Raw genomic sequence first — 225,064 nt, forward strand, 5'->3', positions numbered from 1 at the left:
AGTCCTCAGAAGAGGCCCACTGTCCTGGCAATCTCTAGAACCCACGCTGCCACCAGTTTAAAAGTACAGACTCCTGGGCCAGGGATTTAGCTCAGTGGTGCTGCCACCTGCCTTACAACCGCAATGTCCTGAGTTTGATCCCCAGTACCAAAAAGAAAAGTGCAGACTCTTGCCAGGCATAGTGGTACACACTTGTAATCTCTAGCACTCAAAAGGCTGAGGTAGATAGGTCACTGAGAGTTTTTGAATTCGAGCCCAGCCTGTAACACAGTGAGACCTTGTCTCTAAAACAAACAAACAAAACAAACAAACATGCATGCAAGCAGACTCTTTGGATTCAGAAAGAGCTGAGACAGAGGCCTGGTTTATACGAAATTTGCTTATTCAAATTTATTACCATCAAGAATTATGCAATGATGCTGTAGTTTTTCTTAACAAATAGAAAACAGACTGTGTACAACAGTGAACTCTACAGCACTAGCATCCACAAGGTAAAAATGAATGTTTCATCCAACATTACCAACCCTGGATTGTTGATCTTGACTTAGCCTAGCAAAATTTGGCGACATCTCCATCAAGTCCCTCAGCTAAAACAGCTATGCACCCTTCCCTGCCCCCATTTACCTATCTAGATAGTGCTACCTGGAGGAAGAGGCCCTTGCCCTGCTCCTCAGCAAGCCAAGATAAGAAGACTGATTATAGTACCGTCAACAGAAGTCCAGTAGTCTCGCCACATTGGTTTATGAGGGCATCTTGAAGGAGTGGAAAAGAGCGATTCTCAGGGGGCTTTGAAAACAGCTGCAATCCAGGGAGAAATCATCCGACCCCTGCTGAGGACAGACATGTGCTACTAGGCCCACTGGCCTGGACCTGAAGGGCTGGCCATGCCCCCGCTTGGCCCTGAGGTGTGTGGGGCATGGCACACCCTGACCTGTGCCATTTGCTCGGCCACATGGCCAGACCCCCGGCCTGTAACCACCTGCCATACTGAAGTGTGGGAGGACCAGTGAGTCTGCGGGCCTCCTGGGAACCCTGGGTACATGGAGTCACCTACCTCTTGGGGGTTTAAAGCAGAGGCCAGGGGATGACATTTTTCTTTTTTGTTGTTTTTAAAATTTTTGTCATTTTTTGTACTTTTGTTTTTTGTTTTTTGTACCTTTGCAAACACAATGGTGATGGGGAATGCCTTGCCAGGCTCCCCAGACATGTCTGTGGTTGTGGGCTGTGAATGTTAAACACACTGGAACAGACGACTGGGGATGTGTTTCCTATCGCCTCCCCACCCACCACTGTCTGTGGGGCCCAAAATAGGCTCTGAAGGAAAACTAAAACAAAACCTTAAAAACTGTTCCCCTGCATTTGGCTGGAAAAGGATCTTGTCTGAGGGCTGGAAGAGCAGCCCAATCAGTGCCACCTCCTGAGTCTGTGGCCAAGCTTCTCGAAGGCTGCCGACCCCAGCTCCACAGGAGGAAGGCATGTTCTGTCCGTAGCAGTAAAAGGCATACAGAAAAGGGACCCAAAGTGAACTCAAAAAGGAAAACAAAATGAGCCCCAACCCCCACAGTGGCCCATTCTGCAATCAAGGATTTGTGAAAGGAAAAATCAGAGGGAAGAGGCTAGAATCCCTCAATCTACCCCACTAACGTACAAAAACGGAGGCTTTGCCCCCATCCCCACCCCATGAAAAGAAGCATGAGAAACGTGGAGCTGAATGAGAGCTTGAAGCAGGCTCTAGCTGGGCCTGGTGGACAGAGGGGCGATAGCGCCTGCCTGCCAGCCACCCACTTGCCCAGAAGTGCTCTGGGCTCTGATTGGTGTGGCAATGTTCCTGAAACGCTGTGATCCCAGTGGGCTGTGCTTTGCTGGCAACAGCATCTGTGCAGGAGGGCTGGACAATGGTCGGTATGGCTCAGAGGAGCTGGGTCCCCTCCGAAGCCCCCCGGTGGAGGCGGCGGAGGAGAGGGGAGCAGTAGTTACGTTGCATAGTGGTCAAAGCTGCCGAGGTACTCCAGGGCTGCACGGTAGCATAGCTGGTACTGGTCCTGCCAGGATAGAAGGCTGGTCAGTGTGGGTGGCACCGACAGATATCCTTACCACACTGTTAAGGGCACCCATGCTGCCACCAGTGGGCTGTGGAATTAGCCTCTGTTGGGCAACAGCATGTGCTGGAACCAGACAGCTGTGCCAGGTAATGTCCAGGGGAGCCTGAAAGCGCCTCTGAAGGCTCACCTCTTTCCTGAGCCCCCAAATTTAGCTCTCTTCCTCCTGCCACCTTAATCATGTTTATCTGCTCTTAGACTGCACCTCTTAAGGATGGCTATGTACAACTCTGACCTAGAGCCAGCACATCACTAGTGCTCATTACAGAGCTACTGGATGAAAGAACGAATCTCGCCCACCTCTGTTGCATTTTAGGCAGAACAGGCAATGTTATCTGAAGTACCAACAAACACATGTGCCTGTGTGTGTCCAACTTCACCTGAAGCCTAGGGTTCTGAGGAGGGCTGTTGGTGAAACCCTGGCCTTGCACTCTGGTCTGCGTACCTCTGTCTGCACCATTGCAGGACGCTGTGTGCGCAGGGTCTTCACAGTCTGGAACATGTCGACCACGCCCTCGTAGCGCATGCGCTCCAAGACTATGCTCAGAGTGATAAAGACTCCGGTGCGGCCCACACCAGCACTGCTCAGAAAACAGCTGAGTGAGAAGTCCTGCTCACATCAGGCAGCAAGTCTGCCAGGCTTCACCCACCCCTGGCCCTCCATGGGGACAGCCCTACCTGCAGTGCACTGTAATGGGTCCATCCTGACCAAACTGCTCCTTGGTCTTGTGCACTTGACCGATGAAGTCAATGAAGCCCTCCCCCGTCTTGGGTACGCCCTGCTCAGGCCAGTCTGTGAACTGGAACTGGCGAATTGTCCTCGACTGTCCATCCTGGGAGAGGTGGGCAAGGGACAGGGTTAATATGCTTTTTCTTTGGTCTTTTTAAAAAATTAGTACACATTCGTGTACGTAAGGACTCCACTCATGGCAGGGTTAAGGTTTTGTGTCTTAGGCTGCATCCCCTCTGGGTTTGGCTGGAGAAGTACAGTAAAACAACCATGCAAGTTGTCACACACGAAGCCATCCTGGGAGATAGGCTGCACCCTCACCTCGCATTCTGCAGTTCCAACTAAGCTTCCATGTGGGCAGCCCCACCCCCGTGCTCAGGCAGTGTGGACCTGCTTGAATGCCTCACTCACCCGAGCATCCGTGACCTTGAACTCACGCAGGATATACTGTGGCATGTTGTATTCAGCCATCGGGTCAACAACGAAGTACTGGTAGCGAGCAGAGCGCCCTGCGGGCCAGTACTGGTGACACTTCTCCTGCGGACAGAGGGACCAGTCCCCAAGATCAGATGAGGAGGCAGGGGAAGGGACCTGCAGGGTTCAGAAGATTCTGGGACAGGACGCCTCAGGTGGTGTAAGGGAGGTCTGAGGCTATGCTGATGGAGGCTGGGGTGTGAAAGGAGCAAGTAAGGACAGGGACGTCTCTCTCAAGGGTGGCTATTCTCCCAAGTGTGACAGGGGCCTTAGGGGAAGGGGTGGGCTCACCCTGCCCATCTCCCGAAGCTTGGTCAGCATGACGATGATGGTAGAATTGTGCTCCCATAGCATGCGCCAGAAGTCCTCGGTGCTCTCTGCCAGAGGCCCCTGTGTAGCTATGTAGGCCTTCTGCTGTCTGGGTGGACATAAGACTGGACATGCTGGAGGTGCTGCTGCTCCCAGCCTCCCTGAGACAGTCTGGCCCCTTGAGGCCCTGCTCAGAGCACCCCTCCTCCAGGAAGCCCTCACTGTTCTACCCAGCCCACTCTGGTCTTCTAGTCTGGCCCTATGGTGTTGCCCGCCCCCACCAGGCAGGTGCAGGCCACAGGCCTGAGCATGCTGACCTATATCCATCCAGGAAGCTGGCATTGATGTAGTCGGAGCCCTCCACACCACGGATGGGCTGCAGACAGACACGGGTCAGTTCATAGGGCATGATGTTTACCAGCCGGTTCTTAAACTTGTTGCAGGGCAGGTTGGCGCTGATGAAGTGAGATGTGTGCGCCTTGGAGCTGGCCAGCAACTGTTGAGAGGGAGGGCTAGGTCAGGCCTGGCTCCCGTTGGCGAGGTCACACTCATGAGCCAGTCCAGGTCCCCAGAGCCAAGCAGGCCCACCAAACCCCACCTTGAACTCCAGCTCCATGGCAGTCACGCTCTCCCCGGGAGGCACTTGGCCCAGCTTCTGGATGTGGGCATAGAGGTTGCGGGCAGGCACCTCGGTGTGTCCACATGTGGCCGCCTCCAGCAGCGCCTCATGGATGAACACATACTGGTCTTCTGTCTGGACCATGTAGTTCCTCTGTGATCGCATGCACGTCACATGGCCGTAGATGTCGACTGTCTTCTCATGCTTCATACGCTCCAGCATGGCATCAATAACGATGAAGCAGCCTGTGCGGCCCACACCAGCACTGCAGATTAAGGGTTCAGCTTAGAGTAGAGGTCCCCATTTCCCTTCAACTGCTTTTATTTTTTTGGCTACACTGATGATTGAAATTGGGGTCTCCTGCATGTAAGGGTAAACACTCTGTTGTTGAGCCACATCTCAGTCTTTTTGATTTTTTTTTTAAATTTAATTTGAATAATGGGTGTGGTAATGCATGCCAACACTTGGGAGGCTGAGGCAGGAGGATCACTATGAGTTCGAGGCCAACCTGGGCTACAAGTGAGTTCAGAGCTGAACTTGAACTACAGAGTGAGACCCTGTCTCAAAAAACAAACAAACAACAAACAAATAAAAAAAGAACAACAACAAAAAGTTTAGTTTGAGACAGGGTCTCACTAAGCCGTCTCGGTTGGTTTTGAACCTGTTAGTCTTCTGTTTGAGCCCCCCAAGTAGCAGGGATTACAGGCATGTGCCACCAGGCCCAGCTCCACTCTTCCCCTCTGGACACATCGTGCCCTCTCACCTGCAGTGCACCACCATGGGCCCTGCATCTAGTGGGTTGCAGGCCTTGACCCTTCGCAGGAAGGCCAGGATGGGAGTTGGGTATTCGGGAACCCCATGGTCTGGCCAGGCCATGAACTGGAACTGACGCAGCTCACGCTTCTCACTGGAGCCACTCTGGGAGGCAAAGTCAAGAGATGAGGTGATCAGAAATTGGCCTGCCACAGACCCAGACCTGTCACTCTTGGATGGGGCTGACAAGCCATGTGAGGAACTCAAAGAGTTGCCACACTGTTCCTGTAACGCAGGCCACCCTATCATACTCCCACCCCTCTAGTCTCTCACCCTCCAACATCCAAGTGGCCTTCCCTGCCCCAGCCCACGACACTCAGGCTGTACCTTGTGGAGCGCAAAGGTGCGCACAGTATATGTAGCCAGCTCCACAGTGTCCAGCAAGGTCACTTGAATGAGGCCATAGGTCTCAGTGCCACGGGGTGGCCAGTACTGATCACACTTTACCTGCAGAGGGACGAGCAGAGCCGGGCACAGAGCAAAGGTGATGACGCTGGAAGATGCCCAAAAGCTCAGACAGGCAGAAGCGGAGTGGAAGATTCAGACTATCTAGATCTAGCTCAAGGCCCCTCAGCCCCAAATTCTCAACTTCACTGTCCCCGTCTCCTCGCCAGGTCTCATCATGCTGTCACCACCCCCACGTTCAATGGCAGAACTAGGGCCGTAATTGAAAATTATTTATTCAAGGCCAGATAGCACCAGGCACATTATCTGCCAAATTTACCCATAACATTTATGCCCTATTTTCAAGCTCTGTAAATTTTATGCTCCAGTCAATGCTTTGCAGTGTGAAAGCAGATAAGAGCAGTTCTTTCCACTCATTAACTTAGGAGATATGTTAATGCCCTAAAAACTCTGGCATCTGGGGAACACGTGAACACCCCGGGAACATGCCAACAACTGGGGAACACATTAGCATTCCAGAAAATGACAGCATTTCGAGAACCATATTAACATACCAGAAACCCACTAACATCTGGGGAACATGCCATATCCCGGAAACACCTGAGGAGCTGGGGAACATGACAATACTCCAAGAAAACAACAGCACTTGGGGAACCCCTCCAGGAACTTCTGCCCATAGGGAGAAAATAACATGTCCAACAGGACCTGGCAGCTGAGTGACTTCCCTCCCACCTCCCAGCAGGGCCCCTCAACCTCACCCGGGACTTCTCCTCCAGCCGTGTCATCATGACCACAATGGCGGTGCGCTGTTCCCACACCATCCGCCAGAAATCTCCCATGGTCTCGGGCAGTGGGCCCTGGGTGGCGATGTAGGCATTCTGCTTTCGATAGCCATCGATGTAGTTGGCGTTAATGTAGTCACTCCCAGGGACACCTACAGATAGAAAGGTCACGGGAGAGCACGAACCCAGGGCCCCCAGCCCAGCCCACTATGCCTCAGGGCACCCAAGGCTGCTGAGCATCCTCTGTAGGATGAAATGCCACTCCAGCCAGAGGGGAAAGGACAAGGAGTGGGACGGCGCTCTGTCCTTAGCTCACCGTCGATGGAGGTCAGGATGACTCGAGAGTGGTCATAGGCAATGACATTTGCGTAGCGGTTTTTAGGCTTGTTCACCTCCAGGTTGGAATTCTCCCAAGTGAACTGCTGTCCAGGGTCAATGGACTGTGCAGAACAGAAGCAGAAAGTGAGGGGGAGCCAAGGGACAGCCGCCTCCCCTAGGGGACTCAGCCTTCAGCTGGTGCTCACATCCTACAAGCTTCACTCTGGTGCCTCACTCTGCGGCCACAGCACCCAACCATGTACCCATGATGCTGTGAAGACCACCCACACCAGTCAAGAAGTTGCCAAATCCCCATCAGGAAATGATGGATTGAGAGACTCCTTTGACCAAAGCACCAAATCCACTTGTCTGGTAGACAGGTCTGGGTTGGGGGTGGGGGCAAGGGCCCTGAACCCAACTAGGAAAATAAGCATAGCCAGATGGGAGCAACCACAGCCTTCTGGTCTGCGTAGCAAACAGGCAAAGCTCTGGACACTGTGCTCCCCCTCGCTGGGCTCTCCTCCACCTGGGCTTGTTTCTTCCCTGTCTGCTCTCCTGCCCCTGCCCTTCCAGTAGGGAAGACATAGGCTCCTCCAGGACCCCTCCCAGGCTCTCCTCTACCACCTTTTTTTTGGGGTATTGGGGATCGAACTCAGGACTTGAGAGGCAGGCAGCGGCACAACTGAGCTAAATCCCTGGCCCCCATCTTTCTTGGGTGACCACTGTTGCTTGCAGGAAACCGGGCCCCCCACACACACCCAGTACTGGGGATTGAACCCAGGGCCTTCATACTCAACTATATCCCAAGCCCTTTTTTCACTTTTAATTTTTTTTTAAATTTACTTTTTTTTTGGTACCAGGGACCGAACTCGGGTCCTTGTGCTTGCGAGGCAGGTGGCAGAACCACTGAGCTAAATCCCCGGCCCCTCATGAGACAGGGTCTTACTAAGTCACTAAGTTCCCCAGGATGGGCTTGAAACTGTGATTCTCCTGCCTCAGCCTCCCAGAGTGCTCTGATTACAGGAGTGTACCACAACACCTGGCTGCTTGCAGGACTGTCTTTCTCTTTTCTTTTTATCATTTATTTATTTTTAAAAATTTATTAGTTTTTTGAGGCAGGGTCTTGCTTTGTAGTGCACACTGGCCTTGAACTATGTAGTCCAGGCTGGCCTTGAACTTGCAGCAATCTTCCTGGCTCAGCCTCCCAAATGCTGGGATCACAGGTGTGCATCACCACACCTAGCTCTGCTTGCAGGATTCTTATGCGTGTATGCTACAGCTGTCTGTTTCCAGTTGCAATCCAGAGCTCCCCTCTGGATACCTGGAAGCCTTCCTCCGGAACATGGCCATCTGAAGGTCTCATAGACCCTTCACTCTCAATCCTTTCAAAGTCGAGCCCATCAGCTTCCCCTCCACACTCTGGGATTCCATCTTAGTGGGCAGCACCATTCCCCATTTTCCCCAAATCCCAGGCCAACACCTTCAAGTCCATGCCCCCTCCCTTCAGTCCCCATCACCTGATGGCTCCCCCTCTCCTCGGTCCTCTCCGACCTGCTGCCACTGCCCTCGGCCAGGATACCCAACTCAAGCTTGGCGACTCCCTGCCTCTTCCCTCTTGCCCCACTGTGACCCACTCTGTCTATGGTCAGAACGGTCCTTCAAAAAAGCAGATCTGAATAACCATTTCCTGCTTAAAAGCCTCCTGTGCGCTTAGGCAGCAGTAACATTAAGAGCCAAGACTGGGGGGAGTGGACAGTGTGCCTGGTACTGTGTAAAACCCCTGGTACGTACATCTCTGCCTAATTCTCATACGAGACAGGTTCTGTTATTACTCTCGTCTTGTAGATGGACATAACCCAAAGTTAGCACAGTACACAGGTCCTCCAAATTCTGCCCCAGCCTTATTCCTCTGTGGGACGGTGTCACTGCTTCGTTCCATGGGAGCCAGGGACAGCTCAACCCTCAGACTGCCTCGGTGCTGTCAGCCTCCCCTCTCTATGTATCAATAGTCATGTTTATACCAGGGCATACAGGTGCAGTTGCACATTCAATACCAATAACCTGTCTGTGCCTATTTCCCCACTCACTGATATTCATCTCCACATTCCCAGGGACTGGCACACAGTAAGTCCTTGAGAACGTGTGATGAATAACAGTAAAGGTAATAGAGCTTGGGTCTTGGCTGAGTGAGAGGCATGGCAGCCTCGGGTAGCTTCTGGGTAGGAGGTCTTATGAAGAAAGCCAGATCAGAGGACAGGAGTGGGCAGGCGGCAGTGGGTTGCTATGAGCCTAGATAGTGGAAGGAAGGGCAGATGTGGGACATGGCATAGGTGAGTATGGGTCGAACACCAAGGCCAGAGAAAGAGCAGAAGGCAGGAAGCCCAACTTAAGAGATTCCTGATTCACAGCAAGGTTGTGCCCAAAGCGGCCCCAGTGGGTGTACTACAGGTAAGGGTAGCACTGTTCTGCAGCAGATATACTCAGCCCTCTGCCTGCCAAGCTCAATTTCCTTTCAGTAACCTGCCCTACTGCCCTTGGAGGTGCAATCTTGGTTCCCCGGGATGTACCCTCCAAACACAGCTGAGGGTGGATACCTGACTGGAATGGGAGCAAACTCCCAGAGTCTCAGCAAACCCATCTGTCACCTATCCATCATCACAATTTAAAACCTGTGCTAAGTGCTAGGAAAAGTGGCAGATGGGGCATAGAGACATCTTCACCTGTGCTTCCAAAAGAAGGTATCTCCTTTATCACCTCATTCTCTAACAAAGGCCTTCCCAGCTGGACCGCCTGGGACAATCAGAGTCATCCCCTACCACCAGCTAAGGGCACAGTAGAAACCTTCCAACCCTGAAGTCTGAGCCTCCGGCAGGCAGGAGTCAATGCCACAATGGGCACACATCTGTAAGTGCTCCGGAGGCTGACCTGAGAGGATCACAAGTTCAAGGTCAGCGTGGGCAACACAGCAAGACTCCAACTCAAAAACAGAACAAAACAACAAAAACTCACACACTAAAACAAAAGCCTAGAGGCGAGCATGTGGAAGGCCTGTGCACTCTGTGAACTCTGAGCTCACATGGGGGCTCTGGTTGGTGGCAGCTGACGTGACGGAGGCTGGGTTCCTACCACATCTGCCTGGGAGCAGCCCACTGCTCCAGACTGGTACAAGCCAACCTTGGGAGACATGGACACTGCTGTCCCAGGTGCCCAGTATGTGAAAAGAGTGATCAAAATGTAGGGCACAGGTGTCAGGGAGGCCTGGACAGGAGCCCTGGCTCCACTGCTCATCAGCTATTTTTTTTTGTTTTTTTGTACTGGGGATAGGACTTGGGACTCTGCACTTGAGAGGCAGGCGGCACCACTGACCTAAATCCTTGGCCTCATCAGCTGTTTAACCTTGGGCAAGTCACTTACCCCTCCAGGCCTCGCTTCCTCATCTCTAAGATGGGACAGTAACAATACCATTTATAAAACTGGGGGGCGGGGGGGGGGGGTGGGCGGGGATTTAGCTCAGTGGTTTTGCTGCCTGCTGCGCAAGCACAAGGACTCAAGTTCAATCCATGGTACAAAAAAAAAAAAAAAGAAAGAAAGAAAGAAAGAACTCTCTTATCCCCGGTACGAAAAAGAAAAAAAAAAAAGACTAGGGGGGAACTGAGTGAGAGATGACGTCGAGTGTCCAGCTGGTACCAGTCTGCAGCAAGTCCCAAGAGCAGCTATGGTGGCCTGTGTCTGCCTGTTAGCCTCTGGGCATGGGTCTGGGCGCCAAGCACAGCTTTCTGAAGGATATTCTGGGTGGGGCAGTGAGCACAAGAAGGGTCTAGGCAGGGCCCAGCAACCAGAAGGACAGCTCCACAGCTGGCCTCAGTGCTGCTAACCCTCCTCTCTGTGCACCAGCAAAGCCTGGAGCCCAGCTAGAGCCTGGGGCAAGAAAGGACACCATAGGGGCCAGCCAAAGGCGGTGGAGATGATGGGGGATGTCTCACCTCATATTCCTGGGAGAACTTGAGGCCATCGTTGGCTTTGAGGCGCTCAATGTTATCTGCCAGGTCGGTGATGGGGATGGGTGGATGGTCTCGCATACCTGGGAGAGGCAGGGCACACACAGGCAGTTATTGGGAAGCTAGAGCAGGGTGGTGGAGACAGTCCCAATGCATGTATGTGCACATGTGAACATATGTGACCATGGAGCACTTAGCACTGGTGGCATGAAGACAGCAGCACATGCGGTGGCAGGGACAGGGGAGCACACAGAGGCTGGAGGGTGGAAGGGAACAGGTGTGTGTATGCCGTGGGCACGTGGAAGCATGTCCAGGTAACCCGGTGCTGAGTAGGGGCACCAGGGCTCTGTCTGGCAGGTCTGCTCAAGAGGAAGGAGAGGCTTCCTCCTTCCCAGGCTGGGGCTGTAAGCCCAGGTCGGCCACAGGTGACAGGATGGAGTCTGGGCTCCTATTGTACCTGCCTGGGGACAGCCCTCCTTCCCCACACTGGCAAAAGTCACCAGAGGAGATTCGGTGACACTGATCCCAGGCATCAAGTGTGTAGATGGGGTAATCACAAGTACTCAAGTACGGACACAATGGCACAGTGACACAGAGGAACACGGCAAGAGTGGAGATGGGGGCAAGATTAGACACAAAAAGACAAGGAGACAGGAACCAGGAAGGTGTTGAGACAGAGACCAGAGGTGACAGAGACAAGGTAATCAGGTCAGGGCCAGTGGGAGGGAAAAGTAGACAGACAGGAAGGGAAAGAGAGAGATGAGGGGACAGCTGAGAAGTGAACACAGGAAAGGGGAGGGAAGAACAAGGAAGGGCAAGGTGACAAGAGGAGAAAAGTAGAGTAGAAACAGACACCAAAGCCAAAGTTTCCCAAACACGGGAACTTTGAAAACTAACTTGAGATATTCGGGCAACTGGGGGCACTGGAACCTGCAGAGAAAACAAACCAAAAAACAGTGGGGTTTGCTTTGAGCCCATTAACCTTGTGTGGTCACACAGCCAAGATCAGACACAGTACAGGGCCAAGGAACAGGGTGGTGTGGGAGGGACGGCAAGGAAGTGAGGGGCTGAGGGCCATGGGACTATGCCTAGCGTAGGCCCCCTTTGTCTCCCACTAGCAGACATAAGCCCCACCTCCAGAGTAAACGCTCCTGAGCCCCATGGACCTGAGTGACCTCTCAGGGCACCCAGCAGCACCTCCCACACAGGTGGTTTTTGCCTGGAGCCCATCACAGAGGCCCAGACCCAATATGGACTCAAGCTGAGCCCTGCTACCCCTCACTTCTGTCCCCACTGCCACTTTCTACCTTCTAAGCAGCCTAGTCCCTATCCTGATTTCTGCTCCTTCAATCCAATGACCTCACAGCAGCCAGAGTGGGATTCTTATAGGACAATTCTGACCCTCCTGCTCCCTTAGTGTCTCCTTGGGACAATCAAGGTGAAGTCCAACCCCTCTGCAACAGGAGCTCTGCCTAACCCTCCAGTCACCTTGTGGCTCCAATGCTGCAGCAACACTGAAGGGCTAACTCAATACTCATGCGCTGCCTCACCCAAGGGAGCCACCTCCCACCTCCTCCCCTGAACGGTGCCTGCACAATGGCACCCTTCCCAGAGCAGGCTTTTCTGCCCTCTAGTACCATCAGCCCAAGGCCTGGATTCCTCACAAATTCTATTATGTTGGTTGCAGCAGCCTGCTAGGTCTGGCTGGCATGCTCTCTCTCAGGACACAAACCCTTGGGGCTCAGTCACCATGTTGTGAGGAAGCCCAGGCCACATGGAGAGGCCTTATATGGAGAGCCTAGCTGACAGCTCTACTAGGCTCACAGAAGTGGACTTTCATCAACCACTGGGCACTTGAATAAACCATCTTTACCATCTATGGGTTGGCAGACTCCCTATGAAAGGCCAGAGAGTAGTTATTTTAGGCTTTGCTGACATCAACATCTACTACACCTACTTTAGTCTGCCTCTGTAGCTACACATACACAGAAATGAATGGGTGTGGCTGAATTCCAGGAAAACTTTATTTACAAATATAGGTGGTGGGCTGTATTTGGTCAAAAGCCAAAGTTTTCCAACCTCTGCTTTAGAAAGATCCTAGCTCCTAGCCTTTGAGTCTTCCAGCTGAGGGCCCAGACATTCTGGAACAGAGATGCTGCTCCTGCTGTGCCCTGCTGAATTCCTGACTCACAGCAACTGAGAGATAATACCTAATTATTATTGTTTTAAGTCACTAAGTTTTGGTGTAATGTGCTATGTGGTAATATCCAGCTCACACATACATACTCACTGTGTGTGTGTGTGTGTGTGCATGTTAATTCATTCCTTCATTCCCTTGTGTGTTCATAATCCACTGCACGCTGAATACAAGAATAGGGGGTGAACAAGACACTGCTCCTGGTGCCACAGAGCTTAGAGATGGTGTCTGAGGCACTTCCTGCCTTCTGTGAGCAGCATCACAATGGGAGCAGAGGTTCTGGGAGTTGAGACACCCAAGCCCAAGTGGGAACTTCTCCTGGGAGATGAGGTCTGAGTTGTATCACTGGAGTGTGTGTGAGGGGGTGGCATTTCAAATAGAAGGCACAGCTGGACAGCACAGGAGAGTGGTTGGGAAGAAAGGGTAGGCACCAAGCCTTGAACTGGAGTCCCTGTCCTTGCATGGTGAAGTTGGAGTTGGCCACTGGGAAGGGTCAGGTAAGGGCCACTCATGCCCCTCAGGTGTCCGGTGGGGCATTTCTCACAGTAGCACGGCTCTTTCATGTGGCAGGCCATCATGTGGTATGGACTGGCCTCTGGGGGCTCCTGCTAGCCCATATTCGGGGACCTTCACTATTGGCACACGGGGGCTAATATGCAGCTCTGTTGTCCTGAGGGGACTACTAGGCCTTGGGAGCCTGTCCAGCTGTTGGATAGAGGGATCTTACTCATTTTAGTCCAAATAGAAGCACGAAAAGGACGAAAAGCAGCAAGAAATGGGCGCATGCGGCTGGGGTCCTTCAGTGGAGAGCCAGGACCTGCAGAACAGGGCCTGCAGGCCTGACTGGGCCGGAGGCAAGAAGAGCAAGAATCATGTTACCTGGAGTCTGGTAGTTGAGCCTCCTCATCTCCACAGGGTCGGAGGAGTGGGCCAGCAGGGAGTCCTTCAGCCCAATCGACTGCTCATCTTTTGATGATGGGGAGTGGGTCCTTTTCCTATAGAGGACAGAGGACAGGTGGTGAGAACCTGAAGTTCAAGCCAAGACTAGCTGGCTGCCACCAAGCCCCCGTGTCCACAGCTCTGCCCCCACCACTGCCCCACCTCATCCTGGCATCTGAGCATGGAGGAGCCAGGGGCAGAGCAGTCTCAACGTGAGAGAACACAGGGTAGGGATGGGGAAGGGAGACAGCAGTAGTGTGGAGCAGACGGAAGGAGCAGTGCTGAGGGAGGAAGGGGGTCACAGAGGCTGGTGGCTCCTTTGGACAGGAGCCAGGTCACTGCTGGGCAGTGGCTGCTATCCCCAAGACTGCAACAGCTGAGGCAGCAGAAACCACAAGGAATAAACATGCAAATGACACAGAAAATACGCAAACACCACAGGGGACTGGGCCCCAGCTGTCTGGATCTTGCGGTACCAGGGTAAATGCTCAGAGCAGCAGGGTAGGGACCAGGAAGGCATCACCCTAGCCGGGCAGAGTCCTCTCTCTTACTAGCCTCGGCTTCCCCATCCAGAAGGATGGGGTCAGATGGACTACAAGAATGATGGCAAACCATTTAGAGCTTTCAATGATAACAAACAGCTGCCTGTGGCACATGTGCCACAGTTTTGCCATGACTGGATTGTAGGGTCCAGCTGCTGAATAACACCTGGGCTCACTTGTGGTCTGTGCACATGTGCTGGGGAGAGGAACCTGTGAGCGTGCTTGAGCGTGTGTATGTCAGATGGACACCTTCAGCAACTGGACTTCCTGGAGAGGTGGAAGCCTGGGGAGGGTTCTGGCGAGCTGTGGACTCTAGGCAACACCAGAGGCTGCTTCATGTGCACGTGCCCCACAGAAGCATCCTCGGTAGAGGGTCCAGAGTTGAACAGGCAAGAGTACACACAGCCTGTCCCTCATGCCCGTGAGGACTCGTCCCGAACCAGGGAGCCTGCTGTGCTGACCGGACGATTTGCTGCTTAAAGCCACAGGCCAGAAGGCTTCCGGTCAGAGCACTGTCCCTCCCTGCTGGCCTGAGATGTGCACAGGGATAAGAAGTAGAGGGGGAGGTGTGTGAGCAGAGAAAGAATGACTCCTACCTTTCTTGTTTACTAGGTCCCGAAAGACAGGCAAGGACAGAAGAAAGGAATGGTCACTGTTTCTGCCACGCGCTCAGCCCGCACATGACGGGGGACACCATGAGACCCTTACAAGGCACCCACATGACACTCAGGGCTGACAGGCTGTGGGGTTACTGCTCAGAGCCCACCCACAGGTCTGTCCAACCTGCCTCCAGGTAGGAGCACGGGCCCTGATGGGCAAGGGAGAGGTGGCACAGGGAGACAGGCACTCCTGTAGATTTGTGTCAGACACACGGACTAGCATGCGCTCGTCTGCCAGGTGCTCTGTGACACACTTGTGTGTTTGGCCCTGTGCTGCTGGGAGCTGGATACTTAGCACACTTGGCTGCAGGCCCAGCATGAGTCCAGTGGAACATTCTGGGGAGGATACAGTGCTGTGCGTAAGTGACGGGAGCCAGAGAAGGCCTCCCAGGCACTGGAGCCAGGAATGTGTATCAAAGGATGAAGACGCAGCTGCCAGGATATGGAAGGGAGAGCTGCAGAGCAGGAGAAGGCTCAGCCTCCACCTGCCTGGAACTGTCTTAGTTCCATACAATGATGTCAAGGACGGAGCAGGGACCAGACTAGACGGGCACTGCTGTCAGGCTGAAGAGGCTGGGCTTCATATTGGGAGTCATTAAAAGGTTTTACAATAAGGTTGAAAATGTTCAATTTCTTGGAAATTGAACACCAACACCTTGAAGGCTGCGAGGTAGACAGGAAGGGGAAGACTCCAGGGTCAGGTGGCTGCAACTACGTTGAGAGGACTGAGTGTTAAAGACACAGAGACCGAGATAGCTGTGAATGTGATTGGCACAAGGGACTTCAGTGAATGTCTGCTAAGTGATTCTCTGTGGGATGTGGGCCTGCAATAGGGTCTAGATCTCTCTAGGCCGAAGCAGGTAACTGAGGCTGGAGTAGTGGCAGAAGGAAAGTGCTTAAGCTAGGAGACCAGGAAAGAATGGTGTCTGGAAGCTGAAGAGACAGACACACTCACAGCCATAAAAACTGAGACAGACAGACATGCCTGGGAATGTACATGGAACCGCTCTTTAGGAAGCCCGGCCTCTCTTCACACCCAGGCTTACACACACACAGAGGTTTCCCCATCAGACTGACACACACATCCAAGTAAGTAATGGTTCTGCTGGTCCTGGCTTCCACTGTGCCCATGGGCCAGGGTGGACAGCTGCACTTACACCCTCATGTACTGTACCCAGACAGGGGCCAAGAAGAGACGGGTAGGTACTGTCCCCCAGAGCTGAGTATAGCACTCACCTCTTAAAGAGAAGGATGGCGATGACAATGAGTATGATAAGAATGACTGCCAGGACGGGGCCTGTCACCCACAGCATCTCCGGTTCCTCTTGCTGCTGAGCTGGTGTCACTTGGACTACAATCTCGTCCGAGTAGGGGCTGGTGGCATAGCGCTTCTGTGGTCCAGTGGAGAAAAAGCACAGGTTGTAAGCTCAGTGTGAGACGCCAGGGCTTGGGGGCTGGGTTACATGGGCCTGGCCTGGGCCTGGTCTCCTAAACCCTAAGAGGCAGACCTGAGGTTGGACGCAAGATTGGGTTCCTAGGACTAAATTAGGTCTGGCCTTCTGAATCCTGTGGCCTAATGTCTTGGGATATGTAGTACAGGTCTTACGGGCTGCCTCAGGCTGGGGATCTCGGAGTTCCTGAACGTGGGGTCTCCTGGTGTTTGAGACTAGGCTTGAGATGGGTCAGGCCTGGGGTCTTGGGGTGCTGAGAGCCAAGCTAGCTCAGGCAGACCTGATCCACAGGTTCCTTCAGGAAAGCGAGTACAAAGCACTGGTAACTCAGGTCTGAAGAGAGTGGCTGGTTGTAGAAGCCCTGGTAGGTCTTCTTGTCCCCCAGAGTGAAGGTCTCAGGGAGCACATCCATTTGCGCTGCCACATATGGCTTTAGCTGGTCTGCCTGCCGCCGACGCCGCTGCTGTGACTCACCACGCTGCTCAATGGCCTCCAGAAGCTGGGAGAACACAGCATGGAATCACACAGAGCCTTGGCGCATGCTGCCCTGGGGCTGTGGTCTGGGACATTACCTTCCACACCAGGGACCCAAGGCTGGCCTGCTCACTGCCCCGACAGAGGAATGCCAGGACTCTCCCAACCATCTCATGAGAAGAGGCCAATAGGCAAATTCATCCTAACTAGAGAGATAGTTTCCACACTACCTGGGAGGACAGAGACACCACATATTCCAGGGGGCTCACTCCAGCCCCTCCATGGCCTTTGTATCCAAGAGACTCTTAAGTCCAGAGGGCCTGGGCCTCTCCAGCGCTACAAACATGTCTCCACTGCTCCCCACCCCAGGGGATTCTTGACAGACACCTCCGGGAATTCTCTGTAAGCCCTCCAGGAGTTCTCTGAACACTCCCAGGGGGTTCCCCTCAGAGTCCCTCTCTCCAGGGAGAGCAGGCTGCCAGCCAGAGCAGTCAGGAGAATGATTTCAATTGGGGGGTCCACTGGGGCAACACTCAGAGAAAGTCAGCCACTGCAGACTATTGCCAGGCACTGTCATGGGAGCTGCTCCCCTCCCCAGGCACCTCATCCAGCTTCAGTTCCTCGGGTGTGCTCCATCTTGGTTCCAGTATGTTCCCACCCACACGGTCAATGGGCACCACCACAATGTAGAACCACCTAGGTGGGTAGAACAGCAATCAGGACTGCCATCGCCAGCAGCCTCAGTCCCATCCCTTACCCAGTCTCGTCTGCACACCTGACCAGTGAGGGGTCCTGCACAGGGGGCATGGAGAGGGTGAAGCGGCCATCCTCTATGTAGGCCGAGGCAGGCAGTGGCTTGTGTGGCAGGATGTCAGGGGCTGTGCGGATGGACACGAGGTGTTGTAGGCCCCCTGCACTGTTGCCACGGTTCATGAGCACAAATGAGTACTCTGTGTTGGGCTGCAGGTCTGAGATCAGCTTGTGCATCGAGTGCCCGTCCACCTCTACACTCTGCCCATTGTACAGAATCTGCAGGGAATGGGAACAGCGTATGTCAAGGCCTCTCCATGAGGTTCCTGATTGGGCCTGTGGGCACAGCACACGCACAACCAGGCCCCAGGTCACAGACACATGCACATGCAGGCTGGGACTGGAATGATAGCACCCAGCAGGTGGTACGCATGTTGGTCTGGGCTGGCTGTGGCCCTTACCCACCTTGAAGGGTACGGCTGACTTGTAGGAGTCAGGGACTTCCCAGCTGAGCAGCACAGATGTCTTCATTGCAGCAGCCACACGGAAGTTCTTGGCAAACACTACGAAGACATAAACAAGGAGTGAGCTAGGGCTGAGGAGTGAATGCGCTAGAGGATGAGACACTGTTCAGGGCACAAGGTGTTCAAGATGGCTGCAGAGAACCAAGCATCCCCATTCCCAGCCAGTTTCAAATCATACCGCCCAACTCCCAGCCTGAGTTCTTTTGCAATGAGCACTGAACAGGGTAGGGATGCCATCACATCCACAGCCAGAATGTCCAGAAAAGTGTGGGGAAAAGCTTGAGCTCAAGACACCAGATCATAGTGCCTAAAGGTCAAGGGGTCCTAGTCATGAGAAGCATGTGCCCACATCCTAGAGCTAGGTGGAGCATGTTTACTATGGTAAGTGGGTCGTGGCCCTAAGAGATTAGTGTCAAACACCAAAGATCAGTAGGTTGCACACCCAAGAATGGTGATACACTCATAAGAAGCCCGTGGGTCAAGGTCACGAGAGATTGGAAGGTCACACAGCAGAGGTCAGTAGGTCAAGGACAGGTCAGGGGTCACACACCTAAGAATGTGGTGCCCATTCACTAGAGGTTAGTGGTCACAGTCATGAGATTGAAGAGTCACACAGCAGAGGCTGGTGGATCACAGTTGCCAGAGGTCAGTGGGTCAAAGACAGCAGAGGTCCCCAGGCGCAGCCACACCTGGGCAGGCACTACCATGCCCACAGCACACACCTTGCTCCACAGGCATGGTCCGGGACTGGATGCTGGGGCTGAGTGGGCCGGCACCTTTGCTGGTATATGCGCGGACCTTGACGTCATAAGTGGTATCCGGCTTGAGGCCGGAGAGTGTAAAGTGGGTGTCAGCAGTGACGTCCTGTAGCTCCTGCTGGCTGTTGATGTCACGGTACACTACAGTGTAATTGGCGATATGCCCGTTCCTCTCCGCCAGCACTGGTGGGTCCCAGGCCAGCTCCGTGGTAGATGTGGTCAATCCTGTCACTCGTAGGTTTTGGGGAAAGCCACTGGGCACATCCTCAGGGGTCGTGATCTCCTTCTCAAACTCCTCACCTGGGCCAGCTCGGTTCTTGGCAGCAAGCCGGAAGACATATGTGGCCCCTTTGTGTAGGCCAGTGACTGTAAAGTGCTGGTCATCTTTGCCAAAATCTATAACGTTGAGCTGTGTCTCATCGGCCCGGCGGTACTGCAGCCGATAGCCCAGCAGCTCTCCGGGCAGCTCCTTGGGTGGGTGCCACTGAAGCAGTGCAGTGTTCATGGCTGTGGTGCTGATGATCATCGTGGGCCGGCCTGGGACTAAACAACCACGCAGGGGGCTCCTATGCTGCCCTCCCCCCCACTGCCCATCCTCAGCTCTGTCCCTGACCCCTCACTCACCTGCTCCTGTTGTAGTAACAATTTTGGGCTTGCTTCGGGCACCGTCCCCTTTGGTAGTGTAGGCAGCAACAGTAATGGAGTAGGTGGTCTCTGGGGTGAGGCCGCTGATGGTGGTTTCCTGGAGGGGGGGAAGGGCCATTTCCCATCACAGTGTGCAGAAAGGGGCCACACTGGGTCAGCCACATCAGGACTCTAACCTGCAGCGATCGCCCAGGCACACAGGGCCACAGGTCTTAGGAGGTGGGGTTGTGCAGTGCTGGAGTCTGCCAGAGGCAGCGCAACCAGGTGGGATGTGGACTGGGAGGACCTGCCCATCCCAGAGCTGCAAGCCTGGGGCAAAAAGCTCTTTCTTCCTTTCAGAGAAGAACAAAGGGCCACACTGTTTCCTTTACTCCATTGTGCTGTGAGTGACACCTCCAGAGGTCCCTACACACACTTACACGCTGGGCACAGAGCCTCGCACGCACTCAACACCTTGCATGGCTCTTGGCATGCAAGTGTAGATTACAGCTGCTCCTGCACAAGCAGGTGAAGGGCCACTTATGGACACTAATGTAAACAGACACACAAGGAGCGGGGGTGGAGGGGTGGGCCAGGGTGCCGCCCTACAGGTCCACATGGGTGACCACCACCTAGGCCACTGACTCTAAGAATGTTCACGGCCCACAGTGCCTCCTGAGATCAGGGAGGAGTAGGGGAAGAGAGGAAGACAACCCCTCACACCCAAGGAAGATACTCTCTGCCTGTTCCCACTGATGGCTGAGCAATCAACCCAGGCATGCCCTCTACCCTGGCAGATCATATCCATACACCCACTTCCAGCAAAGGCATCATTTCAGGACATGCGGAAACGCACCACAGGAAGCCAAGCCACGACACACAGAGAGAAAAATGGGAAGAAGGAAAGGAACCACCGTGCAGTGGGAACAGGGCTGTTGCCACCAACCCTGGTGTCCCTCCAGCTCAAGCCTCAAGTGGGGTCACTTCAGCTGCCAATGACCCTTCTAAGGTCCCCTCCTACCCCAGCTGGAGGGTCTCCCAGGGCTGGGGTTCCAGTAGCACCAATGTTGGACCCATCTCTCTATAGACTCTTCTCCCAGCTTGGGCCCTGGGCAGGTGATTTTTCACTCCAGGGATCAATAAGGCCTAATGATCAGGATTGGATTTAACTCCATCGATGTGTGGCCAGAGCAGGGGCCAGGCCCTGGTCGATCACGAACATTGGCCTCAAATTGCTACTCGACAGGCAAGAAGTAGGATTAGAGGAAATGCCAATCACTGCTCAGCTTGGTACTGGCATCTAAATGCCAATTTTCTCTGGATGTGGCTGGTGCCCTGTGGAACTTGGCAACACAGGCTGGGAGGAAAGAAGGGAGAGGGGGAGTGTCCCATGAGCCCAGCCTGACCCAATCTTGCCCGTGTTCAAACACCTGTTACTTACATAGTCCTCGGACTCCTCTGGCTGCCACTGACCGCGGGAAAGGGAGAGAAAGGGAAACAGGATGGTGAAGGAGTCTGGCTGGGAGACAGCCTGGCTCATGGAGGACAGATGGATGGATTGGGCTGCTAAAGTGCCCATGGTGATAATAACCCAGGGCAACTCCGTCAAGGATCTGAGTCCCTGCCTCACTGGGCACCATGTCCCAAGGCCAAGGAGGCTAAGGAGGTAGGCTGGAGAGTAGACCGTCTAAAGGGAGAGGGGGCACCCGCAGGCCAGGCAGAGGTACTCTGTGGGAAAGGCTGCCAGATGTGAGGGTGGGCTTGACAGCACAGGGAGAAGAAACCCTAACCCTAACCCTTGAGGGGTAAGGGGGTGACCACACACTCTGGTTTGCCTGGGATAGTCCAGACCTATGCTTATCTTGGTATGACTATTCAGTGTCTCCTTTCAATCTCAAAAGTACCAGCTGGGACAACAAAATAGTCACTGGGCATGAGGAGTCTTCCAGGACAGGAGAGCTGCACTGTGGCTGGGACAGGCTGGCCAGCAAGACTATCAAGGGCATGAGTGCCTGGGTCAGAGCCTGGGCCTTGCCCCGTAGGCAGAAAGAGCTCCCTACAACCCGGTTCCCTCTTGCAGGTACCTAAGAATCAAGCTAGGAAGATCAGTTTCAGGGCTGGCAGTGTTGCTATATCCTGGTAAACTCAGATCCCTGGTGTGTGCAGGTGCTTGGACAGGTAGAGGAGCTGAAGGCCTCCATTCTGAGGCCCTGTGGCTCTGGAGGGCTTGTGGCTGGCTGGTAAACTACAGAGAGGAAAGTGGTCCATGCCAATTCCAGGCCAGAAGAGGTCTTGGGGTCTCCTGGCCCAACTGCCCTTATAGCTGGCCTGGTCTGTCTCCTGGTCCCAGTGATAGCGCGGCTTAAATTTGTCATCTTTTGGCAAGCTCTGTTGCAAAGTGTCTGGAAGAGAACACGGGAAGAGGCTAGATAGGTCCCTAATGGCCACAGACACATTTGCAGGGTGGAGCTGGACCCAGTTCTGGCTGTTTCCTTGCTTGTAAGAGAGACTGGGACTGTGTAAGCCAGGCCTGAGGATGGGGATCTCACATGGTACCTCTCTCATGTTACAAGCAGCGAGCAAAGGGGAAAGACAAAGAGAATGGAACAAAGTGGAGAGGGAGGCAAGGAAGGAGTTGGATGAGTGGCAGGGGTAGGAGGGGAGGAGAGAGGAGAGAGAGATTGGGCTAGACAAAACTAGAGCAGTGAGAAGAGAGACAGGCCGTGAAAAAAGGAACAAAAGGAGACAGGGAGAGCAAATCAAGACTCCATAAAAAATAGCAACAAGCCTGGAGCTGGCGATGTAGCTTAGTGGCAAAGTACCTGCCTGGCATCTGCAGGATGCTGGGTTTGATCCCCAGCACCACAAGAAAAATGTTTTTAAAAGAAGAAACAAGGACTGGGGATTTAGCTCAGTGGTTCTGCCGCCTGCCTCGAAAGCGCAAGGACCCACACTCAATCCCCGGTACAAAAAAAAAAAAAAAAAAAAAAAGAACGACAAGCCTGACACAGAGGCAGCATGAGAAGAGACAGGTCTGGCTATACATTGAGGGGTGGGGGATGAGGGGGGCCTATTATCACATGGTTTCTCCCGAACTTGTGGGGGTTCTGGGCTGAGCAGATGGTGCTATTAGGTGGAGGATAGGCTGTGATGTCCTTGATAGAGAAACAAGGGACAACCGGGCCCTGTGGCCAGGCTGGAGACCAGGCCCCATCTATTCTCCTACTGACTTGGAGCAGAATGACCCAGTCCCCAGAAGGCCAAAGGGCAAGCCCTCTCTCTTCAGTGGCCTCCCCAAGCCTGGGCTTCAGTCCACTCCCTGCCAAGGACATGGGGCTAGAGGTTAGTGTGCTTGATCCTTTGGCCCAGTTCCCTTCCAAACAGCTCAGGACCAGAACGGGGCACCCGAAGTGGCTTCCCTGAAACCCCACTGGCTGCAGCTGTGGCGCTAGTTTCTTGGGATGGGAGGGACCGAGGGAGCCCATTCCCGGGATGTTTCTGGGTGGGTGTGTCTGCTCAGGCTCCATGAGGAGCCCTGAACCTGCCCCAGGAATGCAGGCGGGTACACATGCCCTCCGCCTCCACTCCTGATCCCTCAGCACTGGGCATGCTGAGAGGAAAACAAGGCACCCTCTGAGCAAAAAGGAATTTCGTTTCAGGAGATTGAGCCCAGCGAGAGGAATGAAGGCTGCTGTGTATGTGGGTGTCCCTGCCCCTTAACATACCCCATAGGAAATGGGGTACATGCTTATACCTCTGTTCTCAACCCGGGGAGGGGTGAGAAGCTAGACAGGGCAGGAACCTAGCCTCCTTCCCTTGGGATTCGCTCAACATTGGTCCCTGAAGCTCCCCAGACTCTGATTCAGGCTGGGGAACCTGAGAGCAGACCACACCAGGTGTTCTGACGCTTAAGCAGAATATTTTGGAAGGAGGCTCAAAGCCTTTTCCTAAGGGTCTGGAAACTTGGCTTATCCAAGTTTAGTCACCCACTTGCTGCACAATTCTGGCCACTCTATAACCTCTTAACTGCTTATCTGAATAACAAGCAACGATCAGAATACCCCAAGGTCCTCACCCCAAGCTCACTGGCTGAACCCCTACCCCCAAGAAGACAGAAGTTCACAGTGGGAAGTATGAGGCTGGCTGGCCTAATCCCTGAGATAAAGATCAGGAGCTGAGCCATCCTGGGAAAGGGGGTCATGAGGAGAACCCTCAGCTTGGCTATTCACAGAGCTCAGCACCAGGCCACAGGCCTACGGCTGAAGAGGATGAAGACACAGACACAGTCCCTATCTGCTTCTGGTTGTGGCAGGAGCCACTGTTTAGCGCAGCACTGCCTGGGAGAAGAGCATATCTCAAAGGCACAGCCCAGTCTCTCCAGTGAACATGCTTCCTACAAACCATGAAGCTGGAGCCTGGACAGCATGGCATGGAGCCTGGGGTCTGTGAAGACAAAACCCCTCATTGTAAGCACTGGTGGCTGAACTGAGACCCCGACAGGTTAGTTTGCTACCAGGGCAGATGAGGCTGGCAAGGCTTGAGCTGGCACAGCTTGGGCTGCCCAGACAGGAAAGGAGGAATCCCTGGAACTCGGCTCTCACCTGCAGATCCCTGTGCCTTCACCCCCAATACAGCAGGGCATCTCTGGTGTCAATAGCAGAAAAGGCAGCCGCAGAACCTCCCACGGCAGGCATGGGAGGGAAGCATATGTGGGATCCAAAGAGGAAGCAGTGCACACTGCTGTCTGGACACCCTTCTACCCACCACCATGCAATTGCACACCTGGGGCTCAGCTAGCATGACGTCCTGAATGATGGGTGCGCCTCGGGGTTCACCATTCTCTAACCGAACATAGATGACCTGGTAGCCACGGATGTGACCATGTTGCTTGCTGGGGACAGGCAGCTTCCAGGAGACATGCACAGCAGTGGAGTTCAGTGGTTCCACCTCCACCTTCCGCGGTGGCCCGCTAGGCACTGGGGGCCAGGTAGAGAAGAAAGTCAGGCCTGATGGTATTGACCCTGGTGCAGGTGGGCAGAGGAGACTTCAAGGTCTCGCCACTGTACCCCACCTCCCCCAGGAAAGGCCCTGTGGCCAAGTGAGGAACCTGCTGTCTGCCCGCAGCAGAGAAGAGCCCAGAAGCAGCCCTGCCAACTCCTCTGGCAGGCCTACCTCCCTTGGTAAGGAGGGCAGACCTGGAGGACCAAGTGGCGGCAAGCCCCAACCCAACCCTTTCAGGTCCTACATGCCAATGTCCACCAAGGCAGAGACTGGAGACTCTCTTGCACACTGGTCTTCCTAGTTTTGACCTCTCAAATCTTAGGTGGGGCTACTTTTGCTTTTTACGGATTCAGTTGGCCTGGACACACCCCAAAGCCTGGGACTTTTGCATGGGTTATGTCCCGTTAGCTACACCTCCCCAATTTGGGCCATTAAGCCTGTGCCAGGAGATGAGTCTGCCCGGGCTAATGGAGGAAAGGCCCTGGTGCTCGGTGGGTGGTGCCTGGGGCAGTCTGCCTTCCCACCCCTGCCCCACCTCACGCCGCATGGCTGCCTACCGTCCTCGTCGGTGCGCACCAGCACCGGGCTGCTCTCAGGACCGGGCCCCACATCTGTGTGTGCCCGCACCCACACCCGGTACTCGGTCCACTTCTCCAGGCCCACCAGGTCCCAGCTGGAATGCTCGCGGCTGATGCCATCCACCACATGCCGCCTGTGGTCTTCGCCGTCCACTGCCTCATAGGCCACGGAGTATTGGGTGATAACACCGTTGCGGCTGTCGGCCGGTGGTGGGACCCAACTTACCCGGACCGTGGTGGAGCCCGTGCTCACACATGTCACCTTCTGGGGAGGGGCGGAGGGGGCTAGGGAAGACAAATGGGGGGAAAGCAGGCAGATGGAGGGTGGGGATCACAGGCATGGTGACCAAGTCACAGTAGACTGGAGACTCACCCAGGAAGGCTACCCAAAGTGCTGAAATTGCCATCAGAGTCCCTAAAGACATACTGTCACCACTGTTGCCAGGACAGCCTTGCTCCCTATGAACTACAGGCACGCGCGCACACACACACACACACACACACACACACGGAGTTCTACCAGTGTCTCTCCCATACATACGCCGTCCTGCACAAAACACATTTATCAGATATACACAAATCAGAATGTTCTGAGGACAAGTTGCCCAAAGGACTCTTTTGGTGGAAGGCTGCCCTGACTAGTGCCTGCCTGAACAGAGTCTCTGTGCCTGAGCCTGGACACTGGGGGCTAGACACAAGGATGGCCTGTGGCCCCTAAGGTTTGAAGACAATGTACCCAGTGACATTCCCAAACTCCATGCCTAGGGAGGACCCAGCTGCTAATGCAGGGGATCCTCTCCACTCAAGTTCTGCCATCATCCCGTCTGGGTGACTTCAGCACACAGGTAGACTCACTGGCCCCAGAGCTCCTCATTTCCAGAGTTTTCTCCTCCCTATATGGCTGTGGTCACGGCCAGTACAGTGCCACTGTGGGAATGATGCTACCTCCAAAACTGGCCTCCTACCTTCCCCCCACAGACCCCTACCTCTTGTTCCAGCCCAGCTACTCCAGGTCCCCAGAACTACTACTTTTCTATCTTTGGGACAATCATCCACCCACTCTGGTCCTTACTGTCCTTGATATTCAGCCTCAACTCCAAAGTCTACCAGCTCACCACTCTCACCAACACCCCAAATCTCAGGTCCTCACCTTTTCATCTCTGCCAGGCCCGCACCAAGCAGTGAGTGACTGGGGAGGGTAGGAAAAGGTACCTCCCTGGGGTCTCCATGCTGCCTGCCCGTATCCACTTGCCACCCATCTCATTCAGCCACCTGATAAGGGACACACTCAACCTCCTCTACACTCCCTAAACCTCCAGCTCTCTGGGACTCCCAGCACACAACCTCTCTCCTGCTTTGTGGAGAAAACTTAGCCTCCCTGGCAGCTCCCTCTGTCTCTTGTCACCAAACCCACCTAACTACCTGCATTGGTTTTGATTCTCTCTCAAGAATGGAGAGTCCTGCTGCCCTGCCCAAGGGTAAGCCTTCTCATCATCCATGTTCTTCCTCCTTATCCTGGCCCCTAAGCCTCCACCAGTTCTCCTTCTCCTTTCCATGCTTCCTATTTTGTCTTGTACACTCTCTCCCAGTAACATTTTCCCACCTTACATGCAAACCCCACCCACAGTACTACAGACCCCTCCAGCTATAGTAGTGATCCTCACAGCTGAGCTTGACAGACTCTGAGCCTGCTGTCCTACTTTCTCACCTCCTGCATAGTCCACCATGTGGCCACAACTCCGGCCCAGGCCCACTCCTCCACACCACTAGGTCCACTGGGAAGGCTTGTGGCCCTCTGTTCCTGACCATACCACCTCTGGCATGCCTCTCGAAACTTCCTCTCCTTCCACCCTCTAAGATACTCTTGCTTCTCCTGGATTTCCTCCTATCTCCAGTCTTCTGAGATCTTTCTCCAGCCAAGGGCCTGACACACATCCCTCCTTGGACAGGACACGGCATCTTGAACCTGCCACCCGTTTTCAGTCCTGAGGGTGGCACTCGTGTCCAGGCCTCATCTACCAGAAACAAGATGCATCTCCAATACCCTCTTTCCAGCACCTGCTTCCTACTCCATTCCCAAATCCCAAACCTACCACCACCTCATCTGAGGTACCCTCCTTTGCCTAGACTGCCACAAAGCTTCCTAGTGGTCTCATGCTTCCTCTAGGGCTGCCCTGTTCATTCTCACAGATTATCCAAAGCCAGCCCTCAAGCCCTTGGCCCTGACTACTGTGGCTGTTCCAGCCATGCAGGCCTACTGCTTGCCCCTGAGCACAGCCTCACAACATCTAGGCCCCACAGCCTCCAGGCCTACAAACTCCCTGCCTGAGGCCTCTGTGCCCCACGGTCCTGCTCCCTTAGCCAGTTGGCTCCTACCCTTGCTATGGGCCTTAGGAAAGTGTCAATTCCCCAAGGCAGCTCTCCCTGACCCCTCACTAGAGGAGCTCATTGGTCTTCATCTCACTCCAAACAAATGTAATTAGAAGCTCATGTGGGTAATTACAAGTGTATCCTGTCTGCCTCACGTGACTGCAGGGTCAGGTAGGCAGAGGCCGTGCCATCTGGTAATGCTGCCAGCTCTTCACCATATCTAGCAGGATCGTGGCAGGTGCTTCTAGAATGAACCCATGCATACAAGGTCACAGGCAGCCTCTGGGTATCACCAGTCCAGGCAAACAGTCCCACATCATATGTCTTCATGGACACTGCCATGTTTAGGTTATCAACTGGCATCAGCCAGCCACAATCATACCATGGCCACATTATCAAATAGCTTCATGACAGTGGCCCATGTGGTTGTGTGATCCACATCACACACAGTCACAAACACCCTCTGTCATCTGCAGAGCTACAGCAACCCTTAAACAGTCACAGAGTTACCAACAGAGACAGGCAGCCACACCAATATCCACTGACACACGTAGGTGCTACATGGCCTGGTGTGGTCCTACATGCTCACAGGAGTTGCCACATACACAGCCACAGATCTCATACACACAGAATACAGTAGCATACAACATCAGCCAGTGGTCAGAGAAACGATGTGGCTCCTCACGCAGGGAAGGGGGCTTGCTCCAACACACAGTTACATTCTCACAGTCCTGTCCCTGAGTGCATGGCTCACATGTAATCCTCGTGGTGCTATGAGGAAGGGGATGTGGGTGATGAGGGAGATGAGATGTAGGGCTATGGGGAAGGAAGACAGCCGCCAAAGCAGGTCTGGAACATGGCAGGCCCACCAAGTCACTGTGTGACCCAGGTAAGGAGGATGGAGAATAGCGATGGGCCACAGACACAACTTACCTGGGCAGAGGGTAGGGGGAAGGGAAGGGAAGGAAAGGGGACTGGGCAGGGAGCAGGAGGGCAGCTGCCACCTGGACACAGAGTAGGGAGCACTTACCGGTTCTTTTCTTGGGGTCCAGACTCAAGCCAGACCAGAGGCCATTGTGGGACCCAGTAGACCTGACCACCCGCCTAGCTGAAGGGGAAGGGTACATGTCCCAGCCCAGGGGTGACAGGCAGTGGCCGCAAGAGACACTTACTAGACTGTGCTGTGCGGGCCTCTATGGTGGGGGTGAGGACACCCACCCCCATGTGGGAGCGGGCAGCCAGCTGGAAGCGGTACAGCGTGTCAGGCTTCAGGTCCTCCAGGGTGTAGGAGGAGGTGGGGTCGAAGGTCACCTTGTGCTGGAAGAGCAGGGAGCACTCACTGACTACTCTGACCTCAAAGGCCACTTAGAGGTTGTTCCCACACAGGCTGTAGCCTGCCCAAAGGCCCACCAAGTCTCCAGGACACGCTCCCCAGAAGGTCACCTGGACCTCACAAGAAACATGCCAACCAGCTCGGAGCCCACATGCTCCACAGACCACACAGGTCATGGAAGCTACGAGGGACATCTGGCTCCAGGGTAACTTTAGGGCTGTGCCAGTGTCAGGTGAGCCACAACAGATCCTAGGAACTCTGCCCCAAGCATTAGGGTGTGGGGGCAAAGCCTACAAAATGTGAGCCTCAAAACTCTAAGGAAAAACCCTAGAGGCTGTGCCCACATGAACCACAGAATCTACAACAGCTTGCCTGGGTGAACCCATCACAGACCCTCTGGGACCAGGAAGACCCACTCCACCCTTCACCATCCCCAGCCCATGGCTCACCTGCTGGCCTTCATCCTCTGCTGCCCAGTACACCAGCTCATACTTGACGATCCGCTCCTGTGGTGGCAGCAGCCATGACAACTGGATCCTAGTGTCTGACTCAGCCTCAGCCTGGAAGTCCACGGGCTGCGCGGGAACTGTAATGCCCACACCAGGTACCGTCAGCACTGATGCACCCTAAGGCCACCTTCCCACCCTCATCCTACACCTGCTGTGACCATGCAGCTATAGAATACAGTGCTCTCGTCCTCCCTGAGCTCCCAAGCTCTTGGTCTGAGGGTGGCCCCGACAAACTGCCGCTGGCTGTTCCTAGCAGACAGTCCCACCTACCTCCCTGCTGTGTCTTGACCTGGATGGTGGGGCTGGGTGGGCCGTCACCCACGGCAGTGAAAGCGAGGACGCGCAGGCTGTAGGTGATGCTAGGCAGCAGGCTGCCCACAGTGGTGAAAAGCCCTGCATCAGTGTTGTGCTTGTGCCAGGAACTCAGAGGGCGACGAGAGTCTGGGGTGTAATAGACACGGTATCCCCGCACCATGCCATTGGGCTCCTCGGGAGGCTCCCACTGCACCAGCATGGTGCTGGCGCTCAGCATGCGGGCCTGCACACGGCGTGGAGGGCTGGAGGGTGCCTGTTCTCCGGTGTGTGCACGCACCACCTCACTGGGTGGCCCTCGGCCGATGCTGTTTACTGCCAGCACTCGAAAGACATATTCAGAGAAAGGGCTGAGGCCGCCAATGCTGTAGCGGGTGGTGGCCACACCATCCACCTCCTGGAAGGGGCTCTCTGTGCCAGCTGCTCGGTACTGGATGCCGTAGTAGGACACAGGCTCTGAATTCCCAGAGTCCCAGGTCAGGGTGACGCTGGTGGCAGTTGTCTCTGTCACTATAAGATCAATCGGTGGCTTTGGGAGAGCTGGGGACAAAATGGAAGACTCAGGGCTGCCCGAAGTCATGACCTCAGAAACCAATCTTAGCAAGTGAACCTGTGTGGCCACCACAGTGTGGCTGACAACCACAGCCCACTTTGAAGGATGGCCTGAAATGTTTATGGTGACTTTTGAGGGTACCCAGAGGGGATGTGGCCTTCAGGATCCTGTGCAGATGGAAGCACCCAGAATAGGTAGCAGACTTGCCTCTGAAGCTCAATCTTGCCCACCTTGTAGCGAGTATGGGCAATGGGCGAGACAGGAAGATGTTTCCCAAGGCACTGGCTCTGGAGTTCAGAAAGGTCAAGAAGACTGTTGGCCTCAGAAGATCCCATGCCTTGGCTCAAACTGAAGGTGAAGAAGTCACCAGGCCCACATGCAGTCAATAACCACCGAGAACCCATTAAGTAGCAGGCATTGACTGCAGTGGGGCCACGATACCACTTGATCACACCCCTGCTCTCACGGGGCTTATACTTCAGTGAGTCAATAAATGAGCTGGTAATAATCATGGAAAAGACAACAGGAAGAAGGCGCTGAGGTCCAAAGAAATCCATGGAATCTTCTTGGAAGGGGTTATAGGGAGGAAAAGCCTTACAAGGCTAAGGCCTGAGAAGATGGACCCAGCAACAGAAGGGTAGATGCAGAGGGTGGTGGCCAGCAGCCCAGGGGGACTACAGTGAGGGTCCACATCTGTATCTTCAGAGCAAAGGGACTAGCAACAGCTCTCTCACCCTCTCTTAAAAGGGACTAGCTAAGCGTGGTGGCACACACCTCTAAACCCAGCACTCAAGAGGCTGAGGCAGGAGGATCGCTGCAAATTTGAGGCCAGCCTGGGCTACACAGTGAGACTGTCTCAAAAAACCAAAAAAAAAAAAGAGAGAGAGACTGACATGGGGCTGGGGGTGTAGCTCAGTGGTAAAGTATTTGCCTAGCACATGTGGGGCTCTAAGTTCTATCCCCAACATCAGAAAAGGTACGGATGGGCCGGGGATTTAGCTCAGTGGTTTTGCCGCCTGCTGCGCAAGTGCAAGGACCCAAGTTCGATCCCCGGTACCAAAAAAAAAAAAAGGAGGGATGACTGTGTATGGTGGCACATACCTGTAATCCCAGCATTTGGGAGGCTGAGGCAGGAGAATTGCTGCAAGTTTAAGGCTAGCTTGGACTACACAGTGAGACCTTGCCTCAAGGAGGTGGTGGGGTGGGGGGAACCACCGACACGATGACCTGTCCAGGCTTGCCTCAACTCACGATCCTCCAGACTAAGCCTCCCATGCACTGGAATTACAGGTGTGTGCCACTATGTCCAGACCACTCAAGCCAGTCATGGTGGCACACGCCTGTAATCCCAGCACTCGGGAGCTTGAGGCAGGAGGATCACCAAAACCACCACCACCACCACCACCACCACCACCACCAACAACAACAAAAACCACCACCAACAACGAAAACCAAAGCCACAAAACCCCTCAAAATAGTAAATAAATGACCACTCAAAATCTGGGCATGTGGATGCCTATAATCCCAGCTACTAGGAAGGCTGAGGCAGGAGCATCACAAATTTGAAGTCAGCCTGGACAACTTAGTGAGATTCTGTCTCAAAATAAAAAAAATGAAAAGGGTTACGTATATAGATCAGTGCTCCCTGGGTTCAACCCCCAGTACTACAAAACAAAACATTCACATGTGCAGAATAGAGGATGGGTCAGAGGCAGACAAGAATGGAAGCAAGGAGACCAGGGAGGAGTTTATTACATATGTGTTATATGGATGTACCTATTGCCAGGCCTCTAAGCAGAGAGAAACCAGTTGCCCCCTTGGCTATATAATTTTTTTTTTTAATGTGGTACCGTGGACAGAAGCCAGGGTCTCCACACTGAGCTACATTCCCCAGTCCCTTTTCATTTATTTATTTTTTTGGGGGGGGGGGGTGGTACCAGGGATCGAACTCAGGTCCTTGTGCTTGTGCAGCAGGTGACGAAACCACTGAGCTAAATCCCCAGCCCTACCTTTTCATTTTGAGACAGGGTCTTGCTAAGTTGCCCAGGCTGGGTTCAAACTTGCGGTCTCCTGCCTCAGTCTCCCAGATTGTTGGTATTACAGGTGTGTAGTATCATGCTCAGGATCATGCTCATCGTATTCTTCTTATTAGGGGGCTGTTCAATCCCAGAGTCTAGTACTATATAGTGGGTAGGGATGTGGGCTGTGATTCAAGTCCCTGCCCTATCATTTACTTCTCTGTGATACTGGGCTAGTGACACAGACTCTCTGTGTCTTGATTCCCTCATTTATAAAACAAAGTTAGTAAGACCACCTATCTCCCAGAGCAACACAAAAATAAAGCAAAATAAATTGTGCTTACTAGCAGGATGTCTGCCATCCATGAGGGGAATCACACTAGCCATTCTCAGTAAGGCTATGCACAACAGAAAGCCCGACCTCCTTTTAAGGGCCCAGAGGACCCAGCAGACATGATCCTGCAGCTCCATTTGTACCCACAGTGGTCAGTTTATGCACACCTGTCACAGGCACTAGGATCTCCTAGAGCCCCCATGAAAGGGCAGGGCACCAGCCATGGCAGGCACTTGTCTCACTCACCTTTCACTGTGACCTGGGCTGTGGCCTCAATCATGCCCAGTGAGGAGATGGCCACACAGGTGTAGTTGGCAGAGCGCACGACGTTGTTGAGCTCCAGTACGTTGCGGCCAACTGGCATCTCGTCCTCCTTGGTGAGCTCCTCAGCTCCCATCATCCACTTCACGTAGGGCATGGGTGCACCCACTGCCACACACGTCAGGTTCACGCTGCCACCTGGCATCACCTCCTGGCTGCTAGGAGGGATGGAGAAACGAGGAGCCACACGGCGCACTGTGAAAGGAGGGAGAGAGGCACTCACAGGCCAGGCAGGACACAAGGGTGGATGGAAGGGCAGGGGCCCCTCATCCAAGAAGCCCTTCTGTCAGCCCACACTTGGAAATGGGAGGGGTGGCATCCCTGGGCCCTGGCTCACCTCCCTCCCCATTTTGGGCTTGAAGTAGCCCTTGCATTCAGCTCTCACAACCAAGTTTCCATTTTACACCCTGGGAATGAGGCCCAGAAAAGTCCCACCTGTCCATGGATATACAGGGACTTAATGCAAAATCCAGGCCTGGTCAGGACTATAACCCAAGTTGCGCTCCAGTGATTGTCCCTGCTTGCCTGACCTAACTCCCCATGTCTCCAGAGGGGCTGGCTGGGGAACCTAGGATAAGGGTCCTCAGAGCACGGCTAGAGCAGGCAGCAGATCAGTCTGGGAGCGACAGAGCCATCTTCTCTGGCGTTACTGCATCTATCTCCAGGCTACAGCCCAAAGAAAGAAAAGAGGAAGTGGCATGACCACCTGCTGGACCTCAGCCATGCTCAAGGTACAACCTGGGACCCAGGAGTGGAGGCTGCCTCTCAGGAGGGCTGGGCCAGGGCAAGGGTTGAGGCGGGCCGGGGATGTGGTCCGCGGGCAGGATGGGCATGATGATGGCAGTAACATGATGAGGGTGCCGAACAGACGGCTTTCTGTGCCAGTGAACAAGGGTCTCGAGGGGAAGGGTGGCTGTGCCTGGCCACAACCTCTACCCTTGGACTCCTCGGACCAGAAGCTGTTCTGAGCTTCTCAGTCCAAAGTGCAACTTGAAACTACCCCATGAAGTTGCAAGTTTGGTACGGACATTCGGAACATGCACAAAGGGAAGGTTGACAAGACCTAGCCACGTGCAGGCATGCGGGCATGCAGACCGGTCATGCAGCTGGTGGACAGAGGCTCGAGTATGTCCTCGGTGAGTGTCCTTATGCACTGGGCTGGAGAAGGTAGGCAGTGAGGCTAAGGGACCTAAGGGCATCACTGAGAGCACCGGTCTCCAAGGACCCTTGCTGGGAGCCCAGGCATGCAGAGGACTCGTGGTCCATATCAGGAGCACCTCGTACATGTGCAGGTCACAGAATCAGAGCTGGAAACAACTACAAAGACTACTAATTCTAACCTCTGCCCTCCCAGCACAGGGATCAAACTGATGCCCAGAGTTGACACATTCAGCAAGTCATCCAGTCTTGTCAATGCTGTATCTTTTAAGTCTCTTTATTTCTCTCCAAATACTTGGGTAACAGCCACCACCATTTCTCCCTAAGTCACTGCAGGGAGTTCTTCATTGGTCCTCCTGCCCTAGTCTGCCCACTCTCCTGGCTCTCTATGCACAGCACAAATCTGTCACTTCCATCTAGCAAGCTCCTGCATGGTTCCCCAGTGTCCTATATAGCCTATAAGACCTTGCAGCATTGGCTTCCACCCCTTCCACAGCGTGCCTCATTCTGAGCCTCCAGGCGGAGCCACACCACCAGCAGTCCCTTGAATGGGCCACAATGACCAGTTCATTGGCTGGGTCTGTATCTCTGAGCTGAAATGGGAGAACAGTATCTTGGGGACATCCAGAGTTCTGCCTCTTCCTAGAACCAGCATCTTTTCTTTGCTTTTTTGCTGGGGATCGAACCCAGGACCTCACACATACTAGGCAAGCACCCTACCACTGAGCTATAGACCAAGACCCATTCTCATTTTCTTTACAAGAGCACTTTTCCTGCCATTCTCAGTACATGGGATAGGTGACCCAGATCTGGCTAAGAACCAGTCTTTGGCCATTTGTACAATCAGAAAAATGACTTTCTCTCACTATGGGAGTAGCTAAGCTTAGAGAAGCTGGGACCCTTTCCTAACACACAGGAGAACCTGCTTAAGAACAAAGAAGTCACCTGCAGAAAGCACAGCTTGGAAACAAAAGCTTGACCAAACTGTTTAAATACCTGCCTCACATCAAATCTATTTCTACAGTTTTTAGTTTTTGAACATGAGATACTCCTTGTTCTGCTTATGCTAGTGTAAGTGGGTTGCTGTCATCTGGCCTAATGCTGGGAGTCCACACTGATGATGACAGCATGTGACAGACAGAGTAGCTCTCATGGCAGAGAACAGGTGGAACATAGCTGGCAAGTGCCCAGTAGCAACAAAGAGTCCCAGGGCTGGGGATTTAGCTCAGTGGTGCACCATCTGCCTTGAAAGCACAAGGTCCCGAGTTCGATCCCTGGTACCAAAAAAAAAATAAAAGGGTTTTGCTTTTACATGTTCCTTCTGGATGCAGATGCTAGGGAGGACTCCTAAAGGCTGGGGATGAATGTAAGGTCAGATGTGAGGCTTAGGGTCATCCCCGCCACCAGGCAAGAATCTCAACCTCAGAGGCCCTCAGGCGTACCATCTTCATCTTTATCTTTCACAAGGACAGAGCTCTAGGCACAGGTAAGGTATCCTGGAGTGTAGCTTCCTATAGCTCAGACATGTCTTCCCATGGGCTGCGGGACGTCAGCACGTACACAGAGAAAAAGTGTGCGGGGGGGGGGGGGGCACAGGCAAGAAACAAGCCCCTAGTATCCCAAGTGCTAATGGGGTGCTGTGTCCTAGACCTGCCTGGGTAGCCCCATGCCAACAGCCAGGACTGACAGCTCACCGCAGCAGCTCCACCATCCTCCTCCTTGTGCCACAAGCACAAGGCTTCCAAAAGAAGCAGGACTCACTCTGGACTCAGCCTACTGACAGAACCAACAGTGAGGAAGGAAAAACGAGCTGGAAAAAACACAGTTAGGGTCTAATCTCAGGCTCCAACAATGCTGGTCTATTATCGTTTCTCATGCATCTATAGTGCTGACATTTTATAGACAATTTCCAAAACAGGGCCCTGCCATTTCTGGATTATATTTCAGCTGTAACTTTTAAGTCTAATTATTTGCACTGACAACCCCCTATAATAGGGCGGTGCGGCGCCCAGAGGCATCAGCATTCAGTGGAGTGACAGCCTAATCACAGGGGGAGGCAGCCCCGAAATCTGGATTCACTCACAGAAATTTCTCTGATGAAAATAACACAACATTAAGGAGGGAATAAGGGGCAGGATCCAGTGTATCACGATAAAGTAACTCTTTAATAAATAACCTTGTGGCTGCCGCAGAGCAGTAATTAAATGCTGGCGCACCCAGCACACAGTTTTAAGTAAAGCTGGAAAAATGTAAGATGCAATTATCAGTGCCAAACAAATTACCAGCCCAGCAAATCCCCCCCGGAATATTTAGGAACTCATTTCTCCTTCCCGTTAAATATTTGTGTATGTGCTTATTTTTGGTGGGACCACAGGGTGGGGCTGGGAGGATGCCATAAGGGAGGGGAGACCGAGGATGGGTGAACGGATGTAGGGGAGAGGGTGGGGGCTAGGCTGTCTGCTGATGACTGTTTTCTGAACACCAATGTAGATCCGCCTGGTCAGCGAAATGGTGTAACCAAAATGCTCCAGAGCTCAGACATGCAGAGGGATGGATGCTCAGGGCTGATATCTGAGCCCAGGCTGCAGCCCTCCTCCCAATGGCTCCCTTTCTACCACAGAAGAAACTCAAAGCCACAGCACATGATGCAGAGGGGACCTTGGGTCTGCTCCCCGTGGCTCAGCCTGTCCTTTGCTTCAGTCCTGAATCCCCAAAGCCCAGTGGACAGGAGAGCTTCCTCTGATCCCTCACACCATGTGACACAGAATGACCACCAGGCCAGCATTGGGATAGAGGTCTGGCTGGGGTCGGGGGGCTGAAAACTGAGGTCTAACTTGATGGTTCTGGAATGGGCTTGGGGGTAACTCCAGGAGGCCCTCCCATCTGAGGCTGAGTCAGGTGTCACTTTGAGGCTTCCACACATTATTAGGTCGCACTGACTGTTCAGTCACTCCAGGTTTAAGCAACTTGGGTCTGAACACTCAGTACCAGCACCAAGCTGAGGACACTGTACCCTCTGACAGACCCGGGGCTGGTGAGAGGCTCAGGCAGAGGGGCCTGGGCAGGTGGGATAATCTGAGTTTGGATCTGGCTAGCAAAAGAAAAGACAACAGTGGAGGAACCTCCTCAGGGAGCCAAGATGATGCCACTTGCCCTGTAGCATGAACACCAAACTTTCTGAGGCTGCCTGGGACTGGCTTCAGCTTCAGACTGGCCCTCCCTGGTCTACCTCTTCGAGCCTCAGTAAGGACTCCAGGGCACTCAAGGATAAAGCAGACACTGTAGGACTTCTATCCTGTATCAAAGACTTAGGACTCAAGAACATAGTGGACAGAGCAAGGGCCCACCAGCATGCACCAGGAACAATCTATGCTACATTAGCCTCTTTCCTTTGTCACCCAGTAGTTAAGCTTCACTTAGGCAAACACAGTTTCTATACCGGCAGCAAGTTGTGGAAGAACCCCCAGGTACATGTCTAGCACTACAGCTCTTGTAGCTCCCTCCAAACGTAGTTCCCCCAACCACTCCTAACCACAACCTAAAGCACACAGCTGGCCCAGCCCAGGGAAAGAGGTGGGGTGTAGTTTGTGCCATGCAACATGCCTGCCTTACCACTCCGCAGGGGAGCCCAGCTAAGAGGACATGCAGACACATGGTGAATCAGGGACTCAATCAGCAGAAGCATGCAGGGCAGGGGGCCTGCCCACCCATCCCGGGTCCTGCCTGCCTGCAAGCAGGCCCAACAATGACTAGCAGAGACGGACGAGTGGGCAGGCACAGCTGGAGAGCCTGAGGGAGCTGACCAAGCCCGCTGGTCCCTACTGATGGGTATATCCCATCGATGGGCGAACTGTAGATGGGTAAGAAGTGAAAAGGACCAACCTTCTCGCTGATCTGATAGATGAGAGTTTGGGTTGATGGCAGAGTGCGATGAGGATGAGGAGGGAATAAAAAAAAGACAAGGAGAAACACAGAGAGAGTAAAAACAGGCCAACCTTCATCTGCCCACACAGCACGGAGATGAGACAAGACTCCTGTGCCCCCTCGCACACACACGTGCACACAGGTGCACATGGACCATGCCACTCACAAAAGACTCAGGACTCATGAAGGACACAGTGGACAAGGCAAGGGCCCACCGGCATGTGCCAGGGACACTGAGGGCAGAACCAGGAGAGGTAGAAATAGAGCACAGGCCAGTTCCCATGCCTCACACACACTCCATGGCTCTGAAGGCCCGGTGAACTGGGCTCTGGGGTCAAGGCCCACCCACCCCACAAACCCACCAAGGCACGAGAGCCACTAGAACCCCACCACCTTGGAGAAGGCCCCTACTGCACGACATCAGTGTGAGGAACACATCTAGGCACCTGTGGAAAAAATATGAGCAGCACTGGCCCCCCGTTTCAGAGCTCTGTGGCATGGCAGCCAAGTTCCTGGTGCAGGTAGCCCATGCTCTGTGCAGGGGAGGACCTCGCCCTGGACTGGACAGCTGTGTGCCTGAGACCTGGAGAAGAAAGTCACTGTGGTTGGAAGAAGAGAATGAGTCACGCGGAGAGGGAGTCAGCTGGTGACAGAGAAAGGAGCTGGCCCACCCAGCATGCCTGGGCCTGCTAGACTGTGGGTGGAGCTGTGGGCAACTGTGAACAAAGTCAGATGTAACTGCATGATACATCTCCCCAGTGCTACCTTGACAGCAGCAAGGGCAAGTGACTCTCAGGTCCTTCCTGTCGCTGGCACCACACCAGGAGCTTTACACACACTGTTCCGTATGGTGGCAGCTTACACAGCCTCAGAGAGGCAGTGGGAATCCTAAAAGTTGGGGGATTGGGGGGTATGTGAAGCAAACACTGAAGCCGAGCCTGAGGGGGAGACAAGGTCTAGGAGTCCAATGGATCCTGAGGGAGAAGAGTCAGAGACAGATGGTGATGAATGCCAACAGGAGGCTGTCAGTCCAGAGGAATGAGTCTCAACTGGGCTAAGCTCCCTTTAGGTGGCATGTGGCAGTGTCTGGAAACAGTTTTGGGTATCTTGGTTGGTTTGACTAGATACCAGCTATTGGCATCTAGCTGGCTAGGGATGGTACAAAACCTTCTTCTACACAGAGAAAAGGCCCCTTCAACCCAAATGTCAAAAGTGCTGAGGACTTGAAGCCAGGTGCTAGATAGAGTGTACTAGAGTACACATTAATCTGGGTGTGGAAGCTCCGGTCCTAACAGAGCTTTACTGTTATGGAAAGAAGCCTCAGAGCCACTGTGCAGGGACACAAATGGGGCACAGGCCAGCAGGCAGGCTGGTACTGGGGGACTCTTCCATGGCTATCCACCTACACACAGCTTTCAGAACACAGAGCTGGTGGCCAGGATGACACAGACTGTCCCAGAGAAGCTGGGGTTGAAGGCAACAGGTTTTTGAGGCACATGATGAGGAGGGGTGGGGACACCAGGGGCAAAGGTCCCAGGGAGCAGGGCTCTTCAGGTGTGCAAACTATCTGGCAGGACAGGAGGGCTTCTCCTGGGCCTACGGGGCAGGTTGTTCGTGGCAAAGAAGGCCAGGTATCGATCCAGACAGGGACTGGATATGGGGCAGACCTAGGGGACAGAGGATTGGAAGTGTCCTTAAATATCAACACCCACAGCAGTGCAGAGGGGAACAGACGACAGGGACATAGCAGAAACCAGGTTGTCTGTTTTAGAATCTTTGGCAAGAGGAGCTGAACTAAAGGAACTCCCAGACTTAAAGGTCTTGGAAGTGGAGCCATGAAGTGAATTCAGAAAACCTTGTGGGGTGGGGGACTGGATCACAGTAGGAGGCAGGCAGAGCCCTGCCTGAGCCCATGGGTATGGACAGTAGGGGCCCCACAGACAGGGCTGCTCCAAGGGATAGAGTTAAGACACCCCTGCTCAAGTGCTTGAGCTGTCAGCTCAGTCCATCTCCAAAGAGAGCCCCATTGCCCCACCTCTAGGGTGAAGGCCAGCATAACAGTGAGTTCAGAGAATGCTGTTCCACTAAAAGGACAATGCAGGGGCCCATCTGCCTTGGGTTTGGGCCTTCTGTCTCAGCACTACCTCCAGCACCCCACCACAGGAGACATGCCCATATGGCCATCCCCATGCAACCTGCTTAGGGTTTAGAGTGGCTCTGCTGGGCTTCCTGTCTCTGATGTGGCCGCACACAGACAGGGCTTCCTTGCTGAGGCCTAGGACCTCCATGCTTTTTTTTTTAGGACTTCCATGCTCTTGATTCCAGTTTTTTTGAAAAGCACTGCGTGGAGAAGAGGTTGTTGAGAAAGTCTTTCCAGCTGCTAATTTCCATCCATCCACCCATGTACTGAGACAGAGTCTCGGTATGTAGTTCAGGCTGGCCTTGAACTCACTACGTAGCCCAGGCTGGCTTCAAACTCGCAGCAATACTCCTGCCTCAGCCTCCCAAGTGCTGGGATCACAGGTGTGTACCACCACACCTGGCTTCCAGCTGCTAATCTCTCAGATGGGACTCATTCGTCCCTGGTGCCTCTGTCAGAAACTTGTCTTGGGTCAGTGAGCAGTAAAGCTATGCTGTTTACAATTCCACCCTTCTGGGCCATTTGGGAGGTTCTGGGGCTTCTGGCTTCCCTGTCCTGATCCTATCAACCCAACTGAGCCTTGAGGAGCAGGATACCTGCCAGCAAGGGGGAAGTGGGGACTTCCCACCCCACACCAGCTCCCACGAAGCATCTTCCCTTGTCTCTGGAGCAGTTTTCTCATTACAAACAGCTCCTCTGCAGCTGACTAGTCACCATGGGGGTTGGTAGCCCATGGCCTCTCCAGAACCACCCTGATCCCTGACACCCAGGAGACCCTCAAGTAGTACGTGCTGCCCGATAGCCTGACTCTGTCCTGAGTAAGCAAGTCTGACCAATGGCCCCTAAGAGCAGCAGGCCACTGCCCTCACCCGCCCTTCACACTGCAGGGATAGTCAAATGATCCCCTTAGTGTGAAGGTGAACTAAGCACTTAGGGTGATGAAATCATCACTGCAAGGAAGCTGAATCCCTTTCCTTTCTGAATCCCCTGAGTAGGGATGGCTTAACTTTTTAATGACATCCATCTGTACAAAAGGATGAAGCGAGGGGGCAGTAGGGGGAAGCAAGGGCTTCTAGGGCCCCTCTGGGCACGATGCACACCAGACCAAGTGTGTTTTCAGGAAGGGACATGGAGGTCAGCTTTGATCACCTATGGGCTAAGAGGCCCCTGTACTGAGTGAAAAAGCACCCAATCCACTTAGTCCCAACAAAGAACACCAGAACACACTAAGTGTTTAATCAAGGCAGTATACCCATAGGGACTCGCAGGTGCTTCATCCTCACCCCCATACTAGGGCTTTGGTTGGTGACCAGAGCATAGCAAGCTCCTCCAGAAAGATCCTGGGGTACACATTTACTTGTCCCACTCCTGAGTACTGGCTGCCCTAAAGCCCAGAGCCTTGCTGGGACAGACAAGGGGAAGCCAGGCCAGGTGTGCACATTTACACATAGTCACACCTGTACACACACACACACACAGAAATATCTCCTTAGGAGGCTCCAGACTCCCACAGGGCTCTAGGCCCATGCGTCAAGGACCTGGAAGAGATACAAGTGTTCCCAAGAGGGGCCGCTTCCCCATGAGCCTGCAGGGAAGGCAAGCAAGTAGTGGCAAACTACTAGCCTAGGGGAGCTGCTCCTGCTGCAAGAAGAAGAAAGGAGAGACTGGGTCCACGGCAGTCCCTCGAGTGTCTGCACCAAGGGCTCCAGGCAGCATGCCCAGAAGATGCAGCTCAGCTCCATGGTGACAGAGGCCAGGCACTGCTGCGTCCTTACCTCGTACATACAGGTTCGCGGGGGCCGAGTAGCGTGTGCCTGCTGAGTTGGTCGCCACACACTCGTACTTGCCTTGGTCCGACTCCTCACTGCTCTCAATCTGCAAGGCACCTGTGGGGACACAAAGGGAGAGGTCAGCCACTGCCCACGTCGAGTGTGGCCTGGAACATGGGGATTTGACAGCATCTGTAGCTTTTGTTGGCCAGATATTGCAGCTCACCTGGGCCACACCCTGCCACCTGTGATTCTTCTAGGATGTTCTCCCTGATGAGCCCAGTGATATCCAAGCTAGAAACAAGGATTGTGCTTCGGAGCACTATCTCCTCTGCTCCTCCACCAGGGGCAGCACCCCACCCCCAGCTCCCCTGAATGTCCATCACGCTCCCACTAGTCCTGGAGCCTGACTGCCAGTGATCACCCTATTAGTGCTTTTGGCCCAACAACCCTTCCAGGCAACTTGGAGCCAGGTGTGGGAGTGGCTTATAGTCCTGCCAGCCAGCAAGTAATGTCCTCCTGGAGTGAGACTCTGCCACCCCTGAGGAAGGACGGGGCTGACCTGGGGGTTTGGTGCTCAGCAGCCTCTGCTTCTGACCCCCTCCCCTTCCCCCTCTACCCCACACTGCCAGCCCCACCCATTCCGGCTCCTCTCCTCAGCCCAGTCTTGCTAAAGTGCTTCGACCCACCAGGCTCCTGCATAATTCAGGAGGCTAATGGAGGCTGGAGCTCCCACTCGGACCAGCACCCTGAAGGGCTGCTCTGGCCGCAGACAGACAGACAGGAGCCAAGATGTGGTGAGGGAGGGGGAGGAAAAGGACCCTTCCAGAAGGTGGAGGAAACTTGGGCTTGGGGCTGGCCCAGGTGGAGGAGTCTAAGGTGGAGGACCGGTGTGGTTGGTGAAACCACTCGCCTTGGCCAGTCCCAAGGCCCAGCAATAAACTGGAAAAAAACCAAAACTGTGAAAACACACCAGGCAAACTATCTGTAACAGTAAAACCCATGGGGCATAAGCAAATTGCCCCTCCCTGGAACAATCTGACAGACAATTACAACCCCACAGGACAGTCCAATGGACAGTTAACAACCCCCACAGGACAAAATCTGACAGAAACCACTTCCTGCACAGAATAGCTGGAGTGATCCTAACAGCCCCCAACTCCTGCCCCAGGACCCTGGCTGCTCAGTGATGATCACACCCACACAGGACAGACAGAACCTGCCAGGCCCCACCTAACAACTGGGCAGGAGCCCCGGAAGAGTTCCAAGCCATGTGCTCACAGCCCATCCCCACAGGGAGGAGTACTATGGGCCCAAACTCTGTACCCTTCACAGCCTGACATCCTCTCCCGCCACATACAGACAGGGCAACAGGAGGGACTGTGAACACCCAAGGAGCTGGAGATGAGAGAAGATGTTGATGCCACCTGTGTAGTACAAAGGGGTAGCCAGCCCACCCTGGTGATATGAAGGAGGATCACAGCCGAAGTACACAGATCAAATACCCATCTCCTGGGAGAACATCTCTGATGGACACCTAGCAGGTCATGTTTATGGGATGGATGGACACTACTACAGAAAATGTTCATTCAAGCTGGTAAGGGTCAGGGCCCTGGATAGGGTCAGGCCCAATTCATCAGGAGTTCGAGGTATGGCTGGTACCACAGATTGGGTACCCAAGTGGGGGTACTCTTGTCCTGCCCATGGAAGGACAAGGGCCTGAAACCTACACTGGTCAGGAGACCCAACAAAGAACCTATGCACATCTGCAGACAGAAACCTCAAATCTGGTGTAACACCAAATCTAGGAGATGGAAATGCAGTTCAGCCTGTACTGAGTGGATGTGCAGGGGGATGTGGCGGGATAGGGTTGTGGGGATCCAAGGGATGCAGGGTGGAATCCTGTCCTCCCGATGATGGACAAGATGCCACACAAGAACAAAGCTGCTTCTCCCTACCCCAACTTCTGGCCTGAGCACTCTTTGAATTCTTAGGGCCTAAATGTGTCCACAAACCCTGAGGGATATGAGAGGAGAAAATGATGGGATAAAAACAGGAGCCACCATGTTACAGGGTATCTGCTGTATAGCAGACACTGTTCATATCCTCATTCTGTCCTCTAACTCTCTGGCCTTGTGTGTATGTGGCCCTGGCCTCAATTCTGAGGAGGAAATAGACTTCTGAAAGTTAGTCAGTTTTTGAAGGTCACACAGGTGGTGAATTAGGCTTGAACTCGAATCTTTTTTGAGACAGAGTTGATCTTGCTAAGTTGTCCAAGCTGGGTTGGAACTTACACTTCTTTTGGCTGTTTCCCGGAGTCAGGAGGTTGTAAATGTGTCCCACCACACCTAGATTTTTGTCTATTTCTTGAGACAGGGTTCCACTATGTATCCCAGGACAGCCTCAAATTTGCAGTCCTCCTGTTTCAGCCTCTCCAAGGGCTGGGATTATAGGTGTACACCATCAAGCGTGGCTCAACAGTCTGTGTTTTATAACCGCCAGGTTATAGGGCCCTACTGCATAAGGTAATGCGCGGCAGGACTCCAAGCTGATATGCCCCAGTGTGTTTATTTCCATGTCGTCACCCCAGCATTTAAAATCTTGACCACTGAACATTCTTCTTAGTCCTTGCTGGGCTGAAGGGATTTGCAGAATAATTCTCACTTGACTACAGGATCAAGATACAAAAGGACAAGTCAAGTAATAATTAAGGACCTGAGAAAAAGGAGGCTCTGAAGGGAAAAGGCAAGGCGTGGTTGTACTTCCCAACCTCATGAGCAGCTTCTCCATCTACGGCTAGCCTTAGGAATAGGCTGGGTCTCACTTCTGTGGGGCTTGGCCTGCTGTCCAAGGGGGGACTCAGCTAGTATTTCCACAATTCAGACTTGGAATGAATGAGTCCACAGGAGGGAATGACTGAGAGTGGCGGTGTGTGGTGGCTGGTGGTGTCAGGGGGCTGGAGCTGGAGATGAAAAGGCTAGAAAGGTCAGGATGGGGATGGGGAGGTGATGGACTGGACGGGATGGAGTGGAGGTGACAGCAGTGGTGTGGTGTGGCGTGGCGAGATGCACGGACAGCATTCTTACCTCTGATTGGTGAACCACCTGGCGAGGTAATTTGAATGCAAATAAGATCAGAGAGAAGTATTAGTACAAAAGGAAGGAAAGCTACACAAAGCCAAATCAGATAAAACAAAACACGAGAAAGAGGCTTAAATATATGGAGAACTTGAGGCCTGAGTTCAGCCCACACAGTGATGTGTGAGCAAGCACCAGGCTGGGCCAGGCTGAGTGTAGGTGAAGTTGTGTCCCCTGGGTCACAGGTATTGCTCTGAGGTGGAGGGATCTGGTGGGTCTGGAGGGGATAGAAGTCAAGAAGGTAAGTCAGGGCTCCTGCAGCCCCCACTGGCTTGGCCAATGGAGGGGAAGGGGAAGAAAAGAGGCAGTAAACCCACCCTGCAATCCACCCAAATCCCATGGTGGTAGAGGGTACGATTACAGTGCACTTACCAAAACAAAACCAGGGCATTTAGGCAGGCAGGAAGAAAGGTTAAAGGAAGGGAGTGTTCCCACAAGGCTACCACTAGACCAGGCCTCCCACATACAGACAGACCAGCCCTGGCAGCTGGCAGTAGAGGCAGGAGATGGTCAACTCGTAAGTCAGTGGCAGACTCCCCATGACGCCACTCACCCTGCTGAAGAGGAATGGACTACTGAACTCTAATCTGACTGGCAAACCAGCAGCCAAGGCCAGGCACTTGCCCTCCGAATCCTGGTCCATGGTGTCCCCTTCCCAACAGGTGCCTCCAGTAAGGTTCAGCCCTTAACCCTCTTCAAAAACTGCTTCATCTAGAGGAGTAAGATACCTGTGGGTACCAGGTTCAGTTCTATCTACCATGCTCCCTTCCTGCCCTCTTTTGGAGGACAGAAGTGTCACAGACACTTACTGATCATTGACTCATTGAATTTGACAACGGCCACCTAGAGGAATATCCATCTGTACAAAGGAAGAAACAAAGGCTGAGAGACATTAAGTGGCTAGCCCAAAGCCTGAGTACATATAGCCTGTGAGGTGGCAGATTTGACCAGGCCATCTGCCTTACAGCCTTCCCACTGGACAAGGTTGTTCTCCTGATGGGTTTATAGAGGTGTGGGAAGACTCATCACAGAGACTTTCCAAGTGCAGCCCAGGTGTGGAGCACCTTTCAGGGGGCTCACACAGTCATAACTGCTTCCATAATGCTGAGAAATGATTTGCCTTGTTTACTCTCTTTCTCTCATGAATATAAGTGGAGTTTTCTAATGTATACATGATGTGTGATACTGTAATAAGCTGAATGTAGGAGCAGACATGGGGATCCAGATGCCTTCTATTAAGCCCCATAATAAAGATTTTAAAAGTGTGAAACAATGAGGTTCTCCTCACTAAATATTTTCTGGTATGGGGGATCAAACTCTTGCACTTGCCAGGCAGGTGTGGCACCACAGAGCTACATTCCCGGCCCCTCATTAAATATTTTTGTTTTAGAAAATTTAATTATTTTTCACCTAAAAATGTTATTAACACATAATAGGTTTTTAAATTATTTTAAAACAGATTAGCAAATATTTAAGATCTTAGTATCTAATCTACTAACCATTGGTAGTTATAATCCACACAAACAAAAGTTCCTTGAGGTCCTCTGAGTGTTACAATTAGGGATCCTGAGACCACAAAGTAGACATCCACTGTGGCCTAGTCCAGGGCAGGAGCAAGGGTGGCAGAAAATACAGTCTAGGACCGGGACCCCCGGCCCATGGCCTCAGCTCTTCTGATCTTACAGAATGGTAATTTCCCCACCAAACTTCTACTTCACAAGACAGATGTCAGGGGCTTTGCTGAAGGGGAGCAGGAGTAAGCTTCCTCAGGAGCACACTCATGGTTAAGAGGCACCAACAAACTCAGGGCCAAAGGGAAACTGTAGCCACATGCTGTTAGCACAGCCCCCTGGCAGACATAGCCAAGGGGGCAGTGTGGGGAAGGAAGGGCTCTCAGGCAGAGCTGGCCCACCAGCAAAATGAGGGGCCCGGCACATGATCTGCCAGGCCAGAGGCCCTCCTCCCACAGCCAGATGCTGCCCTCTCTTCTGGAGCCACTAAGTCTCACTCGAGGTATGCTGGGGGTGTGAAGAGAGAGATCTTGGAGTAAGCATGTGGACACAGTGAGTTAGGTTGCCCCCTACAGTGCTGGGTGTGTGGGAGCACAGGAAGTCTCCTCAGGGGCCTATTGAGACTTGGCAGAGCTCGCAGACTAACAACCTCTCAGGACCAGCAGTGACCTTGAGCCCCACTTGGAGGTTAGCATGCTGGCGGCTGTGACACTGCTTGCTCTATTCTCCAAGCCTATCCTTGTTTCTCTTGGGCTCATCCCAGGTCTCAAGTTTAAAGTGTCTATGAGGCTACTGTGGCACACGTCACATTGCTGTAGTAGGGACAGAGTTTGTCAAGCAGAGCTCATGCTGGGCAGTACATGTTGCCAGCTGCCTCTTCTGTGCAGCTCTTGGTCTGGGGGCCGTGCCCCAGTTAGATATACTGCAGTCCAGGTCACAGACACTGGAGGATTCTGGGTACTGGTCAATGGGGACCCAAGGTATAAAGAGACAGGACTGTACAGCTTTGGAACCCTAGCGGTATCCAATCACCTCTCTGGCTCCAGGTTTGGTGTATGTGATACCAGAAGGCCTCAGGATGACCTCGAAGAGGAACTCTGAGGCCTAAATCTCCATGTGTGACACCAGGTGACTCCCTTAGCTCAGCTGTGGAGTGGGCATGATAATTACCATCTGTCCTATTTCACAGAGTTGCAGGAGACTCAGCAGCAACAAAGGGTGGGAAAGCACTTTGTAAACTTGGTGACGCGTAAACTGTGAAGGGCCTTGTAAATAGCCAACTGCTCAGGGGCCTGAATCCACCCCACAAAGGAAAGTCCCTGTAAAACATGCACAGAAGAGCATCCGCACCCTTCTAAATGGTAATAGAATAAGGTCAGCAGCTATTGGGATCAAGGGTCACAGGCCAGGATCAGGTAGGAATGGGGACAGAGTCTTGTTATTCCTGCAGAAGAGGATGAACTGACGACCTTCAGGTGCCATATAGCTTCATCCCAGGAGCCAGACCCTAGCCTAGGACTCTTCGGTCACTGCTTCTACGGAGCAGGAAAGGTCAAAGAGTGCACATTAGTTTTCAGGGACAGATCCCAAAGATCAAGTTCAGAAAATCATTCATTCAACAAGGGCTCACAGAGAACTATCTCATAGCTGGGCTTGTGCTGAGCTGCTGGACACCTCACCAAGCAGTTAGTCCCGGGCCCTCCCTGCCAAGAGTGCCCAGCCTAGGTGAGCAGGGCTAGAGCCAGATGGTGGCAACATGTAGCAGAGTCCTGAAGGAGAATCTCGAAGCTGAGAAGGGTGGAAGCCTTCAAGAACAGGACTCAGAAGGTGAGCAGAGGGCCAAGAGGTGGGCAAGGATATGTCACCGAGGCTTGCTGTAAGTTGAGAATGGCTGGAGGCAGGAGGAGCTCCATCCCTGGAGCCCTTACCATAGGTCAGACAGTAAACTCATGCTGACTGCCACTGTCTCATTTAGTGTAGGCCCCAACGCCCAATCTTGTGCTAGAGGTTGATTGTCAGAGTATGGGAGGAACATGAGCAGAACATGCTGAAGGCTGCTGGAGGACAGATTCTCAGGGAGAGCCTGGAGGCAGGGAGGGCAGTATTTGGTGTCCTAGAATAGGATAGAGGCAGTGGGAGGAGAAAAGGGCACCAATTTGAGAGCTGAGTAGGTGATACACCAAGGGGACTTGGTTCCTTAGTGAAAAAGGAACTGGGTGTCTCCCAGGTTTCAAGTTGGGCACCTGCCACTCACGAAGAGTGGGTCAATGGGAAAAGGGTAGGCTGTCTGGGAAGGAGGCCATCACTTGTACCAGACAGGGTGACATCCACAAGGCAGATCGACTTTTGGGCCTAGAACTTGGCCAAGATATTTGGGCTGGAGAGACAGAAGCAGGAGTTGCAGGTGAGGAGATGGCGATAAAGCTCTAGGAGCAGTGCATGGACCTGCCCAAGTGGGGAAAAAGGGTGTACCTGGGGCAAAGGTGGGGCTCCCAGCTCCTGTACTGGAGGAGCCTACACTGCAGGGGAAAGGCACTTGCACTGCAGGTCAAGAGTACTCTGGGAACAGGAAGAGAAAAGCCCAGGGGAAAGTGAAAGGAGATAGTCAGAAGGAAGGAGGGAGGGCAGCCACTGCTGAGAGGGCAAGGAGAATGAGGCCTGAGCAGCATCTAGTGCAGTGACAGGACAAGAGTGGTGTAGGGCCTGGCATACAGCAAGCACTACATAAATACTTGATGAACAAATGTTCAAGGCTGAGTCTTCCCAGAAGTGCTGCCCACCACAGTCAACGCCAATTCAGGGGAGGAGCCAAATCTGTGGGAAGGATTGTCTGGCTGCTGGGGGAGACTGCCTGGGAGACCTGTGAGGAAACAGCCAAGCCAAGCCAAGCCAAGCCAAGCCAAGCCAAGCCAAGCCTAGCCTAGCCTAGCCTAGCCTAGCCTTCCCTAGCTGAGCTTAGCTGAGCCAAGCCGAGCCCATCCGAGCCGAGTCGAGCTGAGCGAGCCCTGCTGGCCACTGTGGAGTGCTGGGCAGCAGCCACAAACACTGTCAGACCGTTTCCTGCCTTGATTATGGCTGTTTTAATTAACTGCACTACAGCTGCCTCCATCTTGTTGAGTTTTAATTAAATTAAATGAGCTAACACTTCGTTGTCTGTCTCAGGCGGCTGTGGCTTGGGCCGGAATCCTGTCCTGCTGGGCAAATCATTTCTACTACATTCCCTGGGAACCAAGAGGTGTGTATCCCATGGGAGTTGGTGGGGAGGGGTTGGCACCCCAGGGAGCAGTGGGGCATCTCTGAAGCCAGCAGGCCTCAAAGGGCACAGGCGTGTCCTCCTCCTCAGTGTTGACATCACAGGCAGCAGGGGCTCTGGCCATCTTGCTCAAGGCCCAGCATCCCACAGCTGGCAGGGCTTCTGGAGCAAGGCCTATGGGTCCAGCCCATGCTAGCAGCAGGTATAGAATACAGCCAAGCTGATTCTGAGCTTCCTTCCCCACCTACCCTGTTCCCACAAAAACTGAATCAATTTGCTTGGTGGGAGCCTCACAGGCAGATCGATCAAGGAGGCGACACCTCCTGCCTGGTCACAACGGCATCCTTGCTCCCATGGCTCCAAGCTGGCTCGAATGAGGCATCCAGAAATGGTGGCTCTGGTGGCTAAGAGACAGCAGCAAGTCCCCCTGTTTCCAGGCCCCCGAGGTCCAGCCTTTTGAAGTCTGATGAATCAGGCATCTTTGGCCTCTTTCCCTGGCTAGTCCCTGCCCTCTCAAGAAGCAAAGAGAAGCATCAGCCAGGCCCTGTTTCCAGCCAGGCTACCTGGCAAGTGGAGAAAGCATACCCACAGACACCGTCACAGAGCCTGCCATGCTGCCTCATCACACATGCTAGGAGGAGCAGAATTGGCCCAAAGTCTGGAGTCTGACAGTCCCAGGGAGGCAAAGGCACAGCTGACAACAAGCCCTCACCACTATGTCCTCTTTCCTGGGGCCAGGCAGGCCTGTAGCAAGACTCAGGCCAACCCCACTAGGAGCTTCCTGCTCAGCCCTAGACACCTAGGCACAAGAGGGAAGGCTGTGCTCTCTGGCAAGATGCCTTCCTGAGGTCTTCGGGCCCCTTGACCCCTGTCCTCTGCTCACCTGAACGTAGCTGTTTGATGCGGCCATTGCTTGTGGCAGGATCCACAGGAAGGAAGTCCTTGAACCAAGAGATCTCGGGATCTGGATTTCCGCCAGCTGCACAGAGCATGGTGGCTGTGCGCGCCTTCTCTACCACCTTCAGCTGAGGGCCCATGTCAATGGATGGAAACCCAGGCGGGAGCTGCTCCTCTGCGGACAAAAGGCAGTATGTGCATTAGGGCGGGCTCTGCCTGCCTCCATGACCTCTCTATGGGCAGCTTCCTCTGACTCCCAAGTTAGCTGGGACCATAGAACCCTTCTCTCCCCAACCCCTGACTTCTAAGCATGAGGCCTACCCTAATGTGAGGAGTCAGGGTCCTAAGTCCCTTTTGGCAGGGCCAGGGGCCACAGCAGGGCCCATCCTTGCCCCATCTTGCCATTTCCAAGTCTGAGAAGGAACTCCTCAGACTGAAGGCATCACCACTTATCTCTCCAGGCCCTGGGAAGAATGAGGATCAATCTGCTGGCTACAACAGAAAGTGCTGCATAAATGCGAGGCTGTGGGGGTGAGAATCCCATACCATCAGTGGCCACACAGCCCTTACCAAGTGCTGTCTAGCCTCCTCTCCCATCAGCACATGTGCTGTTTCTCCTCTGCCTGCATCACCTTCAGCTCTACCACGTGGCAGAGCCCCGAGTCACTGAGCCTGCACACCCGATCCTATCCATGACCCCCTTCTAACTCTGGTTCTGTTCCAACACATTCACTACTACAGCCCTGACTCTTACCCTTCTCTCACTCAGTCCTGACCCTGGGAATCAAGTCAGGCCTGGCAATCATGTCTGAGCATGAGTAGGCTAAGAAGATTAAAAAGTTCTACAAAGACACTGAAAGTTGGTGAGGGGAGGCAAAACTCCTCCCTGGTCTCTTCTCCCAGCTATCTAGGAGGAGGAGTCACTTCCACAGAACCAACAGGAATGCATATCAGTAGCACAACCCGGTCCCACTATACACGGACTCCTGCAGCAGCCCTAATAGGCTGGGGAGACAAGGGTGCCAATGTCCCAGCCCCTAGAAGCACCGAGGAACTGGGAGGACAGGTCCTGGACTAGTGCGAACCAAGTAGGACTTTCCTTCTGTACCACTATCTCTAGGGCCTGAGTGTGTTCTTATCCTCTGTCTCTCTGCTTTAATCTGGCCACAGAGTTCGAGCGCCCACCTTATAAAGCCACAATGAGGACTAGATCTAAAAGTACGAGATGCTGGGAGTGTCTGACACAGAATCTGCACCCTATGAATATTATGGACCTCAATTATAACTTCTAAGGCTGAACCACAGGGGCAAACAAGCACTGAAACTGCCCCTCCTATCCTAGGTGGGTTAGAGATCCTCTCTGTTGTGACAAAACCATCACATTGGTCTCCAAAACTCAGCAGTGCCTCTCTGCCAGAGTGAATGCCAGGTACACCCAATGGGGACACAGGAAATATCTGCAATTTGCCCACTTCTCAGTAAGAAAGTTAGGTTTTGTGGTGGGAGAGATCAGACCAGCACCATTCTACACCTCCCTCTCAGGCATGTCACAAGATGGGTGTATAGAAACATTTGCTGAGGTCAGGCTCCTATGCCAGGAAAAAAGCACGTGATAGCCTCAAAAGGGACAAAAGTACAGGCTGGCAGAGCAGAGTCTTCCCTGGAGACTCTGAGTCCCTGGGGGAGTGATTAGGGGGACCCACAGGAGAGGATGCTGGAGCAGCCCCAACAGGCAGGGGTAAGACATGCCTCCATCTGCTATCAAACCCCCAGGGGAACTCCATGGAGCCAGGGACATCCCAAAGAGGTTGGGCCCCACTAGGAGAAGGGGTTTCAGGCTGGGGAGCAAGAAGACTCCCAGCACAGTCTTGCCTCCTTAGCCTTCTCCAAAAGCTAGCTTTAACTTCCACATTCATAGTCCTATATATTCCAGATGTAAACCCAGCATTCCCTTGGCTGTAAATATGATCACAGTGCCCTGATGTTCAGCTCTGATTTCTGAAAGGATAATGTTAAACAGTGGCAAGAGAGTCGGGGGCAGGGGGGTGGAATGAGAACTCGGGATGCACCCAGCAAGGAAACAGCTTCCTCTGGCCCTGCTATCACTTGCTTTCACAGCAAAGCCTGAGCAAGACCTGAGGGCCAGGGCTCCCTCCTCGCCCCTCTGCAGTACCTGGGAGATACAAGGTTGCTGGAGCTAACATGTCCATGACGGTGCCAAGTTTGCTCTTCCCAGAACTCACTCCTACCTGCTCAGCCCAGGAGTTAACCCAGCTCTATCTCCACCCACAAGGTACTGATCAAGGAGAAGGAAAGAAGAACAAACGTCTGGGGCTGTGTTCCCAGGAATCTGCTCTGAATTCCTGACATGGGGAAGGTCTTTGGGATTCATGCCAAATTAAGGACAATTAATTTTCCTCCCTCAGTTATCACACCCTGGATGGCTCTGCCCTTGGCTTAGATCATCCCTCAGGTACTGCCGCCAAAGCCTAAAACCAGCAACTGTGAAGAGCTGTCCATAAAACAGCAGGGCCCTAGAGTCAGTCCCTTGTGCCAACTAGACTTTCAGGCAGCTCTGGGAAGGTTACGTCTGCCACCTCCAGTAGGGGAAGTGGGTCTCAGAGCCCCTTGGGGATGACCTGCTGCTGCCTCTTCCTTTTCCCCACCATTGAGCCTCCAGCACAAATACAGCCAAGACAGTGGTCGTTTCCTGATGCCTGTCCCATGCAGCTATTAGTGGACCCATCCACCAGGCACTTAGGGTGCTCACCCTCCATGCACCCACAGGAGCTCGGTCCACAACAGCTGAACTGTGCAAGGTAAGGACCAGGGAAAAACGTCAGGCTGACAACACATCACCACTGTAAACTCACTGACAACTGCAGAAACTGAGGCCCAGACAAAGAAATAAAAGATTACATGTCTGGAGCATTTACTCTGTCACAGGTATTACAATCTTTACCCAAACCCTACAAGTACAGAAACAAAGAGGGGCTTGGAGAGATGGGGGAACCTGCTCAAGGTCACTCGATTAAATCAGAGGTGGAGATTTGGATGTCGGCAGGTGCTAAGCCCCCAGCCCTAGCACTCCTGACCTGTGTGAATAGCCGGGCAGGGCAGGGAGAATGAGCAGAGGGGTATCCCTAGGGGAGCCGTGCCCCTCCCCCAATACCCCTCCCCCAATACTACGTCCTCAGCCGGCTTCCAGCACTGCAGACCCCCTGCACACACACCACCGCGGTGTTTTCTTTAGCGAAGTGAACCTCAGTGGTCCCCACACACGGATATCCGCTGCACGCATCCACGTTCTAACAGCGGGATGCACAGGTCACACTAAGGACCCTCCAAACGGTCCAGCCAGCGCTGGGGCTGCCGGCGCCGAAGGCCCCTCCCCCCTCCAGGCCACCGGGTAACCATGGCGACAGCAGAGAGGTGGTGCCGCCGCTGCAGCAAACGGCTGCGCGTGCTGGTGTCCCAGCGAGCACGAGCACGCGCCTCCACGGTCAGACTGGGCACCGCCCTTCCCGCCTCCGCCTAGGCGGAGCACTCTGCCCCCTCCCCAGACACAGCTCCCCAACTCCTTAGCCTCTCCAGCTCCAGGATGCCAGCGCCCTGCGCCCTGCCCCCTGCTGAGCCAGCACCTTGCGGAAGGGCCCACGGGTACCTCCGCAAACTTGGACGCATTCTGTCTTTGGCCAAGCCTCTATCCTCTGATAAGGGGGTGTCTTGACTGAGAGAAGCCCACCAGGGTGTCAGGAGTCTTCAGAGGCACCAAAGAGCCTAAGTCTCGATTCTCTCTCCAAACGCAGGTAGCATCCACACTTATCCCCGAGGGTCAGCCCTGCCTGCAGACATCTGTGTGCCCCGCTGGTGGGCACGAAGTGTACGTGAACCGCTCCTGCACCCAGGGGCGCTGGCTATCAGATACTGCAGCGGGGAGACCTATTCCCTTTCCCTGCTGTCCCACAGGCACAGAGAGATGACAGGGCATGTTCAGGGGGCGGGTGGTTGGGCGTCTAAGGCTAGGGGTATGCTTGGCTGAGGGTCTACAGAGGTGACAAACAGGCTGACGCCACCTGATTATCTTGGAGCCTTCCTGGAGGAGGAAAATTCAAGAATAAGAAACGCCTGGGAGACAGGAAGCTTTGGGGGAGGTGGGGAGAGGGGAACCATCTAAGTAAAGGCTATGAGAAAGGTGGAGGAACAGCAGCACGGTGAGTATGGTGAGAACTGGGGCGTGTGTCCGGGTCCTGACAGATGATACAAGGTGAGGGTGGACAGGGGATCAGCTTGGGCTGCAATGACTAGGGGGAGGAAAGGCTGCTGAGACCCCCTAGAAAGCACATACAGGGATCTTTGTCCAGCACAGCCTGGGATTCCCGAGGCAGAGAATGGGCCAGAGGGAGGAGACTGCACTAGGGAAGCGAACAGATGGAGATGCCTTACAGGGTCCCAGGGCCAGCGGCACCGTCTGTCAGCTTAACCTCCTCACCCATGTTTACCAGCTTCATAGTGTCTCTGTGCATGCAGGCACACTTGAGCACACGCGTACATAGGCTCCCCGGGGTGGCACCGTCTGTGAGCCTAACCCTCTCCCAATACCCGAGCACTGGGCCTGGGCTCACTACCTCTGAATACACAGACATCTGAAAAGCATACACAGCCAGGGACCCAGAGATAGACACAGAGAAAGAGACAGGTGCAAAAATGGAAACCTCCATGTGCATGTGGAGGGGCATCTGCAGCAAAAAGCACCTGTGGAAACACTCTGGGAAGCAGATCCAGAGGTGGTAGGAGATGGAAACACGCATGTGGAGCCATGCAGAGTCAGAGATGCACGAATGCTGAGACACGGACACCTGGTGACACATGCAGTGACTAAAAACATGAAGGAACCTCGTGGGTGGCAGGGCTCTCCGCCCCCCTTATCCTTCAGACACTCCATGGAAGAAGCCAAGGCCAACTTAATCCTGTCCTTGAGCAGCTCTATCCTCAAAAGGGTCAGGGCCAAGATACCTCCTACCAGGCCTCTCCAGACCTGTAAGCTCTCACACTCTCAGGGATTCCAAACCCTCCCCTAGGTTCCCAGGCAGCAAGGGGGGCCTGGGGAGCCTTGCGCTGTGCCCATCTCCCTTCGCAGCTTTCAGTCTCGATTTTCAGCTGTTTTTCCAAGAGAAAACTCCCACCTCTTCCAGCACTCAGATTTCATCAAACTTGGCATCTTAAAAGCCTGTTTTGTTTCTGAATCTGAGCTGTTTGGGGCCTGTCGGCAGGAGTGGCCTCCTCCTCTCAGTAATCCCCCCTCCCTCGGGCTTCCCTGGAGCTCCACATCGCCCTACTCAACTTGCTTGGTGAGGCCTCACCACCACACACACACACCCGCTGAGCCCAAGGGCCATTCCCTGGTCATATAAATATCCACACTCCAGTTCCAGGCGCTGGGCCATGCTGGACCATCCTGGGGTCCCCCCACCTCAGTCTTACTCCAAGGAGACTCTTTTCATCCATTTATGCCCCCTAGGTTCAGGCCCTGCTCCTAGTCACTCGAGACCACTGACAGCTTCCCACTCATTCCTCAGCCCCCTGCAGCCCTGCTGCCACCCTCGCTGCCTTCGGCAGTAAGCTTGCCAAGGTCAATGACGCTCCAGAGTGAAATCCAAAGGACAATTCCCAGTACTCATCTTGCCTGGCTTTGCCTCCACTCTCACGTACACTTTTCTTTCTACTTCCATGGCCTCACAACTTCCCTCCTATCTCTTACGAACCTCCTCCTAACGTAAGGAGTTCCTGGGGCTCCTTCTGTCTTAGCTCTGGCTCCTTGAAATGTGCCATTTCCCAGCCTCAAAACTCCATTTCCAGATGTCTCTCCTGAATGCCAGGCAAATCTGCACAAGGCCTCCTTAACATCTCTCCTGGAGACCTACGCATACCTGACTTGACAGATTTCTAACTGGACCCATCAATTCACCCCCTCAAACCTGGTTCCCTTCCCAGATCTGAATCTTAGAAAATGGCATCACCATGCCACTTGCGGAGCCAGGAACCCAGAGCGTCTGTCTCATTGATCCCATAGGTGGCTGGGCAGGCTCCCACTTTCCCAACATGCTTGATCCATTCCCCCCTTCCTCGCCAACCCATAGTCAGATTCAGACCAATGCCAGTTCTCACTTGCACCGCATCTACCTTTCACTGGTGTCATGTGCTGATGTCCTTCCACCCCACTCTGCACACACACGAACCTTTCTGAAGCCTAAGCTTTGTCACGTCATCTTCCTTAATAAGCTCCCTTGCAACCAGGGTGAGGGGGCACCTAGCAAGGGTGGAGAACGTGCACACACAGGGGCAACGAAACCCTCCAATGTACAGAGGTGTTCCCAGAGCTGCTGGCTCCACTGTGGTTAACTGAAGTAAGGGAGGCCTGGAAAACACCTGTGACTACCAAAATGGGGGCCAGGCTGGGCCAGGGGAGGTACCCTGTATTCAGGGCTAACAGAAGAGGTAGGAGTACTGTCCATGCCACTGACACGCTCATTCAGAATGGAGTCCACTTGGGCACTTGAAGATTAGAAACTAGAAACAATGAAGCATTCCAGAACCAAAATACCCAGGTCTGGTCTTTAAGGTGCCTCTGGCAGTGCTTAGGGACCTTTCCCATCCCTAGGAATGGGGCCCAGAATCTCCAGTAACTGGCTGCATGGTCCTGAAATCCACTGTGGTCACAAGGAGTGGAAGGACACGTGCCTCAGCTGCTAGGGGAGGGCCAGAGGCTAGCATGAATTCCAGGTTCTGGAGCCCTTTCTGTCTTCTATGGCTGCAAATCAAGTAGGTAACAGACCAAGCTTCCACAAAACCAACCTGTTACCCAGATACATATGCAGGGTACAGAAAAAGGATACACTCTGTTCTCTTGGGAAACCACTTTTGGCTTGCAATAGCCCTTTACTCACACTCCCCACTCTCACAGTTAGGCCTGAGCCAAGTCCTTCCGCCATGGGTGGAGGGAACAGACAAGCCTGAGGCGGAGAAGGGAGGAGCAGGGAGAGAGAACTGCCAGGGGAAATATACACCCATCTAGCCTAGCCAAGACACCTTGGGACAGGGTCATATATTGTTCACCACTCCTCTGTCCCTGGGGCTGTTTCCAAAGGGACTGGTGCATGGGGTATTCTCAAGATACCTTTCATCACCCTACAGGTCCCAAAGCCTACCAGAGTCAGAGCCACTGCAGAACATGGAGGTTCAGGCCATGGCTGCGCTGACATGTCCCAACCTGGCCAATGTCCCACATGCCTGCCAGCTGGCCCCTCGTAAGAGTTTGCTCCCAGACATGCAACACAAGCAAGGCACTGCATGCAGACAGCTGTATTCCTGGACTCAGAGAGTGGCCATGGCTCAATGGAAAAGCATGGGTAGTGTGGTCCTAGCCAATCAGCAGACACTGAGGCCAGGTGGGAACAGGCGTAAGGGAGCAGAGAGGCAGTTCTGGGCAGGATCCCATCAGGTACACCCTCTCTCCTGGCCTGGCTGCAGAGGATATACTGAGGTGCCACTGTAGATGTTGAGAACCATTCAGTCCAAACACACTGTCCTATGTCCATCTCTGTCCAACTGTCCTCTAGCTGACCAACAGGTCCAAGAAAGGATCCCATAGGGGTTCCAGAAAAAAGGAACCCAGACAGCATCTCTGACATCCCAACAGCCAGACTGACCCGACATTCAGCTCAGACCACTGATCCTCTTAGTCTCCACACAGCTTCTAAGGTGCATAGCATCTGCTGTACACCCCCACCCCAAGGCCTGCTGTGCACACACCACCTGCTGTGCAGGCACACACACAGACACACACAGCCTGCTGCATACACAGCCCAGAAGGTACACACCACCTGCTGTACGCAGCATGCCCTCCCCCCACTGCCTGATGCATGCACGTGCACATGCAAAGCCTGCCGCACACCCCGCTCTGTCCATGCTACATCACACTCTGCCTTACACACAGCACACTCGGAGCACATTATCTGCTGTATCCATGACAGGATGAACGAAGCCACTGGAGCCCTTGCAGCCAGGCCCCCAGGACAAGTCAGAAACAGCTCAGCCTTGCTCCACAGCCTCTTCTCCTTCTCCTCCCTGTGTTCTGCATCCCTTCCAGAAGGTACCCAGCCACCAGGGCCCCACCCATACCTATGGCAACCCAGCCTTCTCCTAGGTCTTTCTTTCCTGACCACAAGCCTTCCTGGCCTGGTCCCCACTGCCCCGGTGAATCCATGACCTCCGGACTGAGCTCAGGACCCTCACTGGCCCCCACCTCCTGGAGGGAAAGGCTCAGAATGAAGGGCTGCCTCCCCTCCCCCAGTGTCCCCCCTCCCTTGTGAGGAAAATGTCAGATTCCCTGTCTCAGTGGCGGCAGCAGGCGGGTTGGAGGGGGAGTGATTCAGCCGCCGCCTCAAGAGTGTGGAGCGAGAAGAGCTTTTCCTGCCATTACCCGGCGAGGGAGAGGCTGGCGCGCTAATGGCTTCAATTACCACTCAGACAGGAAAGCTGGGCGGCAGGGCCCCTGCTCATCAGGGTCCAGGACAGGCTCACCCCCAGCCAGCTTGTGCCGCACACCCCCACCCTGTTCAAGCCCTGCAGGGGTGGTGAGGCAGAGCACTGACCATCCCAGGACGGCCACCTGGGACTCGCCAAGCCACACCAGGAATAGCAGTCCTGCTGTGGAAGCAGGGCATGGAGGCCATGAGGGGAGTGGTGTGGCGGTGTCCCAGAGGCTGCAGTGTGGGTGGCCAAAGAGCGAGGAGTGGATGTGGAGCAAAGCAAGGGCAGAGGGCACTGAATGAACTTGTGGGCCAGGGCTTCCTTTCCAAGGTGCACTGATCCCACACCTGAGCTAGCTTGCCAGCCCAGGCAGCTCTGGACCACTGACTGAAGCACACACCTCACAGTAAGCGGGCACACACACCGTTGTGCACGTGGAGGGCACATGTGGTGTGTGTGTCAAGGGTAAGGGATTCAACCCTTACCCCGAGTCTCTACACCAGCTTCCCCTTTCTCCACCCCTTTAGTCCCTGTGGTGGCTTTCCCAAGAATGACTCTCACCCAGCAATCCTTTCACCCATTTCCTCCAAGTACCCCAGCTTTCCTGGCTCTACTTTCTTTTTTTTTTTTTTTTTTTGGTACCGGGGACTGAACTCGGGACCTTGCACTTGCAAGGCAGGCACTGGAACCACTGAGCTAAATCCCTGGCCCTCCTGGCTCTACTAGGAGAGGTGAAGCAGAGGGGCCAACTGGGCTACTTCCCGCTGCACCCCCTCCGCCACTCCTTTCTGCCAAGCCCAAAGCTGGTCAAGGTTACACAAACCAACAGCAGGTCAGCATTTTGTCTTCTGGGCGCTATGTTTCAGGTGCGGGAGGGGCTTGCTCAGGCCTACAGCTCCACCTCCTCCAAGGGAGCTCGGACAGGGCCAGGCCCTGCCTCACACTCTTCCCACCACATTACACACTTCCCACACCCCAGAGCTGGAGGCTATCCAGATGTAGCTCAGCGGCAAAGTGTGTGCTTAGCATGTACAAGGCCCTGGGTTCAATCTCCAGCACCACACAACAAAAAACAAAACACAGACCTTTAAAAGCCCTGAAAGAGAAACCTCTGACTAGAAAAGCCCTTCCCAACACAGACTGCTACGGGAACTGGGAGTTCTCCTCCCCTAGGCCCTGAAAGACCACCCTCATCCTCATCAGTCCTTTAGAAGATCACGCTGCCAGGTAGAGCAAGAGAGCTCCTGAGACAGAAACTGCGATTTAGGGTTTCTTTTTCAAAACTAACAGGGAGACCCTGCTCCCCAGCCTGAGAGCCTGAAAAGATGCCTTCCACGCCAGGAGCCACAGTTCCGGCCTGTCAGCCACCATCCAAATGCCAGGGGAGGGCAGAAGGCTCCCTGCAGAGATAGATGCCAAAAAGGGGAAGGCACTGTTGACATATTTGCCCTCACTTCGTAGTTTGCAAACAAAGCCCAAGAGTGGTAGGGAGGAGTCTCAGTCCTCTGGGGCCCTACCACAGTCTCCCCAAATGGAGTGGACAGTGAAGACAGCATCACCTAGACAATTCCAGGCAGCCTGGAAGTATCACCCACTCACATGTCCAGGCCTCAGAACATCCAGCCCAATAGCAGTCACCACACACGTTGGAGTCCTGAGGTGCTTACCAAGCTGTATTTAATCCTCTAAACCAGCCAGAACAGAATATTTTAGAATACGTGCTGCCGAAGCGAGCACAACAGAGGGTATGACACCCCTGTCTGCAGATGGAGCAAATAAGACTCAGGCACAGTTACTGGTCCACAGCCACATGGTGATGAAGTGGTCCAGAGTCCCTGTCTCAACTACTGGCTGGAGGGCTGACTAGAACTCTGGAAAGCCCACAGATTCACACAAGACACACAGATGCAAGAGTTACTGAGCGGATGCATGTGTGAACACAGACAGCCACAGTGTAAAAATGGCCAATGTGAAAAGATGTTCAACTGCTCATGTAATCAAAGAAATGCAAATTAAACTAAGATGTCACTTTTTGCCTATTAATTTGACAAAGATTTTTTTTTTTTAATGGTAATTCCCACTACTGGTGAAGACATGTATGAGAGTCTCTTTTATACCTTGCTTGCTCAGAGTATACACTAGTATAATCTAGAAACAGTGAAGGCTTAAAAATGCATGTGCCCAGCCAGGTGAGTTGGTATGTCTGTAATCCCAGCACTCTGGGAGGCTAAGGCAAGAGGATCACAAATTCAAGTCCCAGCCTAGGCAACTCTGTGAGAAAGATAAAAATAAAAAAAGAGTTGAAGATGTAAAGAACCTGGGTTCAATCCTTATTACCACACACACATCCACTCCCCCAAACAAGGTGTGTGTCTTTGGCCTAACAATTTCACTTCCATGAACCTAGGATAAGGATAAGGAAATAATAGGAAAATGAGTACACCTACCTTTAAGGAGATGTATGGCACCTGATTTATGAAAGTACAAAGCTGGAAACAACACATGTGTCTAACAAGAGAATAGCTAAATAAATTAGGTTATTTCCAAGTGATAGCTTACCCACAGCCATTAAAAATAATGATGTCGGGGCTGGGGATTTAGCTCCGTGGTCTCCCTGCCTGCTGTGCAAGTGCAAGGACCCGAGTTCGATCCTGGTACCAAAAAACACAAAAATAAAAACAAAAACAAAATAATGATGCAGCTGGGCATGGTAACCCATGTCCATAATCCCAGCACTTGGGAGGCTGAGGCAGGAGGATCACTCAAGTTCAAGGCCAGCCTAGGCTACAAATAGACCCTGTCTCACAAAACAAACAACAACAAAAAAACCCCAAATAACAACAAAAAAGATGATGCAGAGGTGGACATGGTGGTACAAGTCTGTATTCCCAGCACTGGGGAGGCTGAGACAGGAAGATCATGAGTTCAAAGCCAACCTGAGCTACAGAGAGAGTTTAAGGCCAGCCTAGACTACATAATGAGACCCTGTCTCAAAACACACACTCCCCCCACTCCCCGTGGAGGTTGAGGCAGGAGGATTATGAGCCTCAGCAATTTGGCAAGACCCTGTATCAAAATGAAAAAAAAGGGGGCCAGGGGCCGGGGATTTAGCTCAGTGGTTCCACCACCTGCCTCGCAAGCTGAAGACCTGGGTTCGATCCCCGGTGCTGGAAAAAAAAAAACCAACAAAAACAAAAAAACACAAGAAAATGGGTCCAGGGATTTAGCTCAGTGGTTCCGCTACCTGCCTCGAAAGCACAAGGTCCTGAGTTCGATCCCCGGTACCGGGAAGAAAAAAAAAAAACCCCACAAGAAAATGAGAAAAAGGGCCTGGGATATAGCTTAGTGCAAAGGCCCTAACTTCAATCCCCAGCACCACAAAAACAAAACAAAACAAAAAAAGGAATGAATGAACAAAAGAAAGAGAAAAAAAAAAATCTACAAATCAACGGGCAGGGTGTGATCCTACTTTTTATACAGTAACACATACATACATGCACAGAAGATGGGCCACAAGGAAATAACCAACCATAACAGAAGTAGGGCAAGGAGTGACTTTTTCTTACTATTTACTATTCTATACTTTTCAATTTTTTAACAGCGAGCAGGTAGTGGTATTACATTTTAAAAAGAAAGCAACAATCAACGCTGTACTTTGAAAATCCACAACCAGAAGTATTTAGAGTGATGAACCCATTGTGGCTGAGGTCTGATCGTGTCACTCCCTTCCCCATTTGAGCTTTCCTATGTCCCCACAAAAGTGTTCACCTCTCAGCCTGATCCTGTGTGGGCTTCTCTCCAACCTCCAGACTCAAGCTGAACTGCTCTTCCCTCTTCTTCCTGTGCCCTTTTGGGGGTCCCAAATCCCCACCCAAAAGAAACTCCATACTGAACCAGAGTTCTCAAAAAGCTTCATTCTCCTGTGCCTCTGGGCTGTGCACATGCCTAGTAATCACCTGTGTCCTCAGCTCACCCTCCCCCACTTCCTGACTTGACTCTGGTCACACCCCCTCCTCGGGTGTACAACTGTCCCTACAGAACTCACTGGACACTGAGTGCCTCAAGGGCAGCACCTTGTAGGGTGACCTTCTGGTCTTCAAGGTAGTCCAGGAAGTATTTGTGAATGAACAGTGCTACCAAGTGAGAAAAGACACTAAAATCCTACATTCAGAGCCACAGTCCCCAGCCTGGGACCCTTGCTCATAGAACAACAGCAGCATACTGATACCTACAGCCAGGTTCCACATGAAAACCTCACCCACTGACAGAGCCACAAAACCCAAGGGATACTCAGCTGCAGCTCCATACCTCAAACCACACCCAGAGCCCTCCAGAGCAATGACCCAGCTTGGCAGGAAGGTACAAAGGCACCATGCACATAGCTGGTCTCAGCATAAGCCAATGACCCAGGTCTGTTCACTGTTGACTTCCACCCACCCCCAGACGGCCAGTCAACCAGGGCCTAGGCTGGCTGGCTTTCCCCACACCTCAGTCTACCCACCCACCATGCCATGTCCTTCTGGCATATACCTTCAAGCACTGAGAGTTTGGCACTAGTGTTGATCTCGCCCAAACTGTTGGTGGCTGTGCACTCATAGATGGCTTCGTCTCGCTGTACCCGCAAGGGCTGGATCCTCAGCACTGACCCTGCCCCGTCATCAAATTCAATTACCTGTCAGAGAACACACAAATGGTTACAGCCTGCTGGTGACATGGGGACCTACTTAGAACAGTTTCTCACCCACCTCCCAAAGACCTACAAGGTAGGGAGAGAGGGAGACTAAGAGGACCAAGTACAGGACCAGGCGGAAGAGGACCCGAGCCCTGCCTGCTCTTCCTGAGACAGGACTCACCTCAAACCGCTGGGAGCTGACTTTCTTCCCCTTCTTCATCCATGTGATGCGTGGCTTAGGTTCTCCAGTGGCTTGGCACACAAAAGATGCCACCCCTCCTGAAAGCCCTGTCTGGTCCTCGGGGACCTTAACAAAGACAGGTTTGCCTGGAAGAGATGGAGACACCAAGTTATCACAGCATGGTCACAACAGGCATAGTCAACACTACAGGTGGCAGATGTAGGCGAAAGGAACCGAGAAAGACTTATAGAGAAAATAGTAGTGCTTAAAATGTACGGGGCACCATTTAAAGAGCTCAATGTTTATTAAGTCTTTGAGGCCTATGAGGTGGGTGCTAAAATCAAGACACAGAAAGGTTACATGATTTGTCTAATGTGACACAGCTACTAAGTCTGCTACTAATCTGAATGAGCCCCAGAGTCTGAGTCTGGGGTTCCTGCTTCCATCTCCATGCTCTAAGACAAAGCATGTCAGAGAGCTGCCCTCTGGGACGAGCCCCACCATCTCCCGGAGCCTGTCCCTCACCTTGCTGTTCATCTGGGTGAGAGCACTTCCATCAACCCCAAAGCTCAAGCCAGAAACTGTGATTCCTCCTCTCCCCAGCCCCTACACACCAGCAGTCCCAAAAGACTACATATTCCAGATCCTAAGTATCTCTGGACGTCTTCCCAGGTAAATGCTTTCCTGTAATCTGCCCTCCCCACCCCTGCCCCCACTACTTGGTTATTGCCGTCTGAAGGTCTAGGTGGCTCCCTGAGGTCCTCTGCCTTCACAAGGCAGGGAAGCGGGAGAAAGGAAGGGGATCAGACTGTGCTGCCACACCCACGTCATCCTGGTACACACAGGCCAGACCACAGCTTTATACCTGTGAGTCCCACCACTCAGGGTCTCAAGCCAGAGAAACCTGGCTTCTTAAGATGTGGCAAGGTCTCATTCATCTGGTCAGCAGATCCATTTTCTATTCATCAGCCAATGAACAGCTCCAGGATGGGCTTAATGCTGAGAGAAATGACCTTTCAGACCACCTGCTCAGTGCCCACAAGCTCATGTCTGGCCAGGGTCCTGGCAGAGAAAGAATCTTCCACAAAGCAACCACTCTGTACCAGGTACTTTTATCTCATCTAATCTTTTATCCTTAATGCAGCTCCAATTTATATGCTCAGAGGAGTCTAGTAAGCAGCACACCAGTGACTTGAATTCAGGCCTGCCAAAGTCCAAAGCACCTGGCACAAAACAGGCTTGTTAACAGCAGGGCCACTGAGTCAGAGGAGTGAGTGGAAAAGAGAGCACGGGTGACTGTAGAAGACCAGACTGTGACTGGGAGAAAAGTCAGCATCAGGGGGATAAGAGATGGAGGGAGGTTTGTAAGTTTTTTAAAGCTGTGAAAGATGATGTTTAGATACATTCCACAACGACAGCCAAACAACCCCATGAGGGAGATGTATTATCCCTACTTTAGAGATGGGGAAACAGAGGCTTAGAGGGTTTAAGAACTGATGAGTCAAGCCAAGCACATGGTGCACGCCTGTAATTTCAGCACTCTGGGAAGCTGAAGCAGGAAGACTGCAAGTTCAAGGGCAGCTCAGGCAACTTAGCAAGTTCAATCTTCATCAACAAGTCAGGGTGATTTTGAGTGGAGCCAGCATCTGACCAGCATTCTAAGTCCTAAGCTAATCATGGGCACCTACGGCTAACTATTCCTAGTGACACAGGGCATAGCAGGCAAGTGTAGCTGTCTCAGATAACCAGGGCGGGGTGTGTGTGTGTGTATGGCCACAGTGGGGAAACTAACAAAGGCTGCTGGGGACTAGAAGAACCCAAAGGTTCCAGAAATCCTGTTTGCCTATCCCGTGCCCCAACTGCCTGGGAGGAAGGCTTGGCCAGTCTTGCAGTCTGCTGCTCCTCTCAAGGGGTCCTCTTAGATACAATTGTCCCCTCAGACTCCACAGGGGACATCTGCCCCCACACTTCAGGACCTCCAGACAGCAGTGCCCAGCTTTCCATCTGCACTGCCACCACCTCAACCCAGACACCGCGTTCCCTTAATGAGACCCCTCACTGGTTTAACAAGCTGGTGTCCTGCCTCCAGTGTCACCCCCACCTCAACCTCCTCTATTCTCCTTCAGCAGCCAAAGGACAGCCCACCTTGATCGAACCCTTCCAAAGGCTTCCCACTGCTCTCATAAACAAAAAAAGTAAACTTCTATAATGGCAGACAAAGCCCTGACATCTCTGATCAAGCCACTCTCCCCAGAGTCCTGGATTGGGAGTCCGTGAAAAAGCAATGCCTCCTACGCCCAAGGGGCCTTTATGTAGCTGCTCCTGCTACAGAACTCTTGGACAACCTCTTTACCCACTACCTCCTATTCACCTTTCTCATCTCAACTTAAACATCTCCCCAGAATACCTCCCAGTCCCCTGTCACCTCCAACCCTCCCATTAGCTCAATTCCTAGTACAGGCTCCCTCTGTTTCCCACAGCTCGGTCACAGTTTGCACATGTGTGAGGTTAAAGCTTTTGGTCTCAGTTTACTATGCACATGTGTGAAGTTATTTTTCCACATTTTTGGTGAGGTTCAATAGCTATTTCCTGCATACACTATAACACAGACCTGTCCTGTTTCCTGCCCTGCCCTAGGCATCTAACCCAGCTCCTAGCATACAGGGGTATGGACCGGAAGAAGACCCTCAAGAGGAAAGTGGTGTGTTTGGCCCTTCACACGTGCTGAAATCCCTGGGGAGAAGTTCCCACAGCTCCAGTGTGCAGCTCTTGCCTCAACGTGCAGGCAGCCGAAACCAGAGAATGGAACCTGCTGAACAAGAATGGCCTGCTAGGCACTGGGGGTGGGGGTGGGGATGGGGCGGGGCCTCCCTGCCAAACAAGGAGCAGAGAAGCTGGGGAGGAGAACCAGACAGGGTCACCAGCAGCTAGGAGGGAAAGGCCTGGGAGCTGTGTGGAGGCTGAATGTGTCCAGGAGCTAGGGTCACTGAGGAGGCAATACTCCTCCCTTCCTCTGGAGGCTGGAGAGGAGCCAGTGCCCTGCCTGGCTATGCCCAGGGCCAGACAGGCAGAGCAGTCCTGCCCAGTGCAGCCTCAGGGCAGCTGGGCAGGCCTCTTCCCTTGGCCAGGCCTTACCGTGCTCCCCACCAATGTGCCACTCCAGTACCCTCATTCCTCACCAGAGCCAAACCCCAGCCCATTCTCTTCCCAGACTCTCTTCTTCTTCCAGTCCTGGTCCCTTTTGTTCACCAGATCTTTGGGGAGTTCAGTAGGGCTAACTTCTCTCCTCAGCTGCAAACCCAGTCTGAACATTTGTCCTGAACTTGCTCCTGCTGACCCTTCCAGCGTCACCATTTTTTATCTTCAGACAAGTATTTTTTGAGCACTTGTGACAAAGGCCTAAGCACTGTGCTGAGAACACAGTGTGGATCCTCACAGACTTGCCATCCCCACTCTGGCCTGCCCTGCCCTGCCCTGCCAGGCCAAGGGCACCTTGCTTTTGCAAGTGACTTGCCCTCATCTGGGACTGTGGGAGCCTGCTCTGTGCCTCACAGTCCGGTTTCCCAGCCCAGGATGGATCACATCCCAGTTACTGGATAGGGCCCCAGGCAGGTGGGCAAAACCAGGCTGACCACTCTGCCCTGGGCCTGCCTCACAGCTGATGTTCAGTGAGAGTCTGAACGAACTGAGACTGGGTCAGAAAGGGCTGTCACAGTGCCCCACTTCCACCCAGCCTGATTGGCTCATGCAGCTTGACATTCCCAAGCCCAGGACACTGACTCCTGCAAGTGGAGGTGACCCCTGGGATCAGGGGGGCACACCCTCCAGAGAGGTTATAGGAGTCCAGCTCCAGGGACAGCCAACTGGGCCACTGGGCTCCTCCACAGGGAGACTGCTATTTTGTGCCTTCCCTGAGGAACACGTATTTACAGGCACAAAACAGCACCAGGATACAGAGTGCAGACACACTGAAGCATGGCAAGGCCAGGGGGAGCTCTAGCGGGAGCAATTTCCTAGGTCCTGAACGCCCTAATGAGCTGGGAATGCATTAATGAGCTCCAGTGACTGCGCCTGGTCACCCCACTCCCAAAGGAGCCTACTACTCAGCGACAACCCTGGTTCTAGGAGGTCCTGGCCTGCAATAGGGGGAGCACTTACTAAGTGCCAGATGCCCTCAGTTAACCTTTCCAGGTAGGTGTGATTACTTCTGTTGTGCAACAGGAAAACAGGCCCAGGGAAAGTACCCTGCAGGAAGTTGCAGGGAGTAGACTTAGAAGGGCCACCCATAAGCACAAGGGGAGGGCACTGTAGAACCCAGATGCAGCACTCTGGCATGTCCCTGGTCACAGACTCTGGGGAAGGGGAAATCACAGAACAGACACACCCTTGACTCCTCAGGCCTTTGCCCACCTGTACCTGAAGCTCCCACTGACTACCCAGCCCTCTAGCCACCAAGCATTCAGCTCCAATGTCCACTGATCCCAAGTAACCGGACTATAACCTGGGCCCCTGGCTCTGTCTTCCCTTCTCATTCTGACTTTCCCAAAGGCTCATTAGAGAAGCCCAGGGGCGTTCCTATTTCTTTCTCCTAATCTATCCTCATTACTCAATACTCCATTAGCAAATGCCCACTCACCCTCCTGGGTTCCCCTCTTCCAGGAAGCTTTGCAACACCCCACCCAAGATGCTTAGGTCACTGCTTGTGCCAGCACTACCCTAACCTGAACCTGCTTTGTAACTGTCTGCTCCCAGGCCTGGGGCCCCACACTGTGAGTCCTGTCCACAGCAGGCTTATGTGAGTTCCTTGTGGGACACAAGCACACAAGATCAGCAGAAACCTCTATCTCAAGTCAGGACCACCTTTGGCTCACAGGCCTTCCCTCCTGAGTAGCCAGAGTCTGGGCTGGGGAGCTGTGCTGAATGGGGACCCAGGTCCACATGTGTTGCACGCCCAGGTCTCCACCTGCGCTGGCTCTGCACTGATGATGGGCCTTTGGGCTAACTCCTGGCAGCTGCTTCTCCACCTGCTTTCCTCCACTGCCCTCCAAGGCCAGGGCCCCCATTTATTTGTCTCATTAAGAGGCCTACAGAAACACATTTGTCCACTCCTCGCTTCACTGCTCTGGTCGTCAATTCTCAGGGCGCCTGCCCTGCCTTCTGCAGCAGCCCTGTGCATGCCTGGCTGCTTGCCCCTACCGAGAAGTGTCCTAAGCTCAGCCCAAGCCTGGCCACAGTGGGGGGAGAGACCCAAAAGGGAGTGCAGTGTAAGGCAGGACAGTACGGCAGACCCTGACTCCCCAGGCTGGGTCACTACAGCTCCAACACAGGCTCATGCCACATGGGTCCCTGCCCAGCAGAGCACCCAGTCCCATCTCCTGAACCCCTCACCTTCGCCAAGGCAGGATTTCAGCTTCATCAGCTGACTCCTACCTTCAAGGCCCTGGTCTCTGGGTTCTGGTCTTTAACTAGCAAGGAGATTCCGGGAAATCTGCTTTAAAAACTGTTCCATCTTGCTCCCTTTTACACAACTCCTACTGTGGTCCATGCCTGCTCCACCCCTTCTCTTATTCACCCACCACATTCCAGGTCCTGAGCTAGATAACCACCTGAACTCCCAGGACCCGCAGCCCATTGGGGAGGAGGAAACAAAGATCTGAGGCAGACTGCCACAGCCGCACACTGGGAGGGTAGCACAAAACCCAGGCTCCTAGAAGTGATGGGTCAAGGGGAGTCAACCGAGTAAGTGAGGGGCAGGGAAGAAGGTGCCCAAAAGGAAACAAGAAACAAAGAAGGACTGGATGCACAACACGTGAACAACCAAGAGAAGTCTGCTAGGGTGCAGGTGGAAGGGGATAGCAAAAGCTGAGGTTGGCAGAGGCTCAACAATGCCTGGCCTAGAGAAGGGTTAAGACCCCAAACCTATCCTAAAAGCAACAGGGGAAGGGAACGAAGGAGTTTAGACAGGGAAGTGACTCGATGCAGCTTTCCTTTTGCAGCGTGACTCTTTAGAGTGGAGAACAAGATTAGGAGGAGAGACTGGAGGCAGGCAATGTGTCAGGAGGCTGCAGGCTGAAGCCCAAACAAGAGCTGAGGATAGCTTGGATGAAGGTGGCAGAGAAAGAGAAGCGGATGCATTTCAAAGATATTCAGAAGGTAGAAACAACAGAACTGGGTGATGGCTGAGATGTGAGATATCAAAGAGGGAGGAAGCTGGGAGGAGGCCCAGGTTTCTTTTTTTTTTGGTACTGGGGATCAAACTCAGGACCTTGTGCTTGCGAGGCAGGTGACGGAACCACTGAGCTAAATCCCCAGCCCTGGGCCCGGGTTTCTGACTTGGTGACCAGGTGGGTGGTGATGCCACTCAGGAACAGGGAATGCGGGAAGCACGTGGGGGGATGGGAATGAGGGTTGGGGGTGCTGGGTCTGAAGCAGGAAGGGAAGGCAGTTGTTCACCCAGGATGCAGTTTCTTAACAGTGAGCTAGGAATCCTCCCCTGCCCTCTTGGGCTCTGAGGATGTCTGGGTAGGGATGGGGAAGCAAAAGCAGTTTTCCAGTGTCCAAGGGCTGCTGACCACACCTGGATGAGCCTTCACTTCCCTGCCAGCACTAATCACACCCAAGGAGGGCTTCTCCAACCTGCCTCTGCAGGCTCGAGCTCTCTCCCACCAGCCCTGGCTAGGTCTGCAGTCACCCCACCCTCACATGACTCTTCCCGATTTACCAGCTGACTTCTCCTGCCTAGACCCCCAGCCCTTGGGCTCCTCCTTGCCCAGCCCTCTCCTGGCCAGCAACTTAAGAGTTCCCATTACCCTTCACTCTCACCTCTCTGGGCAAGAAGGAATGCCTGTCTCAGCCTCTTTCCTTTCCAGCCCCACCCAAGGCCCTGCCTCTGAGGACAAAGGGCAGGGCGTTTCAGTGCCACCCCCTCCAAGATTGGTTGCTGAATAACTAATGAACCATGGAGAAAGAACCCTTGGTGGGGCAAGGGGAAGAGATCTGGGCCCAGAGACTTGGAGTGGGTGGGGGATCCTATGGCCCACTGACGTGAAGGCTGACCCCTGGCTTGGCCAAAGCAGCTTCTGAGCTCCAGATGAGCTGGGAACAGTCCCTTCCCCCAGGGACCTCAACTCCGACCTTGCCCCTCCCCCAAGCCTGTAGATTGGCTAAGCCTGCCCTGAGCTCCGCCTCCCACCAGTAACCAAGCAGAGGTAACCATGGTGATGGGGCGGGCTGTGGCCAGTCTGTAGTGCCAGGCGGGGGAAGGGCAGCACCAGGAAAGAAACCAAAGTTCAGAGTTAAACCTGGGTAGGGGACAGATTCCATCCCTGCACGTACACACACACACACACACACGCACACACGCGCACACACGCGCACACACACACGCACGCGCGCGCACGCAAGTTCTGGAGCTCAACAATCTTCCAGTTTCCAGGGATGAAGGCCCTGGGGAGAGGGATGCCCTTTGCCTTGAAGGTTTCAAGTGAAGGGAAGGAAAGGCTTAGTATCTCCACATCTGGACCCTGAGGGATTGGCCCGGGGAAGAGCTATGAGTAGCTCTGGCTTCTGAACCCTCCTACGACCTGTGCACACATGTGCTAACCCCTACTTCCACACTGCTCTCCAGATATAGATCACCACGAGGCTTCTACACAGATTTGCAGTTGCGGACACAGCTCATGGCTGGGCATGTTACACAAAGACCATATGAATCCAGGACATGTCTCATCCCAGCCCCATAAAACAGGGTCACACTTAGACACATCCTATCCTGCTGTGCTCAAGGAACACATAGGCACTCCACAGGATTCTCCTGGGAAGCAGCGGGGTCAGGCACTCTTTAGAGGTGGACTCTAAGCAGATTCTCTCTAGAGGGGTATCTGGCCATCCTATTTATCTTACTAGTAGCTGATCCTGTTCAATCCTAGAGATTTGCTAGGAAGAATGTCACCTTTCAACCTAGGAGATTCATATTTTGAGGGGTCAGACTTACTGTCGCCATGGGCACCTGCCACCAAACCAAGCATCACGAGTGCAGGCACAAGAGGCACCATCATCCTCCCTGGGGCTGGCTCCAGGGCCATCCAGGGCTCTAGCTCCACAGCTAGCCACAGCCCAGGATAATCCACCTGTAATGGAGAGAAGGGCAGAGCCAGTTAGCTGATATCCTCCAGAGTTCTTCTGCCCCATAGACCTCCCTTGGACTATGCAATGACCACCCAGGGTTCCTCAGTGAATTCCAGCGGTGAGAAGGATAATCCACCAGCCACACTGTGGTCTTCAGGGCATTCTCTAAGCACCAGTAAGGAAAACAGGGAATCACTGAAGACTGCAGATGTACAGGGATGTTCCACCCCAGATTCTGAGCTTCCAACTCGCCCAGGTGAGGACAGAGAAACTGAACAAAGACAAGACAGACACAAAGAGCAATGAGCAGCTAGGTGGACCCACAAAGGCCAGACTCCAAAGTCTCTAGGGGCAGCCTATTGCCTGCTCTCTCTCCAGCACTGGGGAGGCAGGAAGCAAGAGGCCAGACTCCCACATGCTAAGCACAACCCCACAACACAGACTTGTTAGCAGCAGTCGACTCCAGGCATCAGAGGCCTGCAGCCAAAGCCACAACCAGTCAGGGCTCGTCAGGACTGCACTCAACAAGTTACAGCTGCCCCACCTGGCCACCCTCATCCTACCCAATTCCCACGCACCCACTCCACAGGGAGGCTTTAGAGGCCAAGAATGGAGGTGTTAGACCCTTTCTAAGAATCAACCCCCATCCCTCCTCTGGAAGCCCAAAGATCAGGGTGAGGACGTGAGGGACAGGGTTTGGGACTGGCTGAATGCCTCCAGGCCACTGCTCACCTGTGTACCCTCCTAACTCTGCAGGCACTTGCCAGAAGTCTTCCCTGAAGCCACGCTGCACAATGCAGACATACAACTATCACTCCTCAGCCTATGGTGAGCTCTGGGTGTGTGTGTATGGGGTCTCCCTTCCCTACCCCCTACCCCCTACCGGGGGCTTCAAACAAAGTACAGCAGTGCCCAACAGCTCTGCTGGAACCCTGCTCTGGGCAGGGTGCTAGAACATGGTCAGTCCCTCACTCATGCTCTGAAAAGTCAACAGGCATAATCAGATAATGAGTGACACTGAACATGCCTTGGGGTCCCCCAGCGGTACCCAGGGACTCTGGTGAGGGAGTCATGGTCAGACCCAGGTGCCTGATGACCCATAATGGTAAGAAAACTTGCAAGGTGACAGGGCAGGTGAACAAGAAGGACAGGGCTCAAAGATGGTTCTCATCTTTTCTGGAACATGAAGTCTCAACTGGAACAGTCTGAAGTCATAGGGTCGGAGGGCAGTAGGTGAACAGAGGTGTGGACAAAGCAGGGGAGACTAGAAGTGAGTAGGAGCTAAACAAAGAAGGACAGTATGTGTGGATGGGAGATGTGTACTGTCTCAGGATCTCACCAAAACTCTGAGACAGGACTTGAGCAGCAAAGGCAATAAAGCTGAAGGCATATGTATGGATCCAGCTCTATTTATACCAAGCCAGTGGTTCTGCTCAGTGATCACACAACTCAGGTGGCTGAGACCACAGTGATTCCCTGCATGGTCATGTTGGGATGGGGGTCACATTATCACTAAGGTTCTGTTTGGGGTTAGTCATCACAGCACCGTCAGGGACAGTGGAACCAAAAGTAGGACCCAACTATCCAGTAGTCATCAGATGGTGACTGGCTGGTGATGGAAGCATGGTTCCCTGATATGACCATCCTGGAGCTGCAGCACAGATATCGTAGGTTGACAACTCAATGATGTGCCACAGCACACAACAGGTGGAGAGCAGCCTAGGCAGGCACCATGGGATGCAATGATACAAACGTCACAGAGGTTAACTCCCAGGCTCAAGCATTCCAGACATGCAATCCTCACTGCAGACACCACAGGGCCATAACTTCCAGCACAAGTATCACAGGGCAAATCTCTCTAGTGCAGACATAAAGGGATGAAGCTAAACAGAACAGACATTACAAAATGCAAACACACAGCACAGTCATCATGGGATGGAACTCCCCAGTGCAATTATCACAGAGGCTTAATCCCCTATAGCCACCTTGGTACAGTAATCACAACACTGTAAAGCCCAGGTGCAGACATCATGGAAGTGCAGCCCTCTGGTCCATGTGGGTGTACAGAGGGCACAGGCATCGGGGGGATATAGCTGGCTGATGAGGGCACTACAGGACTGAAACTTGCCAGTCCACTATCACACAGTCCACTACCACAGAGATGTAACACTCTATTACAGACACAGGGCAGGGGCCGCCCCTCGTTCCAACAGCAAAGGGGTGCGAGGCTCACCCGGCACAGCCATCATGGGGTTATCATTCCCAGAACAGACATCCACGTGGTACAACCTCGGGTGAGATTCCAGCCATGAACGTCAGAAAACCTGGTTCTTCAGCAGCCCTACCCGCAGTGTGGCAAAGACAAGTGGCCCTTACTTGGGATTCAGAGACCCCTTATGTATCTGGGTTGGGGTGCTTAGAACACTGTCCGTCTCCACAAAGGAGGATAGACAAAAGCGGAAAAGTTGAAAACAAAGACATTTCCTTTCCAGAGAGCTTCTCCCAGTGGTCCATGGATTTAGTGACACAGACACCCAGGGAGATGAGGAGACAGAAGGGACACAACAAAAGCGCACACATTCTCAAGGACCATTCTGGCAACCACACAGCTATCCAAGTCAGAGCCTCTCCCTCAGCAGCTCCTGGCATGAGTAAGATGCTCCCGCCCCAAGACTTCAGGCACGGAGCCTGCCTCTGGCGTCAGGAGGTCCAGGTCACTCCCAGCTCCAGGGCCTCCCTCAGCAGCAGAGCAGAGCAAGCAGCCCTTCATCGTCAGACCAGGCCTCAGGTCCAGACCTTGACCCTCGTCCAAGCACCAGTCACAGGGTCACATGTGGGGAGGAGGTGGGAAAGGAGCAGGGTGGTAGGACTGCTGCCAGCCTTGCTGGGTCACAGGAAACCCAGCACTGCTCAGAACAGGGTACATGCTCCACCAGCATGGCTGCTCGTCTAGGTTTCAGTGACTCAGACAGAAACAAGGTCCTGGGCTGGGGATCTAGCGCAGCGGTTCCACCACCTGCCTCGAAAGCGCAAGGTCCTGAGTTCGATCCCCAGTACTTAAAAAAAAAAAAAGGTCTCTTCAAAAACAAGGTCCTGGCAGGCATGGTGGCACATGGCTGTGATCTTGGCAACTTTGGAGGTTGAAGCAGAAGGCTCCCAAGTTGAAGGCCAATCCAGGCAACAAGACTGTTTCAAAATAAAAAGGGGCTAGGGCCGGGGATTTAGCTCAGTGGTTCCGAGGCCTGCCTCGCAAGCGCAAGGACTTGCGTTTGATCCCCGTACCCAAAAAATAAATAAATAAATAATAAAAAGGGGCTAGGGATGTAGCTCAGTGATAGAGTGCTTGCCTAGAATGCACCAGGCCATAGGCTGAGACCCCAGTACCGCCACCAAAAAATAAAATAAATGATGGATAGGCCCAAACACATGGACACTCATGCTCAACTGGAAATCTCAGAACTACTCCACAGACCATCAGTTCTACCACACTGACACACTTGTGCAGGAACACAATTACATGCCTTACGATATACAATATAACTGGATGCAATTTTTCGACACTCAGAATGGTTTTAATATATCCTTTTCCTTTGCTACACTAGGGTGAAGCTGCCAACTGCCCTTTCTTAGAAGAACTGTCCTTTATTCTCAAATTTTGTCCTTGGTGCCAAAATGTCCTTTCTTGTATGAGATAATGGGGATAACAGATAGCAATTGTTTTTTATAATGTCCTTACTTAGCAAAAGAAAAACCGCCAACCATTCGGGTTTGTTGTCTGGGCCCCAGATACTTTTGGAGAGTGTACTGCTCTGTGAAGGCAAAGGGCCTGGGAATCGCTGCTGGGAGGGAAGAGAAGGAAGCTCGCACAGAAACGTCATGGAAGGTGCGTGCTACACCACCCCACTCCTACCAGCCCCCAAGGGGGCCTGAGGAGCCAGGATGGAGGGGTTCCCGGCTGGAGAACAGCTGGGACCATTCCTGAGGCCCCCTCATGAATATGCAAACACAGACTGATTTATTTCCCTTGGGCATGAGTTATTATTCACAAATATTAATTAGTCTCCAAATACCACCTGTTCCTACAGCCTCCCCCACCTTCTTCCCCAGGACAGGACACTGGGTCCCTGGAGGCTGGCACCCAGAAACGGACACAGGTAAAAGGAGGGGATCCAGGGCCCCTCACAGCAGCCAGCCAAGGGGAGAGGCCAGGCTTGGGCAATAAGGTGAGCTCACTGGGCAGGGAGAGCTGGAGGCTGTTCATCTTCTAGCTGGCGGCGGGTAGCTAACCGAGCCCTTTTGTCATGTCCTGGACAGTTCACCGAGTTGCACTGCAGCAACAGCCTTGGAGGCGGAAACAGGCCTTGTTACACTTGGGAAGGGAAAACCAACATGTTTCCAACTCTCACCAAACCAACCGCTGGATTATACAAGAAATAAATCACTGCTTTAGCCACGACCCCTGCCCCAGGGAAGGAGGAGCTGGGAGGAATTGTCCCACAGTGCCTCCCCTCCTGTGAGTACAGCCAGGAAGAGCCCTCCCTCCCACAGCTGATATTGGGGTCCCCCAGCTGCACTGAGCCCCTTGCAGCCATCAGCTTCTCTGGGGAGTGGAGGGAGCAATCAGGAGAATCAGAGCCTGTAGCCCCTTCCTGTGACGCCCCTAGGAATCCATGCTCACCAGTGCTGTCTCCAGGCTTCTGCACTCTCTGCTCTCCCTTCTGCCCCAGCCACTCATTTACCCTCCACACACAGCTCTAGTGATCCATCCCTAAACCTTCCTTCCCCAACTGACCCTCTAGTCTTCCCGGTTTGTACAACATAATGACAGCAGCAGGGGTAATGCCGACCAGAGGTTCTGAAACCCACAGTGGGACTGCCCATCATGGGATATTAGGCAATGTCTGGAGATATTTTTGATTGTCAAGACTAGGGCGGCTGGGGCTGGGCATGCACACCTGTAATCCCTGCACTTGGGAGGCTGGGGCAACAGGATTGTGAAATAGGAAGGAAAGGTTCAAAAGGGAAGGAGAAGTACTGGGGCGGGGGGGATATGAGAAAAGAAGGAAAAAATGGAAACAAAGCTTTTGTAAATAGAAAGGGGTGGAGAGGTGGAAGGGAAGGAAGAGGAATGGGAAAAAACAAGAACTAAGATATATCATGTACAGGTACAAATTCCCAACGATGAATGTGATCATAACGTGTACCTAAAATGTACCAATAAAGTTAATTAAAAAAAAGACTGGGGCTGGGGCTGGGTGCTACTGGCGTTTAGTGGAAAGAAACCTGGGATGTTGCTAGACATCCTATAGTAACAAGTCAGTGCCCATAACAAAGGATTATCTGATCCAACGTGTCAACAGTATGAGGATTGAGATGCTCTAATATAGACAGCATGCTGCTGTGCCAGTTCAGCCTAAGGTTTGACCTGACCTCTGCCCCAGAACACAGTCCCCAAGGAGCACCCTAGGCTCTGGACCCAAGAAAGCCCAAACCTAGTGGTGGCTTCTTCTTCTCTCTCTTTTTTTTGGTGGTATAGGGAATTGAATCCAGGGCCTTCACACTGATCTAGGTCCCCAGCTCTTTTTATTTTGAAACAGGGTCTTGCTAAGTTACTGAGTTGCCCCGGCTGGGCTTGAACTTGTGATCCTCCTGCTTCAGCCTCCCAGAGGGCTAAGATTATAGGTGTACACGCAGCTTAATTTGTATTAGCTGGGTCCTGGGCCTCAGGATCTCACAGCATCTTCTTTTACCCTCCAAACCAGCTCAGCCTCCACAAGTTAGGACCTACAGAATACCCCATTCTCCACCTCTCCAGACATGCCATCAGCAATGGCTTCCCTAGAGGACAGTAGGCTTCCCTTTCAGGTTCCTCTTCTGGTGAGACTGGGCTTTCAGGGAGGTCAGACCCATCACTTGAAGCTGATGTGCTTACATCCACTCTCTCCACCTGACCTTTCCAACCTGTGACAAAACCCTTCCTGCTGTACCCTCGACATAACCCCAGTGCCCACCTTGCCAAGAGCATACACCCAAGGAGTGCTACTTCCTCTCCCATCTAGTCCAGCCCTATCTCCAATAGAGCCCTCCTCATTCAGCCATCCATGCAGTACTGGTCATTGGGCAGGGTGATGACCAAGAGGCAGAGGCTCTGCCTTCAAGGAGTTTACAGAGAGTGAACAGATTCACCGAGCCCTCAGCTCAGGATGGCCCAGTCAGAACTCACACTCCCTCAAGTGCCCTCTCCCTCCAGGGCCCCCAATCTCAGGGACAGCACCACCATCACCTCAGACACTCTAACCAGCGATTCCTCCACAAAAGGTTCCTCTCCTCATCCCACAATTTGTCTGTACATTGAAACTGCGCTGCCTCCATCCCAATCGCCTCCAGCCTCTGTCAGTGGGCTTCCTGCCTCTGGTCACTTCCTTCCAACCCATCCTACACACAGACCAATGGCACCTTTTAGCTCACAAAAGTGCAAATGTGATCCTGTCCATCACATGCACTTTGTTACTTTATCCCACAACAAACACATTCCATGAATGAACAAATGAATGGGCAAACGGACAGGTGAGTGCATGGGTGGTACTTCTCTACTTGGAACTTTCAATGCCTCCAAATCACCCTTCAGAAAAAGTCTAGACTGGGGCTGAGGATTTAGCTCAGTGGTTTCACAGCATGCTGCGCAAGCGGAAAGACCCGAGTTAGATCCCTGGTACCAAAAAACAGAAAGAAAAAGTCTAGATTTAGTTTAGCCTGACATCCAAGGTCCACCACATTACTCCAAACCAACTCCTCAACCTCATTCCCTGCAACTTCAGCCCACTGTCTGTGCTTCTCACGGGAAGAAGTTGGCCTCAAAGAGACCAGGAGGGATGCCCCAGGCCTTGTACTGGGTACCTTGCGCCTTCTACCATAACCTCCAGTTGACAGGCACAGTCCTTTGTGAGTGGAAAGGCAGACAGACCCTGGTGCAAGTCCTAGGACATCACCCAGAAGCCTATTCCACACCCACAGCAGCTGATGAACTGTACCTCCTTCCCCCCTGCTTCCCCCACTGGGTCCCACATTCAATCCTTCCCTACGTCCCCTCTGTCTCATACATGAATCCCTTCTCTCCACTCTCCTCACTGCTTTCCTGGCCCAGGCCTCCACCAACTCTCAGCCACATGCCTGCTGGATCAGGTCAGGGCCCTGGTGACAGACCTTCCATGGCTCTCCATGGGCCTTACATCAAAATCCAAGCTGCTCAGCCAGCCCATAGGACTCTGGACCCCTGCTTCTGGACACACTCGAGAGCACACTCACCAGGTCTTTGCTTGCCCACGCCTGTCACTCTCGCTGGACAATCAGCTCTATGGGCAGGGCACTGGGGCCTCCGCTCCTTCCTGGATGGGAGGAAAAGGTAACATCAAAAATTTCATCATAGCAGAATATATATGAACCAACACAGGCACTCAAACTTTGTTGTATATGTAGCAGAAAAAAGCAGGTTACAGAACTATCAATGTAAGATAATCCTCATTTAGTAAAAATGTCCATCTTTTTACATTATCCTCCCTCATTCATTTGATACTCCCTGAGCACCCACTCTGTACCAGGCATTCTTTCCTATGAATGTGGGCAATAGGGACAAATACCCTGCAAATGGTCTTGGAATTTGTGTCCAAATTCTTAGAATGCCAGGTACAGTGGCGCATGCCTATAATCCCAGCACTTCGCACGCTGAGGCAGGAGAACCGCTCCAAGTTTGAGGCCAGCCTGAGCTACATGAGTTCAAGACCAGCCTGAATTATATAGTGAGACCTGTCTCAAAAGACAAGACAAGGGGCAGGGATTTAGTTCAGTGGTTTCATCGCCTGCTGCGCAAGCGCAAGGACCCAAGTTCGATCCCCAGTACCAAAAAAAAAAAAGACAAGACAAAAAACAAAACCCCCAAATTCTCAGAATGTAATTTATATCCAAAATTACAAATGTAATTTGTATCCAGGATTACTCCTCAGAGTAATCCTGGAGCCAAGCAGTTACCCAACTGCCTCTACAGCCCTACCTGCCCATGCTCTCCTTCTACCAGCCAGGCATGAGAACTTTCTCTTCTGACCTTCAAATGTGCCTAATTGTCTCCTGTCTTCCAGCCTTGCTCATATTTTATCCCATTCCCAGGAATGGGCTACCCATGTTCTGACCAATTATATATCAGATCTTATAACCAATGGTACTTTAACGCCTTTAATGATGTCAGAGACTATATGCCTAGACCTTGCCTTGGAATAGTGACCATAAATCTGATTATTTATGGCCTTATACAATAATGGAGTCACTACCGTAAGCTCAGTACAGCATGGGCCACTGCTACCCAGGCCAGTCCCACATCTGCCATGGCCACCAGGGAGCCCAGCACATAGTAGGTGCTCACTCAGTGCAAGCTGAATGAGTGGATGAATGCATGAATGAGTTCACAGAAAACAGCCCAGCTTGGAGAAACACACCCCAGCATAATGCTACTCTTTAAAGAAGCTTCAGGAGCAATATTTATTTTTGACTTTCTGCTTCTCTGTAATTTTTTAAATGATGGTGTGCCCCTGGATGCCTCCTCCGCTGGCATGCACAGAGCAACAGAGCCGATCCCCTTCCTTTTAGAACCACTGCTGAGTCCCCATCAGCGTGGGCACCGTCCTGGGTCAGGGCAGGGGTCAGACACACCCACATCCTTTTGCCACCACCTCGCCACACTCGCACAGCCACTCGGCTCTGCCGGCACCCACCTGCTGCAGGCTGCACCCTGCAGCGGGCTTCTCCTTGGCCTCATCCCCATAGGCACGGCGAGCCCTGCCCCACAGCCCTGCCACCTTGGCTCCTCCCAAAATAGACACACAGGAAACACAGAGGCCATAGGGCTGGACGCATCCTCGTGGACCCAGACAGACCCTCTTCCCCAAGCCAAGGACTGGCCTCCATATCTGGGAGTCCTCTCTTGAGACTGATCTCCCCTCCAGCAAGACAGGGGAATCTTCTGTGGCAAAGGTCTCATCCACTCAATGCTATGCTCACCAACCCTGCCTCCACAGATCCCCTGCCTGCACCGGAACAGCAGCCCTGGGCTCAAGATGCGCACACACTTCCCTCCCCCAGCCCACTGTGTTTCTCCACAACATTCCCAGTGGCTGCAGCTCCCAGCATGCAAGCTGCCAGGTGGGTCCAGCTAGACAAACCAGCTTCCATGTCCTAAACTCAAAGGGCCATTTGTCTGGAGACACCTGCCAGGCCTCATGGTGCCTGACATAAGGTCACCAGCTCCACCGCTGCTCAGAAACTCTAAGCAGAGAGGCAGTGTCCAAGGCAGAGAACAGGAAATGTGTCCCACGTCACCAGGCACTGCTGCCACACAAGGCACACTGGACCTGGTGCTTGGAAACTGGGACAGGCCCTGTGCTGAGCAGGGAGCCACTCCTGAAAACAGGCATACACCAAAAATGGTCAGGAGGCGGGTCCTGGAGCAGACTAAACACACAAGAGGACTTTGAGCTTGGTAATACCTGGAGGCACACAGCAGCACCAGGGCAGGGTTCTGCAACAGCCAGAACAGTAAGCTGGACCACCAGTCCAGGATTAAATGGCCCCAAAACAACCTATGTGAGCAATCAAATCACCATTCAGATAGCTAACAGCAGCCCCCAGAATCACAGTGCTGGCAATCTATGGCACACATCCCTTGGTGGACTAGATGTTATCATTGAAAGCTCTAAAAAGTTTGCCATTACTGTTCTAGACCCACACTGGGACTAGGCCCAGGACAGTCAAGACAACCAGGGCCAGGGATTTAGTTCAGTGGTTTTGCCGCCTGCTGCCGAAGCGGCAAGGACCCAAGTTCGATCCCTGGTACAAAAAAAAAAGCTAACCAGATAGGCTGGCAGTGATACCCACAAGGCCAACTAGAAGGCTGAACTCAGAAAGGGGCTAATGGTATAGGATGCACTGGTGGCACCCAGCACTCAGCTTCAGAAGGAGTTGGTTCATTTTTCGACCACAACCAAGATGAGGCAAGGAAGCCTTGGGCAGCCACCAGGGCTGACCCCTAGCAGGGCTTTCCATCATCTGCCAGGCCTGAAACCAGGCTCAGCAACAGAACCAGGAGCAAGTTGAAATCTGGAACACAGTCTGTCTTGGAGCAGCCCCCAGGCAGCTCCTGCAGCTGCACCTGGAAGTCCCCCGGAAAAGCAGCTAAAATACCACCAAGGAGCAAAAACCAGAGTTCTCACACCCAGCAGCCAGGAGTATGCAGAGATCTGGTGCAGATGGATCTGGGAGGCAAATGCAGGAAGAAACTCAACAGATGGCCAGAGCTCAGGGAAACCTGAAAACTCTGTGGCTGCCTCTTCTCAGAATGAGAATCCCTGTCCATGTCCACCAACCTGCACTGTGGGGTCACTTCTGCACGACTGTATCTTGAGCCTCCTCATAGCCTGCTCACCTGAAGGTCAAATGCACCTGGGTGACACAGCTCCAACAATGACAGTGAGGGCTGAGGGCAGAGGTACCTCCGCATTGAGCTCCCCATCTGGGAATCTCAGTTTAGTACTCCAGTTACTTTAGGTGGCAGTGTTTGAGATTTTTGTTGCTGTTAGTTTTTCTTAGTATGTTACTGGGAACTGAACCCACGGCCTTCTCACTGAGCCATACCCCCAGCTTTTTAAAAATTCTGAGACAGGCTTTCCCTTGCCTAGGATGGCCTTGAATTTAAGATCCTCCTGCCTCAGCCTCCCAAGAAGCTAGGTTACAGGTGTGCAGTACCACACCCAGGAGCACTGTATACTTTTAAAGCAACCCTGGGTGATTCTGATGGGTGGAATGAGTTTGCATTACTCTTGCTTAAGATCATTACAGCTGAAACTGCTACCGCTGAGTAACAGTACTCACTAGAGACCAGGCAGTTTTATTTATTTATTTAGGTACAGGGATCGAACTCGGGACCTTGCACTTGCGCGGAACCACTGAGCTAAATCCCTGGCCCAGCAGGCGCTGTTTTAAACACTTTACGTATATTAACTTTAATCCTTGTAACAACCCTGAGGCATGGAATTGTACTATGCCTATTCCACGTATGAGGAAACCAGCTCAGAGATATTAAGTACTGTAACTTGCTCATGGTCAAGTCCAGCAGTTCAAAACCAAAGTCTGAGCTCTTCATCACTCTTTGAGGGCTGTTTCCACCCCCATTCCGTGGTGCTAGGGATTGAACCTAGGGCCTTGAGCATACTAGGTAAGCTCTCTACCACTGAGCTACATCCTTAGCTCTTTGCATCTTAAAATAGGGTCTTGCTAAGTTGGCCAGGTGGCCTTGAACTCAGGATCCTCCTGCCTCAGGCTCCTGAGTGCTGGGATTACATGTGTGTGCCACCATACCCAGATGAGCACCACCCATGGTCTCTAATGGAACTCTTGGTTCTCCTTTTCTGGCTCAGCTTGCTCTCCCAAACTCTGTATCTTCACACTCAAGCCTCTTTAAAGTGCTTCTTCCTTCGTCTTGAATTGGCAAACTCCTATTCATCCCTTTAAATCCAGTTCAGAAAGCCCCCTCTTGATCTCCTCTAGGGACTCATTTCACCCTGACCTCTAAACTGTTCCCTAGTTCATGGTGAAATTCCCCAATCTTCTAACCCCAGTTCAGAATTGCAGTTGCTTTAGGTGAGCTGGTATCTCAACCTCAGCAGGTTCTAAGGGATGAGCTGCTTCTTCTACATAAAAAAATAAGACATGCTGGGCATCATGGCACACACCAGTAATCCCAGCATTGGGGAAGCTGAGGCAGGAGGATCACTGAGAGTTCAAAGCCAGCCTGGACTACATAATGAATTCAAGGCCAGCCTGAACAACATAGCAAGACCTTCTCCAAAAAAAAAAAAAAAAAAGACAGCCAAGCAGAAAGTGCCTAGTCTGGTGTCTGGCACACAGTCAGCAATCAATAGTAGGTTATGGAATTGCTTTCGCATTCCCACGAAGTGACTGGCAATGCACCACCACCCCATTTCTTTGGCTTCTCAGAGGAACCCTGGGGCCTGGCCTGGGTTTGCTGCCCAATTGTGCAGGGGTTTGGAATACAGACTTAGAAAAGGACTTTCTCAAGGGGGAAAGGCATAGTACTACAGCTCTAGTGTGGGAGGCTTGAATCCAACCTCCCCTAAGAAGACCCTCGAAACTCCATTTCCAAAGTTAGCCTTCTGGGAAGAAAAGCAAAGGGTACAAAAATCAGCAGGGACAGTAACGTGTCCATCACCGATGCAATTCCCAAGGAAAGAGTTTTAGCTCATTTTCCACCCTCTGCCAAACTGCTTTACCAGTGCCCAAATGCACCCTGCACTTTTAGAAGCTCTGCACACCATGCCAGGGGTCACAGTGCACACAAGGCTGCATGGACGGGAGGAAAGTCAGTAGCTGCAAGGATGAGGAAAGGAAAAAAGGAATTATATCACAACAATTTCCTTGTTCAAGGAGAGAAAGAGGAAAAGAAAAAAAACTATGAAGACATTTCAAATGTTAAGACAAAAACTCAACAAGTAAAAATGTGCAAGACAGCGCATGTACCAGAAAGTGGAAGACTGAGTATGCATGTGCACAGGTGTGCTGTGAGTGTGTAACAGCGGATTTCTGAGCACTGGCTGGAGTGGGAGCCAGAGCTGGCAAGAGGGGTTGAAGACAAGTGAGTGGGGCTGCGTGAGGGTGGGGGTGAGCTGCGTGGGGCTGGAGATGGGAGGCAGGAACATGCAGCGGGTACACTGCCTGTAAGCACAGGACTGTCCTGGGGTAGCCATACCTGCTCTTTTCGGAAGCCCTAGCCTCATTCACATAACCTGTAAAAAACAGGTATTTTTATGCTCCTTGAAGCAAGAGTTCATAAGGAACCAAACATAGAATTTCCTTAGGTTTCTTGTCAGACTGCTCTAGACCGATCGGAGCCCTGATGCCTCTCAAAGGATCTGACCGGATTCTTCATTCTGGAACTACCAACCCCTTTTCCAGGCCTCCCTCCTACCCCAACACTTCCTTTGATTCTCAGGCCAGATCTGGCGCTAAGTCACCCCAGATCACTGGCCTTGCCCCTTCACAAGCCAACGTGGAGCCTGGGTCAACAATACTCAGCAATCCAGCCTCCGGGGCCGGGCTGTACTGTCCTGGGGCACCTGGAGAATCAATCCCCTAGCACTGGCAGCCTCCCTCTCATTTCACTGCCCAAGCAGGTACAGCTACCACCCCCCACCTGCTCCAACTCCAACTCCCGGGCCAGCACTGGGGGAGAAGGACGAGACCCTCCCCTCCCAGGGGTGGAGGAACCAGAGGGGCAGCATTCCAGAGAGGTGGGGGAGGGGCCGCAAAGAGGGGGTGCAGAGACAAGTGCAAGACAGGGGTGGGGGGCACACAGGAAGGGGCACAGAGTCCTGAGGGTAAAGAACAGAGACCCGAGGAGGGAACAGGAAGACCCAGCAGGAGAACAAGGCGACCCGGGGTAAAGACAACAGGGGGACCTAGGTAGAGAACAGGGAGGCCCAGGAGAGAACAGGAGAGAAGGGAGACACCCGGAGGGGCAAGGCTGCAGCTAGAAAGACCCTGGGACCGCAGGGTGAGACTGGGAAGCAGAGACACCGGGAGGCCAACTCCGAGGGGAAAAGAAGTAGAGACGAAGACGCAGTCACGGTAACTGGGGACCGGGCACACCGGGATGGAACAGGGCGCAGGGCGGCGACGGACTGAACTTTCGGAGCGGGTGCGAGCTGACACGTCCTCCCGGGGCAGGTCGCTCCGGGGCCTTCGGGGCGCCGCCGCCCTGGCCCCTCCCGGGCCCACGCTCGAGCCCGAGGGGGCGGGGGCCGCAAACTCGCGCCGGGCGGGTCCCGGGACCGCACGTGCGCCGGGATAGCCAGGAATCAGGGGCGCGTCGGCTGCCGGGCGTCCGACGGCGGGGTGGGGTGGGGTGGGGTGGGGTGGGGTGGGGCCGGCCCGGACCTGCTCCGGCCGGGGGGCAGTGGGAGGCCGAGGGCCGCCCCCGAAGCTCGTCCGCGTCCGCGTCGGAAGGTGGAGGCGAGGCGGGCCGAGGCGGGGAGCGCCCCTGCGAAAGGAAACTTTGGGGGGGCTGCGGCTCAGGTGCGGAGGGAGGGGCTCGCCCGCCGCGGCGGTGGGGGCGCGTCTGCCGCGGGGTAAACGAGGAGCCGCCAGGCCTGGGGGGCCGCGCCGAGACTGCGGGCGCGGCAGGTGGGGGCGCGGCCCGGCCTCCGCGGCGCCCCCGGCCCCCCGGGACCGCCCCCGGGTCCGCGCGGTGGACGCGGGGGTAGGGCGTGGAGCGCGGTGAAGGGACCGGCGCGGAGGAGCCGGAGAGGGCCGGGTTCCACTCACCGCCCATCCAGGGGCCGTCGGTCCGCATGTCCCTCCGCACCGCCGAGGCCGCCGCTCCCGCCACCTGGTCCTGGTCCTGCTCCCGCCACCGCCGCCCAAGCTGGAGCCGGAGCTGGAGCCGGAGCTGGAGCCCGAGCCGCCGCCTGTGCCGCCTCTGCCGCTGCTGCTGTCGCTCCCGCGCCAGCCCCGGCCGCGCGCCCCCGCTCGCGCCCGCGCCCGCTCCCCTGCCCCTGCCGTGCGCGCCCCCGGCGCCGCCCCTCCCCGCGTGCACTCTCTAGAGCCGAGGAGCCGCGCAGGCCGGGAGAGGCCACAACCCAGCCCCGAGTCTAAATCCACCGCAACGCCAATTTTGATTTTGAACCCCAGGCATGAGCATGGGCAGACCCCAACTTCGATACTAAGTCTAGACCCTTCTAGTAGCTCCCAAATCCCAGTATGATTTATTATAGTAGTATAATAAATACTATAAAATATATTACACTTATACTATTCTAGGACTCCCGTTGCCTCCCCATACCGATCTAAACCTGATACTGAGCTCAGACCCACCTTAAATCCTGTATTGGGTCCAAACCCATAAATCTGTTTTGAAATTGGCACAATAGTAATTTTTTTCTGAAACCCTATACTGTATGGCCCCAAATTCGATTCTGACCCTAAACCCCTTCATTACTTCGACTGCCCTAAGCTTGATAGTGACACTGGCACAACCCTGGGCCCTGAAGGTACTCTAGTACCAATGCTGAGGCCCCCATCCCTAAATGAGCCCTCCTGTCCAACAGCTACCTTCCTCTGGATCCCAATACACTTCTGAACTACAAGCCTTAAATAAGAACACCATACTTTCATTCCCAGGTCAACACCAACACACTTTCTGAATCTGCATTCTCAATTTCAACTCCAGACTTGGGTCAATCAAAAAGGACCCCTAACATAGATACTGACCTCAAATCCCACCTATCTTTGTGACTATTTAGGACCCTAATCGGACCCAACTCTAACAATAATCTGGACTGCTGGCATTACAGGCAAGCTCCACCTCTCCAGCTCTAATGATCGTGAAACCCAGGATGGGCACATTGGCTTTGCAGAAGCTCCACACAAGGCCCACACTCACCCTCTTCTGACCTCGTATCAGCCCTAATCAGAGGTTGGCTAACGCCCCAGTATTTACACTAATTCCAACTAGTACAAATTGGTCCTTGAATTCAACACTTGATAGTGCCCCCAGACAGAATATAGACCTTGGTATTGAGTTTCTGACTCCTCACATCAAACTTAAATGCTGACCCCATGAATTTCTGGACTACACCAAGAACCTACCTGGAGATTTAATCCAACTCCCAGTGCTCATAGAATTGGTAAGCCCTAAACAAAGAGACAATCTTGGAACCAAAGCCCCTGCCTTCAGAGTCCCCTGTCCCAGTCCACGCTACCATCACAAAGCTACACCAGCCCCTTCCTGTCCCCAACCCAACCCCACCCCATCCCTGGCCAGTTAGGCTTTCTACTAGAGGAGGAGGGAAATGCCACCACTGCCTTGGTTCAGGTGAGACTGTCAGGTTTCTGGTCTTTTGTGGGGTCTGACTGATACAGACGGAGGTATTTTTTGTTTTGTTTTGTTTTATTTTGAAAAAGGGTTTCATTATGTTGTGCAGGATGTCCTTGAACTCTTTAGGTAGCCCAAACTGGCCTTGAACTTGCAGGTTTCTCCTATCCTCAGCCTCCTGAGTGCTGGGATTACAGGGGTGTGTCACCATACCCAGCCTCAGGGAATATGAAGTCAAGTGAGAAATAAAACAAAACGTGAGGATTGTCAAGGTACCTGGACAATGATTACGTGGTAGTGTGCAGGGCAAGGTTGTCCTGAGTTCAGGGATCTGGCTGGTTATCACCTAATTCACAGCCTGCTTCTGTCCTGAACTTGGATTCAGAAGCAGTGCGTGTGCGCCCCCTGGTGTGTGAGAAGGGCGTGAGGCCGGCTCCAGTGATTCTGGGTAGACAACTTGGTCAGGGTGACAAACTGATCAAAAATGAATACTCTGTCCAGTGGTTTTTCAACCATTGGTAATTTTGGTGTGCCATGGGCGAGCTACTGCAAGTTTTATGCACCTCTAGGCATTTTGGGGGCCTATTTTTTATAACTTTGATGGTTCATCACCCTACCCTCATTTTAAAAAGTATATTTTTCAGCCAATTATGCCCGCTCATTGCTGACTAATGAAAACAGCCCTTCCCCTTGGCTTCACTGCCCCACACTACTCATTGGCTACTCTTTCTCTAACTCCTTTGCTGTCTCCTCGTCAGCAGTTCTGGGACTGTTAGGCCTCCCCTTTTCTCACTCAGCCCCCTTTCCCTGGACTGTCTGAACTATTATCAGCCACAGGGAGATGACTTCCAAATCTTCACCTCCAGTCTAGGACTCTCATCTGAGCTCCGGATTTAAATACCAAGAACTTTCTCTGTATCACTCCCTGGATGTCCCCCAGGTAAACAGAATCCACATCTTCCCCACCCTGGTCTGCTCTCCTTGATCCTAGGCAGTGACATCCTCGGTCATTCAGCCACTGGCCCAGAAATGCAGAGACCGTCTCTCTGGCACCCCTGTCCAGTCACCAGTCCTGCAGACTTTGAAAATAAAAGGAGGGGGCCGGGGATTTAGCTCAGTGGTTCTGGCAGCTGCCTCGCAAGCGCAAGGTCCCAAGTTCGATCCCCGGTACCAAAAAAAAAAAAGAAAGAAAATAAAAGGTGGGCCAAGGATTTAGCTCAGTGGCACTGTGCATACCATCCCCAGTACCAAAAAAAAGAAAGAAAAAGAAAAGAAAAGGAGGCAACAAACCATGTGGCTTCAGGTTTCGGTTCACGCAAAGCCAAACTGGTCATAGACTCTCCTGTGCATTGCCATTCAATGATGCCCCTTGAGACCTGCTCTACCTTGAGTGGGTTTCAGTACCATGGAACCAGCACCTCTTTAGAACCATCACTTCCTCCAGGAAGCTATACCTAAGCCCTGGGCTGGGTTAGGGCTTTACCCACCTCATCTCTAATCCTTGGGGATTAGAATCCGAATCTGTGTTCCTGTCTCCCACTTACAGTCCATGGTTTCCTTGAGGATAGGAAGAATGAATCTGCCTTTTCCACTGCCATATTCCCATGTCCAGCACAGGGGCCTGACACATACTTGGTGCATGTTACATGTTTGTTAAAGGGATGAAAAAGTGGATTTCTCCCTTCTTTGCTCAAGGAACCACCAGACATGAATGATCAGGTGAAAGAAGAGCTCCCTGACCAATCCTTACAACTTGTCCAGACTCTCTTCTGTGGGTTTGCCACATGCTGGAAGAGGAGTTTATGATGTCTTCCACCCCATGTACCTGCTAACCTGGGCCTCAATAGGTCTGATATTCTGGCAGTTCTGTCCCTCTGTGCAGTGCTTCCCAGCCTGGTGACCCTAACACTTGCAAGGTAAGAGGGTGGGACACCTGCACCCTGTGGTGGATGTGGCAGGCTGCTCACTGCTGTGCTGCCCAGATACTTGCTCCAAGCCCCCACACCCTCACAGAGGTCTCAGAATCTCATCCCACAGGTCGCTAGCCCTCTGCTTACCATCTTGGTCCCTGTGTGGCAAGGTGCGTGTGAAGGCAAGGCAGGAGAATGCCCATGAGGAGAGCGAAGGATTCAGATCTCAACATCTACCGCACATGGAACTAACTGGACACAAACCCCGGGAAATGAAGCCAAAGGCCCACATTGTGGGGCCACATTTCAAGAAACTCAGGTGGCTGGGCATAGGAGCACTTAAGAGTGCGTGAAGGAACCGAGCCACAGCTCTGTCCAGATTGCCAAACTGTGAGCATAAGGTCCACGGGGGGCTGCCCTGCTGCCCTGTTCCTGGGCCTGGCAGGGAGGGATGTCCTTGTGCTCATCTGTGAAGGCCGAGTGGCATCACGTGTTCCAGCCCCAGGGTGCAGGGTGAGGGGAGAACCAGATGTCACTTCCCATTCCCGGTTCACCCTTTGTCCAGGGCCTGGGCCCACTGGGCATCCCTGAAACTTGTGACATCAATGCATCTCTTAGTCATCTCTTAGTTGGTCTAAATCAAATTAAATTCAGCTTGAATCTCCACCCACCAGATCGGTGAGATTTCTATGTCACTGCAGCTCCCCTCCCCCTCCCTCCAAAAGTCCAAGGACTCCAGGGGTTTGCATAGCCTATGAGGGTCAGTCTGCTCCAGCGCCCAGCAGGGAAACACTGAAGTACTTTTCAGTGGCTGTGGCAGGTATCAGCCATCTCTCCACCGGGGCTTCCGCTCTTCCTCTCTCTGGAAGGCCTCACTTGTCCAGCCTGGTCCTTGGGCTCTCTCAAGGGTGCCTCTTCTATAGACTCCCAGAGTCACAGCCCTTAGTCTTTGGCACTTTCTGTCACACACAGCCACTTTCTGAGGGTGGTGGTGGGGTGGAGAATGCTGTTTTTCTGCCTTTCTCCATCTGGATGGTCAGCTCCCTAGGACACAGTACTGTGTTCCCTCAGAGTTATCATAAAAAGCTTAGACACCAGAACTATAAAACAGATTGTTTACCTTCCCAGGTACACCGCTTATCTCCCAGGATGAGAGAGAAAAGGCCAAGGCCTTAGAGCACAAAGGCCTGGCTAGAGCCTTTCGTTTCTTCTGGATGAGTCACTATGTGGGGGGGGGGTGATATAGGAGCTAATTTTTCAATAGAACAAGTTTTTGAGCTCACGACACTTTGAGAAAACAGAAGCCACCATGGCAGAACTCTCTCACGTCCCCACTACCAAATCTGCAAAGCCACCCACACTGCTCCTTCCTCTGTCTTCATTCTGGCTGCAAGGAGAACGGAACTCGCCCTCTAGCAGAGGCTGATGCCTCTGTGCTCCAGACATTCTGGCTTCCCCAGGACTTTGCTTCCCTGGTCTCCAAGCACTGCATCTTTCACTACATCATTCCCAGCACTTCCCGGTCACCCCCCCCCCCGCCCCCCGCAAGCCAGGTTCCGTCCTGTAGGGGACAGGGGAAGGGGACGTTACCAGAACTTCTGCAGTGAGTTCTGGTCTCCTGCGAGCCACGGCAGCACACGGCGAATTACAGGAAAGGTAGACAAATGAGACTGAGAAGAAGCTGAGCTTTGGGTCTGATCAGCGCTGCTCTAGACAGCAAAGACCCAAGCCCCCAGCTTACCACACCTTTATTCAGTACCTCGGGAGAAACAAATGTAACAAATGACTTGCAGAGAGTTCAATAGTTCACATTGGGATAAACAAGGTGTAACGGAAGGCTTGCAGAGAGTTCAGTACATCTCCGGCAAACAAGATGTTAATCAGTCCAAGAACAATGAGGAATTGAGCAGATGTTTGTTCTCCCAGGATGTTTCTTGTCCTGGAGAATCACAGCATCACTGGATCACTGAAGTCTCAGTTGTGACCAGAGGCCAAACTGGAGTTATTCTGTAGCTTGGCTGTAGGCAAGAGAACTAGGCTAACCAAATGATCTCTCCCTAGAATTGTGTAGCATTGCTCCCAACACCCTCCCCCAGCTCCTCCCCACCTGGAGTGTGAGAGAGACTCACTGCTGTCCTTCCTAACAAACCTGAGGGCTGTTTCTGCACGAAGTCTTCATCCTTCCATCCGGTACTGGGGCAGACAGACTAGCTCCTTGACATCTTCATAACAACAGCCATTTCCTACAGACCACTTGGGCCCCTCTTTTTTTTTTAACCGTCACATAGTGGGCTTTGTCCTCATCCCAAACTGCACCTCCCTGGCTGTACCTTGTCCACTCGACCTGGTGGGAGCCGATCTGACTCATCAGCCTTCTCTGCTGGTGACCTCTTTTGTTCTCCTAATTCATCAGCTCTGTCCTTCCTTCACTTTCCTCCATGTCCACCCTAGGCCCCAGGGCCTAATTCTTTAATTCTTGTCACTATCCCAATCCTCTTTGCCTCTCTACCGTTTTATCAGATGTTTCTGGCAAAAACTCAGCAGTGAGTGAGTTCTATCTGCCTTCTTGCACCTGTGCTCAAGCAACCGAGTGACTTCACAGGTCACATGGATCTTTTCTGATGAAATGAATCAGTGAGTTAAGCACTGAACAGAGAAGTACCTGGCTTGGTGGGAAGTAGGATGTATGCATAAGTTGGACAGGGAGGGCAGAGGTTCAGCTTCACTATGAGGCAGCAAACAGCTCCCTGGGCCTGCTGAGGTTCCTGGGGCCTCCGCTCTTCCTGAAAAGTGGGGTGGAGCCATGGGGGCTCCAGATAGTGCAGGCCGTGGGATTCAGAAGTGCAGTGGGGCTTCGGGTGAGAGGCTGGGAGCTGCACAGGTGCCAGTTAGGGACTCCTCCAGGCTTTCAGGGGCCCCCCCGCAGGCTGCCAGCACCACCTATGCCTCAGGGTGGACCAGGCTGCCAGAGCATGGCCTGGGATTTGAAGAAATACAAACCTGGGTCTGAGTAATACTCAGGGCACTTATTAGGTGTATGGTGCTGAACAAATTACTTCCTTTCTCTAGGCCTCAGTTTTCTCTTCTGCAAAAGAAGATAATACTTTGCAGGATTGTAAGAATGACATGAGGCTGTGTTCATAAAGTAGGTTCTTGGAAATAGAAGCTATTTCATGATTACTAGAATTAGCATAATCAAATCTCAGTAGCACCAGTTTGGAGAAGCATTTAAAAGCTAATCTCACCAAATGTGGTGGCACATGACTGTAGTTCCAGTACTTGGGAGGCTGAGGCAGGAGGATTGCCCTGAATCTAAGGCCAGACTGGGCTCATAATAAGTTCAAGGTCAGCCTGAACTAAATAACAAGACACTACCACTAAATAAATAAAATAAATGCTAATCCCACCAAGTCCCATACGTATCCTGGTTAATCCTCAGTTACTGTCTGAATGAAGCCCCTCTTTCCTCATTATCCAACCTCCTTCTACACATCTCCTCTCCTGGTGCAACCTCCCAGTTTGCCTTCCCCAACCTCTTACAGTACTCTCAGCCTCTTCAGACTTCCTCCTTCCAGTTCCTGCCTGAGAAGCAGCAGCAGTGCACACCACAGAGCAGTGAGGCGGGGCAGCACCTTCTCACTTTCCAAAGCCACTCCCAGATCATTATCCCTGCTCACTTAAGGCTCATGCCATCTGGCTCTTGCAATTCATTCATGCAACCAAGATTTATTGAGTGCATTTCTCCCTTCACCTCCCATCTTCTTTTAACAGGGATTCAGGTGACTTACTAAAAGCAAATAAACAAACATAATAAAGGGTGTGTGGCATGTAGTGGAGTGTCTACAGATTTGTAAATAAATGAATACATTTTAAAATATTTCATAGAGGTTTACCTCTTCCCAATTCTCCCTTCAGAGGTAAATTTTATCTCACTTAAACAAGGAAGTATATTAGTTTTATGCCTCTCGAGTTGTTCAATCAGAAACCGATCCACCATTTTAGATGTTCTTCTAATCTCTTCCGGGGGGTCACATTTCATACTGTTGGTCACCCACAGAAACAGGAGCTGTACCTCTGCTCCCTCAGTAGGCCCCGGTGGCTCCTTACTCCTTCATCATATCACCTTTTTATTCTCCCCAAGACAACCACCTGAGCCTGAGCTGCCATATGTGACTTGCTTTAATGAAGGGCAGTGTACTTAAGAGGATTATGCTGGCCGAGGTGATGCATGTCTATAATCCCAGCTGCTTCGGAGGCCGAGGCAGGAGCTTCACAACTTTGAGCCCAGCCTGGGCAATTTAGTGGGACTTTGTCTCAAGATGAGAAATAAAAAGGACTGGGAATGTCGCTCAGCGGTAGAGCATCTCTGGGTTGGGTTAGGTTGAGGTAGGCTAGAAGAAATCAAAAGCAATCGAGCTGAAACAGGAGCACCTGACGCAGGGCTTTATTGGGGAAGGAGCTGCTGGGCTGTCTCAAACAATGGTGAGAGAGAGCAAGAGGTTGGTGAGGCAGAGTTTATACAGGGTTTTGTATTTGGGAGAGCATCGTGGAAGGGGCAGTGATTGGTCGTATCGTTGGGGCGGGTGACTGAGTTTAAACTTATTGGCGGACGAGTAGCAGGGCAGAGTGACAAATTCAGTTCCGCCTCCCAGAGAGGTCAAGACCCGTTTAGAAGAAGCGGGCGCCATTTTGAGTAATAGACCTCCCTGTGGCCATTTTGTCTAACAAATAAAGCTAGATAGAAAGGAGACACTCATTTTTTTGTCTCCCTTATTATCTTCAAACTTTGGGTTAGCTCTCTGCTCAGTTCTGCCTCTAGGCATGCTAATCACTTAAGGAGTGTCTCTATTGCTAGGATTATTAGCCCTAAATTTACCAAGTCTATCTCATCTCCCTTCAAGACTGAGTACACCAAGATAAGGATCACTAAAATAATTTTCAGGATGCAGGGACACACAATTGGCAGCTTTTACAAGTCCTGTTCTAGCCTCCCTGTGATGATGCCTTGAACCAGCCATTGCCCTAAACCCACACCTAAGGCTCCTGGAAAAGCAGAGCCTGGCAGACCAGGGACCACCCCACGATGAGGTCACCTCGCCCAGGTGGGAACAAGTCCCCCATGATGGGTGCCATGGCTGTCCCACCCCCAAGCAAGACCACTCATCTCACGGGACCCAAATTGGCCTCAAGCCATAAAGATCCCCCTGGGGCTACAAAACCAGAACCGTGACAGTGAGTGATCATACCCTGGCCAGTCTCAGCTAATCCTTCAAAACTTGCCTCCTGGGCCGAGGATTTAGCTTAGTGGTTCCACCACCTGTCTCTCAAGCTAAGGACTCGAGTTCAATCCCTGGTACCAAAAAAAAAATCAAAACAAACCTGCCTCCTGCTTTTGTGAGCAGGCCGGTCTGAACCTCTCCGTCACAGTAGGACCCCTCCAATTGGGCAAGCTGCAGTCCTTTCCCATTCTTTACTTTCTACCTCTGCCTAATAAATCTGCCTATACTTCACACTGATGCATCCTGAATTTCTTTATCCAAATGAGTCAAGAACCTATTTGGAGGGCCAAGTTGAGGCCCCCATATCCTCTTTTGGGAGACCCCCACATGGACCCTATCCACTGACAGGACCCACAGTACTGCCAAAAAGACGAAGAGGAGGAGGAGGAGGGGGAGGAGGGGGAGGGGGGGGGAGGGAGGCAGATCTGCAGAGCAGAATTGTAATTTTTTTTTTTTGTACTGGGGATCGAACTGGGGTCCTTAGCTTGCCAGGCAGGCGGTGGAACCACTGAGCTAAATCCCCAGCCCCCAGAACTGTAATTTTTACAACTGGGTGAAAACTGAAGGTTTTTCCAGAGACCAAAAAGAAAAGTACCTCAAGAATCAAGTGCTAGGCTGGGTATGGTGGCCCCTGCCCATAATTCCAACACTTGGGAGGTTGAGGCAGGAAGATCAACAGGAGTTCAAGTCCAACCTGCGCTACAAAGAGACCCTGTCTAAAAAAAAAAGAAAGAAAGAATAAAGAATCAAATGCTAATGTGAATGGCACCATCCTGTCCTTCATTCTACATCCTCTCTCTCATCTGCGCTGGTCATCTGTCCTCCCACCCCAACCCTTGCAGGTTTTTTCACTTTCAGAAAACACTTTCCTTCTCCACCAGGATGGAGTCTATCTCCCTGAGCTTTTCCCTTCTTGTTTTCAGTTCTCCAACTTTTCTAGAGTCCTGTCTTCAATTGGTCAGTAATGCAAAGATCATCTGTATCTCATCCTTCAAGACAGGGAGGATTTTCCACTGGGGCTTTCTTTTCAATATTCAATATTCCTGATTTCTTTGAATACGGAAACTCCTAAATAAAATACTTTCATACCCCTTGCTCAAAGACAGACATTACATCTTAGGTCTAGTATATTCTGAAGCCATATTGAGAAAGGAAATAATTCCTTAACTGCCTCCTAATTAGCATTGTGTCTTCTCTCTTCCCTAAGAATCAGTAAATCGGATTAGCATGGCAAGGGTAGATGTCTGCTCCTTTCTTGATCCCCTTTGGGGTTTGTTTGAATAAGAATATGGTTGTAGTCCCTTTAATGGCTTTGCAGTTATTCACAAAAGAGGCCTTGATGGTTTGATTTTGAGAAGCCTCAATTACATTCTTGCCAAAGGCTAATATCAATTTGGGGATGATATATTCTTCTAGTTAAACAAATTAAAGATAAGTGTATGAATAAACAGAAAAAAATGGAAACAAGGACAGTAATCAAGACAGTGTGGCCATAAGGATAGTCATACAAATCATCAGAACAGAAGTGAGTGACCAGGAATAAATCCTTATCTTTATGACAAATTGATTTTTGACAAAGACCCCAAGGCCATTCAGTGGAAAAAGGATGGGTTTTTTTTTTTTTTGGTACCCTGGATTGAACTCGGATCCTTGTGCTTGCGCAGCAGGTGGTGAAACCACTGAGCTAAATCCCCGGTTCTGGGATGGTCTTTTGGGGGTTTTTTTGTTTGTTTTTTGGTACCGGGGATCAAACCTGGGTCTTTGCGCTTGCGCAGCAGGCGGCGAAACCACTGAGCTAAATCCCTGGGCCTGGGATGGTCTTTTTTAACACATGATTCTGGAACAATTGGATATCCACAGGCAAAAAATATGAATTTAAACCCTTATACCATAAGCAAAAATTAATTCAAAATGAGTTAAACACCAAGGTAAGAGCTAGAATATAAAACTCTGAGAAGAAAACATAGGAATATATGTTCATGACTTTGGATTAGACAAAGAGTTCTTAAGAATGACATCACAACACAAGTAATAGAAGAAAAAAGATAAACTGGACTTCATAAAGACTAAAAACTTTTCAGTTAAAAAAAAACCATCAGGGCCGGGGATTTAGCTCAGTGGTTTCGTCGCCTGCTGCGCAAGCGCAAAGACCTGAGTTCGATCCCCGGTACCAAAAAAAAAAAAATCAGCCAGGCATAGTGTCGAATGCTTGTGATCCCAGCACTCAGGAGGCAGGAGGATCATCCCGAGTTTGTGGCCAGCCTGGACTACATAGTGAGCTCAAGGGGAGCCTAAACTACATAGTGAGATCCTGTTTCAAAAAAACAAACCAGCTGGGGATTTAGCTCAGTGGTTCCACCGCCTGCCTGGCAAGCGCAAGGTCCCAAGTTCGATCCCTGGTACACACACACAAAAATCCCCCAAAAAACAAAACCAAACCCAAAAACCCACCATCAACCAGGCATGGTGGTGCACACCTGTAATCCCCATGCTGTGAGGGTGAGGCAGGAGTATCACTGAGAGTTCAAGACCAGCCTAGCTACATAGTGAGACCCTGTTTGAACCCCCTCCCTCCAAAAAGAAACAAAGACAAACAAGCAAAAAACCACCATCAATGAAAAGACAGATTGGGAGAAAATATTTAGTTTTGATTTATTTTTTGATATTTTGAGGCAGGGTCTTGTTATGTAGTCCAAGCTGGCCTTGAACTCACTGCGTAACCCAGGGTGACCTCCAGCTCACAGTAGTCCTCCTGCCTCAGCCTCCTGAGTGCTGGGATTACAGCATACCTGGCTTGAAAAAATATTTATAAATCACATATCTGATAAAAAGATATATATCCACAGCATATAAAGAAGTCTTACAATTCAGCAATTTTAAGGCAATAGACCAATTTAAAAATGGGCAAAAGAATTGAATAGGCATTTCCCCAAAGGAGAGATGCAAATGGCCCATAAGTACATGAAAAGATGTCATTAGTCATTAGAAAAATGAAATCAGCCACAATGAGATACCATGTCGCACCCCCTAAAATGGCTGTACTCAATGAAACAGGCAATAACAAGCAAATGTTGAGAATGTGGAGGTACTAGAGCTTTCAGAAATAGGACCCCCCCCTTCCAATGCTGAGGATTGAACTCAGGGCCTTGTGCATGCTATGCAGAGCTGCACTTCTGAGCTGCACACCTAGTCCTGAAACTAGAGCTTTCATATATACATCACTTGTGGGAATGTGAAATGGTGCACTTTAGAAAGCAGTTTGTCAGCTTTTTTTTTTTTTTGGTACCGGGAATCGAACTCAGGTCCATGCGCTTGCAAGGCAGGTGGCGGAATCACTGAGCTAAATCCCCAGCCCTTGTCAGCTTCTTAACATAAATTTACCATGTGACCCTGCAATTTCATTTCTAGGTATTTGCTCAAGAGAAATGAAAACATATGTCTACAGAAGGATTGATATGAGAATGTTCATAGGAGTGTTATTCATAATAGCACAAATGTACAAACAAGCCAAATGGTTATCGGTTGGTGAATGGATAAACAAAATGTAGTATATCCATATTATAGAATATTATTTGGCAATAAAAAGGAATGAAGTACTGATGGATCCTATAGATGAACCTCAAAAACCTTATGCTCAATGAAAGAAGCCAGACACAAAAGTCCTGTTGTATGATTCTATTTATATAAAATGTCCAGAAAAAGGAAATCTACAGAGATGGAAAGTAGATTAGTGGTTGACTGGGAATAGCAAGAGACTGGAAATGAGCACATACTCTTGGGGGTGATGGATATATTTTTAAATTAAGTTGTAGTGATTGTTGTGTAATATAAATTCATCAAAAATCACTGAACTATGCACTTTAATAAAAAAGACAATAGGATAGAAAAGAAATAAGTGGAACTAAGGGTGGTTGGTTTCAGTCTCCAAAGGTACACATGGGGACCAGGGGTGGCTCAGTGGTAAAGTGTGTGCTTAGCATGTGCAGAGCCCTGGATTCTAGCCCTAACTCCATGTAAAAAGCAAAACCCTCACAAAGAAGGGGCCGGGGATTTAGCTCAGTGGTTCCGCCACCTGCCTCGCAAGCACAAGGTCCCAAGTTCGATCCCTGGTACCAAAAATACAAAAACCTCACAAAAGTACATGTGTTAAAGGTGGGCTCTGAAAGCTCCATAGTCCTTTAAATTGAAAACTAAACTAAACTGATTTTTCAAGTCCTTAGACCAGAGAAAAGTATTTCGTAGTGAGCTAGGCATGGTGACACATGTCCATAATCCCAGCACTCTGGAAAGTTGAGGGTGCAAGATTATAAATTCAGCCCCAGACTTGTTGGGAGCAATGCTACATAATTCTAGGGAAAAATCATTTGGTTAGCCTAGTTCTCTTGCCTACAGCCAAACTACAGAATAACTCCAGTTTGGCCTCTGGTCACAACTGAGACTTCAGTGATCCAGTGATGCTGTGATTCTCCAGGACAAGAAACATCCTGGGAGAACAAACATCTGCTCAATTCCTCATTGTTCTTGGACTGATTAACATCTTGTTTGCCGGAGATGTACTGAACTCTCTGCAAGCCTTCCTTACACCTTGTTTATCCCAATGTGAACTATTGAACTCTCTGCAAGTCATTTGTTACATTTGTTTCTCCCGAGGTACTGAATAAAGGTGTGGTAAGCTGGGGGCTTGGGTGTTTGCTTCCCAGAGCAGCGCTGATCAGACCCAAAGCTCAGCTTCTTCTCAGTCTCATTTGTCTACCTTTCCTGTAATTCGCCCAGGACTCACTGCAGAGGTTCTGGTAATGTCCCCTTCCCCTGTCCCCTATACAGACTGAGTAATTTAGCAATTTAGCAAGGTCCTGCCTCAAAAGAAAAGAAAAATACTGAAAATGTAGTTTAATGTGAGGGCCCTGGGTTCAATTCCTAGAACTGCCACAAAACAAAGAAACAAAGAAAGAAAGAAACAAACAAAATCTAGTGAGACAATAAACTATGAAATAATGAACACCCTGGACACTATATTATAGTCAGTTTAATTTTAACTTTTCTTTTACTGTTTCATATAATGTCTTTCATTGTCACTGGAAGAATTCTAGAGTTTAGCTGATCAGTACAGTAGACACTAGCTTCATGTGGCATTTAAATTAAATAATTGTGTACAAAAATAAAAGAAGAAGCCTGGTGTGGTAGCACACGCCTATAATCCCAGCACTTAGGAGGCTGAGGCAGGAGGACTGCTGTAAATTTGAGGCTAGCCTGGGCTACATAATGAGTTCAAGGCCAGCCTGAATTACATAGTGAGACCCTCAACAAACAAACAAAAATGTGGTTTCTTACACACGTGGGAGGCTGTAGTATGAGGATCCCAAGTTCAAGTCCTGCCTGAACAATTTAGCAAGACCTGTCTCAAAATTTAAAAAAAAAAAAGTTTTTAAAAGGGCTAGAGTTGTAGCTCAGTGGTAGACTATCCCTGGGTTCATTCCTTAGTACTGAAAAAAAAATTAAACTTAATTACAATTCAATAAAATTAGAAATTTGAGGAACTACTGTGTAGCTCAGTGGTAGAGCACTGCCTAGAAGGAATGAGGCCATGGGTTTGATTCCCTGCACCACAAAATGAATTAAAAAATCTTAGAAATTTAGCTCCTTAGTTACCTTAGTCACATTCCAAGTGCTCAACAGCCACATGGCTACCATATTGGATGGGGCACATAGAGAACATTTTCATCGCTGCAGAAAGTTCTATTGGGTATGGCTGGGTTAGAGAATAGTTTCTTTTCTTTTTTTTTTCGTACCAGGGATTGAACTTGGGACCTTGCGCTTGTGAGGCAGGCGGAACCACTGAGCTAAATCCCCGGCCTGAGAATAGTTTAATAAAAACAAAAGTTTGGAGTTCAGGCTGGACACAGTCGTGCATTCCTGTAATTCTGGTATTTGGGAGGCTGAGGAAGGATGATCTCAAGTTTGAGGTCAGCCTGGGCAGCCCTGTTTCAAAAATTAAAAAGGGATTGGGATATGTCTCAGGGGCAGAGCCTCCCTGGCTTCCATGCCCAGTACTACAAACAAAGTTTGCAGTGCAAAATGTTGGTGAGAGTGTGTGTGATGGCGTGCCAACCTTAGCCAGGGCAGGGTTAGAAAAAGGAATAGAGGGCCGGGGATTTAGCTCAGTGGTGCCACACCTGCCTTGGAAGTGCAAGGTCCTGAGTTCCATCCCGGGTACCAAAAAAAAGGAAAAGGAATAGAAATTTTATTTTTTAAAATAGACAAGATTTAGCATGGATAGATTTCATTTTTCCCCAACTTTTGTAATTGAAGTGGTGGGACACACTGAGGCCTGCCAGGGCACACTTGAAGAACAATATTAGTTTAGCTCTTCAGCCTAAGATGGCTTTTCTTGTGCAAAACACTCTTTGGCTGGCTTCTCTTTTGCTGAGTGGTATATTCAGGCTGGCAGGATTTTGACATACAAAACAGAGGAGAGCTGAGCCAGCCTGGCAGGGGAGACTGTAGGGCGGTTAAGGAGGGGTGTGGAGTGGGATAGGAAAAGTATGATAACTGTCTGCTGGGGTTGCTGAGGGAGCTTGGATTTTTAAGAGATTCTCAGGGACTCTGTACATGGGCCATATTGCCTTATCTTCCAGCTTTTCAAAAAACTTCCAGTTGCTTGGGGAGATAGTTTTATATTAGGGGGATGTCATAAGAACTAGTGACTCACTTCATATCCAGCTTAGGGTCAGCAGAAGCAATTGCTCAAGTAGATCCAGGCATGTGTGGGTTCCAAGCTGGGCACTGTCTGGCTTTTCTTTTCTTTTCTTTTTACCTAACAGGTGGTATCCAGCTAAATCTTAGAAAAGATTATTCTTCTCAAACTCCCAGAATACAGCCTCAGTAGGACTGCCAAGCTTGCAGATTTATGGCATAAAGAAATGAAAACTGATGAGGCTGAAGATGTGATGAAATTTGGAATACCGTTTCAGAGTGAGGAGGGAAATCACGGACACCTCTCTGAGACAGATGTGACAACTGCTGTAGGATAAGCACCACTACTGTCTTCCTGAAGCATGGAACATACAAAGGCCAGAGTTGCAAAAGGGCCATAGGATTCCTGACCACTGACAACAATGCTTTCTGAATAGTAAAGCACAGGCCATGTCACCAGGAGGTGGACAATGGTAGTAAGAACAGTCTGCCTTTCTTGCAGATGTTCTACCAACCAGTGGCCTTCGAACCCCACCATTCCTCATCTGGAGTGAGAACAGATGGATTCAAACAGCTGATAGCTCGCACCAGAGTCCAAGGTAGGTAGAGGCAGGGTCCTGCAGTAGGGAAGGAAAGGGATTACAGGAAATGAACAAGTGAAGCCAGGAAAGAAAGCTAGGAGAAAGGAGAGGGTTTTGCCTTTCTGATCTTGAGCAGGTGGTCATTTAGGGTGCAGTGGGAGCCTCTGTGAAAAGGCTCTTGCTTGCTGAGATACTGCTCCAGCTCAGCCACTTCCGGAAAGAATTCTCAGCACAATTTCTATATAGGTTAGAGATAAAAACTCAAGTCAGAAGTCAGTGATGACATTGTACTTCTTTTGGTTTGTTTTAGGTGTGCATCATTCTGGTTGTTTATAGTGAACTTTTCCATTCCGTCAGCATGAAATCACCAAGTAGTGTTGCCCAACACTGGCATCAGCTGTGACTGGATTCTGTCATGTCAGTGAACCCAGCCAACCCACTCCGTCATGGCACCTAGGTGTGGGAAGGAATGCAACGAGGAGCAAAGGGCATCCATATAAGTGTCCTTTGGTAATGGCTACACTGGAGAACTAGTTGGTACAGGTTAGTGAGGCAGGAGAGAAGAAATAAAAAGTAGGCAAAAGGAAGCCAGGTGTGGTGGTGCATGCTTGTAATCCCAGCACTGGGTAGGCTGAGGCAGGAAGATCACTGTGAGCTGGAGGCCAGCCTGGGGTACATAGTGAATCATAATGAGTTCAAGGCCAGCCTGGACTGCACAGTAAGACCCTGTGTCAAACAAACAAAGAAACAAACCAACACAAACACACACACACACACACACACACACACACACACAGGAGTAGGTGAAAAGGAGATAAGGAAAATGAGATTTTAAAGTTGTAGTTTTAAGAAAAATTGCAGCTCTTCCCTTCCGGGAAGCTCACTCAAAAAAAGAAAAATCCAAAAGGTCCTTTTACAATAACTTGTAAATTAGGGCTCTGGATCTCTTCTTTCCCCGGTAAATTGCGCTTCCTCCATCCTCAGGAAGCAGCAGCAATGGCGCGCAGCACATGTCAACTTGGAACACATGTAGATGGCTTGCATCGCAACCTGCCAGACAGTGAGCCGCACACCCTAGACCTGTGTTGAAGACACCCGCTCCAGCTTGTCATGTGTTCTTCCTCTGAGTGCCAGAGTGAATCCTGTCTCTCCCTCTAAGAAACCTTCTTCTTTTTTTTTTTTTGGTACTGGGGATCAAACTCGGGACCTTGCACCTGCGAGGCAGGTGGCGTAACCACTAAGCTAAATCCCCAGCCCTGCAAACTTATTTTAAAAGGGTGGGTTAAATTCTTTATTTCAGACCCAACCTAGTGACAGTAGTGATCTCTAATTCTGTATATTTCAAGTTGTTAGTGGATGTACTGTAGCCTTTATTTTGTTTGAACAGGGAAGGAGAATCCAGGAACCCACTCTAAGTGTTTTCTTTGGAAAAAAAAAAACAAAACTCTGGGTCCACGTAGGCCAAGGATCGGTGCTGCTGGTGGTGGAGATTCCAACTTCACCTTCAGGAACTATGGAAATGACTGCAGGGTAGGGGTAGGGCTTCCAGGACGTAGACTCAGGGTGAGGTTTCCACTGATACTCCCGCTGGAACCAGCTAATTGCAGGGCCAAACTGGAGCTCTAGAAATTGTGTTAGCTCAGAGTCAGTGTCCAAGGGTCTCTGAAATGCTAGCGGCAGCCACAGGCCCCAGAAGAGGGGAGGGTCTTCAGAACACCAGGATCCAACCCGCCTAGCCTTTGCCTTTCTTGACACTTCTCAGTGGGCCCTAAGAGAGGAAGAGCAATGTATTAGTTTATGTAACAGCAAAGTCCAGCACGTGGAAGAGAAAGTTTGAACATGGCATAGTGTTTTTTGTTGTTGTTGTTGTTTTGTGGTACTGGAGATTGAACTCAGGACCTTGCACTTGGGAGGCAGGCAGTGGAACCACTGAGCTAAATCCCCGGCCCTGGCCTTGTGTTTTTAATAGGAGCCTGTTATAATCAGAATTTGTTATAATCAGCATTTGTTATACAAGAGGAAACAACCTCCAGATACTTTTTCTTAATGCCAAGAAACTCCACCACTCTTGGACTGCTTTAAATAAAACAAGAGTGCTGAAGTCATGTTCAGTGGGTTAAATATTACAAGGGTGATGGAAAGTTTGATTTCCTATAACAAACTTACAATGAGTAAATACAGTTTTCCACAATAAACAAGCATTATAGTCTTAAGGTTAAGAGCTATAAAACAATAAAACATTGTAGTTAGCATTGGATATTATAGGAGAGATTCTTGCATACAAACTACTCAATATCACGATGACAAGATATAACATAAGAGTAAATGTAATTTGAAATAAGATCTTAACGCCATACAGCCAAATCTCTCTCTCTCTGTCTCTCTCTGTCTCTTTCTCTCTCCTACCCCTTTGTACCTTTCAGTTTACTCCTAATCTTTGCTACACAAAAACAATTGTGTCCAATCCAATGCTTTCATTCTCTCAAAAGCCCTTGTGTCAGTAACTTCTCATTCTCTCAGGACTTCTTATCTATTGCTATTGGAACCAACAGGTTTTTGTTTTGTTTTGTTTTGTGGTTTTGAGACAGGTTCTCACTGTGTAGCCCAGGCTGGCCTTGAACTCACTATGTAGCCCAGGCTGGCCTTGAGCTTGCAGTGATCTTCATGGCTCAGTCTCCCAAGGGCTGGGATCACAGGCTTGTACCACCATGTCCGCTTTCAACTACAGTTTTAACCAAAGATGAAATAATAGACTGGGAGCTTATAATATTTAATTTCCTAAAAGTGTAGCTGTTCAGAAATGGCTAGGCCAAGGGCTCCAATGATGGTCATCTGGTTCTTCTCCATCTCCCTATCTATCTCCTCTCCTCTCTGCTTAGTCACTGGATAATATTGTGTGTTGGCCTCGTTTTCTTCTATTGCAGAATTATTTCTCCCTGTCAACAGTGAAATGGCCATAGGCAGCTCCAGCGTGCACTCTCAGAGAGGAAGGGCATTTTCTTTTCTTATTTATTTAGTGTTACTGGGGATTAAATCCAGGTCCTTCTCACTGAGCTACATCTCCAGCCCTATTGTTTTTGGGTTTTTTTGGTTTTTTTGGTACTCAGGACCTTGTGCTTGTGAGGCAGGCGAGGTGCCACTGAGCTAAATCTCTGGCACCCCAGCCCTTTTTTATTTTAAGACAGAATCTTGCTAACTTGCTAAGTTACCCAGGCTGGGTTCAAACTTATGATCTCCTGCCTCAGCCTCCCAGAGTTCTGGGATTATAGTGTACACTACCACACCTGGCTGAGGGAGCATTTTCTTGATGGTTTTAACAGAAAACTTCCAGGGAAGATTCTAATTGTCCCAGCTTGGTCATGTACTTGTCCCTGAACTCATCACTATGATTAGAGAAATAGAATAGGCTGATTTGCAGACCTGCATCACATATTCACCTTTGGGCCCTGGAGCGGGGAGGACTGAGTGGGGAATCACCTAAACCACACGGAATGAATAAGGGATGGTTTCCCAGAGGAAGAGATGCAGGCAAACAAACTGATAGAAGGTGACATAATATTAGGTTATTTGGGATAATAAAATTGTGACATTTTGCTCATCTGGAAGTGAGGCCCAATGCCGCTTTAATAGACCAGAGTTTCAAGGCTGATGTGGATTATCAAGAATATGTCTAATGCACTAGGTTCAGTGGTGGATACCTATAATCCCAGCTACTGAAGAGGCTCAAGGCCAGCCTGGGCAATTTAGCAAGACCCTGTCTCAAAGTAAAATAGAAGGGCTGGGGTGTAGCTCAGTGGTAGAGCACTTTCCTAGGATGTATGGGCCCCTGAGTTCTACACCCAGCAATGCAATAAGAGAGAATACATCTAAGGAATACAAGTGTGGTGCATCCTTCCAGGTGTGCCCTGTTCCACCCCTCACTTACAGCGCTGAGTTGGGTATTAGGAGACAGGCAGGATGTACACACCAATGACTGTAATTCCAGCATTGTGTCATGTACTCTGCAGGGCAGCTGCTATGTTACAAAGGTCACATTCTCAGGTCATTGAGATCATCTTTAATGAGGGAGTGTGGCCATTAGGAATAGGAAAGGGGCCTGAAAAAGGGACTTGGATGACAGCCTGTGGGAATCCTCAGAAGTTGTACTTACAGCCTTGAATTATGTACCCAAATCTACCCCCTTCCGTAGACAGGGTGAAAAATTGGCAGAAAGCTTTACCAGGAAGATGTCGAGATGTGGGTGATGGTGAAGAAATATGTCCTTCTAGCAAGAAGGGTACAAGCTCCCCTTCCAGCCTGAACGCCCTACTCTAGGAGTGACAGAGACTTCCCTAATTATTAGACATTGCACAGGATTCTTTGTGCCTCCTGAATGGACTATGGAAGCAGTTGGTATTGTTTCAAAAGGCTGCCCTACGGCGCACTTGTCCATGCATGGTGATTCCAGGCCTTGGGGAGGGAACAGATGCTGGGGCTAATTAGGGCATGGTTTCTGTGGCCCATGATGGCAGAGGATGTCCAAATAAAGCTTGACACCTGCGCCCAGTGCATTATATGGAAAGTATTGCTCACCAACCAGTCTATCAGGAGAGATCGCCGAGTGGGGTGCTCTTAGAAAACAGAGTGCCTTGGTGATTGTCTTCCCAATCTGGAGAATCAGAATGGGATGGAATGCTTTCTCCTGTGCCCAGGTGTCAAGAAGCATCCCTTGTGGTGAAGGTGCAGTGGGAGAAGTTCTTTTCAGGTTGTGAACTTCCTGTTTTTAGACCTCACCAAGAAATGTGAGTTGTTTTTTTTTTAATATAATGTCTTTTTTTTTTTTTTTTTTGAGACAGATTGGCCTTGAACTCACTTTCTAACCCAGACTGGCCTAAAACTCATATCAATCTTCCTGCCTCAGCCTCCCAAGTCCTGGGATTACAGGTGTGTGCCGCCACAGCTGGATGAAATGTGAGATTTTTGAGGACTGTTTTACCAGCAGAATTCCATTAATGCTGGAATCGTTCCCCAGTGGATTACAGAACTCTATAAAATATGCTCAGGGTGCTGTATCTAGGTCAGAAAAGGCAGTGGGGTGGCCCAAAGGTGCTCTGATTTGTACAAAGCCCTAGGGACAAGGCTGCTGCTGATTTTCTCTCTCTCGTTGGGCTGGAGCTATGCCCACTTATTGATCTTTTTCTAGCCTTGACAATGAGGGGACACACAGGGACAGTTTCACTCAGTGAAATTTTCACTCAGCTTAGCACTAAGCTGAAGGCTAAACTCCAAGTGGCTTATGGTTTGTCACTGTGGTGGCTTATGGTTGGTAATACTGCACAGAAAATAGGACCAGAGCATCTCGAGCAGACATCTGATGTTTTGGCCTGCTCAGAACCATTTGTCCTTCTCTCCGTGACCATGTTCCAGTTTTCACTTGGAGAATCACACCTCAGCCACTCTCTGTTTTGTAGTTTATTTGGCTCACCAGCCCTTTGGTTGAGCCTCTGGATCTAGGTAAGTCTGGAGCTAACTGACCTTATGACTTTTTGTTTAGTGAACCAGTAAATTCCCCTTTTTATTTAATTGGAGTTGGTGTTCTTGTCAACACAGCTGAGAGGTTCCTTACAGTTTACCTAGGTTGCAGACTGGAAACTGGGTTTCAAAATGACTTGGTGGCCACAGTTGGGCAGGAGATGGCTGAGCAATAAGGAAACCCCATATCTGATATGGGGCCAGTCAAGATCCCTGATGCTTTTTTTTTTTTTTTGGTACCAGGGATTTAACTAGGGACCTTGTGCTTGTGAGGCAGGCGCAGTGCCACTGAACTAAATCCCTGGCCCCCGACACTTCTAACGTGTAGCCAGAAGCCAGAGCTGTTGGGTGGCCAAAAAAGCTGCCATCCAAGGCAGACCCTTTGGGGAGGGAATCCACTGGAGACACTGACTATAACTGAAAAGTGGAGCAGAAAATACCCCAGTGAGGCCAAAGAGAAACCAGTTTTCTCTCTTGGTGAGGGGTTGGTGGGCAATGGATGGTAAGGAGGTGGATGGGGAGGGGAAGATGACTGGTGACCCTTTGGAATGGGAGACTAGGGACATCTTGATCCCAGGCCGGGGTGAGACATCCACACATCTGTGAAGATGTGGGCAGCATCTCCACCATGTGTAATCTGGAGATGGCAAAAGATAAGCAGAAAAGACTATGACCAAAGGATGGGGAAAAGGTAGAGTTTGGGTGGTGTAGCAGAGGGGGAAATTTCAGCCCCCATCTGCATCTGCCTTGATGCATCTGCTCTATGGAGCATGTGGTATGCCCAAGGCCTTTGAGAACCTTTGTGTAAAGAGATTTCTATCCTCCTTTGTGAGGAAACTCTGGCCTCCACAGGCTATTTCTTTCTTTTTCTTTTTTTTGTTTTTTTGTGGCTTTTTTTTCTTTCTTTTTTTGGTACCGGGGATCGAACTCGGGACCTTATGCTTGCGAGGCAGGCACCAGAACCACTGAGCTAAATCCCCAATCCTTTTTTTGGTACTGGGGATTAAACTTGGGACCTTGTGCTTGCACAGCAGGCAGCGAAACCACTGAGCTAAATCCCTGGCCCCCTTTTTTTGGATTTTTGAGACAGAGTCTCACTATGCAGTTCAGGCTGGACTTGAACTCACTATGTGGCTCAGGTTGGCCTCAAACTCAAAACTCATGGTGATCCTCCTGCCTCAGCCTCCTGAGGGCTGGGATTACAGGCACGTGCTGCCACACCTGGTCTGACAATTTCTTAAGGGACTGAATCCTTCCCAGTGAGGAAAGGAATTGGGAGCAAATATACCTGGACTGATTTGGGTTCCAGCTTTACCACCAGGGGACAGTTTATGAGGCAACCAAAGGACTCTGCTATCAGGAGGGAGATAACTTAGAGTGGTGACTAGAACACGCCAGAGAAACGTGTCAGGGTGGCAGACCTCAGAGAGCAAATCTGCACTAAGAAATGGTAGAAGAGAGACTGTAGTGTATGTGCTCTGCTCACAAGGTGAGTGCTCTGCATTGTGTGCTTTGCTCACACACCCCTGGATCATTTTTACACACCAGCAATTCATACCAGCTTTCACCTCAGCAGCCTCCATTCCATCTTTGCCAGACACTGAACTCAGGCTCCTGGAACCCACTGTAAGGAAATATACAGAATGTAAGTATTGGGAAAACACATGGGGCAAGGGCAGTAGTTTAGGTGCAGGGGCATTAATCCTGCAGCTCCCCTGCTCCCTGGACAGGCAGTGTTGACACATGGCCTAGGTGACCTGCAAAGTCCCCTGTGGCATTGGCTAAAGTCACCTTCTGTGTAGCATTGCTCAGTGGCCCATCCTTACTCTCCTTGCTTCCCATCCCCACTCCCTTCCTGGTTCTTCTTGGGAACTCTTGTTCAGTTTCCTCCTTTCGAATCCTCCTTGCAGGATTTACTTCTGGAGCAGCAGCCAAGTCAGACTACAAGTTGCCCGAGCCATGTCTCTGTGAGCTAAGAGCTCTGAACCTTGACCACAGGGAACAGGGAGGTACCCTGTTCCAGTGTACAATAACTCCAGATTAGTGCACTTAGGGAGGTACTCTCGTGTGTGTGTGTGTGTGTGTGTGTGTGTGTGTTTGTGTGTGACAACTTTCAGCATCTGGGATGGCTGAAGCCAGTCAGTGTGGAAACAGTTTAGACATTCCATAGTGCTAAACCTCCCAGAGTCTGGAGGGGCAACTGCATTCCAGCTCTTAGTGAAGGGAGGAAGAAAGGGAGACAATCTGAATCAGAGCTGCAGTCAGAGGGTGACAGATAGAGGGAGCTGGATGTGATACAAGTCAAATTCTCAACAGACCAGGCCCTAATCTGATGGGCTTCTCAGTCAGCCCTTGGACCTGGCTAGATATCACTCCCAAGTTTGTCTCTGAGGTGACAAGTTTGTCCCATTGGGATTGCTGGATCTCCTGACACCCCATAGGTACCAGCAAAGGTCAGATAGCCTTGGGACAACCCAGAATAGCCCAGAGGCTGAGCTTTATGGCATGACACATTCTACTGTCTCCTGTCCCCCAAACATATACAGATTATGGACATGAAGAGCATCTTGTACAGACTCTGGTGTGGGTGGAGGGGCTGAGGCTGGTGCAGAAGCTGCCTCATGAAGAAGGTAGAGCTGCTGGGTCTGTCCCTGGGGAATCCCAGGACTCATGAGCTTGCCTGCATAGCAGTCACGCCTGCTCCGGAACATCATCAAAGGCCTTGATAGTCACTGACGGTCTCCTACAGGTCAGGGTGGGGCTGACAAGGACATCCTCAAGCAAAGTTGTAGAGATGAAGGGAGGATGGGGTAGGATGGCAGAAGGGTGCAGTGGGGCCAGCCTTAAACCAGAGCAAACTCTAGGCAGGACACAAGCAAAGAGCCCTCCCCCTTCCCTTTGCTAAGTACCACAGGTGTTTAGGAGAGATAGGAGAGGCTGGGGAGATGAACCAAGGCCTGCTGGTAGCCTCTCTCTGGTTCAGGTTGGTTCTTCTTTTTCCCTCCAAGTCCTAGGGATGGAACCCTATGTCTTTGGACTACATCTCCAATCCATTTTTAATTTTTAATTTTGTGACAGGGTTTCACTAAGTCACCAAGTTGCTCAGGATGGGCACCAACTTGCAGTCCTCCTGCCGTGGCCTTCCAGAGTGCTGGGGTTATAGACATGTGCCAGGAGACCCAGCTGGTTGAAGGAGTTTTACACGTGGACTGCAGCCACTATGGAAACAGGGCAAGGAAGAAAGGCTGGAGAGCCAGAGAAGGGAGGTGTAGCTGCTGTGGGCAGAACTTGGGGAAAGGAGCTTAGGGGGAGCTTTATGACACTTCTGTTATTTCACAAAACCTCCAGTAAAATCCACATGATCCGTCACCGCTTTTGGAGCTGGAATTCTATTTCTTTGGGATGCAGTGACAAAGCTGGGAACTGGCCTCAAGGCAGTCAGAGGGGAGGCAAGCCCAGCGAAGTGCAGGCCTGTTCACAGAACTGGTGACAGGATAAGCCAGCGAGATCCAGAGAAGTGGGAACATGAGGGAGATCCCTGTGCTCAGAATCCAAATGAAGACCTCCTGTTTCTGCTCCTCTGTTTTCCACAGCAAACATGAATCCATGCAGCCTGAGCAAGGTTGCAGGGTGGTTAGGTGGAAGAATGGCTCCAGGCTCAGAGAAGGTGCCCAGCTGTTGGCCAGTAGCCATGGAGACTGAAGGCTTATTACTTTGGAGACCACTCCTAGCCAGCTAGGTCCCAGTGACTGCATGATTGGAGCCAGACCTGCCGGGGGATATTTCAAGGGACATGGGCCTGGGGGAAAGGAAATTGTCTTGAATTTGATCTAGGCCCAGGAATTATATGAGCTCTTCAGAGCTACAAGGGCTTCAGGAAAAAATGGAAGGATACAGAGAGATCCTGGGAGAAGCAATCAATGGCCCAGAGCAAAAGAAAAGACCACTATCGAGGGGAGGAGGGTCCTCTCCAGGACTGTGCATCTGTTACTTCCAGGACTTTCTCTCTCTAGGGCTGCCCACCTGGAGGGCAGAAAGATCTAGGTGCGATGCTTGTGGAGGGAGCAGATGGAGGAGCCTGAATCACAGCTGCTATTGGGACCTTGATAACAAAGGCGGATGACCCTGATGAAATGCATGTCTTTGGCCTTTACTCTAGGTTTGTTATTAAGGAAAGTAAAATAATTCTGAACAGAAAAATGTTCCTACTGAGGCTGACATCTGCCAAACTCTTAAACTTATTCTCAACTCTATCCTACACAACATGTATTTATGACAAATGTTTTATAACATCCCCTTACTAACCTGAAATAAATGCATAAATAATATTACCTACTACATATAGTTTTAAACATCTGCCATGTTAAATGTCAAAATGTCCAAAAAGAACCCAATAATAATAATACAAGGAAATAAAGAGAAAATGCTATACAACAGCTCTGTGTATCTGCATGCAAATACTCTAGCTCTGAAGACATTTGTTATGACTTGTGTCTAGATGTCCACTCTCCCCCCAGAGCCTCATGTGGTCGTAGGTGGGGGCTTCTCAGAAGTGGCTAGATCTAGAGTGTGTGATGCTTGGATTCAGTGTGATCCTCTTGCTGAGATTAAGGGTGTGTGATTATTCACTTAGTCCACTGATTGGTTTGGCATAGTTCTGGGCATGGATAATGGGAAGGCCCATCCTGGGTGTGAGTTCTAGCCACCCTAAGGGTGTGTAGCTTGGGTAGAATATAAGGGACAGAAAGAGGGTTGCTATCATTTGATTGCTGCTTCTTCACTACTTTGCTGCTTTGCTTCGTTCTGCCCAACATGAACTGTTTCTCCTCCGCGATGTCCCTCTGCCATGCCACCCTGCCTTGGAGCCAGCTGATTGTGAACTGAAACGTCTACAAAGTGTGAGCTACAATAAACCTTTCCTCCTTTAACTTTGGGTATTGGGGATTTTGTCTCAGCAATGAGAAAAGTAATCAAGACAACGTTTGAAAGTGTCACATGCTTGTATATGAATGCAGTCACTGACCACCACGGCTACCAGGCCAACTGAGGCACTGGGATGTATTGGCATGACCTCAAGAGGCTTTGCTTTCAGTGGTTTTCCAAAAATGGTGAGCAACTATTGGAAACATCCTAAGCAAAACCAAGGTCAGTCTTTCCTTGGTCTATGCTGTAGCTGCTGCTTTTCTGGAGGCGTTATCCATGAGAGTAGAGAAAAGACTCACAATATTAGCAGATTTTGGGAGTGTGAGGACAGATAAATCTAGGTTTAAAGTTTTCAAAATCTGAGAAGCAGTGTGTGGACAATCCTCCAGCAGTTGGTTAAAAAATTTGTGGGGGGAATTTTTGGTTATCCAAATGAATGAGGGTTTCCACTGGCATTGTGTGGTCAGGTGCCACAGATGCTGGATGTCCTCAGGACAGTGAAGAATTCTACATCCTGCCTGGCTTGGGAATATCCCATTGGGCTTTCATGCAGCTGAATATACCTGTTTATAATTATCTGAAGCTACCGCCCGACACTGTTACACAAAACATGGTGCAATGCCCTCAAAACAATTGTAACCCTGGGAGTTGCAGCCTTTAAATTGATGCAGCTGATGTGGAGGGCCCTGCTGCAGTCTGGACGTGGGCCTTGAAGACAGCTGGGGAAATGGGCACGTGGGCAGCTCCCTTCCACATAATTTTTTTTTTTAAGGTCAGGCTCTCTATGGAGATTGGGCTGGTCTTGAACTCACTATGTTGCAAAGGCTGGCCTTGAACTCATCTCAGTCCTCCTGCCTCAGCCTCAAAAGTGCTGGGATTACAGGCGTTCGCCACCATGCCCAGCCCTTCTACACAAAGTGCTTGACCCTCAACTCCTGAAATCAGATGGGGATTCTACTAACCTGCTCTTCAAAAAGGCAGGGACAAAAATGATTCAATTGAATCTATGTTGCATTTCTCCAGTGGATTATTATCACGAGACAGAGTTTCCCAAAGTATGAAAAAGCCATCTGGGGCCAGGGATTTAGCTCAGGTGTTCCTGAGCCTGCCTCACAAGTGCAAGGTCCCGAGTTCAATCCTCAGTACCAAAAAAAAGCCATTTGAGTTTCTTTTTTTTTTTTGTACTGGGGATTGGAACTCAGGTCCTTGCGCTTGCGCAGCAGGCGGTGAAACCACTGAGCTAAATCCCCGGCCCTCCATCTGAGACTACTGTCTTAAAAACAGGTTTGTGTAGAAAGGTACAAGGGGCCCTGGACTCCTCCCTTGCTCACCCACAGCACAAGGACAGCACTTCCAGGAAGCAGCTACTTAGGACAAGACAGAAGCCACAAGCTGGGAGGGAGTGAGAGACGCAAAGACCACTGGTTGCAGAAAGTACAGAATGCAAACAAACAAACAAACCCTCATCACAAAACGCTTGTCCTAGTGATACATCATTTTCTTCCTGTTGGCAATACTGCTATATCTTTGGGGAATTCCTCCTGAACTCTGAGACAGCCTGGTGTGAAGGTCAACTGTGGTGTCCTCCTCCACTGACTCCCCCAGCGCCCAAGCAGAGGTGGACCAGCCGGGCCTTGGTCAATCAGAATATCCCATCTCTCAGACACAGTGACAGAGCTGAGGGACCTAAGCTGGCTCAGCCCCCAGTCATCTGGGCCTTGCATACATGCAGACGCTGAGAGAAACAAGTGCTTTTTTCCTGGTGTTGCTAGGCTGAGAATATGTGCATTTGGAACTGTCAGTACCTATCTCCCCTGGCAACATGGAGGGAATCCATCTAGAGCTGGAAAGAATAAGATCAACACTCAGAGGGGAGCAGAGGGAGCCCTGTTGGCATCACATAAGACTCTGGATCCAGCTGTGCATGGAGCTACAGCTGCCCATGGGTTTCAGTTAGTGAGCTGATGAATCTACCTCACTTTTTTCATTTTCTTCCTTTTTTTTTTGAGACAGGGTCTTGCTATGTAGTTCAGGTCAGTCTTGAACTCACTATGTAGCCCAGCTGTTTTCAAACTCATAGCGAGAGTTTATGCTGAGTCCTGCCTCAGCCTCATGAGTGCTGGGATTATAGGCATGTGCTACCACGCCTATCCTCTTTCTCTCTCTCTCCCTCTCTTTCTTTTTCTTTCTTTCTCTCTCTCTTTCTTTCATAGCTTGAGATGGATTGCAACTTGAAAGAGTCCTGACCTTTATAAAATGCCTTAATTAATCCATTAAACATTTACTGAGTGTTTGTTATCTATTAGGCCTTGCCTTACATCCAGAGCTACAAGAGTAGACAAGTAGATTTGATTCCATTTCTTTTTTCTTTTTTTTTTTTTTTGTACTGAGGATGGAACTTGGGACCTTCCCCTTGGGAGGTTGATCCCATTTCTTACGGAGCTATTTTGTGGGAAAGACAGACTAAAAACAATTCCTCAGTCAACTGATTTATAGAAGTTCTAAGAAGCACTAAGAGAGAATATCTGTAAAATTAAGTTTCATGAGGGCAGGAACCTTTGTCTCTTTTGTACAGTAATGTATTCCTGATGTCTAGAATAAATGCCTAGCATACAGCAGCCACTCAGTAAACCCCTATGGTAATGAATGAACAAAGGACAAAGTTTAGGGGGTTATAATAGGACATAATAGTGCAGGGTAAGAGATATCAGGGTAGGTTTCCCTGAGGAATTAATAATTAAACTTAGATCTGAAGAACACAGAGGAGTTGGCCAAACTGTGAAGGCAGGAGGGAGCAGAAAGCAAGGAGAAGGCAAAAGGAAGGGTCCTAGATTAAGGAATAAGAGGAGGCCCACAACGCTGCATGGTAGGGAGCAAGGATGAAGCCAGCAGGGTAGAGAATACTCACTCAAGGCTGCAGTGGACACACTAAAGAGTTTAGATCCTATCTGGAGAGCAACAGGAAGACAGGACCTACAGCAATGAGAAAGTCACCTGGGTCCTCCCCCTCGAGAGTCATGAATAGTTAGAGAATGGAAAGAAAGAAAGGAGCTGAATGAAAGCACAGAGACTCATTTGAAGGCTGCTGTGTTCACCTAGATGAAAGATGATGGAGAGAAGGGAATTAGCCAGAAGATGCTTATAATCATTACAATCAAATGAACATCATGCTCACATACTCAGTAGAAGATTATTTCTTGGGCTGGGGATTTAACTCAGTGGTGTGGTGCCTGCCTGGCAAGTGCAAGTCCTGAGTTGGATTCACGGTACTGGGGTGGGGGGGATTATTTCTTGAGTGAAAAAATGATTGGTTATATAGATCAATGAGTTACAGAGAAAATTAATAAAGAATTATCATACCAAGACATATCCTGGGGCCGGGGATTTAACTCAGTGGTTCCACCACCTGCCTCGCAAGCACAAGGACCCAAGTTTGGTCCCCAGTACAAAAAAAAAAAAAAGACATATCCTGGCAATGGAAAGACATTTTTTTCTAAGATGAAGGGAAAATATTACATAGGTCCACACATAAAACTGGGTTACGGAGGGGAAATTTTAGCCTGGTCTTAGGTTTTGCCTTGACTTTTCTAAATGCAAAAGAGATAGGGAACAATGGTTGTAGTTTTGAGTGAAAAAGATGGCAACATATGAATTCTGTACCCAGCAAGTTGTCATTCATGTGGGAAAACAACAGAGATATATTCCATGTTTATAAAGAACGGTGGAGAAAATGCATCACTCGTGTTCTCCCTAAATAAATGACTTGAAGATATACTTCAGCTGCTCAAGAGATGAATTAAAATTAAGAACTTGGAAATGGGAATATTATAATATAAAAGATTGGTTACAAGCATTAAAACCAACTAAATATGTCATAAAAACTGAACAAAAAAATCTATCCTTCAAAAAAGAGGTATATGATTGAAATGCAAGTTGGATTTATAAATCCACAGTAAAGTTTAAAAGACTGGAAATCAGTGAGAAGAGGGCAAGCCAGGTAAAGGTACCCTAAAATCTTCATTACCTGTAGAGTAAGAAAATCAGGAGACATTGATTGTTCTTAACTTTCATCATCAGAGAAATAAAGGCTTAGATAGTTTGGTAAATATAAAAGTCAATCATTAGTAAAATCATAGTATGACTACTTTTTCAATCATGGGAGGTGACCAAACAAAACAACATCCTATATAGCAAAAGAGCAGAAAATAAAGGATTCATAAGTAATAGAGATGCAATGTGAAAAAAATCTTTTTTAAATCTAGTACTAAGATCTTAAGTGATTTCAATTAAACAAGGGAAATGAGGCATGTGGAGTAGGGTCCAAGTGTATTAATAGGGCTGGGGATTTAGCTCAGTGGTTCCAGTGCCTGCCTTGAAAGTGCAAGGTCCCGAGTTCAATCCCTGCCTGGTACCAAAAAAAGAGCAAAAACCAAAAAACAACCAAGTGTATTAATAACCTTACCTTCCTTGGGGAGAGGTTATGAATTGATTTGATTTTTCACAATGACAGCAAAAGTTTTTTCAATATTTAACAAAAGATGCAATATAGAACTTCCAGACCACAAAAGGAACAAAGATGGAGCTGGGGGTGTAGTTCAGTGGCAAAGCACTTGCCTAACATGTACAAGGACCTGGGTTCTATCCCTTGCACAATACGAAACAAAATAAAACAAAAAAACAAAGAACACAGAAATGCTGTTAAGCTTCAAAAGGCAGGAAGTGAAAAAAATACCCTAGAAAGATGGTCTATAGAAAACATATACATTTTTAAAAATTAGGCATAAGTCCGAATAAACCAGTAATCACAATAAACTATTTGCAAATGATATGATAGTTTCCCTAGGAAAGAAAGATGTTCAACTATAAAACAATTAAAATCAAGACAAATGTTCAGGAAGGATGCCAGAAATAAGAACAACTTACTAAAATCAATCGCTTTTCTATTTGTCTGTAGTAATCAATTTACAACCACAACTTCAAAACACCTAGAAATAAACATAAAACCAGATAAGGAAATGACAAACTATCCGATAGAAAAATAAACAAAGGTTATGAATAGTCAGTTCACAGAGAAAGAAAAATGGCCAATAAACATAAAAACATGTTCAACCTCACTAGTAATCAGAGATATGGAAATTGAAAAACTATTAATATCAAAGGTGAAAAACGGTTGTTAATATTTAGTGATGGTGATGGAGTGGGAAAACGGACATTCTTGTAGGAATGAAAAGCGGTAAAACATTTTTGTAAGGCAACTTGGGAATGTTTTAAATTTAAATGTATATGCCTTTTGACCCATCAACTCTGCTTTCAAGAATCTATTCTACAGAAATGTCTTGTACCCATGCCAAGAGTCATTGGAGAATTACTTATAATAATAAAAAAGGAGGAAACAAATACCCTAAAGTGGAACAATCAATTAAATTATAGTACATCCATATGTAAGAGAATGACAAGAAGCTGCCTTTCTTCTCTGCCTAGGTGTACTTAATATTCCACCTTGAAACCAACCTCCCCCATGATAACTTTAATGATATCCATTATTTATGGCAGTTTTCATTAGGTAGGCATCCTTTCTCTAAGAGAGGGGTAAAATGGAGCCCTTTGTGGCTTTTGAAAAGGACTCTTACATATATTTTGGGCTTAGAGGGAAAAGTAAAGAGATTTGCATAGAAACCCAAAGCCTCCTGGAGGCAAGGCATGTAGCTCAGGTTCTCCTTTCTGATATTGAAGAAGGTGGAGCGCGATACTGACATAGGTTTGCTGACAGGGAGAACAACATGCTTGCCCCTGGAAAAATCTCCCTAAAGGAAAGGAAAGTCTGGACTCAAAACAAGTATCTTAGAGGGCCAGGGATTTAGCTCAGTGGTGCCGCTGCCTGCCTCACAAGTGCAAGGTCCTGAGTTCATCCCCAGCACCAAAACAAAAACAAACAAACAAAAAAATAGGTATCTTAGAGACAGAGGGAAAGTAACACCTTTTGGCCAGAGTGCTTCAGCATGGTATTGCATTTTAGGAATTACACTGACTTGTTGTTCCACTAAGAAAGACCCAGGCCAGCAAGCCCCAAAACAGTAGAAAAATATTCGTGGATTGTGGGGGCCAGCTGGCGAGGGTAGATCTTATCTAGGGTTCATAAAACTTTATACCAATGAAAGAATTAGAGATGTAAGGATTTTTTTTTGGTTGTTGTTGTTCTGTCTTTTCTTTGAGGGATTTGTTGGGGTTTTTTGTTTGTTTGTTTTGTTTTGTTTTTGTAGTACTGGGGATCAAACTCAGGACATTGCGTTTGTGAGACAGGCCCAGCACCACTGAGCTAAATCCCTGGCCCTTAGAGATGTAAGCTTTAAAAGGAGAAAACAAAATCACTTTATTGGAAAGGGGAGAGAAGTAAGGAAATAAAATCACTTTATTGGAAAAAGGGAAAGAAATAAGGAGATAGACAGCTACCTTGTCAGAGTAAGGTGGGGAGCCCAGAGCCAGCACTCAGGGCTCTTTGTTCTTAGCCTCCTTTATATATTTATTTTTTGGTACTGGAGATCGAACTCGGGTCCTTGCGCTTGTGAGGCAGGTGGCGGAACCACTGAGCTAAGTAGCCGGGCCCTATTTATTTATTTTTTGTTGGTTTGTTTGTTTTTGGGGGGTTTTTTTGGTACAGGGGATCAAACTCGGGACCTTGTGCTTGCAAGGCAGGCAGCGGAACCACTGAGCTAAATCCCTGGTCCTTGTTTGTTTTTTTGAGACAGGGTCTCTATGTATAATTCAAGGCCAAGTTAGCAAAAAAGGATACATGTGCATTTTAGTGTATTAATATGGTGAGAGAATAAAATATATATGTACTTATGTGTAGGTGTGTGAGTGTTCACGTGTTAGTGTATATTCATATACTGAGTTTTTAAAAAATAATATACTCCCCCTTTCCACTTTGTTTCTTTTATGGTTAGTTGGAGGTGGAGGGAGGAGGCATTGCGGTTGGTAGCCAGGCCAGCTTTATCAGCTCTCTCTGTTTGTTTTTCTTAGCTACTCTCTCTGGGGGGGGTGCAACTCTTTATTTGCCAGAAACTTCACTGAGGCCCTTTAACTTTCCCTGCCTGTCCCTCAACTTTCCCTACGGTTTCAGCCAAAGGAAAAAAGCCAAATTTGTGGCTAAGGGAGTTCAAGTAATCACTTCCCTGGAATGACACATAGAGGTAGAGGACCACAGGCCCCCGAGGCTTGGTGCTAGCTGGCCCTGTACAGCAATCTGATCCTCTGACTGCCCTCTCTCTGCTTCAGACACTTGGCCTCTTCCTTGTTCCACAAGCATACCCCACAGTCTTTGCTTTTGCTCACCCCACAGCCTGAGAAATCTTTTCCCATATTACCTCACTTCTTCCAAGTCTGCTCCAGCGTCTCACTTTGCATGAAGCCTTTCTTGTTGAACCATTTAAAAATCAAAAACTCCTTCTCTTCCCACATGGCTACCACTCCCTATTGCCTTTTCTATTTAATTTTTCTCCACAGTGTGTATCACCTTACCTATTTATTTTCTTGATTGGTTATTTCCAATTCACCTTTCCTCATCCTTACTAAACTATGTCCTCGGTGAAGGCAATTTTTGGGGGGTGTGTTTGGTGTGGTGATTTATCGCTAGGACATAGAACAGTGCCTGACACATAGCAAATGTTCCATGGATATCTGATAAGAGAATAAGTGTGTACTCATGGAAAAACAAACTCTAGAAAACATGTAAGTGAAAAAATTACCAAATAACGTGTATAGTATCATGCCATTCATGTTTGTATCTATGCATATAAGAATAAATACCAAACTATCACAGAGAGGGGAATGGGATGGAGAAATTAAAGTGATTAATTTTTTCCTTTGTATATTCCTGTATCATTTGTTATTTTTAAAACATATTGAGCCAGGCATGGTGGGACATACCTGTAATCCCAGGACTTGGGAGGCTGAGGCAGGAGGATTGCCATGAGTTCAAGGCTAGTCTGGGCTCCATAGTGAGTCCAAGGCCAGCCTGAATGACATAGCAAGACTTTGTCTCAACAAAGAAACATTATGGAGACAGGGAGGTGCCTGACTCTCCCCTTTCCTGTACCACAGTGGGACATGATTTTGTCAATGGCTGCCACATCCCTCTCTCACTTCTCTTTGCTCCTACTTAGCCTGGGACAATTTGCCTCTTGCCTCAGTGTCCTCCCAGCACGGATGAGGTTACTTCTTGGCTGCTCGCCAGTGCCTCTCCCCAACTCCTGCCGCGCCTGCTGCTGCCTCTTTGAAGGGGGTGGGGGCACCACCCTAGCTGGCCAAGATCATGGAGAAAGGAACACGGGACTATTATTAATATCCTCAACCTCCTGAAGCTTGGATAAGCTGTAATGAACACAGCTAGCTCTCTCAAAAGATTCCTCAGTTTCAGTCCTATCATTTTTTTTTTTTGTACCGGGGGATCGAACTCGGGACCTTGCACTTTCGAGGCAGGCAGCGGAACCACTGAGCTAAAGCCCCGGCTGAGTCCTATCACTTTTTACAGAAACATGACAGCTGTCAATCAACAGCTTGGTAGCCTTGTCCTCTCACTGAATCCCCATACCAATTTGAACCAATCACAGGCCTGCACTTGGACCAATCAGCAGGCCCGAATTTGAACTAGGCACATGCCTGTACTTGGACCAGGCCTGCAGCTGCTATATATGAGCAGCATTCCTCTCACACTTCTGGGATTAGTTTAGGAGGACTCCCTCCAGTGTACTGACCCTCTGTGTTGCCACACAGGTCATGTTAAAATAAACACTTGCTCCAGTGATCCTGTAAATCTGCTTGTGACTTCTTTCTCTGAGAGTGTGAGCTCAAAGGTTCTATAACTCTACTCAGTAGAGTTGCTCTGAAGAGCTCCAGAGACCAGCAAGCAATGAAGATCAGGAACAGAGAGCGGCAACCAGCAGTCTCCTGACAGCATCGGGCACAAGCTTGTGTCGAACTGTGGTGTCTGGCAATGGCTAGTTAATCAGTGGCATGCAGCATTGACTGGAGGCTACTGGTGGTGTCAGGGCTGCTTGCAAAGCTGTACTTTGTCAATTCATGATTTCTATAAGAATTGAGCAAAAGAATCCTTAACTGATTGGTAACAGTATGAATATTTTATCACTTGTTTTATAGAATAGATAATACATGAGCATTTTATGGTAACTAATATTAAAAACTAGTTTTAGAACAAGGTTCTGACTTGATATTGGCAAAGTAGCATCAATCAGATGATATATCTTTGCTTTTTTGAGACAGGGTCTCATTATGTAGTTCAGGCTAGCCTCAAACTTACAGCAATCCTCCTGCCTCTGCCTCCCAAGTGCTGGGATTATAGGTGGAAAGTAATTTTTTAAAAAGGCAGAAACTTAAGGGAATTCAGTTCTTACAAAAAGATAACAATACTGGGTTAATTGCACATTTATAAGGCTTCTCCTTGGAAAGCACCTCCTAATTCTTGGAGGAGGTGGAAATAGAGAACAAACAGAAACTGCAGCCTGAAGGGGTCAGCACAGTTTGAGACTCCTGGTGCAGCAGCAGGAAGGTGAGGAGGGTGAACTGAAAAGGAGAGATACACTCAAGGCTGAGCACTAAATCCATGTGTAAAGTTTCCTCAAATCTTTGGTTCCCCACTGAACTACATGGGTGAGGGCTGGGGATGTAGCTCAGTGGTGCCGCACCTGCCTGGGACACACGAGGTCCTGAGTTTGATTCTCACTACCAGAAAAACAAACAAAAAAACTACATGGCTGAACAGATTCCAAAGAGATTGTGGGAAAATAACAGCTGGGAGCCAGAAAGCTCTAAGAGGAGACTTCAGTACCTTTCCCACTTTAGAGGAAACAGTGCTTGGAGTTTATCTCCTTGTATTGGAGGTGAGGTTGGTAAACACCTCCGGCTTTTTCACAGAGGGACTGTGGCTAGTATCAAGAGATACTCCCTAGGAATAATGATAAAACTAAAATAAATGCATTCTAATAAGGCATAAAACCAAGACTTCATAAATTCAATGTGATGTATCAGTAATTTAACTGTCTGCTAGAACAAAACTTAACTCCTCAGAAAGAAAATAACAGAATTCAGAATCTCTATGATGTTTAACCTACTGTATCCTATATGAGCTAAGAAATTATTAGAATGTGAAGAAACAGGAAATGTTACCCATAGTTAAGAAAAAAATAAGATAATAGAAACACTCAGATAATCTAATGTGGGCCGGGGATTTAGCTCAGTGGTTCAGGTACCTGCCTCGCAAGCGCAAGGTCCCAAGTTCGATCCCTGGTACCAACCCCCCCCCCCCCGCCCAGATAATCTAATGTTAGAATTAGCAGACAAGATAACTGATATGTTATCAAACTCAGGAAAAAGAAAGAATGCATTTAAAGGTGTAATTTCAGTAAAAATATAAAAACTATTTTTAAATCTTTATGATTATACCACAACTCTGTGAATATGAATTGAACTGTACATTTCTTTGGTTTTTTTTTTTCCTTTGTTGTTTTTGAGACAGGGTCTTACTGTGTAGTTCAGGTTGGCCTGGAACTCACAGCAATCCTCCTGCCTTAGTCTCTCAAGTGCTAGGATTACAAGCATGCACCATCACATCCAGAAAACTGTACATTTTATTTTATTTTATTTTATTTTATTTATTTATTTATTTTTTGGTACCAGGGATTGAAATTGGGTCCTTGTGCTAGCAAGGTAGGTGGTGTAACCACTGAGCTAAATCCCCGGCCCCATAAATTGTACATTTTAACTGAGTGAATTGTATGACTTTAAATTATATCTGAATAAAGTTACTATATTTTAAAAAACCTAATGGAGCTATCTGAACTCAATAGTGTATTCAGTGAAATTAAAAATCACTTATTAACTGGGCATGGTGGCACATGCATGTAATTCCAGCACTTGGAAATTAAGGTAGGAGGATCACTGTGAGATCAAGGCCAGCCTGGGCTACATAGTGAGACCTTGTCTCAAAAAAAAATCACTTATTGGATAGGGTTAAAAGCAAATTGGAAAAATGGTCTTCAAATGGCCCTCCACAACTTTACCCTTCCATAAAACAACCAATAGAAAATTGGTTTAAAGAAAAAGAATATAGAATCACCTTTATCAGAACTGTGAAAATTAACCAAAAGTTTACAGAACTCTGAGAAGAGTGTACAAAAAAAGCTGAATCCCACTAAGAACAGTAAGCTTTGTGGAATTTTCAGACTACATATTTACTGATAGATTGACTGATTGATTAATTGACTGAGACAGGGTCTTGCTAAGTCACTAAGTTGCTCACACTGGGCTCAAACTTCTGATCGTCCAGCCTCAGTCTCCAGAGTGCAGGGATTATAAGCATGCACACCACCATGTCCAACTGCTTTGTGGCATTTTTGAGTTGCCTTAACATCATCATCTAGTCTAAACAGGTAAACAGAAGCCTTAAAAAATAACCTACATTCCCTCTTTTTTTTTTCTTTTTGGTACTGGGGATCGAACTCAGGACCTTGTGCTTGGGAGACAGGCATGGTGCCACTGAGCTAAATCCCCAGTCCTACATTCCCTCTTGAAAAGGTCTTTTGACATCCACTGGAGGTAGCAAAATGGAGCTGGAGTCCTTTCAAAAACTTGTTAGCAGTAAGTTTTCATTATTTGGCCTGTCTGGCAGTTCCATTGAAGATTCAAATTGTAAAGCTGGCTTGAAGCTAGCTCAAGGTGAACAACCTTCTTCTTAGGAAGGGAGAAATACTTGTTGAAAACAATCACAGCCAAGGGTTTTAATTTCGTGGCTGCCTAAAGCAATGGGTAGCAGTTTGTTGGGGTGGGGGAGATGAACCAAAAAGCTTGAAAATAAAAGCTAGGGAATCAAACCCCTGAAACACATCACCATGTTTTTGGGATTCTCCAATGCCACTCATATGTGTAGGGCTGTGTGTATTCTCAGGAAAGAGGGGAGAAACCTCTAAGATCTCACTTGTGGTTGGTTTAGAGGTTCTGTGCAAGTAGGAAGTGAAGGCTAGGGTAGAGTTATATGTGGTCTGACTGAGTGTTGAAGGTGTGTTCCAACACATACACAGAATCCCTCAGCCAAGACTGGGATGACTTATAGGTTCTAATTATTTAAGGAAATTTCTCTTAAAATATTTGATGATCACTAAGGTAAGTGAATAGAGCCTTCATTGGGCACATATTATGAATCAGACTTTATAGAACTAGTTTGAAGAAGTTACTGAATAAATAAACAGCTACTATAACCAAACTGGAGAGGGAGGAGAATCTGATTTCCAGGGTACCACATTATAGTATTTTAAAAGTCCATCCCCCCTCCTCTTGCCCCCCCACCTTTCATTCTGGAGATCAGGTGTAGGACCTTGCACATGCTAGGCAAGTCCTCTAACATTGAGCTACATGAGTAGACCACAAAGTCCATTTTTCTTTTTTCTTTTTTTTTGGTACTGGGGATTGAACTTGGGTCCTTGAGCTTGCACAGCAGGTGGCAAAACCAATGAGCTAAATCCCCAGTCCTTTTTTTGGGTGGGGGAGGTACCAGGGATCAAACTCGGGTCCTTGTTCTTTTGAGGAAGGCAGCGGAACCACTGAGCTAAATCCCTGGCACAAAGTCCATTTTTCCATGAAAAATTATGAGACATCAAGGAAACAAGAAAATATTCATTGGAAAAAAGGAATAAAAAGAAACTCTTTCTGAGGAAGCTCTTTTTGGGCTTAATAAGAAAAGACTTTAAATTATCTATTATTTATGTTGTCAATAAGCCCCAGGCATAATTTGTCAGTGCAGAAATAAAGCACTCAGACACCAAAAATTCTCAACAAGCCAAGTTTACTTCTGCAGAAGGATACGAGCATACTCTAAGGTGAGGTAGCAAGCACATAAAGCAGCAGCAACAAGCTCCTTTTACATCCTAATGTGTGAGAAGCCACTGACCTTCTCCTCATAGGCTGGTTTGAAGGTTTACAATCTATCCTGATTGACTAGTTTAGGTGAGGTGAGGGGAGGGCTTGAAGAATTGTTGGGCAGGGTTGCTAAGGGGGATTGGGGGCACAGGGAACTGAGTGTCCTGGACTGTGTTTCCAGCTAGCACACTTAACTGTAACAACTGTGAACCTGAGGTAAGGGGCAGGGAGGGCAGCCGAGGGTGAGCTAGAGTTGAAGGTGGAGGCACTCCTAATTAGATCCTTTGATAGAAAAGACAGGACAAGGCCACGGTTTCTCACATTTATCATCATCATCATTATTATATTGGGGATTGAACACAAGGCCTAACCCATGCTAAACACATACTCTACCACTGAGTCACACTCCCGGTCAAATTGCCTAATTTTTTCTTTTTCCTTTTTAATTCTGGGGAGCAAACACAGGGCCTTATACATGCTAGGCAAGTGCTGTACCACTGAACTATATGCCTAGCCTTTTGTCTATTTTAAATATCTTCAAAGCCTTGAAGGAAACTGTGTCTAAAGAAGTAAAAGAAACCTTGCAAGCACAAGGTCCCGAGTTCGTTTCCCAGTGCCAAAAAAATAGAAAAAGAAAGAAGTAAAGGAAAGGGCCGGGGATTTAGCTCAGTGGTTTCACCAACTGCTATGCAAGCGCAAGGACCCGAGTTCGATCCCTGGTACCACAAAAAAAAAAAAAAAAAGAAGAAGAAGTAAAGGAAAGTATGACAATGATATTATTCTATATAGATTATCAATACAGAGGAAGAAATGATGAAAAATAACAAACTAAAAATTCTGTAGTTGAAAAATACAATAACCAGAATGAATAATTCACTAGAGAACCCAAGCAGAATATTTGAGTTTGCACAAGAAATAATTAGTGATCTTGGAGACAGCTTCAAATTCAAACACAAAAACTAATAATTAGAAGATAAGCAATGAGATAGAATAATTAAATAACATTATAAAAAGAACACTAACAAATGTTGGTGCAGCTGTGGAGAAATTATACCTTTTATATGATTCTGGTGAAGATAATGGTGTAGCTGGTGTGAAAACAAGTTTATTTAATAGTTAATTATAGAGTTGTCTTATGTCTTTGGCCATTTTCTTTTGCTATAACAAAATATCCAAGACTGGATGTCTTAAAAGAACAGAGATTTATTCAGCTCATGGTTCTGGAGGCTGAGAAAGCCAAGAGCATGGCATGCTTCTGGTGAGGGCCTTCATGCTGCACCATGACGTGGCAGACAGAGCAGCCAAGCTAGCTCAGGTCTCTTCTTCCTCATCTTAATAAGCCACTAATGCCATCAGGAGTCCTTATTCTCATCCAGGTTATCTCCTAAAGGCCCCAACTCCAAATACCAGTAACATAAAGCTTTGAGGATTACATTTCCAACACATGAAGACACCTAAACCATAGCACTATATGACCAGCAATTCCACTGCTCTATATACTCTAGAGAAATAAAGACCTATGTCCACATTAAAACTTGCCCATTAGCCGGGCAGTGGTGCACACCTGTAATCCCAGCACTTGGGATGCTGAGAAGGGATTGTTGCAAGTTCAAGGCCAGCCTGGCTACATAGTGAGACTCTGTCTCAAAAAACCAAAAAGAAACAATCAAAAAACAAAGCTTGCCCATGAATATTCATTAATAGCAGCAAAATCATACTAGGAAAGGTCGGAAGCAACTAAAATGTCTTTCAACCAATGAGTATATTATAATATATCTATACAGTCATAGAGAGGAAGGAAACCAGCCAATGGGGAGTCATATTATACATGGATAAACCGTAAAAAGTTATAAGTGAAAGAAGCCAAACTCACAGAATGTTAAATATTTGATCCCATTTACACGAAATTTCCAAAATAGGCAAATCTATAGAGATGGAGGGCAGTTCAATTGCTCAAGGATGGGGGAAAAGGGGACTAAAAGTGGTAATTAATGGATGTAGGGTTTCCTTCCTTCCTCCCTCCCTCCTTACCTCCACTCCATCTCCCTCCCTCCCTCTCTCTCTCTGTCTCGGGACCAAATCCAGGGCTTCACACAAGCTAGGCAAGTGGTCTACTACTAAGCAAGGGTTTCTTTTTCTTTTTTTCCTTTTCTCTTCTTTTATTTTCTTTCTTCCATTTTTGTTTGTTTGTTTTTAGAGACAAGGTTTTGCCATGTAGCTCAGGCTGGCCTCAAACTTGGAATTCTCCTGCTTTTGCCTCAGGTGTTCACCTCCATGCCCTGGCCAGTGATTCTTCTTAAGGTGATCAAAATGTCCTGGAATTAGATAGTGATGGTACTTTAAAAACTTTTCAAATATACTGTAAATTACTGAATTGTATACTTTTAAAAGTAAAATTTATGGTATGTGCGTTATATCTCAATTAAAAATAAGCAAATTAGAAGTAGAAAGTAGAATAATGTTACCAGAGCATTGATAGGATGCGGGGAGGAGGGTAGACAGAGGATAGTTAATGGCTACAGGTGTGCAGTTGGATAAAAAGAATAACTTCCAGTCTAAGTGTGGTGGCATACCCCTGTAATCCCAGCCCCTGGGAGGCTGAGACAGGAGGATTATCGAGACTTCAAAGCCAGCCTGAGCTACACATCACTTACTGTTCAAGGACAGCTGAAATACACAGCAAGACCCTGTCTCAAAAAACCAAAAGTATAAAAACAAATAAATAAAATAAACCTCTAATGTTTAAAGCACATTAAAATAGTTATGATTTACAACAATTAATTGTATATTTCAAAATAGCTAGTAGAGAAGATATTTTTAATGTTTATAATGTAAAGAAATGATAAGTGTTTAAGGATATAAATATACCAATTGCCTCGATCATTGCACATTATATATACGTATTAAAATGTCAAATTATACTACATGAATATGTACAATTACTGCATGTCATTAAAAATTAAAAAAAATTAAAAAACAAGTATATTGGATACATTCACTTAAAAGATTAGGAAATGTGAAGATAGTTCAGTGTAAGTAATCCAAACTGAAGGACAGAGAGAAAAATGAAGGAAAGAGAGAAAGAGAGAGAGAGACAACTGCTCATCAATGTCATGTGAGCTAGCATGAAGACCTCCACATAACTGGAATCCTACATGAAAAGAGAAATAGAGTGGAGCAGGAAACATTTTCAAATTTTATTTAGAGAAGTTTTGTCTGAAAATGTTCTAAATTTGATTAAAAATATATAGCAACCCTAGATCCAAGAAGCTCAGAAATTCTCAAGCTAGATAAATACAAAAATAATCACATTTATGCACATAAAAGTCAAACTGTTGAAAACCAAAAATAAAGAAATAAATCTTAAAAGCAACCAGAGAAAAATGATGCATTATATGTAGAGAAACAATCATATAGATGCCAGTCAACTTCGTATTAGAAATAATAGAATGCAGAAGATAATGGAATTTTATTTATTTATTTATTTATTTATTTATTTAGGTTTTTTGAGACAGTGTCTTGCTATGTAGTTCAGTCTGGCCTTGAACTCACTATGTGCTCCAGGCTGGCCTCAAACTTGTGGCAATCTTCCAGCCTCAGCCTCCAAAGTGCTGAGATTACAAGAATGTGCCACTCTGCCCAGCAATTTTATTTATTCATTTTTTTGTTTGGATTTTTGGAACAGGATCTCACAGTATAACTCAGTCTGGTTTGGAGCTCATTATGTAGCTCAGCCTGGCCTTGAACTTGTGATCCTTCTGCTTCAGTCTCCTGAGTGCTGGGATTAGAGGTACACATCAACACACCCAGGTTGGAATATCTTTAAAGTACTGAAAAAAAAGGATAATTAATGTAAAATTCTACATTGAGTGAAATTTTATTTTCTTCTGTTTTGTTTTTGTTTCTTTTTAAAAAAAATTTTTTTTTGTTTGTTTCTTGAGACAGAGTCTTGCTATGTAGTTCAGGCTGGCCTTGAACTTACTATGTAGTCCAGGCTGGCTTTAAACTTGAGGCCATCTTTCTGCCCCGACCTCCTGAGTGCTGGGACTACAGGTGTGAGCCACCACGCCCAGAAAAATTTTATTTTCTAAATGAAAATGAAATAAGGACATTTTCAGATAAGCAAAAGCTGAGGAAATTTATTGCCCACAAACTGAGCTACAAGAAGCATTAAAGAGGTTCTTCAGGTGAGAGGGTACAACTGCCAGATGTAAAAATGGACCTACAGGGAGTCATAAAGAGTATTAGAGTATATATACATTTAAATATACAACAATTTTTCTCTCTTAAATTCTTTAAAAGTCAAGTGTATGTTTAAAACAATGGCAATGCATCATGGGGTTTACAAAATATGCAGAAGTAAAATATGACAGCAATAGCACCAAGAATAGGATGGAGATAAATGGAATTATATCATCATGCATTATCTTATGTGTTATATAGTATATTATTAGTTCAGAGCAGACTATGTTGATAAGTTAAAGATTAATATTATAAACCCTAGAAAAACCACTAGGTAATACTAAAAAGAAGCATAGCTAAAAAGTTAATAGAGTTACAAGAAAGCATATGAATGTCTTATGCTCAACATCACTCACTTGCAGGGAAATGCAAATCAAAATCACGATTAGATACCACTTCACGTCACCTAGATGGCGGTCATAGAAAGGGAAAATAATAACAAGTATTGGCAAGGATGTGGAAGATTGGAACTCTCAAAAACCAATAGGAAGGGCCGGGGATTTAGCTCAGTGGTTCCGCCACCTGTCTCACAAGCACAAGGACCAGAGTTTGATCCCTGGTACCAAAAAAACAAAACAAAACAAAAACCGATAGTGGAATGCAAAAGGGAGTAGTCACTTTGGAAACAACCTGGCAATTCCTTAAAAGTTTAAACACAAGACTTATCATATGAGCCACTAATCAAATGTCTACATGTGTACCCAAGACATGAAAATATATCTACAAAGAAACATATATACAAATGTTCATAGCACTGTTACACCTAATAGCCAAAAAGTGGGAATAACCCAGCATCCATCAACTGATGAATGAAGTTTGTTACATTAACACAGTGGAATATTATTTGGCATCAAAAAGGAATGGAGTACTGACACATACTATGTGTCAGAGGCACGGAGAGAATTCACCCTGGCTGACCTTGTATGAGCAAAAGAAGTTGGTTATTCACTCAAGCGCAAACAGGTGGGCTGATTCTGACAGTGGAATCAGAACTAGCAGCAAGCAAGGAGAGAGCAAAGTTTTTAATGGGAAAACAGTTGCCAGGTATTGGAGGTAGTTGCCAGGGGTTGGTCTGAAGTGCTGGAGCCTTAAGGAATCTGAGGGTGGAGATAATAATATGACCAGGAGCAGCAGTGCAGATGTTTCTGGACTTCCTGGAACTGAGGGTGGTGTAGTTATACTCGGACTTTCTGAAACTCTGCAATGGAGGGAACTCTGCAATGGCTTTTCCCAACACAGGGCTTACAAGGGCCCCCCTGCTGGCATGACATACTATAAGAAGGATGAATCTTGAAAACATTATTAGTGAAAGAATCTAGACACAAAAGAATTCAGACATATTTTATGAGTCCATTTATGTGAAATGTCCAGAATAGGTACATTTTAGAGACAGAAAATAAATTAATGGTTGACTGGACTGGGAAAGCGAGAGCAGTGATGAAGAGAATGACTGCTAAAGGATAGGTGTTTTTTGTGTGGGTGGGGTGGGGTGGGTTGATGAAAAGATTCTAAAATCAAGCTGGGCGTGGTGGCCCACGCCTGCAATCCCAGCACCCTGGAGGCTGAGGTAGGAAGATCCACGAGTTGGAGGCCAGCCTGGGCTACATAGTGAGTTCAAGGATACCCTGAGTTACAAAGTGAGACCCTGTCTCAAACAAACAAACAAACAAACAAAACTTTAAAATTAACAACATTTTTTAACAAATTAAAAAAATCGATTGTGGTGATAATTGCCCAACTCTATGAATACATTAAAAAACCACTGAATTGCAGAAAGAAATGAGAGAAACAAAAATTAACAAAACTAAATGCAATAAAAAGAATAAATTATTGGTATATGAAATAACATGGATTAAATCTTTTTTTTTTTTTTTGGTACCGGGGATGGAACTTGGGTTCTTGCGCTTGCAAGGCAGGCGGTGGAACCATGGAGCTAAATCCCCAGCCAATATTGGATTAAACCTTAAAAGCATGTTAAAGTGAAAGAAACTAGAAGAAAAGGGTATCTATCTATAATTTCACTTATTTGAGGGATTCTAGGCCATGGTCCAGTAGCCAAATCTGGCCCAATACCTGTTTTTTGTATGGAGTTAAGTAAGAATGGTGGTTTTGTTTGTTTGTTTGTCTTAGCTATTTTTTTTTTTTTTTTGGTACAGGGGATCAAACTCAGAACCTTGGGCTTTTGAGGCAGGCGCCGGAACCGCTGAGCTAAATCCCCAGCCCATGTCTTAGTCATTTTTAAGGACTGTAAAGAAGAGAGAAAGGAAGGGGATGTAAGAACTATATATGGCCTGAAAAGCCTAAAATATTTACTATCTGTCCCTTTATAGATGCTTTCCAGTGCATGATCTAAACAAAATTAACCTATGGCAACAGAAATCAGAACAATGGTCACCTCTGGAGATAAGGGTGGGAGGTGTCTGGAACAGGGCATGAGGGAAATTTCTTGTGATAGAAATGTTTAATATATATATTTTTTTGGTACCAGGGATTGAACTCGGGTCCTTGCGCTTGCAAGGCAAGCGACGGAACCACTGAGCTAAATGCCCAGCCCGAAATGTTTAATATTTTGATCATGCTGATTATTAGGCTGTATTTTCTTGTCAAAACTCATTAAAATCTGAATATTTTATTGTACATAAAATTTACCTTAATAGAATCAAAAGGTCTTTTCTCTCCTATGAGTTGTATTTGCTGATTAAAGTAAAAAATCATCTTGAAAAAGTATGTTTAATTTCTCCTCTTATCTGTCCTCCTAAGTGGGATTAATCTTTTAAATAAACAGTTTGATTTTACAGGTTTTCCTTGATATTTTTGTTTGATTAAGAGCTAATCAAATAAAAACCAGTGTTTATAGGGCTTTAGAAATTATTGTTTCTTTGGGATTGTGCTTCCCAAGTAACAATTTAACATGATTGAAAATATAAATTTATGTTATGAGAACTGCAATAGATATTTGCTTTTGAACATCTGTCTATATGTGAATGCAGATGAGCAGTGAATAATTCACTGCATTTATACTAAAATTTATGAAAAACTCACTTTGTAACATGTTGTTTTTCCTCCTTTGGTATGAATTTGGCTGATATAAAGTTAATTTAGTCATTAAGCTTATATTCAGTTCTGTTCCAGTGTGGTTTTTGGTTTCAAAACACCAAAGTTATGATTCTTTCTTATTCCAAAGTTGTGAATTTTCTAATGCAAAATGCTGTTGATTTCTATTTATATCATCTATAGGTCAGGAATAGACTTGGTTCCCTTCTCCCTCTGACCAAATGAAAAGATTGGATTTTTGAGGAAAAAACACTTTGTTATAACAGATTTTTGAGAGACAGCTGATTTAATTATATAAGGTTTTTCTTTTCTTTCTTTTTTTTTTTTTGGTACCGGGGATCAAACTTGCATCCTTGCGCTTGCGCAGCAAGTGGCGAAACCACTGAGCTAAATCCCCAGCCCATGATTTAATTATAAAGCAACACATAGGAATAACAAACCAAGAACTACCAAACTTGTCAATAGTATTATTTTATTTTAGAGATTGTTGCCAACCAAGTTTATAATTCTTTTTTTTTTTTTTGGTACCGGGGATCAAACTCAGGTCCTTGTGCTTGGAAGGCAGGCGGTGGAACCACTAAGCTACCTCCCCAGCCCTTATAATTCTTTTAGATATACATCTGGCAGTGAGAAAAAGAATAGAGGGGAAATGTTGTTTTAAAGTTGAGGGCTGGGGATGTAGCTCAGTGGTAGAGCACTTGCCTACCATGTATAGAGCCCTGGGTTCAATCTCCATTACTGGAAAAAAAAAAGTAGATTTAAATGTATCATATCTGATGAAAAAGAAGGAAAAATAAAAATAGGCAAGGTCCCGAATTTGAACCCTGGTACCAAAAAAAAAAAAAAAAAATGGTAGCAGGACTGTTAGACCCTATTTCACATAACATTTAAAAACAAAGCCCAGATAGGTAATAATAATACAGTTAGCTTTCTATAACTGTGGGTTTTGCATCTGTGGATACAGCCAACCTTGAGTTAAAAATATCTAGGGAAAATGCATCTGTACTGAATATGTGAAGACTTTTCCTTATCATTATTCCCTAAACAATATAGGGTAACAACCATTTACATAGGTTATATAGCATTTATACTGTGTTAGTTATTATAAGTAATATAGAGATAAATTAAAGTATGTGTAGGTTATATGCAAATGCTTTATCATTTTATATAACAGACTTGAGCATCTATTAATTTTGGCTCCTTGGGTTGTACTGTAGCCAATTCCACACAGATACTGAGGGATGACTGTAGTCTATTTCCAGCAGTAGCTGTCTGGAGAAACTCTCCCAGTATAAAGTACTTAAAATGCTGGATGAAATACAAAACACATCTTTCTTTTTAAAGGCATGGCAATGTTGTCAGGAAAGAAAGGAAAATGATCAGAAACAAGGAGAAAGCTCCACTCCAGGAAATATTGAGCTAGAACTTGTGTTTGTCTGGTAACATCTGCCAGTCCCTGTTAGCCAACCAAAGTGCAAAGGAAAGAAGTTGAAATTTGATTTAAAAAAAAAAGAAGTTGAAATTTGAATCGTAAGAGGAAGGGAAGTTGGGCTGGAATGCCCACAGCAGAAAGGTGAGATTCCTTGAGGATAAAAAAAGAAAAGCAAGGGAACTAGAAATATCCCAACCAATAGAAAAAGACAATGAAGATAACTGTCTCTTAACCATGGAACTCTACTCACTTGAAAGTGATGCTGCACTTCTTTCTTTCTTTCTTTCTTTCTTTCTTTCTTTCTTTCTTTCTTTCTTTCTTTCTTTCTTTCTTTCTTTCTCTTTCTCTCTCTCCTTTCTTTCTTTCTCTCTCTCTCTCTCTCTCTTTCTTTCTTTCTTTCTTTCTTTCTTTCTTTCTTTCTTTCTTTCTTTCTTTCTTTCTTTTTTTGGTACCAGGGATTGAACTCAAATTGTGCTTGTGCACCAGGATGCCTCATTCTGTGTGCCTCAAAAAAAAAAAAAAAATTGTTAAGCCTAAAATGTAATTAAGGTGATTGTGAGTTTGTAGTCCTCTCAATTGCTGGGCAGAAATAGACACAAATTTTTGATGGAGAAACACATTTTCATCCAGATCTCAGTTCTCACAGATAAATTTCCGAAGAATGTGAGTTCACACACATTAAAGTCTTCAAACTTGGGGTAATTAGCCACAACATGTGCAAATCGACAGAAAGAATACACAGCTGAATAAGACCTATAAGGACGATAGCTACTGGAATGATTAGATATAGGATATAAAATAAATATTTAATATGGTTAAAGTAGTTCAAAAGACATCAAAATTATGACAAAGGAACTATAGACTATCAAGAGGGGTTAGGCAGAGTTGGAAAGAAACAAAATGGAATTTCTGGAAATTAAAAATAAAATAAAAAATTAGAAGAATTAAAGGGTAGGTTATATGCAGGAGAAAGAGAAGACAAATCTGGTAAATTACCCAGAATGCATTACAAAGGGACAAAGGCAGTAAAAATGTGAAAGGTGAAGAAGTAGGGAAGAGTGGATGAGAAGATCTAACAGAAACCCAGTAAGAGTTCTAGCAGGGTTAAGAGTTGTAATGTTCAGGGCCAGGGATATTTAGTTTAATGGTTCCACTGCCTGGTACCAAAAAAAAGAGTTATAATATTCAGAGATTGTGGCTGAGAATTTCCAAAGCAAATGAAAAATGTCTATTGTCAGTATCAGATTTAAAAATCAAACAATTCCAAAACACTATAAGTAAAAAGAAATATACACCTGTATACATGTTAGTGAAATTGCAGACCACCAAAGATCAAGAGAAGAGAGAAAAGAGACCTTATTACAAAGGGACAGAAATTAGACAGAAAGCTAACTTTCAAGGGCCATGATACAAGTAAAGAGATGGGAGATTATTATCCGCAAAGTGCAGAGAGGTAGTAATTGTTCAGCTGGAAGCTCAGCAAAACCTTTCATAAGTGAGGGTAAAATAAACACATTTCTGGGCAAACAAAACAGAATATTTGCCTTCAATTGACTAAAGAAACTGCTAAAGATTAAGCCCATGAAATACTTGTTGTTAGTAGTGGGGAAATGTAAATTGAAGCCACCGTGATACCATGAAATGGCTGAAATTAAAAAGACCGATCATCTAGGGCTGGCGATTTAGCTCAGTGATTCCTCCACCTGCCTCGCAAGCGCAAGGACCTGAGTTCGATCCCTGGTACCAAACAACAACAACAAAAAGACTGACCATCTCGATGTAGTGGCACACATTTATAATCTTAGCACTCGGCAGCTTGAGGCAGGAGGATTGTGAGTTCAAGTCTCACCTGGGCAACTCAAGGAGACCCTGTCTCAAAAATAAATAAATAAATAAACAAACAAATAAATAAATAAAGGGCTGGGCATGTAGCATAGTGCAAAGCCCCTGGGTTCAATCTCTAGTACTGCAAAAACAAACAAAGACAGAAAATCTCTTTAAAATGGCTGGAGAGGAGCTGGGTGTGGTGGTGCACACTTGTAATCCCAGCACTTAGGAGGCTGAGGCAGGAGGATCACTGAGAATTCCAGGCCAGCCTGGGCTACATGGTGAAACTGTCTCAGAAACAAACAAAGATAAAATTTTAAAATGTAGAAATAAAATAAATGATAAATATTGCACAAAGGGTGGGAAAGAGGGGGGAATAGAGTTAAACTTTGAAAAGCTCTTCTATTGTTTGAGAAGTAATAAAAGTACTAATTTAAGGTAAACTCTAGTAAGTCAAATAATTATATCTCTTAAGTATATTTTTAAAATTTTAGAATAGCTTTACATTTACAGAAAAGTTGAGAAGATAGTATTCATATCCCTGCATTCAGTTTCTTCTGTTATTATTATTATTTTTTTTCCCTGGTACCAGGGATCAAACTCAGGACCTTGCCCTCGTGAGGCAGGCACGGAGCCACTGAGCTAAATCCCCAGCCCATCTCCTGTTATTAATATCTTGCATTTTATGGTACATTTGTCACAATTAATGAACCAGTATTGACAATTATTACTAATAAAGTTCATATTTTACATTTATTTAGTTCTTACCTCATATCCTTTTCCTGTTCAGCATTTGATCTAACATGACTATAACAGTTCTCAAACTTTCCTTGTTTTTATGATCATGACAGTTCCTTGAGTACTGGTTGGGCATTTTGTAGAATGTCTTGAGTTGAGATTTATCTGATGTTATCCCTCATGATTATATTGAGGTTATCTGGTTTTGAGGGGACATTCATAGTGATGAAGTACAGGTTTTTTGTGTTTTTTTTGGTACCGGGGATCAAACTCATGTTCTTGCACTTGCACAGCAGGTGTTGAAACCACTGAGCTAAATCCCCGGCCCTGAAGTGCAGTTTTCATTACATCCTATCAACATGACCCTATCATTGTTGATGCCAACCTTGATCTAAAGAACTGTTGGGTTTCTCCACTGTGAAATTATTCCTTTTTCTTCTTTTTCCACATTATACTCTTTGGAAGGAAGTCTTATGTCCAGTCCCTACCTAAGGAGTGGAGTTTAGGTTCCACCTCCTTGAGAACAGAGTATCCATGTAAACTATTTGGGATTGGTATGTAAGGGAGGTTTCTCCTTTTCCAATTATTAATATTTTCAGTTATTCATTTTTCTCTGTATATACTCAGAAATATTTCTTTTACCCTTTGGGTTATAATTGGTACTATTTTAATTAATTTTTGCTCAAAATTTTCCAACTTTGGCTATTGGAAGCTCTTTTGATTCCTGTGTCCTTTGGAGCCCCCCCCCCCCGCCCTCTCGGAACTCAGATTGAAGCCAGAGCCTCTGCACTGAGCTACAACCCCAGCCTTTGCTATCTTTTATTTTGGAACAGGGTCTCACTAAATAATTCAGTTGCCCAGTTGCCTAGGCTCAAATTTGCAATCCTCTGACCTCAGCCTCCCAGAATGCTGGGATTATAGGTATGTACCACCATGTCCCGCTACCCTCATCATTTTTTCTTTCTTTTTTGCTACCAGGAATCAAACTCAGGTCCTTGCACTTGCCAGGCAGGTGCTGTGCTGCTGAGCTACATCCCCTTCCCACCTTCATCATTTTTGACACTTCTTTACTTTATGCCTCTACAAGATAATTCAGGATCATTTTGTCTTTCTTTCTTTCTTTCTTTCTTTCTTCTTTGAGACAAGGTCTCACAATAAAGTTCAGGCTGGTCTTGAACTCACATGTGGCACAGGCTGGCTTTGGACTCACAGAGGTCTCCCTGCTTCAGCCTCCCAGGTACTGGCATTACAGGCGTGTGTCACCACTCCTAGCCTTTTTTTTGAGACAAGGCCTCTCTATGTAGTTTGGGCTGGCCTTGAATTTGCAGCGATCCTCCTGCCTCAGCCTCCCAAGTGCTGGGATTACAGGCATGTACCACCATGCCTGCTTCATCTTGTGTTTTCTGTCCCAATTTTACTCATCCATTTCTCTAAGAGGACTTGGTTTCTTTTATTTTAGAATGGCATTAGATCTGGGCTTCAGGTATGCTCTTTGCTACTAGAGTATCATTTCTTCTAGGCCCTCTCAGTTGACACAGTAAGAAAATAGAGAGTGCACCCTAGCCCAGGTAGACATTGTATGTGTATATATAATATATTGTATATGTATGTATGGTAGATATATACATATATATTTCTATATGCAACTATCAGTGAACAATAATTAAGAAAGTGATATAAAACTAACAGTGATGGAGAGGAAAATAGAATACAATGATAACTTGGTTGTTGGACAGTTCCAAGCTTGAACTTTCCACTACTCAACACAAAGGGGTGACGCTTCAGTCTAAGTGTCACTCTCACCCAGACAACATACAATGCTTATGTTAGTGCATTAAAACATTCATCATTGGGCCAGGGATTTAGCTCAGCGGTTCCGCCGCCTGCCTCGCAAGCACCAGGACCCAAGTTCGATTGTCGGGACCAAAAAAAAACATTCATCATTGTGCTTTTCTTTTTGCACATATTGGGGTAAGATATAATCTTGGCTCCAAACAAAGTTAGTGATACCAGCAGTAAAGCTAAGAGGAAAACTGTGAGGATCATGATAGAATTAAAGAAAGAAATCATTGAGAAATTTGTTAAAGTCCTGGAAAAATGGAATTATATGTGTAATTTTGGGGCCTCAGAATCAATTATTTGGTTTTCCATTATTTTTTAAGGGGAAAATATGTTTAGTTCTCAAACTTTTCTGTGTTTGAACATGAATTTGGAACAAATTGAGTTTAACAACTGATACATCATAGTAGTAAAAAATGATTAGTCCCAAAGAAGGCAAGAACAGAGAAAGAAAGGAACAAAACCTAGGTAATACAAATAGAAAACAAAGAGCAAGATGATTGACTTAAATGTAAAGAAAAATAAACAGTATGTCAGCAAAAATTCACAGGAAAGGTTGTATTCCATCCTGCTCTTTGCCTAGAGGTGGACTGTACCAATGGATTCCTTGTCTCTGGCTTCTTTTTTTTTTTAAGTAGGAAAATTTTATTTAGAGAAAGAAAGCTTCTGCCTAAGAGAGACAGGAGGGGGACCAGATAGTGGGTTGCCCCCCACTCCACTTTTCAAAGATGTTTTATACAGCAAAGCCATGTGGTGAGGCAGGTACAAAGTGGGACAAAAACTATAATACCCAATGGAAAATCACAAGGTGGGCATGAGGTGGGGCAAAACCATGACCAACCAATAAGATTACAAGTACAGTCACCCAAGTAATATTGATTAAATGGGGATCCAATGGGAAAACAAATCACATAGCAAGCGTACAAGGAATGAGCAAGAATTTTCTGTGGAAAGGGGTGGGTCAGGGATCTTTCTCGGAAGATCTTTGTCCCCCACCCAGGTGATTGATACCTATTTAGAATATCAATCACAGCTATTCATCCTACATGGGTGTAGTAGTTTCTCTCCTTTTACAGTTCTGGCCTTCAGTGAATGTATCTTGATTATCCTCCATGTTGGCTCCTTGACTGTCCCCCATGTTGGCTCCTTCTGGACTATCCCTGTCTAACTGCCTACAAAATATCTAATTAACTTACCTATCTGCAATATTCCCCCCTCTGAAGAAGTACCCCTAACTGCTGTGAGGGGGCAAAAGGCGAAGACCATTCTGGCTACTTCCTGAGAGGGTCGTAGTTGTGATCAGCAGTTAGAGTTACTCTACAGAGGGTCTACCTAAAGGCCTTCCATAGGTGCCAGGCATTGTCATTTTGTTAGCCATATACCTTTGAGTCAAAGATGTAGGATTCTGTAGGAAAGGTTTGTGTCCTGGATCTTTGTTGACCTTGAGGGGCCAGAGCCAAAATATTGGCTGTCCTCATAGCCCAGTTCCCTTTCTAGTTTTGGTCTCAAACTCTAACCAGTAATCTCAGTGGAAGACCTCCAAAATGATATAGGGGGAAGAGATGTAACTCCCAAGCTACTAGATATTGGAACGCAAGTTCATGTTCTCTAAAATTGAAGAATGAATTATAGAAACAATGGAGGTTAAGAGTAGGAAAATTTATTGAGAGAAAGAAAGCTTCTAAGAGAGACAGAAGGGGGAGCAGAAAGTGGGTTGCCCCTTCTTTGGCTTCTTACTGGGTTCAGCAGTAAAGAGCCGGGGTGGGGGGAGAGAGGAAAGAGAAAGAGAGAGAGACCTTAGAGGTCCATGTGGCTGGGTGTGTCCTCTGACCAGAAGTCATTGCTTCTTACCAATTGGCCCACTGTACAAAAATTTCCTTCTAGATTCCCAAAACCACCCCTTTTCTTCATTCCTTCAGGCCTAGGGTTGTTAGTAATTCTATGGTTAGTAGTTCTGGATCACTATATTATCCCTTGTGGGTCTCCTCTACCCTGTCTAAACCTTCATAAATAGTCCCTGTATAAACCCTCTTTATATTAATTTCACTATACCATCTGTATCCTATTTAAACTCAGGCTAACATAGTAATTGTAGAATCAGGAAATAATCCCTTAAAAAGAGATTCTGGAATACATTGGCTCATATATTTGTCTTTTGGGTTTTTTTGGTACTGGGGATCAAACTCAGGTCCTTCGTGCTTGTGAGGCAGGTGGCAGAACCACTGAGCTAAATCTCCGGCTTTGGCTCATACGTTTGAGGAACACAGGGATAATCTTGCTGGGGAAGAATTAGTAATTGAGTAACCCATTGGATGTAGTGGCATCATCATTGTTGAAATTATCAATGATGGGAGCAGGTGAGGACGTGCAGGTGAAGAGCAAGGCATTAAAAGATCAAATGGCACTAGCACTTACTGTGAAACTGTGATTAGAGAGTGGGAGAAACAAATGCATTCTTTTTACAACACTAAAAAGCTTACATAGAGGAAAAAAAGAGAAAAGAAAAGCTATGGAAATGCAATTAAAAAGGCAAATGGTAGGGCCGGGGATTTAGCTCAGTGGTTTTGCTGCCTGCTACGCAAGTGCAAAGACCCGAGTTCGATCCCTGGTACCAAAAAAAAAAAGGCAAATGGAAAACCAGATGCATGCATGATGGTGCACAGAAGGAATCCCTTATTTCCAGTAATTTTAGGATAAATATGGCTAAGAACCAAGTCTAGGGTCTCTTTGTAAAGGTTGTAGATTTGCAGCACCAATTAAATGTTTAACCCTGCCAAGTATCTTATGCCACCTAGACAAGGTTATTGGTGGGAGGAGTGAGACTCTAAAATACGGAAAGGGGATACATGATGCCCCCTAAAAGACATGATGGAGCTGAGAACCTTACGTCTGCATTAAAAACATTACAATAAACAAAACAAAACAAAACAAAAAACCATTACAATAATTGTACCCAAGGCAGCTGTCTCACAAGCTGAGGCTAATTCTCTGAAGGTCCCACCCTCTTATCTCTTATCACCCTCAGGCCCATAAAACTCAGTCCCAATGGAGAAATACAGGATCTACTCTAGAAGGAGACGGGCAACGTGCTTAAAGAGTTCCAAGATCTTGCAAGGGTTCACAGTCAAGAATCTAGGGAAAGGGCTGGGGATTTAGCTCAGTGGTTCCAGCGCCTGCCTCGCAAGTGCAAGGTCCCGAGCTCGATCCCCCCATACCAAAAAAAACCAAAACACAAGAATCTAGGGAAAGCAGGTGGGAGGGGATTCTAAGCCCGTTAGGCGGGTGGTTCTCTAGATCTAGTCCCTGGAAAGCACCAGCGTCACCCTTGTACTTGTTGGAAATGCAGATGCTTGGACCTAACCTCAGATATGTAGGGTCCAAAACCTGGGGAGTGGAGCCCAGATAGCTGTATTTTAATAAGCTCTTCAGGTGACTCTGATTCATATTAAATTTTGAGAACCACACACATAATAGATCTGTTATTTCTCAGTTTCTAGACATCACCTATAGTGACGAAAGCTGTAGTCCCAGATCAGGAACAAGGGCATCACCTAAGAGCTTGTTTAAAAAATGTAGAATCTCAGTCCCTGCTCTAGATTTAATGAATGAGGCTTACCGAATGAGACTTACTCCAGAGTTACTGAGTGCATTTAAGAAGATCCTCAGGAAATTCGCATGCACATTGAAGTTGGAGAAGCTCCGTCCAACCACAGTGCCTCTCAAACTTCAGCAAGTATCAGAATGCACCCTTCGAGAACACTGTGATGTGCAAACCTTCCCATTTCTCCCTAACTGCAGCCTTCAGGAAGGCCTGGAGGATATTCTTTGAGGAATCCCTGAAGTGCTCTGAGGTGACTGTCATCCACAGTCTAGATGACAGTTGGGGATAACGCAAAGGAATTGAGTTCCTTGATTTTTTTTTTGGTACCGGGGAACTTGGGTCCTTGCGCTTGCGCAGCAGGCGGCGAAACCACTGAGCTAAATCCCCGGCCCACGTTCCTTGATCTTAAAGGGAGTAATGGGAAGAAGAGATATTTTTTTTTTGGTACTGGTGATCAAACTCGGGACCTTGTGTTTGCAAGGAAGGCGCCAGAACCACTGAGCTAAATCCCCAGCCCAAGGGAAGAAGAGACAAAGTGGCTGTGCTTGACTGTCAGAGAGGAGGTAGGCCCTGAGAATAAAAGGCACAGGTATAAAGTAGCAATCAGAGTGTTTCAATCTACAGGGAATTGTGGCAAAGATTTCTAAAAATGAAATAGTTGGGCCACCTGTGAAGGTGTTGCTTGACAAATACAGATGAAAAATTCTAGGTTTCTGAATAGAAATAGAAGAGAAATTCAGGGCTTTTTATCTAATACCCAGGCCTAACTCAGTTCATATCTCAGAGAGCTTCAACTGAGGAAAGGCAGGGCAGTCACAGATGCATATTGTGTATCTGGTAGACCCTGTGTCCAGAGTACCTGTAGTCATTTTCCAGAGTAACTGTGCAGAGAAAAGCGAAAACACTAGACTTCTGAGGTTAATAGGTTTTGAACTGACTCTTCCGTCAGGAAAAACGATCATGGTTACAATAGGCAGACAGATAATAAGCTCTCTTTTTTGGCTGGGGTGACGGATGCTTATCACCAGAACATTGTGTTGCTGCACAATGAGGGGAAGGAGGACTACATGTGGGACACCTTTTAGTCCTCTCTTGCTCTGAAGTCTTGGTCAGTTGAAAACAACAGCTCTATAATGTGAAGATTACCAAAAACTCAGAGCCTATAAGAGTGAAACTTTGGGTCATTCTGCCAGGCAAAGAAACCCATCTAGCCAATGTGCTGTGCTATGGTTTGCACTTCAAATGTTCCCCAAAGCCACGTGATAAAGGCTTGGTTGCTAGCTGATGGGCATTTAGGAAGAGATTGGATCATGCGTGTGCTAACCTCATGAGTTCATAGCTGAATGGCCTATCAGGAAGTCGGACCTGGCTGAAGGGAGTGGGGTATGGAGGTGTGGCATTGAGTACTATGTCTTATTCCTGGTGCCTTCATTTCTGGTTCTTTTCTTCTCTATTTGCTTCCTGGCTATCATGAGGTAAGCAGTTTTCTTCTGCCATACCCTTCCACTATAATGTTCTGCTTTGTCAGAGGCAGAAACAATGGAGCCAGCTAATAATGTAGTGAAACCATGAGCTAAAATAAATCTTGCCACCTGCTGTGCAAGCACAAGGACCTGAGTTCGATCCCTGGTACCAAAAAAAAATTTTTTTTAAGGTGTTTTCCTCAGTCATTTTGTCATGGTGACAGAAAGCTGACTAAAACTTGCCAGATAAAGAAAAAGGGAACCTGGATGAAGTGAGGGAGGAAGGCAATGATTATCATCAATTAGGTCTCCTTACCAGTTAAAGAAAGGAGGATCATGAAAGCTGTGTTATTGGTTTCTAGTGCTTTGTAGTAAGTTACCGTAAATCTAGCAGCTTAAAGCAAAAGCCAATTATTAGTTCACAGTTTTGTAGGTCAGAAGTCCAGGCACAGCATACAGGTCTGGATTTTCTGCTCAGGGTCTCAAAAGGTTAAAATCAAGGTGTTGGGTGAGCTTAGGGTCTTCCAACATCACATGGTCACGGCAGAATTCAGTTCACTGTGGTTAGAGGACCGAGGCCCCCATTTCTTTGCTGGTTGCGAGACAGGGGCTGCTCTCAGCTCCTAAAGGCCACCCACATTCCTTGCCACATGTCCTCTCTGTCCTTAAAATCACCAATGGAGAATTCCTCTTGTATAACACTTTAAATTTCATTTACGAGGAAGAACCCTGCTCCTTTTAAGTGTTCACTGGATTAGGAAAGACTTACCCAGGATAATCTTCCTTTTATAAGGTTCTGAATTGGGACCTTAGTTACATCAGCAAAATCCCATCACAGAAGCCTCTTGATCAGTGTGTGACTGAATAACTGGGAGAAGGTATGTGTACTCCAGAGAGCAGGAATATGGAAAGGTGTAATGGTTTGGGTCTAGATGTCCCCCAAAGTCTCGTGTGGTCATGGGTGGCTTTTTCAGAGATGGCTGAAGCTAGAGTGTGTGATGCTGGGATTAAGGACATGTGATTACATTGATTGGTTTGGTACTATCCTTATCTCAGTAGTCTGCGTAAGATAAAAGGGGCAAAAAGACGCTGGCTGTTAAGGTTCCCTTGTTGTTTTTGCTACCTTGTGGTTGCCATGAACTGTTTCTCCCCCGTGAAGCCCTTCTGTCATGTGCCACTCTGCCTTGGATTATGGACTGAAACCTCTACAAACTGTGAGCTAAATAAACCCTTTCCCCTTTAACTTTGGGTGTCAGGTATTTTGTCTCAGCAATGAGAGAAAAATAACTAACACATAATTTGGTACTGAGAGTGGGGTTGTTGCTGTAACATTTCTTTGTCATGTGGCTCACAGGCCTTTGGAACTGGCTTGTGGGAAGGGGAAGAGTTAGGAAATGTCTGGAGATGCCAGCTGAAAAAGTAGAGCTGGAACACCTTATGCTATACTGCTTGGGAGATTCTGTCAGAGTTCAGAAAACCAGAAAGCCAGTAAAGACCAGGCTGGGAGAAGGGGAAGAAGGACTACAGTGGCTGCTAGACTCCAGACAATATGTGTTATGGTTTGGCAGAAAGTTTGTCTGCATTTTCCTTGTGTCCAAAGACTTTGCCTGAGACAGAGATTAAGGGCAGTGGACTAATTAATCTGGCAGAAGAAATTTCAAGGCAGTCTAATGTTGAGGCAGTGGCATGGCTACTGTTAGGGGCTTTTAGACAGATCTATGCTGAGAATCAAGGGCAAGAAGCCCAGCATAATGATTTAAAACATTTTGAGTTTGACCAGAAAGGAAGATCCAGTACAGCTGTGGACTGCAAAGATAGAGCAGAAGAGATCTTGATTGCTGAGAAGGAACAGGAGAATAGAAAAGATGACCTAAGTACATCACAAGAAGTAGCAAGACTCCATCCTTTGCAGCTTCAAAATTGCAAAGGTGAGACTTTTCTTTGAGAAGAGAGTCCCAGAGCACCATGTTCCAGAATGGCCATGGCCTAGGGAAGTTGTTCCTTGGAATTTGGTTCTTAGGCCCTGGACCCCTATAGCCAAGAAAGAAGGAAGCCTGGCTACTGCTCCTACTGGCAGCAGATCTTGGCATCATCCATGTGGTACTGGTTTTAGGCACATGCAGAATGGAAGAGTTGTGGGATCAGGAAGGCTTCCACCCAGCTTTCAGAAGAAGACCTGGGAGGGCAGGCAGTGTGCCCTAAGAGGTCAGTGTGTGAAGCTGTGAGTGTGAAGCCACAGGTGCAGTGGAGAGCCCAGAAGTTTGGAGAAGCCAGGAATGTGGATTGTCTGAGGAAAACTGCAAGAAAGGAGCAGAGCCTGCCCAAGAGAGAAGCCAGGAGGGCTACAACCACCATAAGTGCCATAGGGGCAGAGCCACCCAAGGCCTTTGGAGTTCACAACTTGCCACGGGTTACCAGGGATGCTGGAAGTGGAACTGCGGGATTTGAGGTTTGCTCTGCTGGATTTTGATCTTGCTTTGTTCCCATTCCTTGCTGTCCCTCTGTTTGTAACCTTTGGAATGGAAATATCTATCTTATCTCATTAAATGTTGGAAGTGTTTAACTTTCTTTTCTTTTGTACAGGGGCTTGCAGCTAAGAGTTTGCCTTACATCTCAGAGGAGCCTTTGGACTTGGACTTCTCAGCAGCGCTGAAACTGTTAGGACTTTGGCAACTCTTAGGGATGGACGAAATGCCTTTTGCATAAAGGAATGTGCATGAGTCTTTGGGGGGCCAAGGGCACAATATTATGGTTTGGGTCTAGATGTCCTCCCAAAGCCTCATGCAATTATAGGTGGCTTTTTCAGAGGTGACTGAATCTAGAGTGTGTGATGCTGGCATTAAGGGCTTAATTAGGGATTACCAAACTATACACTGATTGGTTTGGCACTGCCCTAAACCTAGTAGTTTGGATTAGATAAAAGGGGCAGAAAGATGCTGTTAAGGTTCCCTTGTTGTTTTTGCTACCTGTGGTTGCCATGAATTGTTTCTCCTCTTCAATGCCCCTCTGCCATGCCACTCTGCCTTGGACCCAGCCAATTATGGACTGAAACCTCTACAAACTGTGAGCTAAATAAAACTTTCCTCCTTTAACTTTGGGTGTTGAGTATTTTGTCTCAGCAACGAGAAAGAAGTGACTAACATAGGTTACCTCCCCAAGTTCTACTCAGTGTACCTCTCCTCACTGTTATTCAGTTCCTTGAGGAACCAGTGGTTCTACTTTGCTTTAGGTTTCTAGAGATTAAGACTGCCTGATAAAATAGTAGTAGCCAATGGACCTTGTGTGTTCCCTTTGATGAGGACACGAACTTTCCACCCAGAGGAAGAGGAAGAGTGTATACTGAAGGAGGAAAGGGGAGGACTCTGCCAGATATATTCTGTTTGTGCCTTCAGATCTCTTTTGCTTCTTCTATCCAAGTAGATGATTTGCATTGATTGTATCAATGGGTTTCCTTGACCTTTGGCTCTGTTTGGTTTATCTAGTATGGAGCCTAGCAGGAGACAGGAGGAGGGAGGACAGTAAGGCCAGGTGTTTATTCCTAAGGAGTCCTCCCTGAAGGTTTGCCTCAAGCTGCCTGTCTGTCACCTGAGGGCTTCTGGTCCTCTTAGGGAAGCTGTCCCTAAGTGGCCTTCTCCTTCTGGATTTCAATTCCCCCTTCACCCTTTTAGGCCCCAGAGGCCTTAGGCCACTGCAGTATCCTATGTAACTCCCCTCCATCTTGCCCAGACCTTCACAGATAGTCTCATTATTAAATCTCCTGAATTAGCCTAATTTGAATGTGCCATCTGTTTTCTGTTTAGGCTCTCACTGATACAAGAACATATTAAGAGATAGACATAGGAGTGCGGCAGATGGCGACACAAATATTACTTTTATTGGCATCAAAATGGATATTGGACAATATGGCTTAGGTCAGTGAGACAAGCATGTTTGCTGCTACATGACCCCTGAGGTGAGCCCCAGAAAGACCTACCCCTTTGAAACCTGCCACGGGGGGAGCAGAGGGAAGGCGGGATGACACAGAGCCCAGCACCTCAGCTCCTTTTGGCTGGAGTCACCAGTAAGTGAGTCAGTCTTTAGGCCCTGGGAAGACAGAGAAGCTGGGGCAAGAGACCAGGAGACTTATTCTGTTAGGGCTTCTTCCACAAAGGAACATGAAGCCTGATAATGCCAACATTTTGATCTCTGAATGACATTTTATGAACGTCGAGAAATAGCCAGGTATGGTGGTGTGCACCTGTAATCCCAGTATTTAGGAGGCTGAGGCAGGAGGATCACTTGAGTCCAGGAGTTAAGCTACCCTGGGTAATAGGAGTTTTTAAAAGAAGGTTAAAAAAAAAAAAAGAAAAAACAAGAAGTTAACATTCAAAAATCTTATAAAGAATACCTATAAATTACTATTACTTAATTAAAACACTAAGATTCACCCTGGGAAATGGACAAATACTACAAATATGAGTATTTTACACAAAAGGATTTTTTTGTTGTGGTGCTGGGGATCAAACTCAAGGCCTCAAATCCAGGGCTTCACACATGCAAGGGCAAGACTTCCTTCTACACTGAGCTATATCCCTTAGTGCTGAAAAGAAAATGCTAATGGCCAATAGATGCCTGGAAAGATGGCAGTCAACTTCAGCAATAATCAAGGTTTTGATTTTTTTTTTTTTGGTACTGGGGATCAAACTTGGGACCTTGCACTTGTGAGGCAGGCGGCGGCAGCACCACTGGGCTAAATCCCCGGCCCTATGTGCATATCCTTTGACCTAGCAAGTCCACTTCTGGGGATCTATAATGGAGAAATAGTCATCTTTGTACACAAAAAAGGATATATGGGTATTATTTTATTTTATTTTATTTTTATTTATTATTATTTTTTTTGGTACCAGGGATCGAACTCAGGTCCTTCTGCTTGTGAGGCAGGCGCCAGAACCACTGAGCTAAATCCCCGGTCCAATGGGTATTATTTTATTTTATTTTTATTTTTTTTGGTACCGGGGATCTAACTTGGGACCTTGGGCTTGCGAGGCAGGCGGTGGAGCCACTGAGCTAAATCCCTGGCCCCGGTATTATTTTATAACAGTGAAGATTTGGAATTAGTCTTGTCTATCAATAGGAGAATAAAAAAAATCTTCATATTTTGGAATAAAATTCAGTGAAAGACTGGCCAAAAGAGGAGAGATAATGATAAGGTAGACTGAGTTTATATATTTTTCACAAGGAAAGACTGTGATTGTATAGACTGGGTTACTTGGATTTTTCAAAAATTACAAACTTAGGGCCGGGGATTTAGCTCAGTGGCACTGTGCCTGCCTGACAAGGGCAAGGTCCTGAGTTCGATCCCTGGTACCAAAAAACAATTACAAACTTAAAAACCTAAAAAGAATTTTATACCTGTATCCTTTAAACCACAAATACTTAGGATGTTTTACTAAATTTAAAGTGTGCATGTGGATGGGCTTGTAATTAGTTAACATTCCATTAGAGTGCCAAAAGGCTTTGTTACTAAGCATGCATATGTAAGAGAAGGGCATGACAAGGGTTTCTGGATGTGATCCAACCACCCAGTAATAGAATAGAAATTAAGGATAAAGGGCCAGTTATAGGAATCTCCTTTTAAAGAAAAAGGTGGATAACACGGAACAGCAAATATTATAATATTCTTCCAAGAATACAGATGATTGCTCATGCAAGCACAAATTTTGTAAAGTGATTCAATGCTGCTTTGTATAATGATGTTATTATTCAATGTACTGTGTGTGAGATTATTCTATTTAAATGTGCTGACATTTTAGTTATAGAGTCCTAATGTAGACAAACCATGGATACTCTTGTTTGAATGCTTGGGTACCATAGTAATCTATGAAAGAAAAATCCCCAGATTTAGTTTCCTTTCTGAAACTGTTACAGGCTGTCATGAATCCATGCGATATGGGCTATTACTGGTAAAATCGAGTAAAATAGGAAAATTAAATTCCGAAGATTTAGAAATGGAGGCTCAATGGTTTGAAAACAACTACTGTGATAGTGACACCTGAATGTTGATATTCTCAAATCTAGGCAGCTGTAAATGAACACACAGTGAGCATGAAAATGTACAGCATGACATGTGGAATCTGATTTGATCACACTCTATAAAAGTGATAGAAAGACTAGTAGCTCAAGTAATAAAGTTAAAAAGAAATTAAGATGATCATGTAGAGAGCAAGATAGGAGTTTAATGAAAAGTGGATAAACTATAAAAAACAGTAACGTAATCTCATGACTTAGAAAGACAAAGTTTCCACTGAGACATTGAGATTTTTAAGTTGCTGTGAGCTCACCAAGCCTATCCCTACAAGTTACATGGAATTATATAAATTCATCAAATGATGTAAATACATATTGTCGTTCCAGTGCTCCAAGTTTCAGGTCTTTAAATTGCTTCTCACCAAGAGAACCAAGTATTCACTGGAGTGTGCATTGGATCTTGCAGTGAGAAAAATGACTCAGCCTGGGGACACCCTGAATTTGGAAAAAGTGAAGATGGGTCCAGAAGGCCAACCTGGTTGGTTCCCCCACAGAAGCGTTGCCTGCTGAGCACAGTGCTCTTTCTGTGTTTTTCTTTGCCATGCCTCTCTGTGCATTAGCTTCATTTTCCTGGGATGACTGCCCCACGAGGATGCTTCTATTAGAAGGGAGAGGGGGGAATAGATATTGTACAGGCAGCCAACAGCATCTGTGACAGGTATTATGGTTGGTCCAGACTGGATCAGGTGCCCACTCACTGACCACTCACTGTGGCTTCAAAATGAGAATCATCTAAGGAGACGGGAACACCCACTTACACCTTCAGGCGAAGAGGTGGTAAAAACAGCCCCCTCAAACAAGAACTGTTCCTAGAGAAAAAAATCAATCCTGTCTATTGCTGCTAATATCCCAAACACTCAAGGGCTTAAAAAGAACAAATATTAGTGTGATGGTGCACTGTCTGTGATCCCAGCACTCGGGAGGCTGAGGCAGGAGGATCACTGCAAGTTCGAGGCCAGCCTGGGCTGTGTAGTGAGTTCAAGGCTAGCCTGAACTACATAGTCAGACCCTGTCTCAAAAAACCAAACCAAACCAAACCAAACAAACCAACAATAACAAAAACCCCAAATATGGTTTTACAACCCCCCCCCATATTTAACAAGTAACAAATATTTATTACCAAAGAATTTCTGTAGATTAAGAATTTCTGTGGTTTAGTTGTGTATCTTTGACTCAAAGTCTCTCACAAGCATCTAATCAAGGTGTTGGCTGAGGTACAGGGATAAAGTCTTTTTTTTTCTTTTTTATGGCACTGGGGCTTGGACTCAGAGCCTTTGCACTTAGCTACACTCCTACCCCTTTTTAGTTTTTATTTTGAGAGACAGGATCTTGCTAAGTCACTAAGCTGCGCAGGATGGGTTTGAACTTGCAGTCCTCCTGCCTCAGGCTCCTAGAGTGCTGGGATTATAGGCATGCGTACCCCAAGGTTTGACTTGGGGTACAATCAGTGAAGGCTCAGTTGGAGGGTGATCTGCTTCTAAGCTTACTCAGGTGGCTGTTGGCAGGCCTCTGGTCCTTGCCTGCTATTCACTAGTGCATTAGTCAGCTTGGGTCTTAAATGTCCACCAAAGGCCTGTATGCTAAAGGTCTGGTCCTCAGCTTGGCAATATTAGGAGATGGCAGAACCTTTGAGATGTGGGGCCTACTGAGAGGTCTTCAGATCACAGTGGGCATGCAGCATTCATTAAAGGGAACCGTTGGATCCCAGCCCCTTTCTCTCTCTGTTTTACTCCCTGGCTGAGATGGTGAGCACTTTTGCTCCACCACACGCTCCTGGCATGATGTGCTGTCCTGCCATAGGCCCAAGGCGACACCGCTGGCGAATCATGGACTGAACTCAGTCTCTGAAACCATGAGCCAAAATAAATTTTTTCTTTTCATAAGTTGGTTATCTCAGATATTTGTTAGAGTAATAGAAAGCTGACTAAGGAAGGCTGCTATAACAAAATTCCATAGCCTGGATGGCATAAATAACAGGCATTTATTTCTTACAGTTCTGGAGGCCAGGAACTCAGAGATCTGCCAGCAGATCTGTCCTGGTGAGGACTCTTCTTGCTTGCAGACAGCTGCTTTCTTGCTCTCTTGCAAGAGAGTGAGAGAATGAGGGGAGGGCAGAAGAGAGGGAGACCTGGTACCTCTTCCTCTTCTTAGAAGGACACTAATTCCATCCTGGGGCCTCATCCTCATGGATCTCATCTAAAGCTAATTATCTCTTAAAGGCTCAAGTTCTAGTTATTAATAAATTAGAGATTAGAATTTCAACATATGAACTGGAGCACATTTAGTCCATAATAACTAAAAGCGTCAGTTCCTCAACACATAGTTTTTCTATAGGGCAGCTTACAAACCAGCTCTGGTTTTCCTTAGAGCAAGTGGGTGAGAGAGAGAGAGAGAGTACTCAAGACAGAGACCAGTCTTTTTGTAAACTAATCTCTGAGGTTACACTGTACCAATTTTACCCTATTCTATTTGTCCCAAGCGAGCTGCAAATGCCAGGGGAGAGGGGTACCCAGCTAGGGACACGAACATCAAGAGGCAGAGACCAAAAAAAAAAAGAAAAAAAGAGGCAGAGACCACTGGGGACTATTTTTACAGGCTGCCTACTACAGATAATATAATAAAAGACCAACGCATTGAGCAGTGATAATCTAAAAGTCAGTAATTATAGTCTGACTATAATGTGAATGTTAATATAAGAGGTGCTAACAGGTGGTGGTACTACATACAGAAGGTTTAAAATTTTTTGCTTTTATGAAATATGAAACTATGATATCTATAAAACATATGTGAACTAAACTAAGAGCGATACATAACATGACTGCACTACCCAGTAGAAAAGAAGGGATGACAATGACTTTCAAGGTCTCCAGTACTACCCATCATCCCCTTTCTCAGGAAGTCATCATCACACTGAATTTTGTGATCATTATTCACTTTGTTTTACCACAGATGTTTGTATCTCTACACAGATATTATTTTATTTTTCCTGCCTTTGACTTTATATAAATGGAATCATGTATGTATGCATTTCTCTCCAGATTATGTTCTGAAGTTTATCCATCTGACGACTTTACGCCAATGTTTTCAGTTTGAACCAAACCTCACTAAACTCTTCATATATTGCTCCAGTACAAAAGCAAACTCAAATTTATTATTTGAGCCACCAGCCTTCGCTTCATTTTTCTATACAACATTGTATGACTGTATGACACCTCACTTAAATGTCTCCTGATGGACGTTTGGGTTAGTTCTACCTTTTGGCTATGTCAATAGAGCTTCTATGGATATCACTGATCTTGTTCCTGGAACACTTGTGCAAAATCAAAGGCACATCAGTTTTAAGAGACAATGCCGGATTGTTTTCCAAGGTGGTTGCAGTGATTTACTTTCCCATCAATATCGAATAAAGGTTCCAGTTGTTATAAATCCTATCTAATATTTGATGCTGTCTGACTTTTTAAAAATTTTTGCCAAACTGGAAGGTATTAAAAGGCATTTTGTAGAGATTTTGATTCATATTTCAAACATAAATTGTAATGTTTTACCATACTGGAAAGTGCCATCCAACGATCAAATGAGATTCTGAACACTGTACTTAAGTTTTACCTATCATCTGTACAACTATTTACAGATTGTTGTTACCTTAACTAAACATCACACCTGTACAAATTCTTTGGATAAAAGTGAACTGCAGGGCCGGGGATTTAGCTCAGTGGCACCGTACCTGTCTCACAAGCACAAGGTCCTGAGCTTGATCCCCAGTACCAAAAAAAAAAGTGAACTGCAAAGAATCAAGATTTGGAATAATAATTTACTGTAATCCCTATGGTGCAAAGTGGTATGGGTATAGACAATAAAATGGAAAATAAAACAATTTTCAGGCTGGGGGTATAGCTCAGTGGTAGAATATATGCTTGGCATGCACAATGCCCTGTATTCAGTTCCTAGCAGTTACACACACACACACACACACACACACACACACACACGCACTCAAGGAAAAAATTTTCATGGACAATGTACTCTTTATATATTTTCGTATATTATGTGAAGGTATTATAAGGGAATTAAGAGAGAAAGTGTCATGCACATACAGTGTATACACCATTGGGCTGGGGACTTAGCTCAGTGGCACCACACCTGCCTCGAAAGGTCCTGAGTTTGATCCCTGGTACTGGAAAAAAAAAAGTGACAAAACACCATCTCTGCTGCCCTAAAGGATATACTATACAAGGAAGAAAGGGAGACTCCCTGTGGGTCAGACACTTTTTGTTTCTGATTCAGAGCCCAGGAGATAGTAGTGCTATTAAGGCCTTAAATAGGATTTGCACAGTCAGGGACTTAGATATCACTCTGGATTGTCAATTTTGGGTTGTAAACCTGCTGATGTAGGGATTGATTAAATGCTAAACTTAGTGAGGTCACATCCTCATTGGACTCTATTCAAGAAACATGTTCCAGGACAAGCCAAAGGTCCAAGTGTAAAAGCCAAATGGGCAAGAAATCAGCTGATCAGTATTAGCTGTTGGCAGTCTATTCTTGGAAGTACAGCTCAAGAAATGGAATCTGCCAAGCATTTGAATTAACTGCAAGATGAGCTTGCAGGTGTCTGAGTGGACCTGACTTGCTTTTTGTTTTGTTGAGACAGGGTCTCACTATGTAGTTCAGGCTGCCCTTGAACTTGTGGCAATCCTCCTGCCTTAGCCTCCTGAGTGCTGTGATTACAGGCATGGTCCACCATGCCCAGCCAAGCAGACCTGACTTGGGAAGGGGTTGAGCAGTGACAGAACAAATGGTGGAAGAGAAGTGCTGGATGCATTTTGATCTTCTGTCAACATTTGCACAGAAAATAGATCAGATGACTTCTATTCATGGTTTGGAGTATAAATTTTCTTTCTTTTTTGGTACTGGGGATTGAACTCGGGTCCTTGTGCTTGCGCAGCAGGCAGTGAAACCACTGAGCTAAATCCCCAGCCCTAAATTTTCATTTTTGCCAAGCAATTTAGCATATCCATGAAGATGTTAACATATTTTTTCTTATTTTACAGCCACGTAATTCTACCTGTAAGTATCTGCTCGCTGAATTAGTGTCAGTGAATGCAAAAATTCAGATTATCAAGAAGAAACATCAAGAAGCTATACAGATGGTGAAAACAAGAAAGTGGGCACATTCCAGCCTTGGGGAGGTGCACAGACCTGGGAGCAGCTGTGGGTTTGGGCAGCCCTGAGATAGCAGGTGTTGTCCATGTGCTACCTCTTCGACAGAACTGTTACCCTCCTCTCTGCTCTAGAACCCTAACCCTAACTCCTGCCTAGTTTCTTTTTTTTTTTTGGTACCGGGGATCGAACTCCGGTTCTTGAGCTTGCGCGGCAGGCGGCAAAACCACTGCGCTAAATCCCCGGCCCTTACTCTTGCTTAGTTTCTACAGCCCCAGTCATCTTCTGGCCAAGACCACCTCTTAATTTGACTGTCCCCTTTTCCTTGTTTGAGCTCTTGATAGGAGAATCTGATTGGCCAGATTATCTTTCAAACCATGCAAGTAAAAGGTCTTTGGCCTATCTACGGATTGGCTGCCCGGGATCATGGGCCAATCAGCTAAGACTAAAAGGGGACAGCAGCCCATAGATTCTCCGTGCAGAAAACAGTGCTGGGGGCAGTTTCCCCTACAAAGGGCAAACAAACACTGAGGAAAGGCAAACGCTATAATGGGCATCTCCAGAAAAGGACTCTAAAGGAAAAAACAGAAATGGGGACCAAGAGGTGCATTAACGAGCTCTTACAGTGCCCGTACACACGCGCGTACACACACACGCACTAAAGCTGTCCAGACTTGGATGATACACGCATGGGCTCTCTAGGTGTCCGACCAGGAGCAACTAACACAATGACTTTGAAGACACGAAGAACACTGGGAAATGCCCACAAAATACTACTTGAAAAAAAAAGTTTATAAAACTATATACAACATTGATCAGAATTTTCCAAGAAAAAATTTTTGCATGTTTATTTTTTAATCTGTAAGTAAAAGCTAACGGGTTAGTGTGTTAATTGGTGCTATACGAGCTCTTTAATCAGTTTCCAAATGTTCCTTAATGAAGGGATCTTTTCATTTACCCTCGCTCCCCGAAGCGCTAGGAAGGAACTCTACCACTGAACTATATCCCCGGCCCTCGAGAACTTTAAACCTAAGGGAAATACGAAGTATTGAAGCCCACTTTCCTCCCCAGCTCCCAGCCAGGGCGCGCTCGGCTCCCCCTTCTTCTCCGCGCGTCCCGCAGGCCTCTCCCCGCCCTGTCGCCTCTCCCGCGGGAAGAAGGCCCTTCTCTGTAACACACCGCTTTTCTAAGCACAAAACCGTTCCCGTTTACCCGGAGGGCAAGCCGCAGGTTTCCGCCCCGCCCCCTTCCGCCTTCCGGTGCTCTTGGACTCTGCCCGCCCCGGACCCGCCTGGCCTGGCCATGGCTCCGCTCCGCTTCTCGGCCAATCTGTCCTGGCTGTTCCCCGAGCTCCCCGGCCTTCCCGAGCGGCTCCGGGCCGCGGGCAGCTCGGGCTTCGAGGCCGCCGAAGTGGCCTGGCCGTACGCGGAGCCGCCCGAGGCGCTGGAGCGCGCCGCGCGGGACGCAGGCCTGCATCTGGTGCTGATCAACACGCCCCCGGGTGCGCGGCGGGCCGAGACTGGCCGGGGCAGGGCGGCGCGGGGGGCACGGCGCGCCCGAGCTGCTAATGAGGCCCGTTCTCTCCGCAGGAGACCAAGAGAAGGGGGAGATGGGGCTGGGGGCCGTGCCTGGGAGGCAGGCGGCTTTCCGAGAGGGGCTGGAGAAGGCGGTGCTGTACGCCAAGGCTCTGGGCTGCCCCAGGTATCGGACCGTGACCCCGCTCTGTGCGACTGCTGGTCAGCAAGAGGGCGCCCCCAGCTCTGAGGCTCAGGAGCCTGGAAGAACTTGCCCTCCTCCACCCCTGTAGTCCCGGTCCTCTGTAAATTGCCTTCTGTGTTTTATCTGTTTGCCAAGCTTTCGTGCTGACCCCATGCTGGGAGCTCATACTGACCAGGGCCGCACTAACGAAACAGTCAGTGATCCACCGGCGACTGGAAAGCTGCTGGAGCAGGATTGCCGGGGTGGGGTGGCTCTAGCCCTGAGTCAGGAGAAAACTGCTACAGGTGGATGCTTGAGCGGAGTGGAGTGGGCATCTGCAAGGATGCTGGGGGCAGAGGCAGGGTTCGAAGGCTGGAGATGTGGCCTGTTGGGATTGGGAGGGCCTGAATTCCTAGAAAGTGTTTGAACTTGGGATGTGGCCGAATGGGATCAGGTGATGGGGTGGAGGTGGAAGTTGCAAAGCAGGACTGAGCAAATGTCAAGCCCTGCACAGGTCAATTAGATTTGCTGAGAAGGAACTGACAAGGGGGTCATTACTTGCGTGGTGAGTGGTGGGGCAGAAAACAGATGGGAAGAGGCTAAGAAACCTGAGAGGAAGTAGAAGCAAGCAGCATGGAGTGCCCAAGAAGGTCATGGCTCAAAACACTTTTAAAATGCAAGACTGAAGCATGCTTATAGGCTGAGGACTAAGGAAAGGACATTTTTGGTGGAGAGCATAGGACAGGCTGAGTAATGGACTGAGGTCCCTGAGCCAAGAGGATGGGGTGACTTAAGGTGCCCAGGAAAGGACTTGGCCTGGGCTGACAGGAGCGTCAGGCTCTGGGATCCCTGAGCAGCGGTGCCCACGTGAAACAGACTAAGGAGCGAGAGCCAGGTGAGGGCTGGCTGGGCTAGGGGCACATACTGAGCCAAGGGCATGTGGCCTACAGTCTCATCTTCCTCACAGGATCCACCTGATGGCTGGCCGAGTACCCCAGGGGGCTGACCCAGCAGCAGTCAGGAGCGAGATGGAGACAGTTTTCTTGGAGAACCTGAGGCATGCAGCTGAGGTTTTGGCTCAGGTGAGAGGTGGACACATGCTTGTGTGTGTGAGGGCACACAGCAGGGAGAGTAGATGAGGCAAACAGCTGGGCAGAAGGCCAGTGACTGAGGAGAGACAAACCTGGGAAGGAGCTTTATTCACAGCATCCAACATGGTGCCAGGAGAACCTCGTGGGATTGCTGGAGCCCATTAACACCCGAATCACTGACCCTCGGTACTTCCTGGACACACCCCAGCAGGGTAGGACCCCAGCCCTGTCTCCTGTCCCTCTTGGTTCTTGTGCTCTCCTTGTCTCACAGCCCACTCTGTGGCTTCTCCCCAGCGGCAGCCATCTTACAGAAGGTTGGAAGACCCAACCTCCAACTACAAATGGTGAGTGGAACAGAGGTACTTCTCCACCCATTTTGTTCAAATCTGGGAAGAATGGGGTTGGGGGGGGAGGCCCTGAGGGGTTTGACTGTAGTATTCTTTCCTAGGACATATTCCATTGGCAGATCATGGATGGGAACCTGACGGGAAACATCCGGGAGTTCTTGCCCATTGTTGGTGAGGGGGCTCCCTTCCTTTTTCTTGCTGGTCTGCTCTGCTTCCTTGTACACCCTTTTAGCCTCCACTGTCCCTCAGGCCTCAATGGGAGCCTTGTCCCTTGTCTCCCCACATCTGTCCCCAGGGCATGTGCAGATAGCACAGGTCCCGGGCCGAGGGGAGCCAGGCAGTCCTGGGGAGCTGTGCTTCCCCTACCTATTCCAGCTGCTGGAAGATGAAGGCTACCAAGGCTTTGTGGGCTGCGAGTATCGGCCTCAAGGTGAGGCTCCAGGCTTGGCCCTGGGAAAGGGATCTGGAGGGAATGCCATTAGACAGGGGCTTTTTTCCCTGTGAGTTGAGATGCCACTGCCTCTCTCTCCCTGCAGGAGACACAGTAGAGGGTCTGAGTTGGCTCCATTCATATTGGGATAGGCGGGGCCGCCCACGGGCTGGCGAGTGAGGTCCTGCATACCACCCACCGCTCTGGGACAGTGAGCATCTGCATCTCCTCTGAATTAAAGATGCCTTGTGGAATACTTTCATATGTGTCTATTGTACGAGTGGGGGGACACACACCCCTAACGCTTCAGTTTCTCTGAGTTGCTTTCCTGCCATTGAGAAGGGGTACATAGCTCATGCTCCAATCTTCTGGTTGGTGCCAGGTTTTGCTGTGGAGACGGGAGAACTTTTTGAGCCTCCCTCATTCACAGATGAGGAAGCAAGGGTCCATAAGTAAAAGGGCTTGACACCGGTCACACATGCTTCAAAGGTGGAGCTGGGATTGGAAGCAAGGTTCTTATCTCAAAGGGAATGTCCAGCAGTGGTGTCCAAGTATGAATGAAGATTAGAGGGCTAAGGGGGCACATGGCTGACAGTGACCAAAGACTGGAAGGGAGGATGCAGGTAGTGCTTAAGGGGTGAGTGCCTGCCACCTGGTGTGAAGAACTGTAAGGATGCCACCAGGTGGACAGGAAGGAGTCATCCCCTTCTGGAAGGGCGGAGGGGCCCGAGCAGGGATGGACTCCTCAGAGTTGACCCGAACCTCTGGAGTCCTGGGCTGGTGAGTGTTCGGGAGGGCAGTCCTTGTCAGGCTGTGGCAGCACATCCCCAGACATAGTCACACAGCCTTTGGTGTCACCCAGTGTCAAAGCTCACTGGGGCCCAGGTCAGTCCTGCCACAAATGGACAAGCTTACAGATCCATGATTCAATAAGCAGTGACACTGAGTGGTTCACTTCCTCAGAGGAGGCGGGTCCAGAGGGTGAAACAGGCTGTGTTGATGACGGACTCCAAGTGGTGGTAGGTGGAGACCAGCTGTGCAGGGGGGCTCTCGCTATCCTGAGGCTGTACAGGGAAGGGCTCTCGGAAGACCACCGTCAGAGACTGGGGGAACATGGTGGGGTGCAGAGGTCAGAGGAGGCCAGGGCTGGGCACAGGGAGTGGGGTTCAAGAAGAGTGGGCACCCTGACCCAGCAGGCTCTGAAGTGGAGATGGGGTCACAGCCTCCCACTAAGCTGACACAAAGGCCCCTATTCTTACCGTTTTTCCCAAGTGGGAGTCCAAAAACACTAGCACAAAACAGTCAGTGAACTTCTGATTCAGCACCACCTGCAGTGACAGCGCAAAAGAGATGGAGAATGAGGTCTGCCTCACCTGAGGTGGCACAGACCTTCCTGCTGGGCAGCTGGTAGACATGGGAGGACGAGCAAAGGCCTCTTTCCACCACCACACCCGTGCCCACCTGCATACCCAGGTCACTCAGTACTGTGTCTCCAAACTGAGCCTCAGGCTGCATTTTTGCTGCCTTGCCAGTCAGCCTGCCCTGAGCCAGGCACTGATGCTGGTCAACAAAGTGAGGTTATCAACCCTTGCACAGCCCCTCTCTGAGCTCCCTGAAATGTCCCCCGCTTTCCAGCTTTGGGATTCTGCCAAGGCTTCATTCAGTCCCTGTTCACATGGCTGCTGCCTAAGCTCTCTCCTGAGCTTCAGTCCTCAACGCTCACGTATCTAGACAGTGAAAGTCCCCATGGGCCTTAGAATCAGCTTGTCCCAAGCTGAACCCACCGCTCTTCTCTAAACCCACCCCTGTATTCCCACAGTGCTGGAGCACCTCAACAACTGCCCGCACCACCGCAGCCTTGTTCTAACACCTCAGTTCTCTGGATGACCCTTTATAAACTGGAGACAAATCTTCCCCTCAAGCACTGTGCTGCTGGCCCCTTACCAGGCTCCAACTCCTACCCTCATTTGCAGTCTTCTCTTGAGCACCTCCTCTCCTGAACCACAGCTCTCACCGGGCCCATCTCGGGTCTCTTTAATTCTCTCCTGCCACTGTAGCTCTTTTTCTACCTATCCCTCACGGCTGTGTTTTCCAACTTTAATGTGCACACAGATCACCTGGGGCTATTGCTAACCTGCAGATCTCTAGTTAGTGTAGGGCAGGGCCTGAGTGTCTGCATCTTAGCAAACTCCTAAGTAATACTGCTGGTCTGAGAATGAAACCCTGAATAACCAGGCATTAAAGCCCAGAGCTCTCTTGTGGAACTCCAGCCTGTGATGAAGTTTGAAGAGCTCCTGGGTTGCCAGTTCTAGAGCTCGGCCCCCAGGATCTCCAGCCAAAGTGTGTGTTCTCGGTGAGCCTAAGTGCAAAGCTCTCAGTGAATTCTCAACAAATCATGTGCTGGGCCGTGGTGCTTGGGGCCCGAAGGTTTACCATGTCTGTGCAGTCCCATTCTATTTAGGTCACACTCCAGGGCAGAGCCTGTTTGGTCAAGCTGGGGCTCCTAGAGGGGAACATCTGTCATGTCTGATGAAGATTTTTGCTTTTCCCCTTTTAGAGGAGGTTCGGGGGACTTACCAAGTACTGAGTTCCCAAGTCCGGGCTCTGGAAATGGCGGCAGCTCTGGGGAAAGCGGCTTAAGAGAACCTTGATCAGGCTCTGGTACCAGGAGACGGTCATAGACAGGAAGCACTCCTGGGAGAGGGCCACAGGTCTCCATCTGCTGTGCCAGACCTGTGGAATTCTGGCACCCATCCCACACACCACCCGTTCTGGAGCCCACAGTCCTTACCAGCTGGGGGTCTATGTCCCCGATGGATTTGGCATGGACTGCTTCGAGGAGCTCCTCCAGCTCTGCCAGAGCCAGGCGGCCCCCTAGCCTCAGTCGGTCAGGCCCTGGTGGCTCCAGCAAGAAGAGGCGCTTCCAGAGGGTGTCGCGACGGCAGTGCCCTCCAGCCAGCCGAACCAGCTGAGCCAGCCGTGCCCGTGCCATGCCCACCTCTGCTGCCAGTGGTGGGAACAGGGGAGCTGGTCCGGGGTCTAGCACAAGGCTGGAGGCCTCCCCAGAGCTGCCAGCCGAGCTCCCAGGAGCCTCTGGCTCAGGGGGCAGTCTGGGTGGCTTCCGGAACCTGCGCATGTCAGCGGTGAGCCTGGGGAAGAGTTCTCGCTGGCTGGTGAGCACCACGAAGAACTGCAGCCTGGTATGAGGGGGAGCAGGAGTGTGGGGATCACAGCAGCAGACACGCAGGGGCAGAGCAGGGGGAGGGCTGGGAAATGGGTGCGGTCAGGGTGGAGAATCTGCTGACCGCAGAACGTGCCGCTCGGCTTCTCCTTGCTCCTCAAAGGGTGCGGCACAGTGACAGACAAGCAGAGACACATCAAAGTCATCCTGATGGCGAAGTCCCTCGGAGTCCAGGTAGGAACCAGAGCTGTGCAGCAGGGGTCAGGGAAATGTCAGCTCTGAGGTTTTAAGGAAACCAACCCCACCCTTGCTGCTGAGGAAGACACGGGTCTCCCTACTGCAAGTGTGACCCCATCCTCAGCCCCACTGGTGTGTGTGCTGGATGCCCTTCCCAGCCTTACCTATGCCACGCTGACACCAGAGCATATTCATTGTGTTCCGGGCCCCCAGGGCGGGCCATACGCAGTGGTTTCATGTGGTAAGAGCTGGCATGATCAGCCACATAGTTGTATAGCTGGTGGGCAGCAATGAGTGGTGTGGGGAGCTCCAGCGTCCCTGAGGGGCAAGGTAAAGAAAACAGCAGGTGCAGGTGTGGGACAGGCGTCCTCATGGGGGTGGGGGCGGGCACTAAGGCTCTGATTGGCAGACAGAGTGGCTCAGCTTTCCTGGGGAGCTCCTCAGGGAGCATAGCAAATGGCATGAAAGTGGCTCAGAGCAGCAGAGGGCACGGTACACATGACATGAGGCCCAAACCTTACATGAAACTGACTGTGAAGAACTGAAGACAGGGACAGTCACAGGAAGGAAGTACTGAGACAAGGCATGAGTGACAGAATGGTTAGGAGGACTGGTTGCCCAGGAGGTGCTCCCACCAGCTGTGGCCTGGAGATACCCTGCAGTCTGTTCCTTTTTGGCCTCACTACCTCGCCCTTGGGCACCAACCTTGGTAAATGTGATTGCGGCCGAAGTGAGGTCCGTCAGGGTAGTGGGCCAGGAAGTGGCGCAGGAAGGTGGTAAGGTGGTAGCCATGCCGCAGGACCAGGTGGGAGCCCAGCACATGCTGGTGCACGAGGCGCAGGTGGAAGTCATAGCTGAAGGAGTGCACGTGCATCAGATCCCGCACCTTGTCGCACTCCTCTGTGAACAGCATGGACAGCTGGGGAGGGGCAGCAGGGGATGGGTTAAGGTGCGGTAGCACTGGCTGCTCAATCTACATTTCCTTTCTTCCAGGGAAGAAACTCCATAGTTTCTCCTTGTTGTTGTGGGCCCAGTGGAGCCCTCTGCCACTACAGCTTCTATGAAAAACCCTCCTCTTAGTCTGATGTTTTAATGCGGTGTTGTAACTCCTGGTTTATATGGAATGAGGACCATTTTGAAAGACAGCCTTCTTTCTCTGTATCCCAGACTCCACTAAAATTTGGCCCACATTTTCTCAATGCAACAAATGTCTGCTGAGTGTCTACCATGTGCTACCAGTGACTGTTCTAGGTGCTGGGGATGCAGTAGGGGAACAGAAACAAACTCAAATTTCCCCTCAGGAGCTTACAGTTTGGTTGTGGAAATTATTAGGATAAATGAGAAAGTACAAAGTACACTAGAAGATGGTGTTGTGATAAATCAGGCAGTGGTCAGGGGAGATGTGCATTTACTATTAAAAAGCTTTTCCTGGCTCTTCCCCTCTCTCCAGCTTTTTTCACCCATCAATCTCCCTGCTCTTCCCAAACTGACAATGTTAATAACTGGATGTGTGGTGCTGGAAAGGCAGAATCCGTCTGGCCACTCTTGAGGTCACTGGACTTAGGAGTTAGTAGGACAAGAAACAAAATGACTGTAGATAGAGTCAGACTAGCTGTACAATCTTGGGTTGGGTCACAATCTCTCTCTGCTTTCAGTTTCCTCACCTACTATGGGAACAACGTACAGTTCCAAAGTTAAAGGCAGTGTGATGAACGATTTACTACAAGTACGATGAGCCTCAGTATCACAGAGGCCTAGAATTTCGTCCCGAGATGTCCACTGACCAGCTGTGTGCCCCGGACAAATGACTTAACCTCCATAAATCTCACCTGTACAGGAGTAAACTGTTCCACTTCACTTAGTATACACACTATAAATGCTTACTGAACAATGACAATTGTGGGAAAATTTAGAAATCTGAGCTGGGTTACATTAGATGAGCAGGGTCACAGAGAGCCCAGCTGGAATGCGATCAGGGACACGGAGGACAGAAAGAAGTTCGGGGGAGTAATGGGTAGGTCCTTCCCTCCAATCCCGCAGGAGTGGAAAGGGTACCTGACCGTCCCTCCTGAGCACTCTGGTCCTGCACATAACATCACCATGACTTTCTAGGTCATCTTACTTGTACTGTGTCTCCTGTGACCAGGTGCGCACTCAGGTGAAGGGCAGCCATCTAGGCCTGGGCGTGAGCTGTCCCGACAGAGAGCTCCACATAAGGAGTCTGCTGTCTCTACTGGAACTAATCAGAACTTAACCTCTGAAAAAGTACCTGTGAGATAATGAGAAGGCCCAAGATATTCCTGGCAACCAGAGGAGCTGAACTGAGTATAGCAAGGACTCCAGGTCCCTGACCCCCTTCAATCCTAGGTTCACTCTGAGCACTCCTGAGTGCTCAGGCTTCCCGGGTAGAGTCCTTGCCTTGAGGGAGACTGACAGGGATGTAAATAACAGCTAAGTGCCAAGGGTACACTTCGTGGGTCAGAACTCTGGTCCTCATCCTAAGTGTTAGTGACTGTAATGACAATGCAAGGCTGTCCCCAACTCTGGGTTAGGCCAGAACTGTCCATGGCACTGACCAAAATGTATGTCACATTACCACTGTACTCCAATGTCCTCACTGTCCAGCTCTGGATGACCACTGTGTCAGCTACTAGCAGTGCCAGAATGACCACAGGACTGGACCAGCTACTGTGCCGGACTGCTTTCTGCTAGGTGCCATGGTGAATGCAGTGTTGGACTGCCCAGAGTCAGACTGATAGGTGGTCCAATCACAGCACCACCATGCAGAATGACCACTGACCTGGCCAGATACAGCACTGCATCACCGATGGGGCCACACTGCCCAATGGGTTATTTTTATTGCTCACTAGATGGATCATGGAGCCACACTGCCCACAGCATGCTGGGGCTGTGCTATGTCTGAGCCTTGTCCATCCAGTGTTCCTGTGTCCCCATCACATACCTGAGAGTTGACAGCCTGCCCCATTGGGATTCGAGAACATTCCAGGGCAAACTGTTTGACACAGAAGTAACAGCCCTGAAGGGAGGGTGAGATGAAGTCAGGAGGGTGAGAGACAGGTGGCTCTGGCTCTTCCCACTCAGTGCTCCCCCACTCACCTGGAAAGTCAGCTCCATGAGGATGATGCCCCCAGGCAGTGCCCGCTGCAGGTGGTAGGTGGTGACTGGAGAGCCAGTGCTCTGCAGAAAGCACAAAGGGGGCAGGTGTTGGAAGCTCATGAGCCTGGAACCAGCAGGGCAGAGGTCATTCCAGACTCGGACTTCAATGGTGTCAGTCTAGGGTCAGCAACCTCAGTACATCACTGAGGCTCACTGACCTCAGGACTTGCAGAAATAGTTCAGGCTCGGTGACACTGGTGCCTAGCACAATGCTGACTTCACCATTATATGACAATGAGTTACCTTGGGGCTTCCCTCAGTCTTGGCTTTCGGGCAGGAAAAGGAGCCTCGACCCTCTGTTCCAAGGATAGCCATGGCCCGAAGCCGGCTGGTGCTACAGAAAAGAGAGGCAGGCCAGGGGATGAAGGATTAGGACTATTTACAGGAATCGTTTTATAGGACGGGAAAACAGATGCACAGAGGAAAGGATCAGGGACCCACAATGAGTAAGTGCTAAGGCCAGGCCTGGAGTCTACATCTAGACTGGGGCAGGGCTCTCTCTACAGCAGCGGCTATGTGGGCAACGTGGAAGTGCTCAGCAGGGAAGTGGAGACCAAGGGTATGGAAAGGTGGAGTAGGGAGTCAAGGGAGGGGGAAGGGCCATGCATATCTAAAATCTCATTAGGAGTGTCATGCCTGTGATCCCTGCATTTTGGAGGCTGAGGCAGGAGGATTTCTGTGAATTCTAGGCCAGCCTGAACTGCATAGTGAGACCTTGTCTCCAAAAATAAATAAATAAATAAATAAATAAAAATAAAATTTCATTAGGAAAATTCAAGGAGATTCTTGGTGCCCTGGTCAGGAACTGTCCTCTGAGAGGGAAAAGTGGTTCCTTTTGATTGAGTAATGACAGTTCCTGCACTTCATAGGCCTACTATTCCTCATTTCTGAACTCAGAGGCAAAGATAAATGAGAAGAAGGGAAAGGCTGTGACCAAGGACAAAACAGAAAGGGTCAGTGGGTTCCATTCATTACACCAAGGAGCTAAACCAAAAAATGCTAGTATGCTTGCTGAGGGTCAAAGCCTCTGGCAGAAGAAATGTCCCATTTCATTCTCAAGGAAATTGGGATAAAACTTTAGTGATGGGTGACCATTAAAGACTGGTGATAAAGGAAGGCTTGACTTTAATTTTTGTTCTAGAAATATTTTTCTTATCCTAGTATCTCATAAAAAGAAATCTAGATTTTGAGGAAGGACATAACTGAATGGAAGCTACAAACTAGTCTTTTCTAGAAGCTCCTACAGCTGGGCACAGGCTGTCTAGGGCAGCAAGCTGAGCAGATCTTTCTGGGGATGGTAGAGGGGTCATGCTGGCCACTGAAAAACGGGGGCTGGCATTGGGGATCCCAGAAGTGCAGGCATGCTTTCCTTTCAGAATGTCCAGAGAAAAAGAAGAAAGTCTGGAAGTAGAGAGCTGATTACTAAAAAGTACCAAGGAGTCAGAATCGGTTTTCTGGACCAAGGTGGTATCTTGGGTAATAAAGAAGTACATTTTACACTTAAAAAAGCATCTCACTGAAAGCAGAGTCGAGAAAATGCCTTGATAGACTCACAGATCTGAAGATATGAAAGTAATTGTGTGAAATGTGAGCAGATCATTATTCCCACATAGCCATGGGGAAGCGGGTGGGAGCACAGACTCTGGAGGCCCAGATGCCAAGGGGAATATAGAGCAAGCGCCTCAAAAATGGGACTCAGATCCGACCCACCCAGACAAGGAAAGGTGGCTGGAGCGTTGCTACTGAGCACAGGGAAGACAGAAGGTGGTGACAGAGAGCCGCCTCCGTCCCACAGCTCAGACCTGTCAGTATTGGCCAGGGAGTGAGCAATCCCAAGACTAGGCCTTGGTGGCTGGGTGCAGTGGTACATGCTTGTAACCCCAGCTACTCAAAGGCCAAGGGAGAATTACAAATTCAAGGACAGCATAGTCCAGTGATGATGAGCCTTTCAGAGATTTCAATGATACAAACAGCCCGCTGCAGCATGTGTACTGGAGGTTTGCTACCACTGGCCTAGGCAATTTAGTATGATTCTGTCTCAAAACACCCAGAGACACACCTGGGGATGCGTCTCAGCACTCCCCAGATCCAATCCCCAGTACTGTAAAAAAAAGATTAGGCCATGGATAGTGGTGTAAGCAGGTCCAGTGAACAGGTCCTTGGAAAGAACTGGACTGTCTGTCTGTCTCTCTTGGGCCATACCGAATCTCAGGAGAGGCCAGGGGAATGAACAGGACATGAATCAGTACAAGAGTCAGGTGTGTGGCTATACAGGAGCATGTAAACACACAAGGTGTGGGTGGACACAAGCTCTGTGGAGGAACTGCATGAGGTTTACAGGACATGCATGAGAGCTATATAAAGTGTCCAAGACCTCATGTATGTGTGTTGCCCCATGTATGTGGGATGAACGTGTACAAAGTTCAGGTTGTCCAAGTGAGAAGGGCCGTGCAGCAAAGGAGAGGAGGGCTCACCAGCGGGCGGGCGAGGGGGGCCGCAGTGGTACAAGCACAAAGCCTATGCTCTGGAGATACTGCATGTATTGCTGCAGGAAGGCCACGCTCAGCTCCTTTAGCCAAGGCTCCTCACGGGTTCCTGGCGGAGGCACATCTAAAGACTCACAGCTTGCAGGGGCCTCTCGACTCCCAGGCCCTGATTCAAGGCGATGGCGCCGCTGTGAGAGTGGAAATTAAGGCTGACCCACTGTCCAGCACATCCTCTGGGGGTGGGGGAATGGAGGCCACCACAGTGGGGTTGGGGGTATAAATGGGGATCTCAGAGGAGAAATCTGGGAATCTTTAGCCTCACTTGTCCCTCAGGGGGCCCAGAGGTCTCTGGGGGTCCATGCAGCCAGGCAGCTGGGTCGAAGAGCAGCGCTGTGGCACAGTAATGCACCAGGCGGGATGACTGTTTCAGGGTCTCCAGCTCCCCGGCCTGGGGACATGGGGCAGTAAGCATTGGAGCAGTGGCCAGGGAGGGTCATAGGATCCTTGTGGAAGATGCAGTGTGGGGTCACTCACACTGATGGGCATGCTGGCTGGGGCAGAACGCTGCTGCCAGGTCACAAATAGGTTCTCCATTTTCATCTGGCGCTCCAGCTCTGGAGGTGGGAAGCATTAGGTGTCACCCCTCTCCCTCCCAGACTGTACAGATTTCCCCTCCCACTGCGTGGCCCAGGGTCCTTACCTCTTCGTTCTGCCATCTTGATCTCCAGGAACTGCTGTCCATGGTAAGTGACGGGATCAGGAGGTCTAGGCACAGGACCAAGTGGAGTGCTTGGACGGGCAGCTGTGATGTCTCTCAGGGCCTCATCAAAGGGGAACGTATCTAGAGGAAGGGGACCCCCACCTCGAGAGGACCCACTCAGCCGGCCCTGCTCACGGCTCAGTGGGGGGCTTGCACTCCGGATGAGCGTTTCCACTTCCATGGTTGGCAGCAGGAATGGATTTGGCTCCTGAGAGATGCAGCATCGCAATGAGCTCACAGTCTGCCCCCAGACCCTCTCTCACACCTTGGGGCCCTGACTCTCTCTCCACTACCTCTGCCCTCTCTGTCTTCACTCCCTTGGTTCCCTTTAACTGATCTCTCAGTGGGCAGAACTAGAGGAAGCAGGCAGCAGGCACCTTTTCATCTCGCACAGGGAAGTCCAACTGGCCGTAATGGTGGAAGAGCCCGAGTTTCTGGCTGAGCAGGCAGAAGATGAGGTGGGCCCGTGCGTTCTGCCACTGCACAAGGCGAACCAGTGCTCTGCCCAATGCTGCCCCCAAGTCTGGAGCCCAATTATAGGTCAGCAGCTGTAGCTGGAGGACAGGGTCAGGATCAGGGTCAGTGAGATGACAGGACCCCTCCTTCCACCCAGGGCCTGGTCCCACATTTACCTTCTTGTCCACAACCTCTAGCAACAACAGCCTTTGCCGAGGAGCATTTCGCCCTGAGCTCCCATCTCCTCCTGGCTCAAAGCGCTGCAAAGCTTTGACAGCTATGGGGCAGGGGAGGGCACAATAGCAGTTTGTGGGCATATTTCCTTTGGTCCCACCCTGTCCTCATAGGGTCAGAGACCAGCCACCTGTCACTGGAACTGCCCTCCCCCTGGCCACCTCACCCTGCTGGGTTGGTCTCCTCCACTGCAGGAAGTTCCTTCCTAGAAGCACCAGGTGTCGCTCAGCTGCTGGACAGGGAGCTGGGCCCAGCTGCCCAGGGACACAAGGACTGAAGATCTCTGGCTCTGAACCCCTATTGGGAGGGAGGGGTAAGAAGAGAGGAGACCATCCACGGGCCCATTCCCTACCTCTCCTAGCTCAACCTCCTAGGGTTGGGCTTCCTATAGGCCCCGCTTTTAGGTGTCAGAGGGTGTTCCTTTCAGTTCCATGAGATCCCAAACTCACAAATGCTGCTCAAAAACACGAACACTGGTGTCTCCAGCCATGGAGGTGACCAGAGTGGTGAACTCAGACAGGATAGACGGAAGGAGGAATCGGGACACCATGTGGGTGGAGCTTCTGGACACTGAAGCACAGCCTACAAGGCAGAGAAGTCACTGTGGGACTGTGGAGTGGCGTCTAGGCCAGAGGGCTGAGGGGTGGGAGAGGGGCGGGGGCCTCACCAATCTGAACCATAAACTCCATCCACCGCTGAACGACACGAGCAAATACAGGGTTCAGGGTTCCCACCTCACCCTCCTCTAGCTGTGTTGTCCGGCGTCTAAAGGTAGAGCAAGATTTAAAATGTCACATTCATAGAAGACACATGTATGTTTACACAAAACAAACACCTGTCTGTGACTTCACACCTGTACCTTCCTGTAACACAACACAACGGCAGGGCACGCACACACACCCCACACACCCACCCACCCACCTTTGCCTCTGGGCTGCAGAATCTGGCCCTGGTGCTCGCTCAGTTCCACCTGGAGTCCGAACACTCTCAGTTTTATGACGCCTCCGACTCCGATTATCTTCTGGCCGATCCAGGACAATGTCATCAGTTGTTTTGGGGGAACCCAAATCCCCACCTTCTGTTTTACTCTAGGGGCAATGCAGTGAATGAGGAAGGGCTAGGGGAAAGGTGAGGGGCAGGATGGAGGCCCTGCGGAGCAGTAACAAGCCTAGAGGTCTTGGAGGCCTGGGATCAAGCCCTGGCTTTCCTGCAGGCACTGCCATGGGCAAATACATCACTGTCCTGAGCCTCATCTTCTTTATGGGTAAAAGCTCTACTTATCTTGCAGGCTATTGTAGGGATCCAATAAGAAAAGTGAGAGTGAAACAATTTAGTGAGTTGGGGGCTTTCAATGTCAGTAAGAGCTTCCCATGTTCCGCAAACTCCCACCCAAAGTACAAGCAATTTTATTTCCAAGGAGATCTGTGGGGACTGGTGTGGAATGTAGGAGAAAACTTCAGGCGGTAAGAAGGTAGAGGTCAATTTCACTACTTCCTTCCATTACCAGCATATCCCAGAAGCTACGTCGGCCAGCTTTGCTGGGTGGAGTCACAGGTTCCCCAGGGACAGGGGCAGGGGCAAAGGCGCTAGCTTGGCCTGCAGAGCTCTTGGTTTCCAAAGACATGCTCCTGAGACCTCCTGTGGACACGAGACATTGCTTAATGACTCCCATCACTGATCATCAATCCCTACTCTGGACAAGGCAGCCCCAAGACTTCTACAAGAGTACCTCACCCCTCGTCTGCCTGTTAGTGAGGGGGTTCAACTGCTAAGTGTGCAGCAGCATGTGTCTGTGATGTGAGCTCCTGAAGCTGGATCCCTCCCTAAGTGGGGGACGAGCTGCTTGTGTTCATTTCTACCAGTTCTGTCTTGCACCTTGGTGCACACAGTGGTAGACAGCTGGGAATGTGTACTTCTGATAGGGCCTCTGCACTTTCTCGGAACCCCACTTTTGCACCCTCCCCTGCCACACTGTCTTGCTTAGATTTGCAATATTCTCTGAACCCCAGTGAAATCTCTTGACCCGCATACCTGGGGGTGTGTCTTCTGTACAGAGGGAAGCTGGCAGCAGCTGCAACTCTATGATGGCATCAGCCAGGGCCTGATGAGCTGCTCCCCGGAGCTTTTCCTCCAGCTGCACAATGCTAATGTTTCCCTTTTCCCACACATCCAGTCGAAGCCGTGGGGCCCCACTCTGAGCTAGAGTAAAGAATGAGGTCACTTGAGATGCCCCTAGGTCCTGCCTTACTCCCACCCTTGCCTCCCAAAACACTGACTGAACATCCCATCTTCTGACCAAGCCGCCCACCTGAAGAGCTATCCAGCAAAACCGGACAGCGAATGACTTGAGTCAGCTGTTCAAATTCTTCCTCTTGCAGTAGGACTGGGGGGCCCGGAGAAGAGGGAGGCCACAAAGCCAGTGAGATGGGGGCCCCTCCTTCATCCACAAAGGCTAGAGTGATGCAGGCGACCCCTGGAGAGAAATCCACAGGAAGGCTCAGATCTGGTACCTGCAGACCTTCCCTCTCAGATCCCACTCAGCTGCAAGGTTGAGAAAGGCCCGCTCAGGCACAAGATGAGAAAGGCTTTTCCATACCTGATAGTGCCACAGGCCCATACCCTGCACTGTACCTTTGCCTCCAGTGCCCTGTCCACCAGGCTTGTTATACAAGAAGATGTCCAAGTCAGGGAGACCACCCTGTGGTGGCAGTGGGTGCTGGGGAGAAAACAGCCATAGGGCACTAAGAAGGGGGCCCATCGTGGGGAATGGGATAAAGGCACACATGGGAGCACAGGAAGACACAAGCCAATAAGGAAGGTTTGTAGAGGCGGAATGTATACAGGTCCATGGGCAAAGGTGTTTAAGGGGTATAGAAAACAGTTACAGTCAGAGGTGCCATGAAGGTATAGAGAGGTGAGGACAATCTCACCTGAAAGTGGTTCTGGCTGTTGCTGTCCGTGTACTTGGGAGAGTGAAGGAAAATGAGCAGGTTCTGTCGCAGGTACCAGGCCAGGGCAGGAAGCCAGGGCCTGCAGGAGGTGGGTAGAGCCAGATGAAGCACCTCTGAGGGGAGACTTCCAGGGGGCTGGATGAACTGCAGTGTAGGAAGAGGGGATCAGAGATGAATGCAGAGGTTCCAGCTTAGACTGCCCCAGCACCTGCAGCTAAGCCTGGGAAGGATGCTGGAATCTGCAGGGGACCGAACCTCCACATCAGCTGGTGTCAGCTTGCAGTTCCGGACCAGCATGACTGTGATGACATCTAGTGTGGCCTCATCCAAGCGCCGACGCAGTACTCGTACTAGCTCATCTGTGATCTCAGGACCTTGACACAACCGTGGAGAGGTGAGGACACTGGTAGCGTATCTAGCTCTCTCTACACCAGGATTTAAACCCCAGACTCCAACTACACAGACTCTGCATAGTGGAGGCAGTTAGGCATGCTGGTTCTGGAAGGAATGAGCACCAGGTTCTAGTTCTACCAAGCCATCTACTGTGGCTCCGGACCCCTGGGTTTTAACTCAAAGCCTAGTGTCCTCATCTATAAGGTAGAAGTTATAGTAACATCTTCATAGGTATATTGTGAGGATTAAAAGAGACACTATGTGGGCCAGGGATTTAGCTCAGTGGCACCACACCTGCCTTGCAAGCGCAAGGTCCTGAATTCGATCCCTGGTACCAAAAAAACCCCCAAAAACCACTATGTAATGGCCTTACCCCAAATCGTGGTATAAATCAGACACTTCGAGCTCCCCAAAATGAAGCCATCATCTTCACCTCATTCCAGCCCTGCTCTCAAGCCCACGGAGCCCCCAGATATTCCAGTCACCCAGGTTCTCTTCCCAAGCTATGTCTCAATCAGCTGTGAATCCAACCCCTTCAACACCACTGGAATCTGTCCTTTCCCACTCAGCTCCTGCCTGTGCAAATCCCAGAGCATAGCAGGAACTGGAGGAGGGGGCCACACAGAGGGGGAGGAGGCTCGGAGAAGTCCCAGAGAACTTGGGATATCATGGCTCACTCTTCAACCCTTCAGAGTCCTTACCTGCCTGCCCTACACCGTGTACCAGCAGCTGGATATGTCTGTCCACCTGGCCCACAGGGCGAGCCGCATCTGAACCACGGTTGGAAGCCATGTCCAGGGGAGAACGGGGACCCTGCAGTGACAACTATGGTCAGAGCCCTGGTCCAGGTACCAAAGTATGAGGGAGGGCAGCAAGCGTGTGCTGGGCAGGGGTGTGTGTGTATGATACATGCCGAGGTCTCCTCAGAGTAGATGGGCTCCTGGCTTCGGGACAGAGCGAGGGAGGGGGGCAGAGCTTCCCATTCCCATGGCAGGTCACTGCAGGATGTCTCCAGGAGCCTGGGAAAGAGTGGCACAATCCTTGGACACGTCTACTTCCATGCCATTTTTTTACTTTAGCTTCAATGCATTTTCCCAGGGCCCACATACCGAAGATAGTACACAGCCTTTGTTGCTCGCTCCTGATAAACAAACATATTCTTCCTGTTCACCACAGAGAAGGCGTTGAGCACAGAGCGCAGGGCCTGGATAGCTGGGGGAACAACACGGGCTCAGGAAACTCTCTTCCCCAACTCCTCCACCCCCACCTGCCCTCTCATACCAGTCACATACCCCGAGAGACCCCCATGCTGGGCCCCATCTTGAGGCGTGAGTGGACTCGGATCACGGTTCCCCATACAACATCACAGGAGAAGTGGCCAGGAACAAACTGCATTGTGGCTGCTAGGTATCCTCGGGGTGCACAGCTCTCATCAGCAGCGTAATCTTGAGGGAGCAGAGAGATTAGAAACAGGACGCTCAGCCCCTTCCTCTCTATACACTGCTTACTCAGGAACTGGCTGACTGGCCCTAAGGAAGGCGGTCACAACACAGAGACTTTGGGGACTATCTCAACAGTGCTCAGGGAAGAAGCAAGGAAGTATGGAGAAAGGCAAAGCATGAAGCAATTCTGAAAACAACGCCAAAGGATTCTGGTTCTGTCACAACGTCAGTGACATTATAAGCCTCTGTCCTCATAAGGAGTTGCAACAGTAGTTTTACTTAAATAAAAAGGTTATGGTTGCTTATGTACACTAGCTGCCAAGTGGGAAGACATCCCAGAGAGCGAGGTGGTAGTATCCAAGAGCTCATGGCCACAGTCCAATGCCTTGATTTTTTTTCAGGCTTCTAGGTTGATGAGGAACTTTCCAGTAGGTGAAATGACAGTTTGCTTTCCCAGATACACTGCTGTCAAGTGTCAGCAGCACACAGGATACCCAGGAGGCTACAGAGCTTCTGTGTAGAAAATCTGGCACAGAATGCTGGTTGCTCAGTGAAAAGCACAAAGACACAAATGAGGAAGAGCTATGTCTGGATTCTGACGGTCTGACATCCCAGGCTGCTGCCAGTCATCTTCAAGTGGAAGTGCTTCCATATCCTGGTTCATTCTCAGTTTGCAAACACTGCATTCTCAGAACCATGGAAGTTGACTAATTATGGGGATTCTACTTTAATATGGGGACCATCCCATCATGTGTTGACAGACACATTCTTCCGGTGATGTCAGAAAGGTCTGCCTGAGAGTGTTAAAAATAAGGAGTGGTCTGATTTTACTTTTAAAGCAGAAGGGAGAAGTGTGAAAGGAGAACATAACTGGGTTCTTTCTATATGGCTGAGATGAGAGGTCATCAGGAGTCAGAGAAAGAAGCAGAGTGCTAAGACTTCAGTTACCACCTCAAGACCAGAAATCCCAGAATTCCCACAGGGGCCCTGTGCCTGCCTGTCTGGAAGGTCAGCCAATCAGAAGGCTGATTCTTAGATAGGTCTCAGCCTCCTTCCCTCTGGCCTTCTCTCACCTGGGAAGTGAAATCCCTCTGACTCCTCATCCCCGTCTACCCCCCTTCCAGGGAAAGATGAGTATTCTGGGTAACCAGACAAGGCCTGGTGGCAGCACACCCTTGAAGACAGGTCCTTCAATCACCTCTTTCCTGTCTTCTTTAACCTCTACCTGCCTTACTGGCTCTTTCCCTGTAGAACATAAACATGCTCAAGTCTCTACCTTATTTTAAAGTTCCTTCCTTGCCCCTATCTTCCTTCAGTTACTGCCATTATCTATTTTCTCTTCCCTCTCACTGCCAAACTACTTGAACTGAATATTCTCTGCTTTTCCTATCTTCACTTTTCCATTTCATCTGTTTTCCATTCCATCTTCTCATGAAAACTACTTTCATGAAAGTCACTGACAAACTATCAGCATCCAAATGTATGGATTCTTGGTGGGTGTGTTGGCACATGCCCGTAATCCCACCATTCAGAAGGCTGAGGCAGGAGGATTGCTGCAAGTTCAAGGCCAGTCTGAGCTACATAGTGAATTCAAGGCCAGCCTGAACTACACTGTGAGACTCTGACTCAAAAAACCAAAAGAATAAAAATTAAAAAACAACCGATCCATGGATTCTTTTCCATCCTACTTTTGCTTTCTTTCTCTATTATTTGGCACCAATGATAAAGTAATGGGGACTTGGTCTCAGGCCCTCCTCAGAGTACTGGGTAAAGAAAGGGCAGCACAAGCACCTTGTGAGGGAGGCTACGGGGTGAGGCCCTACCATCACTGAGCAGTGGCACCCGCTGGCGGGAGTGGAAGGGGGTCTCGCTTCGCCACAGATCCTCTTCACTCTCAGCCACCAGAAGAGAGTTACACACATGACTGTCATGAAGGTCCTGAAGGAGCAGCCGCTGGAAGGGGGAGCAAGGTGTCAGAAAACTGCAATGTATTCTCCTAAGTGGGTGGTGGTTAGGGGTGAGCAAGGCCAGACAGAAGGCCCACTATCACTGGGCATGAGGGGTTGAAAAGAACATCAGTAGGGGCCGGGGATTTAGCTCAGTGGTGACTCCACCTGCCTCGCAAGTTGAAGCTCCCAAGTTCGATCCCTGGTACCAAAAAAAAAAAAAAAAGAACACCAGTAATCAGATGGCATCCTACAGTGACAGCTCAGGGCTCTAAGAGCACACCCGGTGAGGAGCACTTGTCCCTCCTTTGCAGAATGTGGTCATTATTCTTCAGGCCTCATATTTCTAGAAGCCTTCCCTGGTACTTCAGATGGGCAGATCCCTGTGATGTGATCTCACAGCAGTCTCTGCTTGTCCTTTGTAGAACTTTACAGTTCTCATTGAAATAATTCAGTACTTTAGTTGTTCACAGGGTATCTCCCTTGCTCCACATTAAGTGCCATAGAGACAAAGTTTCCCTCTGCTTTACACTAAATTCCTAATGCCAGCACAGTAGTACAAAGAGAGGGAATATCTCAGTTACTGGGAGGGAAGAAGAGAGCGACCCACCACTACCAAGGGTGGGCTGGGGAGCTTGCCAGTTTGTAAGGGGTTGAGGGAGTAACAGCATCCAAGTAACTGGGGGGACCAAAGGAAGAAGACACCCAATAGTTATTGCTGAGACTGAGAAGGACCAACAGACTCCAAAAGTCAAGTTCTGAGGAACTCCCTCCTTAGTGGGCCTGTGTCTCAGTGTCTGGAGGGCCCTGCCCCTGGCTGTGCTCACCTGGTTGACCTCTCTGCAGATCTCCCCAACTCGCCTCACCAAAATCTGCTGCAGGTGGCGACACTCGGTGCTGGGTCCCCCATCCTCCTGAGTCAGGCTCCTAGGAAGTAAGGAGCGGGGGCACAGAACTATAATGGGGGCAGGAATTAAATGTCATGAATGGGAGGGCAAGTTGTGGAGCTGAGGCCAAGGGACATCATAAAAAGAAAGACTAGACAAAGGGAAGGAAACCTGACAGGAAATGGGGAAAACGGAATTCTCAAGAGCAGTTCTAGACTTAGGGTCTGTGTTTGCCTTGCTAGCTCCCCTGGCACCACACTGAAGCTTCCAGAACACAGCATATCTCTTCTTTAAGATCTTGGTCAGAATGGTGGTCTTCCCTTCTCTCAACCCTAACCCTAAGAACAGAACAGCATTTAAGCAGATGCTTAGCTGTGAATCCCAGCTCTGCCATTCACTGTGGCCTTGGGCAAGTTTTCCTCTGCGCCTGAGTTCTTCATCCTTATTATAAGGGTACTACTACATATGGTTGCTATACACATTAAATGTGCTGATCTACGTAATATGCTAGAACAGTGCCTACATATTGTACTTGTTAAATGATAGCTATTATTTTTTTTTTTTTCTCTTTGAGACAGGATCTTTCTATGTAGTTCAGGCTGGCCTTGAAATCACTATGTAGCCCAGGTTGGCCTCAGACTCACAGTTTGAACAGTAAGAATAGTAGATGTTCTTAATGCTCAGCTAGAAGCCAGAATCTCCACTGGCTTTTCAATTCCACTGAGAAAGTCGAGAGACAGTCGGGCATGGTGGTGCACGCCTATAATTCCAACACTCAGGAGGACTGCTGTGAGTTCAAGGCCACCCTGGGCTACATAATGAATTCAAGGCCAGCCTGAACTACAAAGTGAGACCCTGTCTCAATGAAAAAAAAAAAGAAAAGAGAAAAAAGGAAGTCCAGAGTGATGTATTTTGCTAGAAGATATGGGAAGAGATCGGAGTCCCAACCTTAGAATACAACTCAGGTTCCTACCCAAACTGTCAGTGCCAATTCTTAAAAATGTTGGTGAGCAATGTTGTACAATCAGGGAAAAGAGGCTAAGATCAGCATTAAGGTGCAGGATCAGCTAGTGCCTGTTTCAGGGTGCAGAAGAGGCACTAGGGTCAGGGTTCAGGCCCTGGCTACTTACTGTGCATGTGTGTACACTTCCACACGATCCTGCAGTACACGGACAATGAGCCAGAAGTCAGGCAGGCAGGGTCCAGGGAGGACTGAGAGTGAAGGCTTCAGAGGGACCGGCCCAGGTGGAGTCCTCAGTGTGAAGGGGGCCTTCTCACCAAGGGTTTCATTGGGACCCTCACTGTCCGAGCCACTGCTGCCACCATCGTAACCTGTGCCAAATGTGCTTAAGTTCAACCCCATCCTTAGCTCAGCCTGACTCATCTGAGACTTCAAGTGCATCACACTTGACTGCCTCTTTATTTTATTTATTTATTTATTTGGTACCAGGGATTGAACTTGGGACCTTGCACTTGCGAGGCAGGCACTGGAACCACTGAGCTAAATCCCCAGCCTTTATTTTATTTATTTATTTATTTTTATTTTTTGGTACCGGAGATCGAACTTGGGTCCTTGTGCTTGCAAGGCAGGCAGTGGAACCACTGAGCTAAATCCCCGGCCCTCTTGACTGCCCCTTTAAGTGAATCCCTTTTGATGCCCCCCACTTAGCCCTTTCTCCTGTACAGCCCTAAGCCCACTCATCATCACCACAGTCTTCTACTCCCACCTTCAGCTTACCTAGGTGGTCCGAGTCCACACTGCCTTGGCTGGACATGAGGCTTAGTCCCCAGTTGGGCAGAGTCCGACTCCCTGGGTAGAGAAGGGAGAGGCCTGGAGCTTCTCTTGACTGTGATTAGGGCTTCCCTCCAACAATGGAAGCAAGGTCAGAAAGCTCCCTGTCCCCCAGACTTTGGTGCTCAAGTCCTTCCTCTCTTACCTCCCTGTGGCAGGCTGATGAGAGGAGTGCCCTCAGAATCTTCTGGGGAACCAAGGGCCTGGGGGCTGGCTATCAGGGCCTGAGGTGCAGGAAATCAGGACTGAGTTATAGCCCTACATACCCACCACCCCATCCTCCATCACCGGGTCAGACTTACCTCCCCTTCAACACCTTCAGCCTTATCCTCATGGCTGTGCCAAGCCCAGGCCGCTGAAGGGGTCTCCCCATGGGACCCACCTGGCTGTTGGCCAACTGCCACAAAGAAGAAGCCACTGTCAGGGTCCTCAAGCAGAACGTGACCAGGGAGGTGGAGGCGGCGGAACTCCTGGGGAGCAGGAGCCAAGGCCGTAGTTTAGGCAGGAGCAGTCCTCCCTACACACAGTGCCCTATACTCTTGTCAGACACTCCCAGCTACCTGGTGAAGCAGCCAATTTGCCCACTGCTGAGGTAAGAAAAGCTTCAGTGACTTGCCAAGGTTTAAGGGGCCAAGTGACAAGGTTAGAATCTGGGTTTCTTTCCAATGAGTTGGGCTGTCAGGTATAGGGGTGAGGGGCAGACAATACGGTGAGGAAGAAGACAGGAGGGATAATTCTATGGACTCAAACTGAAAAAGGTTCTTCCAATTCTGGGCTTGGAGTCCAGAGAGGGATGGGCCCTAAACAACTGTTCAGTATTTTGAGGGCAGCTTACCTCCTTGAACTGTGTGAGGGAACGCTCGGGCCCAAACACAAAACTTAGTGGCAGGGTTTGGCGAAGGCAGGTGGGGCGTCCAGGAGAGCTATGGATATGGGCAGCTACTCGGTGCAGGGCAGGGCTCTGGGGAATGCCCCCTCTTCGGAGTGCCCCCACCATCTCATCTTCTAACAACCAGCGGATCTACAGTCAGACAGCAACACAGGAGGTGGCAAAGGGTACCTCTCTTTCCTAGTGAAGCATCACCTCACTTCCAGAGTGGAAGATAATAGACTGAGAGAGGTATCTCACTCACATGATGGGAAAGGTAACAGTTACAGCACTGGGCTCTCACTTACGGTGGGGAGAGACGGCCCTCACCTCACTCATAGTTGTCTCAATAGCCAATCTGTGGGGCATGGCCAAACTGGACAGGCCTGGGTGCCTAAATGAAAGAAAGGTTTAGATATTGGTTTCTAGAAAATGAAACTGAGGAGGAAGAGGAACTCTGAAAGGGAGATAACGAAGTACCTCTCTTCTTCTGGGGGTGGCAGTGGGGGGCCCAGGTCATCATCGGACCTTAAAGATGATGGCTGCCCTGGGGACCGTGGGAATGAAGCACTGCTTTCAGATGTCGACCTGAACAAGATGGGAGCAAAAGTAAAAGGTTAGTACTGGGTAGGTGGCACATGCCTGTAATCCCAGCTCTTGGGAGGGTGAGGCAGGAGGATTGCCACGAGTTCAAGGCCAGCCTGGGTTACAAAGTGAGTTCAAAGCCAGCCTCAACTATAGAGTGAGACAATGTCTCAAAAAAACCCCCCTAAAACCCAAAAAACCCAAAGGTCAAAGAGATTAATATCCGGGCCTCCTCAAGGTCTCCTTAGTTCCCAGGTTCCCTTGGGTTCTTTTAATGGTCTCCCTATTCCTAAAAGCCTCCACTGCCAAGCCTGCTGCCATACCGATAATGCTGAGGATCCGAGGATGGGGGAAGCTCTACTTCCAAGGGCAAGGTCAGCACAAAGACGTCTAGAGTGACACTGAGGTCCCTCAGAGGAACTCGGCCTCCAATCAGAGGGCCCTCCAGACTGGAAAGCACCTGGCCTGTAAAAGTAGGAAATTAGGGGTTCCTGGGAAAAGCACAACTCCAAATTTTAAGTGCTAAGAGGTCATACGCCTAGGCTAGTGATGGTGAACCTTTTAGAGCTTTCAATGATAAGAAATAGCTGGGTGCAGCACAGGTACCCTAGGTTTGCCACCACTGTGCTAGGTTCTCTTTCAGCCCTAGAGGAGCGGACAAGTTGTACTGGGACATTCTCCTGGGCTCCCCCAAACTCACCCAGGCAGGTGGGCAGGCTGCACACAGGTACTGAGCTGTGCTGCCCATGCAGCCGCACAGAACACGTGAGGTGCAGGAAGAGTGGTGGCAGGTCATGCATGAGGTTCTCAGGCCCGATGGGGGAGTCACCGCCCAAGATACTAAAGGAATCTTCATCAGGGTTCACAGTGTCTGCATCTGACAGCGAGGCAGAGTCTAGCCCAGCAGGTTCCAGGTCGGGTTCGCGGCTCTCACGGTATTCCACCTCCAGCTCTGGGTCACTCTCAGTGACCACACAGCAGGCAGACGTGTCTCCTAGTGGTGCATGTCATGTGGTCAACGGGGAGGGACAGCTAGTGGTGAAGGCCCCAGAATCCTGGCATGAAGGAGCCCCTCCTCTGTCCTCCCACCTGCCCACACACCTTCTTCTCCTATGAGCTCAGCCTCAGAAAACTCCAGATCACTGACTTTTCTGTCTACAGGATCCTGGGGACCCTCATCCTGGGCAAAAAAGAGACAGCTTGGTCCAAGCAGGACAAAAGCCATGTCTAGGCCTCAGGGAACCAAGATTCAGGAGCACCCAGTCAGGCCAAACAGGACCTCTGGGACTCTGGGTTGGATGCATGAGGGAGGGAAGGAAGAAGGGCCCTTACCTCTCGCCTGCTGGATGGAGGGCAATAGAAGAAGTAGTGGGGATTAGAGGGCACTGTGCGGAAATGGAGGCGACTGATCTCCAGGAATTTCTCCTGTTGTGGGTTTAAAAGGAGGCTATGATGTCAGCCACCCCTTGAAGGCACTACCTTCTCCACTAGACCAGGACACATGTATACCCGCAACCCAGGGGAAGACTACTGCCCCCTGCACAAGGAGGACTCTACCCTTTGCTCTCATGCAAGATTCACACCTGGATGAGGTCATGAAGGGCATCGTGTGCCTCTCCTCTGAGCTGGCAGACATCTGTCAGAGAGATCTCCAGGCCAGGGTCTGGATTGCCAGGGACTCGAGTGCTCTGGAACTCAGGCTCACTTAGGTCCTCGGTCTCTATGCTGAGTGGTTGGGGTGGGAACAGGAGGTATTAAGAACCACCAAAGGGGAGCAGCGCGTACCTGTCTCTGTTTACAGGGTGTCAGCACAATGGCCCAAGTGGGGGAAGAGACCAGAAGAATGAACCCATGGCTCTGGCTCTAGCCTCTACATTTCTTAAAGGCTGGAAACACAGTAAGGGTGATCCCAGTTTTCTGACCTCTGTCCCTAGTGGAGGGTGGTATTGTTCACCATGAATGGAGAAGACAGGTGCAGGAGCAAGGTTTGGTGGAAGAAAATGCATTCACTTGGGAGGGCATGACAAGCAGGGGACCTAGAGCTCCAGAGAGGGTGCAGGCTGGAGTTCTGAGCTAAGAGTCCTCAGCATCTCTACCACTCTAAGTCTTTTTTTGGTACCGGGGATCGAACTCAGGACCTTGCACTTGCAAGACAGGCAGCGGCACCACTGAGCTAACTCCCCAGCCCCACCACTCTAATTCCTGTTTTCCTAACAGCAACACACTGTAGAGAATAGCAGTTCTGTCTTCGTGCTTGCCTTTCTCCTTCCCTCCAGCACTTCTTTCAGCAGGAATCTGTCAAGCCCTAAGGTGAGCCAGGGACTCAGGAGAGAGCAAAATACAGAGTTTAGGGCTCTATGACACACAGATTAGCTGGGGAGACTGTTATTATTGCATAGAGGTCCTGAGAATAAGTTTCTATCTTCCCTTTGGCAACTGGGCACCCTCCAGGCCTGACTAGCTCATCAGACCACACCAAGGCGAGAGACGGGGACCACTGACAGGAAGAGCCAAACAGGAGACAGCAACCTGCAAGGGAAGCAGGAAGCCAGTAACAAAGTTCTGCTGCTTCTCTGGTGCACAGCCCTGCACTGGAAGGTCCCTGTCTTAGGGACTTAGTCTGTGACATCTCCTATAACCTCTTGGTGACTCCTCTCCGATATCATTCAAGAACAATCCTAACCTGGACTCAGAAGCCAGGATAGCTCGTTCCCGAGGCTCCAGGCCCTCCTCTATGCTGCTGCTGAACAGCCCGGGGCTGAGAGGACCAGGGCTTGGGGGTGCATGAGGCAAACTCCAAGTGTAGCCACACAGTGCAAGCAAAAAAGGGGTGATGTCTACTTCTTGTAGTAGCTCCTCACAGGCATCGACTGCTGTTAGCAAATCCTGGCAGGTCACACTCTGAGTTTGCTGCAAGCTCTGGAATAGTCCTAACAGAGGTGGAATGGGCCATAAGTATCAGTTCTGGGACAGTCACTCTAGTCCCGCCTGTACCTAGAGCCTCCCTCACATGGCCTTCCTGCTCACCACGAACGTAGCACCGCTGGGCATGTTCCTGCAGCAAGGCACAGTGGGTGGCTGCCTCTTTGTACCTGGGCTCCATCCAGGCTGAGGACGTGGAGGGATGGTCGAGGAACGGAGTTCTACAAATGGGAGCGGAAACCGAGCTTGGCCAATGCCCGTGACACCTTGGACTCACTGGCCACCCAGACTCCAATGAAACATTCCCAGGTTCTACCAAAAGTATTCATGACCTGGCAAGTCTGAATGACTTGCTGAGGGAAGCCAATCAAGCAACTGGCAGAACATGGCAAAGAAAGCTGAGCTCCTGCCACTGACCATTAACCTACTTGTCCATACCCATGAGTGTGCACCTGAGCCTTAGCTGGAGAGGATACAGGTCAACACTGAAGGCACTCACCGGCAGATGAGGTCTCGAGGTGTCTGAGGGGGCTGCACGCCAACCATTTGTTCCCTCAGTGCTTCCAGGGAACAGCTATAGATGTAGACAGGACACCGTGTCCGGGGCCCATCTGCACCCTCTGTCTGGGAAGCCTGATGCCCAGTATAAGGCTGTACATCCTGGCAGAAGGGTGGGCTCAGCTCTCCTTGATCCTGGACACTGTCTGTGGGAAAGGTGCCCCATGGTCTGCAATTTGCCAACCCCCCACCCCGCCCCACCTTAAATGACTTCAGAGTTAAAAGCCTTACTGTTGGCTGCAGTTACACTAAGGATGGGGAGAGGGGACTTTGTAGTCTTGACCCCAGTTCCTCCCAGATCCTTCAGGCTGGAGGCCCCACTCCAATCCCCACACTTAGGTTTTGTTTCATCTTGACAGGGTCCCTCCAAGCCATAGGTAGCCAGACGCTGGAGGTCTGAAGAAGAAAAGAGACACAAATAAGAGCTGTCTGGTGCACCATTCCCAGGGGGGATGTTACTGGGGTTTGTATGCTGGTGGTGGTGGGGTTTTGCAGAAGGTCAGAGGCTGATACCTGGGAAGGTAGCTGGGAGAAAAGAAAGAAACACATGCTGGGGGTTCACAAGCCTTGCATAGCAGCGCCACTGAGGGGGCTGGGCACAGATGAAAGGCCTGAGAGCTTCAGGACCTACATTCTGTAAAAGAGAAACAGGAAATCAGAGCAATCTACCCGGGATTATCTAAGCCCTGTTCCCTTGCCCCACACTGAGCTGATTCATCTTAGATACAGTGCGTTAGATCCTCTTCTAACGTTAGAGCGAAGAGGAAAAACATTATTCTGTCATTGGTAGAAGGTGCTCGGAATCAGGGTAACAGAAAGCTGGACATGGATGTGTGGTGATGGAAGGGCTCAGCCCAGTATGAGGAGGCTCAGGGAGAAGAACCAGTGCTGACCAGGGCAGGAAGAGCTGAGTCTCCAGTGGCCTGGGTGCTGCTGACTGCTTGATCCTTCAAGATCCTGTGACTTCCTACTGTTGGCTCCTCTGCACCTACAACGGAGGTAGAGACAGTGGAGAAGGCAGGGCCAGCAGAGGCAGGCCTCTGAGTTGGTGAGATGGGGAGGAGAGGCTGGAGCCCAAAGACAGAAACTACCCTGTTGGGTTGGGGAAAAGGGCTGGGCTGGAGTCTCGCGTTGGAAAGAAGCTGAGGAGCTCACCTGGTTCACAGCAGCTCCGCCGCAGCACCTCACTCAAGAAGGCAGCCTGGTCAGCAGGGGTCAGTGGGATCTCCCGGTCACTCAGCTCCTGCCCCAGGCAGCTGTGCAGCAGGCACAGCACCATGTCGTTGGCGGGACAGGGCCCCTCGGCGAGAGGGACACCCTCTGGCTCTGCCCGACACACACTCTGCTCAGAACCAAGAGCCTCCTGCTGCCCAGTGCCCCTGGTACTACCCTGACCAGCAAAGCCCTTCCTTCAGCCTCAAGCCTCCTCCTGCCCCATCTCTCACTTGTATATCACTGACTCATCTGCTCTCTATTCGCCAATATGCTCAGGCTTCGCGGCCCCTTAGGTGTGCAGTTTGTGGGTACTAAGTTCACCCACCTCTAGAAAGCAGAAGGAAGAACATCTGCAGCTGCTGGCACTGGGGCAGCAATCCCATTAGGTCAAAATGGAAAGGGATCTCATGGACACAAGTGTCTCCTCCCTGGTCCAGTCCTAGGAGGGAGGATATCAGGATACATGCTAAGCTATAGATTATCTGTCTGAGGCTGGCTTCTTCCTGCTGACTCGATTCCACTCAGGGAACCCTCTTCCCTACTGACCGCCTGAGACCCGTGGCTCTGGGGGCAGAGGACCCCATTCCTTGCTCTGGCACAGCTGAATCAGGTATTCAAAGCTCAGCATAAAGCGTATGCAGGCAGCATCCCTTGGGTGGAGCTAGGGAAGAAACATCAGAAGACAGGAGTTAACCTCTCCTAGGCCCGGTCTCCAGGTCTCAAGGAAGCCGTCAGTCATGGATATTCAGAACACAGGGATTCAGTGGGCCCAGGAAGCCCTTGGGCTATGGTCTCCAAAGGAGCTGCAATCTGGTAAGAGGCAGGGGCACGGTTCTGAGGTCACATACCGCTTGAGGGATCTCAGAGTATGTCAAGTCCTGCAGATGCTTCCAGCTTTCAGGGCCAGGTCCCACTCGCCCACACTGTGGCTCCACCCACACTTCAGTGACCAGATTGAGCTCTGAGTCGGCCTCCAGGGCCTCCACCTCCACATCATTGTCATCATCTGTTGAGAAGCTACAAGAAGGGTTCTGAGCCTGGGTGAGAGAAATCTAATGCACAGCCTTGTGGAAGGGAGTGACCCTCACAAAGAACCAGGAGGCAGGCATGGAAGGTAGCTATAAGTTACACACAGCCTTTGTAGACTAGCATCTGCCCAATGGCACACCCAAAAAGAGAACTTCCCCTGCCCCAACTTGGGATAGAGAGCCAGGCATTTAGGGCACAACAGGGAGAGGCACAGAAGCGGCTCCTAGAGAGGGTCGAGACGCACCTGTCTTTGGTGGAGGTAGAGTGTGGGGGAAAGAGGATGTACTGGATCACACATGTGTGCTTCTCTTCAGCCACAGCCTGCCCTGGTGGCACATTCTGTGGGTAAATGGGAGATACTGGGCCAATCCCAGCCAGTGCAGAAATCTGGTCTGGTTCAACTCTGGCCCTCTCAATCTTAATTCCCTCACTCCATGGTCCAATGACTCTGGCCTCAGGCCTTGGTCCTCTGGTCATATGACTCCTATGAGGCAAAGTTTATAGCGGTCCCCACCCAGCTCAGAGTATCCTTTTGATTATGACGGCTCCTGGGGAAAGGCATCATGAGGGCTGGCACACACCTGAATTGGAAGCTCCAGGACCATGTTGATGATTCCTTCCCCACTACAGGCGAAGTGGAACCCCTCTGAGAGTCGGACTCTGAACCCCCGAAAGGCAGGACAGGGCCAGGCCAGGATAAGATGAGGGAAGAAGAGATACTCAATACAGTGCCCCCAACACATCTACCCCCAGAAGCCATCTTGGCAGCCTTGTCCACTGGGGGCCCTGCTCAGAGTGGTGGTCCCTTGGGGCGCAAATGGTCCAAGTAGGCCCAGAGGCCAAAAGAAGTGGGGAAGGGGTGAGGTAGGTAGTAGCACAGCTACCCTGTATTAGATAACAGGGCTCGGAGAAGGCAAGTGTCTGATTTAGGCTTTTGACAGTGTCCAAACCCAAAGCCCACACTTGTTCTATGCCTACCCCAGTAGCCTGGCAGGCTTGGGTGACATACTCAGTGAGGACGGAGAGAAGCTGGGCAATGGCGCTGAGAGGCAGTGCAGGGGCCAGGCCTGATGGAACACTCCAGAGCCAGCGCTGATGGTAGAGGTAGCGTGACAGTGATGCTAGGCTAGATGAGGCTGAGCGGCCCGACACCAAGGGCAGTGGCCCTGGGGGCTCCAGTGTCAGCAAGAAGGGTGCCCGGTAGTCCAGGGGTAGCTTCTCATACCTGGGAAATTGGCCAACTCCCCAGTCAATTTCTACTCACATTCCTCCTCATGCTCCTTTGCTCCCTTCCAACCCTCCACACAAACCTGATGAGGAGCTTGTCCAGTGGCTTATGGAGCACTACAAGGCAGGGCCGGTCAGAGAGGGCCTGCTGCGGCCCCAGCATGGGGGGTGACTTGGAGGGAGGACTGCCCCCACCAATGCCCCCAAGCCCTTTCCGTTTCACCTTGGGTGTTGGCTCCTTGCTTTGTACCCGGTGGGGGAAACGAAGGCGCAGGATCTCCTCCTGCAAGTCTGACACAATCTGTGGGGAAAACGTGGTCAGATCCCCTTACTCCCATCTCCTGCAGGTCCAGAAGGGCCCCACAGACAAGATGAGAGAACCCTTTACTCCGAGCCTTACTAGGTCTGGGGGTGCCTCTCCCTACCAGACCTGGCCCTTTGGGGACTGGGGAAATGGAGCTCGTCTATATCCAAGGTCTCCTCGGTCTGGGAGTCAGTCAGGGCCCAGCTCACCTTGTGTCGGGCCTGTGCTGGTGTGCCAATAGGAAAACCCAGGCGGAGTACCATGCATGGGGCCTTGGAAATGATGCGGACCATGTAGAAGGAGGAGGGGGGCTGGTCTGGGGCGCTGGGGAGAAACGGAAGGAGTGAGCAGCCCTGGGCTGGAAGTAAATGGGTTTAGGAGGAATAAGGGTGTGATCTAAGGATAGAAGAAATGTGCGATGAGATGACAGGGAAAGACAGAGGAGGAGACATCACTCTACCCACCTGGAGAGCAGCTTGATGTAAGAATACCCCTCAACCAGCACAAAGCTGCTCCAATCCCGAAGCAGAGAGGTCAGCGAGGAGTGTGAGATCCTGCACTGGATAGTGCTATAGCGTCCATTGCTGCCAGGGGTGTGCAAGTGCTTGGGGATTGGTCTAGAAAGAGAGGTGGTTGAATGGGATCAGACCGCTGAGCCCAGTACAGGCAGTACAGACAGCAACTTCTTTTTTCTAGGCCTGGCTGAAGTTATAGAGACTGATAAACAGGAAGACTTGATAACAGCTGGTACCCTTCCCATCATTCCTCATCTCGACTCCCACTCCTTTACCTCACCTCTGGCCCTAGCCCTGAGGGTACCCACGTGTCATGCTCCAGGATTAGCACCAGGCGATGCATGTGTAGCCAGCGCTGCCACGAATTGGCATCCATGGACAGCACTGGCTTCCAGTAGGCAGCAAACTGGGCATGGGATGAGTCAGAACCACTATGCTGAAGAGAGAGTACCTAGGGACAGAAAGGACAGCATTAGGACATACAAGACCTTTCATGGAAAACCAGGGTACAACTTCTGAACAGCAAGCAGAGGAAGAAAAGACTCAGTTCAGGGAGTCAGAAAAGCAATGAGTTAAGGCTAAGGGATACTGCTCTACTTCCACTATAAAGGCTGAGTTAGAATGACTGAGCCAGGGACAAACTGTGTAGCCCTTTAAAGCAGAATTCTGTATGTACAGAACCTATCCAGATTATGTCATTGACTGTGGAGGAAAGTTGCTGAGGGAGGACAGGACTTCACATGAGGCCAGTCCACACTCATGTAGCCAGTGCCCCTCAGGGCTGGGCTGCCAGTTGGCGACTGAGTACGAAGAGCACATAGGACAAAGGAAGCTATGGTCTTCGGGTACACAGTTCTTGGTGACTGGTGGTAGATGGACACAGGTGAAGGTAGCTGGGGGAGGCCAGAGTATGCCACGTGGAGATGGGGTGAAGGGCTTGCAGTCTGCTGGGATATCACCACCTCGCCACCCTGCAAGATGTCGGATGCTTGTGGTCGGTTAAAGACAGCCGCTCTTTTTGATCCTTCTCATCTCCAAGGCCTTAGGAGGAGGAAAGGTGCTTTCAAGAATGAAGCTGAGGCTTCTGGTTTGGGTGCCTCAGACTTGGGAAAGAAAGAACCAAGGGTAGTTCTGGGCTCCAAGTGCTGTGTGAGCTCAGTCTGGGTAAGGCATAAAAGAGGCAATGGAGTGTGAGGGCCACTTACAGGGGTGGTGGAGCCAGGAGGAATGTAGAAGAGTGGCACACCACTCTTGGTGCTGTCTGGAAGTGTGAAATGCTCTGGCACTGAGGAGAAGGACTGAAGGTGGGCTAACATCTGGTCCGTCTGGTTAATGCTGTAGAATGAAGGCCAAACCTGAACCATAGCTTAGGTATAGTTGAGGGGACTCCCAGGGGACCAAGGAACCATGGACCAAGGACACAACCATGGTGCTCTGGATGACTCTTCCCAGCTTCCAGCTTCTCAAATCTGTCCCTCCACATAACAAATGGGGCATCCCTCACCGGGTGGTGACTTCACATACCTCTGCAATGTGTTCCAAAACCGGCGGATAACATGGGTACGATATAAGGAGCGAATGGGTTGCCTTAGTGCACAAGACACATCATGCAAAATGTCATAGCCGCCTTCCATTGTTACTTCCACCCGCGTCCCTCGAGGGCCCTCGGGCTCCAGGGGCCAGGGTGCCACAGCCACATATTCAATGCGCATGTTGTGTTTCCACAGCAGCACCAGCTTCACCTCCAGCTGGGACCCTCCTGCAGGGGAAGCAGGAAGGTCAGTGAGCGAAGAAGGCAGCAGACTCCAGGCCTACCACTGAGTCTCATATAAAACCTTTCCCTCCCCATGGAACTTTAGGCTGGCCAGAGGCTTCAAGCATGCTCCAGAGGTTTCAGTCCCAGAGCCTGACAACTGGCACAAACAGAAATTCAGGGAGTAATTGCAAAACAAAGCCAAGGTAAAGACGTCATATTCCCCTTGGCTACTTCACCTTAGTCAAAAAGGGATGAAAATGGAAAACTACACTGTAGAACTAAGCCCTGGAGGCAACCAAAAGCCACCAAGCCAAGTCTCGTGGTGACATGCTCATGAGCAATGCACAGGTGCCCTCTGCATTGTTCAGCAGGTATCTGCCTACACACCCATTCTCAGAAATCTGTGACATACTATTGGGGGCCAGAGTTACCTTTGGCCAGTGTGACCTCTCGGATACTGTAGCCCTCTCTCAGCCGAACAGAAACAGTGCTGACTAAGTCAGCAGGCACCTCCTTCTCGGTGTGCTTCTTTCGGCGCAAGGCTAAGGCAGGGTTGCTGCTTGCAGAGACCAGGTGTTCATTAAACAGGCGGTGCTGAGAGCCTGGAGGACACTTTTATTTAGTTTTTTTTTGGTACCGGGGATAGAACTCGGGTTCTTGCGCTTGTGCAGCAGGCGGCAAAACCAGAGCTAAATCCCTGGCCCTAGTTTTTGTTTTTTGAGGCAAGGTCTTGTTATGTAGTCCACGTTAGCCTTAAACTTGTTAGTGATCCTGGTGTCTCAGACTCCCAAGTGCTGGGATTACAGGTGTGCACCAGCATATCTGGCAAAAACACACATTTACAGAGGGAAGAGGCTATGCTGAAATCACTGGGAGGGAGCAGTGCCCATGCAGCCAGCCCCAGTTAGATTTTCAGTCCTCTCAAAGTCCAGCCTGCGTAATCTCCCATTCCATAGGCCCCTTCCCACCCCCACCGCCGCTTCTCACCACAGTAATACTCAGGGTTTAGTGCTTCCCCACTGCGCAGGAAGGAGTAGAGCAGAAATGCCCGGTGGTAGACAGTCAGACTCAGGCTGCCTGGCTCAGGCTCAGGACAAGTGGACAGGTAGGAGCCAAATGTTGCCATTGCGATGAACTTCATTAGTTCCACATTGGGCACGTGGCCAAAACTGCAGTCGTAAGAGTAAACGCCTCCCACCTGGAGAAAGTGAGTGAGTGGAAACCCTGCTCTCCCAGAGGGACAGAAGAGGAGGAACAGCAAGATGGAGACAGAGAGGGGTGGCGGCTCCCATGCCCTGGACCACTACTCTCCAAGAACGGACCACTGCTTGGCGCCTAGCCCTCCCTGAGCCCGTCTAGCTGAAGCCCATGCTATCAAGCTCCATCATCTTCTGCCTTTCTTCCTCAACATCACATACGCTCCTGTCCATGAAAAAGTGTGGCAACTGAATCACTGGCTTCCTGTCATCATGCTGAGACTTCAGTGTATCTCTAACAATGTGCTTTTCTAACTTGAGGGTGCATCTGTAACCCTTGGAAGTTTTGTTAAAATGCAGAGGTCTGGGGTGGGGACTGAGAGTCTGTATTGCAAATGAGCTTTCTGGTGATTCCAACACTAAGGCTGTCGATCAGAAATTGGCAAATTACATATAACGTGAAGGCCAAATCTAGCACATTGGCTATTTTTGTCAATACATTTTATTGAACACAGCCACACCCACTCATCTTACACTGGTCTAGGCCTGCTTTCAAGCTCCCAGTAACACAGGAAAGCCAAGTAGTTGTGACAGATGAGCTCATAAAGCTTCAATACTTACTAGCTAGCCTCCCTAGAAAATGTAGGTCTGCTCTAGAGGACTTATTCCATGGCCACACAGCTGCTTCTTCTTTTTTTTTGTTTTTTTGTTTTTTTGAGACAGGGTCTTGCTATGTAGTCCAGGCTGGCCTGCAACTCATGGTAATCCTCCTGTCTCAGCCTTCTGAGTGCTGAGATTACAGGTGTGCACCATCACACTCGGCCCACTCAGCTTAACCTTCATCTCTATTCCACTCACCCACATGGTGGCTACACACTGGCCCTTTGCATCACTTGGAAAGAATTCACCTTCACAATCCCACACTGCCACATCCCACGCACAGCATTAGCCCTGTAGTTTCCACCTATTCCTCATGTTCCCTGTCAGGGCTGGTCTGCCAAGCCTTCAGGCTCTGTCCTGTGAGCATCAATACCAGTCTAACCCTTACTAAACTCAATCTGGAACCTATACTGAAGCAACTTTGTAAGCATCATTCTTTTTTTGGGGGGGGGGTACCGGGGATTGAACTTGGGTCCTTGCGCTTGTGCAGCCGGCGGCGAAACCACTGAGCTAAATCCCTGGCTCTTAAGCATCATTCTTTTTTTTTGGTACCGGGGATTGAACTTGGGACCTTGTGCTTGTGAGGGAGGCGGTGGAACCACTGAGCTAAATCCCCAGCCCTTAAGCATCATTCTTAAATTCCTGGCCCTTTTTACTTTGTTCTGCTCCTACCTCAAAAGCCCAACTAGGACCACAATCTCTGTATTTGCTCAAATGAGAAAAATGTGTCCAGTTGTGTAGTGTGATACCACATCAAAACATGACAGTCCATCCAGCTACTCCTTCAGGGCTGTCCCCAAGACTATTCCTTCTTCTCAATGACGTCCTCCCTTCCTTATGGTACTCACCATGTTTTTTGTTTTGTTTTGTTTTTCTGGGTACTAGGGATTAAACTCAGGAGTTTGCACTTGTGAGGCAGGTGCAATGCCACTGAGCTAAATCCCCAGCCCTTGCCATGTTTTACTGCATAGAGGAATCAGGAGCCCTTGGCAGAATTTATCTACACCTTCACTTCTATACTCTAGACTCAAAGAAACAATACTTGCTTGTTCTCAAAGAATCCTTCAATCTGTTTCTACAGCCAATGGCCCCCTGTCAATTTAGGGGCTTTATTGCGTCAGGCTTTTCTTCCCTTTATTTTCAAACCCTTCTTCACTATGGCCCCTTAGTCTCTAGCTGAAACAACAAAACCAAACCAAACAGAACAAACATACCTCCTTCCTCTCTGTACTTCCCTTTGGCTACTGTTCTCCCTCTCACTCCCCACTTGATCTGAAAAGCAAAATGCTTTGTGTCAACACTTATCTCTAATTCCTTCTCTTCTACCTGCTCTTTAATCCACATATCAATCATTCCTCTCATCACCTCTTCACTGAAATGGCTCTGAAAAAGATCCCTGTGACCTCCTAATCACCAAACCTAAAAGGCACTTTTCATTCCTTATCCTATTTGATCTTTCTGTTACATCTTGCAATGTTAATGACTCTTTTTTCCAAACCTCTGAATTTGTTGACATTAGAATCTCCTAGTTCTTGTACAGTTGTTTCTTCTTTCCTTTCAGAGCCCTCTTCCTATGAAAGACCTTTAAACATTGGTCTTCCCCTAGGCTCTTCAGGGACCCTTTCTCAATTACCATCTACAGCCTGACAAATCTTAAATCTCTATCTCTCAATTACTGCTGTCTCCTGAGTATCAGAAAATGCATAAACAAATGAAATTACTACAAATAGTAGGCATTTATTACATAACTAATGCACTATGCCCTGCACTTTAAATGCATCATCTCCACCCAATAAGGCAGGCACTCTTACAATCTCCATTTACAATGAATCCAACCTAGAGATAAAATCATGTGCCCCATGTCACAGAGATAATGAGAGCCAGGATTCACCTCAGCCATGACTAACTCCAAAGGTCCGGTGTTCCACTACTATGTCAAACCACAGGTACCTCGAACACAACATGCACAAACCTGAGTTTATCATCCCACCCTCTCCTCTACTCTGGCTGTTTCTTTTTCTGCTTGCTCTGCCTGCCACCCAGTTATCACTGAAATCAGAAACTTGGACTTGTCCTTAACTTCTCATTCCCTCTCACATGCTCAGATGCCCTACTCTGTCTTGCTGGTCACAAACCTTGATGCTACCTCTTCATTTCTCTCCTTCTTTCTTTTTTCCCAGTATTTCTGAGACATTGTATCACTATGTAGTTCAAGCCTGCTTTGACCTCACTATATAGCCCAGGCAAGGCCTGCCTTGACCTCACTATATAGCCCAGGCAAGGCCTGCCTTGACCTCACTATATAGCCCAGGCCTGCCTTGAACTCACAGTGATCTTCCTGCCTCAGCCTCCCAAGTGCTAGTATTACAGGCATGAACCACCACATCTGGCAATTTTCTTAATCCTCTTACCCTTAAATCCCCTAATTTAAACTCTGATCCTCTCACCTGGATAACTACAATGAATAGTTTCCCTACCTCCACTCAGCCACAAGAGTGATCTTTGTAACACAATCTCAACAAGTGACTTTTCTTCTCCATCACCCACAGAATTCTCCTTAAACTCCTTAATACAGCAGAACCAGTTTACACTTTAGCTATGGCTACCCTTCCATGCTTGCTTTCCATAGCTTTTGCCTCCTTCCATAGCTCAGGCTCTACAGTCCATGAACCAAATTAGCTGCAGGTCCCTGAAAATGCTTTCCCTCCTCTTTGCTTAAGCTAGTTTGAGCTGGGTTTTCTGACTCTTTCAACCAGACCAGTAACTTAAATAATGGTGTATGTAGGACCAGACCTGAATCAGATTTCAAATTCCTTTCTCTTACTGTAACATGCCACCCAATCCTAAGGAAAGGTGACAAAGATCTCCCACTACCACCTGCTCTAAACATGCACCTTTCCCCCAGGTAGCGATGTCATCAGCTTCACTTGAGAAATCTTGCCCACAAGAAAGTAACTGGCCATACCTGACTTTGTGAGATACTTTACTTCCTTCTCCACCTTCCTATGAAGTCCTCACCTGCACAAAGGAACAAGCCACAGTGCCACTGCGAAGCTGGTTCAGTAGTGTCTCACAGACAGCAACATCAGGAACACTGGTCACTCCATCTGTGATCACAATGATACCTGAAGGAAGAACAAGTCTCAGAATCAAAGGCACAGGCCAGACCAAAGTTATAGGGAGGCAAACAACTGACAAGGCCTTGAAGACTGCAGTGTTCACCCACCAATGTGTTTTACAAACCTCAAACACCTTTCCTTCTCCCTTAACCTTCCTGTTTATTCCTTTTTGTGGTACTGGGGGCTGAACCCAGAGGCTCACGAATATTAGGCAAGCACTTTATCACTGAGCTATATCCCCAGCCTTTTTTTTTTTAAAACACTTTGAGACAAGGTTTCACTAAATTGCCTAGGCTGGCCTTGAACTTGTGATCCCTCTGCCTCAGCCTCCCAAGTAGCTGGGACTACAGGCATTGTCAACCATGACCAGCCTACCTCTTCCTCTTGATTCGAGATCACAATCTCCCCAGGGGATGTTCTGGGAGCTCCACTCCTTCCCCTAGGGTCCCTAATGGTTATCAGAGCCGAGGGTACTTGAGATATATACTAGCACACACTTGCATTTTGGAAAGAAAAAAACAGATTCCCTTCTTGGGGGCCCACGAATCCTGGGGAACCTCTATCTCTGCCGATATCGTCCCCACCCTTCCTGGATCCATTTCCCCATTCCCCAAAATATTCCTTCTACTGACCTGCACTAGAGTTTGAGGGCAATAACTGCAGTGCCAAGATGCCCTGACGAATCATACTGACCAGCCCAAGATCAGCTGTCACCATGGAGATGCCCACCTTCCGGCCTAGGGGCTCCCCTGAGTCTGGGGACTGGTCTTCCACCTGGTCCAGAGTTACAGAAAAGATAGAATGGGAGAGATAGCATTGTTGCCCTGGCCAGAGCAAAACCAGAATTTATTTTTTTTCTCTTTTTTAGAAGCACTGGAGACCGAACCTAGGGCCTCACACATACTAGGCACGTGCTCTACCTCTGAGCTACACCTCTAGCCCCCAAACAAGAACATATAGTCCACTACTGCCCAGGCCAGGCAGCCCTACTCCTGTGAGGACCCCATCCCCTCAACTCTGCAGTTGGGTTCTGCTGTGCTTTAATGCTGAACCTTGGATGGGAAAGGAACCCAGCACCAGGCAAAGCATCAGGCTAGCAAAGGCTAGAGTCCTCCACTTTTTGCCAAGAAGGGCCCTTTCCATATTTCTCATCACTGACCTCATGGTCTCTGTGAGGAAAAGTTTACAAAGTTACTAGCCATTATGAAATAATTTATAATCAATCAAATTGCATACCAGTCATCAGGCACACAGAACTGCCATTTGTCTGGCCACTTCTGGGTAGCCAAAGTAATGGGAGAGAGTATTCCAGTGAGCCTAGACAGCTTTATCCCTAAGTACTAATTAGAAATCAAAGTGACCCATGATCACTTTCTCAGACCCATGGGAAAAGAAGACCCAGGACTGAAAAAACACAAGCAAATGGCTTTCATATTTTTTCCCAGTAAGAATCTTTGGGGAATGTATCTGAGCCACTGTCCTCCAGCAGGGGGCCTATCCTGAGTGTTCACCAGCATGCTTGTCCTTGGCTCACTTTGCCCCTGGCCCCTAGGCTTTTTCTGCCCTCTCTCTCCTCTCTAGTTGCTTATTCCTCTTCCTGCCCTCCATCTTCAGCTGCTATCTCTCTGAGTGGCTTCTGCCCACTTTCTCTCCTACATACCTGGCTCTGGGGATCATACTGCTGCTGCAGCATGGTGGCCACCTTATCCTCAAAGAGGCAGAGCTGCTCATACACCTGCTGTAGGAACACCTCCTGCTGGGAAGGGTCCAAAAGGCAGCCTTGCACCAGCACCTGAGAAGCACAAGGGAAAGACTAAGACAGGATGGCAAGGAGGCCAATGTACACTGTATCTCTGCTTCCTTCACTTATTTCCATAGCTCCCTTCAGGTGAACCTGACTTTCCATCCAATTGAGATTGAAGGTATGGCTCCACAGCCAACCTCCCACATAGGGGTGCTGTAACCCTCCAGCTCCTCAGGGGAGGCCATGTGTAAATTGTCCCATCCCAGCCTGGCAAAGCTTTTTTTATTGTAACAGACTTTTTCATTTTTTTATTTCTAAGTATACTGCACAGAGAGGCTATTAAAAATCTTTTCTACTTGTTTAAGCACAAAAGCCTCCTCTTATTCCCCCAATGAATGCTCCCTCCTCTTTAGCTTCAGCAGGTAATTTGCATGCCCTTCTCATACAGCAAGAAGTCAGGTCATTAACAACTCCCAGCTGACCCTAACTGGAGGGCAGGGTGTACTACTCTCTCCATTTCTCTGAAAATCACCCTCCAGGCTCTGAATAAAAGGATTTCTTCCTCCTCTTTTTCTCCACAGCCAATCTCTCCATCTTATCTTGTTTCAGACCCTCTGATGCTATTTTTGACATCCATCTCTCAAGAAAATTTGATGGCTAAAGTGACAGCATAGCCATTATGGATAATTTCAGGGCAAGTCCCTACCAATGAGTAGAAGGTGGTTATAAGTAGACAAGAAGAAACTGGGCCAATGCTTATCTAAGCCTAAAACAGATACTCCAGTTACAGACTGGGCCATTATCCAAAAGAAGTGTCTTGTGAGAGGCTGCCTGGCAGGTGGGTAAGCCCTGTAATTATCTATGTGGTCAGCATTACACCCAACAGTTCACAGTACCCTCAGAGAAAATGATCCTTCCCTGTACTTAAAAGAAATTATGTTTTGGGTATTTGTAATATTTTAAAAATCACAAAACCATTCCAAAGGATCTGCTCCTGGAGGTTGTGGCAAGAGTCAGCACACCAGAAACCATCTGTTAGAACTAAAGGAGGCTGGAAGAAAACAGAGAAGGTACATGTCCAGGAGCCAGAACCAAAGAGATTTATGGGGCGGGGGGGGGGGGGGGGGATTTGTTCAATCAGTGTCAACTGACATATGGCACGTGGGAAAGTTCTTTAAGACCAGAGGAAGTGGGTCTTTTCAAAGAGAGAGAGGCTCATGGGAATCACTAGGAAAGAGATTCAAGAAACTAGCAGATATAGCTAAATGGATGCATATTGAGGTCATCCTCTTAAGTGAAATAAATAGGACACGCATGTGTAAATACCATAGTTTCTCTAGTGTGGGAAACTGAAAGTTTAATTAAGGATACACATGGATGAAATGGCCTAATAACATATCTCTCAGATTGTGTTTCCATTGCATGTCATATGCCTGTATCGAAATTTAAATTAGGGAGAAGCTTGGCTTATGTGGAGTCTGCTAACTAACTGGAGTTTTTTTTTTCCAGATCATTATTTGTTCAATGTTGGTTTTGGGGACCTTTCTGAAACAAAACACATCCTCTGGTGTCTTGTTGGTGCTTGAGATGCTTTTTTAAGTTATATGGAAAAATGTTTAAGTGCTTTTCAGTTTTGTTTTGGTTGAGTTCTACTGTATTTGAATATTATTGTAGTTTTTTTCCCCTTGCATTGTTCTTCGAGTGGTTTTAATTCTTTGTATGTGTGTGTGTTTGATAATAGTTATTTAATAAAAAAATTTTTAGAAGAAGAAAAAAAAGAAAAAGAAACAAGCAGAGCCAGGGACTTGAGTACAAAAAGTAGTGACAGGAATAGGACTTGGTTAGTAGACTGTCAGAAACTTTCAGGTATGCCCAACCTTTTGGCTTGCCTCAACTGTATTTTGTTTTTTTTTCTGAGACAGTGTCTCACTATGAAGTTCAGGCTGGCCTTGAACTCACTATGTACCCACACCGGCTTTGAACTTGCAGCGATCCTCCTGCCTCAGCTTCCCGAGTGCTGGGATTATAGGCGTGTGCAGCCATACTGAGTGCAGAGGAATTGTCTTGGGCTGCATATAAAATACATAATATAGTTACTGTAAACAACTAATAAAGCTTTCCTATTTTTTTATATTCACTATTATAACATTTAAAGAAAAAAGAGGGCAAGCAGCCTGTGGGCTGTAGACTGGACACACCTGGAAGGGTACAACCTTGGAGAAAGATACTACCTGGTGGGACTGCAGGCCAATAATGGAGGAGTAGGCCTGGATAGTCACGTAGATCTCAGGCTGGAAGTCGATGCAAGATCCAGGCACTCGGAAGGGCCGAAGCAGCCCGCCTAGGCAGCGGGACAGGGCATGGAAAACTTCATCAAACAAGATCTCTCCTGTGGAATCATCCTGAAGGCAATGCAGATAAATAGTTCTTAAAGGTGTCCAAAGGCAGCCCACTAAGCAAAGGGCAAAAACAAGCAGCTTCCATGGGTCAGCATAAGCCTTATCTTATGACTGATTACACGGTGAAATATGCCACCGGTGGAATGGGATTCATTTCTGCATGCTCGCCATTCCTTTGAAAGCCTGTCTTCTTCCCACAGTGGGGTGCTGGGATCAGTTTCTGACCTCCCCAGACCCTGCTCTCTCCTTCTCACTCCCCACCCCATCCTTGCTACCCAGTGTCACCCTCCAATCACTTACCACAATGCTAGTAGATGGACTAAGGTCCAGCTCAATGACAAATCGATACTGCCAAGCCAGGAAGGTGACCCGAGTGGAAGGTACGAGGAGGAATGGCCTTGGGACCACTGGCTCATCTGGCTGCCACCCAGGAGGCAGGATACTGAGGACTTCCAACTCCTGCTCAGACTGAAGCTGACAATTAAGATGGAGAGAAAAAGGGAACAGGTCAGGAAGGGGTCACCATCTTCTTTCCTGAGTCCCCATTTGGCCACTGAGTAGCTGTGAGATTATAAAAGGCACTTAACCCCTTTAAGCCTCAGTGTTCTCATGTGTAAAATGGAAATAATCCTAATACTAATCTAAAGTGCTGTTATGTAGATCATGAGAAGTCATGCAGATGAAGTGCTCCCTGGACTCGTGTTCTCCGTCCAAAATGACCAACCACTGACTGCACTTCCTGTAAACCGACCACATGCTCTTCACCCCACTAGAAAAAGTATTAACCAATTTTCCTTGGGGAATCATCTTGTGGGCAAAGTCATTTGTCCTTTCTAGACTTAGAGTCCATCTCTCCTGTTTCTAGGCCTTACCAGCAACTCCTGAGGTGTGGCCTGTATAGTTTGATACAGGTGATTGAGGAACCAGGCCAGGCGAACATTTCGGGAGATTCGATAGTCTTTTTTCATTAACAGGAACACCTGCCCAGCTTCTTCCACCTAGGGACAGAGACATTAATACATTACAAAAAAAAAAAAGAAAAAAAAAGGCACTGAGTTCCCAGTAGATGCAGCTCCTATGCAAGTAACTTCCCCAAGAGAGCGCACATTTTGTAAGAGGTAAGCAGCAGAGGTGAAGTTTATTCCTGCCACCATGTAAAACATTCCTAGCGAGTCATTCTCAGGGCCAGGGATTTAGCTCAGTGGTCTCACTGCCTGCTGTGCAAGCACAAGGACCTGAGTTCGATCCCCGGTACCAAAAAAAAAAAAAAATACTAAACCCTAGCGAGTCATTCTCAACTGTCTGTTCCCATTCTCTTTACACAGGGCCGAGGATTTAGCTCAATGGTACTGCACCTACCTCGCAAACGCAAGGTCCTGAGTTCGGTCCCTGGTACCAAACAAAAAAACCCCACACACTCATTCCCTTTACACAGATGACATGACCTTCCCTCATTATGTCTCCACAAACGTTTACGTGAGTTTCCCCTATCAACTACTGTTTGTTCTCTTTTTTTGTGCCTTTGTACTTGGCAAATGGATTTAAAAACAATACCTAATATGTGACAGCCTCATATGTCACATGAATGCCAGACAGTTTTTTTTTTTTGGTAGTAGTAGGGATTGAGCTCAGGGCCCTCACTTAGAGCTACATTCCAGGCCGTTTTTGAGATGGAGTCTAAGTTGTCCAAGCTGGGCTCGAACTTGCAAACCTTCTGCCTCAGCCTCTGAGGGCTGGGTTTACAGGCATGCGCCACCATGATTAGCCCTCCTAAGTCTTGACCACAGGCACTAAAGAAATCATCACTGAGGGAATGGAAAGCCTCTTAAGTAAATACTCCAAACCCAAACCTCTGTGCTCACAGCCTCCACTCACTAACCTCTCAATTGTCAACACTCTAGTTCCTACCCTGCACTGCCTTGTGGGTGGTCACTTCAGCTATGTTCTAACAAGCATTAAGCCTCCTGCCCATGTCCTTGTCCTTCCACTAAACAAATCTCACCAAAGCCTGACTCAGGGTGAATGTGACATGCTCCTTTGTCTATACATATAAAACATGGCAGGTGTACTGACAGGAAGAAACTTGACACTTTGCTAGCGGTACCGACTCTAGCAGTCCTTTACCAGTGCACTGACTTCTACCTGATCAGCAGCCTTTTCAGATCTGCATAAGAGGTTTTCCAGCCTTCGGACTCCTGCACTCCCAGCAGATAAACTTGCTCACTGTTCCTCAACTGCCCTGAGCTTCCCAATGTCTTATTTCCCTTATTCTTGCTTGTTCTTGACATATCATACATTTCTCCTTCTGTGTCCCTGACTGGTGAGGGGAAGGATACCAGCTGCAAGGACTGAAGAGAGGGTTGTAGAAGAGAAATGAATAGAAGTCAGTGACTGCCTGTTCAGAAATACAATGTTGAAAATTGAAAGGAAGTAAAAAATTGTTCTTCCTACAGCAGGGAAATATGCACAGAGAAAAGATTGAAAAAGCAGTAAGAAAGGGTGCTTGAGGTCAGAAGAGTGTGGATAGCAGAGAGGCAATGGCTCAGGATGCAGAAAATCTTTCTTCTCCAAGATAAAAGGCAAGCATAAAATAAAATCAGAAGCAGATACTGGGAAACAGAAAAGATGGCAAAAAAGAAACTCACATCTACAGTATATTCAACGGTACTCCGTAGAGGTTAAGTGCAAAAATTTCAGATTCTTAGCCTGGGCCGATCCTAACCCCACCATTTACTAGCTGTGAGACCGTGGAAAAGGTACATAACCTCTTTCAGTCTCAGTATCTTCATGTGTAAAATGGCAATAATCCCAATACCAATCTAAAGTACTGTTTTGCGGATTCGGGGAAATCATGTAGATGAAGTGCTCAGCTCAGTACTTGGTACTCAGTAAAAACAAACAAAAGCTAACTACTACTAACTACTACAGATTATCACCACTTGCTATATTAGGTTTTTAAATAGGTAAGTTTGTTCAGTCTTTGTGGCAAAACATGTAACAGAAAACTCAAGTCCAAAAGAGGCAACTAAGTACTAAATAGCAGCTACAGGGGCCAGAAATCAAACCAAGGCCTGATGAGCACATTAAATGATAAGCAAAGCTCATCTACTGTGAGTAACAAGGCTAAAAATCAGTTTTATCCATTTCTCTTAAGAGCAGGAAAAACAAAAACAAAAACAAAAAAACTTGAAACAGTGACAAAAAGGAACATAGTAGGGTAAGAAGCAGAAAGTGTGCTTTGACAAAATTAGAGAGGTTAAAAAAAAATTTAAATATTGATATGTGACTCTACATTTTTTTGGGGGGGGCAGTACCGGGGATTGAGCTCAGGACCTTGCGCTTGCAAGGCAGGTGCGGTATTGCTGGGCTAAATCCCCAGCCCCTACTCTATATTATTTTGTGTGGTCCCTATAACATCTAAAACCACTCTTTGGGAAATACTACTCTCCTACACTGTTTAAGGTTTTAGGTTTTATCCTAAGAGTAAGGTCAAGCTACTGCAGGGTTTTTAACAAGACAGTAACAGTATGTCTACCTTAAAAAAAAAATGTTTTTCTCTTCTAGCTAAGTGATTAGAATGGCCCTCTGGGAATCAGGGAGTATGACAGTGGTCTAGGTCAGAGCCATTCAAAGTAGCCGTTCTGTGAACTATTTGAAACTGGTCCTCAATTAGACAAGCAGTTATGCTAGTATGCAAAACCACCACTGCCTTTCACTGAGAAAGTCTTCATCTGGGCAAAAACAAAAGTCAGCTGAATTAAACAGTGAGCTTAGTTGCATTTTAAGAGGTCATGAGGATAAAACAGACCAGAAGTAGGTAAGGTCTTAAAGATACAATGAAAAGCAAAAATACTCATTCTTTGATCATAAAATTTACCCTATAATGGAGGGCAAAACTATTAACCAAATAATCACTGTGGTTGTTGTATTATTACAAAATGAATAAACACTCCAAAGGACAAGAATACGGTTCTATGACAGCAAGTAACAAAGTAGTCCAACCCAGGCTAGGAATACTGAAAGCTGAACAGGGTTATTACTAAGTGAGGAGGGAATGGGGGTAACCCCAGTGGAGGGTAAAGACAAGCATTGTGCTTTCTTCAGATTATTAGTTAGCAGGTGCTAAATTCCACTACTGTACAGCTTCCATCTCACTACCATAGCCTGGTATTATGAATGACAGACTGATGTGTCCAAGGCTAAACTGACTTCTAGGACTTCGATCAGTTCTTACGGAATCTACCTTCTTGAACCAAGGAACATCTGCCTACCTTTCTTATAACATTGCCTCTTATATCTGATCCTTCAAAGTTAGCAACTACATTTCCATAACCTCCCAAGTTCTCTTCATATTCAAGATATACTTTAACAGAATCAGAAGAGTTAATAATTTAAGCAGCTAGAATGGTGTTTTGCAAAGTGGGATTCAAGGAGCGGTTGCATCAGAATTTCTTGAGGTGTTAGCTAAAGTGTGCACTGGATTCCCGGGCACCACCACAGACCAAATGAAATGAGAGCGACAGAGCTCAGCAATCCACATTTTAACATGCTCTTCCAGTGATTCATCTGTATTACTGCTTGAGAACCCTTGAATTAGTTGTGTTTTCACAGTATCCACATTTGTACAGAGCTTCAAATCCCTCTTGAGTCTGAAGCCATCTTTTGGAATCAGAGACCTGGATTCAAATCTTGCCTATTACTTTCTATCTAGGTACTTGTCATCAGGTTGCTTAATTTTTCCAGGCCTCAATTTCTTCACTGATACTGTGGATAAGAATATCTTCCAAGGGATGTTGCTGCAGTTAAAAAGTGAGCAACAATGCTACAGGAAGGCTATCATTCTTTACAATATTTATTGAGGCCTACATACCATTTACACAAGATGAATAAAGCATTAACAGGCACAGTACTGCATACCAGGTAAACCAGAATCAATGAAATGTGATCTCATTAATTTGTTTTCTGGTTTTTAGATGTCTCTTTAAAGCCTGAATAATAATAATAATAATAATTATTATTATTATTATTTGGTACTGTGGATTGAACTCAGGACCTTGCACTTGCGAGGCAGGCACCAGAACCACTGAGCTAAATCCCCGGCCCCAAGCCTGAATTATTTTTTGAGCTCTCTCTAACCTATGTGCTGTCCTGTTAACAGACCCTCCACTAAATAACGTAGATGTCTGCCATCTTCCTGAATTATCCTTTACCATCACACTTATCCCAAAGTCCTAAACCTCTAGCCTCGCCTCAAGTTCAATCTTTTCCAGCTTTTTCTCTAGGGTTAGAGCACCTAGGACCAAACGCTGGTTCTGCTGCTTACTAGCTCTAGGGCTTTGGTGCAGGCTTAACCTGTGTCTCCGTTTCTTCACTGGTGAATAGCGATAATAACAGTGCTTATTTCATGAGGATTTTGAGTATTAGATAGTAAACCTAGATGTCATTTTCTGAGGCTTCCTGATACTCCCCTGTCCCTTTCTGAATGAAGTAGGTTAAATACCCTGGTTAAACACTTAAACATCCTTATTCATTTCTTTGCAGCACTTACTATCATAATTCAATGCCTGTTTATCACAAAGAAAAGGATCATGTCTGTCTTACACTGGTCTGTGTGACCCTTATAGCTAGCACAATTCTGAGTCCGTAGCAGCATTCGTAAAATATCTTAAGTATCTGATGTCTACATAATTTTGTAAATCTGAGTATACTCTATTTTTCTTGCAAGATTTTTTTTTTTTGAAGAAGGTGGTACTGGAGATTGAACCCAGGGAACCTCTATCACTGAACTACATCCCAAGCCTTTTTAAAACTTTTTATTTTGGGACAAGTCTTACTAAGTTGCCTAGGCTGGCCCCAAACTTGTAATCTTCCTGCCTCAGCCTCTTCAGTATCTGAGATTATTACAGGCACATGCTACAGCACTAGGGTTAGCTCTCCTGGGATCTTACCTTCTTCTTTTACGTTCTTTTTTTTTGGTACCGGGGATCGAACTCGGATCCTTGCATTTGCAAGGCAGGTGGCAGAACCACTGAGCTAAATCCCCGGCCCTCTCCTGGGATCTTAACATCCTCCAAAAGTCAGTTTTCTATGCTGGGGGGCAGAACTATGCTCATTTTACCTTTAAAATATTTACAAATGCAAATCAAGAACAAGTACAGGCTATAGAAGTAGGTCAGTGGTAAGAGTATTTGCCTAGCAAGGGAGAGATCCTGGGTTTGATTTCTGGCACTGACTGATAAAAACAACAAAATAAAACAAAACAAAACCAGCAAATGCTTAACTTCCAGCTGTCATCTATTTCTTACTTCCTTATGTAGCTATCCAAAAAATTTAACATCACATATGTGGCTTATATTAGATTTATAAAGAACAGTATTATTTTATTTTATTGGTTTTTTGAGACAGGGTCTCATTATGTAGTTTGGGTTGGCCTTGAACTTATTATGCAGCCCAGGCTGGCTTTAAACTCACAGTGATGGGGCTGGGGATTTAGCTCAGTGGTTTCCCCACCTGTTGCGCAAGCGCAAGGACCGGAGTTCATCCCCGGTAACAAAACAAAAACAAAATTAAACTCACAATGATCCTCCTGTCTCAGCCTCCCAAGTGCTGGGATTAGAGATACATGCCACCACACCCTGCTACAACAGTATATTTAAAACAATCTGCTTAAAAGGTGTGCAGTATTTCCCCAAAATACCCTAATGTCTTTCCATTTTAACCCATGTGAAAACATACTCCAAGTTTTTCAGAGGTTTTCTCAATACTGATATTTCTCAAGCATTGGCTATTCTACCACCCTGTGAACATGTCTGATGCTTTTAAATAGGGTATAGATTCCTTAAAACAACCATATTCTATGTTGTTATTATACCAAATCCTAATAAAGTGGACATTTGTTATCCTATGTCTACTTTATTTATATTACAAACATTATGGTTAAGAAAACAAAGTTTGTTTGGAGGCTGAGGTAGGAAGATTTAAAGTTTGAGGCCAGCTTGGGTCATATTATACAGTGAGCTCAAGGCCAGCCTGGACTAGTGAGACACTGGCTCCAACAAAGAAACAAACAGCACAAGGTCTGGAGCCAGACTATTTGTTTTGGATTCCTAGTCTGCATACTTAGTATCTCTGTTTGAACCCAGGGCCTTTGCATTGACCTACAACCCCAGGTTATTGGGTTATTTAAAAAAAAAAAAACCCAGTTATTTTTTTAAATAATTTTTAAAAAATTATTAAATTAAAAAAAATATTTTTATGGTGAGGCAGGAGTACTGTAAGTTCAAGGTCAGCCTGAACTATGTTTAGTGGAACCTTGTCTCAAACAAACCAAAAAAAAATTTTTTGGCAAATGGGAAGGGGACCAAGAGATGGAGGGAGGAGAGAAGGAGAAGCAGAAGAGAGCATAGAAGGAATCAAGATGTGTTACGTGGGCCGAGGATGTAGCTCAGCAGCACTGCGCCTGCCTGGCATGCTCCAGGTCCCGAGTCTCATTCCCAGTACAAAAAAAAAGGTGTATTATGTACAATATCAACTCTCCAAGATGAATGTAATTATCGTGTGCTGCATACATGTACCAATAAAAATAAAAATGTAAAGAAAAGATACGAATTCAAAGGTTTAGTAAGTGCTTCAACTTACATGAGGAATAATTTATAGGGAGGGCTCATTTGAAGTGCTAAAATATAAAAGACATTGCTCAAATCCTATTAAGTTGACATTCTTTTCCAATCAAGAAAATGCTATATGAACGTGGAATTTCTGGGATTATCCTTTTCCTTTTATTCTGAGACATTTACCTGCCAGACATCTAGTAGGCACTCAATAAATGTTAGCTTTTACCATCATCATTATTATTCCTGACACTGGCAGTTATTTTTAACTAAGAATTGACACTTTAGTTAATTTACATAAGTCTTAGTTAAGTCCAGAATTCTTATTTACTTGAGTTTAAACAGTATATTTCAATTATTGTCACTGATTACGTTTTTCTCTCCAAAATCACCATTTTATTTATTTTTATTTTTTATTTTTGGTACCAGGATGAAACTTGGGATCGTGCACTTGGGAGGCAGGCGGCAGAACGACTGAGCTAAATCCCCGGCCCCAAAATCACCATTTTAAATACTTATATTCCAAATATTATACATTTGCCATTGTTGCTAATAAAATTTATCTTTATTAAAATTTTTTTTTAAGGGGTCGGGGTTTTAGCTCAGTGGTTCCACCGCCTGCCCCAAAAGCACAAGGTCCTGAGTTCAATCCCCGGTACCAAAACCAAAACCAAAACCACAACAACAATGAAAAAACAAAAACAAAAACAAAATTAAAAAAAAAAACATTTTGAGATAGCTGTGTAAGTTTTTACCCAATTGCTCTGTGCCTGAGCTTCCTTGACTGAAAAACAGGGACAGCAATGACGTTTATTTCACAGGTTGAGAGGACTACTGTCAGCCTGGCATGGTGTCTGGCATACAGTAAATAGTAAACAAGTAATTACTGTATGAATCAATGCGCGTATCCTTCACTCTTCCCATCTACTGGTATAGTCTCTTGTAATATTGGGCATCTCTATTCAAATCCGAGATATTTTTGCTCAGATTTTCTAACTCCAAAATTCTGCTATTCCCCAACTGAGTAGTCATAGTTTTAAGAGAAGTCTTTGACTTCTGTTTTCTTCTCTGCAAATGAGAATAAATATCATCCCCTTCCTTGCACAAATCTGGCACAATCTATATAAAGCTCCTTGCAAATGGTCCTTAGCATTTAACAGACTTCATATGCCCTTTCTGGCTTAATACATGTGATCTTCACGACACTATATAAAAGACAAGTATGTTATAAAAAAGGAAAGAGGGTCTGGGAAGTTAAAACATGCCCGAGGTTGCACAGATAAATAAAAAGTGGTAGCGTCAATACTGGAATGAGGTCTCACTCCGATTCAAATGTTTTTTTTCATGAAACCAAAACTGCTTTTTTAAAAGCCTAAGCGCTGGAACGATATTAACTCATAATGTTTACTGCATTTCAATGTTTGAAGAAACGCAGAAACCGGCAAAATCTGCATACTGCCGTGATGCCCAATGAAACTGCAACAAGTAATCAAAACACAAGGTACATTACTATCGCTATTATTAGGTCATAGGGTCGGCTACACGGACGAAATTTCAGTAAACAAAGTGAAGCATTTCTCTTCTAGGCTCCCAATGAAATTGTGGACCGTGAGGGAAAAGTTTCGATGGCCCGGCCTTCGGGTCTGAGCCGGTCCCGGCAGAGGCTACGAGGGAGGACGCCACACCTGACCTTCAGATCCTTCCCCTCGCGTCTCGGGGCCCAGCGTTGCGCCCGATCGCCCCTCACCTCCGGCTCCGGGCGCTCCGAGGCCATCACACAGCCCTCCAGCGCCGGCCCGGGACCAAGAGACTGTTCCACGCCTGACCTCTGACCTGGTTATCTCGGCGCCTGGCAGGAAACGGAAGTTGGTGGGAAGTCTGCGTACCAAGCGTTTTGATTGGTGAACGAAGCCCTCTCGGCGGTGCCAGGTGACTGGAGAACCGGAAGAGGAATTCGGTGGGGCAGCCAAGGCAGCTGCAATGCAGGTGAGAACCCGCTGGGGCCTAATGGCAGCTAGTTAGCTTCGGGTGTCGGAACCGAGAGTGGGCTGGCTAAGACAAGTGAGGAGTTGTAGAGCCCACAGCTGTTAAGGGAAGGCAGAATGGGAAGAAAGAGGCGAGGTAAGCTAGACCGCGAGCGGCGCAGATGAGAGGTAGTTGAGCCGGGGTGATAGGAGAGGAGCAGACTCGGCTAAGTCGAGATGAAAAAGGCAGCGCAGAGTTGTTTGAGTGTGAGAAAGGATCCAGTTGTCATGTGAGAAAGCTGAGATGCAGGCGAAAAAAAGATGGCTTAAGAAAGTGGTGGGCTGGTTGAGTCCCGGAGCTAGGCTGTTGGATGCAGATGTAGTTGGGAATCTATAATTGCAGAGAAGCCCGAGAGCTAGAGGAATTGCAGGCCGAAGAGGCCGAAAGCTAAACTGTTTATTATCCGAAGGTGTGGGTAGAACCCAGGATCATACCCCTGACAGGCACATTGTAAAGTTTGCAGGACTGTTTTGCACCATTCTGCCCAGCCTGTGCTGAGTAGTTGTTAAGGATGAAGAAATGGAGTAGGACAGGAGACCGCAGGTGATGGGAAGGAAATGCTTTGAAGACGTCTAGCATTTGAAATAGTTTTGTCTAGTGCGCAGAAACATGCGCAGGTTTTCTTGGTTTTGCTTTTCACTTGTCAGCTTCTTTTTTTTTTGGTACCAGGGATCGAACTCGGGACCTTACGTTTGTGAGGCAGGCGGCAGAACCACTGAGCTAAATCCCTGGCCCTTGTCAGTTAGCTTCTTGCACTTGGTAGCTTCTCAAAATACTTACGGATCAGCGGAGCTTATGAAAGAGGCCCAGGAATACAGGAATAAATGAGTGCATATTAAGTCAGCAAGAAGAAGGTTGAAGCATCAGATGCTAAGGATAAATGAGTTGAAGGGACAGGCAGGGAGAGTGCTGAGATGGTATTCAGAGAAATCTTCATCTGTAGGCAGATTTTCCAGAGATTGTGTTGTTGACAAGAATAGCCAGGCTGTCAGGGTAGATTCTAAGACAGAGGAAGACTGTGCAATGTGCTAGAGAGGTGTCCATAAGATAATGAACTCAGGCATTAGGTCTGGTGAAAATTTCTCAGTGAGGGGGAGTAGGATGCACCTGACACAGAGAAACATACACAGGAATTAGGAGGTGATAAGAGAAGAAATCTGTTAGTGGGACTTGAGGTCGGGTGAACAAGTTGAAAAGTCTAAGGTTGATGCTGTCTGTAACCCAAATACCAAGATAGAAAACAACTTAGCTTGTTTGCTTTCTTCTGTATGTATCCTATTCATATCTGTTTGGGTAACCAACCTGTCCCTATTGGTGCAGAGAGAGGAGAAGCAGCTTGAGGCATCATTAGATGCACTGCTAAGTCAAGTGGCTGATCTGAAGAACTCACTGGGGAGTTTCATTTATAAGTTGGAGAACGAGTATGACCGGCTGACCTGGTAAGGGTTTCCAGGGCAGGGGGTGTGGTGTGGGGGGGAGCAGGACCAGACCTCCTGATGAACAGTACATCTCTATTGATATAATGGTTTATCTGTTGCAAACATTGTTGATTTGGAAAGGGCCAAGTTGCCCAACATTTGATAGGTGAAGTATGATTTGTGGATGCCATGACAAGGAAATAGAGAAGTGCCCAGTTTCTCAACCCAAATTGTTTCTAGCTTTTAATTCTTACACTTTAACTTCGCTGGCAAGGAGGTCCTCCTTGGTGGATCTCTTTCCACAGGTGTGGCTGAGTCTTAGTTCCAACCTACTCTAGAATGGTGACTTCTGTTTCTAGGCTAGAAAGGAAGCTTTTAACCAGTTTCTGAGTTTTCAGTTGTAACAGTCTAGTCATGGATCCTATTTTGCCATTGTTCCTCACTCCATTCGAACAGTGACCTGCCATCTATGTCAGAAACTGAAAGTGTATCCCTGTTTCCTAACCCCATCATCCCAGTTAGCCATTCTGGCTCTTGCTAGGCTAGTCATAGTGCTGTAAGTCTTAGGAGTAAGTTTGAGTAGTTTTACCCTGAAGACCTCTTAGAGATTATTTTACATGGAAGGAGTGGGACATTCTGACACCTTCTTACCACTCGCAGGCCCTCTGTCCTGGATAGCTTTGCATTGCTGTCTGGACAGTTGAACACTTTGAACAAGGTCTTGAAGCATGAGAAGACACCTCTGTTCCGTAACCAGGTCATTATCCCTCTGGTGTTGTCCCCAGACCGAGATGAAGATCTCATGGTAAGAAGAAAAAAGGGTACAACTTGAGAAATAAGTTCTTAGGGAAAAGTCTGGAGCACAGTTTTTGATTGGGTATTCCAGAAGTTCTAAATGTAGGGTAATGTGTGACAGTAAAAAGCAAGGACTGCAGTTTGGAGGTCTTGGTTTTTGTTCATCTGGAAGTGTAGGAGCCACTCCCCAAAAGTACTGTAAAAACCCCGAGGCCTGTGTCATCAAGACAAGGACCCTTCTTTTCTATTATCTATCTTAAAAAGAAGTCCTTTTGTGACCTTATCTCTTCCAGTTTTTGATGAAAATGTTGAAAAGAGAAGGGGGAGTTTAATTTTAGGCATGTTTGAAATAAGCATGTGAGAAGACAGAAATCACAGGTGAGGTGAAAGGCACTGTGTCCTGGGTAGCTAGATGTTATGTCTCAGGTTATGTTTGGAAATAAACCGTTTGGATCTTCTTGGAGTGCATAGTAGGATCCACTAAGATCTGTGTTACAGCGGCAGACTGAAGGACGAGTGCCTGTTTTCAGCCACGAAGTGGTCCCTGACCATCTGAGAACCAAGCCTGACCCTGAAGTTGAAGAGCAGGAAAAGCAGCTGACAACAGATGCTGCCCGCATTGGTGCTGATGCAGCTCAGGTCGGACCCAGTCCTTGCCCTATTGCCCCATTCCCATCCCATCTTGAGAACCAAGACATTATTACTCCTGTGTAGTAGTGATGTACAGTTGGTTACACCTAAGCTGCCTCTGGAAGAGCAAAGGAAGAAACTTCTCCATAATCACTTTCCGCTGCACTAATTTGTGTGTGTTACAGAAGCAGATCCAGAGCTTGAATAAAATGTGCTCAAACCTTCTGGAGAAAATCAGCAAAGAGGAGCGAGAATCAGAGAGTGGAGGTAGGAACCATTTGGTGGCAAAACAGAGGTGTATAAGATCTCTGGAATAGTAATGGTTTGGGAAGACAGTGAAGTAAAGGCATAAGAATGAACTGCTGCCCGGGAATTTAGCTCAGTGGTTTCACTGCCTGCTGCGCAAGCACAAGGACCCAAGTTCGATCCCTGGTACAAAAAAAAAAAAAAAAAAAAAAAAGAATGAACTGCTTAGGAAAGGGTTTCCGTCCATATTGTTAGCCTTTTATATTTAATGCCAGCCCTGAAACTGGTAAAAGAAATGGACAAAGTGGAAATGGACAAAGTGAAAATTGAGAATACAGAGATGGACGTAAGGGTCCTCTGGCTCTTCCTCTGGGATATGAGGGAGTCTGGCTGCTGCTGAAGTTAGAACTCCAAGTCTTGGCAATCATCGCTGGTCCTCCAGCTGTTAGGTTCAGTCCCGGGCCAGACACATACTAAAGGGTCTCCACTTTTCTTCAGGTCTCCGGCCAAACAAACAAACCTTTAACCCTGCAGACACCAATGCCTTGGTGGCAGCTGTTGCCTTTGGGAAGGGGCTGTCTAATTGGAGACCTTCAGGCAGCAGTGGCCCAGGCCAGCCGGGCCAGCCAGGAGCTGGGACGATTCTTGCAGGAACTTCAGGACTACAGCAAGTACAGATGGCAGGAACTCCAAGCCAGCAGCAGCCAATGCTCAGTGGGGTGCAGATGGCTCAAGCAGGTCAACCAGGTAAGGTGACAGGAGTTGAAATGCAGCTGATTTTGAGCAGAGAAGTGGAAACAAGCTGGATTATCTGGGTCTCCAGCACCCCAGACCTGGAGATGTTTCCTTTTCTCTTCTGCATTATGGCTTAGAAAACAATTTTCAGCAGTAAAGAAAAATCTTATCTGAGACTTTGCAACAGGTACTAGAGAGTTAGGAAAAATTTGAAATAAAAGAAACCGCTCTTAGGCTGGGTGTGGTAGTGCATGCCTATAATCCTAGCACTCTGGAGGCTGAGGCAGGAGGATTGCCACGAGTTCAAAGCCAGCCTGGGCTAAAAAACAAACAAGCAAACAAAACAACTGCTCTTGCCTCCCACCCCCATCTCAGACTTCTGTCTCAACTGTCCTATTCCATTTGCTCTGGTTTAGTTGTGTGGTTGGTGTTTCCTTGTAGGTAGAGAGATCGGTGGTCAGATCATAAAACTATTTCCTGGGTGCATCAGGAATTAAGAAGCAGGCAGTGTCCCAGGCTTACATGTATTCTTTGTATCTTGTTTGTTGCCCATGGCATCCTGCCTTTTTTTGTGCCCATTTTTAGTAATTATGAAAACAGTTTGGAGGAGTTCAGATGCAGGCAGCCAGAGCTATTTCTTCAAGGCATCTAGGAAAGGACAACTAAAACGAGAGAAAAGCTGCTGGAAATGTCGCCCCATCATAGAGCTCTTGCCTAGCATGTACAAGGCCCTGGATACAATCTCCAGCACCACAAAAACAAAAACCCAACAGAAAACATAATACTCTCTTACCTGTGACCCTGAACAGGCGGTCACACAAGTTTAGCTGTCTTTTGGGGGAATAGATGAGCAGAAAAACGTGCCGGGGTATATTCTCATTCCTACTCGTCTCCCAGATCACCCTTTTCCTCCTAAACACTTTTATGGAGGGAGATGGAGGACGAACCATACCTCTGTGCTCTGCCAGACAGGGTCACATGCCAGAGAGATTTTGAGATGTTAAAGGATATTAAGAGGAGAAAGCCAAGGAGGCCACATTTCTAATTTATTGTCAAAACGTTTGCCTTATTTCAGGTGTTCTTTCTTTGTGTTCCTTTTAGGCAAAATGCCAAGCGGAATAAAAACCAACATCAAGTCTGCTTCAATGCATCCATATCAGCGGTGAGTGTCGATGGCGGCCTCCTAGGTGACCTTGGCCAAGTTGGGTAGTGAAATAATCTTTTGCTCAAGGCTCACCAGCTTGGGTACAATAAAAAAGAATGTGGCTTTCAGCAACAGACAAATCCCTGCTCCACCATTGACTAGCTTTGTGACCTTGGGCAAATGGCTTAATTTTTCTGAGTTTGTGAGCCTGTTTTCTCATTTGTAAATGGTGGTAATACCTACCTCATAGGGTTGTTGTGAGGATTGAAATGAGGAAATGAATGTAAAACACTTAGCACAGCATACGAAGTAAAAGTTACTCAATAAAAGAACGTTTCTGTAGCCACTTCTCCACCTTGCCCTCCACAGTCCAGAACTTACCCTGATTGTATACTGCTCTATGTCAATGGCTAGCTGATGCACACAGGATCAAATATGTCTATGCTTATTTTGTACTGGCAGAAACTGTAGCAGCCCGTGTATCCCTGGAGGGATATTATTTCCTTAGGTCCTCCTGCCCAGGTTTCATCCCGCTGTCCCTCTTAAGCTGCAGGAGAGGAGGCTTCTGGGCCAGGTTAAACCATCCACTTAGAGCTGGGCCTGTACTACTCTCCATCCTCTGGAAACCAATTCACACTTCTCTAGGTAAAAGTCCCCATCCTTTATCCCACCCTTACACATGAAGGAAAATGTCAAGGGGCTGATAGTTGGGCAACTTCTCATGCAGTGGCTCTACCAGGCAGAACTATATGAGAAAGGGTTCTCCTGTAGCATATATAAAAGCCCCTTCTTCCTCTGGGCTTATTTTTCTTAATTTGGGGGGAGCAGGGAATTGCACTTAATATTGTCTTTTATTGGGATTTAGTTGTCCTCCTAATAGTGGCTAGTTTCTCCACTCTAGCCAGGATGGCTTTCCTCTTATTTCACTAAGCCTATGGCTCAAATGAGAGTCAGATGCATGGTAGGAGGGAGCAGCCTACCCTTATAAGGTTGAAGAGCAGAGCAGTTGGACGATACCTGTCTCAGTACTCCATTGTGGCCGTGGAAAGGGGTTGAGTCAGCAGAAGTGTACTAAGGATTTCTTTATTAAATAAAGTTATTTAAATCACTGTTCACTGACTCAGGGTTGTCTCACAGCAATTTATGACAGAGCTAATACAGGGATGAGAAACACTTTCAGTAGTGCTCCAAGGCAATTCTGATTTATTCTCCATAAAATGTTTCCTTATTTTTAATGAGCTTTGACCTAGAAACCCTGAAATTTCCTTCCAACTTTACAGCTGCCTCTTTTCTGTTCTCTTCTGTTATACACTGGTAGTTTGGCCTTTGCTCCATACTAGGCAGTATTCTGCCAGGCTGTGGCAGCAGAGGCTTGGAAAAGTGATCCCAGATGTTTGTTACCACCTTTCCTGTTCCATCAAGGCCAGGAATGGTATTTCAAAAAGCTCTGATTGCAATACATTGCAGGAGGGGTGTCCTGTCACCAGCTCCAAGACAACTCCATATCATCCCCTGCTTTAACAGTCAGACCCAGCAGCCGAATCAGGTGTTACCTTCTCACCTCTTCCCTTCCCAACTGGAAATGTCAGAGCTAACTGGGATATTGGGTAGAGCCCCAGCTGTAGTTCTCTAAAACCTCTCGAGCAGCTTTTGGTGACTGCTGTTCTTTGCTCCACCCCAAGTTTCTTTGTTGTCCCAGCCTGATACTGACTTCATTCCCAATATACTATTGAAATGGACTCTCTTCTGCAACCAGGAATGTCCTTGCCCAACAGGAACAAATCCAGGACATCACCTACATCTTATGCACTTAAACAAACACTTTTAATTCCAGGGATGCTTACACTTCAATATTTGTCACTGCACATGCTCTTATTTCCATCCTGCCTCAGAAAAAAGCACCCCTGGGTACACAAACCTCTTGCATCTCCCACCTTGGGGCCCATACAGCCTCAGTGGAGGGAATGTAACTCCCACCCCTAGCACTCAGTCCCTTGGGAGGAAATGTTTATGGTGTTTCCTTTGAAGAAGACATGACCTGCTCAGATACTGGATATGTAAAAGGATATTGTTGTCCTGCCCTGGTAGTGTGCCTCTGTCACTGACCGCCCTGTTCTGCTTGGGGATTGTGTTTTCTCCTACCTTTGGCCTCTGGAGAAAGGGATTCTCTCAGATTTTTTTCTGGATGGAGAAAGAAGCAGAGCTGTGAAACCCCAAGCACAGTTCATCCCACTGAAGGAAAAAGCTTGTCAGATCAATGTCAACTTAGAGCTGATTGCTTAGGATTTCTTCTGTAATCTTCCCTGAGGCTGGTATTTAATCACTGCCGCATATACCTTTGCTCACTGCCCAGCTCACCTCATTCTCTTCTTGTGTGTATTGCTGCCCTACTTAGGTCACCTCACTCAACCATATATGGTTTTTTAGAAAAGAGCTAAGAGATAGGTTGCAGCCAAGTGCCCCTTCTAGCTCCATAACGGGTCCCAGCGTTAGGCCTGAGCTGGAGGGGATGTGATTGCTCACCTCCTGCCACTGCTGAAGGGATGCGGGTGAACTCTGCAGGAATGCCCCAGTGCAAGGCCCTTTTCCCACCCCCTTCCCACCTCCCCCAGGCAGCTGGAAACAACCTCTCCCTTTGTCTTAGTTTCTTGTACAGAATAATTCTCCTTATGGACAATGTATTCTCTTGTGTCCTGTGGACACAGGAGCTGTGTGAGCTGATCCCAGCACCAGGCAGAACGGAGGCTGAATCCTTCCAAATGCCCACCCTGGGTCAGCTCCTGATTACTGTCCAGAGGGACTACTAAGGAGTGACTATTTCAGATTATGGGGGAAAGCCTTTGGTGGTTTCGAATTGGTCAGGAATAAGACAGGAATTGTAATTCTTTCCTGGTCAGCCCTCAGACACTGAGGGTTTACAGTGTCAACTTACAGAGGCTTGATGTGACTATTGCCTGAAGAGTCTTGAACACACTTGGGCTAGCACTTGAAAAGGATTTCCCAGCCTGCAGACAGCTTCCTGGTTAGAACAGAAGGCAAACTCTGAGCCTATCTGACATGACCGTGGAGCTTCATCACTTCAACAGAGAGGACAAGCTGCCTTTCTTCTTCCCTTCAACAACTTCTAACTCTTGTTCTTGAATTCCCGCTGTCACTGAGGCTGTGCTCTCTCAATGCATCACATGCTTTCAGGTTGTCAGCCACCATTGGACATGGCAGCTTCCCAGGACACAGTGTGGACAAGGCTCCTGATTTCCGTGTGCCTCAGGTTTCCCACTTGAGTGATCCCAGTGCCTGTTCTACCTCAAAAGTCTCTGGCAGTGATTCCCAAGCCTACTTGTCCCCATGCATTTTCGCTTTGTTTTCCTTACTGCAGGACCATGTCATATAGATAAGCCAATGTTTTCCTAGATTATCCCCTAAATTCAAACTATTCCTAAAGTTCACTTTGTTACCTACAACTTAACATATCAACATCCCTGTAGACTACTTCCCTAACATTGTTCTGGCTTTCACCTCATTCCCTGGTGCAGATTCAGCAAAGAGGTAGTAAATTATTAGTCATGTAGATATCAGAAGTCACCTCAAACCCAGACATCTCTTTCCTGGGCAAGATATGTGTACAGACTCCTCCAGAATAGGCACAAATTGGGCCCGGGATGTAGCTCAGTGGTGCTGCTCCTGCTTCAAAAACGCAAGGTCCTGAGTTTAATCCCCAGTACCAAAAAAACAAAACAACAAAAACAAAAACAGAGCAGAATAGGCACAAATTTACGCTTTTTCCTATCTTGCTGGGCCCAATATAAAGTATCCAGGGCAGTTCCTTTTCTTTCTGCCTGCAACTCCGGTGGCTTCCTTTGCTTTCATCCTAATTCCCTAATTTGTGAATTTTTCGATTCTTCACCAAGTTCTGCCCACACTCCACACATAGACCATCATTTGTTATTTTTCTAATTTCTCTGGGCTACACCTATTTTCATGTTTCCCCCTAAGTTAATGTTTTTTTAGTGTCTCTTCCATGTTAAAAATCCTTCTTGACCCTGTGTGTCCCCTGTCTGACTCATAGGAACATTGAATTAAGGATCCCATAACCACCGTCTCTTCTACCTTCCATTCCCTTTTCAGCCCCTGTAATTAGGCTTCTGTTTCCACCATTCTACTGAATCTATATGAGAAATATTGTTGACCTAATGGCTAAATCCAGAACTTTTAAAATTTTTCTATTAATTTTTCCATGGCATTTAACAGTACTGACCATTTCTTTAAAGTCTCTTTTTCCCTCTTTTTTTTTTTGGTACCAGGGATTGATTGAACTCGGGACCTTGAGCTTGCGAGGCAGGTGGTGGAACCACTGAGCTAAATACCCACCCCCTCCCTCCTTTGTTTCTGTGGTACACATTACCTTGTTCTCCCACCTCTGCCCATTTGTCCTCTGCAGCTTTTGGACTTCTGGATTTCTGCCTGCTACTTAAATGTTGTTATACTCTAGTCTAGGACTAGTCCTTAACCCTCTTTCCATCTTATGCTACCTGATGTCTCTGTGACAACCACTTTCATATATATAAGCAAGTTTTTTTTTCAGCCCAGACCTCTTTGCTAAGCTGCAGATTTCCATTGGGTGTCTCTACCTACGTAATCCACATGTACTTCAGGTTCTGAATTTCCGAATCAGTCATCCTTTTTTCCATGCCTATTTCTCTTCTACTTTTCCTGAACATTACTTAAGCCAGGACTATGGGAGCCATCCTAAACTATTCCCCATCCATGTTCCCAGCTATCCCCTAAAACCAGTGTGCTACCAAATTCTATCAGTTTGTCTCCCCAATATCCATCTATCCTGCCCTTCAGTTTAGGCTTTGGGATTCTCAATAAAAATTTTGTTCAGACTTCCTATCTTCAGTTCTAAGGATTCTAGCTTGACAGCTCTTTCTAAACTGTATATCTGGCCACATTACTCCATTAAAATCCTTTTGATATAGTTCATTCCTTATATTTTTCAAACTGGGGCCCACATACCTGGTAGATTTGTAGGGACAGTGTGGCAGGGATACTGAGAGTCACATGATAAAATCATCCTAGAATGTTCATTTTACTTGAGGGCAAGTAATTTAAAATGGAATACAAATTTAGTGTACATGTATGCATTATTAAGAGAAAATAGACTTCAAAGAATTCATGCTGGTCTGAATAGCCTCAAACTAAGCCAACAGATTCCTTCCTTGGAGCCATTATAGTTATATTTATTTACTTTCTTTTTGCCATTACATTTATTTCATTGGAAAAGTGCTTTTAAATAGCTCACATTTCCTGGAAAGGCAAATAAGTTTCTATGATCTGGCCCCTGCCTCCTCCTGATTTAACTTCTGTATTGTCTTGCCACCTACTTAATTCCAAAAGCCATACAAACTGCTTATATTTTCCTGAATGTAAACAGGCTCTTTCAAACCTTCATTCCTTTATTTCCACTGTTCCTCTACTTTGCTCTATCATTCTGTCTGATGAGTACCTAATCATCATTGAAAATTCAGCTCACAAGTCTCGCTCTGTGAAGCTTTCTAATATCCCTGTCTCTCCATAACTCAATGCTACTCCCAGCAGGAAAAGTCAATTAACTACTTCTTTATGTTCCACTTTGGTATTTTGGTATTTTGTACAGACTTCCTCTAGCTCCTGCCACACATTATAGTCCATCAGGTTCAAGCACCCTGAACTGTCAAAGAGTTTGAATTACAGTTCTTCCATCTGAGAACTATGTGATTGTTGGCAAGATGATGTGTGTGTCTGGTATACCATAAACACTACCAATAGTGGTGCTACTATTATTATTTTTATTATGATTTTACTTTGGAGAGTAATATAAAATACGATTTTGGTTGAAAGAGCAAGTTCTAGTGTCAGATGTTTTGGGTACAACTCCTAGTCCCAACCACTATGTGGCCTTGGTTAGTTACCTCTATGCTTCCATTTCCTTATTCCTGTGGATGATGATAATGGCTAGTTCATAGGGTTGCTGTGGGTTTTTAAGCAGGTTAATAGATACAGAGTACCTGACAATAAGAGAAGCTCAGTACACATCATCTATCCGTAGGATAGCAGCTAGAAATTTCCTATCAGTTATTTAAATAAATGATTGACCAACACCTCTAAGATTTTTCAACTTCTTCCTTATGCAGCTCCCCGGTGCCAGTGTTTCACCTCTTGTGCCAATTTCATTCCTCACTCTTTGTCTAGCAACTAGTGCCAAGCAGGCACTGGAAGCTTTTTACCTTGGACTGCCTGACAGGATGAATCAATTTTGAATCTAGTTTTGTGACTTTCTCCTACTTAGTTATTGCCTATGTTCTTCTCTTAAGCTGCAGTTTAGTCTTAAATTGTATCATTTTGACTTAAGCCCAAATGACAAGATCTCTTACCTGAAATGTTCTTTTTTATCACTTCTCAATGGTAACTTCTCTCTATCCAAACCACAGGCAGTTCCATAGTCTTCCTACAGTCTGTCCCCAACGGGATCCTTCCCTTCTCAGATTCTCTCTGTGCAGCTATGAGGAGTCCCTGCCTCCCTTCTCTGTGCCTGCTAAATTGGGCTCAGATCCTCATGAGCTGTGTATAACTTACTGGCTATGAGAACCAGTTAGTTCTCATGCTTGCCTCCATTCCCTTCATGCTCACCACCAGTCCAGACCTTGTTTTAGAGCATGCTCCAAATTCTCACCACTGCCCTGTACCTGCTGTCAGCTGTAGCCATAAGGAGTTACCCTTGGCCAGGTGCTGCCTTGCCCCTCCAGGCATACCATGTTCTGCCCACTTGGAATATCTGTTTCTCTTTCCTGCTCTCATCCCTTTATGTACCTGGTAGAAATTCATTCTTCCAGTTCAAGTGTCACTTACTCCTATAAAGTTCTTACCACCTCCTCCTGTATACTTGACTCCTCCTGTACTCCATTCTCCTTTATTCACTTCTGTGATAGCACTCATAATTCTATTACAGTTTATTTTTCATAAGTTCAAATCCTGGCCTGGTCACTTACTCATTGTTTAACCTTAGGCAAGTAACTTCACTTTTAAGGAACCTCACATATTCTAAGAAGCTTGCCGCCTCTGTACAGTGGGATTATAGTACCAACCTTAAAGGAGACCTGTAACCCAGCATATTTAAAATTAAATTTAAACTTTTAAGTAGCTGTCGATTTTCTGTAGGATAAAGTCCAAGCTCCCTAGAAGGGTATACAGAGTCAGCACTCAGATGTTATTCTTGTGTTTACTCTCCTGAGAAATATTTTTATCTGATAGTAGATTAGACTGTTTTGATTGTAACACATTATAATGAAGCTAGGTTAACCGAAAGTGAGAGAGAGAGAGAGAGAGAGAGAGAGAGAGAGAGAGAGAGAGAGCGCACCCCAATTGTATTTGGGTAATGTGGCTTTAGATGGGCTGGGGGGTTCAAATGTCTGAGCTGTTTGTCTTTGCTTTTCTCTGTTTTACATCATTATAGCTTATCTCATGGAAGAACTCTGAGCCAGATGCAATGGTACACACCTGTAATCCCAGCTACTTAGAGGCTGAGGCAGCAGGATTGTAAGTTTGGGCCAGCTTAGGCAACTTTATGAGATCTTATCTCAAAAGAAAAATAAAAAGGGGCTAGAGGTGTATAGTTCAGTGGTAGAACTCTTGCTTAGCATGCATGAAACCCCGGTTTAATCCCCATTACCACACACACACACACACACACACACACACACACACACACACACAAAATCAAACATTCTAGAAAAACTCTGGATTTGCTTGGATTATGGTAAATTCCATTAGGAGCCTGGATTGGGGGGAAGTGGAGGAAGACACCAGGATTAATGAGCCAGGGGCCTTGGGGAGGAATTCCTTAAAGGAAATGAAAGCAAGACGATGGGAAAGTGTCGGAACACAACCCAAACTAGAGCTACAACAGTATGCTATGTGGGTTTCACCTGCATGCAGAGAATCCTTAGATTTGTTTTTCCCGGATTCTCATCTTTTCTCCTGCATTTGTAGTACTGTTTTTCAAATTGCCTGCTGAATGTGATATCTCACCTCACTCAGGATGCCCCAAACTGCATTCATTTTTTCCATTTACTCCACCTGTGTTATCCAACTTGCCAACATCATGTCAGTTCTAGGCCCTCTCTCTGCTCTGTCTCTTCTTTCTTCTCCGCACCGTTGGTCTAGGTTAGGCCTTGTGTCATACCTGTGTCTCTGAGTGGGTCTGCAGCTGGCCTCCCTCCCTTCCTCTCCTTTCCTCTTGACAATACAGACATTTCTTGTTTACCAACCAAGTTAAGGTCCTGCACCTAGGTGAATTGATTGCTAAATGAGGAATTGTATATAGTATATACATTGCAATATTCAGAATAAAGGAATGACCAAAAGAAACTCTGTTGCTTTTATTTGTGTAAGTCTTACATGCAGCACTGTAATATATAACCAAACATAAAACTACAGTACTGTACTATACAGTACAATCAGCGAAAACTACAGTACTGTATAAACAAGATACACTGTACCAAAAAAAGACATTGAGGCTCTATAAATAAGATGTACAGAACTGTACAAAACATAAGACAGGTCAGAAGTCCGAGCAGTAGGTTAAAAGTCTAAACAGTCATTAAACAAGTAGGTCATTAAATGAGAAATATCTGTTGCCAGGCTTGTCTTTCAGAGCACATAGGGATTATATCAACCTCCTACTCAAAAATCTTCGGGGACATGCCTATACAAACTAAATTCCTCATTTTAAAAACTCCAAAACACTCAATCAGGCATAGTGGTGCACACCTGTAATCCCAGCACTCGGTAGGGGGAGGTAGGAGGATCACCATGAGTTTGAGGCCAGTCTGGGCTACATAGTGAGTTCAAGGCCAGCTCAAACTACATAGTGAGACCCTGTCTCAAAAAGCCAAAACACTTCATAATTCTGGGCCAACCTATTTTTTAACCTATCATATGAAAATCTTCCATTCACCTATCCAGTAGATGAACTGAATTATTTGTAGTTCCCTATGCCTGTCCTGTGCCTTTCTGGGTCCAAACCTTTGTCCATTCATTTTCCTCAGCTTAAAGTGCCTTTTGCCCCGACCTTGCTTGCTTTGTGACCTTGAGCAAATGCTTCGACCTCTCTCATTTTTTTTCACCTGCTAAGAAGTGATAATAGTACTGACCTTCCAGCTGGCATGGTGGTGCACGCCTATAATCTCAGCACTTGGGAGGCTGAGGCAGGAGGATCACTGCAAGTTTGTGAGGCTGGTGTGGGCTACATAGTGAGTTCAAGTCCAGCCCGAACTACACAATGAGACCCTGTATACAAAAAAAAAAAAAAATAGTACTGACCTTACACAACTCAACCATGAACACATATGGAAAGCAGCTGGCTTCAAGCTTGCCAGAGAAAATACTGAGTAAAATAGGCTCCTCCTTTTCCTTCTTGATCCTTCTCACATGTCTTCTATATCTTGTTAACTCTCTTTGTTCCATCCCGATAGTCTACTTGGGTTTGTTCCCCAAGAAAACCCTCCCTTTTCCCTTTCCAGAGCTCTTCCTGCAGGTTCTAGCACACTGTTTCCCCTTTCCTGAGTTTCTGCAGTTCAGCAGACACTAAATGATAACCTATAGTGTGAGGCTCTGGCCACCCAAGCATGGATTAGGTCTTGTTTCTCACCCTTCCAGATGAGTGGGATTCCAGGTAACAGATGAGCACATGTGTGCAGTCTCCTGGCAGCCACATGTCTTTCCCGGCCCAGCCCCTTCAGCCAGTTTCAGGAAGAGCACACCAGCTAGCTAGCTGAGGCCCAGAGATGGGGAGAATGATTAACTGGCAAGCTTTCAACCTTATCTTGGCTCCTCTGTGCTCGTGGGCTCAACGCTCTCATCAGCTCCTCTGGGTACAGTATAGAAAATGCCCTTTGTCTTTAAAGGAATGAAGGGAGAAGCTTGACACCACCCCCAGAAGGCTGCTTCTATCTCTCCCTGCCACTCCTGTTGCCCTTCCCTGGAGACTCTCTCTTCCTATTGCTTATAGCTAACTGCCCTGTGAGTTGAATACTCTTATTTCCTCACTGTTCCACTCACTCGTAAAAATGCAAACATACCTTTTTTCATTCCTTCCTCACTGCCGTTTCTGGTCTCATTAACATGTAATTTTTGTGCTAAATCATGGAGCCTCAAACAGTCGTGGGACTCGAGTTAGTCGAGTTCATGCAGGTGGTACTTCTCAGGCCGGACCCTTGGAGAAAGATGTCTGGCGAGAGGATAGGGCCTGGTGGAGAAGAGTGAGTGAAGAGTGACTCAGTCAGGGTGGGACCCAGGGGAAGTTATCACCTCACTTCCTATGAATCAGGAAGGCTCCAGGAAGGAGGTAGAATCTTAGCTGTTGGACTGGGCATTCTTTCCCCATTTCACAGGGCTGTCATCCTTATGAAGCCTGTGGTTTCATTTTCTCTAGGTTTGTCAGCCTGCCTTGTTTGGTTTTCTTTCTACCCAGCCTTCCTTAAACTCTCTCACCTCCCAGGCCTTCACCAGCTTTCCTACAGATCCCAAACAATACTACTTCCGCTGTCCTGCCCCCGACTCCCTGCACTGGTGGAGAACATTACTCCTTATGGCCCTCCAGCATGGGGCCATCATCTCTACTCAGCCTACCCACTGCCTGCTGTCAGCTACACCAGGCTTACCACTTCCCTGCCATCCCTCATGGTCAGCCAGTGCCTCACTTACTGACTAAAGGGAAGTTTTCGTTCTTTAGGGCTCACTCTGTAACCCAGGCTGGCCTCAAACTCACAGTGATTCTCCTGCCTCAGCCACCCAAGGGCTGGGATTACAGCATGCACCACCAAGCCTGGCATCACTAATACTTAAAAATCTCCCCAAGTGTTGGAGGCTGGTCTGGGCAGCTTAGTGAGAGCCTGTTTCAAAGTAAAAAGATAGAGGCCGGGGATTTAGCTCAGTGGTTCTGCCGCCACCTCCCTTGCAAGCTCAAGGTCCCAAGTTCAATCCCTGGTACAAAAAATAAAATAAAATAAATAAGTAAAAAGATAGATAGGGCTTGGGAGTAGAGTGCTTGCCCTGGGTTTAATTCCCAGTAACACACACACACACACACACACGCACACAGCTACCCAAATGATTCTAGTGTGCAGCCAGGACTGAAAAGTGTAAACAATAAAATCCAAACTTTTGACCATGGCTACAAGGCTCTTCATAAACTGACACTTGCCTACCTTTCCCTCCTTCACACATCTGTCCTTTGAGCTGGAGCCATCCATACCAATCTGCCACATCTTTTGCTTCTATGCCTTCATATATATGCTTCCCTCCACCTATGCCAAAACACACAGAGCCTCAAACAATCACAGGAATAGAACTAGTAGGGTTCATACAGGTGATGGTTTCCCTGCTTTCTAGAAAGTGTCTTTTAATGCTCAACTTAGTTGTCATTTCTGCGAAACCCTCAAGAATTAACCCTCTTGGGCTGGGCATGATGGTGCAAGCCTGTAATCCCAGTATTTGGGAGGCTGAGACAGGAGGATTGCTGCAAATTTGAGGCCAGCCTGGGCTACAT

General features: G+C 48.6%; 4 protein-coding genes and 3 long non-coding RNA genes across 45 annotated transcripts; 4 read left to right on the forward strand and 3 right to left on the reverse strand.

Annotated features, from left to right (window-relative positions):
* Nucleotides 1-364: 364 nt before the first annotated feature.
* On the reverse strand, nt 365-86,658 carry Ptprf (protein tyrosine phosphatase receptor type F). Of its 24 annotated transcripts, none has more exons than XM_004871876.3 (36): nt 86,478-86,658; nt 79,401-79,480; nt 71,962-72,097; nt 63,969-64,114; nt 63,646-63,787; nt 50,570-50,758; nt 44,872-44,889; nt 41,792-41,902; nt 32,720-32,989; nt 29,527-30,108; nt 29,197-29,333; nt 28,587-28,731; nt 25,024-25,329; nt 24,248-24,441; nt 20,907-20,933; nt 19,466-19,583; nt 18,806-19,384; nt 18,025-18,122; nt 17,585-17,838; nt 17,412-17,505; nt 16,616-16,834; nt 16,121-16,275; nt 13,624-13,739; nt 11,445-11,477; nt 10,533-10,630; nt 6,548-6,671; nt 6,208-6,383; nt 5,372-5,491; nt 4,995-5,149; nt 4,211-4,496; nt 3,930-4,108; nt 3,595-3,721; nt 3,241-3,366; nt 2,778-2,932; nt 2,545-2,695; nt 365-2,042 (listed from the first exon to the last, which is right to left on the reverse strand). In XM_004871876.3, the coding sequence occupies exons 3-36, from the start codon at nt 72,050-72,052 to the stop codon at nt 1,974-1,976; spliced, it is 5,790 nt and encodes a 1,929-aa protein (XP_004871933.1). In that variant the 5' UTR covers nt 72,053-72,097; nt 79,401-79,480; nt 86,478-86,658; the 3' UTR covers nt 365-1,973. The 24 variants fall into 24 exon arrangements, with proteins under 24 accessions (XP_004871933.1, XP_004871934.1, XP_087071071.1 ...); XM_004871877.3 differs by having other exon boundaries at nt 2,545-2,680; nt 86,478-86,657; XM_087214945.1 differs by lacking the exon at nt 25,024-25,329.
* LOC106008432 (uncharacterized) lies at nt 84,481-103,689 on the forward strand. Of its 2 annotated transcripts, XR_001182781.3 has the most exons (5): nt 84,481-85,781; nt 88,893-88,966; nt 89,722-89,942; nt 102,037-102,507; nt 102,800-103,689. It is a non-coding gene; the product is annotated as an uncharacterized LOC106008432 (long non-coding RNA). The 2 variants fall into 2 exon arrangements; XR_015452689.1 differs by lacking the exon at nt 88,893-88,966 and having other exon boundaries at nt 84,482-85,781.
* A 139-nt stretch (nt 103,690-103,828) lies between these two features.
* LOC110347113 (uncharacterized) lies at nt 103,829-119,241 on the reverse strand. The gene is made up of 3 exons (XR_002391517.2): nt 117,847-119,241; nt 109,546-109,624; nt 103,829-104,257 (listed from the first exon to the last, which is right to left on the reverse strand). It is a non-coding gene; the product is annotated as an uncharacterized LOC110347113 (long non-coding RNA).
* Nucleotides 119,242-143,837: 24,596 nt separating this feature from the next.
* Nucleotides 143,838-147,138, forward strand: LOC147827173 (uncharacterized). The gene is made up of 2 exons (XR_015452690.1): nt 143,838-146,495; nt 146,630-147,138. It is a non-coding gene; the product is annotated as an uncharacterized LOC147827173 (long non-coding RNA).
* Nucleotides 147,139-156,571: 9,433 nt separating this feature from the next.
* Nucleotides 156,572-159,091, forward strand: Hyi (hydroxypyruvate isomerase (putative)). Of its 11 annotated transcripts, none has more exons than XM_004871870.4 (8): nt 156,572-156,770; nt 156,859-156,970; nt 157,935-158,049; nt 158,159-158,270; nt 158,353-158,402; nt 158,507-158,576; nt 158,701-158,835; nt 158,942-159,091. In XM_004871870.4, the coding sequence occupies exons 1-8, from the start codon at nt 156,572-156,574 to the stop codon at nt 159,013-159,015; spliced, it is 867 nt and encodes a 288-aa protein (XP_004871927.1). In that variant the 3' UTR covers nt 159,016-159,091. The 11 variants fall into 11 exon arrangements, with proteins under 11 accessions (XP_004871927.1, XP_004871932.3, XP_087071085.1 ...); XM_004871875.4 differs by having other exon boundaries at nt 158,159-158,244; XM_087214959.1 differs by having other exon boundaries at nt 158,162-158,244.
* On the reverse strand, nt 158,148-208,361 carry Szt2 (SZT2 subunit of KICSTOR complex). Of its 5 annotated transcripts, none has more exons than XM_004871863.4 (72): nt 208,232-208,361; nt 199,747-199,872; nt 199,175-199,348; nt 198,707-198,877; nt 196,392-196,523; nt 195,364-195,505; nt 194,631-194,737; nt 190,744-190,954; nt 190,188-190,358; nt 189,525-189,759; nt 189,206-189,335; nt 188,309-188,451; nt 187,950-188,102; nt 187,695-187,809; nt 187,265-187,482; nt 186,964-187,179; nt 186,536-186,614; nt 186,199-186,293; nt 185,774-185,942; nt 185,472-185,586; nt 185,251-185,364; nt 184,866-185,036; nt 184,604-184,698; nt 184,224-184,344; nt 183,942-184,106; nt 183,652-183,856; nt 183,258-183,373; nt 182,914-183,160; nt 181,814-181,955; nt 181,563-181,655; nt 181,332-181,410; nt 180,931-181,224; nt 180,554-180,695; nt 180,126-180,233; nt 179,976-180,039; nt 179,613-179,798; nt 179,080-179,247; nt 178,923-179,001; nt 178,724-178,795; nt 178,116-178,317; nt 176,926-177,025; nt 175,976-176,105; nt 174,003-174,155; nt 173,820-173,922; nt 173,624-173,729; nt 173,412-173,523; nt 172,573-172,691; nt 172,297-172,461; nt 171,998-172,082; nt 171,675-171,839; nt 171,398-171,565; nt 170,871-171,004; nt 170,288-170,454; nt 170,034-170,131; nt 169,816-169,948; nt 169,533-169,663; nt 169,309-169,409; nt 169,054-169,230; nt 168,617-168,884; nt 168,451-168,530; nt 168,239-168,364; nt 167,905-168,104; nt 165,674-165,764; nt 165,371-165,451; nt 165,216-165,290; nt 162,959-163,172; nt 162,418-162,571; nt 162,141-162,263; nt 161,627-162,032; nt 161,413-161,529; nt 160,095-160,163; nt 158,148-159,938 (listed from the first exon to the last, which is right to left on the reverse strand). In XM_004871863.4, exons 1-72 carry the CDS (start codon nt 208,256-208,258, stop codon nt 159,795-159,797), a joined length of 10,287 nt encoding a protein of 3,428 aa, XP_004871920.2. In that variant the 5' UTR covers nt 208,259-208,361; the 3' UTR covers nt 158,148-159,794. The 5 variants fall into 5 exon arrangements, 4 of the variants coding, with proteins under 4 accessions (XP_004871920.2, XP_087071059.1, XP_087071057.1 ...); XM_087214933.1 differs by having other exon boundaries at nt 179,160-179,174; nt 208,175-208,296; XM_087214931.1 differs by having other exon boundaries at nt 208,175-208,296.
* On the forward strand, nt 208,297-213,819 carry Med8 (mediator complex subunit 8). The gene is made up of 7 exons (XM_013068187.3): nt 208,297-208,470; nt 209,830-209,948; nt 210,588-210,732; nt 211,221-211,361; nt 211,538-211,619; nt 212,097-212,345; nt 213,435-213,819. The coding sequence occupies exons 1-7, from the start codon at nt 208,465-208,467 to the stop codon at nt 213,497-213,499; spliced, it is 807 nt and encodes a 268-aa protein (XP_012923641.1). The 5' UTR covers nt 208,297-208,464; the 3' UTR covers nt 213,500-213,819.
* The last annotated feature ends 11,245 nt before the right edge of the window (nt 213,820-225,064 follow it).

Source organism: Heterocephalus glaber, unplaced genomic scaffold (genome assembly GCF_053883595.1).
Source record: "Heterocephalus glaber isolate CG9 unplaced genomic scaffold, H.glaber_assembly_v1.0 deba00001452, whole genome shotgun sequence".
Lineage (NCBI taxonomy): Eukaryota > Metazoa > Chordata > Mammalia > Rodentia > Bathyergidae > Heterocephalus > Heterocephalus glaber.

Excerpts from the sequence above, each read along its gene's own strand:
- Hyi (XM_004871868.4), top strand. The coding sequence starts at position 156,572 with ATGGCTCCGCTCCGCTTCTCGGCCAATCTGTCCTGGCTGTTCCCCGAG. Across the intron at positions 158,050-158,158 it reads CAGCTGAGGTTTTGGCTCAG|GAGCTTTATTCACAGCATCC; the intron begins GTGAGAGGTGGA and ends AAACCTGGGAAG. Across the intron at positions 158,403-158,506 it reads CCAACCTCCAACTACAAATG|GACATATTCCATTGGCAGAT; the intron begins GTGAGTGGAACA and ends ATTCTTTCCTAG.
- Szt2 (XM_087214931.1), bottom strand. The coding sequence starts at position 208,258 with ATGGCCTCGGAGCGCCCGGAGCCGGAGGTGAGGGGCGATCGGGCGCAA. Across the intron at positions 189,336-189,524 it reads TTTTGGAACACATTGCAGAG|CATTAACCAGACGGACCAGA; the intron begins GTATGTGAAGTC and ends TTCATTCTACAG. Across the intron at positions 174,156-175,975 it reads GGTGCCACTGCTCAGTGATG|ATTACGCTGCTGATGAGAGC; the intron begins GTAGGGCCTCAC and ends TGCTCCCTCAAG.
- Ptprf (XM_004871876.3), bottom strand. The coding sequence starts at position 72,052 with ATGGCCCTGGAGCCAGCCCCAGGGAGGATGATGGTGCCTCTTGTGCCT. Across the intron at positions 17,839-18,024 it reads AGTCAGCCGTACCCTTCAAG|ATTCTGTACAATGGGCAGAG; the intron begins GTGGGTAAGGGC and ends CATTCCCTGCAG. Across the intron at positions 6,672-10,532 it reads AGTTCTCCCAGGAATATGAG|TCCATTGACCCTGGACAGCA; the intron begins GTGAGACATCCC and ends TGTTCTGCACAG.
- Med8 (XM_013068187.3), top strand. Across the intron at positions 209,949-210,587 it reads GAGTATGACCGGCTGACCTG|GCCCTCTGTCCTGGATAGCT; the intron begins GTAAGGGTTTCC and ends TACCACTCGCAG. Across the intron at positions 212,346-213,434 it reads GGCTCAAGCAGGTCAACCAG|GCAAAATGCCAAGCGGAATA; the intron begins GTAAGGTGACAG and ends TGTTCCTTTTAG.